This window comes from Mirounga angustirostris, unplaced genomic scaffold (genome assembly GCF_029215605.1).
Source record: "Mirounga angustirostris isolate CCGP_5_RB_7025 unplaced genomic scaffold, mMirAng1.0.hap1 SCAF_4, whole genome shotgun sequence".
Lineage (NCBI taxonomy): Eukaryota > Metazoa > Chordata > Mammalia > Carnivora > Phocidae > Mirounga > Mirounga angustirostris.
In genome coordinates, this window is record NW_026991712.1 from 38,224,286 (window position 1) to 38,462,268 (window position 237,983).

Sequence of the window (237,983 nt, forward strand, 5' to 3'; positions counted from 1 at the left end):
AAACTAGTGTTCTCTGGACAACACGTATGTGAAAAGAAGAAAAATGGGGGAGTGGGGGAGTTCTGTGAAAGACTGATTGATTTCCTTCCTGCAGGTATCTGCAGGGCCTTGACTACACTCACGCATTGTGAATCTGCAGTGGGAGAATGTGGACTACAGCTCTCCCCAAATTTATCTGGCCATCACTTTTCAGGAAACATCTCCAGGGACCAGCCCTCCCACCAACAGATTTTGGGAAACACAAGTCTAGCCGTTCAGCACATAGTTCTTCGGCCTCCTACCACAAAGCAGAGTAAGGGTGCCCTGGCCTCTGTCCTGAGTGCAGGCAGGGTGCACAGAATGAGGTTAGGTGACTCACAGCACGCTCCGACTTCCGTCATCCAGCAAGCTAAGGCACAGATGAAGCAGCTTAGAGCCAAGAAAACAAACGAGGAATGGCCCAATAAACATTCACAACTGAACATCAGGTGACATTTTATTCTGTTTACAGACACCGCTAAGTTAGACTGTTTTTTTTTTTGTTTTGTTTTTTTTCCTCTCTCATTTGGGTTGGACACAAATACACCCAGAGGCACGGTGAGAGGAAACACATCAGACATTTCATTAGCTCCTGTAATCCGTGCTCTCTCTCTCCGCACCCTGTCTGCCCCGGAGACATTTCTACCAAGTGCGACTGCAAAAGCCCAATACATTTACACAAAATAACGCCTAACTGTACATTTAAATAAAAAAAAAACAAACCCCATTCAAGCTCTGCTAGAAATGTGTGGTAGGAAGGCAAGGGTCTGAGGGTGTGAGATGTGCAGTGTAACTAAAAGTGAATGAGCACCTAGTTTCTCCGCAAGCAAAAAAAGCAATGACTGCACTCCTGTGTGGGACAGGATGAGAACCCGCTCAAATGCCAGGTGGACATCGTGACTGCATGAGTGTCCGAAAGAGGCTTGTCGTTTTAATCATCGCCTTGCAGAGGTAAGGACTGCACTGAACAGCCGTGTTCCCCAAAGTGTGTCCCTGAAAACACTGGTCCTACAAAGTTCTCCCTGCAAAAGGAGTTCGGGAATCAAAAGATTTAGAAAATACTGTAGGCTGTTATCCACTTCCTGGAGAGGCACAATGCATGTTATCACATGGAAGGTTCTAGAAATCCCTTAAAAAGAAATGCTTAGCTTTGTTTAACCCAGTTTCCCAAATCAATCTGATGTTAGAATCTTTTCTTTTTTTTTTTTTAGATAACACATTTCATAGAACATATTTTGAGAAACCATCCTCTATGGCTTGGAAAAATTTTTTGCAGAAACAAAAGCACAGAAAAACCAAGTAACTCCTAGGATCATGTGCTTGTTGGTCAACAGCAAAGAGGACAGTGGGTCCTAAAGATCAGAGCCCCATTCTGATTCCGCCCCAACACTTCTGCCCTACACTGAGCCTGCCTGAAAATAGGCAGCAATCAATTTTCCATGGTTTCCTTCCACATGGTGTCAAGTGTTAGGCATGCTGATTCGGGGACAGACTCGAACATGGTCCAGATGGGGGAACCCTATGTCATGCACAGAGACCAAGGGAGCCTTTCCCTCTCCTGTAACAATCAAGCCATTAAACAACCATTGTTGCTTATCCCGTGTCTACAAGGCTTTTCAAATACACTTGACAGCCCTTTGTTCCTGATAAAAAAGGAACAAGAAAACATACAGAATCTCTTTTCAGCAAGAATGACACAGACCGAGAAATCAAAATATAAAAGCTTTTGGCTATCCATGCCAAATCACTTTCAAGTGTTACAGCAAAGACGAGGAAAGATGGAGGAAATCCATGAGATTACCATGGATTGCGGGAATGGTGTCAGTATTCCATCATTTGCATCATACATCATCTTCATTCTCGTTTCCAAGGAACTTCATGTGCTATTTCAAAGCAGAAGATGGCAACAACACAACTCTCCAATGGGGGGACTTGGTAAACAGTTAGCAGGTCTCCGTTGCCAGGACGCGCACCGGCGCTCACACCTCCACGGCCACTCTCGCAAACCGATACTGCGGGGAGGCAGGTGCCCTCAGCAACACGAGGCCCCTCTCCGCTGCCGCCTGGCCGGACAGCATATCCAGCAAGCCCGTCAAGCTAACAAACCCCAGGCCTTCTCCGCTGCCGACGGCCATGGAAAAGTCTCCCTGCGTGACAAAGCCGAGGAGAACTCGGGAGCAGTGAGAAGTCAGCACCGGGAGGGGGCCTGACCACAAGCCCAGGGTCAGAGCTGGGTGCCCGGTTGCAGGGTGCGCCCCAGCCAGACCCTCAGGCTCAGCACGCGCCTGGTTCTGCCTCTTCTGTACTTTCTTCTTCTCTTTCTGTTTCCGGATCTCGCTCTTGAAGGGGTCGCTGTGCTTGGGTTCCTGGGGCCCACAGTACAGCCGATCCCGACGGAGCTGGAGGATGTCCTCCTCGGCTGGCACACAGATCATGGAGTGTGGCTCGGGGCTGCCCTTCCTCAGCAGGGCCAGGCTGACCCACACCAGGGCCCTGGGGAAGTGGTCCAGGAGGGACAGGCAGGCCGCTCTGGTTGGTGCTGGCTGCCCGCTGCCAGGAGCCCGCTGGGCTGCCCACCTGTCCCTGGAGCTGGGCCCACACCAGGTCGACAGCTGCTTCAGCCATTTCCTACTCCTACGTGAAGTGGGAGACACACGTTTGAGGAGATTTTGTTCGGAGAGAAAACACGCAATCAGAAGATTGGGTACTGTTGGAGTTAACTTGATTTTTTTATACTCTATGTGGGAAAGCGTCAAAACGGTAATTTTTTTTTAAATTGAAAACAGACATTAATACATCTTTGTCAGGATATTTTTCTTATGTGTCTACTATTCTTAGATGCTGAAGGACTAAAGGTTTCAGAAGCTGAAGGTAGAGAAAAATAAGAATCTAAGGCTGCGAGAGACAGTCCTATGGAATGAAGGAAGGATAGGAAACTAGGAAGTTACTGCACAGAAAAGAAGTACAAGGCAAAGAGGGAGGAGCACTTTCTAAAACCTGAAGCACAGAACAGAGGGTAAGTGAAGCACCATGGAGCAGGCAGCCAGGAACACACTTCGTACAGTGGGCCCTCCGACAGGACGGTGGGGCACCGGGTCACTCCTAAACTCAGGTCATTCAAAAGGAGCCAGAAGAAATCGACTTTAGGGATGTAAAGGGAAGAACGCTTGCTCAGAGTTCGCCGAGGGAACGTCCCTCGCAGGGGGACGACTTTGTCAGCAAAGACTAAATGAAATAGAAAACAACTGCCTTGGTTTATGTCTGTGGATGACAATACTTTAAGTCACCTGGTCAGTTGGTATCGTGCCCCAAATCAAATGTGACTCGGCTGTGTCCCCAGGCTCTCTGTGAGACACAGGAGGACTGGCTTGCCCCCCCAGAGAGCCCAGATGTTCCCTCGGGCTTTGCATAAAGGAAAAATGAGAACATTTACATCCTGTAGCCTGCTCAGGAGGAGAACAATCTAACCCGCACTGGGGGTCGTGGGCACTTACCGCAGAACGCAGGGGAGACTGCCGGTGGCATCCTGGCCCGCTACCCACTCAGTCCCCAGCTGGGCCGGGCACTCTGTGGCCACCCCTGCTCGGGGCTTGCTGGAGCTGCTCTGAGATGAGCCCCCTTCATCAGACCGCGGATCCGTGTTTTCAGGTGTGGGAGCGCAAGACAACTTGTCTCTCCTCAAGTCACTCTCCTCGCCACTTGGAGAGGAGGCTCCAGAAGATTTCTCTTGGGCCCTGACTCTTAACTCCCACTCCTGACTTAACTGCTCCCAGGGATAGCGGAAAGGTGCCAGGGTGCCAAGCTTCACATAGTTGGGCCGTTTTGCAGGAGGGTGCCTAGTGAAAATCAAGGAGGACAACCAATTTTGAACAATTTAGGATCGGTACCATTAAAATAATTATGGCCATTGCACTACATCTCTACTTGAAAAACAAACCTACAAAACATAGTTTTCCAAGAAATATGATAATAACAACCAACTCTACTGGCCAAGCTTATTTGTTTCCTTCGGTTTTACTTTCAAAAGGTAATACACCCAGCAAAGTGGCCCCATGTGGCCACTGCACAACTCTAGGGGGTGCCCTTCCTGAAAGACTGCAAGCTCACGGTGCCCCTGGAGTCGTACTGCGATGTCCCTGCACATGACAGCATTCTAAGTTCGAAGGGAACAGAAGGGGTGGCGGTGAAGTTTCTCCCCCACCTGACCTGTAGCTGGTGAAAAGCGCCCCTGGGGTACCTGCCTCACTCGGAGACCTTTAGAAGGAAATAAATGACCCAGCTGCCTTATAGGAGACCACATCATTATCTGTTTCATAATATATCCTTCCAGAGACATTTTATGGACATATGTGCAGATATGTACATATTTCTTCCCATTTTTTTTTACCTATTTTACACAAGCGGTGACATACCAGATACAGTACTTCTTGCTTAACTGTTTTCATTTCACAAAGTACCTTGGAGATCATTTCATACGAGTACATGAAGAGATCCCTCAATCTTTTGTAAAAGGCTGCCTATCCTATTCGACTGCTGGATTATACCCTGGTTGATTTAGATAGTCCCCTATTGCAGGACATTTTGGTATTTTCACACTTTCGCTTCTACAAACAATGCCGCAATGAATGACCTTGAACATGTCACACAAGCACAAGTATATCTGCAGGGTAAGTGCTTGGAATGGAACTGCTAAAGCAAAGACTATTAGCATTTGCAATTTTGAGAGAGATTTCCAAACTCACAGGGTGAGGGCAATTGACTTTTTTCAGCAATGTATGAAAGAAGGAGAACCTTTGAGAAATACCACAAGCTAAAGAGAACCAGGTCCCCAAAAGGGAGGGAGCAGCTGGGCTATTGGCCATTCTGGGCTGGGGGACTCTTAGGGAGTCCCAGAAACCCTCCTCAGACTGAGAGTCTCCTGTGGGACAAGCCCTGACATTCCTTCCCTCACATGCTTCTTACTATGCGCCATGCCCCAGGGCCCCAGATGGACATGAACCCGCAGACTTAATTGGGAGATTGGTTTGAGCCTCTACTCTGGAGTTTGAACCAAATGTGTTCTGGCCTCCCAAGAGGGACAGCTGGTAAAAAATACTCCCAGGGTACTTGCTTCACCTGAAGACCTTTAAATGGAAATAAATGAGCTATTTACCAAAAAAAAAAAAAAAGAAAGAAAGAAAAACAAAATGGTGAAAAATGCTTAAAAGTATTCAACATCACTCGTAAACAAACAAAAAATTAAAACAGTAAGATGTCACTTTTTCCACCCAACACTTTTATCAATATTAAAAGCTGGTAATATCCTATGTTATTGGGAAGAGGGAAAACAGGCACGCTTCTAACTTGAGGATACTAACGAAATCCTAAATTAATATAAATAGCAGTTTGTCCATAGTACAAAAAATTCCTGGGGTGTGTATCTTTTTTTTTTAAACCAGAAATCTTATTTATGGGATTTAGTCTAAGGGGGGCAGATGTCCTCCTGACGCCCCCAGACCACTTTTCTCCTTCCTCCTCCAAGACCACAGCTCCCCCTAAGCACACGCCCTCAGCAGACCACAGGCTCTCCTTCCTCAGCCAGGTCCTCCATCAGCTGCCCACACACCCCCTCCACCTGCCACACCGTCTTCCCCTCCATCTTGACTCTTGTCACTCAGCGGCTTCCGCATCTATGTAGATCAGCCTTCTAACGCCCTGGCCTACCAGAAACTTCATGTCCTCATTTCCCATCTTTTACTTCACCCTAGACACCCACTCTCCCGGTCGCATCTTCGTTTTGGTCACTGCCATCACCTGCTCCACCTTAAAGTCTCAATTTCAAGTATCTACCCTCAGAGTGAGGCCTTCCATTCCAGCCCGTTTACCCCTCCCCCACCACAGCTCCTCAAGCATCGGAACTTACTACTCCTTTACAATCTCCTCACAGCTCCCCACCGTTCTCGCACATCTCTTGTTTTTTTTTTAAGATTTATTTATTTGACAGACAGAGAGAGAGAGAGTACAAGCAGGGGGAGCAGCAGAGGGAGAGGGAGAAGGAGGCTCCCTGCTGAGCAGGGAGCCTGATGTGGGACTTGATCCCAGGATCCCGGGATCATGCCCTGAGCTGAAGGCAGACGCTTCACTGACTAAACCACCTAGGCACCCCTCACCCATCTCTTCTTGAGTTTAAACTCTCCGGTTTGTAGGACAGTCACTCCCTTACATGCACCCTCAACTCCCTCCCCCTGGCAAAGCCCACCCTGGTTACATCCAGCCCTCCACCTACCCCATGCCAGCCCTGGATCAGCAGAACAGGGCTGGGGAAGAATACCCAGAAGCCCTGAATGGTCTTACTGTAAACATGAAACTCAATTGCACTCTCTGACATTTCTCTAGTCAATTCTATCTTCTGCGCTTCTGGAAAACGGTCTATATTGATTCCTCTCTCCTCGAATCTCCAACAGCCTCTCTCCCCTTCTTATTCCTAAATGATAACCTCACCTCTTTTTTCACTGAGAAGACCATCACCAACAGGAGAGTTCTACCTAATCTCTGGGCCAGAGTCTACCCTACCTAAATCTGTATTCATATCTCAGAGTCAGCCTTCCAGCCTACCGAAATGAGCGATCTGAGCCTGAGCCTATGGAATACCACCCCCACTTCCCCACTCAAGGGCTTTGCTCTTGCAATGTTAGCCTCCCTCCCCTCTGCGGGATCCCTCCCACCAGCCTAGAAACATGTGCCTCCATCCAGAACATAAGCTCCATGAGGAAAGGAACAGATTTTACTTGCCTTCCCCTGAGGTAGCCCCAGTGTCTAGAAGGTGTATGACACATAGTAGGCCCTAAATAAACGTGTTAAATGAATGAATAAATCAGACAAACAGGTAAAGATGCATATGGAAAGCTGTTCACAGAAGCGCATAGCAAAAAATTAGAAATAGCCTAAAGGGCCACTGAGGAATTACAGTTCATCCATACGGGAGTCCTGGATGCAACTGTTCAGTTCTGTTTTGAGCAAGGGTTGGCAGATGATGACTCACGCCAAACCTGGGCAACTGTCTGCTTTGATATCACCCATGAGCTAAGAATGGCTCTTATGTTTTGAAATGGTTAAAAAAAAAAAAAAAGAATTATTTTATGACACATGAAATTATATGAGATTCAAACTTGTGTGTCCATGAACAGAATGAGGCTGGCCCACAGCCATGCCCATTCATTTATGTGGCATCTGTGGTTGTCTTTGTGCCACAAGGCAGAGCTGAGCTGAGTGGCTGCCATGGAAACCAAAGGGCCCACAAAGCCAAAAATATTTATCATCTGGCCTTTTACAAAAAAAGTTTGCCAATACTTGGTTTAGAGTCACATTTACTGATATGGGAAAACTATCCATAATAGATAGCTAAATAAAAAGAGCAGGTTTTGAAATAGTATATGTAATATAATCCTTTTGCAAAAAAATTTGTACCTAAGAAAGATTCGTATGGGTAAAGAAATCTAAAGGGTGAGAAATAAATATTATTGTCAATTATTACTTAACAAACACATAGAAGACTCTGCTACATATTCTGGGTGGCACAAAATACACGATCACTGCAAGAGCCCGTAAGCCAGCAATCCAGGAAAGTATCCCTGTCCTTCCACTCACTCATTCACCCGTCACTCAACAAAGTCTGAAAACCTAGCACTGCCTGCCTCTGTGGTTGCAGCGGTGAACAGGAAAGCACAGTCATGGGGCTCCTGGTCAAGGAACTACAACATCCCACCATCTCCTCATTCATCAGTCAACAAAGAGTTATTAAGGACACCATGCACCAGGCACTGGCTAGATGCCACTACAAACAAGAGAGTCTCTGTGCTTCTGGGACCCCAGGGCCGAGTAGGAGATCCAGGCTCTCAACAGCAGCATGCGCTTCACAGGATAAAAGACGTAAAGCCCTTCGCTGGCCACTCCCCCAGTAAGAGAAAAGAAAAGAAAAAGAAGTCTAGATGGATAGATACCAAAATGTAAAAATAGTACTTCTCTCTCTGGATGGAAGGAATACACCAGTTTACAAAGCATTTTTACACACTGCCATAGTTTCATTAAAATTTCATAAATATGGGGCGCCTAGGTGGCTCAGTTGGTTAAGTGACTGCCTTCGGCTCAGGTCATGATCCTGGAGTCCCTGGATCGAGTCCCGCATCGGGCTCCCTGCTCGGCGGGAAGCCTGCTTCTCCCTCTGACCCTCCCCCCTCTCATGTGCTTTCTCTCAAATAAATAAATAAAATCTTTAAAAAAAAAAAAAAATTCATAAATATGTATTACCTCTGTAACTGGTCATAAAAAAACACAAATTCTATTTTGAGGGGACAGGGGCTGGGAGTGTAAATCTCGAACAAGCATCTGAAACTCAGGTCCACAGTTCAGGCATGCACCATCATCAACGTAAGCAAATGACCATGGGTAGGGTCTGTAACCTGGACAGGCCCACCAGAGCCACATATAAGACAATCTCCTAACTTCATTATGTCTTGATTATGTGAACTTAAGGAAAAGTCTATGAAAACTCCACGTTATATAAGAGTTACCAAAGCCATTCCAAATATCACTGGCCAACGCTGAGTAGGCCCTTCCCTTCCTCGTAAGACCTTAGGAAACTAGAGAAGCCGGTTTCGTACCTTTTGTACTTTTCAAGGAGATTCTTGGCTTGCTCTTCAGCAAACACAACCCCAGCTGGGCAGTCTGGGAAATCACTGGGAATGTCAGGTGACCTTTTATACTGTGAGTGCACCACAGACTCTTTTAACCCACCAACTCTTGCGCCTCGATAGATCTAAAAGAAATGTCAAAGATATCCTATTAACATACCAACTTACAGTAAAATTAGTGCTTAAGGTTTGTATGGAGAAAATGGGAAACAACCTAAATGCCCATCAAAAAGAGAATGGGTAAGTGTGAGATAATCCTACAGTGGGTTATACAATAGCAAAAATGATGAAACAGAGCTTCACCAATCGACATGGAAAAATCTCAACGTTGAGTGAATATAATAAGTTGCAAAAGCATATATATGGTGAGGTATGTAACATTTAAAAACACGTCGAATATAGTTATTTTATTTGGGAATACAAAGCATACTTGATAAAGCTATAAAAATAGACAAGGTCGTGACAAACACCAAAAATAGTAATAGTGATTCTTTTAGAAGGAGGATGGGAAATGGAACTGGAGAGAGTGCTTCCAATAAATCTGTAATGTTTTATTTCTTAAGCTGGATGGTGGGTGAAGGGTACACAGGTATTCATTATATCAGTATCTATACTTTTTTGCATGCTTGAAACAGCTCATAATTTAAAAATTAGAATTATTTAAAAATATTCCCATTCTTTTTATTATTATTATTAAGATTTTATTTATTTATTTGCAGAGAGAGAGAGCACAAGCAGGAGGAGCGGCAGAGGGAGAGGGAGAAGCCTGAGCCAAAGGCAGATGCTTAATCCACTAAGCCACCCAGATGCCCCTATTATTTTTTATTAAGTAAGCTCTACACCCACCATGAGGCTTGAACTCACGACCCCCAGATCAAGAGATGCATGCCCTACCGATTGAGCCAGTCAGGAGCCCAAGAAATATTCCCATTCTTAAATGATAAACCGAATGTCTCTTGTACTAGGCATAATTGCTAAAATTAATTACCTATGTGAATTTAACAGTCTTACATGTCTGTTATACTCTCTAGTTCAAAGTAATATTTAAACTATCGAGAAGAAAAAAAACCACATTGGATTTTAATAAAATTTTTAGCTGCAGTTAATAGGAAAATACATGTTCAGCACTTAAAAAATAAAAAGTGTATTCTATACATCTATAAAAATTAGAAAATTACAAAAACTGCTTTTAAACTATAACAAATTCTTTTGAGTAAAAAAAACACACACGTACACACATAACAAAAACTACCTCAATAGTAATTGCCATTACTATTCAAAAATCAGGACACTTTCAAAATCTCAAAAATTCACACTTATGTTGTCCCAACTCTTATGAATGACAACCTGGCTCAGGGGATGTTATGAAGTATCTTGTATCAGAATTATAGCTCTAGGGGTAGAAAAACAGCACTCGATTTCTAAGTGGGGCATGAAGTCTGGAACTCTTTTGGCACTTGGAATGGACTAGGAATGTATTTTACACAGTTACAGTGGGAATGGAAAAGGAACTTACAAATGGAATCCAGAAAGCCATGCCCCAGCCCTTCGGGAGCAGGACGTCCCAGCCGCTTCCCCAGCCTCGTCGCTCATCACCCGTCACCTTTCCTGGCTGCTGAATCAGAAGGATAGGTATCCTGGATTCCTGGGGACCTAGAACAAGCTGTGACCCGGGCACCAGCAATTCACTTCTCTTCCGGTTTAAATCCTAAAGCGGAAAAAAATAATTCAAGACCAACAACCCTAATTTCCTGGGAGATTCTACTGGCTCTCCCAATAAGCAGCTTTAGAAAGTCAAATGCTCTTTCAAAAAACAAGAAAAAAATGTTCTCAATAAATAAATGGAAACCATTTGCAATACCTGGTATTCTTCCTATAATGATTTTCCTCTATACGATCGCTTTGGTAGAAAATGCCAAATTATCCTTTTTTTTAAAGATTTTATTTATTTATTTGATAGAGAGACAGCAAGAGAGGGAACACAAGCAGGGGGAGTGGGAGAGGGAGAAGCAGGCTTCCCACGGAGCAGGGAGCCCGATGATGTGGGGCTCGATCCCAGGACCCTGGGATCATGACCTGAGGCGAAGGCAGGTGCTTAACGACTGAGCCACCCAGGCGCCCCCCAAATTATCTTTAATTTGAGCTGCAATATACCAGATGATTCAAAGTTATATAATAATCTACATCCATTCTGCTAATCTCTTATGTCAGGATTAGTTTTATATTTTGATGTTCAGTCCCTACATTTACTTTGGTTAAGATTTGTTGTTAGGAGGTAAAAAAAAAAAAAGGTGCAAACAATAAACAACTTCTTAAGGAAGGGCAAGTGGGAAAACACTCTGGCTCTTGAGAAATTTTCTCACCAGGTCTTAAAGATTTAAAAGAGAAGATGCTATAAATTACTGTTATGAGGACTGTAGGGAGCAGTAAACAACAGCCTCTCGGACTTGTCTTGCCCACTGTAAAAAGAGATGAACGGACAGGAGAGAAGCCTAGCACTCACAGGAGACACACACAGGAGACCGCCTCCACGCGGCCAAGTCGGCCTGCTACCTCACAGATGCTCCTCAAGCATGACCAAGTCCTGATTCTCCTTTTTCACCTCTCGTTGAGTTTCCACTACCATCTCTACACGGTGATAATAACTCCAAAATATCCATCTCCTTAGCCCTGACTTTTCCGCCTGGGATCAAAACCTGTCTCCTGGGCATCTACTCTGGGGAAGTCCTGATGACCTTCCAACCCAGTTTATCCAGGATTGAATTCATCTTTCCTACTGCATCCGCTCTCCTCGTGTGTTCCCCACCTAGCTGGGGGACTCACTCATTCATCCATTTACATATTTGCTCTTCATTCATTTACTCATCCATTCAGATATTTACTGAGTATATTTTATGTGACAAACACTCTTCTAGAACCTGGGAATACAACAGTGATAAATCAGGCTCTGGATCTCTTTTACCTGAGGTACCAAATCTAAGCTAGGCTGTTAGGAGCTAGTCTACAAGTCTCCTCCTTTCCCACTTCCCACCATCCAATCAACTACTGTGTCTTGTCAGATTTACCTTCAGGAGTATGTCTTCAACCCCAGGCCCTCCACTCCAGCCACACCGCCTCAACTCAGGTCCCCATCATGTCCTCAATTAAGGACTATTTCCAGGGTCTCTTTTAAGGCCATCCAACCACAAGTCCTCTCTCCAGATTCTCCACCCCTCCCCCCATTCTTAGTCTAATCTACCTTCCACAGTGCTTCCAGAGTGAAATCTGATCATGTCATGGCCCAGCTTAAAACCTTCAATGGTGTGCTATGTCCTCTGCCCAAATCCTTAAAATGCCTCAAGGTCTCTTATGCTCTGGCCCCTATTTATTTCTTCATCTCCTGCCCCATCCTCAACTCCAAGCTACTGATCCACTTAGAGATTACTGAACACATCATCCTGGGCCCTTGGACATACTGGTCTCACTTCCAGCAACCCTTTTCTTTACTGCAGCCTTGGCTCCTGGCCCCCAAAAAGTCTGGTTTAATTCTGTCCACCCATCTAAGAGCCAGCCCAAATATCAGCTCCTCCATCCAGGAGGTTTTCCCCAATTTCCCTATTCTGGGCTTGGTACCCCTTCTCTGGACTTCTTTGACCTGTACTTCCTCAAACATACCCTAGCCATCTATCCCATCATCTACTATGATCCCTGGTCCTGGTAGGAGCTCAATCATTGTGAAATTAAAGATAGAACGTTGAAGGGAAAAAGAAAACAATAAAAGAAAAACATGTATTTAAACCATGGAATTATCATTTTAAGAAAAAGTCTTTGTAGTAACTTTTTCTAGAGATTCTTCTTCTCTAAGAACAGAAAAAAATCCTAAGTAAGGGATCAATAAATCGAAAATAAAAGGAAGTTTATGGGATTCTATAAAGGATGAAAACTTTTACAGCATCTAGAGTGAGGAATTTCACCCTGTCTTCAGGACTTGACCAATAATCCTTACACCATTAGTTACCTGATCCGAGATTTTATTCTCTGTGACATTCTTACAGATAGCTTGGTTCCAAACAAAGCTATGCGCACAGTCCACAGGTACACCCTCCAGAAGCAGCTGTCTAACTTTCTCATCTAAGAGGGAAAAGAAAAAGCCTTCAAACTATATCCTTTAGTTCAATGAAGTCAAACTCTAAACATTGCCGGTTGACCTTCTGTTACACGAAAATATTTTGTAGGCGCTCACTGAACTTCTCTAGAAGAATTTATTTGACTAGAAACTAAGCTACTCCTATAGTTGGTTTCATAATCTGCAAATGAGCAAAGGCTCCTAAACTTATTTTTTTGACATTTATTTTTAGTGTATAAGATATAAATATCACGTTCAGCTGCATCTAAATAACTGCCTAATCCCATATTTAAGATAACCAAATTCTAGAAACCACTGAACGGGTGAACAATTTCTTTATAATGTGCTAGGACAGTACAAGCCATATTTTAACTACTGGTTTCAGGGCTCTTTATATCATTCCTGGCCCAACAGTTGTGAGCCAACAGATATCAGCTTTTTCTTCTGCTCTATTATTTCAAGTCTCTTATAATCCTTTTTCATTATTTATTCCTTCTGTAAAACGTTTTTCTCATTCCTTTAGAATGAGCATATTTTCTGTGAAATATATTGTTTCGTCCCTTTAAACTGCACCATGCCAAAAAGTACCCTAGTGGGAAGAAAGGAGAAACTTTTTCAATTATAAACATATATATCGATAGAAGAGATTTCCTACATGAAGTCATTGAAACATCAGACAGGGGAAAATCTTCCAACTCTATTTTTTGGACTGAAAAATTAAAAGAAAGAAAAAAGAAAGTCAGACAATTCATGTGTTTTGGCTAACGTCTAAACTGCCTACATTGAAAGGTCACACTCAAAGGCACATACCTGCGTGGGTCTGATGGCTGGAAAAAAAATAAGTTGGAAGCGACTGGGCCTTAAGGTGACAGATTTTAGGGGAGAACAAAGATAGAGAATATTACATTGATGAAAAGATCTGAGATCAAAGCTACTTAAAGCAGAAACTGCTTCTAGGCCGCTGGTGTCCCTCACAGAGACAATAACCCACAGCATCTCGAGTACCAGGGCTGTGTTCTGTGAAAGCTCCCAGAGCCTGTCTAGGAGCCAACAGGCTCCGTTTCAAACAGCCTCTGTCCACCCACAATTGCTTTCCTGTGGAGAGCTGCCAACGATGTGAGTGACAGAACTGAGACTCTACAAAAGACAGGGCTGATACTGAGGATATAAAGGCACAGAAAGACCACCTCACCTTCAAATATTCTAAAAAATAATAATAAATAAATAGATGAAACAACGTAAGTAGGACATCCAGACAATGGAATATCATTCGGGGTTAAAAAGAAATGAGCTACCAAGCCATGAAAAGACATGGAGAAGCCTTAAATGCTTATTATATAGTGAAAGAAGATAATCTGAAAAGGCTACATTTTGTATGAGTCCAATGAGATGACATTCTAGAAAACAAGACTATGAAGACAGTAAAAAGATCAATGGCTTGCGGTGGGGGGAGAGAGAGAGAGGGAGGGAGGAATAGGCAGAGCACAGATTTTTAGAGCAGTGAAACTATTTTATGATACTATGACGATGGCTTCATGTTGTTATAAGTTTGTCAAATCCCACAGAATATAAAACGCCAAGAGTGAACCCTGATGGAAACTATAGACCTTGGGTGACAATGATGTCTCAGCACAGCTTCATGGAGGCTGTGCATATGTGAGGGCAGGGGAACAGAGGAACTTTCTATTCCTTCCACTCAACTTTGCTGTGAACCTAAAACTGTTCTAAAATATAAAGTCTATTTAAAAGAGAACAGAGTATGTCTGAAGGCAAAGGGAAGAGGCCCTTTTAGGTCAAGAGTCTAGTACTGAGGAAAAAAGAATATTACCAGCTGAGTCAGCATGTACCTAAGTGGGCCTAGAATGACTATTGATTCTGAATGTAATTCTAAATCCTTGGCCCAAGACTCAAATAAAGCATATTTTCATTCACACCCAGGCAAAGGCCTCTAATTACTACACAACTGCAGAATAACTTAAAGGTTGAAGGAAATAGTTTTTCTCCTTTCTTAAATGTATTTGAAGATGGCCAAATTTTAAATTACAACTTTCTTAAGTTTTCCTTAGGGAGGCAAAGGAAATTAAAGTTTTCCTCATTTGGGAATCAAATAAACCAAAGTTAGTCTTCAAATCCACTCTATTTTAAATTAAACACGCAGAACAGTTAAAGGGGACCAGCTGAAGCTATGAGGGCTTTTTTCCCCAAGAGCACGAATAGGTAAGTCGGTACAAAATGACCAATAATTGGACACTTCACAAAGTCACCGCAGCTCAGTGCTCTCAAGGTGCCTAGGGTTTCACCTATCACTCTAAAGGCAACTTGATTGATTCTTCCTGTGTTTTGGGTACACACTGTCAAAGAGTACATAAAGAGAAAGAATATAAAGAGCCCATGAGCACATGTAAAGCATTCTCTAAAGTAAATTCATCTCTGGATGACAAAGACTAGTTAAAATAATCTATCAGAGCAAATCAGCAGATGCTAAGGAGAATACATCCTAAAATAACAGTACAACAGGAATTATATTTTAAAATCTCACATGGAAAACCAGTTACTTACATAGTGAAATGCTGTTGTTAAGTTGAAAAGATTTGCAAAAAAAAATTATTAATATTCAAATCAAAATCAAGGATCAAATGATCAAGTAAACTTTTTCAAAGCATCTAAAAATATGCATCCTTAGTTCAAGTTCTTCACTGAAAGACTACTTCCTTCTCTACAGTCTTGCTATTCTACTCCCAATACTTCTGACACTCAAATGTGCAGCCATTTTCCCCAGGGCAAGCAGTCCTGCAACACCAGCTGGGTGTCCTACAATTCACATCGATTCTGACACTAACCTACCTGGAGATGGGTGTCAGATCCCACAGGTTAAGGGCTCAGTCCCACAAGACTGCCCCTTCTTTGGATGCCAGCTGGAAGTCCCTGGTCTCCTATACTTCTGAGCAGATGGCTAGAAATTGGTCTCACCTATGATCCCCTCCTCAAATGCAGTAAAATTTGCTAGAATGGCTCCCAGAACTCAAGAAAACAGTTTACTTACTCCATTACTGTTTTTTCTTTTTTTTTTTAAATGAAAAGATTTAACTCAGAAAGAGCCAGATGGAAGAGATGCACAGGGTAAGGTATGAGGGAATGAGGTCCTGGCCCTCTTTGGACTCACCACCCTCCCAACACCTCCAAGTGTTCAGCAAACTGGAACTTCTCTGAACCCCAACTGTATAAGATTTTTACAGAGGCATAATCAAGTAGGCATGATTGATTAAAGCATTGCCCGTTGACAATCAAACTCAAGCTCTCGCCCCTGTTCCCCCTCCCAGAAGCAGGTCTGGGTGGGGCAGGGGTAGAAGTGGCCGAGAAGTTCCAACCCTCTAACCTTGTGGTTGGTGTGGTTGATTCCCCCGGTAACCAGCCCACCATCCCTAGAGACTTTCCACCTCATTAACATAAAAGTTGTGACTAAGGGGGCTTTTATGAATAAGAAAAGACACTCCTTTAGCTTTTCAGGCTTTAAGGCTGTTATCACTTAGGGAATTATAAGGATTTTAGGAGCTATATGCCAGGAAAGGGGCAGCTGCACAATGACCTAAATACGTATTTCTTATTATATCGCAATATCACAGTCATATACTCCCTTTCTTCAGAAACCTCTCATTCCCAGTACACATAAGATGGTTTGTTCTCCAAATCAGGCAAACCCTTCTTTACAGTTTAAGTAGCACCAAAATTGGTCTGTTTTGTCCAAGTCAAAATAGGCAGAGGATGACTTCAGATATAGAAAGAGAAACTGGAAGTACATCAGAGAATTAAGTTTTCGATCATCATGACATTGAGATTCTTCCAAGGATTAATCTTTTATTAACTGACACAGCTCATCAAAGTATATTTCTAACTTAAGTTTTAAATTATCATCCTAGATGATATGTTACACTTGTTAGGAATACTGGTATAATTCTAACTCCTCAAAAAGTTTACTTCTTTATGTAGCTCATGTACCAGTACTTCTTCAATGAAATTACCTAAAACAGGTTTTAATAAAATACCACAAGGACTACCAAGATGGTAGGCTTTTATAGAAATTAAATCATGTGTTTCAAGGTAGACTTTAATTTTCCCAGGACTGATTCATATTAAGATAAAAGCCTTAAAAAGGATTTAATACATAACTGCCTCATTCCAAAAAAGGATCTGAAGCAGCGAGGGAAAGTAAGTGGAGTTTAAACTACAGCTTTAAGGCAGTTATGACAGTCAACGTTTAATACTTAGTCGACACTGCAACTTTTAGGGTTGCACCAATAATGCCATTAAAAAAGAAAAGAGGCAACAACTCATTGAGTAATGTCTGAAGCTCCATAATTCACTAACCTGCCTACAGATCTTCAAACTCCTCTTTCTCTTCCAATCCACCTTTCATGTAATGTTCTGACAGACTAATAATAAGCTATTAACTACATGTGGATGTTAAAAAAAAAAAAACTGAAGTTATTACTACACATACCTGTATTTTTCCTCTCAAAATCCAGAAGGTAATTTTAATGATTCTTCCAATTAATAGTGTTTAAATGACAGTAAATATAATGCGGTATTATCACCACTGTTGCAAATCCCAGATCAGACTAAAATTTTAGCCGGCTCCTACCCACCTTCTGATGCCACCCCCGCCCAACAACCTCCCACAGGCCACTCTACTGAATCTAAACCAAAACATCTTACCCTTCAGCACCTGGGATGGCCTTGCCAGGATTCGAACCTGGATCATCTGTATGGTCAGACAGAGGCTTCCAATGAGCACAAGACCAACTGCGGGTGCAGATCCCTTCCTCACAATTAAAATTCTGAAATGCCAGGCATTTTCAGAGACCCCAGTTTGCAGAAAGACAGGTTTTACCAGATACTAAAAAAAAGAACTCAGGGAAAAAAAATGAACATAAGGATCAGGCTACATGTCTCCTAGCTAAAAGATACTTCCATACACACCATCTCCTTTGGTCATAATCACCGTGGAAGGGAGGCAGGTAAAGATCACCCTAACTTTTTACAAATGAAGTTAATGCAGAGGTGTCAGAACTCTTCTCATGGGACTAAACTACTCAAAATGGTAACGAAAACCAGGGGTGTTCTAGAAACTTTACCTTGGCATTTTTCTGGATTGGGCAAAACTTTGGACCTCTTTTGAGGCAAATTTATTCGAGGATCCCCAACTGTGAGTCCCAAAATAGTACCGGCCGGAATTTCTGCTGGTGATGTTATTCCTTTAACAAAAACAAAAACAAAAAACCAAGCTTTTACATCATTCACAATATATATATATATTTGCTTGTATCTTCAAATTTTTTAATAAAGATTTCTTCTTGGGCTAACTATTAAAAAACATATATTCTTCTGTCCCATTAATACTTTTAGAGAATAAATTAACATTTGTAAACAGTAATGTTTCTTACCAAAAACATTAACATAATAGATTATTTTACAACACGAACATGTATATTTCCATCAGTGATAACTACAGTAGCTTCACACACAAGCTTAATTGTGTACAGCTAAGTATAGACCTTAGTTTAGTACCTGGTCTACGTGTTTACCTATCATATCAGAATGCCAGTTATTCGGAATGCTAACAGAAACTCAAATAGAGCTTCCTATGTGCACTGAGTCAGGCACCTCTCTTCTGTGTTCTCTTGCCATAATACGACAAGGAGTTACAAGTTAAAAAGCACTGCTCCGTGTAGTTAGCCCAACTGTAGAACACTCTTTTAGCCCACTTCCCACTCCGCCCTTCTTCCCCAAGCCACCCAGTCAGTATTCCCTCTGAATACCTCCCAACAACTCAAAAATGGCTTCTTGTCTGTGATGAAGGGAAACGCTATCAGGATTCTTACAGGTTTCAGTCCACCAGTGGTGAGGCGCCTTCTCTGTGTCCTCTCCCTCCTGAAAAATAACAACTCCTATTCACCAGACAAATAATGAATCAGACCTGATCATTTTGTTGTGGTTGACAGATGTGGGCAACTGCCACCATATTTAACACAATAATTCACACCAGCCTAACTACTCTTCTAATTAGAGGCAACGACATACACTTCTCTCAAGATTTCATACACTAAAACCCACAGCCCTGGTTTTCAGAGAGGTCCCTACGTTCTTCTCTCCGCACACTCCTGACAAGAGGCCTGCTCCTCGCTCCTCTCCCACTACTGCCAAGTGCATACCAATTTAAGCAGTAACACCTTCCCCGCCCATGAAAAACCAAACCTATGCTGTTTGAAGCAATCTGCGGCAAACGGATATCTTACAATTACGTTATTCCTAGAAACTTCAAATAAGATAAACAAATATTTTACTTATATTTTTCCCAGACAGAACCAGGAATTGAGCAAGGTTTCAAAAAGCACCTCAGGGGTGCCTGGCTGGCTCAGTCGGAAGAGAGTGCGACTCTTGATCTCAGGGTCATGAGTCCGAGCCCCATGGTGGGTATAGAGATTATTTAAATGAATAAAAAAAATTAAAACTTAAAACAAAACAAAACAAAGACAAAAAAAGCACCTCAGTAGCAGGTGCACACCAAGAAAGAGAACCTATAGCCATGATTCATACTGAAGTTCACTGAAGGAGGATGTGCTCCTACTGATTCTACAGAAGCAACCTGTTAATATACGGGCTATTTACCTCACAGAAACTCAGGTAGTATAGCTTGTTGGTTTAAAGTACAGGCTCTGGAACCAAACATCTTAGGTTCAAATCCTCCCTGAGCAACTGATTAGCTAGAGTGGAGCCCCTACTCTGTGCCAAGCTAAAAGCACTGGGGACAGAGTCCTTGCCGTCACCAAGCTCAATGTGAACATCGCATAAGTACACAAGCGAATCTAGACATATAAACTGAGGAAATATGCAAAATGCAATGAAATAAAATACAATTTATATCATTTAACTTGAAGGTCAGGAAGGGATTCCAGAGGGAAATGATACAGAGGCTGAAATCTGAAGAATAAGGAAGGTTTAGCAAAGCAGAGAGGGGGTGGGGGCAGAAAGTTCAGCCAGGTAGAGAAAAAGCAGGTGTGAAGGCTTTAAGGGAGCGGAGACCTGACATATTCTAGGACCTGAGAGGCCAGCACGGCTGAGCAGCAGATGTGGAGAGACAGACCAGACAGGCAGGAAGGCACAAGAGAATGCAGTCACGTGAAGGGCTGTGGGTTTCACCACAAATACAGTAAGAAGCTGTTCAAAAGCTTTTAATCGGGGAAATGACATGATGTGAATCAATTGTTCAGAGATCATTCTGTTTCCTGCATGGAGGATGGAGTGAAAAGAAGGAAGAGCAGAGGAAGTGAGGAAGCTGCTTCAGTGTGCAGGCAAGAGACACAGTGGCTGAGGCCGGTGTGGAAGCAACAGAGAGGGAGACAGAAGTAGCCTTTGATTTTTAAAGTATCTTTCTTCTAACAGCTCAAAATCTGTTCCGACCTAACATCTTATCTGATCCTGTCAAATCTGTGAGAGGCACTGGCACGGAAGGGTTAGTTGCACTAACACTGGGAAACAAACCGAATCTGAACCCGGAGTGTCTGATTCCTAACCTCATCGCTCCTCTCTAGACCTGTGTGGTCAACTTGGTAGCCAATGGCCACAGAGAGCTATTTCTATTTAATTTCTAGTTAATTAAAATTAAATGAAGGTACAAATTCAGTTCCTCAGTCACCCTAGCCACATTTCAAGTGTGCAAGAGCTACGTGTGGCTAACGGCTACCGACTCGGCGCCACAGAAGAATATCATCCTTGCAGAAAGTTGGACAGTGCCGCACCAGACACATTGCTCTTAAGCTTTTAGGGATCACAGACCCTTAAAACTAGCCCCAGAGAACCTCGTACACTGCTGGAGGGAATGCAAGCTGGTGCAGCCACTCTGGAAAACAGTATGGAGGTTCCCCATAAAGTTAAAAATAGAGTTACCCTATGACCCAGCAATTGCCCTACTAGTTATTTATCCAAAGGATGCAAACATAGTGATCCAAAGGGGCGCCTGCACCCCAATGTTTATAACAGCAATGTCCACAATAGCCAAACTATGGAAAGAGCCCAGATGTCCATCTACAGATGAATAAAGACGATGTAGTATATATATACAATGGAATATTACTCAGCCACCAAAAAAAAGAAATCTTGGCACTTGTAACCAAGTGGATAGAACTAGATGGGGACAGAACTAGAGTGTATTATGTTAAGTGAAATCAGTCACTCAGAGAAAAACAAATACCATATGATTTCACTCATATGCGGAATTTAAGAAACAAAACAGAGGATCACAGGGGAAGGGAGGGAAAAATAAAACAAGACAAAATCAGAGAGGGAGACAAACTGTAAGAGACTCTTAACCATAGGAAACAAACTGAGGGTTGCTGGAGGGGAGGAGAGTGGGGGCTTGGGTTAAGTGGGTGATGGGCATTAAGGAGGGCACGTGATGTAATGAGCACTGGGTGTTATATACAACCGAACTCTACCTCTGAAACTAATAATAGACTATATGTTAATGAATTTAAATGAAACTAAACTAAAAAAAAAAAAAAAAACTAGCTCCAGAAAATATGCACCAAACAAGTACAAACAAACAAAAAACAGCACACACTTTTAGTAATTTTAAGGGCTCTGTTACCCACAAAACACAAAACTCACAAACTACAAGGGTAGTCTGCATTTAAATAAGAACAAGTCAGTTTACTTATTAGATTCACTGAGATCTGTGCTCCTAGAAGTGAAAGATGATGACATATTTGATAATAAGCAGAGGTAGAGAAATGAACATTTATAGACCATGGCCCCAAATGCTACCGAAGTATGTTAGGTTTCACAAATTTGCAAAGAAGGACACGAGTGGAATAAAGCACCACAGTCACACTGACTCTTACGGTCTGGACAGAAGCAGCTTTTAGTGCCTCAGTCAGGATGGAGTGGGAAAGTGGACCGATCAACCGGAGCCTGTTCATCTCCATCGTCAAGTCACTGAAAGAGAGAAAAGGTCTTAAGATGGAAACTCCCATCATATACAGTGTCTGAGCCACTGGTGAAAACAGAGCAAGTCTTCACTAAAACTGTTCAGCGGGTTCAGAGCAAATTCAGCCTGTACCTGATTATAATGCCTGTGGCTGGAGAGATCCAAGAAGATGGTTGACATGGATCTCTAGTTCCGTCACCGATGACTTTTTTAACGGGTTTAGCATTTTCTCCATCATCTTTCCGTTTTCTTTTCTTGCCAATTTTTTCATCAGGCAGTACAGTTTGGCTTTTTTCTTCGGATGTTGTCGGCAGGAGGCTGGGGATGCAGACGGCTGATTTGATGGGTTCCACACACTGGCATGCTGCTTTGAGTTCCTCTAAAATATCCTAAGGAAATATTGAAACACTTCAGGCGGTTTAGTTCATGTTATTTTTTACTCCCTTTAAAAAATTTACATCTTTATCTCCAAATTAAATGAAATTCATGATTATCAAAAAGCTTTCTGGCGCTTCTAAACAGTGCACGGCATTTGAAACAAAAAAACTCCTAAGTGTCAGGGGCGGCCTGGGTGGCTCAGTCAGTTAAGCATCTGCCTTTGGCTCAGGTCATGATCCCAGGGTCCTGGGATTGAGTCTCGCATCGGGCTCCTTGCTCAGCAGGGAGCCTGCTTCTCCCTCTACCTGCTGCTCCCTCTGCTTATGCTTTCTCTCTCCCTCTCTCTGACAAATTAAAAAAAAAAAAAAGTAAATAAATAAATAAAATCTTAAAAAAAAACCTCTGTTTACGAAGATTAATGAAAACAAAGATTAATGAAAATAACACAACTACTCTGAACAATTAACGTTTTTTTGAAAATGAGATTAAAGAGAAAATTTACAGCCTACCATAAAAAAGCAGTGAATAGACCAAAAAAATAAATAAATAAATGAATAAGAGAGATTAAAAATCATCAGAATTACTCGAAATAGGTTCTCATCATCAAAGAGGCTCTGACAAGCACCTAGATACCAGTGAATTCAGGTCTCATAGGAGCATTAGACCAAATGCAGCATTTCAAGCCACTGCATAATATGGTGGTTTTCATCTCTACTTTCACTATGGCTTACTAAAAAGTGAAAGGTCAAGATTTGCTTCATTTCATATTCATATAACATTCTTCCCTATGTTCAAATACCAAGCCATCAGCCCAACTCTCATACTATTTAAATTTCCAAAGCATTGATTTCAATGGTAATTAAGAATGCAGTAACAGAGTCTCTAGGAAATAATCTCAAGGATTATACCTGTTTAAGCGTTGGATGAAGCCAGATCCACAACTGCCTGCTCTCAGAAGTGTGACCGGGGGTCCTCTCACACTTCCAAATAAATGTGACAGGCCCCAACATCTCTCGAGGGTATTTGTTTGCCCGATAAAGCAGGACGCTACCTTGGCGCTTCCCAGACAGGCAGTGAACTGCCGCGAAAGTCAGTCCTGACATAAACAAAGACAAAATGCCATGATCTCCAGTGCTGAGATGGCAGTGTCGTCTCCCGATCGCCCTGCTGTTACTTGTTGTCTATCTCCATGAGGGATGAGGTGTTGGTTTTGATCACTGCACAGATCAAAGCCTGGCACACAGTAAGTTCTCAATCAACAGTGAATGAATGATTTAATGAGGTTTGAGTTTCTGCCCGACTGAACTCACTCCACCAGAACAATGGCTCTCTCACTTTACACCTGACAATGTTAGAAATGATTTGAAATCACCCTACCTTCCCTAACATTAACACACTCCCTGGGAACAAGAACTGTCTCACGCATTTTGAGATATGTTTGAATTCCAAAATGCTTACTTGCTCATGACATGAATAAATATGCAAAGATTAAAATAGCGCTCAGCTTTGAAACAGGTTTACCTGCATCTACGCTACACATCGGAGAAAGTGCCTTCAGTATTTCTTCCTCTTTGCCCTTCAACTCCAAACAACAGTAGTAGGATAAATCCTGCACAGAGGGAGAGACATAATTAAATACTTAGGAAGTGACATGGGGGAAAACTGTGAGCAGCCAAAAGCCACATCAGAAAAACTTCTACAGGTCCACGACACAGACCACACTGCTAAAGCTATCATTTCATAAGTCAAAATCTGAAGCCTGTCTATTCCTAGGACATTAGCAAATGTTCTTAAACCAATTGAAAGCAAAATCAAAATGAATTTTCATTTAAAATGTTAAGTTATGGTGTCCTTTTCAGAAAGAAAATCTGTGGGTACACCTGGCTGGCTCAGTCAGAGTTTGCTGGAAGCAACCCAAATGTCCATTGTTGGATAAACAGATAAACCAGATGCGGTACCACACACAATGGAGTACTACTATTCAGCGTCAAAAATGAGGGAATTCCAACACACGATACAACGTGGCTGAACCTTGAAGACATTATGTTAAGTGAAATAAGCCAGTCTCAAAAGGATAAATATTGTGTGATTCTACTTATATGAGGCATCTAGAATGATCAAATTCCTAGGGACAGAAAATAGAATGGGGGCTGCTGGAAGCAAGAGGGTGGGCAATGGGGAGTTATTGTTTAATGGGGGGAGTTTCAGTTTGGGAAGACGAAAAAGGTCTGGAGATGTACGGTGATCATAGTTACACAACAACGTGACTACAGTTAATGCCACAGAACTGTGCACTTCAAAATAATTAAAGGGGGTGCCTGGCTAGCTCACTCCATAGAGCATGCAACTCTTGATCTCAGGGTTTTAAGTTCGAGCCCCATGCTGGGTGTAGAGATTACTTAAAAATAAAATCTTAAAAAAAAGATAATTAAAGTGGTAAAATTTGATGTTATGTATATTTTACCACAATTTTTTTTAAAGGTTCTTATATTGATTATTCTGCTACAATTGCTCTCAAGATCTTGATATCAGACAATCTTAATATCAATGGCTTTCAAAATGTGGCCAAGGCTTCCAGTTAAGGAATGAACAGGTCATGGGGATAAAAGGCACAGCATAAGGAATACAGTCAATGACACTGTAATAGCACTGTGTGGTGACACATGGTAGCTATGCTGTGGTGAGCACAGCATAATGTACAGGGTTGACAAATCACTATGTTGTACACCCGTGACTAACATAACATTATGTGCCAACTATACTCAGATAAAAAAGTTAAAAAAAAAAAAATCTGGCCAAGGTCATCCTGCCATCCAGACAGACCCCGTGCAAAGAGCAAATTTCTAAATATGTACTGGAAGAGAGAAAGCAGTTGATTTAGCAACTGGGGGAGGGGAGAGGGACAAGATAAACACTATTACCAGGCTCTAAAACAAACTGTCCTCTCAAAAAATTTAAAACAAACTTCCTAGCATCCCACTGAATCATAAGCATCTAGAACAGCATTTTGAACATAGCTATAAGGGCACACAAATATTTGTTGTAGATGAATGACTTCTAAATGAATCAATGCCAAAGAAATCTCGAACATGACCACCCAAACCCTGCAGGACCTAGTTCTTACTTACTTCTCCCGAACTAACCTCACCTTCATGTTATCCTCGATCTCACTCTCTTCGTCTTTATCACACCGTTCTTCCCTCTTACCTGACTCCCTCTGCCTCCCCGACTCCCCCATTGTCTTACCCCTTAGGGCTGAGCCCAGACATCACTTCCATTTTGTCTCAACAAAAAGAAGAAGAAAACCAGTTGGAAGAGCATACCTGAAGGAGGCAACAGTTTGTCATGGCTCGGTAGCAGGCTCTGTGGCTCTTCACCGTCGGCCTCTCCCCGAGACAGTAGCCCCACTTCTTGACCATGTGAAACCGCTTGGCGTGCCAGATGTGAGTTTCTAACCATATGTTCTTCTTTTGTCTACGGTTAAATTCTAGCACCCGTTTTTTGTGACATCTTCGAGCTTTATGGCATTTATTCTTTGAATGCTCTTTTTTCTGATGTACTGCTTTCTCAGCCTGTGGTTTCAAGGAGAGAGGCAGATCCTCGTTTGTAACTATCTCAAAACAAAGTTACACGTGAGGAATTCAAACAACTAACTTTAGGGGCGCCTGGGTGGCTCAGTTGGTTAAGCGACTGCCTTCGGCTCAGGTCATGATCCTGGAGTCCCGGGATCGAGTCCCACATCGGGCTCCCTGCTCAGCAGGGAGTCTGCTTCTCCCTCTGCTGCTCTCTCTCTCTCTCTCTCTCTCATTCTCTCTCTCAAATAAATAAATAAAATCTTTAAAAAAAAAAAAAACAACAACTAACTTTAGATTAAGGGGATTCCATTAATACGCTTCATTTTTTTTTTTTAAAGATTTTATTTATTTATTTGAGAGAGAGACAGAGAGAGCAAAGCAGGGGGAGGGGCAGAGGAAGAGGGGGAAACAGACTCCCGGCCAAGCAGGGAATCCGACACGGTGCCTGATCCCAGGACCTGGAGATCATGACCTGAGCCGAAGGCAGACGCTTAACCAACTGAGCCACCCAGGCACCCCGGTATGCTTATTTTTTTTAACTTGATTATGTTTCCAAAGAAAGAGCAGATGGGGAGGCAACAGAGTGAAGATTTCAGAGATGGGCAAACTTAGAGAGGAAGCACAGTCCTATCACTTATTGACTGGGCAAGCTTTGTGGACTATGAGGATTAGAATATTTATAAAAGGCTCCACACAGTAACACAAGCTTACTGTCGCTATTCATATTAGAGAGCAAGAAAATAAATCAGATGCTAGCTTTGTTGTTACTGGTTTTATTGTTTTTTTCTAACCTCTGAGATTAGAACTAAATGCAAAACATAGGATGAAAAATATAAAGCGAGGAAAACCTACACATTTCATGTTGGTTAGGTCCTGAGAGACAAATGCCAAACTGATCACTGGGAAACAAACCTTACGTTATATCTAGAAAGCACAACATTCCTGTTCGGTTTTCACTCTTAATCTCCTTCATAGCTGAGCAAAACTTTTGTGGGGGAAAAAAACAAAACAAAAACAAAAACAAAAACTCCTCCCCCTCAGTCCGTGGGCCGCTAAGGACACACTCTATGCTGATGAATCCTAACCCCGCCCAGTACGTAGCAGTACACTGCAGGCACCTCCTGGAGAACTTCGGGGTCAATTAGCAAAGACACGGGGAGCTTAGACAATCTGACAACGCCCACGCCAAGGATTCTGGTGAAGCCAAAAACAACTAGACTTGAACAAAAATTAAACCCAAGGTTCAAGTCTTCAACGTTGAAAAAGTCAAAAGGCAAACACCAGGCATTGATGCTGCTTTTTTTTCTTAACCTTCCAACTTCGAGCTGGCCACACCCCCAAAATGCAGAATTAAAATCGCTTATGTGGTAAGGTCAGGATTGTATTTTAAATCTGGCAGGGGTTACGCTGAGCGAAATAAGTCAATCAGAGAAAGACATGTATGATATGACCTCACTGATACGAGGAATTCTTAATCTCAGGAAATGAACTGAGGGTTGCTGGAGTGGGGGGTGGGGTGGGAGGGATGGGGCGGCTGGGTGATAGACACTGGGGAGGGTATGTGCTATGGTGAGCGCTGTGAATTGTGCAAGACTATTGAATCACAGATCTGTACCTCTGAAACAAATAATACATCATATGTTAAGAAAAAAAAAAAGAAGATAGCAGGAGGGGAAGAATGAAGGCGGGGAATTCGGAGGGGGAGACGAACTATGAGAGACTACGGGCTCTGAAAAACAAACTGAGGGTTCTGGAGGGGAGGGGGGTGGGAGGATGGGTTAGCCTGGTGATGGGTATTAAAGAGGGTACGTTCTGCATGGAGCACTGGGTATTATGCACAAACAATGAATCATGCAACACTACATCAAAAACTAATGATGTAATGTATGGTGATTAACATAACAATAAAAATTAAAAAAAAGAGAGAGAGAGAGTAAATCTGGCAGGGGACCAGGGGCGCCTGGGTGGCTCAGTTGTTAAGCATCTGCCTTCGGCTCAGGTCATGATCCCAGAGTCCTGGGATTGAGTCCCGCATCGGGTTTCCTGCTCCGCGGGAAGCCTGCTTCTCCCTCTCCCACTTCCCCTGCTTGTGTTCCCGCTCTCACTGTGTCTCTCTCTGTCAAATAAATAAATAAAATCTTTAAAAATAAATAAGTAAATAAATAAATCCGGCAGGGGACTGTCAACTGTTGAATGCCATTAAAAGAAAGGGCTTCCAACCTGAAACTAATTAAAAAAAAAAGTAGAAAAAAAAAAAAGAAAGGGCTTCCAAACACTATGTGTAATATCCAACTACCTACTAATTAGACAGCAAGGGGGGTTGGGGGGGAATCATGATTAAACAAAAAAAATATGCAAAATGAGCATGTTGCTTCTGGTTTTCATCTTAATTCTATTAGGTTAACACGTCTCAATTTCTTTTACAAACTACTAACTTAAACATTTACAATAAGTGAAATTCATACCTCTTTTTGGGCAATCTCCTGCAACCGCCTGGGAAGGCGTTTGACATTGTGGCTCATGGCTCTCCGTCTCATGTGCCGGGGCAGGGTCTGGAAAACCAGCGAATTAGAAGACTTCTGGGTCACTGCTTTCAACATAGCACTGATTTCAGCAGCTCGGGCTTGAGCAAAAGTAGAAGCTGCCGACAAAACAGCACCATCATTAAAGACAAGTCTTGAATCCATACTTCTGGTAGATCTCAGAAGGAAGAGAGATTTGAAGTACATGAGCTTACAACTCACCCACCACCTGAACCCCCAATTAGATTAATACCAAGGGTGGTTATTTCTGTATTATCAGATTATGAAAGTATTCTGTTTCAACTTCTTTTCTACAAAGATTCAGTGTTACTTTTCTAATCAGATAAAAAGTTTAAAAGCAAGTATACAAAGAATTTCTTAAAGCGGAGGCTGACGTGCAATATAATCTCAACCATTTTTAAGTGCAATAATCACACAAGAAAACAAAGAAAAAGCAAGATTTTAACAATGGTTGCAACTTCAAGGGTTTTTTAAAACATTTTCTGCTTTTTCCAAATATGTAGCCATAACTATTACTAGTTTTCCTTATAGAAAAACAGAATTTTTTTGGAAGTAAACAGAAGGCACAGAGATTAGAAAGCCCACCTAAAGGATATAGGGTTATGGGATAACAGGGGTGACTGGAGACAAGGTCTGAAGGGGCCTGGAGACAGGTATTTATAGGTCTTAGTTACCCTCGGAGTGCGTTAAATTTGGTTTCATCTTTGGAGAATGTGTGCTGAGGACTATAGATGGCATTTTATATTTAAAAAAGGGGTGGGGGAAGGGCAAAGAAGATTTTAGGACAAAAAGGAACAGTTCACAGATATGGACTTATAAGAAGATGAAGAAGAGGAAAAAAGAAACGGAAGAGGGGAGAGCAATCAGGTTCAAGGAAGCTACAGCCAAAGTCCAGGCTGCAGGCGAGAAGGGCCCAACGTGGAAGGAGGAGAGGAGAGAGACATGGAGGCAGGGCCAAGACAGAGAGCCCTGGAAATCTGGCTGTTAGAAACAGAGAGCTCATCATATAATCAAACTTCACTTCTTCACAAACACCTACCAGTTATATACTTGGGAATCTCCTGAGACGTGCCCTCGGGACCTGCCTTCCATCCTCCCTTCTTTTTAAACATTATTTTGGAGGAAGACTGTTCCTTCACATCAGGATCGACCGGGGAATGGTGGGTCATTTTGGTTTGCCGCTGTCGTGAAGTTCCAGAAAAAGGCTCTAGTTTATTTTCAAAAAGAAAACAAAATGAAGTATGTCAGCCTTACCAGGATCTGGATTACAGTGGAGAACACCACTTGCTGGGTGGCAACGCTAATCATGTTTTTAATCCTACAACCACCCTGTAAGGTGGCCATTACTATCTTCCCTAAGGGAATCTCGGATGGAGAGGTGAATTACCTTGCCCAAGGTGTTGTTGCTAGCAGGCAGCACAATGGCTAATCTTGCCAGCCTGACAAATTAACCTTGCATATAACTGATACAAGGGACCTTTTCTCCAAATAGTACAGATTTTAAATCTAAGCTCCCTTAAATGCTACAATTTACATGATTTTGTATATTCAGTCTTTTATCCTAAATCTCTGGCACACTCAAGTTGGGAGCCTGTGCTAAAGTAAAGAAAAAAATGAAAGCAAAGTCCCTAGGAGCGCCTGGGTGGCTCAGTCGTTAAGCGTCTGCCTTCGGCTCAGGTCATGATCCCAGGGTCCTGGGATCGAGCCCCGCATCGGGCTCCCTGTTCAGGTGGGAAGCCTGCTTCTCCCTCTCCCACTCCCCCTGCTTGTGTTCCCCCCGTCTCTCTCTCTCTCTCTCTCTCTCTCTCTCGCTGTGTCTCTCTCTGTCAAATAAATAAAATCTTAAAAAAAAAAAAAAAGCAAAGTCTCTATACCCATGTCTTGGCGTTGAAACCACTTACTTTAAGACAACATCAAATCTGTCTGCAAATGGAGGGAGAGATCAGTAGAGAATTTTATGGTGTTCCAGCTTATTTCCATCATAGTGTTAATTTTTAAGCCCCTGTAAACCATGAAACATGTTATAAAGTTTGTCACTGGGAGGTTTAAATGAGGTAGTATGTGCGAAGGCTTATTACATGGCATAGTAGGCATCAACTGCTGGACCCGAATCTAAATCTTATGAAGATGAGTCTAAAACTTACTTAATCAGACTCAATGCACACTCTTCTTTAAAGTGTCCCCCAAAAGTCCTTAGTCACCTGATTGCTGTCTTCCTAAACTGGCATTTTCTATTGCTACCCAATGAACAACTGTTACCTTCATATCACCCTATAAGGTTCTATAATCAGCACACAAGTTAAATGCGGATACAATAAACACACTGTCCTTCTTTTAGGAAATAAAATAGTGTAATTTTTTTTTAAGATTTTATTTATTTATTTATTTATTTATTTATTTATTTATTTATCAGAGAGAGAGAGAGAGAGAGCACAAGCAGGGGGAGCGGCAGGCAGAGGGAGAAGCAGGCTCCCCACTGAGCAGGGAGCCCGATGCGGGGCTCGATCCTAGGACCCTGGGATAATGACCTGAGCCAAAGGCAGATGCTTAACCAAACAAATGAACCACCCAGGCATCCCTAAAATAGTGTAATTTAATAGTAATTGTGTTAAGGTAGAGATATAATATACCCACTCTAAGATACATACAGCCAATTCTTATTCCCAGTAGTTATGCACTATAAAGTCACAAAGAACACTGAATTAGCAAATACTGAAACACTGTTCCTGGAGGAAATATATACGTATATATATACACACACACACATGTATCACATCAATTGCAATCTCACATCATAAAAACAACTCATCCTGGTACATTCTGTTTCCTTTATTTACAAAGGAAAAAAGAGATTCAGAAGTGCTAAGTGATCTGCCTGAGGCTGCCCACAACCAGAACTCAATCCCCACCCAGAGAGGGAGCTCCCTGTGTTCTGCTGTGCAGTCTCGCTACAGTCTACCCACTCTGGTCATATCTGTAAGAAAGCAGAAGCAAGAAGGCAGCTGGGAACCTCAGCTAAGAACGTCCACATGGGGTGACTCAAAATTTTCCCTCTCTTTGCAAGTCCACGAATGACCACCATAGTACCATAAGTATTAATTTGGGGGTTACAAATCAGCTTAGCGACTAGGTGAATTTGCAAATACAAAATGTGTGAATAATGAGGGTCAACTGTATCTGTTTTTAATGCAGGCCATTTACTATTTAAATAATAACTATCAAAAAGAGCTGACAAGGGGCGCCTCGGTGGCTCAGTCAGTTAAGCGTCTGCCTTCAGCTCAGGTCATGATCTCGGGGTCCTGGGATTGAGCCCCAAGCTGGGCTCCCTGCTCAGTGGGAAGTCTGCTTCTCCCTCTCCCTCTGCCCCTCCCCCTGCTCATGCATGTGCTCACGCTCATGTGCACGCGCTAATAAAGTGAAAATCTTTAAAAAAAAAAAAAAAGAGCTGACAAAAGCATTTTGATCCAAACAGAATGGCGAGAGTACTGTGTGTCTCTTACCTTGTTTTTGAGCTTGGAAAGGTCTCCCACCTCCATTATGGTACTTTGTGCTCCTATCGGCCACAAAGCCAGAAGATAAAGTCACATTAGTGGGCTGGTTTCTCATTTTCTTAGCATGTTTTCTTTCTTTTGCATTAGACATTTCTGGAAAGAAAGTAATAAATTTAGTACAAGCAAAGGGAACTTCCATGCAAAATAAAAATACATTTAGTAAATAAATATTCATGTAACTCAAAATTTGATTCTTCATTTATTATAGGTGTGCTGATGATATATCAAAATGTTATCACGATACTGATCTACAGCAGAGATTTATCACCAGGGGCATCTCTAGGGGAGCCATGAATGGTATTAACACCAAAAACCCAATTCAATAGGAGAAAAATAATTCTATTGATGGAAGAGACCATTATTAGTATATTTCAGATTGCATCACCAGAAATTTCAATCATATCCCAATGCTGACACTGCACAAAGTCTACTGAAAGAATGAAAAATGAGGTACAAGATAAGAACCCTCTGCCACAGCGAAAATTCTTAGGTGAAACAAGAGCCACCTGAATCAATGAAATACAATACACACTATTCTGATATGATACCCTCTCTACAAAAACTGAACATAAATTACTGATGCTTTCATTTCTGCCACAGAGACAAGGCCAGCTGTACCTTTAATTTATAACAGCCAAAAGATTTCACTTTAAAATAAGGATAAAGGACAAAACCTGGGGGAGCCTGATGGCTTTACTCAGTAGTTCGCAACTCTCAAACTCAACAACCCCCTTTTTCTTTTTCTTTTTTCAGATTTATTTATTTATTTGAGAGAGAAAGAGCAGTGGGGAACAGGCAGAGAGAGAGGGAGACAGAGTCTTGGGCAGACTCCCTGCTGAGTGTGGAGTCTGACACGGAGCTCAATCTCACGACCGAGATCATAACCTGAGCCGAAATCAAGAGTCAGACACTTAACTGACTGAGCCACCAGGTGCCCCTCCCCCCTTTTTTCTGATTGGCTTGAAACACCTGTTTTCTATTTTGAAATGAAATTCATTAATAATATAACATACTAGACACATAACTTTTACCAATATATCCCCTATAATATGTGCCCTCACTATAACATAAAGGAGAACTAAATAATAAAATAATGTGTACTTTCTGTATGTAAATATTTCACCACTCCTGGGTGACATTATGTAACAGGGAGATATTCTGAACTCGGGTAGAATCACCACAACACAGGCACCAGTACCAGCACTGGCACGATCTGCCAAAAGCTGCGGAAGAGGCCTGCGAGCCCCATGCCATAGGCATTAACTCTGTTCTTACTGACTGGGGGGACATCTGAAGAATCCTGTGCAAAGGGGCGCCTGGGTGGCTCAGCTGGTTAAGTGACTGCCTTCGGCTCAGGTCATGATCCTGGAGTCCCGGGATCGAGTCCCGCATCAGGCTCCCTGTTTGGCAGGGAGTCTGCTTCTCCCTCTCCCACTCCCCCTGCTTGTGTTCCTGCTCTCGCTCGCTCTCTCTGTCAAAAAAAAAAAAATCTTGGGCGCTTGGGTGGCTCAGTCGGTTAAGCGACTGCCTTCGGCTCAGGTTGTGATCCTGGAGTCCCGGGATCGAGTCCCGCGTCGGGCTCCCTGCTCGGCGGGGAGTCTGCTTCTCCCTCTGACCCTCCTCCCTCTCATGCTCTCTGTCTCTCATTCTCTGTCTCAAATAAATAAATAAAATCTTTAAAAAAAAAAAAAAGAAAAAAGAAACTTTTCCTCTGGGGCGCCTGGGTGGCTCAGTCGGTTAAGCGACTGCCTTCGGCTCAGGTCGTGATCCTGGAGTCCCGGGATCGAGTCCCGCGTCGGGCTCCCTGCTCGGTGGGGAGTCTGGTTCTCCCTCTGACCCTCCCCCCTCTCATGCTCTCTCTATCTCATTCTCTCTCTCAAATAAATAAAATCTTAAAAAAAATAAATAAAAAAATAAAAGCAAAACAGGGGTGTCTGGGTGGCTCGTCGGTTGAGTGGCTGCCTTCGGTTCAGGTCATGATCCTGAGGGTCCTAGGATCGAGCCCGGCATGGGGTTCCCTGCTCCCTGTTATATTATTTTCCTGCTCTCTTTCTCTCTCGCTCACTCTCTCTCAAATAAATAAGATCTTAAAAAAAAAAAAGCAAAACATTATTGGAACTTAGTGGTCTATTATTGAGATTTTCCCAGCAAAACTTCTATTTTAGGGGTGCCTGGGTGGCTCAGTCGGTTAAGCGACTGCCTTCGGCTCAGGTCATAATCCTGGAGTCCCAGGATCGAGTCCCGCGTCGGGCTCCCTGCTCAGCGGGGAGTCTGCTTCTCCCTCTGACCCTCCCCATCTCATGCTTTCTCTCTCTCTCAAATAAATAAATAAAATCTTAAAAAAAAAAAAAAAAAAAGAATCCTGTGCAAAGGAAGGAAGCTCAGAGTAGCAGAGCCAAGCCGTTCTCAAAGCATTTCAGTATTTTTACACTAGTCTTTACGGGCACCTATACAGAGAATTACCACGAACGCAACAGCTCCAGAGGTAGAGTAGTACAGTGGGTTGTACCTGTGCCTCAAAGAGAAGGCAGCAAGGCCACTGGTGACGTAGTTTTCCAAACTAGCGGACACCCCTCGGTCAAGCAGCAAGAGGAGGAGAGGGGGAGGGAGTACAGTCTTGTTTTGATTTATTGCATTCCTGGAAAATTCAGTGTATATTAAAACCATGTAACTGATATTTTGTGCTCTTATGTAAAACAGGTATTAGGCTACTGTGGGACTTTCCTGCACACTCCAGCATGTCTGACATCCCTGGGCCCCGCCCGATAAATTTCAGCAGTGTTACCCTGCTCATTATGCCAACCAAAACACCTGCACAAACTAACAGACTGCCACATCAAGAATCGCACCACTCCTACTGAATGCCATTGAATGAACTACCACCCATTCACTTACCTCTTTCCCAATGCTGGGCTTCATTCAAAATTAAGAGTAACCAGTGTTGTGTAGTATTTAAGAACCCTTCCTTTGGAGTTAGAAACACCTGGATCAAATACCTTCCTTAACACTTTTTAGTTACATAATCGTAGGAAAGTTACTTTCCCTCTTTGAGCCTCAGTCCCCTCCTCTATAAATGGGAATCATCACAAGGTTGCTGTGAGAATAAAGTAATGTACATAACATACTGAGCATGGCGCTTTGCAAAAACTAAGGGCTTGATTTAACGGTAGCTATTATTCTCAAACAGAGTGAGAAGAGAGAGATGATAAAACTGAGCCGGCCAGAGGAGGCAGATTGAAATAACAAGATTACGTCATTTCACCTTCTCATTCCATTCTGCTTTCACCTAAATAAAGGACAACTACATGTACACCAAAACCACTTTTTAAATTTAAAAAATATATGGGGGGTGGTGGGTGTGGGTGTGGGGTGGGATTGGGCGTGGGGGGCAGCAGCTCTTTCTGCCCATGGGTCCTGCCCCCTTGTTTAATAAAACCACCATTTTGCACTAAAAAAAAAAAAAAAAATATATATATATATATATATATGAAGTAAATGAAGTTCTGCAGAACTAGTCAGCTAGTGAATGACATGGTTCAGATCAGTCTGCATTAAGAACCATTCAGAATGGTTTTACAGAACAATTTAGTTCACCTACTATTATCTGCTTGAATCAGAACTTACCCAGCAATCAGAGCACTACCTGGGAACTCTGGTCTACTCAGCACTAGAATAGGCCAGGAGCAGGCTGGGACTCGGGGATTGGGGTAAGCTTTGATACCAGACTAAAAAATTAGCAGATTGAACTAGCGGTGGTCCTCAAATAGTTCTAGCAGCAGAAGAGAATGAATATAGACTATACTCTTATGAGGTCTGAAGATTTTGCTTAAAAATAGCTTCCAGAAGAAATCTTAACTCTTACCTGAACAATCTGGTGAGTTTCACTATATTACTCAGTTTTTGTGTTTCCACATTTACTCATTTAGCTTTAACAAGCACTAAATATGTGCCAGGCTTTATAAAACTGTTTTCCCCAAAATCTTCAAATAAATTGGACATATGTTTTCTCACACAGCTTACTATCACCTGGTTGACCATTTTCACTCCTTTATAATGGACTCCAGTTTGACAACCTGGGAATTAACCAGATGATCTCTGATTTCTTCCAGATCTAAGAAGTTGGTGATTTAGACTTGATACAAAATCTGCCTTAAGAATACCGGTACCTTGGGGCACCTAGGTGGCTTAGTTGGTTAAGTGTCCGACTCGGTTTCAGCTCAGGTCATGATCTCAGAATCGTGGGATGAAGCCCCTCACCTGGCTCCATGCTCAGTGCGGAGTCTGCTTGTCCCTCTCCCTCTGCTCCACCCCCCACTAACACACACGCTCGCTCTCTCCCTCTCTCAAATAAATAAATAAATAAATAAATAAATAAATAAAATCTTATTAAAAAAGAATACAGGTATCTTGTTTCACAAGAAATATTTTACACAAGTTAAATTATTTGTAATGCCCCAAGAGAACTCCTTAAAGAAGCACATGGTGAATTACTTTGTAATAAAAAGCATCTCCTAATTGTCCAGTTTAATCAAATTTAACAACCTTTTGGGATCTATTCTTGCTCATTAGTTTTAGGCTGTGTGTATACAAAAGCAGCACAAGGTTGTGGCCTCTTTCCTTAAAGAATTTGGTTGTCTTAAACAGCTAACATTTATGGAGAACTTTATGTGTCAAGCACTAGTCTACATGCCTTATTCATTCAATTCTCAAAGACTCTATGAGGAAGGTACTAGTACTACCCCCATTTTATAAATGAAGAAACTGAAGCACAGAGAGGTAACATAACCTGACCAAGGCCAATAATAAGATTGTAAGTGCGCTGGGAGTCAAACCAGGCAGTCTGGCTCTATTCACTATTTTTAAGACACAAACCAATTAGAGAACAAGACAACACACATTAAAAGACTGAATTTTGCAGTATAGCACAATAGGAAGCTGAGTAAGAAGAGAAAATGTGGATCCACGGGGAAAGTCGATGAGAAAATAGGATTTCAGCTGTGTGGAATTTGGATAGGGAAGAAAGAGTATTCAGGAATCTTCTGTGTGATTTCAGGAGTGAGGACTCTGGATGACTTGAGTGGGATGAGTAGGCCAGGAAAACCAGACTGGAAGTTCTATTTTATTACATGCTTAAAGCCCCAAACCAATGAAAAAGCTCTAAAGGCTCTTGAGCAGGAAGTAGGAAAACCAAACCTTTGCAGTATGTAGGACAAATGAGAAGGAATAATGAGGATTTTCTTACATTACGTTTTAGAAGCAGGGCACGGCAGGAATCCTACCTGTCTTTTTCACGGTTGTCCCTCCAGCACCTAGCGATGTGCCTTGCACAAATTGGGCTCAACATATATTTGTTGAATGTAAACCTGCCAGCATAAATGGAGTGAAGCGTGCTTATAATGCATTTATTTACGGAATGAGAAATATTTGGCCAAGTACCACTCCTTCTGACACGGCATGACTATCTGCCAAGAGACCAGCCATCTTCTATCTTCCTTTTTGAAATCAGATCCCAGTCACTAGGGCTCGGTTCAGATCTAAGGGGAATGCGTAGAGACCTTGTGAAGCCGGAGGAGCACTCATGAATGGGGACATGGGAGGGGCGGAGGTGGACGACGCCCAGATCTCAGCGTGGTCCCCTTAATGACCCAACTCATTCCTTCAGAGCGCCTGGCAGGACGGGGGCGCAAGCCCATTCCGAGGACGGCGTCCGCCCGGCGGGACAACACGGGGAAATGACAAACGCAGGGGGCTCGAGCTCAGGGGCCGAAGGAGGCGCGGGGCGGCAAGCGGGGCCCAGGCGCAGGCTGCCAGGGAGGAGGAGGTCAGCGGGGTCTGAGCGACGGAAGACTGGGAGGAGAGCCGGACAGGTGGGCCCGCGCGGGGCCGTCACATACTCCCCCCTAACTCGCGGACCCTGGGGGAAACCAGCCCCTCACGACCTACCTGCCAGAGGCTCTGAGGGAGGAATCCAGGGCTCCCCGAGTCAGAATGACAAGGCTCTGCGACAGCCCTCTCCGTGGAGACGTGTGCGGCGAGCAATCTGCAGGGCGCATGCGCCAGCGCAGTCGCGGCCTCCACGTGGCCGGGAACCTGGCTGAGACTACAACTCCCAGAATGCCGAGCGAACTCGCTCCGGGAGAAGAGTTACTACCCGGACTGGTTGGTCTGGTGAGACGCTAGCAGAGGCAGTGTACGGGGTTCTTCTCTTGGAGGGGCAGCACGATAAAAGGATTAGCCATGGCGTCTCTGATCAGAAAGGTGATCAGCACTGCGAAAGCCCCAGGGGCCATTGGTCCCTACAGGTAACGAGGCGTGGGGGAGCGCGGACGGACGCTGGGCATGTGGGGTCGGGGGTCCGGCGCTGGAGCCACTCCGGGTCAGAGCTGGGGCGGGCCTCGGGCTTCATCCGGTCCAACCTACTCAAACTCGCTGAACTCGGGAAACAACCCGGGAAACAACCCGGGAAAGGGTCCAAGCACCCGGAGACCCATAGAGCGGGAGCCTGTGCTCCCAGGGACTGCCCCGGACCCGGAGGGCCAGAGCGCTTCGCCTGCCATAAGGGGTCAGGTTTTGTATTCTTTTTGGTAACCATTTTATCAAGATAGAATTAACACACCCATAAAATTCACCCCTTCAAAGTGTACAATTCAGTGATTTTTTTATTATACTCACAAAATAGGGCAGCCATCACCACTATATAATCTCAGAATATTTTAATCACCTCCAAAAGAAATCCCATACCCATTAGCAGTCATTCCCCATTCTTTTCCCCTAACCCCTGGCAACCACTAATCTATTTTCAGTTTCTGTGGATTTGCCTGTTCTGGACTTCTCCTGTAAATGGAATCCTACAATATGTGGTCCTTTGTGACTGACTTCTTCCATTTTAGCATAATGTTTGGTCTAACCCTCTCTTAATTCAAAGGAGTAAATTCCATGAACAGATGTGGGTGTCCATCTGGAGAGAGCTGAATTCTTTTCACAGAAATGCTTAGCAAATAGATGCTCATCTACCCAAGGCACTGAGTTTTACAGTCCGTATAGAAATGGATTGGGATGTTTATGAATTCATTGCCCATGAAGTCAAATACAAATCAACAAAAATCATTTCCTAAGATGGCCTCAACATGCTTTAGCTAAATATATGTATACTGGCCAGAAAGTCTACCCTGTGTACATGCATTTCCACTCGTCAGAAGTGCTGCAAATATAAAAAGGTTAATTTCTTTTTTAAAAATCCTTTTTTTGGGGCGCCTGGGTGGCTCAGTCGTTAAGCGTCTGCCTTCGGCTCAGGTCATGATCCCAGGGTTCTGAGATAGAGCCCCGCATCGGGTTCCCTGCTCCGCGGGAAGCCTGCTTCTCCCTCTCCCACTCCCCCTGCTTGTGTTCCCTCTCCAGCTGTCTCTCTCTCTGCGTCAAATAAATAAATAAAATCTTAAAAAAAATTTTTTTTTTAAATTCTTTTCTTTTTTTCTCCTTAAAACGTCTCAGCTTTAAAACTATTAGATCTTACCCTATGCATTCTTGGAGACCTTTTTCCCATAATATAATTTTTGTTATTTTAAATTCTTCACTAAAGTATACCATGTAAACCTTTTCTCATTCTCCCTTTTTAAAATATAGTATCTGTTTACTATTAAAATAACCACAAATGGAAAACTACAACTGAAACACTTCAACTATGATAGACATATATTGAGTACCTACTATATGCCAAGCACTGCAGAGGCTACAAAAAACGTGTAAGAATTAATGCAGTGTGAAAGACATTCAGGCATGTGGGGGAAAGAAAAAGAAACTTTCATTTCGTGCATGCTATGACAACTAATCTTCTCTAAGTCCCATCCTCATTTTACAAAAGGAAGACTCAAGCTGAAAGTGAACTTGTCCAAGGTCAGACCGTCCATAAGTGGCAGAGCTTGATTTGAACAAGCCCTAGTTTTTTCCTCTGTACCACAATGCCATGAAAAATAACACAGATGCAGAACAATAATTACTATAGCAGGGTTAGAAACAAAATGCAGTGGGAGTAAAGGGTCAGCGGGGTGAGGGATGGCAAAAGAGGAGAAGAAAGAAATTGATGTAACTTGGGGCAGAGGAAGAAAAAGATCTAGGAGGGCTCCTGCAAGAGGTAGTACTTGAGCTGGGTTTTGAAGGTTGTGTTTGCCATCTGTATAGTACTGTTATAAAGTGATTTTTAAATTACTTTGTTAAGGAATTAAGCAGGAAGTCAGAGGGAATGACTTGAGGCATAATTGTGGAAAAATACATGGCATAAAGATTTTTTGGAGGAAGTTTTAGTAATCCAACTACGACTCTTTTTTTTTTTCATTTGCCAAATCTGTGTACCACCTATATCATAATTAACACTTTTATTTAAGCAGGCTCACTTTAACAAATTTAAAAAGGAAATTTTACAGCAGTACTCTCAATAGAAGACAACCCAGTGGAAGGTAACAGTAAAAAAATAAGCTCAATTAAATAAAAAGTATAATTAAATCCTAGGAAGCTGCTACAGTTGGCTCAGAACCCAAGGCCAGCTCTCTTTGTTAAAACTGATAGATTTCTTTGTTTTCTAAAATTGATATCTTTTCTCCTTCATGTAATCAGAGGATTGATGTCATAACTGCTAACATTTATTGATGCTCACTTAGAACAAGGCACTGTTTTAGGTGCCTTAGTGCTTTATGTACACAGTTATTATGACAGTACTTATTTTTCAGATGAAGAAATTGATATACACGTGGTTAAATAATTCGCCCAATGTCAACCACCAAGATGGGATGTGACAGAATTTGAACCTAGGCAGAGCTCTAGAGCTCAATCTTCATCATTTAGTTTGCTGTCTCCTGCCATGGAAGAACTCAAAGAGAATTGAAAAAGGAGTCCTTTCCTTACTGTGATTCAGTTTGCTTGTGACCTACAACTGGTTTTCAGAGTTGGACTTTGAATCTGAATTGCTGTTTTGCCTCTTGCTAAAAATTAGCTTTTAGCAAAGTCTAGATTGTGATCATTCCCAACTATCTAAACTGGAGAGCATAAACTTTATTTTGTATGCACTGAGGAGTCTTCAAATGTTTTTGAAGAGGAAGTGACATGATCAGATTTCTTTTAAGAGTACTCATAATTATTTGGGGAAGACATTAAGAATAGTTAAGGGGGTATTACAATAAAAGTAAAAATCAGTAATCTTTTTCCTCCTCTGCCCTGATCCCTCCTCCTCAGTCACTCAGTGGTTTTACTTCAGAGCAGAAGCAACTCCTACCGGAAACAAACACAAAGTGATTATAGACCCTAGAGCATACACCTTCCTCAAGTGTGTACTTTGTTCAAGATAGCAAGTATGACACTAATATTCCTGGGTGACTCGGAATCAACTATCTTTATAAAGCTGCAAGAAAAAAAGAAGGAAATCAAATGTATATACCAATATAATAAAAGACAAAACATCAACCAGCTTCACTGTGTGGAGACTTTCTAGGACACATTGTCCTCTTGTGCTTCTTTGTATCCAGAGATCATACAAGGCCACTAAAAATGGTGCTAATTTTCAATATTTTATCTTGAAGAAAATGACACTCCCAACTAACTAGTCATATCCTGATAAAGTTAATAGGATATGTTTGAAGAACCATTTGGAAACCAATTTTTGTGCATGGAGTTTGTAGTGAGCACAGTTTTTGAAAATTCTGGGTCTCCTCCAGGATGAATTCAAATGTGTTGAACTTTCAGTCCCTGGCATTTTGATGGCTGGGGTGTTGTCACCAATTAGCTAATCAGCTTAGCACATTTCAGGAATACCTCAGGACAGAACCTTGAGAGATGTCAACATCACAATATTGCATTGATTTTCATTTTGCTAGCGCACTACCCAAATAGTCATGAAATTTGGAAGTGATAGTCCATGTGGCATAGATTACAATTTGAGAATTATTACTGAGATGCTTTTGAAAGTGTTATTACCCTATGACCTGGAAATAGAACAGTATACTTTTAAATTTTCTGGAGTCTAATGACTTGTCAGTGGGTAGTAGGATGCCATGATCAGGAAGGGTCAACTATTTAATTATCTTTGTGAACAATCTCTTTACTAATCTATTAAGAGATAACTCACATAGTTCAGATAGTCTTAGACGTCTGTGAATTTTCGGAGAATAAATGAATTCCTTTTTACTATCACAAATTTTTTGACCAATCGTAATGCATATGGGCTTAAACTGTTTCATGTATGGAGAGAGCTGAAGTTACTTTGCAAAGGGCCCAGAGTAGCCTAGTTCTACACAGGACAGTTAATAAGAAACCTTGTTAGCTGATGATGCTTTTCAACCTGAGGAAAGCTTACACATTAACAAACTCAATAGTTACCTGTTTCTGGGCCAGGGTGAAAGCCAGATAGTTGAGAAGAATTTCTAGACTTTCTAAATCCTATTACCAAGTTTAAATCTACCCTGTTCCACTCTCCAAAGCCCACACAATAAGCCAGTAGGTCCTGCTAAAAAGATTCTTTACTGACAGCCAGTCATTTAAGCTAGTAAGCCTTTAGAGAGCAAAACATCAACAAGAAGTTACTGTGTGCCCACTACGTGCAAGAAGTCACCTCAACCCTGTGCAGCTGGAGACACTAAGACACAGCTCCTGTGTTCAGGGAGTTTACAGTCTGGCACACCCCAGAGGTAGTATAAGAACAGACCGAGCTATGATGTGAGGCAAGATCCTGTACATGGTATAGAAAAAGCTCCTCTGAGGTTCAGATGAAAAAAAGGCTTAGTTACTTGCCCAGGGAAAATTGTGTGATGGTTTTCGGTGTAGTTTTGTTTACAATAACAAAATGCTGGGATTAAAGGTAACTAGTTAAAGTATGTCCATGCAGTGAAATACTACACAACTATTAAAAGAATAAGGATGCATCCTGCATACAGTTATGGGAAGATCAGGATATATTGTTGAGTGAACAAAGCAAAATGTAGAGGAGTGTTTAATATACTACATGTTGTATAAAAAAAAGATGTTTAGTATACTACATGTTGTATAAAACAGGCAGAAGATAATATATTCATTTTTATTCATATATGCATGAAAAAACTTTGGAAGAATATGTAAAGAAAAGCATTGGTTATCTGTAGGGACTGGAAATGGAGCAGGAGGAAAGAAAGGAAGAGATTTTTCACTGAGATTCTTTGGATAGTGTCTAGATTTTTTAACCATGTGAATGTTCTCTTATTCAAAAAATTATTAAGAAAAAATTATAGGGGCACCTGGCTGGCTCGGTCACTAGGGCATGTGTCTCTTAATCTTAGGGTCATGAGTTCAAGCACAGAGCTTGCCTAAAAAAAAAATATATATATATATATATATATATATAATAAAGAAAAAACATGGTCAGGAAAATCAGGGGAAACATCATGAAATAAAAGGAAAGCTTAGAGCATATTGGAAAACACTATAGGGAACTAAAAGATTAGAAATGAGAATGTAGTATTAGAAATGTAAAATTAGAAATGAGAAGATGCTGCTTCTAAATAAGCATGGAAATGGTATAACAAATTTTACTTCTGAATTTAAACTGCTACTAAGGTTTCTTTATCAACATTTTAAAAATGGTGGCACTTACTGCCTGCCACCACAGTCAAGTTTTGGCACATTTCCATCACCCCCCCAAAATTGTGTACCTAAAAATGGTTAAAATGGTAAATATATTTGGCCACAATTAAAAAGAGAGACAGAGGGGTTTTCTTTATCCAAAAAGGAAAAAAAAGGAAAAAAAAAATTGAATTGATTTGTTTGGCTTTTTTTCAGGTCTTGATGTGGCTTATTCTGTTTCTTGTGATTTTTATCCTAATTCTGAAATTTAGTATCCTCATTACAAGTCATTTCCAAAAGCAAGCACTTTGCAGAAATGAGGTGTAACCTCCCAGATGAAATCTTGTCTGAGAATCATTACTCCTTTTCTTAGAGTGCTCTTGGCATTTCATTTCTGTTATTTTACAGCTCTGTTGAGGTGTAAGTTACATTAAAATTCACCCACTTTTAAGTGTAGACTACTATGAATTTTTGTAAATGTCTAGAGCCATGTGCCTGCCACCACAGTCAAGTTTTGGCACATTTCCATCACCCCCCCAAAAAATTCCCTCATACCGTACATTTGTGGTCAGTGACCACTGACCCAGGAAGCCACTAATCTACTTTCTGCTGCTATTCTGTCTTTTCTAGAATTTCATATAAGTGGAATCAAATAATATGTAGTCTTTAGTTGGATCTATCAGTGGATTTTTTTTTTATTTTTTGTTTTTCTTTTTTGCTGTCATGAATAATGCTGTTCTGAATATTCATGTAAGGTCTTTGGACATATATTTTCATTTCTTTTAGGTAGTTCCTAGGAAAGAAATTGCTGGGTTGCATGTTAAGCGTATGTTTAAGTTTTTAAGAAACTTGCAAACTCTTTTCCAAAGTGTGTACTGTTTTTGCATTCCCACCAACAATGTATAGGGTTCTGGTTGCTTCCCATCTTCACCAGTACTTACTATTATCGGTGACATCTTATTGTGTGTAGTGGTATCTATTAGGTTTTGCTTTACATTTTTCTAATGAGTGATGTTGAGCATCTTTCATGTACTCCCTAGTTCTTCATATGTCTTCTTTTATGAAATACCTGTTCAGTCACTTGCCCATTTTTTATTGGGTTGTTTATCTTCCTGTTTTTGAGTTATAAGAGTTCTTCATATATTCTGGATGCAAGTTCTTTGTTAGATATATGTTCTGCAAATATTTTCTCCCAACCTGTGACCTATATTTTCATTTTCTTAAAGATCTCTTTAGAAAAGCAAGTTTTTAAATTTGAATGAAGTCCAATTATTAAGTCTTTTATTTTACATTTTGTGCTTTTTGTGTCTTAGCAAAGAGATCTTTTAGCATTGAATTTTGTATTTTATATCTTTTATATACACTGAATTTCTGTTTGTTGCAGTCAAGCCGTGTTAGTCGACAGGACCGTTTACATTTCAGGACAGCTAGGCATGGACCCTGCAAGTGGTCAGCTTGTGCCAGGAGGGGTGGCAGAAGAAGCCAAGCAAGTAAGTCATTTTTCACATTTGAAGTTCCCTTCTTGACTGTTTTTTAATACTGGGGGGTATTAAGAATCTACTTGGCTGATTTTTTTATAGAGATTATCAGATAAATGCTTTTAGAGTTACATACTGATTAGTTTAAGACGGTTTTATGTCAGTAGAAAGTTCAAAATTTGAGGAATCATTTAACAAGCAAAAAAAAAAAGTCTACCTTCCAAGGTGACTTCAAACCTGAATTATTGGATATTCACTCAGTATATACATATTACCAAATCGTCATGTTATATACCTAAAACTGATAAAATATTAGATGTCCATTATCTCAATAAAATTACTTAACTCTCAGTTAAATTATTGAAACCAGATAGCATCTTGTCATTTCTACATGGATTGGAAAAATTTCTTTTTTTTTTTTTTTTTAAAGATTTTATTTATTTGTCAGAGAAAGAGAGAGCACAAGCAGGGGGAAGCGACAGGCAGAGGGAAAAGCGGGCTCGGGGCTCGATCCCAGGACCTTGGGATCATGACCTGAGCCGAAGGCAGACACTTAAGCAACTGAGCCACCCAGGCGTCCCTGGATTGGGAAATTTCTTATCAGGGCCACTGACCCGCAAAAAAAACACCACAAAAGTAAAAGTCAACATTTGTTAGTAAGAACTATTGAAGATTACGTGTAGTAGGTTTTTTCTTTTTAAATAAGAATGGGGAGTACAATTCTAATCCAATAAATAGAATTAAATTATAATTTTATGCATTCGCCAAGTCATTTGTATTATCCAAAGACAGAAACAACCTAAATGTCCGTCCATAAGGAACTAGTGAAATAAATCATGCTAGAGCCGTACAATTGAATTAATGCAGAAAAATCCCCCAAGGTTAATTGTTAACGTGATAAAACCAAGATGCAGAACAGCTTGCACAGTATGCTACCATCTTTGTGTGTGTGTGTGTGTCTGTGCACGTGTGCGGGTGTGCATATTCATGCTGGTATGAGCATCAACTGTCTCCACAGGATATAGAAGGAAGCAGAAACAGTGGTCCCCTCTGAAGGAAACGGGGGAAGGGCAGTCCAGGGGGGAGACATCTTTGCACTGGATTTGCTTCTTTATAGCTTTTGAATTTTTTGCCATATCTGTATGTTACCTATTTAGAAGGTGAACTGTTTTCTAAACATAAAAATATCAAATATTATAATGTGACCAGTAAAGTGGAGAGGAATAATGAATTGAAAAAATAATACGTTAAGGAATGAGTAAAAACCGATGTTTTTCCAAAGGCCAGAGTGTCAAGCATATACCTAGTTTACTAATACTATTTTTTGAGAAAAAGCTAAAAGTACTCTTTAAAATCAATTATTGCTTTAAAAGAAAACATATTTTAATGCTCACAGGCTCATACTTATCCTCCAAGTGATAGAGGGTTAGGAACTCCAGGAGCTTTCTCTGTTTCAGCTGAGTGGACGTCGGCTGAGAACTCCACACACTCTAGCACTGAAGAAGAGACGTCAGTCCAGTCTCTTACTCACAAAAGGAGACAAGGTCTCACTATATTTCAAAAAGATTCATTTCCATTAAACTAAAGCCAAGAAGCAATTCACTTATATGGAGGTGGCCTAGAAAGAGTAGAATTGCCTAGAAAAGGAGAATTTTTCTGCAACATAAGCTATTCAATGGGGTATTAGCAAAAATTGCTTAATTGAGTTGAATTAAAACTTTACTATAACATCAGTGCCTTAGGCCTTTCTTGCCTTGCTTCATAGGCTCTTACAAACTTGGGTGAAATTCTGAAAGCTGCAAGCTGTGACTTCACTAATGGTGAGCAACTTGATATGCCTTCACATTTCTGTTTGATGTTTCTGTGGTCTTTTTGAAGAACATTCAGCATCCAGTAATACATCATGCCATATCATCATTGCTTTTGAAAGTTGTTTTAATTTCAGTCCCATTTTAATCAAGACAGTCACAGAACCACATGTTTTTCTAAGTAATATTTTGGGTGAGACCAAACAGCTAAACCTAATAACAATGTATACGTCTTCTAGTGGTAAAAACAACTGTTTTGCTGGCTGACATGAATGACTTCAACACTGTCAATGAAGTCTACAAGCAGTGTAAGTAATTTGGCTTTATTACTGTATTCCATTTTAACAAGAAATGAATCTATTAACCTTATTGAGTGTCCATTATGAATTAAGAGTGATAGGAGCTGCTAAAGAAATGGCCATAGATCCTGTCCTAAAAGAATAGTCTGATTGAGAACATACAGTGACCCCCATGAAAAAGATCCAAGACATTTCTATGGTATTCCCTAGGATAATATACTACAACCCTATGAATTCATTTTCCTAAAGCTTAATATTGTTACACACTTCTCAGGTTTTTTAAGCCCTCCTAATAATTTTTTTAACACAAAGATTGTATTTTTTACTGCTGTGATATGGCCTCAACACCATCTCTGTTCAGGCTCTCAGAATCATTAGCTGGTTAACATTTTTATGCTTTGGTTTCCTCATATGCAAAATGGGGATAAAGCTTTATAGGGTTGTTGGAATGCTTAAATGAGTTCATACCATAATAAATATTGCTCCAAACATAAAACCCCATTCATATCAAACAAGATCGAAGTCTCAAAAGCATGTATTTTCAATTTTTTCCTGAAAGCTAAGACATTTTTAAAAAGTATTCAATATCATAGGAATCCTATGGCAAAATATTTTATCAAACAAATATGAATGTGAGCTTTTCTTAGTGTTGCTTATATCTAAGAATGGACAGATCTGTGAAGCACTTACCAGAGTCTTGATTGTACAGTCATAATACAGTGTCTGAAAACTAAAATGAAATTCTTTTAGATTTCAAGGGTAGTTTTCCTGCAAGAGCTGCTTACCAGGTTGCTGCTTTGCCCAAAGTAAGTACACTTTAAAGTGACTAATGTACACGATTGTAAATTTCTACGTTGTTTTCTGAGTATAACAAACTAAGCACTTTGGCAGGAAATTTTTTAAAGAAAAAAAAAAGAAATAATCTCTGCTTTCCAGGATCTTAAAGACTAAAAGGAAATACCCAATATTATATGCTGGGGGGGGGCGGGGGCGAGGGATTAAGAAACTTCAGAAATTTTTTTAATTTGTCTTAAAAATTAAGAAAATTAAAAGTCAAGGCCACACATGAACATGAACACAACAGAATCAGAGGGACTTAAATTGTAAGAGAAAGTAAAATACTAGCTATATTGTTTTCACATATTTAGAGACTATACCCTGAGCCAGGGTAGTGAGCTCTGCAATAAAAAATTTCACGTGCCTAATGAAACATCCAGACTTCCATTAGAAAAATAATCTCAAAACCAGTGGCCCACATATTTTCTCACCATTGATATTATGGTATTCAAATGTGATGAGAAGCTCCTAGCAGCACAGTATTCCTGCCTACAAAAAAGCAGCCTACTGACTTCCCTGTAAAGAAAATTTATCTTCTATGAGTGGTATGTTTATTGTTTTAACCAGTTGTTACTCGGAATGGTCAGTATTCCCAAACTTAACTAAGGTATTGAGTGTAGTGGAAGGAGCTCTGAACTTGGAATCGCAAAACATGGGTTTGAACCTCTGCCATTTAGCGCAGTGTCCTGGGACAGGTGAAAACCACCTCTCCAAGCTTCCACATATATTGTTCTCCGGATTGAGGAGAGCACGCTGTCCCCTAGAGCTGCCGAGAGAATCCTGTGAGCTAATGCACTCAACTGTGTCTGACACGGGAGCCTGCCAGTGAATGCTTCCCCATCCTTCCCTTCTTTGAAAAATGTAATGTTAACAATGCTGTATTGCTATCAGTTGTATGTTTTAGTAGTAGGTATTCTAGAGCTCTCTTCATTCGTAAAAAATTACCTAACCGTTGCTTGATTATTTTCCTCGCAGGGAGGCCATGTGGAGATTGAGGCAGTCGCTGTCCAAGGACCTCTCACAACAGCGTCGCTATAAGTGGGTCCAGCGTTATTTAGTCTGGAATTTTAACAATGTCTTCAAATTAACATCTTAATTTTTACAGTTGACGTTGGAAAGTTTATGAATGACTTAAACATTTGAGGTCATCATGGAAATACCATATAATAAGGGGAATGAAGCATGAATTGGGGATCAGATGACAACTCCAGTTACTGGTGTAATAAATCACACGCACACTCATGTTCCTGGATGTGGGGAAAGAGACGTTCATTACATACTTATGCAAATAAATGAAAGTAAAGGGAAATAAATCATAGGAGAGAGGAGTTGTTACTCTTCCTGATAAATAATTAAGAGCACTTGTAATTCAGTTAAATGCTCTTAATTTAATGATGTGAAATACTTAGTTCTCTTGTCAGCTATATAATTCTGCTTTTACTTGAGTAAAATTAAAGTACTGAAATTTGAATGGTAGAGGTAAAGGAGAAGGAAGTGGACCACAATCTTAATAGATAATATTTTTCTAATGGAAATAAAATAGACGTGCAGATTTTCCTTGGTGTGATTCTGTTCACTTATTTTTTTTTTTTAAGATTTTATTTATTTATTTATTTGAGAGAGAGAAACAGCATGAGAGGGGATAGGGTCAGAGGGAGAAGCAGGCTTCCTGCTGAGCCGGGAGCCCGATGTGGGACTCGATCCCAGGACTCCGGGATCATGACCTGAGCTGAAGGCAGATGCTTAACCAACTGAGCCACCCAGGCGCCCTGTTCACTTATTTTTTAACAGTTTAATTTGTACATTAAAGCACATTACCTGATGGTGGTGGGGGGTGGTGGGGGGAGACCATGAAGTTAAAACCCCAACTATTTTTTTCTCAAAACTTAATTTTGACTTTGTATATTTCTACACTGTTGTAATAAGGCTATGTGTAATCATTTTGTGTCTGATCCTTTAAAATCTTTTAATTTAGACAACTACTACATGAATACCTCCTTGCTGTAGGATAAATTCCAACACAGAAGTATATAGATTAAAGAGTAGAAGTAGCCTTCACTCACTCTCCATTCCATTTACCTCCCCAAAGAGAAGCACTGCTGAGAGTTTTGAGCATAACCAGCAGTTTTCTGTTCTTTACATACTTGATCATCCAGCTTGGTTTTGGCTTGTTTACATAAATGGAACTGTATATATTACTCTACAGATTGCTGTCTTCTGTCTTGAAGATCTTCCATATATATACATAGAGGCCTGCCTCATTTCTAAAACGGTCGCAGGGTATCCTTCTGAGAAGATATGCGTCAGGTGACTTAACCACTCCTCCAAAAAAGTCGGTGTTTTCAAGAGTATCATATTACAGCAGTGCAGCCATAACGTTCTTACACATACACCTGCCATTCTTGGGGATACAAGAGCTTGTTAGAGCATCGAACATTACAAGCATCCCACTTATATAAAGATAATTTGGTGACCCACTTCTGAGTTGTTTCATAAATGTTTCAGCTTATTGTAGAAATGTCATGTTAATTTGGAAAGCTCAGTCAACTAAAAGATGCTTTTAGAGGCAGCTAAGACAACAGTTTTTAGAGCACAGGCTTTGGAGTAATCCCAGTGGGGTTCAAGGCCCACATCTACCACTTATTAGCTCAATTACCTTCAGCTAGTTATTTAAGCTCTTAAGCCTCAGTTTCCTGAGATAAGAATTGCACCTCCTCAAAGGGATGTCATAAGGATGAAGTAAAATAATGTATATGAAAATTACTTTGCAGACATTAGCATAGAGTAAAGGCTCAAAAAGAGCTACCTCTATTCAGCAGTATTGGGTAATTATTGATTGTATGGAATAATGCGCTAAGTAGAAAGGTTTCTGCTGTTTGGGTAACTAAATTTATTAACAAAGAGTAAGTATGACAACTCTGTAAGTAGGCAGAGTTGGGGAGTATAGGAGTGTGAGTTGATAAAACAAGAGTAGGCACTGGAAATTCTTTTAGACATTTTTACATGAAGCAATATAGTATAGTGCTTAAGGGCTGGACTCTAGAGCCAGACTGCCTGAGTTCAAATCTTGTTCCACCGTTTCTTAGCTCTATAACTTCGGGCAAGTTATTTAAGCTCTCTGTTCTGTTTCTTCTGTAAAATGTCTGTTTCACCTATAAAATGGGGATATTGGTAGTACCTACCTTATAAAGTTTCAAGTGTTAAATTAATATGCATGAAGCACTTAGAATAATGCCTGGCACGTAGCTGTGATGATGAGGATAATCACTGAAGCCTTTCCATTATTTGGCAATAAGAAGAAATGAGCTGTCAGGCCATAAAAAAGACATGAACCTTGAATGCATGTTGCTGAGTGAAAGAAGCCAGTCTGAAGAGGCTACACACAGCATGATCCCAACTCTGACATTCTGGAAAAGACACAACTATAGAGACAGTCAAAAGATGAGTGGTTGTCACGAGTTTGGGGAATGGTGGAGGAGGTAGGGGAGGGATGAAGAGGTGAAGCACGGGAGGTTTCTAGGGCAGTGAAACTCTTCTGTAGGACACTGGCCTGGCGGATGCATGGCATTGTGCATTTGTCAACAAACCATAGAATGTACAACACAAAGAGTAAACCCCACCATAAACTAGAGATTTCAGTTAATAATGTCAGTGTTGGTTCATCAGTTATAACAAATGTACCACATTAGTGAAAATGTTAATAATCAGGGAGACTGTGTGCTGTGGGGAGAGGGAGTATGAATGGGTACTCACTGTACATAAAAATGCCCTAGAAAAAAAACTTTGTAATGTTTCAAGGACTGTAGCAATGCAGTCTGTGGTAGGGTGTTAAATTGAAAGGTTGCCTTTTCAGTTAAAATGGTTGCTCATAGTTAACTGGCATCTCCTAAAAATATGAAGACAGGTAAATCAGCAAGGGACAAATTCCACCCCCCACCCCAAAATGTGCTGGAGAAAATGTTGACAGGTGATGAAATTTGTCTAGGACGACACCTGAATTTAAGTCTTAATTAAGCAAATTAAGCAAAAACCAGTTTATTGCTATTTTACATGAATCAAAAACGCTATATAATTTTTATGCATGGTTTAGATAATAAATACCAAGTCCAGCTGAAGAAAGGACCACCACCAACGCTTTCTGAGCCCTATATAAACCATTCTCAGTCCTATTGTTGTTGCTTCCCCCAAAGAGAGCTGCAGTCCTAAATTTTATGTTAATCATTCTTCTTTTGCTTTTTAGTTTGGCCACATAGAAGTTAGGCATACAAATGATCCTTTACTTTTGCCTGATTTTGAATTTTATATTAATAATGTACTGAATGTATTTGACTTGCTTTTTTCACTCAATATTATGGTTCAAAATTTTTTAAACATCTTTTAATACTGAGTAGATACACAGGAATATTGACCACGCATGCTTCCACCACACAGTTCGAGAAAAAGAACATTCCTATTGCAGTAGAAGACCTGATGTGATGCTCCAATCCTGTCCACTTCCCATGCGTCTCAGGAAACCAATATCCTGAATTTTGCATTTATCATTTCTTCTTGTATATGTTTGAGTCATTAAGCAAAATGTTTTCCTTTCCAAGTTTCTGAAGTAAAACGAAAGTGAAATCACTTGCATTGTGTTTTGTTTTTAAAGGAATGTCTTTAACATTTCACTGTTGAGTGTGATGCTATAGGATTGTTAATATACTCCTTTTACTAGATCAAGGTTTCCTTCTAGGCCTACTTTGCTAAAAGTCCTTTCTTCCCTTCTTCCTTCCCTCCCTTCTTCCTTCCCTCCCTTCTTCCTTCCCTCCCTCCTTCCATGAATATTTAATAAGCCAGATATTGTCGTGAGTGCTGTCAATTTTGAAATAAGGAGCCCAAAATTCTTGTCCTCAGGGAGCTTAACTTCTAGTGAACAGATAATAAGAAAAATGGTAAATTATATATTAGGCAAATTCATAGTGATGGAATGACTAGAGGTTACCAAGGGTTGGGTGGAGGGTAGTGGGGAGCTCTTGCTTCATGGTTCCCACTGCGAGTGATGAAGAGTTTTGGAAATATGGTGATAGTTACACAACATTGTGAATGTATTTAATTCACTGGATTATATGCCTAAGAATAGTTAAAAGGGTAAATTTTGTTATTTTTTACCACAATTTTTAAAAAGTTGAACAAAAAATTATGTTAGATTGTGAAGAGCTGTAGGGAAAACTAAAGCAAGGGGAGTTGGAGAGTGTTGGCGATTACAAGTTTAAAAAGGTCAGCGGGAAGGGAATGCCTCACTGAGGTCACACTGGAGTTCAAAATGGTGGTTGAAATTGAATTTTTTCTGTAACTATGACATCATCATAGGATTGTTCTCATTCACCTTGCTAATATGGTTAAATACAACTGATCAGTTTTTTATAATGTAGAACCAACCTCTCCTAGAATAATTCAACTTGGTCAATATATGTGTCTATTATATATACTCACACATATATATTTATAATGTATATGCTTTATACCCTCAAACTTACAGTGATACATTTTGTTTAGGATCTTTACATTTATGTTCATTTGTAAGACTGGCTTTTCCCTCCTGTGGAGGAGCTTATGGTTGTGAACATCTATCCTTGAATGTTTGATAGAATTTACCTATTAAACAGTTTGGGCTTGGTAATTTTCTTTGGGGAAAAATTGTAAACTCCTGATTCGATTTCTTTCATGGTAGCAGGAACATTCAGATCTTCTAGTTTTTCCTTCAGTCGGTTTTAGTCATTTACATTGTTGTGGAATTTGCACACTTCATCGTAATTTTCACATTTGTAGGCATTTTTTCAATCTCTTGAATCTGTGCCTTTTCATCTAATATGGTTTATTTGGGCTTCTGGGTGTTTTTGTTTTAATCAGTCTTGCCCACAAGCTTATCAATTTTACTAATCTTTGTACAGAATTGTTTGGGGCTCTGTTGATCCTTTCTAGGATTATCATTATCATTAATTTCTGCTGTTACATTTAATATTTTCTCCAGCTCATTTATAAACCACCTCTTTCTACTTTTACTATCAAGACTCTTACTTGTGACAGAAACCCAACTCAAACTAGTATAAGTGGAAAGAAAGGAATTCATCAGGCTTGTATAGCAGAGAAGTCCAGAGTACAGCTGGCTTTATTTACCCACGTGCACTCCAGAAACTTCCTGGCTCCCCGTCGCTTAGGGGAAGTAGCTGCAGGCCCAGACATACAGACCCCTAAGGCCCTAACCCCAGCACTAAGACATTTTCTGGTATCTCTGGTGGGAGCTTCCCAGAGAGGGCTCTGACTGGTCCAGCTCAGGTTAGGGGCCCATTCTTAAACCAATCACTGTGGCCAAGAAATTAGACACTCAGGCCAGGTTGGGTCTGAGGGGCATAGTTATAAATAGGTCATGGCTTCAAATTCAAACCCTAGAATAAAAGAGCTGGAAATAAAATGCTGGTACCCAAGTTGATCAACTTGTCAGTGGCTGGGTTGGGATGTTGAGTCTTCTCTCCACACTGAAGGAGAATCACTAGATTTTGTGAAAAAGAACATTTATTTCATGTTAGTCTTTCAAACATACAGAAATGGCAATCTCTTCAAAGTGTGTTATCACTAAATGATCATGAAGTATCTAAAAGGAGTCACCCATCTTTCCATGCTATTTTCAGATTCCTTACCTTTCACAGAGGGTGTAATTTAAAGAATACTTTTCTTACGGAAGGACGCGATGAGTCAAAAGTAATTTGTATCTTTCTGTAATAAAAATTCAGATAGAAAATACACCACAAAGAACTTTCACTTTATTTCTAATAACATATTCAATCAGAATTGTAAATATTGAACCAGCAGTACAAAATAATTCTATAAGAATTTTGGCCATATTTTCCTCTACAGCCAATTAATATTCAGTTCTGAGGAAATTATCAAGATTATATAAGAATAAAGACCATTGGTCATCAACAAATATTTACCGAGTGCCAAATTTATACTAGGCTCAGTAGGGCGTCTTCCCTGCCCACTAAAGAGCTTACAGTCTTTTCTCTAACATTTGGTTAGCAGTTAGTATTAAAAGTAATTCCAAATAAAATATTAAGTCTCAGTGTTTTTCCCTAAGATACCAAAAAATTATTTATCATAAATTGTGGTCAGCTAAGTGCTAATATACTTGGGCACAGCTTCTCTCCCTATAGCACTAATCAATATTTACCAACATAGCAAGGATTGTTGGAACATTCTCTAAAACCTGTTATCCCCCATAGAGTCCAATGAGGAAAACCCAGAAATGCTGCACTCAGCCGTTCAATAGACTTAAAGCTCTATTAACAGTTGAACTTTGGCTAACTTTGTAACACTAAAAGGAAAAAGAAGCCCTCCCAACCAGTTATGTGTAACATTTAGATTTCATCTCTTAAAGTTTATATTTTCTGATTTCTACCATGAACATGTATTCGTTTCATACTAAGAAAAAAGTGATTATTTTAATAATAAATCCTTCCTTGTAATTATCACCTAAATGATCACTATGTCACATTCAAGTACCTAGACAATGCCAGTGTTTTTACCTAAAACACTTTTTTAACAAAACTTGAATATCCAGAACACATGAAGCACGTCTGTACTGATCCACTAAATACCTACTATCTATAGTTTAAATAAATTGTTAGTATGTCCCCTCACTGAACTGTTGGGAGTGTGGTGAAGGTCAGAAAAGTCACCTTGTGACTTGTCACCTTGTGGGCCTTGTGACTTCTTACTTGGCACTGGGGCTGAAACTCCTCCCAACCCAAAGCCCCTCTCCAACAGTTCAGCTGCCATAGAAAGTGTCTGTTCTTGTCCTTGAATAATTCTTTTTAAGTGTTTGGAATCAGGGTTGCATAAATCAACTCAATATAATATGCATTACTTTTTTCATAAATTTATATAATAGCACGAATGATATTTTGCTAGTTACTTTTATTAAGAAAATTTTGAGAACCACCTATATTCTACAAGAAGAAAAAATGAGGCAGATTTCAAACCAAAGTTAACATCCCTATGTTTGTCAACTATACTTCAATTTTAAAAAAATTAGTATCGCTAACTGGTTTCTCAGAACTCTTTTTGTGGAAACTGGTGAGGCTTGCTGATCTCTCTCCCCAGTAGTGGGTAGAAAGAGCATGTTTAGTCATGTTGATATAGCACATTATTAAACTGAAGGGGTACCCTTCTTCTACCTTCAAAAGGCATTAAAGCCTGCCTTTGATGTCTGGAGACTTCTTTCATTAGCCACAGAAATAATGATACAGGTGTGAAGTTACAATAGCTCATATACTGCCTAATAAATTTGCTGAGTGGTATTACTGAAATAAAGCTAATGGCCTCCAATTTGATTCTACATGGATTAGTAATCCCAGGGAGTTCCCTAGCTTTTGTTGATAGTAACAACTGAAAAGAGAAATCCCATCCCTGTGAGATGCTCTCTAGGATTACACTGATTCTGTTTCTGTAATTAAAACCTTGCGAGTATAACCAAATGCTCATTAACTTTATAAACTCTGAGGAAGAGAGGAGCTGACAGAGTTTTAGATTAAATGATATCTTGTGAGCAAATGCTTTCGACTTTTCAGACACAGCCATGCCTGGCTATTTGGTGTGGGGAGAGAAAAAGAAGAGGATCATTCTCCCTTTACCTTACAAATGTGGGTGAGCTAATGAATGGCTTTATGATGTCCACATTGCTGGCATTTGTGAAACAATTCACAACTGGTCACCAAATCATCTTTATAAAAATGAGATGTTTGTAATGTTAGGTGCTCTAATAAGCTTTTGTAGTTTCCTAAAGAGCACAGATACAAACCCTATCAAGGTTATTTGGCCATGACTATCCAATGCTCTTGGATTAGTTAAATGTGGAAAAAACATTTCCTTTTAAAGCCATTCTTATTCTTAATTCAAGGCCAAGTGTGGAACAAAGCATTTAAGAGGGATATGGGTGTTTTGACTGCTCCAAGCTAGGTTAGGAGTTCTTGCTCCAAAATTAAAATGGAAAAGGCAGCAAGATCACAGGTTGACCACATACTCCTGTCCTGTGGGTCCCCCGGGGGACTGGCTACACGGCACTTCTGGCCAAGAGTTCCGGAGTCAGACTGTGAGTTTCTTCGCTTTCCAACTGGCACCCTCTGTTGGTAAATGCAAACATTCACTCCCTACTGGGGTTGCTAGCTGGCAAATCATTTGTTCACCATTTCCCTCCCACTTATTTGTAGAAAACACTGAAATGATCTTAGTAGAACACAAACGGGGCTACAATCCTGGGACTATATATAGCATCCCAGGATGAGAGAATCCACCCCCAATGATAGTTTCTCTATTAATTCATTACAAACAGCTCAAGGCTTTTGTCCAACTTCTGTGTTTTGAATCTGGGGCAAAACTGATTATCTCTGCTCAGAGTGAGCACTTCGAAACAGAACGCACAGTTTCACCAAACTGTGCACCAAAATCCTTGGCAATTTTGGAAGAATTTTTAAAAAGTAACTTTCAGTGGTGCATCATTTTAACATTAATGAAATATTATAAATGGTTTTTAAATTCTAATTTCTTAGCTTCTTTCTGCTTCTAGAGCCTAACATTAAACCACAGTAAATTAAAAACAAACAACAAAACCAAAAACAGGACCCAAGGAATAAACTTCACATAGGCAACTAATCTAGGTGTTTTGTTTGTTTTTAGAGAGAGAGAGCATGCACAGAGCACGTGCAGGGGTGGGGTGGGGAGGGGCAGGGGGAGAGGGAGAGAGAGAGACTCTTAAGCAGACTCTAAGCTCAGCATCTAGAGCCCCAAGCAGGGCTCAATCTTACAATCCTGAGATCATGACCTGAGCCAAAATCAAGAGTAGGACACTGAACCGACTGAGCCACCCAGGCGCCTCACTAATCTAGGTTTTAATTCTTATTGTTTGTTGCCTCTGAAATACATTTAAAAGTCAATTTATTTTTTTTAAAAGATTTTATTTATTTATTTGAGAGAGAGAGACACAGCGAGAGCAGGAACACAAGTAGGGGAAGTGGGAGAGGGAGAAGCAGGCTTCCTGCTGAGCAGGGAGCCCGATGTGGGGCTCGATCCCAGGACCCTGAGCTCATGACCTGAGCTGAAAGCAGAGGCTTAACGACTGAGCCACCCAGGCGCCCCAAAAGTCAATTTATTTAAAATATGTTTAATGTCAGTCAAAAGGATAACACCAATTGAAACCCATCACGTAAGTGCAAAATCAACAGCTAATTCAAAATGGCACAGGGAAAATGTATAGCCTTTCAGTATAGAAACGCCTGATCTTGCAGTAGCACCAGAGATTGCATTCCTTTGACAAGGATTTTGTTAACACATTTAACACATCATGATAAATAAGAGTCTACGGCAGTAGACAGATTCAAGGTGAGAAAGTAACTAGATGGACACACTTTCCAAGGTTCCTACCAGCTTTAAATTCCGCAACAGGAAAGAAACACTAGGTATAGTTTGCCCTGACACTGTTGTTCATTCTTATCCCATTGTAATTATAACTGTGTAACCTTACCATCATGAGCTCCCTAAAATGTGCTAACTCTTTTCTCCAACCACCTATATCTAAGGTTTATACCTTCTTTTTAGGGTCTCATTTTCTAAACTGAATAGACCTATTACCACAATGAAGAAAACACCCTCACCCTCCGGGGATCCTATACCCTACTTGTTATTGGCTGTGGCAGCTGTAAGCTTGAATGTATTACTATTCTTTTTTTTTTTTTTAAAGATTTTATTTATTTATTTGACAGAGAGAGACATAGTGAGAGCAGGAACACCAGCAGGGGGAGTGGGAGAGGGAGAAGCAGGCTTCCCGCAGAGCAGAGAGCCCGATGTGGGGCTCGATCCCAGGACCCTGGGATCATGACCTGAGCCGAAGGCAGACGCTTAACGACTGAGCCACCCAGGCGCCCCAAATGTATTACTATTCTAAGTGCCTAAGAAAACTGTTTATAGCTTAGTGGTTTTATGGAACAATGTAATCAAGAACATGATAACCACACTCTTCGTATAAAATACGTAGACACTGAAAGATAAGATCTGTACCCACACACTTCACTCTATTTTTCTCTGTTACAACACAATGTCCATTCATCCTTCTACAACCATGCCAATCTATGTGGCCGCTGAAAGATCCACAGCTTCCCCTGTTTCTTCTTCTTTTGTTCCAGGCCCTTCACTTCCTTTGTCATTCTCCATCTCTGCTTCAACCTTTTCTCCTGTCTCACCTGGAAAAGTAAGCAAAGGAGACATTAGGAGATGCTCATTTGGCATTAACAATAAAGTACCCGACAGCTGGTTTCCAATGGGGCAGTTCCTGCTCTCTACGTCTAATTAGTAAGTTTCTCTGGTGGGGTCAAGAAAGGCAATTGCCCTGATTCTCTCAGATCCTCTGAATGGCCGATGTCACTTAACATCTCCTATCTTGGCATCCCCCTACATAAAATCAGGCTGCAGAATTACCCAAGAAATGAGAGCAGAACATATTATAAATACAAAGTTCCGTTTATATTTAAATGAAAAGGTGGTCTAGGCATGCCCAGAAACCTATTTTGTTGGGCCATGATGGTGTTTAAAGAAAACAACCATTAAACATTTAAAGACTGCAAACATTTAAAAATCTGAAAAAATAAATAAATAAAAGTTTGGACGTTGTAGACACAAATCTGTCTCCCTAAGAAGTCAGTATGGGCAACATTGGCCCCCATGTTCATGGACGGAGCCAAGAAGCAGCTGCCTCTTTTGATAGGATGGTGTACCTGTTCACTACAGTCCCCAGGACTCCCCAAGACATAACATGTGCCCTTCACTTGACTCACTATCATTATTCTAGGCCCTAACGACTTGAGTTTGCCAACCTAGTGCAACAAATACATGCTTTTACTTGCTCCTCCCTTGTTATTCCTGGAGCACTTTTATACACCTTCATTAAAACACTTACCTCAATAGATTGTGGTAATTTGTTTAAATTCTGGCTTCTTCCCACCAGACTGTGAGCCCCTGGAGAACAGGGCCTATCTCTTATTCCTACACCCCCTCCCCCGCCGCCCCCCGCACTTGGCGTATGATTGGCATTCAAAAACTGCTGTGGTCATAAATGAATTAAACAGATGGATGAATGCTTGACTTAATTTACTATAGTATGAAGCTAAAATTTACCAAAATGTAAATCATGCCCCAGAAGAAATGTTATTTTTTTAAATTATAACTCCAATAAAGAACAGTATAGATACCATTTTTTATGCTGGTAAAGTACATTTTAAAAACACATAGGCCAAAAAGTAATACATTGTCTCTAAGTCTTCTTATAGAGACAAGAAGCCAGTGGGAGGACAGAAGCAGACCGACAGTAATTTTTTTCCTAGGATACATTGGCGAAGATGAAAATTGCCCTGTAAGATCCCTTAGCTGGGTATTCTTTCATTAGAAGGTGAGTTCCTCCATTAGCCACCTATTCATCTCTACTTTGGATCCTCATACCATACATGGGGCCTGATGAAAAGTGAACTTGGAAAAATTCAGAACTTTTAACACGTTGCCTTCAACAACCAATTGTATTCAACAATGACAACTCCAGGTTAAAAATTTTGGACACAGACTATGCTTTAGAAAATTTTTGCTGGATTGCTTCTCAGCCATTTGGCTAAGATCAAGTGTAGAAAATTTCTTCTGGAAAGCCAAGCCAAAAGCCTGTTTTCCAGGTATGGAAGCCTTTTTGGTTTGGGTCAAATGAAGTCCAACCACCTGAAATAGAGATCCCCAGGGATGATTTCTTATGCAGCACATCTAAACAACCAGCATAACTTTTACCTTCAATGTGTTGGTCCTCTTCATTAGTGTGATTTTTCCTGACCATTTCGGTATTTGCTCCTATTTCTAGAATTCCTGCTGGATGCTCCATGCTTCCAACTATTATTCCTTCAGGTTGAATCTGCTCCATGCTTCCGGGACCTTCAGGAGTTTTATGGAGCAAATAATTGTTTACAGCTGTTCCCACAAACTGACTTCCTTCCAATACTTCCAGTGTTTCATTCTCTTTGGGAATGGTTTCGAGAGGTTGGGACTCCTCATCTTCTCCCAATGTTTCTTGAAGTTGCCACTCTTCAGCTGTTTCCACAAACTGACTTCCTTCCAATACTTCTGGAGATTCATTCTCCTTGGGAACTGTTTCTGGGAGTTGGGTCTGTTCACCCTTTCCCATGGCTTCTTGAGGTTGTGGCTTTCTAGCTGCTTCCAGAGGAGGGATTTTCTCAGCTGTTCCTAGAGGTTTCATCTCTCTGGCAGTTTGTGGATTCTCACTACCGTCCACTGCTCCCGGAGAGTCCCTCTCTCCTGTGGTCCTCAAAGGCTGGTACTTGGTGTCTGTTTCTACAGATTCAGTCTCAGCATTTCCTTTTAAATGCTGAGCCTCTGTCATTGCTCCCATGTCTTTCTTCTTTTCTCCTGTACCTGGAGCATCATCTTCACCACCTGGCTGAGGCGGCCCAGACTCCTCAGGTCTGTCTATAGGCTGAGTCTCCTCTGTGGATCCTGGTGGATCTGCAGCATCGTTTGCTGGGGGCTGTTCATGGAGGGATTTAACACCATTAGCTGTAGACACTGCTGAAATCTTGAGCTTCTCGAGGGGGGAAGGACTTTCCTTTTGTACCTTGCCATAAAGAGTAGATCCTTTTCCTAGTGTACGTGGTTTGGGTTGGGCAAAGCAGGACTCACTTTCTTCTATGGTTGAAAAAAGTACATATTTAAAGTTACTTGTTGATCATTCATTTGAAAAAGAGAAAGAAAAAAAATCAAATTATTGGTTAGTTTCTAGCCTGAGAAAGAATATCACCATCAAGAAATAGATTTAGGCACGCCTGGGTGGCTCAGTCGGTTAAGCATCCAACTCTTGGGTTCGGCTCATATTATGGTCTTGGATTGTGGGATAGAACCCCATGTCGGGCTCCGTGCTCAGTGTGGAGTCTGCTTGACATTCTCTGTCTCACCCTCTCCCTCTGTCCCCCCATAAATAAATAAATAAATAAATAAATAAATAAATAAATAAATAAATAAAATCTTCTAAAAAAAAAAGTAGATTTAACATTCAAGAAAGCCCTGTGTACAATTGAGTAAAGAAAGGCCGTACCATGACCCTAAGACACCCTAAGTCATACTTCTGTAGTGTCTTCAGCTCAAACACCTTATCTTAAGCGTTAAGGTCCTCCCCAAACCACAGTATTTTCTTGTTTGCTCCTCAGACACCTTCTCACAGTTCCTGCCCCATTTTCTAAGTAAGTACATTGCACTTTGGTTTCTCCTATTATTTCCCCTTCTTGCCCTTTCTCCTCCTTAGCCCCAGTGGAAGATTTCAGAAGAAGTGTGGTTTTGGGCTGCTAGAGAAGTCTTACTTTTTCCTGAAGCAGAAATGGCCCTCGGTGAAATGACAGTCCCCCATGGCAGAGAAGCTCCACTAGGTGAAGACCAACATGTGTGGGAAGGAAAGTACAGGGAGAGCTCAGCCTGGGTTTCATTTCACTGGGGCGGGGGGCGGGAGGGCAGGGGGCAGAAATCAAGAAAGAGTTGGGAACCATGCATTTTAATTCTGACTCTTCCTCCAGCTGTGTGACCTTGAAGACTTAGCTCCTAAGTATCTCGTCTGTAAAACGACAGTGCCGCTCTCTCTGCTACCTGTCTCCGAGCTGCACGAGGCATCACATTAGACAGTGAACATGAGAGTGCCCTAGACAGTTTAAGACAAGCCACTGAGCAACATGATTCTACTCTTTAAGCATACATGTCAGGAAAAAGCTTTAGGGCAAAGTATATCATCTCAGTATTCTTTATAATAGGAAGAGCTGGCAAACTAAAGTCTAATAATTTGGGGAAAAGATACATGTTCTGCTGGATAGAATATTCTCGTACCATGAAAAAAGATGATTATGAAGACCATGTGCTAATATAAGAACATAATTATGATAGAAGTTAAAATATCAGCACGCACAGTTGGGTTAATCGAATGAAATGATGCATATAAAATGAGTATTGGCACAAGGTCTGCCGTGCAGCTAAGTGCTCAGTAAGTCAGTCTCCATTTTATGATTACAGCAATGTTGATCACTGGAAGGGAAAGAGGGAGGAAGAGAAAGACAATCACAAACAGAGGGTGAAAATAACTGGAAGAAAATAAACCAACATGTTAAAATGGGCCTCTAGGTGATATACTTCTATCCTTTTGTCCCTGAAGATTGTTTCTCTTTTCGTTTTTTTTTTTTTAATTCCTTTTCCCTAAGTTACCCCCACCCCAGTTATATATGTGTATATACATCTTGCTTATCAGATGTAAGATGCTCAACTAATACTCGGATCTCCTCACCCATCTCCCCTTCCCTAGGGGCAAGGATCTTAATTCATTTAGCTGTTTTGGAGGGATATTTTTCTTCTGTATCTCTAAGCAAATTGTTACCTCATGCTCTCTTAGTTGGGGCATTTCAGTTCACTCCCGCTATGAAAAATAAAGACTTGGGCTCCTTCTTCTCCCACCTCTGTCACCCTCCACCCTTTCCCTTTACACATTCACATTTCCTTTCAATTCAGCAATTGTATATTAGCAATCATTGAAAATAGGAATTGTGTTGTAATTTGGATAAATCAATATCCAGGTACATATCCCTAGAACGAACGAATATGTCTGCTAGGAGGAACTGAGCCAAACAGTAAGCTATTACTTTGTGTAAATTATTTTTCGTTTCTCCCTGAGTTAATAATTGTCATAGTTCTTCACTTCCTTAGTTTGTGTATTATCATTAATACACTTCCAACTGCTTCTATTTATTTAAAGACTTTATTTATTTATTTGAGAGAGAGTGAGTGAGAGAGAGCATGAGAGGGTTGGGTCAGAGGGAGAAGCAGATTCCCCGCTGAGCAGGGAGCCCAACGTGGGGCTCGATCCCAGGACCCTGGGATCATGACCTGAGCCAAAGGCAGACACTTAACCGACTGAGCCACCTAGGCGCCCCTGTTTCTCTTTTTAATACATTTGTTCACATCAAATCATTTCCCACCCTGCCTCTGGGTATTGGGTTTGAAGCCCTGGGTGGAGAGTAATTCAAGCTGAGGCTTGGAGCGCAGTTTGGGAAGGACTGGGGGAGATTCTGGGCTCTGGCGGTGGGCCCTGGGGGTCATATGTCAGAACAGGGAGGAGGGCTATCTTTTGGCTCTCCCTCAGGCCTCATCATGAATGAAGTTTTCAGATTAGTAGCACTTTAGGCAACTTAACAAATGTGATTTCTCAGGCCTATAAAGAAACTCATTATGACAATTCATTTAGATCACACAAGGGATGTTTTGGTGATGGTCGCCTTAGGGAATTAACAAGGAAATGTGTTAATATACTAATCACAGATGTCTGCCAAATTATATTTGCTGGTAAAATAGTTATTACAGTGATTAGTACTGTCAGCTAAATGAGATGAATGCCTTTCATCCAGCTGTGGCAGCTGTGGGTACATTCCAAAGGCATCACTCTTCTAGAGCAGAAAGCGGTGGGGGATGTGACAACACACCCAAAACAAAGTCACTCAATTTTATATTTTGAAAGACATATTATGCTATCGGACTAAGTCAAGGTTTTTTCTCCAAAACCAAAAGCTTTGTGAAAAGTTATTTATCCACAAAGAGTGTCACAAGTGATCTATCAATTTTTGCCACATAACTAGAACATTCATGACTGTGATCACAGTGTCAGTTTTCATTCTTAGGTACTTTTCCTAATCTTACGGATAAACTTGAAGTAGGCAAATGTCCTCAACATATAATATTCTTATAATACAACCTGAAAATTGTCAACCAAACTGGGAAATATTACAGAAGAATGTCACGGTCTCTAATATTTTCCTAAGGTAGCCCAAAGGAGATAAAACATCTTAAAAATGATCACCAAATATTAACTATAGAGAATAAACTGATGATTACTGGAGGGGATGGGGGGGGGATGGGTTAAACAGGTGATGGGTATTGAGGAGGGCACTTGTTGGGATGAGCATGAGTGTTGTATGTAAGTGATGAATCACTGAATTCCACACCTTAAACTAATATTGCACTGTATGTTAACTAGCTGGAATTTAATAACTTAGAGGAAAAAGGAAATCAATAAAATGATCACCAAAAATAAAGGAGAGAGAGAGAGAGAGAGAATGCTCTCAGGGTATCTCTGAGATTTATCTAAATAAATAAATAAATAAATAAATAAATAAATAAATAAATAAATAAAATCTTCTAAAAAAAAAAGTAGATTTAACATTCAAGAAAGCCCTGTGTACAATTGAGTAAAGAAAGGCCGTATCAATGTATTTATATTGATTAACTGTGTTCTGCTTGAATTTTGAAATGACTGTATTTTGGAGGTCATAGTTCTTAACTAATAGCCAAAAGTTCTTTCTCTTATGTGAAAGAAGAGGGTAATCTGTTCTAAAAGAGAGGACAGAGATCATATGACCTTGAAAACAACACCCATAATATAGTGCATCTGAGTCCCGATTCCTGCACTCACTAGCCTGATGACGGCTCTTTGCGCCTCAGTTTCCCTGTAAAGCGGGAACAGTCTTAGCAGAGTTGCTGTGAGGATTCCATGTGTCATCTTGCTAGTGGAAAGCACTAGCTCAGTGACTGGCACCACCAAGTGACAATCACGTTAGCCATCACTGGCATTAGACCTCACTTGATGGCACTAGCAGGAAAGAGATGATGGTGGACAAACAGAAAAATAAAGCAATCATTCATTCCGATACCGGTACCCTTCTCTAAGCTTATTCAGAAATAAAGAGAGATCGGAGTAAATAAATGAAAAGTTTGAAAACAAATGGTAGTTTCAAACCACTGAAGTCTTCAGTCACCACAAACACTTCCCTTCAGGCACTAGATTTCTATCCTTCAGAAGATTTTTATCCCCAGCTGCTGAGGCAACTACAATTTCTGGATTTGTTTAACCCCCCTCCTCTTCAGCTGGACCAGTGCATTCCAGACTGTTCTGACATTGGATGTGAATCCTGATTCCACCATTTATTCGATGGTGCGATCTGGACAAGTCCTAACCCCTCTAGACCTCAGTTTCCTTATCTGCAAAATGGGGATATGACAGTTGCCTTTCAGGCCTCTTCAGAGAACTGACTGAGGTGATAATGTGCGTAGGTCCCCAACACGGTGTGTGACGTGCGCAGGTGCTCGGTACCTGCTCGGTAAGCTGGGGGCAGCAACAGCCCTGCGGGAGCAGATTTCCCACTACACAGGGTGTCCTGTCGAGGGCCGAGGGAGGACTGAACTCCAGCCTTTGTGCACCTGCAAGGCTGCGTGTGTCAGGGCTGGGGAGGGCACCTTTCTCCAATTTCACCAAGGTCCTTTATGGCCTCCTGGTGGCCCTGCCAATAAATTATAGCTAACTTAGCAACAGAAAAAATGAACTGCAACATTAAGGAGCTTGGATAAACAGTCCCCTAAACACTAGAAAGTTGTCAACGTTGACCTACAAAATCATTTTGTTACCACGGTAAGTTTTAAAACATGATTATTGATCAATAATGGGATAGTACTCACAATATCAGGCATGACCTGACGGGCATTAATGAAGCCCACTGAGCTTTTATATAAATAAATATCTTTCATTCTGTTTGTTGGCTTTGACTTCACTTATTCACCGATTTCAAGTCTTCAAGTGCCTACTAGATGCCGCTTCTGAGCTGAGCAGAGCTCACAGCAGTTGAGCAGGAAGATCTGGTCCCTGGTATCCTCCAGTTTACTGTCTGCAGGGAGATTCAAATACTAGCTACTTCCCTCATTAAGTACAACGTGGTACCTATGCCTTCCCTCTCACCCAACAATCTCAACCTGCTCTGCCCACGTGGTTTTGTGAATCCCAGACATTCCTCCTTGAGGCAGAAGAAGGTATTACATCATTTCTTCTAGCACGCTAACTTGAAAAGCAGTGAGATCTTCTGTCCACACACAGGAGACATTCTATGCCTAATCTGTATTATTATGTAATAAATATTGTGGAGGGATGCATTGTTTCCACATCCAAAGTTGTTTAAAGATGTGTCTGTTTTCTGAACCCTACATTTTATCAAATCATACACTGCTCTGGGCCTAATCCTTTGGTGCTCATTATCTCTCTTGGTTCTGTTGTAAGCTGATCCATGCACAAATTTATTTTGACAGCTGAACTAACAGAATCCTTGTTGTAAGCACCGTTGTGATAGGCACACAAAGAAATGAAATACTAGGCAACATTACAGAAGGGATTAGAACGAGAGCTAACATACCTGAAATTCACATTATGATGGAAGCTTTTCAACTCAGTTCATCACCCTAATCAGAAATGAAAAGTTTCCTACCCAGCAAGGAGAAAAACTTGAGGTCAGTATTTCCTATCCCATGGCTGCGACATATTAGGCATCCCAAAGACCCCACTGGCCTGTTTGCTGGGTTTTCTAGAGAATCGGTGAGAAAGGGGCACCCTGGTATTCTCCCTTGCTGCCACCATTTCTAGGTTCTTTAGCTTTGGAGCTTTGGGAACCAAGATGCAGCAGGTGTCAGCCCCCAGGGAAGAGTCTACTCATCTTCTCCTTTTCTTATTTTGCTTTGTCCTCAATTTCATCATATCATTTATCCAACAAATATCTGTGGAGCTACCAGTGGTGCTGCTCTAGATGTTTTTGCCCTTTTCTCTCCACCAAAGTGTCTACAAACACTCTCCTCGTGTGCTCATCCTCAAGGGTGCGTTCTGTCACTCGGCAGATGTTAACAGGGCATTCATTTTGAAGAGAGGTGAACTTAAGCAAAACCCCATGTAACTGAAGTAGGAAACCATGGCCAAAAAGTCCTAAAGAGGGTAAATAAAAATCGGACAAGCCCTCTTTTTAACAGAACTTTCTGTGTTGACATATCTAAAATTAGTTTTGACCATCTCAGAGTATATTCGATCAAATTTGAAGGTAAACCTAATGTTGAGGTTTAACTATAGAGAAACAAGAACATGACGTTGGAGAGACACTTCTGGAACACTTGACGAGCCCACGTGGAGATGTAGGGCCTGTAGAGGGGAAAGGCTGATATTTAAGAGCTACAGAGCCAAGTAATGACAAATTATCACCTCCTGCAGAAATATTGTTCCAATTTCATTTCCTTTGGGTTTTTTTTTTTTTTTTGATTCCTAGAAGAGAAACTCTTATTTCAAAGAAGCTGTTGCATAAAACATCACTTTTGAAATTATCAACAGTATTCACCACGAAGAAAAGACAGTTTCATTGACTGATGCTCATTACTGGCACATGGGGATCCAGCATTTGGGCAGATATCTAGTCTGCAAAATCAAGGGCATCTCCATGAACAAGGAAGGAGAGAGAAAGTGAAGATCATGTCTCTGACATGCCCACGTTATGACACTTGACCAACCTCAACAGATCTCACCCACCCTGCTTCTCTAGGAAGAACAACAGTGGCTAATGTTTATTAGGGCATTTTGCCTCATGTTTTTTGTGGATTTTCTCATGCAATCTTCCTAAAAACTCTACAAGGTAGTCCGTTATTATCCCCATTACACAGCGGAGGAAATTCTGGCACAGACAGATCATGAACCTTCAGCTAGGAGCAGTGCACTGCTCGTGAGTGGCAGAACTCAGAGTCAAGCCCAGCGAAGTCTGATTCCACCTGGAAGATTTAGGTGCTTTCACGCACATTGTGGGCCCAGAACCTGCAGCATCAGCAGCACCCAGGAGTTATTTTTTTGCTTGTTTATGTATTTGTTGACTCTCAGGTCCCACCCCAGATCCCACTGAACCAAAATCTGTATTTGGACAAGATCCCCATGTGGTTAGGGTGTCCACGGCCGTACTCTGGGGTCACCCAGGCAGGAAGGAGCTAGCTAGGAAAGACAAAAGTGGATGATGAACACACAGAACTGTTGGGTGTGGTGTCCCTCACTTTCCACAGGCACTGCTGCTCATCCTCAGACATTGGGTATGGTCTCCATCCTCAGGCTCGCATGTCATAGTCAGCACTAGAGATGAGGTGAGTATGCTGACTTAGCAATGGATCAAGGGCCCGGGCTGGTCTAAGAGAGCTCCACACTGGAGAGGGAGATTTTTCTCAAGCTTCCTTCATTTCACAGAACTGGCTGGGTTTGCTAAGCCTCCTCCTCAGCGAGGTCCAGAAAAAGAAGTCTTCTGATTTCTCCTCTGAACTTAAGGTTAATACGTGTTCTACCTTGCACTCTAAGAGCTGCAAGAAAGTGGCCACACCAATGTGAGCTGGCTGTTCTCCTAGCTCAGCCATGGTGCCTATGCTTGACTCAGTAAGGGTGCAGGGTATGAAGGCCCATGGCCAGGAGCAGGTGCCTGTGCTTGAGAAGGGGAGTATTCCTATGAGCAGTTAGCAAATTTGGGACTGGGATCGAATACTTAAATTTTACAACAGAGCAGTCATATTCACAAGGGATATGTGGGTGGTCAGTGCCCCCCTGAGCCCCTAGTACCAGAAGAGCAGTGGCAGACTGAGTAGGACCCCAAGGCTTTCAGCTAACCACTGCTACTACTCTTAGGTTAGGGATCCACATTCAATTCAGATGACTTTGCCTCCATTGTGAGGAAACAGTACAGATGGCACTGAGGGAAGTGAGGGATTTTCTTTTCCAGAATGAAAAGCCACTTGTCTTCCCCTGACAGTCCTAAGCACCTGGGAGGCCAGCATGGGGTTCTGGCATAGACATTTGAAAATTGAATTGAATGAGCTTCTTCATAAAGCAGGGCATAAGAAAAAGCTTTGATCTAGGAAGAGGCAGTTTTGACCAAGAATCACGGAAATGATTAAGCTAGATTTCAGTAAGACTAGAGTATAAAACAAAAATCTACACTCACCCTTTTCCAAGCTTCAGAGTCTCCAAACGGAGGATTAGAGAAGTTTACGAGGCGGTAATAAGTCACACTGAGAATGTGTACCCTTGAGATGATGTGGTGTGAAGGGCACTTTACCTCTGTGGTCTTCCTCCCAGAACCCACAACCCCAGGAGCATTGTAAGAAAAACAGCAGACAAATCCCAATTGAGGGATAGTCTACAAAACACCTGACCAGTATTCAAAACTGTCAAGGTCATCTAAAACATGTCTGAGAAACTGTCATAGTCAAGAGTGGCCTAAGGAAACACAATGACTAAATGCATTGTGGAATCCTGGATGGAACTCTGGAACAGAAAAAGGACATTCGAGAAAAACTGAAGAAATGTGAATAAAGCATGGACTTTGGTTAATAATAATGTATCAGGGGGCGCCTGGGTGGCTCACTCTGCTAAGCATCTGACTTTGGCTCAGGTCATTATCTCAGGGTCCTGGGATCGAGCCCAACATCAGGGCTCCCTGCTCAGGGGGAGTCTGCTTGTCCTGCTCCCTCTGCCCCTCCTCCCGCTCGTGCTCTTTCTCTTAAATAAAATCTTAAAAAAAAATAATGTATCAGTATTGGTTCATTAATTGTGACAAGCATACCCTACTCACATAAGATGTTAATAATAAGGGAAAGTGGGTATATGGGGTCTGTGGGAATTCTCTGTACTATTTTCAAAATTTTTCTATAAATCTAAAACTGTCCTAAAATAAAAGTTTTTTTGTTTTTGTTTTTGGTTTTGGTTTTTGTTTGTTTTTTTTTTTTTTGGTTTTTGTTTTTTTTAAGTATAGCAGCAAAAATACAAGAGCACGTAACCTAGCAAAATAAGATCCAATAACTTTAGAAAAACTGTTTCATAAACTTTGGTCATTCACATACCAATTTTATGATTTTTTATTATTTTTGTAACACTTATGCTATTACTAACTTAATATTTTTTTTTTTTTTTAAGATTTTATTTATTTATTTGAGAGAGAGAGCATGAGAGGGGGGAGGGTCAGAGGGAGAAGCAGACTCCCCGCCAAGCAGGGAGCCCGATGCGGGACTCGATCCCGGGACTCCAGGATCATGACCTGAGCCGAAGGCAGTCGCCCAACCAACTGAGCCACCCAGGCACCCACTAACTTAATATTTTTAACAGTCCCTTTTCTTTTACAAATTTACTAAAAAGAAAAAAGTCAGAAAGCGTTTCTTTTACTAAAAAGAAAAAAAGTCAGAAAAAAAAATCAACAAACTTGGGGATCTAGAACTTGATCTTGAGGAAAAAACCAAAAAAGTTGATCTTGGAAAACCAATAAAGAAAAACTAAGATTTACTAAAAATTGGTGTTAATGATGGATCATTTTTATTGAGGACTTACTAGACAATATTCTAGGCAGGGTCAGCAATTTTTTTTTTGTAAAGGGACAGACAGCAAATGTTTTCAGCTTTGCGGGCTTAGGGCTGCTCCTCTAAGACTCAACTCTGTCACGGTGAGGAGAAAGCAGTCCTGTGATATGTAAATGACTAGGCATATCTGTGTTCCTGTAAAACTTTATTTACAAAAACAGGTGGTAGGCCAGATCTGGCCTGCAGGCAAGTTTAGTTTGCCAATCCGTATACTAGGCAAACACGTAGGCTACCTTCTAGGTGCCTTATATGTATTAACTGATTTTATTCCTCAGAACGAGTCTATGAAATAGGCACTACTGTTAATCCTGTTTTACAGATGAAGTCACTGGGGCACAAGGAGATTGAGTGGCTCACAGTCACACCACTAGTAAGTAATCACGAACCAGGATTTGAAGCCAGATGCATATTCTTCATCAGCAACCTATACTGCCTCCCAGTATGTTGAAATTTACACACACACACACATACACACACGCACACACTAGTTCAAAGTATATGGGTAATCGGAGCCTCTCATAACCATCTAGCCTATAGAGGCTACTACTCTGGTGCAAACAAAGGAAAAGAAACTATGTGGTTCCTCTCAGTCTTAGGAAAAATGGCAACAGTAAGAATAAGGCCCTCCCAATGAATCAACTAAAGAAAAAAAGAGTTCCTTATCATTATCAACGACAGCAAGAATGGTTTGGGGAGGACATTTCAACAGAGGTCCTTGCTGGGGTGGCTGAAGGCAGATGTCCTCTCCAGTAAGAAGAACCACGGCCAGTGAAAATGACAGAGCAGTTGGAATGCACATCCCAGTGCTTCCTGATCTCTTTAATGTCATGGCTCATATAGAATAGGATGTTTGTGCGGCACACCGGGGTAGAAGGAGGAAGCTGCACCTGGAGGGCTCACGCTGTCCAGACCCTGCCCAGCTGCCCTAAAGGCTGGGAGAAATGCTGGCATGCTAAAACCCATCCTCACAGGCTGGGACATTCTGATACAGACAACATAGGAACAGATAGATATGTTTCTGTCACCATAAATAGGCTAGAGGAGCATTAGCTGGGCAAGGCTGAGAAGATAATAAGGACAGATCAATCAGGGCAGTCTGCAAAGTGTGGAATGTTTTCATCCTGCAGCGACCCTTTAGGAGGATGTTTTAAAGGCAAGCCTCTGAATAAGGCAGGAAGGTCCTTTTCACTGAATGTAAGGACAAATATATTATGGGCTTGAGGAAGTATTGTCCCCAAATGGGAAAATGTTGGGAAGAAGGCAGACAATTAATTGATAGACAAAACAAACAAACAAACAAAAACAAACAAAAACTTGGTTTGATGGTGCATTCAAAGAAGTAGATCCCAAGGACCTTTCTTTTAATGGAGAGGAGGCAGGTCAATCACTGAAAGAGAGGGGCCTGGGAAGCACGGGGGGTGGGTGCTGGAGGAGAGGCATCTGGAACAGCTGCAAAGAAGCCAGGAAAGGCTAGGATCTCAGGTCACACAGAAGGCTTGGTGAGCAGCCTCTTGATCATGAGTCATTTCAATCTTTGGCTTACGAGGTCAAGTTCATTTTATATCTATCTTAGATGATGTTAATTGGTGCTATTTTGATGCCCACTTTGAACTCTACTGTCATGGCTATAGAGTACATTGTTTGTAAATGAAATGTGACTTTTGGTGACCCTAAAGTAGATAGAGAGGGCAGGGATGTCATTTTGCTGTCTATAGATGTTTCTCGATCTTCTTGCATCTTGACTTTCCTATTTAATGTACATTTGGACACTTCACTTATCTAATCTAGCCTAATATGATGTGCTCATCTTAAAGCAAGTGTTCAGGGCCATACATACTGGAATGTCGAGAAGTGTTCAGTATGAATAAAGAACATGGTATCGGGTCTTGAGGTCTTTTGTCTTATTAGAGAAGCCAGGCTAGAGGAGCAGCCAAAGAGACTGCTGAGTATGTAGTCTGAGAAAAGAGGTCATCCTTCCTAGTGTGGGACTCTAGCCACCCAGTCACTGCAGCCCAGCCCAGTTATCCTGGGGACCCACAGCCCCTTGGGCCCTTCCATGGGGAAGAAAGTGATGTCAGCTGAACTTGCCCCTACGACACAGGCTGCCCTTTCTTTTCCTTGCCTATTTCCAATGACCACCCCTTGTTTCTGAGCATACTAGCATCACCGGGCCTATTTTGTCCACCTTCATAAAGCAATTCCCACAGATGTTTAGCTATTAAAAACAATGTGGGGCACCTGGGTGGCTCAGTCGGTTGAGCGTCCGGCCCTTGATTTTGGCTCAGATCATGATCTCCAGGTCCTGAGATCAAGCCCAGCATGGGGCTCCGTGCTCAGCAGGGAGTCTGCTTGAGGATTTCTCTCCTCTGCCCCTCCCCCTGCTCATGCTCTCACTTGCTCTCCTTCTCTCTCAAGTAAATAAATCTTTTTTTAAAATGTGGGGTTTTGTTTTTTTTTTTTCAGTCTTCATCCTTAAAGGGCAAACCTCTGATACCCTTGAATATATACAAAAGAATGAACTCTAGAGCCAGATGGCAACTCCCAAGGAGGGGATCAAGGAACGTGAACAACAGCAACATCCCTGGGAATGTAAAGAAGCTTCTGAGGACATTTTGATACTTTCCAGACATTAACGCTCACTTGGAGAACTATATTCTGGTATTTTGCTTAAAAACAAAAAATTACCTAGAACTATATACCCTTAAACACACCAGGTGTTAAAGCCTGGCCAAGTTTGACATTCTTTATCAGTTTTGGTGAGCCTTGCAGTAACCCCCCACAAGTGTTAGGTTTTTATTTTAAACCCAGTGTTGTAAAACATTAACACAGAAGTGAAACTGTGCGCAGTAGCTGGGACATGTGGCAAACTTACAGGCGCATGATTTAAAAGAACACAGTGAAGCTTTGTTTGGCTGTGTTGACATTTTCCTGCCTGATTAGGAGACCCTCTTCACAACCTACTCTCTTCCCAAGCCCACCTCAGCCAGTGTTGCCTTCCAAGTTTGTTATTCCCTGGGTCCTGATTCCTACTCTCCCTTGGCTTTTCTAAGTAGTACCCTCATCTCCTTGAATCCCCATCTCTGTCAATCCAGCCATCCACCCATGCACCCACTGAATAGATATGGATTGTGTTCTTCCTACAGGTTAGGCCACACAACGAGTTATGGCAGAAGTGTGGCTGGACACCAGATGCAACTGGACTGTGAGAAGAACAGGGGCTTCTGAGTCACATGTACTAGGCTGCAGCCCCATCACTTGCTAGCTCTGAGATCTCAGGCAAGTTATTTCTCCTCGCTGAGCTGTAGTTTCCTAGCTGTATTTGCTGATACTGATGGTTACTGGAGGGGATGTGGGGGGGATGGGTTAAACAGGTGATGGGTATTGAGGAGGGCACTTGTTGGGATGAGCACTGAGTGTTGTATGTAAGTGATGAAAGTACCTGGAACCAAGTGGGAGCTCCTACCTGTCTCCTGCCTTCTCCTCCAAGCCCATGTTTTGATGTGGCTGCACTAATCTCAAAAATCCTTCAATTTCATAAAAAAAACTTACCGTATTGTTGATGAGAGAATAAATTCGTACAAGTCTTAAGGAAGGCATTTAGGCAGCTATCCATCAAAATCATAAATGCACAGACCCTTTGGCCTAGTAATGCCACTTCTGGGAAATGGTTCTACAGTTACGCTAGCACACATTTGAAATGATGTACATATAAAGGAATTTGATGCAGCCTTGTTTGCAATAGGACAAGAAAGATTGGAAACAAACCAAATGTCCATCAATAGGGGACTGGTTAAACAAATCACACAATGGATTATTAAGCAAGGGTAAAAAAGGAGAAAGACATTCTCTATATATCAATATAGAAAGATCTCCATCTTGTTAGGTGAAAAAAAACAAGGTGAAAAATAGGGACACCTGGGTGGCTCAGTCGGTTAAGTGTCTGTCTTCGGCTCAGGTCATGATCCCACGGTCCTGGAATTGAGCTCCTTGCTCACAGGGGAGCCTGCTTCTCCCTCTGCCTGCCACTCCCCCTGCTTCTGCTCTTTCTCGCTTGCTCTCTCGCTCTCTGACAAATAAATAAATAAAATCTTTAAAAAATTACACTGTACAATGAAGATGGGAGAGGGAAAAATATTTGCAATGTATAAACACATTTCGGAAGAATATACCAAAAACCCCTACCTAATAAAAGTATTTACCCATGGGTATGACTGGAACTAAGCAGATGGTGGGAATAGGGCAGGAGGTATACTTTTCACAGCATGCATTTTTCAAATGTTTTCAAATTTTTGAACCACGTATGCATTTCATATATTCCATTTTAATTAGCTGTATGTAATACCACCCTACCACAAAGACTTGCCAAGCTCTGTGTGCCAGGCTCTAGAGGGGACACATACAAGACTTGGTCCAGACTTCTAGCATTTTAAAGGAAGAAATCCTATTTATATATATAATATCTGCATGCAAGCCTATTAAAATGAATTTTAATGTTGATGATGTTTATTCTTCAATTACAAAGAAAAAATGTTGTTTACTTAGGACTGAAATGTCACTGTGTGAAAATACGGGCTGAAGGCTGAAGGTATCTCCACATTACAAAGAACAATTCACGTAAGAGCGTGAAATTCAAGCCTCATCCTATTGCCTAGGTAACATGGACTCCAAGCAGCTAGTGGAGAGTTGAGGGTAGAATAAACAAATGATTATAGCTATCAGTGGAAATGTACCTATTAACCTAGCAATGAATTTGTCAATAATTACCATCTATTTACTTCGTCCATGCTGGTGCTTAAGCTGTAAGACCTCAGGAAGAAGTCTGCCAGAAACAGATGGCATTTATATTAGGAAAGAGCAGAGCAAGAATCATACATGTACACAGAAGGCTGGTGGCACAGGAAGGAAGGTTCAGGTACAAAGACCTACAGACCCATGGGTCCTCGTTAAAGTCCATAAAATCAACAAAACCTTTGTGTTCAAATTCCACCAGATCCTCGGGGTGCTGAGGAGAACAGAAATTTTGAACAGAAGATGGTCCCAATATTTAGAACTTGATTCCACAAATACAAGAAGGTCCACTCAATCTGTCTAATTGTCCTTTTGGAAAGAAAAGCCTCTTTCCTCTCACATTTTAGGGCATTCAGTAAAAATCTATGTGTGACTACCATGTAGCAGGCCCTGTTCTACACTTTGATAGCCTTGGATAGTTATTTGACTATCCACCTGTGTCCTGGTCCCCCCACGCCTCTTTCCCAAGTCAGTCGTCAGAGGTGAGGGAAAGAAGCTCAGTGGGATTTGGTGTCTGATGGGTCAGAGCAAACATAGCCACGTGATCAGTAGAATGGATTTTCCTATTCAGCCTAACAGCTACCAAACCAAATAGCTGCTATCTGATTTAAATTGAAGCCCAGAAAATAAGTACCTTCGTGTTTTAATGGTACAGGATTTTAGAGCTATAAGAGATCTCAGAGGTAATCTAGCCCAGCCCATTATTTAATGATTATTTTGCTTGTAAGCTAATATTGCATCATGCATAACAGTTCTTAAGCCAGTTACAGAAAATTCAGGTAGGCAGAACTGTCAATGCAAATCCAGTCTACAGGCTAGTTCACGTATTTTAGCATCAACCCATGCAGTTTTAAGGTTGATATTGTGAATTTAAAAAATGTCTGGTATGATATGAAGATTATCTGTATCTCTATGGGTGGGCACTGGAAGTTTCTCTATATCTATGTACGCTGCTTAAAATATCTCTAGGGTTAAATAAATATCTTCTAAATATCCCTAGTTTATATTTGGAAGTAAATATAGAGTTCATATTTTACTGACTCATTTAGGGATAAATACTTATTAAAATATGTATACTATATATTAATATATAACAAATTTATATATTACATAAGTCACAACTGTATCATATTTATTACTATAGATCTTATTTAGGGATTATGATAAAACTATTATAATTATATTATTAAACTTATTGAATTATAATACTATATTATACTCTATTAGATTTCTTTTGTTGTTTGCATAGTGGATGACCACATCTCTAATAGGGATCCAGAGTAATCTGAGGCAAAAACAGATTTAAATCTAGTTATCACAAGATGGTTTAAGGAGAAACAGGTCCAGCTCTGGAATCAGAGTACCTGAATTCAAAGCCTAGCTCTGACTCTGAAGAGTAAATAATTTGCCCAAGGTCACAGGGCTCCTTATCTGCGAAATGGAGAGACTTGTAGTACTTAGTCATAGGATTGTCATAAAGATTAAATGAAGTATTGTTAGGCACCAGCGTACAGTAAGTAAAGGCACGTACAGGATATTTAATAAACTTGGATTTTTTTTTAATGTAAAAGCTCATACACACAGACTTGGGATTGTATATAGGATTTAAAGAAGTTCTGAGCTGCAGAAACAGGAATGAATTATTTATTGAGCCTCCAAGATCATGGAGTTGAAATGCTGATGAACATACAACAGTATCCAATTACAAGAGAGTATTGTGATTGGGGATCAGAAGCAAAATACACCTGTTGACTGATTTGATATGTGCATTGAGCAATTTATGCAGCGTATTAATTTTCTACACTCTAAACCTGGTTGTCAGGCATTTTAACATTTCTTTCAGAACAACATCCGGGAAAACTTAGAACAATGAGGAAAGCAAGAATAAAAAATGAAAGGGTGTGACTTATGTTGATGGTTATTAATACTGGTGACAAATTGTTTTTAAAACAAGGTTATTCATTATTTTTTGAAAGGATTAAAAACCTAGTCCACCTATTAGGTACTTTTGTCCTTCCCTAAGAGTAACATTCCCCAGAGTCATGTTTTTATCAGTTAAAAAAATTCTATAATGAGGGGTATCTGGGTGGTTCAGTTGGTTGAACTCCTACCTCTTGATTTCAGCTCAAGTCATGATCTCAGGGTCCTGGGATCAAGCCCTGCCTCCACGCTCAGCATGGAGTCTGCTTATCCCTCTCTCTCTCTGCGCCTTCACCCGCTCTCACGCACACGCTCACCCGTGCTCTCTCTCCCTCCAATAAATAAATAAAATCCTAAAAAAATAAAAAAATCTATGATGATTTAGTGCTCTGCTTTTTAAAAAAAAGATTTATGGATTTTTAAAAGATTTATTTATTTATTTTTAGAGAGAGAGAGAATGAGTAAGTGAGAGGAGAGGCAGAGGGAGAGGGAGAGAGAATCCTGAAGCAGACTCCCCACTGAGTGCAGAGGCCCACACTGGTGATCCCAGGACCCTGCGATCATGACCTGAGCAGAAATCAAGAGTCTGTGGCTTAACTAACTGAGCCACCCAGGCACCCCCATTTATTTATTTATTTGAGCGAGAGAGAGAAAGAGAGGGCACAAGACAGCGCACGCATGGGGGCAGGAGCAGAGGGTGAGCCTCTTCAAGCACACTCCTGCTGAGTGTGGAGCCTGAGGCCGGGCTCAAGATGGGGCTCCATCTCACAACCCATGAGATCACGACCGTGAGATCACGACCTGAGCCAAAACCAAAAGCCAGAGGCTTCACCTACTGAGCCATCCAAGTGCCCCTAGTGCTCTGCTTCTTAAATCAGTATGCAAATCCTAGGATAGCTGGGGTCACAGAAGGGGATAAGAGAAACCAAAATATGGTGTATCTTCCTGAAGCATCAACTTTCCTCAGCTTTTCATATTGAAACCAACAAGAATTTATCATGGAACAGAATGCAAAATCTACCTGATTTCATAAAATGAAACATCAAAGAAATTGCTCCTTGTACTAGCCTCTTTAAAAATTTTTTAAATTTATTATTATTATTATTATTTTGCACTGGCTTCTTGAGAGCATGTTTGGGGTACAGAGGCTTTTGTTTCTTTAGGAGAAAGGTTAGCAAATATTGCACATTAGGAATGGATTTTTCCATCACTTCACATTGTTTTCAGTGACAAAGGGTTTGGAATCACTTTTATATATGGTTTTAATGACTTTGCCTATTTCCAAACTTTTTACTTCTTTCTGTTACCTACTGAAATTATAAATAAATTTATCATACACCACGAAAATGACTGCAACACAACATACCTCTGACTAGGACACAGTGTGTGAACTTTGAAACAGCATTCACCATAACCCTGTGCTCTCTACTACAAAACCAGAGAGGAAGACATTTCTGTTACTGGAATAACACAGGTACTAAAAGAAGACCTCTGAAAAGGAATTAACTGCAAAATAAAATTTCCCCTAGAGTTAGTCCTGAATATGATGCAAACTAACTTGAAGAAATTTGCTTAACCTTTGAAACTTGGTCTAAAATGTTAGCCATTCGAAATCTAAGAAGTGCACATAAAACCCAGTCATTCTCCAGTTCATTAATCTGCTCTTTTTCACAGCACTTCTTACTGTCAGAAATTTATCTTAATCATTTAAAGTGTTTATTACCTATCTCTTCGATCCCTAACCCCCAAAAGTAGGGTCAACTGTATCTCCAGCATCTAGCCATGCACCTGGCTATCACATAATAGACGTTCAAAATATACTTGTTATGACCAGTTTTTATCGCACGGATATTTGTCAAGAAAAACCGAAGCCAAGGATAGGGGAAAGTGTATCTGACCTCTTCAAAGTGCAGGAACCTACTTGATGGAATGAATGTCCACCTGTACTCTGCGCATCCATTACCATCTCTGATGCTGAAATGCGGAAGAGAGGGCAAGCTCTCGATAGAAAAACAGGTACCACGTCTCTCCTTACGACCAGAAACCAATGGTTCCCAGGGAATTTGCAGCTTTATATAATCTGAAAGTTCGTACTTTGAGGAGATGAAAGAGCACCTCTTGTAAGGGCAGGAAAATACTTATCTGTTTAAGGGAACCCGCGCCCAACCGCGGTAGGGATTTAACCCCACCTCCCCGATCGCCCGGCGAGTAGGGTAACCCGGTCCCGGCCCTTGGCCTCCCGCGTCGGACAGCGTGTGCGGCGGGACGCACCGGGACCTCCGCACCGCGGCTGCAGCCGCGCTCCGGGTTTCCGGAGGGAGTCGCGCTGCGCTCAGGGTGCACTCCCGTCCTCAGCGAGCAGCCCGCCCCCTGCCGGGCGGGGCGGACACAAGTCGCACCTTTCGGACCCTCGGGGAGCAAGCCGACCCGAATCCAGAGGCCCGGGCGGGGTTGGGGCCGGGTCCCCTGCTCACCGCTGCGGAGCTTGCTGCTGTCGCCGGCCTTGTTGAGGGCGCTGCTGGAGCAGCCCATCGCGGGCAGAAAGGCGGTCTTGCGGACCAGCGCAGCCACCTATCCCAACCCGGCGCGGGCGTCGGCCCGGAGCTCCGATCCCGCGCAAACCGCCCCGGCGCCGCCGCCGCTCCTCCAACTCTGCCGGCCCGGCTCCCGCGGGTGCGGAGCGCAAGCGCACAGCCGAGCTCCGCGGAGGCGGTGCGCACCTGGGGAAGGAAGGCTGCAGTGCAGAGGTGGAAGGGGCCGGGAGGGTAAGAGAGGGACCTCGCCAGAGCGAGGAAGCAGGAGAGGACAGGGACAGGGAGCCAGGTGGGCAGAAGGTGGGGAGTGCAGTCAAGGAGGAGAGGGAAAAGGCTTCAGTAGTAGGGATAGGGACGCTATCCCGGAGAGGGCGAAGGGCTGGGAGGGCTCATCCGAATCATCACTAAATAGCTGGGGAGGGGAGGAGGCGATTGTGGCCAGTGGCTATTGATTGGTAGACTAGCTTTGGATGGCAGTCTTATTCTTACATAACGTCAGTACTGTTACCATGAGGAAGTTTGCTGTTGATATACTATTTAATCCACCTCGTATTCAAGTTTGGTCAATTCTCCAATCCAGGACCACACATTACATTTAATTGTGCCTCTCTTTAGTTTGCTTTAATCTGAAGTAGATCCCCAAGTCTTTGTCTTTCATGACCTTGACCTTTTTTTAAGAGAATAGCCCATTTATTTTGTAGAATATTTCTCAATGTGGGTTTGTCTGGTTTTTCCTTATGATTGTTTTCAGGCAATGCAGTTTTGGCTGGAATACAAGATGTTATGTTGTCTGTGAATTCCCATCAAGAGCATATGATTTCAGGTTCTCTATTATTGGTGATGTTAACTTTGATCAGTTAGTTAAGGTAGTGTCTGCCAAGTTTGCCACCAAAAAGTTACTATTTTACTCCTTGAATTTATGGTGAGAGACTTTGAGACTAACATCCTATATCTCATCAAACTTTTATCTGCTCTTAGCCTACATTAATATTCTTGCTGGGATCAATTATTGCTATGATGGTTATCAAATAGTGGTTTTCTAATTACATTATTCCTTCTACATTTATTAGTTGGCATTCTACAGTAAGGGAGCACTTTCCCTTTTCCTCCATTTATTATTCATTTATTTACAGCAGTAAATACTCATGAATTCTTACATTATTTAATGGGTCATGTTACTATTTGTGTTAGTTTTTTAGAGCTGCGATAACAAAGTACCACAGATGGGTTGACTTAAACAACAAAAACTTATTTCCTCATAGTTCTGAGACTAGAAGTCAGAGAACAAGATGTCAGTAGGGTTGGTTTCTTTTGAAGGCCTTTCCTTGGTTGGGATGGCAGTGTTCACCATATATCTTCACATGGTCTTCCCACAGTATAAGTATCTATGTCCTAATCTCCTCTTCTTACAAGGACACCAGTCATATTGGATTAGGGCCCACTCATTTTACCTTAATTACCTCTTTAAAGGCCCTGTCTCCAAAACAGCCATATTACAAACTATAGCGGTTTAGGACTTCAACATATGAATGAGGGGGGCACAATTCAGATCCTAACACATCATTATTAATTTGGATGCTCAAATTGTCTAAAACTTGACATATTTCCCTCTACGGGTCATGGGGGTACACAGCTATGGTCTTTACGGTGTGTTTAGAGGTCTCCCTCCCTCCCTTCTCTACCTCACTTCTCCTCCCCTTCCTATCCCTTCTCGTCTCTTTTTCCCCTCTTCCTCTCCCTCCTGCAGTGTAGGCCTGACAACGCCTGGGCTGCCCAGCAATCAATTCCCAAATCCCTTTGAATGAAGAGGAGACTGGGTATCTTTGAGGAAGTACACTTTATAACATTACAAATACGTACTAGAACTCTCCTCCTAACCTTCTAATCAGGGTTATTGTGCTCCAAGGAAAGAGAAGTACTTTGAAAGTGGCTAACTAAGGATTTGGCTGGATTCCAAGTCCCTGAGCAAAATTACAGGATTAGCGCAAGGAAGTTTAGGGGGAGAGGTACGTGGATGGACCTTTCAGAACAGGCCACAATTTGGGGAATATTTATGTCTTATATAAATGCTATCAAAAGGCCTTCATAGGTTGGGCTGCCGTAACAAAAATGCCATTAACTGGGTGGCTTAAATAACATATTTATTTCTCACAGTTCTGGAGCCTGGGAAGTCTAAGATCAAGGTACTGGCCAATTTGGTTTCTGGTGAGAACTCTTTCTGGCTTGCAGATGGCAGCCTTCTCACTGTGTCCTCACATGGGGTGGGGGTTGGGGGACTTCCTCTTCTTCTTCTTTTTTTTTAAGATATATTTATTTATGTTAGAGACACAGAGGGCAAGAGAGAGCGAGTGGGGGAGGGGCAGGGGGAGAAAATCTTCAAGCAGACTCTGCCGCTGAGAGTGGGGCTCGATGCGGGGCTTGATCCCATGACCTCTGAGAGAGATCATGATCTGAGCTGCAACCAAGAGTCAGATGCTCAACCAACGGAGCCACCCAGGCACCCCTGAGACTTCCTCTTCTTACAAGGCCACAGTCCTAACAGATTAGGGCCTCACCCTTATGACCTCATTTAACCCTAACTACCTCCTCAACCCTACCTCCCCACTGAATCACATTGGGGTAAGGGCTTCAACATATGAGTGGGGGAGGGAGGGGCCACAAGTCAGTCCACAGCAGGCTCCCACTTCAGAAGATGCTCTTTTTTTAAAGTCACATTTAATTTGATTTAGCTAGTGAAAGTTTTTCAAAATTCCATTCTTCCTCAAAAGAGATGCAATAACTCACAGATTAGTTAAATATAAACACTAACTTGAAATTCTCTGAATCCTAATGCTTTCATGCTAAACCAGGGCTTACTGGGCCCTTAGTTAAGTACCCACTTTTCCCCATCAACTATTTTTTAGGAGTTGACTGGGGTATCTTACTTTTCCTTGGAGATAATTTGTCAGCCAAGCCATGGTCTCTTCCATTTTCTTCAGAGGAAGCATTTTATAATCAGGTGAACAATAATAATCCGTTGTCCTGTGGATATTAGTCTTTTACATGAGCCACCTCAGTGCTTGCTCAACGGGCTCAGGAATAGGATGGCTCTAACAACAGAGAAAGAAGACATACGTGAGCTCAACTGCATGTTCCTCCACTTAACATGGTTTACCTGGCTGAGGGCCCAGTTTGCCGGTAGCACTAAAGAGTGACCAACTACAAGCCTCCGAAATGGTACCTATACCTTAAGGGGCCTATCAGCCACTTCGTGAACGAGTGATAAGACCTCTTTGGAAACAGAAAGAGTGATTGAACCTCTTTGGTATTTTTTATTTTAATAGACATTGGATTAGATTTGATTTTCCTGCATATCAGGATAGTATCTTCAAGACATTACACACCAAGACACTACATTCAGTATTGTATCTTACCAAATAACTCACTTTACTATGAGACAAGTAAAGTAATAGGTGAATTTCTATGTGATCTACTGGTCTTTTCATCTACCTCCACATCCAGAAGAAGCTAAACCTATAGGATGATGGAGGGGCACATTAAACACTCAGTTATGGCACCAGCCAAGAGAAAACATCTTTGAAGGTGAGGGTGCTGCCCTATGGTTTGCAGAGTATGTTTTGAACCAGTGACTAATAAATGGGATGCTTCTTCCATGACCATATACACAGATCTGTGCTCTCCAGGCTTCTTGTTCATTTGGTGAACTACAACATAATTTTCCTTTTATGCTTAACTGAGCTAGTTTGTTTCTGTTGCTTACAACTTAATTATCTAGACTAATATACAATATTTACCCTACTTCCCCTCTCCCTGATCACTCTCCTTCTTAGCAATTACCTGTCCTGTCTTATTCCTTCAGTCTTATCTTGATAATACCTGGATATAACTGATACTGTCATTTTAAATGCTGATAGTACCTTGATGTGTTATATTTTGAAGGCATAGTCATAAATCTTTTCACCTTCATCATTTTTCTTCAACATACTCATGTTTTGATGTTGTCCCAAATTTGCATTTATTATTTCTCCATTAACTAATCAGTAACATTTTCTGATCAGCATGACATACAATGTTACATTATTAAGTTCCAGTTAAAAGCAAAAAAATTGGTATTTTAGCCTGTGTATCACACCTTTATTAAGGATAAAAGTACATGTACATGGCAGGCTTTTCAAATTATTGAAAATAATATGTAAAATGTCATATTATAGACACTTAGAAACATAGGAATCCCATTTATACTAAAATTTTAAAAACTGACTCTAAGAAATATAAAATAACCCAAAGACAAACATTTATAGACATCACTCTACGTTCCAAGTGTCACTCCTTCACATTAAAATAGTGAATGAAGTACTCTGGGTTCTTTGTATCCAAGAGTATTTAAAAAACATAAGCTCCTTGGATGGAAAAATGGTTTTTAAAAAAAAGGAGAAAGCATTTCTCTGGCCTATTTTTAATCCAGTGCGGTCTGGAGCATTCCCAGTCTGAAAAGAGAGGGGCATAGGAGAAATATTTTGGATTCCTTATTATTGTCCTCTAATGGTTCAGAATTCTTGTATCCGTGTATGTGTGTTTAGTTAGTTGAAAGGTGACCAACATTCATTAGGTTTACAGGATATTTTCACTTAGATTCACCGTCCCTTCCTCTCTTCACCAGATTTCTGAGCATGTATTATGTCCACGGTGACTTAAGAATGTGAAGGTTGAGTTAAACAAATAGACTTCTAAATTACAGTTGACCCTTGAACAACACTGATTTGAACTGGGAGGGTCCACTTATACATGGACTTTTTTTCCGGTACAGTACAGTAATGTACTTTCTCTTATGATTTTCTTAGTAACATTTTCTTTTGTCTTGTTTGCTTTATCACAGAGTATATAATACACAGAATATAAAAAATGTGGGGCGCCTGGGTGGCTCAGTTGGTTAAGCGACTGCCTTCGGCTCAAGTCATGATCCTGGAGTCCCTGGATCGAGTCCCGCATCAGGCTCCCTGCTCAGCAGGGAGCCTGCTTCTCCCTCTGACCCTCCCCCCTCTCATGTGCTCTCTGTCTCTCTCATTCTCTCTGTCTCAAATAAATAAATAAAATCTTTAAAAAAAAAAAATGTGTTGGGATGCCTGGTGGCTCAGTCGGTTAAGCGTCCGCCTTCAGCTCAGGTCACGATCCCGGAGTCCTGGGATCGAGTCCTGCACCGAGCCTGCTTCTCTGTCTGCCTGTCACTCCCCCTGCTTGTGCTCTCTCTCTCTCTGACAAATAAATAAAATCTTTAAAAAATAAAACGTATTAATCGACTGTTTATGTTATCGATAAGGATTTTCGGGTCAGCAGTAAGCTATTAGTAGTTAAGTCTTTGAGGAGTCAAAAGTTATACATGGATTTTCGAAATGCATGGGGGGTCAGTGCCTCTAGCCTCTGAGTTGTTCAAGGGTCACCTGTACTAATGGGCTGCTTCCTAATCTGGACACTGAATAACTAATAGCTGATGATAATGAATATGATAGTTTTAACTGCTTAACAATAAGGGATGGGCCAGTGTACTGAACCAATGAATATCAGATGAACTTGTTAGTATTTGCTCTAACAGGGAATGCAGCCTGTCACTTTTAATTCCCATAGCAAGTATAAACCAAAAGCACAATGAATGCAGGTGCCTGCAGAGTTCTCAGAAACCTGGAGCAGCAATTTTGGTGAATGAAAACCAAAGCCTTGTGTTAATTCTGTTCTATCACATTTACCTGTTGATATTTTTTCAAAATCACTCTGAAATGCTACCGACTGATACCCAGAAAAAACAAAATAATATCTAGATGGCAAAACCCCTTCTTAAAGCATATGTATTTCCCAACTTTTTATTATGAAGATTTTGAAACTCAAAAAAGTTTAATGCTACAACCACCACCTATATACCCTCCACTTTAAATTCAACAGTTGTTAACACTTGGCTGCATTTGCTCTACCTACCTTCATTTATTTTAGATTTTTACATTTATTTTAGCGATTCAAAAACAAGTTGCAGATAATCATGACACTTCATCCATATATACTTCAACATACATCTCTTTGGAAGAAGGACATGACTTAAAGCAGTTATTTTTAATAATAGTAAGAGTAATCTTTTAACACAGGAGTCAGCAAACTTTGGCCTGCAGGCCAAATCTGGCTGGCCGCTTGATTCTGTAAATGTTTTATTGGAGTACAGCTGTTATCTATTGCCTGTGGCTGCTTTTGTGCTATGACAGAGCTGCGTCGTTGCCACAGAGAACATATGGCCCCAAAGGCCTAAAGTATTTATTCTTCGCCTCTATAGAAAAAGTATGCCAATTCCTGCTCTGATAAATACAAGTGTGGAAAATTTTATAAAATCTTCTTGAGTCAAAAGATATGACTGTCATTTTTGCATGGTGTTTCTTCCCCTAGTGTATAGGTTTTGTGATGTTGTGAAAGACTTTAGGTGTGGGCAGGTGGCTGTGGTAGGAAGATTGAAGAGATGGGAGTTGGACTGATGAAGAGAATTAATATTCACTGCACATTTGTTCTGTACAAGGCCCAATGCTAGGTGATTTTTACACCATTACGTTTACTGGGATCCTCACAACAATACTACGAGGTAAACATATTATTCTAGTTTTCTGATGAAGAAACTGAGGCTTAGGGAGTTTAGACAATTTGCCCCAAGTCAAGCAGATATTAAATAGAAAAACCAAGAACCTAAGTCTGTCTCCAAAGAGATACGGCAAAATCAGTTAAGATTCCCTAAGAAGAATTCTCAAACATTTAGTGGTCACGTTTCATACATAAAATAAGTGCTTTGAGCTTCTCTGGCTTCCAGTACAAAACCATATTAAGATCGTTGGGATCTTTAAAGTATAGCGAGGACATATATAGTAAGAACCAGAAACTTGTTATCGTATAGCGAAAAGCACCCCAGCAAAGTCTTATCAAGTACTTTAATCACTTAATCTCTAAAATGGGGATAATATCTATCCTGATCACTTTGGGAGAAAGTATTAAAAAGCTTTGAAAATATACGGCTCAATATATAAGTATAAGGCTTCATTATTTAGTTTTTGTCTTTACCTAAGCAGGCATGCCTCAAACCCAACTTGGCTATCTCATTCTTCAGTTTTTTGTGTTTATTTGAAAGTAACCTTTGCCCCCAGCATGGGGCTCAAACTCAGGACCCCAAGATCAAGAGTTGCATGCTGTACCAACTGAGCCAGCCAGGTGTCCCTCATTCTTTAGTTCATTACTTCTCAAATTCTAGTATTTGTAAGAATCCCCGAAGCTGCATATTAAACTGAGATTCCTATGCCCCACCAGAGATTTCTTCTACATACCTGGGTGGGGTCCAAGAGTCAGAATTCAAGGTGATTCTCAATCAGGTGATCTGGGAGCCATACTTTCAGAAATACTGCTTTCAGATACAACTGGTGTTTCACAAGACCTATTTAAAATCACCACTTTATTATTAAAAAGGAACTTTACATAACAATGCATGCTGTAAAATAATTCAAGTAGTATTGAAATATAGAAGGTAAAAAAATGTCTTCTCATCACCCACTCTCCTCATACCTTATCCAGTGGTAAGTTTTGATGATTAGCTTTCCAGACTTGAATTTTCTATGCATATACAAACACATACATTAAGAATGATGAGCATTTTATGTTTCTAATTTCTTTTGCTATTAAAATTAATGCTGAAATAAATATCCTTGTTCACATGACTAAGAAACTGTGACTGTTTCTGTACGATATATTCCTAAAAGTTGACATACGATGACTGCTTACCTACTGGTCCGATTTTACACTCTTTGGGTACTAGTGGGAGACGCTCTGTGCTCGCTATTTTTAATGATCCGTCATTGGACATTTATATCAAGGCCCAACGTTCACAACAAAAAGATTTGTCAAAGAGATCTGTTTATTGCTCTGTGAAGATTCGGTTTACAAGGTTACGCTAACACCGCCACCAAAAAGGTGAGTTTGGGGAAGTCAGCGCGGGGCGCCACCGTTCTCCGAAAGAGGCCGGCAACTTGGGCGAGGGCAGGACAGGGCGCACAGTTGCTTCGGCCCGCGTGTAGGTGACGCGGGACGGTAGACCCAGGAGCTGAGGCGCACCGGAGTCCCCTCCAAGAGCCGCGGCTTCGGGATGGATGAGCTCCGCCGCACTAAGACCGTGGTCCAGCCGCCGCCGCCCCTTCTCAGCGTCGCTCCCGCCTCACTCTCAGTCGGCTTCTCCAACTCCCGCCCGGTTCAACGTTCCCCGGTTCCTGAGTTCGCAGCTGGGAGCAACAGACTAACACAACTTTAAGGCCCGCAGCAGAGAGTAAGAGTACGGGTCTGCCGCCATTCTAACCAACCATACAACCAGCAGCAGCCAACGGCCCTCCTCTCCTTGCCCCGCCCCTTCCGCTTGAGGCTTACTTCCGGTTCCGGCGTCCAGGCTTCGCGGTGAAGAGCTTTGCATTGTGGGAACTCTTTCCTTTTCCTTTCCCGGCCATTTTGGCGGCTGGTTTTGGTGAGTGGGCACTGCGTGGCCGACGTTTAGGCAGCGCGGGGATCCCAGCGCGTTGCCGTTTGGAGCTGCGATCCTAAACTTCCTGTCCTGTCCTCTGTATGTTCTAGGTTGGGGCCGTCCCGCATCTAAGACAGGAAGATGGTGGCCGCAAAGAAGACGGTGAGTGAAACGCGCCAGGGCCGGAAGCCGATTCACGTGGAGGAATGAGTCTTGGCCCCGGCGGGCAGATCTGAGCACACTGGGGAGACAGCAAGCCCCCTGGCATGGAGGGGCCCGAGAGGAAACCGAGTGGTCCTCTCAGTGACTTAGGATCCTAGACTTGGGAGGTCTATTAAAGGGCTCGGCTTCCAGAAAGCTGGATGCTGTTTTGAGATGGTTAAAAAAAAAAAAGGCCTTAAGATCCGTGTTAAATGTTTGCTTTGTAGAAAAAGTCGCTGGAGTCGATCAACTCCAGGCTCCAGCTTGTTATGAAAAGTGGAAAGTACGTGCTGGGGTACAAGCAGACTCTGAAAATGATCAGACATGGCAAAGCGAAACTGGTCATCCTCGCCAACAACTGCCCAGCCTTGAGGTAATCGAAGGAACCTTGAGGGTGTGTGTGTCGCCCACTGTATATTGATCGGAGTGAATACCCAGGAGTGTTACCATGGGCAATCTGGGTAGTACGGACTCGGTTTTATGTAAAATTTGTTTTACAAGCGAGCACTTACAGGAGAATTTACGGTTTCTTTCGTGGTGTTTGGGGCTGACAGCCCCGGCCCTCCATCATGTTCTCTCATTGTGTAAGCTCATCTTTGGGAAAAATGTGTGGCAGAGGGGTAAAAGCCACAACATCAAAGTTGGAGGGAAGCACAGACACATACTTGTTTCACCATGTGTTTTGTGTCCTGCCTTTTTGGTCATTTCTTTAAAATACTTCATTTTTCGAACTCGTTTTAGTGTAGAAAAGCTAAGATAAAAGTTCAGGCTGGCCGTGGAGCTTCAGGTTCCTAATTCCCCAAGTTTTTGCTTGACCTCACTGTTTTGAAATTGAACTTAGTATGGAAAATAAGGTAAAGAAACTTGGACTGTGCAGAATATAAGCGGTGTGATCAATTCCCTCCAGCACATTGATTTTTCTGTGGTAATGCATAACCTGCGCACAGGATTTTATATAGGGTGTCTGTACATAATTGGCTTTCCTGGAGTGCTCTGTCCTCCATCCCCTCCCATGGTTTGGTCTTTAAGCTTATCTTCTGTGGCAGTGCTTCTCAGACGTGAATGTGCACAGTTACTGCTAATCTTGTTAAATTTGGGTTCTGATTTCATGGGTTTGGGTTGGGACTTGACATGCATTTTTAACAAGCACTCACATTACTGCTGGTCTGTGGATCCATACTTTGAGTAGTGGTACTGATCTGTTAGGACTCCCTTCAGAAGGATTTGTAAAACCCTGAATGTCCACCTACTCAGTTGACACAGAAATGTTAGCTTTGTGTAAGTAATATTCCTCATCTAGGATTCAGAGCACCAGACAAAGAAATAGCTTATCTTTTAAAGATAACATGGGTTTGGATTCTGGAACCTCCACTTACTATTCTGTGCCTGAATGTCTTCGTTAGTTTAAAAAAAAAAGGAATATATACTACTTAAGAGGTTGTTGTGGAATTAGATAATGTAAAGTGTCTGGTGACTAGTAATTGCTCAGTAAATACTTTTATTTCACATCCTACTCTCTTTTTCATGAGCATAGTTATAGTCTTAAACATAGAAGATACTTGCTGCTTGTCCCATTTCATATAAGGGATCAAAGGGAAGGATGGTTTGTATTGGCTTATGGATGTGGTACTTTTTTTAAAGAGTAACAACTGGTTTAGTTACTGTTGGAAAGCCTTACCAGCATTAAAACTAATGACGAAAGTAGTAACATTTTATCTGTCAGTCACTTTTTATGGTATTTATTTATTTGTCTTTTGGTTTCTGAAGGAAATCTGAAATAGAATACTATGCCATGTTGGCCAAAACTGGTGTCCATCACTACAGTGGCAATAATATTGAATTGGGCACAGCATGTGGGAAATACTACAGAGTATGCACCCTGGCTATCATTGATCCAGGTATGTTTTTAAGTCATAGAATAATTTTTTTTCCTTTATAATGTAATTACAGGTATTCTTTGCTGTACAATGTCTATGGTTCCTAGGTTCAGATATTGAGAATTTGGATAGAGCAAGGGATATCCTGTAGTTTTATTTCACAGAGAATTGATAATATCCGTACACTGTAATAGATCTTGTTATAAATGAATTTTTTTACTTTGAAATGAATTTTGCTTGAAGCACTTAAATAATTTAGGACCTTGGTAAAGGTGAAGTTATAAAGGTGGAGAGTAATCAGGTGAAATAGTAGAAGAGAGGAGTCCTTATTGGCTGCCTAAGAAATTAAGTTGAGAAGTGCCTACAAATACAGATCATGTTATGTTTTGAACTTATGAGTTTTTAATTCATAAAATACCGCGAATATTCTCGCTGTTCTGATTTTGTAATAATCAGGGCAGGCTAAACATTCGCTATATTAAGACCATGCATGTGTCCCCAGACCTAGTTCTTTCCCTAGGTCTGGTTTTATCAATGCTGGTGATAAACCAAGTCTGATTATATGATGTATCATATACGGGAAATGCCTGTGACTTGGTATCTGATTATCCTTGAGAAATGACAGCAAAGCTAGTGTCACAACTTCTGAAGATAGCCATTGCTAATTTGATGATTACCAGTTGCAATTAAATGAATTGTAAAACTATTGTGTTTTATTTTCTAGGTGATTCTGATATCATTCGAAGCATGCCAGAACAGACTGGTGAAAAGTAAATCACGCAAAATTTTTCTTTAATAAAACTGGCCACTACTTGTTTTAAAAACACTGTATTCATTGCAGTTTTTTTCTTTATATCTTTTTGTTTCCATACACTTTCCTAAAGATAGGATTTGAGAGGATGAGGCAGTTAGATGTGGTGGCAAGACTTTCTGGTTAAGAGCTATGTGTCCCAGTTTCTGTTTTCCTTTTTGTAAAGGGACTGCAGAGTTCCTTTCCTCTACTAGATTTTTAAAAGATTACAGTCTTTTAAAATTGTTGATACTGTTGGCATTTTATATTTGAGTTTGAGAGGCAGCAAAGATCAATACCCAGAATTTAACCAGAATTGTAATCCCAGCTTAAATCTACAAATCTGAGTAGCAGAGAGGATTAAATGAAATATGTACTCTCCTCCCAAAATTTTGTGTTGTCTGAGAAAAGTTCTGTTGAACTTTAATGAAGACGGATTTTTCCTAAGGGTGTGTAGTGGTTGAGGTAGAAGATCTGTACTTGGAGCACTTCAGAAGAATCCCAGATCTTCAGTAAGTGCTAAGTCCACAGTTGGCCAAAGATCGTTTTATATCATTTTATTCCTAGAAGATACACTCTGAAGTGTATTTGGCATTCAGATTTTTGGGAAACTGCATACTATGTCTCCCAAATATGTCTGATGGGAATCCTTTTCCCAAATCTGTTATTTCCTTTGGGACATTTCCAGGAGTTATTTTGGGAAAAATACTGATTTAGATATATCCTGATTTACAGAGTCAAATGTTGCTGGTAGAGTATACACAATCTGTGCTGGGCTCTCGGGCTGCAACAGTGTCAGAAATAACCATGTCTTTTGGACTTAAGATCTTATTCAGCTCTCGTAGGCAGTTTTGGATAGTAGATGAGTGAGACATAGGAGATGAGGATGCCATCTATACACCATATGGAATGTCAGCGTCCAGTATTTACTGAACTTGGAGTCACAAGACTCCCTTTTTAATCACTATGGAACAACCACGGATGGGTCAAATTCCCAGTTTTATAGGTAGGGGAATGGGTTAATATTGCATGATTTTAGTTTGTGTCTGAAGTTAATCTGAGGTTGTAGATACAATTGGAAGAATAGCTGTTACCAACTGGTTTTCTTACTGGTTGTTCAGTTACTCAGTATTTTATCAGTTTGGGAGCACTACTAACATTTTTCCATGGGACAATTCTTTGTTGTGGAGGACTGGATATACTGCAGGATATTTCTCATGGTTTTCCATGTTGTAATGATACCCCCAAATGTTACCCCACGTTTTCAAAGGAGCATCTCCTGGTTAAGAGCCACAGAGATAGGAAAATCTGTTAAATGTTCCAAAGTGCTCATATTTTAATATCCAGAGACTGTTGTGCTCAAGGTGTTTTAAAATGCTTAAAATTTGTCCTTGAAAAGAATTGCGTGCTGGTCTCTAATGCCCTATTAGTCTGTTCCATAGTTGTTAGAAATGTTTGTCTTTGTAAAAAAATTAAAAAAAAAAAAAAAGGTTTGTCTTTGGGTTAAGGAAGTTTGTGTGCTTATTTTCTACTTACTTAGTAAATTTTGCCTTTCAAATTGAGCTTGCAGCTATTTGGGTTAATTTTGGATTGTTTTTCCCTCCAGGTTGACTTGTTACAATTTAATCTCCTAAGGGGGGGGGTCCCTGAAGAATACGATATTGCAGGTACCAGTGTACCCTTTCTTTGTAATGGTTCTGTTGAAGGACTTTGGGCTGCAGGCATTTTGGAATGATGGCTTCTGGGAAATAATTCTGTGATTTCTAGGGGCTTCTATGTGGTGATAATATGCTATAAGGTCATTGAGCTTTTGCCTTTATATGTGCTTTTTGTGCACTCATTGTTTAAGAATAAAGGAATTTAAAGTTCAGAGAAAAGTTTAAAGCTTGTAGATGGGAAACCTCACTCTTTCTGGCTTGGGACAGCTGTGATGAAGTGCTATTAAAATGCTGCCAGAATTAGAGAAAATACCACTGGCCAGGAAGATCTGGGAAGGCCTAAGTTGGTATTTTTAAATGTTATTTTCTGATTATAATCAAAGTAATGTGTCTGGCTGGGAATCTCTAATATGCGGGGGATTGCAGGAAATTCCAGCCAACTGGATTTATTCCATACTTGTACTGAGCTACCTGTTAGGTCTGGAGATAGAAATGTCCCAAAAAAGAGGCTGGTTATTGTGGAGTGTGTTAATTGCAATTGGTATGGTATCGTGGCGGGGCAAAAGGTACGTGAAGAAACCAAACTCTAGGCTGGTCCTGAATGCAATTAGTTGAGCCTTTGGGAAGATCTGGTTCATGGAAAACAATTCTCTTTGCTTGCAAATCTTATTTCCAGCTGCCTCTTAACACTTGGGCTCCCCCATCTGCAGTGGCATCTGGTTTCCTTCCCCCTTGCTCTCCTTTTCCAGGCCTACCCCTACATCCTCTTCCAGTCTAGATTGGGTGCCTCTGAGTTACCATAGAACTTCTATGGCATTAATCACACCTGTTTCTCGCTAAGGTTCTAGAGGACAGACTCAACTTTATATCACTTTTATGAGTTCAAACACCAGGGTGAATAATAACTTTTAGGGCTTAAACATTTACTTAATTCTCATTGATACGCTTGTGGCTGTCTAGGCCAGAATTTCATCTTCATCTTGTTGATAGTAGGTCTTGAACATCTATACATTTACTATAATTTACTACCTCCTACCTGTTTGCTTCAAAAGATAATTTAGGAGTGGGAATCTGCCAAAGTACTTTACTTAGATAAGGTAAGCAAAGCATTCATTCATTAACTCAACATATACATAAATTACCATCTTTGTGTCAGATATCATGGGCTGCTGAAGAATAAAAACAATAGTATCTAATAATTATTTAAAATGATACTTTACTAAGTAATGTACACATTAACCCATTTAATCCTCTTGGCAATCCAGTGAGCTAGTACTATTAGTCCCATTTGACAGATGAAGAAATCAAGGCTTGTAAAGGTCACCACAGTAAACCTGAATGTAAAACCTTTACACCTAAGACATACAGATAGCAAAACAAGGAAAAGGAGGAAGTATTTCAGATTTTAGACCATCTTCAAGTAAATATCTTGGATTAATATGTAAATTTGACTGATTGGATGGAGGCCTTTGTTTCCTTTGAAGGCATTCTCCCTAAGATGAAGAAAGTTGAAAACTATGATTAAATATTTAATGGCTAAAAATACAGGGGTAGGGAGGTGCAGTCTAGAGCCACTAGAGGGAGCTGGGACTCAACAGAACGTGAAGTAAAATTGAGCCAAGGAAGCAATGCCTGAACTAGGAGTACCTCTCAGAAGGTAATGCCAACCCAAATCAGTACTTACTAATGAAATCCTGTTCAGGATCAATTGGATGACTCAAATACAAATACAAACTGAAGGTTTAATACTTTGGGTCACAACTTTTATATTTGGAGAGAATCATGATTTGCAGGTAAGTTGAAGCTTAGGAGATGTTCTTCCCACTCTACCACACTGCCCTTTGGGAGAACAGTCTGATGAAAACACTCATCTTGAAATATTTAAATATAAGCTTATTGAAGGTGTTCTGTTTAAAAAATATCATTTGGCCTCATACAGTAGCTTCCATGGGAAAGATGTCATTTTGGGGGTCGTCTTTTTTTTGTTGTTGTTGTTAGAGATTTATTTTAGAGTGCATGAGCTGGGGCAGGGGAAGGGGAGGGAGAGGGAATCCCCAAGCAGACTCCCCGCTGAGCACAGAGCCACACTCTAGTACTCATCCCAGGACCCCAAGATCAGGGATCATGACCTGAGCTGAAACCAAGAGTCAGCTGCCCAACTGACTGAGCCACCCAGGTGCCCCTACCTTTGGCTTTTTAAAATTCATCTTTGAGTTTTATTGTGTATACATGTAGGTCTAGTGCCTTCCTTTTAAATATATGGTATTTCTTTTAAATGTATGGTAGGGACCACACCACAATTTTATCAGTTCCCTTTCTGATGATGATTTAGGTTATTTTCAATTTGTGACTTACAAACTCAGGTGACATTCTTGTACGGGTCTCCTTGTGTGTATGTGCTAAAGTCCTCTAGTTAGATGCCTGTGAGGGCAGCTGCTAGAGTGCCGGCTTGTGTGCATTTTCAGTTTTACTAGGTATTGACAGATTATACTCCAAAGAGCATGCCCATTTGCATTCTCACTAGTGGTGTGTACAAGAGCCCCATTTTCTTCATCCTTGCCAACACTGTAGTCGGACACCCAATTTTTGCCAAGCTGATGGTTTTAACCTGTGTTTTCCAGATGGCCAGTGAGATTCAACTTTTTTTTCCAAATGCATATTGACCATTTCCCATATACACATACCTTGCATTCAAAGTTAACTAGGAATTTTAGGCAGAATACCATTCTCTGAAGTGGTGAATTTTAATATTGTATAAAAAAATCCAACTTGTTATACAAGTACATACGTTTTATGATTTTATGCATACATCCATATACATATATCAAGATAAAAGTCCAATACAAAAAAAATAGCTTTTCCTATAGCCAGTGTTCTACAGAAGTAAGACTGCAAACTATTTTGTAGTCAAATGAGATCACAACACTCAAAGGTGGGACAAGGCAAAAGCAAATCATGTCCACAGTATGTTACAGAATATCTTGCATAGCTTGTTTGTTCTCACTTGATAATCTCATTTTAGGGTTCTGAAAGTCTCAAATTTATACAAGTTAGCATGTACTTTTGCCTTTGTGTTCTATAGCAAACCAGCTTTCTCAGTACTAGTTAGGTTTTACTTTACAACTTTATAGACGTAGCAATAGCCTGAGCTTTGGGGCTCAAGCTGCTTTCATTGTAACGCTTGATACAATGATGGACAAATACGTGGAGCATTTCGAATCTTCATCTGTATCTCAGCCGATTTTCCAGGGCTTCCATCCTTTGTGTCATTTCTTCTAGTGACTCTCAAATTAAGGAAGAGGAATCTGAATTGCCTATTTTTATTTACATTCAAATACAGCTTGATTTAGCTACATAAAAATCTGTCCTGAAAGATACAAGCCTTTGGTTTTTCCCTTTTGGAAAAATTTTTAAACTCTGACTTGAAGGTTTATAGTAAGCCATTTAACACATGCTATCAAGACCATAAATCTCTTGGCGCCTGGGTGGCTCATCAGTTAAGTGTCTGCCTTTGGCTCAGGTCATGATCTCAGGGTCCTGGGATTGAGCCCCACGTCAAGCCCCACATCGGGCTCCCTGCTCAGTGGGGAGCTTGCTTCTCCCTCTCCCTCTGCCTGCTGCTCCCCCCTCTCAAATAAATAAAATCTTAAAAAAAAAAAAAAAAGACTACAAATCTTTCAGGTTAAATACTTTTTAGCATCAAAGTGAAGTAGTTCAGTTAAAATTATTTTTTGAGAGAGAATGTGTGCGTGGGGGAAAGAGGCGGGGTAGGGGGAGAGGGAGAGCGAGAATCCCAAGCAGGCTCCACCCCCAGCACAGAGCCCTGGTTGGGGCTCGATCTCCCAACCCTCAGATCACGACCTGAGTCGAAATCAAGAGTCAGAGGCTTAACCAACAGAGCCACCCAGGTGCCCCGAAATTCTTAAAAAAACTTGTTCTAATTCTACTCACACCTGTCTTGCTTGTAAATTAGTTTGCCATAACATACCTTTAGAAGCCAGAAGTGACAGTTTTGGGAATGTAGTGAAGAGAAGGATTGGGCCTTAATAAGAGATGTCACGAGAGAAAAGAGATTGGGCAGTTTTCACCTGCGAGGCCAGATAGGGCCAAAGGGTAGCAGCCTTGAAGACTTCTGACCTGTGCTCTTTTATCTATAACTTCCTTTGTCTTGTGAAGCAGACCCTCAGAAGTGGGGTGGGGAAAGGGAGAGGAGAGGGGCATTAGAACAAGCATCTGTTTTCACGTAAGCTCCGTAATACCCTCCACCAGTCCCCTTGGCAGAATGAGAGCCTGGATTCGTCACCTCCATTAACCACTGTCAGATTATTTTACTTAGGGGAGCATATTTCCAGCTTTCAGAAAGGGAATTGCTACATCTGTTCCTTATGATAGAAACCCATCGGCACAGAGAGAGTTCGGAATTGAACCTTTTCCCCAGAGGCTAGTTGAGATAGATAGGAGCCAGCTCTAGTAAGCTCACTGTAATTCAGAGTTCAGAGCAGCGGGCAGTAGGGAAACACTGAATACTCATTTCTCCATTATCTCAAACCATTCCTTTTATGTGTAATATTGGTTTAATGAATCACTGGATTCTGCTGTCCCTTGATAGAATGTTTCATCTTAGAGTACTGATATAAAAGATCTCTGCTGCCAAACAAACAAAAAACCCCAGTCCTCTAGAAACCACATGCTTACCAGCTGTGGCTGCAGTGTGGCTTGGGGCCAAAAGGAAGGTTTGGAATTTATTTTATTATTTTTTTAAATTTTCTTCTTTGAAGATTTTATTTATTTATTTGACAGAGAGAGACACAGCGAAAGAGGGAACACAAGCAGGGGGAGTGGGAGAGGGAGAAGCAGGCTTCCCGCTGAGCAGGGAGCCCGATGTGGGGCTCGATCCCAGGACCCTGGGATCATGACCTGAGTGGAAGGCAGATGCTTAACGACTGAGCCACCCAGGCGCCCCCAAAAGGTTTGGAATTTGGATGGGAGTTTGAAACCTCATCATTCTACATTCTTTGCCTAGACTTACTGTACCTTTGATGGAGATCAGACCTGGTACATATCCTCCTTTTCCTCCCAGCAGAGAGAGAGTTAAATTTTAAATCTGTTTCTCTTTACTTTGCATACTGACTGGCTGGCCTCACTGCTAAACCCCTAGAACAGCAGAGAGCAACCAAGTGTTTGACCCAAGCTTGCCACGAAGCTTGGCTTGCCCTTGGCCTTCAAACACCTAGCAGGTTGCTTAAGAAAAAAGCCTTTCTAGGAGTTCACTACTCTTGGCTTTATGAAAATAACTTCATTTAATACATACCCATAGGGACACTATTTGTGAAGTTCGGTGAAATTCTTCACATCACACACACAAGCATAGTATTAGAAAAGGATATAGCGTTGTGTTAACTTTCTCACTTCTTCATTTGCAAGGTTCTGGAACATGATAAGGTTTTCACATTTGCATTGATCGTGTTTTTCTTCCAAAGGACTTCCTGAGAAAGCACATGGGAAGTGTTCACTCACCTCTGTAACTCACCAGACTTCCCAGATGCATAATAATAAGACTGAATCAGCATAGGGGAGAAACCAAAATGAAAGAAATGTTCAACTTTTTCCACGCAGCCAGATCCAGTAAATTCCAGGAGAGGGCTGCATGGGCTTCCAACACTGAGAGTTGCCGTTAGGGAAGTAGCAGGGAAGGCTACTCCAGTTTCTTTCAGTTAATTTTTCTAGTTCTCATTTCACTTAAGCCCTTCTCTTTTCCCCTTTCCCATCTCCTACTTCCTCCTTTCCTTTCCTCCTTGCAGCTGAGTCTGGGTGGCAAGCTAAGAGGCTGGTATCGAGCCACCTGGTAGCAAGACTTTGGAATTACCTGAAGATTTTGTTGAATGGAAAAGTTTTTGTGTGGACTGTGAAACATTGTCTTCTTCAAACAGATATCGGTGTTGCACTGCAAAATTAGAACAGGAAAGTAGGTCTCGGATATTTATGGTGACTGGCTCAGATTCTGTAAAGAGAGAGAAAACTGAAGTCAAACCTGCTTAACACAGTTGTGCTTATAACAAGCCGTCAGCGGTCAGAGTAACGTACTTGGTATTCCTAGCTGTGGTACAAGCTTTACTTTGGGACATACTGTGGCAAAAGACTTGTCAGTAGAGAGAGGCTATTACCGAATATGGCTTAAAGTATAGAGTAAATGTTTCCTATCTGAGGGAAAAAAGCCATAGTTAACATAATTCAAATCTTACTGACTTTCACTTCTTTATGACTTTTGTCTGGGGGAAACCATGCTGGAGGCATCCACCAAAGGTTCTAGAAACACGGCTTTTTAAAAGTTACTTGTTGGCTTTTTAGAATTTTACCTGTTGGCTGGTGGCCCCTCTTTGGCAGTTCCCCTGCTGGGGAGTCCTGACTTCCATCAGAGTCTTCCAGAGCTGAGAGGGAAAAGATGACCAACAATAGTTGTCTGCATGTGTGTGTGTTCCTTAGGAAACCCGTCCCAGACCAGCTCCCCACCTACCTGCTGTCACCCAGGGTGTTTCGGTTTTATTTGGTAACACCAGTTTCAAAAAAGCAACTGGTTTCCAGGGTAATCCAAGACCACTCTAGGGCCATTCTCTAGTAAGAGAAACCTGGACCCTTTAAGTGCCTCTTAGTTAAGAATGCCCCCCTAAATGTCATGCCTAGAAGGTGGGGTGGGAGAAAGGTTCACGTTGACCAAGGACTAAAGCTGCAGGGACAATAGCTCCAGGAGGCATTTCAGCTTGAAGGAACCGGCCTAGAGGTGAAATCTCTCCTCGCATTAGAAGTTTCAAAGGCATTCCCTCCCCATCCCCCTCCCTCTTGTTGTTCTTTCCTTCAGAGGAGTAAAACACATCACTTCGCTTGGGGTTTGACTGGTGACTGAACCTGGGACAGGAGTAGGGAGCCGGGGCAGAGCTGCTCTATGTGAGCATCCTGGCCCAATGAGATTAGCACGGAGAGCTCTGGGACAGAACAAAATCTAGATTCTAAAGGGCAGGCTTGTGTTCTGTAAACAAAGCACTCCTTGCAGCCAGGCGTTCCTTACATTTGAAAGGACTACCCTCCCTTTCCCCTCCAATTACAGGCATCTCCTGAAATTGCACCTCAGCTCTGTGACATGTGTAATGTTTGTGTCTTAGTTAAATGATTGTTTCTATAGGGGTTTTGTGGGGATTAAGTATGCTGGTGTGTCAGAATCTTTATCACACTGCCGGGCCCAGAGTAAGTGCTCATGCAATGCTAGCTGTTAATTTCGTCTTTTCTCTCTCCTGTTCCCCTTTTTGTGCATAGTGTTTCCAGGCATTACTGGCCCTGAACACCAGGGAGGCACTTTCCTGAGCACTTGGGGGGAACAGGTTGAGCATTTCTCATCCAAGGGTTCATGCTGCCCTGTGTGAAGAGCTCTCCTCGAGGTCAGCTACGGTACCTTCACATATGCCCTTCTTTAGTTTTTCACTTATCTCTCCCATCGTGCTGAAGTCTTCAGCATAGAAGAGATGCTTGTCCGTGGGCTCAGAGGCAATCTCTTGTAGTTCTTCCTCAATAGCTTTTCCTACCCCAACAGCATACATAGTTATGCCTAAATTGCAGAGCAAATGAAGAACATGGTAGTTAGAGCTGTGTTCCCAGGGTCTGGAAGTTGTGTGAACCGCACCTAAAGCCAAGTGGATGTTAGGTGCTGTGACTTGAGGGGTCCAGGTGAGCCTCCCTTTATCTTTCCACCATTTTTATTTTGGCCCTATGAACGAAAGAGGGGGTTCCAATAAGGGGAAGGTGAGGCATCTAGGGGGGGAGGTTGGGAGCTAGACCACCAACCTGTTGCTCAGCTCTGGGCAAGGTCATGGAACAAACCTTCAACTTTTGCCTGAATTAGCCTTGGGGATAAAGTAGAAAAAAGCACCATCTTATTGCTTACTAAATGGGAATCTCTTCTGGGAGAATTCTAAGAAGCAGGTCAATTTATGACCTTCTAACCTAGTTTCTACTTCCCAAAGGTACAGGATAGGAACCTTTAATGATGGGGGGTGGGTGCAGGTGAAGCTGCATTCTACCCACTTGTCTTGAAAGGACAAAGCCTTATGAGGACGTGCTGAGCTGAAAAGGAAAATCTGCAGACCACTGGAAATCCCCCATGTCAGAAAGAAAGAATAAACTCAAGTACCAACCTTAGATATCAACAGAGATGTGAAATTGCTCCAAAAGCTTTTCTAAACAACAGAAATCATTAGACTCCCTTCCTCCATATATGCTTCGCTTGAAAGTAAAACAGAGTAAGAACTTAAATTCTCATTTTCAACATTTTTTAGCACTGATATCTTGTTCTGGCTAATTCATTAGGCTGGATTTAAAAAATACACATAAAAATGGCTCTTTAAGCCAAGGGGCAAGAGTTATGCCTTGTTCTAAGTCTGTGTAGGGTGAATAGGTAAGTTCAACATCTTTGTCTGGGAGCCCAGTGACTTCATGCAAACTTCCTAAAAAGGATAACTACTATTTTAAGATTATATTAGTTATGCGTAGGGGTAATTAAATTCATCAGAGGATATCACTTCAGGTAAATTTTGTTGATTTTGGAACCAAATAAACATCAGTTTCTTCTACCACGTGCCCTTGGGCGATTGGTGGAAATCTGAATGGGGGGAAGAGTAAGGTAGACCGATCTCAATTAAACAAATAAAAGGAGACAAGATACTTCCCTCAGTACACTTTAAAAATGCATGCTAGGTGGGCTAATGGGTTTGATGTCAGCTCTCAAGCTGGTTTGGAAGCAGAGGAACTGGGTATGGCAGCCATTTTTACAGTCCACTCAGAGGATTCAGAACAGGACACTTTTGTGGCTACTATTCTATTGGGCTAGAGAAAAAGGTATCAATAATGAGGTAAACATACCAGTAAAATGGACTCCTTCACAAACAATGAATGTCAGTGTGAGCCAGCCTTTCTGGGAGGAGGAATGGAGTTCACTAATGGGATTGCTAGTACTTTCTCTCCTTGTTCATTTACTCAGCAAGTATTAGTCACACATGGACTACATGCCAGGCCTGGTCTAGGTACTGGGCCCATAACATCTTAGACGAAGCCCTGGTCTGCATACCCTTTCCCCACTCCTAAGACTTGCTAAAGCAAAATACCCTCAATAAGTTCTTGAAGAAAGTAGCTTTCAAGCAAACTGCTTGAAAACCTTAAGTTTTCTCATTTCCCCAAGGAATCCAGTCACTTCGCCTTACTCTAGGCTCTACCAACCATCCTAGCTTTTGGGTTCCTTTTCTGAGGGCCACGCTCCTCTGCCACACTCTGCATCTATGCACAACTAAAGTAACTTCCAGTCCTCCCCTCCCCCACATTATACACGAGTCAGGAAAACCTCAGAGAACAGGCATTGCTTTCCTGAGCAACAACTTAGTCATAATCTCTTCCAACATTTTGACTTTCTCAAAAGCTAAGTTTTGCCTCCTACAAACACAAGGGTATTCGCTATCATAAAGCTATTGCGCTTTCGGAGTGTTCACCTGAAGCACTGGTTTAAAAAAAAAAAAAAAGTGGGCACCTGGGTGGCTCAGATGGTTAAGCGTCTGCCTTCGGCTCAGGTCATGATCCCAGGGTCCTGGGATCGAGTCCCACATCGGGCTCCCTGCTCCTTGGGAGCCTGCTTCTCCCTCTGCCTCTCTCTCTGTCTCTCATGAATAAATAAAAATAAAAATCTTTAAAAAAAAAAAAAAAAAAAAAAGTATCGTAAAAGTTCTTCCCACCAGGCATCTATTTTTACCAAACTCTTCAGCTCATCCGAAAGCAACCAGACCAGTGTTTGGGAACGGTTGTGTCTTCGTCTGTGGTTAAAGAGCACGTGCAGAGTCGCTCCTCTCCACTGAAGGTCACACGCTGGCCAGGAAATCGCAGGTGTGGGGGGTGTAGACGACCAACCAGCGCAGTCGCCGAGACTCATCCCTCCCAGGGCCTGAAACTCCCGCGGGGCCCTTTATGGCCTCTAGGTGGCAGTGCAGGAAAGGGGTATCCGCGCTTGACAGGCAGCCTCTCCCAAAGCTCAGAGACTCACCCATGGCCTGACCACCTCTGACCACCCAGTGAGTTTAAGAAACCTGACCCTAGAGTGATGTACACCACACCTCCATCCCTTATTACCATTGGCCTGGGCTTTACTGGCCCACTCCGAGACGTCATCCTGAGCCCGTCCATCCGTGAACACGATGGCCACTCTGGGCACCCGTGTGGAGAGAGGTCTGGCCCCTTCTACTTGGGTGAAACTTCTCTCAAACATGTGTTTCAGGGCCAGCCCCGTCATGGAGCCCTTGCCAATGTATTTCATGTGGGCCACGGCCTTTTTCATGTCTTTGGCCGAGTTGAAGTTCCTCAGGGTAAACTCCGTGCGGACCTGCGTGGAATACTGGAGCAGCCCCACTCGAGCAGCTTTGGGGGAAACCGCCAAGGAATCTATAATGCCAGTGACAAACTGCTTCACAATCTCAAAATTCTCTTCTCCGAGGCTCTTGGATCCATCGATCACAAAGACCAGGTCAATTGGGCCTTCAGTGCATCCTATAGGAAGGAAAGGAAAGTTGAGATGGTCAAATGACCAAAACTCACTTAAAGTAGAAGACAAGTATGCTTCAGTTGGAGGCAGAACCACTTTGGAAAACCACCTTGGTTCTTTAGAGAATACACAGGATGGACTGAAGGGGTTGGGAGAGTCACGAGCCACGATAATTTGCATATTTGCCTTTCTCGGTGGCTTGTTAAATCGATAAAAAGTCTTTTTCACAAGCAAAATCACACAACAGAGATACAGATTGTCAGGGAAACCAGGCCCACACTGTAGTCTGGGTCACTGACAGCCAAGTCTGCGAGGGACTGTGTGTAGAGTACCCTGTAGGGCCTGACAGCACCCAAAAGATGCCTACAACTTCACTCCAGGAGGGTGCCATCACCCCAGTGGGGGCATTCGGACAGACGGCAGAGAAGGAAATTCTTAAATTCAGCTCAGTCATCCAGAGAGCTTTCCTAGTCACCCATCTTGTATTCGTGACTCTCTGTGTACTCCTAACAACTGCTAATTTATTCGACAAAAATTGGCTTCTGGAACACCTGCTTCATGCAAGGCAGTAGATACAGCAGGATTGCAATAGGGGCCGAGGCAAAATCCCTGACTTGATGTTGCTTCCAGCCCCGCGGAGTCGGTTAGCCCAACACCGCGTCTACCTGATTACGTGCCCGTCTCTCTGCTCTGCTAGTTCCTCCTCAGCAAGGACCACGTCTCATTCGCCTCTGTGCCCCCAGACCTGGCACACACGAGTGGTTCAATAAATGCTTGTGGACGGAAGAAGTGAAGGACTCGGTGTCCTTTGGGTAGCCTACCTGTAAGTACCCCACTGACCTATTCAAGCTTAGACATGAATCATCACTGCGAATTCTTTATCTATTTGGAAGCTCTTCAGGCAACTCAGACGGCTGACAGGAAGGCTCTGTGCGAATACTTAGGCAATCTGGGTGTGGACAGACTTTTCGTTATTTAGGGCTGTGTAAAAAAAATGTAGATTCCCAAATGAATGATCTCATTTCAAACAGTCTACAGTATGTGACATAACGCTCTCTTTTAGATATCAAGTAGCTGTCTTATATTTGAAAGTGGTGCACAATGATATAAGAAAGTAAGGACACACAAAAGCAAAATTATTTCTGTGCGTGGCCCCCAAATAACATGCTAACGTGTGTGTGTGTGTGTGTGTCTCGTTGGGGGATTGAATTCTTCTCTCTCTCCATTAAGTGCTTGTTCCTGTTATTCAACTTATTGATTGTTTATTAGCAAAAGAGGAAAAGGCCAAGTCAGAGCCTCATTTACATTCAAAGCCTGTACTTGAATCAAAAAAATAAAATAAAAGACTCTCAGGCGGCATGCACATGGCTCTCCAGCAGATTGCAGAAATACTGGAATAATTGTCCGGCAGTAGGTCTGTTTTCTCCTCTTCCCCACACACTCTTTTCTTACAGAACAGAACAGCAGAGAGAGGCACAAAAGGCACAAAAGGCTTCTCGGGGGAATAAGGATGCTGGAGAGAGTGGAAGAACGTCAGCACAAGAAGGACCAGACTTCTGCTCTCAGACTCAGGAAGAATGATAACTCCCTTGCTGGTAACTTGTTTGCAGGAGGGTTGCTCCAACTCTATTGGGCATTTTCTTTTTGTAGTTAAGGAGACTGCAGTGGGTCTGTGATTTGCCTTCAGAACTTCATTTTCACAGAGTTCCAGAATTTCAGGGTTGGATAAGACCTTTAAAGGTCATTAGTACCACCCTCCTGTTGCTTACATCTTTATAATACCCCTACCCAGGAGCCATTCAGCCTGGCCCGGAACGCCCCTCCTGATGGAGCGCTCATCACCTCGCCAGTAAAGCCCCATCTCTGGACATCTCTGCTGTTGGTGGTTACAAGAGCTACCATTTGTCAAGCAGTTGGGATGTGCCAGCATTCGGCTAAGCCCCTTTAAATACATGGTCTCCTTTATTCCTCATGACGATTCTGTGAGGCGTTATCCTCATATTACAGATGAAGAAACTGAGACTCAGAGAGTTAAATAATTTGTCCAAACTCACACAGGTAGTATGAATCGAGGTTGAAGTCCAGGTCTGTCTGACCTGAAGTTCATGATCTTAACTAACGAATCACACAGCTTCCCTGAAAGTGTCTTTGTCCTCATGCTGAGCTGCAGTTTCTCCCCACTGTTCCTTCCTTTCCCAGGGTGTCATATAAATCACTAATGAAGTGACTGTCACTTTGGTATTTGAATGGTACCTCAAGTCTTTTTCTACAAAGATCCCCAATTTCTTCCTTTATTTTTCACTTGACATCGTACTGAACTTCCTGAATCTTGCTTGTCATTATCCTTTTCCTTTAAATATTTTTTCTAAAAAACAATGCATGCACATGGAACAGAATTTAAACATCACAAAAGGATATATATATATGTATGTATGTATGTATGTGTGTATCCGTATATTTATATAATACAAATAGAAGTGGAATTGCCTTTAAAATATTGCCAAACTGCCCTCCTAAATGTTGTACTGATTCAGACACCCAGGGATACATTTATAACCGCCTATTACAATATACTTTGTCAACATAAGGAATCATCAACCTTTTTGATCTCTGATAACAGGTTTTAAAAAAAGATATCATAGCTTTAATCTCTCACTATATATTTTCTCTTTTTTAAAAATGGCTTTAGGACACCTGGGTGGCTCAGTTGGTTGAGCGTCTGCCTTTGGCTCAGGTCACGATCCCAGAGTCCTGGGATGGAGCCCCACATTCCTTGCTCAGCGCGAAGCCTGCTTCTCCCTCTGCCTGCTGATCCCCCTGCTTGTGCTCTTTCTCGCTTGCTCTCCCTCTCTGACAAAATAAATAAATAAAATCTTAAAAAAATAAAAGTAAAAATGGTTTTTATGTTTGATGTCCTGTTTAGAAAGGTCTTCTCTACTCTGAGATTACAAAGTAATTTTCTTAAGATTTTTTCTGCTACTTTGAAGGGCTTTTTTTAATGCTTAAACTTAGATCTAGGGGCGCCTGGGTGGCTCAGTCATTAAGTGTCTGCCTTCAGCTCAGGTCATGATCCCAGGGTCCTGGGATCGAGCCCCACATCGGGCTCCCTGCTCTGCGGGAAGCCTGCTTCTCCCTCTCCCACTCCCCCTGCTTGTGTTCCCTCTCTTGCTGTGTCTCTCTCTGTCAAATAAATAAAATCTTTAAAAATAAATAAATAAATAAACTTAGATCTATCTATTTCTTCCTAAAATGCAATGCCCAGAACTGAATGTAATTCCCCAGTACAGAGCAGAGCACAAATCTTGCCTCTCTCATTCCAGATATGCTTATTCAGCCTAAGATCACTCCAGCCTTTTGGCAGATAGTGAACTTACTCTCAACTAAAACCAAAAGTTTTTCCACAGGTGCCTCAGTTAAGCTCCATTATGGAAGAAGCAGAGGTGAGGGATTTGTTTCCTGAAAATACTCCAAAGAACGATTGCTCCCAAATCAAATTCAAGCAGAAAGCCAAGTTCAGATCACTTACTCTTGCACCGTCTTCCATCCTCAGCTAGAACAAATCCCTCTGAACATTTGCAGATGTAGGAGTTGCCACGATTAACACAAATGTGTTCGCAGCCATGGTAGGTCGATTTGCAGACATCCTTTCCTGAGGGAAATATAGGGAGATGAGCAACTCCATCCATGCAGGAATGAGCTGGACTAAATGGTCACGTCAGGACAGATCAAAGAATTAATCCATTTTTAAAAAAAAACCATCTCTGTTTAAACTTTCTCTTATAATATGCCCTTTTTTTCATTCTAATACTCAGGACAGGGCATGGGAAGGGAGAAGCTCCTCTCAGAAAGCCCCAGCCCCCACAAGCCTGAATGGTAAGATGAATGACCGGGTATCCCGTATTTCTTATTAATTTTTAGAATTATTTGATGTTGCCTTGGGTTTTGATTTTCCCAAGCTACTGATTTTTTCCCACAGACATCTCAAACACTCCAGTTTCAATTAATGAACACTTCTCATGTGTGAGGTACTTTAAATGCTTCAGAGTAGTTACAGCCATCCAATCTTCACAACATCCTGTGAGAAGACGAAAGCAGGAATAATTATACCCAGCTTATACATGAAGAAACTCAAAATGTGTCATGGAGTCGCCTGAGGTCATGCAGCAAGTTGATGGCACAGCTGAGAGACGTGTCTCCTGTGTTCTCCTCCTCCATCACATGAAAGCCTACAGCTCTTTTCTGCCATTAGCTCCCTAGAAGGAGAAGCTTCCTATAAAATTGGGATTGGTAACTACAGATCCGCCCCCAGAAGTGGGGATGGTGGTATTTGATCTAGCAATCAAATTCCAGAGGTAGATGTTGTGCCCGGTGTACAACAGCTCATTTTGCTGAGCAAAAAATATGTTGCATGAATAAATGGCACACGTGTGTACACTTGTGTTCATAGAAATAAAATCATGAACAGACAGCTTGGCAGACACAATGGGCAGAACTGCAGACCTGGTCTCCACTGAGGGGACACTGCAGTGTGAAGGCAAAACAGGATTGTGCAGGGAGATCTGCAGCATTAGGCCAGGGTCCTATCGGCATCCCAGGGCTCAGCTGTTCAAACAGAACATCTTGCTAAAGGCAGAAGCCCCTCTTCCTGGTGGAGGAATGAAGACAGTGAACTCCACTCAAGCCAGCTTTGTTGACATGTGGGATGTCCCAAGTTATCTCAAAGGAGTCTGTGAGGAAATTCCCCAAAATCAACTTGAAAAGCAATTGAACTGATTTTGCCTTAATGAAAAAAGAGCCATCCTGTCCACTGGAGCAGATATCAACAAAAGCAAGTAGACCGTTTCAACACCACCCCCCATACGCATACCCAAATAGGGACTAACAGCTCAGAATCTCCCAGTGGAGAAAAATCCTTGCCCTGTGCTCCTCTAATACCCACTTCACCAAGCTCATGTGTCCCGTCTGGCTCTTTTTTCGGTGCTGTGATGGTTAATGTTATATGTCACGTTGCCTAGGCTATGGTGCCTAGCTGTTTGGTCAAACACCAATCTAGATGCTGCAGTGAAGGTGTTTTTTAGATGAGATTAACATTTCAGACATTAGACTTTGAGTAAAGTAGAGTACACTCCATAGAGTTGGCCTCATCCAATCACTTGGAGGCCTTAAGAGAAAGAAGACTGAATCCTCCACCACCACCCCAAGGAAGAAGGAATTCTGCTTCCGGACTGCCTTTGGATAAGAGCTGCCACATCAGCTCTTCCTGGGTCTCCAGACTGCTGGCCTGCCCTACAGATTTTCTCTATGTCCATCTGCCTCTATCTCTGTGTCTATCTCTTTATATAGGCACACAAACACACACATGCACTCTATTGGTTCTGTTTCTCTGGGGAACCTAATGCACCTTCTAAGTAAACTCAGAATCTGTTCTGAGGGACCTACAGAGGCAACGATAGAGAAAGTGGATAAATAAAAGCCATAGAAAAATCTCTTCGTCCCCCTCCCACCCTACCCTTACTTATAAGGTCTTCCAAGAAGAAAAAGCACTGTAATTATCCTTTGATCCTCATAGTGATTGCTGGCAGAGATTCTAATTCTGTCCAATGATTAGCCAGGCTCTGTGTGAGGCTCTGGGCATCCACACAATGGTTGTGGAAGGGCCAGCAACTGGGAGAAAATGGAGAGATGCAAAAAGCCTGACAACTCAGGACCTTGACTAGAAAATCCTGAAGAACTAAGGGTCTCCTGTACGGATCACTCGCAAACACTTTCAGATCACCCAAGGCAGGAACTTGTCATCGTAACATTGATTATAAGGGAAGATTTTAAATATTAAATGAAGTTATCTAATGGTCCGAGTCCCACAGATGGAAGAGTTCATCTCTAACTGGAGGCCACTTACTTCGGCAGCGTTTCCTATCCTCGGCAAGCCGGAATCCTTCCAGGCACTTGCAGATGTATGACTGATCACTGTTCACGCAAATGTGCTCACAGCCATGGTTGACTGTTTGGCAGACATCTTTCCCTGAGGACAGAAGAGCAAGTCAAAGCAATTTCACCAACATAAATTTTCCCTGGGCTTCACCTTGGAGGATCCACCCATCTCAGCCACCAGACCCCAGGCCCCCTTGAGCTCAGTGATCCATGGGAGGAAAGTAAAATTGAGGATGAAGTTCAGTGGGTCTAATTTAGGTTAACTCTTCAAACTTTCTCACTATCATCCTCACCATCACTCACCAGCACCTACTTCACTATCTCATTAAATGCAATCAATCGTTGGCTTTCTGCAGATGCAGTTTCTGATATCAAAAGGAAACACTGTTGGTCTGATATGATTACTTAGAAGATTAAATCTCAATTTAGATTAGTGGCACTGAAATCTAATTTTGGCTTTGTCCCTGACATATGGCTTAGGAGAATGACTTAACCTCTTGGAGCCTTACCTTTCCTGTCTGTCTGAAAAAATGAGAATCATAATTCCAATTACCTGTCTTTTATTCAAATGTGTCAGCACAAGTTGCTCTTTGCAAAGTGCTTTGAGAAGCTGGAGGAAAAGATGACTGATAGGGATGAAAATCATTTGCTCAGGGTTGCATGCTCGCCTTTGATTAACAGAGATGCATCTTGGCCCCATCTAAGAGGCTTTGCTGTCTGAGACATAAGCATGAGCTCATCATAAGGTGGTCTCTATGAGAGATTGGTGCTACGAACAACAACAATAATATTATTAAAGATAAACAGAGGCTCAGAGAAGTCCAACAACTTGCCCAGCTAATAAATGGGAGGGCTAGAAGCTGCTAGAATCTTGTTTCTTGCCACAGGGCATACATGAGCAACTTCAGTTGTAGCTCTAGCATTGGCTTTCTTCATTTGCCCATTTGTTTGTTTTCTTTTAACTGGCTTTATTTTTTAGAAAAGTTTTAGCTTTACAGAAAAATGGAGAAGATAGCACAGAGTTCCTATAAACCTCAAACCCAGTTAGCAACTTGTGTTAATGTGATACATTTGTTACAATTAATGGACCAATACTGATACATTAAGACCAACTAAAGTCCCTGGTTTATTGACATTTCCTTAGTTTTTAACCTGATGTCATTTTTCTGATTCCATCCAGGACCCCACATTATATTTAATAGTCGTGTGGCAGTGGCTTTTGAGGGTAACTGATTTCAACAGAGATCAGGATGGTGGAATTCATGCAAAGATCAGACACAGTCACGTGAGACAACCCCGGTAAAAACTTACTCCTGCAGGTTTTCCCGTCTTCACGGAGTATATACCCTTCAAAGCACTGACACACAAAGGAGTCTTCACTGCTTACACATGAATGTTCACAGCCATGGTCCCCCAAGGCACAGGAGTCCAATTCTGGGAATCCAATTGGAATTAGAGAAACAGAAGAAGGAAACTGTTCATACATTACTGACTTATTCAATCCTTTTTTTAGTAACTTATTCCATCTTAAAAGACATTTGAGACACCTTCAATTAAAGCAGTGTCTTATCCGACAATGCACATTTCAAAACAGAAAATATGTCTATGAGCAAAAATTCTTCATATATAAAGAGTGCATAAAATAAAATCATTTCCATAGGGAAAATGCACAAAAGGCATGAAAGACAATTTATAAAAGGAGAGATATAACATGGCCTATAAATATTAGAAAATAAGTTCATTTTCACTGGCTATCATATAACTATAATATCATCTTATCTACATATCTACTTATGTAGGCATGTACGTGTCACACTTAGGTGAGCCATTTTTCATCTGTTCATTCAGTCCTCAACTATTTCATGCGTCCCTACTCTGAGTCAGGTACTCTTCTAGGCTCTGGGGACTTAACAATGAATAAGACACAGTTTCTGCTTTTGTGAAGCTTACATTTGGCAGCAGGTGTGGGAGGGAAGAAGGGGGAAGACAAACAATAGACAAACAAATATGTATGTCAGATGGGGAAAGTGCCGTGGAGACAAGCAGGAGAGGGGAGAGAGAATGTGCCTGGGCCAGGGAGGGCTTGTTTCACAGGCTGCAGGCAGATACAGTGCCCCTGAACAGAGCCCTGAAGAGACTAGTGAGTGTGTGTTATTTGGATGGAACAGCACCCTCGGTAAAGAACAGCATTTGCAAACTACAGAGATAGGAGCGTTTGTGGCACATTTCAGGAAAGGCAAAGAGATAGGTGGAACCCAAGCAACCCGAGCCTGGCAGGGGATGAGGCCAGTGAGGCCAGCAAGGGGCAGACCCTATGGGCTTCACGGGCAGCAGTGGGATCTGAATGAGGAAGGGTCCCTGGGGGGTTTTGAGCAGTGTGGTCACATGAACTGGCTTTGTCGTAAAAGGCATACTCGGTGTGGGTGAGGATGGAGCATGGAGAGCTGGGAGAAATCTATTGCAATAAGCCTGGTGGCCCCAACCAGGATGGTGACAAGTGGTGAGACTGTTGGCTATATATTGAAGGTAGAGCCTACAAGCTTTGCTGATGGGTTGATACGAAGAGGCCATCTTCCTATGGATATGAGAGAAGAGTCATGGATGACCAAGGTTTCAGGAACGAGCAGAAAGAAGGGCTTTGCCATCCACAGGGCTGGGGCAGCTTCTGTTTGTGACTCTGTGAAAACCAAGCTGACATTTTAAAAGCCTGATACTGAAGACACGGGGGGAAGTGACGTCCTATGAGAACAATACACAATTCTGAAAGTCAACTCAATCATTTCAGATCAAGGAGAATTTTACAATGGATAGGCACTGAAGTTATGAAATCAAGGCTCTGAAGTAATCACTTGTATAATCAGGCCCAGACCACACACTTATTTCTAAGGCATTTTGCAGTATTTCTTTCTGGAGGGGAGTCCTGAGAACAACCCTGTGGGGTAGTCAAGGCAGTTGTTCTTATTCTCAGTTACCAGCCGGGAGACTAAGGTTTGGGAAGGTTAATGGCTCGTCAAGATCAATTGCTAATAAGTGATAGCACCAGATTCAAAATGTAATCTTCTGATAATAAATCCCACATTTTCCCCAACTACATTACATTACATTGCTATATCATAAAGTAAGCTTTCAAACATGAAGGGAATTTTGTCCATCTTCTTTTGGGCAGACATGCTGCCAAAATCTTTGAACAATGGGAAAATATTATGTCAACTAAAATTATAACTGCAGAAGAGAATTAAAGCAGAGTTGGCCTGTCGTGTTTGCTCTGAAAATGACTTACTTCTCTGGACACAATCTAGACTCATTATTAACGCAGAACATTCCCCAATGGCTTGGGGTAGTTCCTCACGTAGTGTTGAGTGGAAATACAATTGAGTGATCCATAATAGAGACAGCTGGCTGGCTGTGGAGGTGAGCATTTTTTTCCCACCATGAATTTATATTAAGAATACTCCGTTTTCCAACATAATAAAACAGCTATAACTCTTTCCGGCCAGCCTTGTCAAGCCATAACCCAGCATACCCTTTCTTTCCCCCATGCCCTGTCCTATCTTCTTGGCTCCATCTCAGGCTGTCATCGAGAAGAGTGGCTGAGTCTTCCCACACAGTCCTTGAGCCATGGTGGTCTGCATCTGCACCGGGCAGATGGGTGCTGCTTTCCTTTATCAGGAGCCTGCTGAGTCCAAAGCCACTGTTCACGTCACCCTTGGCTACAGACTATCACAGGAGCTCCCAGCCCAGTTTCTGAGTTCTCCTGAGTGTTCACATTAGCAGCTGTTTGAAATTTTATTAGGTGCATGCCTTTTTTTTAAAGATTATTTATTTATTTGACAGAGAGAGAGAGAGTCCAAGCAAAAGCAGGGGGAGGGGCAGAGGGAGAGAGAGAGAAGCAGGCTCCCCACCGAGCAGGGAGCCCGATGTAGAGCTCAATCCCAGGACCCCAGGATCATGACCTGAGCCAAAGGCAGCTGCTTAACCAACTGAGCCACCCAGGTTCCCCAATTGGGTGCATGTTTTAAAGCACGTGGAGAGTTTGATTTTTAACCTTTTCCCTCCTTGTTCCCTCAGAGCATCGAATCAGTTGACTGTAGAGCAGTGGTGAGTTCTCCACCTCACATGAGTATTAGAATCACCGGCAGAGATATTTTCAAAGGCAGAACAGGCAGATGATTCAAAATTCAAACACATTAAAGGGCATATCTCCCCTAAGGAGGGGTATCTGGCAACATCTACCAAAGTTACAAAATGTACCTTTGACCCAGCAACCTCACTTCAGGAATTCTCTCCTACAGGTACCTCGTGTCATAGGAAGGGATATACTTTCAAGTTATTCACGGCAGCACTGTTTGTAATAATGACAAGTGGGAAACAACCCAAGTGTCCAGCAACAAGGGAATTAAGCAGCTGTAAAAATAATGAGAACATTCTCTATGTAAAGATATGAAATCTCCAGTAAGTATCATTGAGTGAAGAAAAAAAAAGGCATAGAACTAACATAACATAATAAAATTAAAAAAAAAAATCCAACCAAAAAAAAAAAAAGAAAAAAAAAGGCATAGACTAGGGGTATATACAGTACATCATTTTTTGTGTAGGTAAAAAAAGGGAGGAAATAAAAATGTATATTTATATTTGCTCTTATTCACATAAAGAAACATGAAGGATAAATAATAAACTAATGAAAATGGTATAGTTATCTGTTGCTGTGTAACAAGTTACCCCCAAACCTAGCAGCTTAAAACAACATTTATTATCTCACACAGTTTCTGGGGGTCTGGAATCCAGGAGTGGCTTAGCTGGGGAGTTCTGACTCAGGATCTCTCATGAGCCTGTAGTCAAGCTGTCAGCTGGGACTGCAGTGATCTTGAGGCTCAACTGGAGCTAAAGGATGTACTTCTGAGCTCACTCACGTCTTTATTGGCCAGCCTCACTCAGTTCCTCACTGGCTATTAGCTGGAGGAAGCTTCAGTTCCTCAGCATGTGGGCTTCTCCACAGGGCAGCTTACAACACGGCTTCCCCGAGAGCAAATGATCCAAGAAATGAGAGAGAGTGCTGAAGATGGCAGCCACAGTGTCTTTTATTACTTAATTTGAGAAGTGACAGGCCATGGTTCTTTCCATATGCTATCGGTCACACAGAGCAACAGTGAAGGAGGGAACTATACAAGTGTGTGACTAGCAGGAGATGGGGATCACTGGTGGCCATCACTGGTGGCTGGCTACTGATAGGAAGGGAGGTAGGGAATGGGATGGGAGGCCATAGGGGGAGCAAAGCTTCTTAATGTATGTCTTTTCATATTGTTTTGATTCTTAAACCATGTAAACCCCTTACTTATTCCTTTTTTTTTCTTTTAGAGAGAGAGAGAGCATGTGCACATGGGGTGAGGGGCGGGGGAGAGGGAGAGAGAGACTCAAGCAGGTTCCACGCGCAGCACAGAGCCCATCTTGGGGCTCAATCTTATGACCCTGAGATCATGACCTGAGCCAAAATCAAGAGTCAGGTGCTTAACTGACTGAGCCACTGTGGCGCCTCAACTCCTTACCTATTCTAAAAATAAGCTAAAATTTAAATAAAAATTCTTATGGGGAACAAAGGATTTACAATGAAAAGTTTGCTTCTCTCTCACCTTTGACACTCTACATCATTACTTTCAAAGCCCGCACCATCATTTAATCAGTGTTTTATTGGACGGGCATTTAGGTGGTGCCTAGTCTTCTACTATTATGAACATTATTGTATGAATATTCTTGTGCATATAGTTTTACATACAATGTGAAGGCATATTTGAAAGATAAATATCCAGAAGCAGAAATGCCTAGTTAAAAGGCACGAACATTTAAAAGCTGATAAATATTTCCAAGTTGTCCTCTAACGAGCTTACATCAGTGTAAGATAGTCTCGGCTTCAGGGGATCTAGGGTACCGCCGGGGCATCTGGTTGTTTTAAAAGCCCCACAGGTGATTCTAATAAACTACCAACGGTGAGATGCTCTGCGCCTCCACCATCAAGAACCAGACACCACTGTCTTTCTCTTGGGCTGTTGCATCGTCTACTAACTGGTTTCCACACACTCTCTTTTACCCCCTCCAATCCATTCCCTCCCCTCGTCCTAAGTCCTCTTTCCAAAATGCATATCTTCTCACATCCCTTCCTCCCTCTGCCTGAGATTCTCAGAGTCTTCAGAAAAGACAGAATCCCTGCAGCCTCATCTGGCCCACCCTCCCCCCAGCTCTGAGCACTGTATTTCAGTGCGTACCTCAATATCAAGCCAGGGGCCCTCCCACCACCGTGGTCTACACAGCCATTCCTCTGCTTGTCCTTCTTCACCCTCCCCCCCATCTCCTGAGGTCTTCCTGCACCTCCCCACGTGGGGCCTCAAAGCAGCTGGAATCCACCCCTCTGATAATATCACTGCTGTCACCGAAAAGGGAGTCATGTGTTGGTTTGGGTCTTCACCTGCATCCTCACTGGGCTGCGCTCACATGGGCTTTGATCAAGAGACCACACACTCACTGGACCTGCCCTTCCCTCCTGCATCTCGCATTGCCCAGTGTAATGCCTGATACACAACAAGCTCCCCACCGAGCGGGGAGCCCAACATAGAACTCAATCCCAGGACCCCCAGATCTGGTGAGTAAAAGGAAACATTTCCTCAGTTTTCTACTTTGAAAATTAAGGGTAACCGGACCCTCTACCTAGGGGTTTTGTGCAGATGTTTTATTTTTTTAATTTTTTTAAAAGATTTTATTTATTCATTTGAGAGAGAGAGAGAGAATGAGCAGGAGAGAGGCAGAGGGAGAGGGAGAAGCAGACTCCCTGCTGAGCAGGGAGCCTGGTGTGGGGCTCAATCCCAGGACCCAGAGATCACGACCTGAGCTGAAGGCAGACGCTTAACCATCTGAGTCACCCAGGCACCCTTTATTTTTCTTATTTTATTAAAGATTTTATTTGGGCAGGGGCACCTGGGTGGCTCAGTCAGTTAAGCATCTGACTTGACCTCAGCTTAGGTCTTGATCTCAGGGTCATGTGTTCAAGCCCTGCATTGGGCTCTATGCTGGATGTGGAGGCTACTTAAAAAAAAAAAAAAAAAAAGATTTTATTTTTGAGTAATCTCTGTACCCAACGTGGGACTTCAACTCATGATCCCAAAATCAAGAGTCACATGCTCTACTGACTGAGTCTGCCTGGTGCCCCTAAGATTTTATTTTATCATTTCATTAAAAATTTTATTTTTAAGTAATCTCTACACCCAATGTGGGGCTTGAACTCATGACCCCAACATCAAGAGTTGCATGTGCAGGGGCGCCTGGGTGGCTCAGTTGGTTGAACATCTGACTTCAGCTCAGGTCATGATCTCAGGGTCCCGGGATGGAGCCCCATGTCGGACTCCACACTCAGCAGGGAGTCTGCTTGTCCCTCTGCCCCCGACCCAGCTTGTGCTCTCTTTCTCTCCCTCTCAAATAAATAAATAAATAAAATCTTTAAAAAAGAGTTGCATGTGCAGATGTTTTAAGTGAGAACCCTGTGGAGGGTGGATGCTGGGTGGTCCTCACTCTCTCCCCCACACCAGCCTTGCAGAGTGAACACTTCATATTTGCTCAGCAAAATGTCCAGTTCCTGCCTATCCGGGATGTTCTGGGTCACTCATAAGTTAAGGAACCATATGTGGTAAATTAGAAAATGCCCAAGGTGTACTGTCGTCAATTTCCTGACCACAGGTTCTAGCTGCTTCCTATTCAACCAAGTCTGGAAACCAACTTGGAGTCAGCTTCCGCCCAGAGCCAGATACTTCCCTGCAGGAAAGTACTTCAGTGTTTCCCTAACAGGCAGCGGGAGCCACCATCCCTGACTCACGATCATGGGGCGCCTTCAGCCCAGGGAGGATGGTGGGTACCCCAGCAAGGAGTTCATCCATTCAGCAAGTGTTTCTGGAGCGCTTGCTCTGTGCCAGGCACCAGCCTCGTCTTTGGGCTGGAAGGGGCCCAGTAGATTGACTGATCCAACCCTTTATTTTAGAGCTGAGGAAACAGATGGCCAGAGAGGGGAAGTGACCTTCCCAAGGTCTCTGAGTCGGCAGAGGTGAACTGCGTCAGCTGTGCTGGGGGCCGAGCTGGGATTAGACCACAAATCTACCACCTTCATGTTTCCTGATCCAGCGGCACCTGTGGTGGCCATCCTAGCTCGGCAGAGTCTACTCAGGCTAGGAGATTCTCAGAAGACAAAAGAAAATCGTTTCCTCAAGGGAGGCTGGGCCTCCAAACAGTTTCATGTAACTCAAGGCTGTAGGTGAACTGTCCCGCCTGCCCCTCCAGGTCCCGTTCTCACCTGCTGCCCTCTGGCAATCAAATCTCAACACCCAGCGCACTCACTCTCTGGGCTTCTGCATGCTGTTTCCTGTGCCTGGGAAGTTCTGCCTCCTCTGTCTTAGGCTGTTCTGGCTGCTATAACAGAATACCATAGACGGGTGACTTGTAAACAGCAGAAATTTATAGCTCGCAGCTCTGGAGGCTGCAAGGTTGGGTGAGGACCCTCTTCCAGGCTGGAGACTTCTCCCTGTCTCCTCACATGGTGGAAGGGACTGGTGGGGGGAGTTCTGTGGGATCTCCTTTATTAGGCCACTAATCCCATTCATGAGAGCCCCACGCTCATGACCTAATTACCCCAAGGCCCCACCTTCTAATATCATCAGCTTTGGGGATTAGGATGTCAACATACGAATTTGGGAGGACACCAACGTTCAGTCCATCATACCCTCCATCTCTGGCTAGCTCACTCCTTCAATCTCCAGATGTCAGATCAACCACCTCTTTCTCAGGAAACTTTCTCTGGACTAGCTGAGGGTCCCTCTGCCCCATGCTCCTGCCACACCTCTTCTTCCCACATCACATGAAAGATTTTTAATTTCTTTCTTCCCTGAGAAACTTGAAACCCTGTCAGGGCAGAAACGGAACTGGCATCAACCCCAGGCAGGGAGGCCCAGTGCCCAGCACGACGTGCCCAGAACGCTGCAGGTACAGGGTCAATACCTGTGGAGAATGAGAGCAAACGGACCAAGAGCTTAAGGAAGTGCTCAGACTCAAATGCAGAGACGAGAGTGAGGACCAACTACTGGCAACCAGCACTTAAATGAAACGGATGAAAGGAGGTATGAAAATCTCAGGATGCACGAAGAACACATTTTCCCTCCAGGAGAAGAATCCTTTCTTTCCTCCTTAAGGGAGGCAGGTCCACAGCTTTCATTCAACCCCTGTCCTGAATGGGATCTACAATCTGTGATCAGTATGATTACAGGTTTGAGGACAGAGCAGGGGTGTGTGGGACCCACGTGTGGCCGCCCCACGTGCTGACGAACTGCTGCGCTCCCATCTGGAGCCCACACCCCGTGAGTCATGGGGGTCTGCGGCACAGCTATCCCAGGCTCATGCGTTCCACGGACTCGCACCTCTGGGTGATGACAGATGGCAATCCTGAGTCTGCGGCTCCACATAGGAGGTTGTTAAAACCGACCCAGCAGGAGGTGGCCTGCCAAGAGGGTAACGAGGGCCCAGAGATGGAATTACACCATTTTCGGGCATTTCCTATAATAAAACTAGCAGCAGCCAATCATTTGCTAACTCTGTAATGGCTTTTGCTCAGACGACCCAAAAAAACAGGTGAACGGAGACGTTCATTTAGAGGGCACCTCACTCTCTGGGCACGAGGTCCTGAATCAGGGGACCCGGGTTCTAGTCCTGACCTTTCCACTGACCCTCGGGGCCAGCTTGAGGTGCCAGTTTCCTTCCTGTGCTTGTTTCCCACAAAAGAAATGGAAGACCTCGAAGCTTCCTTCTGTTTCTGTAATGTGAGTAGGTGAGGGTGAAGGTGGTCTTCTCCCCTCACTCCCTGCTATGGACTGAATTGTGTCCCCCTCCCCCTACCAAATACATATGTTGAAGCCCGAATGTCCAGTGTGGTGGTATTTGGAGGCGGGGTCATTGGGAGGTAATTAGGTTTAGATGAGGTGGGGAGCCCATGATGGGATTAGGGTCCTTAGAGCTTGTTCTCGTCCCCCCAGCCCCCACCACCATGTGAAGACACAGTAAGAAGGCAGCCATCTGCAAACCACGAAGAGGGTTCTCATCAGAACATGACCCTGCCGGCACCTTGATTTTGGACTTCCAGCCTCCTGAACTGTAAGAAAATAAATTGCTGTTGTTTAAGCCCACCCAACCCCTGGTGTTTTGTTATGGCAGCCTGAGCAGATTACAACACTCCATTTGCCTTGCTCAGGGCTGTTTCTGCCTTTCAAAGTCAAGCTGGAGGGCATCATGCCCCAACAGGCCTCCACCGCCTGTGGTGGCTGGACTAGGATTCCCAGTGCTCTGTGGCTTGTGGCCCAGATTCCCGTCAGATCCTGCCCTTGCCAGAGACTGACAGCTGCCTTGGGGGATCATGAGTCTGGCCTCTCCCAGGGTGGCCCATCTCTAGGGCTGCCCCAACTGAAGCAGGCCCAGCCCTGGGAAGTAGGTCTCCAGGCAGCAAGGCAAAGTGCTACCTCAGCCTTCTCCTCAATGCAGGGCAGTCTAACGGTGGGAGGAAAGACCACAAAAGAGTACCTTAGGGTTTAGGGCAGTTTACAAGTTCCCAAAGCACTTCAACTTTTGTCTCTCCCTGTGCCACTTGGCAACCCTGACAGAGAGGCAGCAATCGTCCCAAGTTGGCAGTTGAGCAATCAGATCCAGAAAGGGTCAATTCTCTTGCCCAGGGTGGAAGCCACAAGATTTAAACCCAGTCTTTGGGCTCTTAGGTCAGTATTCTTTCGGCTCTGCCACATTATTTCTCAGATCTGTGCAAAGGGTACCACGGAGTGAGAGGGCAGAAGAGGAGGTCCCAGTTGGCTGGCAGCAGGAAGTTCTCCACGGGGAATATCATCCACAGGCAGGGTTTCTGTCTGCAAGGCTGGGAAGGGAAGGCTGTGCTAAGTGGAGAAAGGACAGGGTGGAGGTACAGTGGCCGCTCAGAGAATAATGGGACTTACCCACTTGAGGAACTGGAGGGATCGTGGAAGACCTGGGGTGGGGCTCAAGAGGTGGAGGAAGGGGTTCTCTGACACTGCCAAATTGAGAAACGCAACTGGAACTTTATTTTGGGAGACAGTGGAGAGCCACTGAAGGTTGCTGGGTAGGGAGTGGAGTCTGTGCCAGGTGTCACAGGAGAAAAAGACAGGTGGTCTCTGACCATTCACTCACTCACTCAATGAACCTTGTTGAGCATCTCCTGTGGGCCAGGCCTAGGGACTCTGACTCCAAACAAGACCCAGTCTCAAGCCCCAGGAGCTGGCAGGCCAGTGGGCAGTGTGCTCTGTGCACATCCAGCCTGAGGAATCTTCCTGATGTTGGGACGCCCTTGCAAAAGGTCTACCTCAGGGAAATCACCAGGAGCTAGCGAGGGGAGGAGGTCTCTCAGCTGCAGCTTGTAGAAGAGACTACTCCATTTCCCTCCCCACCTTAGCCTCCAGTCTGTGCATCAACCCCCCAACGCAAGAAGGCTCCTAGGGAGAACCTACAATCACAGTTTGGGGGCCAAGGACATGAAGAAGAGATGATGGGCTTCATCCAAGAGGCCAGAGAGCCCAAGGTGCCTGCAGGCATATGGGGGTAACAATGCCCACTTACTTCTAGGGCCCTGGGAACATGGGTCTGCTCTCCATGCTTCAGAGAACTTTCTGGAAAGTGAGTGAAGTGTTCTTCAGGCCATCTGCTATCAAGGCTCTAAGAGGAGGCTGCCTTTCTGAAGGGTGAAGGACACCCTTACACACTGAGCCAGGCCTGGCTGGCCCCCAGCAGGCTCCCCCCTTCCCAGCCCAGCAGGCTTTCCCCAAAATTTGGAGTCATGTGGTCAGGCTCTTTGTCATCTGGCATAGAGCTGAGAAACATAGCCCCCAGTTAACGATGGCCATGCTGAAAACAAAGCCCATTATTACAGGACAGGGCAGCCAGGCTGAATCATCCCAGGGCAGACAGACAGCCTTTAATTAGAACAGTTCAATGCCTATGTATTGCCTGGTGAGTAAAATTCATTTCTTAGGTACCACCATTCCCAGAGGATAATTCTGACCTATCTGATCATCTCAGAAGCCTTCACAGAGTCACAACCCTATATAAATATATACACATCAAAATTCACCTCTGATTGCACTGCACTTCAAATGGGAAAATGTGCAACATTTAAAAGTGTCAGTGGCGTCACTCGTGTGGACCGGGGGGAGGAGGGACAGGGGCGTGCAGCTGTAAGGGACAGTGTGTGTTGGGAAGGGCCGTGAGAATTTCTTAGAAGTCCGCCAGCCAGCTAATAGTCAGCTCTTCATGATGATCACAGTAAGGGGGGCGGGGGGACAAAGGAAGGGCATGAATGATCTAAGATGATGGAAAATTAAAGCAAACCAATAAAAAAACCAAGCATCTGGCTCTGGCATGCAGTCACATGTAGATGCAATTCCACACGTCCACCCTCTTTCTGCGTCCCCAGTGCCCGGTGTTGGCGGCAGGAGCCATCCGGGACGCAGCTAGCAGGCTGCCAGCCATACAGGGATAACCCATTCGCCGAGACTCCAGAATCTATCGCAAGCTAGGGAAACATTTTTTTCATGGTCTGCAGAGAGGGGCGCACCTTAGCTCGCCCGCCCCTGCGAATGGACAATATTAAAAGGTGGATAACGTAGGTTGTGGCCACCATTGTATCAGTAGTCAGGGAAGCTAGCCCTATAACCAGAAAGACCAGCAGGGTGGGAAAGAAAGACTACGGTCCTTTCCCTCCATTTCTGACGCCTTCTGTCAAAATGACTATTTTTTCAGTCTTTACCTTAGTCCACTGGGATTGCAGGGCAGATAACACAATGTTCTCGAGTGAGGAGAGAGGGAGATCTGAGGGCCATTTTTTTTTTTTTTAATTAATGGGACAGGAGTTGGGGTCAGCTGCATGGATATATGTACCCAGGAAACATCACTGCCAAGCTCTCCATCTGCCGATAGATTATGAGGTTGGGGGAGGGAAGTTTTCTCAGGAGCCTCCCCTTCTCCCAGGACTGACTTTGGAGTCCCATAGACCAGAACTTGAACCCACCCCTTTAACAGGGCTGACCTTGGGCTCCTTACTTAATCTGAGCGGCAGTTTCACCACAAGCTGGAGATTCCACAGTATTGCCGGAGCCTGAGGTTGCATGTGCTTAGCACAGTGCCCGGCATGAAGTCAGCACTCAACAAGGGGTCTGCATGATGATTACTGTGCATCTCAGGCTGGCTACCACTTTCTGCCGGCTCAGGGGTAGAGAAGAGAAAGGCAAGAAATAGGGCTCTGTCCAGCTTCAACATGACCCCGAGGCACACTGTAGAAGTAGGAAAAAGCTGTCTTGGGGAGTAAGGGAAGGAAGCTCCGGGGCAGGGGGAGAAGCACCAGGGCTCAAAGCACTGAACGAGGCCTTAATGCCCATTCACACAGGCCTAGCGAAACCCACAGACGGCCCGTGCCAAGTCCCGCTTGTCACTGGACCCAGAACACTTACTGGCACAAGTCTTCCCGTCACTGCGGAGCACGTGTCCCTCAGGACACTGACAAGCAAAGGATCTGTCCGTGTTGACGCAGGAGTACTCACAACCATGGTTGCTCAGCAAGCAATAATCCACCCCTGCAAAGCCAGACAGCCAGGTGAGGTCGGCAGTAAGCCTTTGGGCTACCGATGATGGCAATCAAGTGACCACAGTCTTGTCTAGCTCCCCTCCCTCACCCCACAAAGTCATGAAGTCTGCTACCCCACCCCTCAAAGGCATGCAGTCCCCAGAGGACACCCCCCACCATCTCCTGGAGCACAGAAAAGAGCACAGGAACGACAGGACCATGAACTGCCCTCCTCTGCAGCAGCCATATTTTCACTCCTGTTGCAAAGCTTTTCCGTAGAAGAGAAGCATAGAGGGGGACTTACTGGAGCAGGTCTTGAGGTCCTCATTGATAAGGAAGCCTTCCGAGCACTGGCAGACATAGGAATCCTCAGTGTTCAGACACAGCTGCTCACAGCCGTGGTCCTGCTCCGCACAGTGATCCACTCCTGCGTTTGTCACCCAGGAAAACACAAAATAACCTGACAGCGCTCATCAGCAACGGGGCATTAAGAAAACCCGTCCTCCTGTGTGTGTGTGTGCCGGGGGGGGGGGGTGCCCACAGGAGCCATTTACTTCACTGGCATCACAAAGAGCCCTGCTGGAAGGTTTCATTCTACCCAGGGCAACTGGCCTCTGGAAATTCGGCCTTGTTTGTTTCTTCTTCTTCCCATTTCTGTGTTTTGAGGAGTAAAGCAAAGCGTCTACACCTCCTGTGTTGGTGTTACGACAGCAGCTCCTTGTGCCGGGGCCTTGGCACCCTCATCTGCAGTCCTCAGGGCTACGGGCAGGTGTGAGCCCCATCTCAGAGGGGAAGGCGAGGCTCAGGGAGGCCCAGCTGCTTGCCCAAAGCTTAAGAACGAGGGTGGTGGCATCACACCAGCTGGGCTCAAATCCCACCTGCACCACTTCCTAGCCAGGCGATGCTGGGCAGTCACTTGGCCTCTGGGCCATGGCTTCCCAACCTGAGAAACGGGGATGATGATGGTTGCTTTCTTAGAGGAGTGTGGTGAGAAGGGGAGGAGTTGATACATGTAAGGCCCTCAGACTGTAGCTGGCACATGGTAATTGCTGAGGGGATGCTTATTAAGTACCGCTGGGAAAGAACTAACTGTATAGTTTCATTTTTCTCTGAAAATGACACAGAGAAAGCGTTTTCACCCCCCTTCCCAGGACACCCAGATTCAGAAAACAAACCAGAGCCACAGCGTGCATGTGTGGCCGGTCCTGGCACCCGAGAGCTGCACAGCTGGCCCCTCTGGGCACGAGCACCGAAGGGCAGTGAACACACAGTTGTGGCGAGCGGCGCCCACAGACGGCCCTGCAGGCTGCCTCCCAGATTTCCCTGATGGAGAAAACGCACACCCAGGGCCTGGAGACACACTGAAGGTCTTGTGCCGGGCCATCAAGCAGGCCTCTTTGACTCCTCCGAAGGGCCTGGGGCTGGTGCCTTCTGGAACATTCCACTGTTGGAGGCACCTACTGCGGACTCTTGCAGGATCTCAGGAGCCAGAAGCCCAGATCCACATCTTGGTTCCACCATGAACCAGTCATGGAACACCAGGAAAGTTACTTAATCCTTTTGTGCCACAGGCTCCCTGTCTTTAAATAGATACGACTGTAGATGATGCGACTACTCAGATGATACTCAGATACGATGGTAGATGCTTCCTAAGGCTACCGTGAGGATAAAGTGTGTGAGTGCCTGGAAAGGGCTCACCACAGCCTCACAGAGTGTGCACCTCATAAGGGCTTGCTGTCATTAGGGCCTGGGGCTCCCTGAGTACTTGAGGGAACCAGGATACCATGGCCTTCTTTGGGAACTCCTAGGAAGAAATGGCTTGGTTTATACTTTCTTGAAGCTAAGTGGTCTTTCTTATTTGAACCCAGAAAGACAGTATGGCCCACTCTCTTCTGGCCCCACTCTGAGCCCTTCCAGGCTCCCCCAAGGCACGCTGGGAGGGAGGAACAGGCCACGGCCCCTGGAGCTCCAGGTGGGCTCAGCCAGGTCATGCCCAGCCTGTCCTGGGATACTTGCCAGGGCTGTCAGCTGGCAGACCCCACACTCCTAGAAGAAGGCAGAATGTACCCAGATTCATCTTTACCAGGGCATCTCCTGCTCCCCACCAGCATCTCATCAGGACTCAGAGACTTCCAGAAGCAAGTGTATAGCAGCACTAACTTTCTGGTTCAAAAGTCCTTTGACCTCCGAGATCAGTCCTTAGAAAGCTTACTGGAGGCACTTTGTTCCCTCCACAGACTGGAGGGGCACAAGTTTTCCTGAGGATTGCTCTGTACCTAGTGCTTCATCTGTGAAACTTCCCCTTCTGGCAGTTTGTGGTCCAAATGCTCAACAGCTGCACTGTTCTCATTCACAATCTATCTCTGTCCCCAAAGCTGGAGCAGATGTGGGGCCTGCTGGGTGGAAAGCCGCACAAAGGGCCCCTTCTGTGCTGGGCCATGTCACGGAGCCCCTCTCCCAGCAGAGCAGGGTCACAGGCATGCACCACAGTGCTCATGTGCCCCACCCCCCACACACACCCCTGCTGACCTGGACCAGTGGAGACCGTGTCTCATAAAACATGACGGAACCGTCCAGCTGGCAAAGCCTGCAAGTTTCCATGCATTTACATCACCAAATGGAGATTTGTTGGGCCTCTTACACAAGAAAATTAAGAAAGGCTTCATAAAAAGTCCCATATTTCCCAGCTCCGCCCTCAGACCAGCTCTGTGGTAGCCCACATACTTTCAGAGGTCTGTCCCTTTTGGCCTCTCGTCCCAGCCTGCAGCTGCACTGGTCGCTCTCCCAGCCTCCGTGGTCGTAATGAATGATTATCTTTCATTGTGTTTGCCTTGTGCCAGGCCCAGGCTAAGAGACTGAATTCCTGCTAATTCCCCTTAAAAACTCGAGCACATCAATACTGCTCTTATTGCCACTTTTCTAAACAGATGGGAAAATCAAGGCTTGGCAAAGTTAAATACCTTGCCAGGGACCACATGTCTAGTAGGTGATCATGCTTGGATTTTAGATTCTGGCAGGTCTGACTTAATCAGCGCTCTCAACAGTGAAGAATCATATTAGCTAATATTTATTGAGTGCTTATTAATATTTAGCAGCACTATTCTTTTTTAATTTAAATTCCATTCATTAACATATAGTGTATTATTGGTTTCAGAGGTAGAGGTCAGTGACTCATCAGTCTTCTATGATGCCCAGTGCTCATTATATCACGTGCCCTCCTTAATGTCCATCACCCAGTTACCCCATCCCCCTGCCCACCTCCCCTCCAGCAACCCTCAGTTTGTTTCCTATGATTAAGAGTTTCTTATGGTTTGTCTCCCTCTCTGATTTCATCTTGTTTTATTTTTCCCTCTCTTCCCCTATGAGCTTCTGTTTTCTTGCTTAAACTCCACATATGAGTGAGATCATATGATAATTGTCTTTCTCTGATTGACTTATTTCGCTTAGCATAAAACCCTCTAGTTCCATCCATGTTGTTGCAAATGGCAAGATGTCATTTTTTTGATGGCTGAGTAGTATTTCATTATATATATATATATACACACACACCACTTCTTCCTTATCCATTCATCTGTCGATGGACATCTGGGTTCTTCCCAATAGTTTGGCTATTGTGGACATTTAGCAGCACTTTTCTAAGAGCTTTATACGTATTGGTTCTTTTAATCCTCACAACCCAATCTGTGAGGTGGGTAGCACGAATAGTCCCATTTTATGGGTGATGAAACTGACGCAAGGAAGAGTAAGCCTGTCGGACCATTGGGCTCTCAGGAGACCCAGCAGCTTCAGAAGCGAGCCCCGGGGCCTATGTGTGAACCGTGCCCTCCCATCTGAACCCCCTTGCCCCGGCACACTCACGGCTGCAAGTCTTGCCATTAGGGTCTAGGGTGTAGCCCCGGCGACAGCGACAGTAGTAACCTTCCTCCGTGTTGATGCATTCATGCTCACAGCCCGGTTTGTTCAGCGCACAGTAGTTGATCCCTGAGGGGAGAAAGGGCGGACCCTCCTGCAGGCTCTGGGCTTGTCCCAGGGCTGTGAGGTCAGCCCCTCATGGCAAATACTCAGTAAAGAAGGTGCTCTATAGGACACAGAAGACGGCTCCTGCTCTCTGGGAGCTGGTTTGAAGGAGAACCTGGGATCAGAAGTCTGGATTCTTCCAGCTTGGGTCTTTTCCCCTTTTGATGGCCAAAAGCTGGTGAAATGGGTTGAGGACCACAATTCCCAGCCTGTCCCTTCTCAAGAAAGATGGAAACACCTGGAAAATCCAGTTAGTCTTTTCTTCCCCAGTTAACCTGATCACTAGGGCTCAGAGCACGTAGGGAACCACTGTCTGCAGTGATATCTGACAATGACATCGGACAGCACAAGGCAGAGCCAACAAAAGCTGATCGTGCAAAAATATCCAGCTAGCTAGGGGAGGCAGGACCTGGCAGTTACATTAAGAAGGGTCCAAATGCTTAATCTCGCTCTGCATGAGATCATGGCAGCCTCCATATCAAGAAAGTGGAGAAGACACATCTGATGCTTTGTGGCAGGGGGCTGTGACAGTTGTGTCCTATGTAGACATTTGCTCCCATCCAGGCTGGGTTTCTGCCAGCAGGTGGGAGCAGCATGTTTACCAGGAGCCAATTAGCATTTCATTTCCCGGTAGAAAATGTTCAAGTCACAAGACCCCATGAAGAACAGGTTATAGGGGAGATGGAGAACTGGGAAAGGAAATCAAATGACCTCGTGGAGGGTCTTCATGAGACTGGTGTTGGAGGAACTGTCCCCTTAGTGGCTGAGCTGGATCTGTCTAACGGCATTGTTCTTTCTCCTGGGGATGTGGGCAGACACTGCTGGTTACCATGCCAACAGCCATTGCCCTGTCTTATCGGGACTAGAACCCTGACCCCCAAGGCATGAATCATGGCTGATCTAAGCCAGCCTGGCAACCATCCCTTCGAGGGGCTATAATGCGCCCTCCCAGGTGACTGGGGGGTGGAACTTTCCACGTGCTCAGAGTTTGAGGAGACGGAGCACGCAGAGAGCACTCTCACCACACACAGGGAATGGCTGAAGAGGAGAGACACCACCACAAGCGTCACTGACCCCTTGGCATTCTCTGTGACTCATCCCTTCTGTGTGAGGGGAGGCAGGATATTGTTAGCTGCGTGTGGTTTCAGTTCATCAGCCTGGAACTCATCAACAACCTTACCTGTGAGGAACAAACTGAATGCCAGAAAACAAGCAAGGAGCTTCAAGGAAGAAAAAGGGGCCTGTCAATAAAACACTGGCCACATACAAACAGACAAAAAAAAACAAGCAAAGAGACAGCGTACAAAGGGCCCTACAGTCTGGGGCCACATAGCGGAGGGTCTGCGGGAATCGCTTCCTTACAGGCCCAGAGAAAGGTGAAATGGTGTTCAGTAAATGCTGCTTTAAAAAGCCAGCATTCAGCCACTATGGAAAACAGTATGGAGTTTCCTCAAAAAATTAAATAGAGAATTACCATAGGACCCAGCAATTCCACTTCTGCATATTTACCCAAAAGAATCAAAAGCAGGGACTTGAATTCAGCCTTAAAAAGGAAGGAAATTCTGACATATGCTACATCGTGGATGATGCCTGAAGGCATCATGTGAAGTGAAATAAGTCAGACACAAAAGGACAAATATTATATGATTCCACTTATATGAGGTAACTCGAACAGGCAAACTCAGAGACACGGAAAATCAAATGGTGGTTGCCAGGAGCTGGGAGGCGGAGATGGGAATGGGGAGTCATTGTTTAATGGGTATAGTCTGGGGAGATGACAAAGTTCTGGAGTTTAAGGGTGGTGATGGTTGCACAATAATGTGAATGTTCTTAATGCCACTGAAGTATACACTTAAAAATGGTTAGAATGATCATTTTTATGTTAGGTATATTTTACCACAGTTTTTTTTTTTTTCTAAAGATTTTTATGTATTTATTTGACAGAGAGAGAGACAGTGAGAGAGGCAACACAAGCAGGGAGAGTGGGAGCGGGACAAGCAGGCTTCCTGAGGAGCAGGGAGCCCAATGTGGGTCTCAATCCCAGGACCCTGGGATCATGAGCCGAAGGCAGACGCTTAACGACTGAGCCACCCAGGTGCCCCACCACAATTTTTTTAAAAGCCAGCAATCTCTCTCTCTCTCTTTTTAAAGGATTTACTTATTTGGGAGAGAGAGACAGAGACAGAGAGAGAGCATGCCAGCTGCACAAGTGGAGGGGAGGGGGTGAGGGAGAGGGAGAGAATCTCAAGCCGACTCCCTGCTGAGCCATGAGCTCACGACCCCTGAGATCATGACCTGAGCCAAAATCAAGAGTCAGACGCTCAACCGACTGAGCCACCCAGGTGCCCTGCCAGCATTATCTTTAAGAAAGATTTACATAGGAAATAATTAAACTGAAAATCATTTTGATTCTTAAAGATGTGATCACTCAGCTATCTGGCAAACAGCAATGCAACACAGACTCTTCTCCAAATGGTTCCTGATCGCAAAGGTTAACTGTAGATCTTGGTCTTCTTTACATGCTTGAGTTACGTTTCTTCACATGTGTATTACTTCATCAGTATTTATTGAGTACCTACCATGTGCCCCATATGTGTTTCGGTCCCCTCGCTAACTGTAAGTGCTACACGTGGGCCAGGCTTGCGGGTAGCTTTACCTGGTGAAGCCCAGAGGGTCCTGTGAGCTCCACATGAGGTCAGCTGGAGGGACTGTCAAACAATAAATTTTAAACAGAACTTATAAGTGCCAACTCACAAGAAAGCTGGAGACTTCACTGAGAAGGTGCGACATAAAAACATGAAAGAGTAGTGACCCCAGATAGTGAATTATAACGCCCATGGAGTGGCACAGATAGCGCATTTCAGAGAAATTGGACAGGCTACCAAATGTTAAAGCAGGATGTCATGTTCCTTTGGTTTAGCAAATCCAGGTCCAGAGAAGGAGAGTAGCCTGTTCAAGGTCATAGGGCCAGTATGAGTGACACTGCTAAGACCAGCCCTCACATCTCCCAGCTCAGTCCAACCTTGTGGATGCCATCCCAGCTCTTCAAGTATGATGTCTCCAGTGACAGGCAGCATTAGCCACGGGGCCAGCATGAGCAATCCTGGAGCCCAGCACACGGGTCACACCCACATGGGATTCCGCCCTCCGGCCCCACCTCAACAGCCAGGCCAGTCCCGGTTTCTGTGCCTTACACCACCGCCTTAATAATTTATGCTTTAAAATGATGACAGTACTTTCCAGAAAAAGAAATTGTGCCCAGATGAGGAGGAAGAAGAAATCCAACCATGAGACTTTTCTTTAGTAGAATTCTGCCTTGAACTTTGTTTTCCACCTTAATTGGATGACATCAAATTCCTTTGAAAAATAGATTTCTTATTAGATTTGAAATTTGCCCACATCCATCCACCATCTATTAAATGTAAATGGCTGTACCCTGAGCTTGAGGTCTGTAATGCTCTTGAGACCTTCAAACTCCTAATAACAAACTCCAGACTTAAATCTAATTTTTTGTTTCCCTCTTCCACGTAATGCTCCAGAGAGACAGGGAGCGCTCACTTCTGTTCACAGCTGTCTGCCATAATGGACAGAGTGCAAACATTAAGTCAGGGGCGGCTCTAAGAGGCTGACCTCAGCAGCCCAGTGCTGGGTCTGCATAGACAATGGAAAATGTAACGATGAGGCAGGAAGTTGGGAGAAGGGCTGGTGAGGACATGGGGTTTTAGAAACAAATTCCATTTTTCTTGGATGAAAAAGTAGGACACCTGGCTAAAGAGGAAATGGAGCTATAATCGCTAAACATATATGAATGAGCATTAGGGACTCTGGACTGGGCCACAGCCTGCAAACAGGCCTATGTGTGGGCTCATCTGTGGTGGTCAAACTACTCCCAATGGTCACCTCCTTTCCACTCGCCCTTCTGTTCTTGACCTCCCTCCTCCCCTGATAACAATGCATGCGTCCAGGGCCTTGGACCCTTCTCTTACTCCAAGTCCCTCTCCAGGATGTGGGGGAGTAGCAGAGGTTGAAGGAATCCTAGATGATTGGTAGGAGATGAATAGCTTCAGGGGCGCCTGCGTGGTGTGGTCAGCTAAGTGGCGGACTCTTGGTTTCGGCTCAGGTCATGATCTCAGGGTTGTGAGCCTCACATCGGGTTCCATGCTCGGCACAGAGATGTTTGAGATTCTCTCTCTCTTCCCCTCCCATTTGTGCTGTCTCTCGCAAATAAATAAATAAAGAGATGAAGAGCTTCAAGCAAATTCCCCTTCACGGACGGCCGTATGCCTAACTAGTTCCCTCTTCCCTCCACTAGTAATACACATGCAGCTTGCAATCACAATGTGTGCCCGAGTGGAACCAGACCTAATTATCCCCTGCATAGGAGATTTGGTCTACAAATGAGTCCACCTGTGGCTGATTTTCCCTGCTTATAGTCAGCCACAAACACACTTATCCCTAGAAAAAGGTGTAAATAGCAGAGAGGAGTGGCCAGGCCAGAAAAGTTGGCCCTTTACCCTAGTGAAAGCATGTGTGGTCTAATGGAAAATATTCCACCTAATTGTTTTCACATTCTGAATGCTCTCCGTGAAAATTCCTATTTAATGCTTGGATGTTTCCAGGGTTTGCATCTAGGCAAGGCCATAGGAATTATCTTTTATAAGAGAGGCGCACTTTCAAAACATGGCCTCTGCAACCATCTACCATGGTGCAAGGTCTAACGCTTATTAGAGTGAGTGGCTAAGTCCATATGTGCTGGGAGCAGAATGTGGCTTGTCTGGATTCAGTTTTATAGCCCACAGTGCTTTTTCAAAAGAAATACGTGGTCGAGCGTTTGAAAATTCAGTCCTGCCTGCGATGCAGAGCCCTGCTGTACATATCACCAGGAAGAGGCGGGTGAAGTGCATGAGAACATACACCCCTAAGAGGGGGTTCCAGAAAGTTCTATAAACAAGACTGTCAGGAGAACACGAACAATTCAGTATGTGTGTTGCCTGACTATGGAAATACTTTTTTTAAAAAGTTCACAATCTGCATGTTTTAAAAGGCCATCTTTCTAAGGAGATTGAGTAATTCAAATAATAGTTGCAATTTCTCCAGGATGATAAATCTCAGATCCATTTACTCATTCCTTCAATCATTCACTCAGTAAGTCTTGTGTTACACCTCCATGTGCCAAGCCCTTGGGGTGTTGAGGATTCAAGAGTCAGAGAGAGAAGACTGTCCTTGTGGACCTTCCATTCTAGTGGTTTCTCAGGGACAGTCTGGTTTAAAGAGATCCCATTTGGGGTCCATGCTCTAGATCCCCCTTGATGTGCCAGCTGATAGGCATTTGAGTCACTCAGCACATTATTCATTTCATCCTGTTGACACCATGTACCTCTTGAGTGCTGCGGGGATGCCCCAAAGTCAGAGTTTTTTTCTTTCTTCATGTCAAAGAGGATAGAGCAGCAATTTCCCCCGCTTAGCAGCCATCACGTATCTCATCTGGTATAACTGGAAGAAACTAACTCCTTTTACCTCCTGTCTCTGAGCCCAGACTGTTCTTTCTCAAAGTCCCAAATACATGTTGTGGGGCTAATGAGGAGGGGGGTGTGTGCCCTCATTTCCCAAAGGTTGGAGCTTTGGCTTGGGTTTCGACTCTGCTCAATGAATCCCGTGGGCAGACCCAGTCCCTTCAGTCTCTAAAAATCATTCCCATCACAGAATCAGGAGTGACAAAAGGTAAAATCAAGGGCAGAAGAGTGTTAGTAAACACAAATGCTGAGTACAAGTATACCTGCTTCAGATTTGCAAGGAAAAGGAAATTTAGCAGGGCATTTATGGGAACAAGCCCTTCTCCTACACCCAGGGTGACTTACTTCTGCAGGTCTTCTTATCTGGATTCAGAGTGAAACCCTTTAGGCAGTGGCAGGAATAGGAGTCACCCATGTTAACACACTCGTGCTGGCAGCCATGATGAGACGAGGCACAGACGTCTATCTCTGGAGAGGAAGAAAAATCATAATAATGATGAATGAAACAAAAAATCTAACCGGAAAACCAAGGGATTTTCAGTCTTCATTTTCCCTAAACAGATAGATTCCTGTAACATCAAACATTCCCACTATGAAGGGATCTCTCAGTGAAGCTATTTCCATGTTTAGAGATATGGCCCCCCAGTGAGAACTTCCTTGACATCACAAAATGTTTATGCAGCAAATGAATTTGTGAAGATGCTTTCCTTGTCCTGGTTCATGTAAGAGCCCCTTAATAGAAAAGTATGATGGAGCATTTGTTTGTTGTATCACAGGCTGGGAAGAGAGAGCTTAGTTCAATGCTTTATGGAATTCATGCAATTAAAACAATGAATCTTCCCAAAGTCTAACCCCAAACCACTTAAATCCCTCACACACTGAGCCAAACAATAGGACACGAAGCCAGATCCTGGGAAAAAGAAGGCGTGAACGGCATAGATATCCTGAGTGCAAAATACTGTTCTCATTTCTTTTTTTTTTTTTTTAAAGATTTTATTTATTTATTTGACAGAGAGAGAGATAGCGAGAGCAGTAACACAAGCAGGGGGAATGGGAGAGGGAGAAGCAGGCTTCTTGCCGAGCAGGGAGCCCGATGTGGGACTCGATCCCAGGACCCTGGGATCATGACCTGAGCCGAAGGCAGACGCTTAACGACTGAGCCACCCAGGCGCCCCTGTTCTCATTTCTTCACTGGACTCATCTTCACTAGGATTTTCTCAAGGCTTCACAGTCCGAGAATGTGATCTCTAGGTACACATTAATTTAAACCAAAATATCAAGGGAAAAAAAAGTTTACATGGAATTTTTTATAATGGCATTTTACTTATATAAGCATTTTTAAATATGGAAGTGGCTTCTATGGAAGAGTTTGATCAAAGGTTTTGCTATCATGGGAATTGAAAACACTGCTTAAAATTGCTTGAAATAGTTGACCACTGATGGGGTCATAAAAGAAATATTTTTGTTGTGATGAGGATTTTTATTGTATTAAGGAACATGTGACCTACAGATATCATTTTCTTAATGAAGAATTTGGCATAAATGAGCTTTCCCAGCCTGTATCATAGGAAACAAAATGAGTAAGAGAAAGGCACACAATATCCTTAAAAGGAAAAACATTAAGTAAATGCCAATTCTTCTCAATTTAAAGTCATGGAAATGTTAAATTTATACAAAAATGGACAGAAGGGTATAATAAACTCGTATACATATCATTCGGCTTTAAGAGAATCAATCTATGTTCCTCTCATGTTAGGATTCCATGTTACTTTGAAACAAACCCCAGATGTTATATCATTTTGTCCATAGATATTTCATAATGTATCCTTAAAAGCCTGGAATTCTTTATTTTTTTAAGATTTTATTTTTAAGTAATCTCTACACCCAATGTGGGGCTCAAACTCATGACCCTGAGATCAAGAGTCGCATGCTCCACCGACTAAGCCAGCCAGGCACTCATAAAGACTGGAAGTTTTTTAAAAATATCATAATCACATATAAGGTATTTTTTAAAGCTTCTTATTTGGAAACAATTTCAAATTTACAAAAAGTTGCCAACATAAAAGTACAAGTATATAGGTACAAGAAACATCTGTATACTCTCTACCCAGATTCACCTATTGTTAACATTTTACCCCATCTGCTTTATCATTTGTTCATCTTTCTGAACTATTTGAGGTAAGTTACATACATCATGGTCCTTTTTCCAAATACAGTGTGAGCTTCCTAAGAGGAGGGATATTCTCTTATATATTCTCTTAGATAACCACAGTATAGTTGTAAAATTTATAAATTTACATTGATATAATACTTTAATCTACTATCCATATTCTAGTCTTATCAGTTGATCTAATAATGTTCTTTATAGTGTTTTTATTCCTCCAGTATAGAATCCAGTATAAGGTCAGAGATTATATTTAGTTTTCATTTATGCTTAGCTTCCTTTAATCTAGAACCATGTGTCAAATGTAGCCATTTAAATCAAAATGGGTTAAAATGAAATTAAATTAGGGGTGCCTGGGTAGTTCAGTTGAGCATCTGACTCATGATTTTGGGATCATGAGATCGAGCCCCTTTTCAGGCTCTGTGTCTGCTTGTCCCTCTCCCTCCCCCTCTGCTCCTCCCCTCCCCACAAGCATGTGTGCTCTCTCTCTCAAATAAATAAATACATAAATCTTTTTTTTTTTTTTTTAAGATTTTATTTATTTGCGAGAGAGAGAATGAGAGACAGAGAGCATGAGAGGGAGGAGGGCCAGAGGGAGAAACAGACTCCTGCTGAGCAGGGAGCCTGATGCGGGACTCAATCCCGGGACTCCAGGATCATGACCTGAGCCTAAGGCAGTCGCTTAACCAACTGAGCCACCCAGGCGCCCAATACATAAATCGTTTTTAAAAATTAAATTAAAAATCTAGTTCCTCAGTCGCACCAGCCACATCTCAAGTATTCAAAAGCCATAGTAGCTTCTGACTGCTGTACTGTATGAACTTATGGCATTCCTCTCAAAAGTTTTCTTGTGTCTCTTTCTAATTCATTCTTCTCCAAATCCTCTGGCCCCATATAATCATTAGCCTTTCAAAAATTTCAGTTTGTGTTTTCTAGAATTTTATTAAAATGGAGTCATATAGAATGTATTCTTTTGGATCTGGGTTCTTTTCTTTCTCTCTTTCTTAAAGATTTTATTTATTTATTTGAGAGAAAGAGAGAGGCAGAGATAGAGCATGAGCAGGGGGAAGGGGCAGAGGGAAAAGGAGAGGGAAAAGCAGACTCCCCGCTGAGCAAGGAGCCTGACACAGGGCTCGATCCCAGGACCCTGAGATCATGACCTGAGCCAAAGGCAGACGCTTAACCAACTGAGCTACCCAGGCACCCCGGGTCTGGATTCTTTCACTCATCATAATTATTTTGAGATTCATCCATGTTCATGTGTATATCAATAGCTTGTTCTTTTTTATAGTATTTCATTACATGGATATACCACAATTTATTTATCCATTTACCTGGTGTTGGAATTTGAGTTGTTTCTAGTTTTGGGCTATCACAAATAGAGTAGCCAAGAACATTCATGTATAGGTCTTTATGTAGACATACGCTTTTATTTTTCTTGAGTCAACATCTAGGAGTAGAATGGCTGGGTCATACCGTTGACATATGCTTAATTTATGAAACATTCTCAACACCAGTTTATGAGAGTTCTGATTGCTCTACATCCTCACCAACACTTGGCATTTTAGCCATTCTTTTAGGGTGTAGTAATTATCTCATTGTGGTTTATTTTGCATTCCTGTAATTACTAACACTGTTGAATATATTTTCATATGCTTATTTGCCATCTCTATATCCTCTTTGGTGAAGTATCTCTTCAAATCTTTCATCCATTTTTATTGGGTTGTTTGTCTCATTATTAAGCTTCAAGAGTTTTGTTTTTCTTTTTTAAGATTTTATTTATTTAGGGCGCCTGGGTGGCTCAGTTGGTTAAGCGACTGCCTTCGGCTCAGGTCATGATCCCGGAGTCCCCGGATCGAGTCCCACATCGGGCTCCCTGCTTGGCGGGGGTCTGCTTCTCCCTCTGACCCTCCCCCCTCTTGTGCTCGCTCTCTCACTCTCTCTCTCTCTCAAATAAATAAATAAAATCTTAAAAAAAAAAGATTTTATTTATTTATTTGACAGAGAGAGACACAGCGAGAGAGGGAACACAAGCAGGGGGAGTGGGAGAGGGAGAAGCAGGCTTCCCGCGGAGCAGGGAGCCCGATGCGGGGCTCGATGATCCCAGGACCCTGGGATCATGACCTGAGCCGAGGGCAGTCGTTTAACCGACTGAGCCACACAGGCGCCCCCAAGAGTTTTTTATATATTCTAAATATAAATCTTTTTTGGATATAATTTTTGCAAGTATTTCTTTTCAGTCCATGACTTGCCTTTTCGTTTTAATAATGGTATCTTTTGAAGAACAAGAGCTTAAATTTTGATGAAGTTCAAGTTGTTCATTTTAATTTTTATAGTTTCTGCTTTTTGTGTCCTACTTAAGACACCTTTGCCAAACTCAGGGTCACTAAGATCTTCTCCTATGTTTCCTTCTAGAATTTTTATACTTTTGTTCTTATATTTAAGTATAAAATCCAATTCAAGTTAATTTTTGTGTATGGTATAAGCTGAACGTGAAGTTGCTTTTTTTTTTTTTTTTTTGGCAATCCGATTGTTCCATTTGTGGAAGACATTATCCTTTCCCCCATGAATTGCCTTGGCATCTTTATTGAAAATCATTTCACCATATATGTGTGTCTATTTCTGGACTCTATGCCATCCCATTGATCTATATGTCCATCTTTACACAAATACCACACTGTCTTGATTACTGTTGCTTTATAATTAGTATTAAAAATCAGGTAGTTTAAGTTCTCCAATTTTGTGCATCGTTTTCAAAATTCCTTTGACTGTTTTAATCCTTTTTTTAATTTTTTAATTATTTATTTATTTATTTTTTAATCCTTTTTTTTTTTAAAGATTTTATTTATTTATTTGACAGAGAGAGACACGAGAGAGGGAACACAAGCAGGGGGAGTGGGAGAGGGAGAAGCAGGCTTCCCGTGGAGCAGGGAGCCTGAGTCAGGGCTTGATCCCAGGACCCTGGGATCATGACCTGAGCCGAAAGCAGCCGCTTAATGACTGAGCCACCCCGGCGCCCTGTTTTCATCCTTTGCATTTTCACATATATTTTAGAATCAGCTTGTCAATTTCTACAAAAAACCATGCTAGGATCATGGTAAATATTGCTTTGATGTATAGATTACTTTGGAAAGAACAGACAGTTAAATATTAAGTCTTCGGATCCATGAACATGATATATTTTATTAAGTCTTCTTTAATTTCCCTTAGCCATATTTTGTAGCTTTCAGTGTATAGGTCATTTTTTGTCAAATTTACCATAGGTAACTACATATTTTTGATGTTATGATAAATGGTATTTTTTAATCTTGATTTTCCATTAAAAAATACAAAAAATAGTTGTGTTTTGCAATATAGACCTTGTATCCTGCAACCTTGCTAAACTCACTTAAAAGTTCTGGTAGCTTTTTTGTAGACTCCACTGCATTTTTCTATACAGATGATCATGTCCGTTAATAAAGATGCTTTAATTCTTCCTTTCCAATCCAGATTTCATTTCTTTTTTCTTCCTTATTACAATGGCCAGAACCTATAGTACGATGCTAAAAGGAGGTGGTGAAGTGGGTATCCTGTTTTGTTTCTAATCCTATAAGGAGAGCATTCAGTGTTTCATCAAGTATGACGTTACCTGATGCTTTCTCCACTGATGCACTTTAGCAGATGGAGGCAGTTCTCAACATTCCTGGTTTGCAGAGGTTTTCTTTCTTTCTTTCTTTCTTTCTTTCTTTCTTTCTTTCTTTCTTTCTTTCTTTCTTTCTTTCTTTCTTTCCTTCTTTCCTTCTTTCCTTCCTTCTTTCCTTCATTCTTTCCTTTCTTTTCTTCCTTCCTTCCTTCCTTCCTTCCTTCCTTCCTTTCTTTCTTTCTTTCTTCTCTTTCTTTCTTTCTTTCTTTCTCTCTCTCTCTTTCTTTCCCTTTCTTTCTTTCTTTCTTTCTTTCTTTCTTTCTTTCTTTCTTTCTTTCTTTCTTTCTTTCTTTCTTTCTTTCTAAGATTTTATTTATTTATTTGACAGAGAGAGACACAGCCAGAGAGGGAACACAAGCAGGGGGAGTGGGAGAGGGAGAAGCAGGCTTCGACCCCAGGACCCTGGGATCATGACCTGAGCTGAAGGCAGACGCTTAACGACTGAGCCACCCAGGCGCCCCAGTTTTTTTCTTTTAAAAATCATAATTGGGGGGTGCCTGGGTGGCTCAGACGGTTAAGCGTCTGCCTTCAGCTCAGGTCATAATCTCAGCGTTCTGTGATCGAGCCCCACATCGGGCTCCCTGCTCCAGCAGGGAGTCTGCTTCTCCCTCTCTCTCTGCTGTTCCCCCTGCTTGTGCTCTCTCTCTCTGTCAAAAATAAATAAAATCTTAAAAAAAAAAATCATAATTGGATGTCAGGTCTTGTCCAATGCTCTTTCTGTATCTATTGAGTTGAGCTATATGGTTTCTGCTTTTTCATATGTTAATATTGTGAATTACATTGATCAAGTATTAAATGTTAAATGAATCTTGAGTTTCTGGGATAGTCTCATTGAGATGCACTATCTTTTTTATATATTGTGGGATTTGATTGCTAAAAATATTTAAAGAACTTTTACATGTATTTTATGAGGGATATTTGTGTGTAGTTTTCTTTTCTTGTAATATATTTTTCTGGGTTTTATATAGGGATAATGCTGGCTTCATGGAATAAGTTGAAAAATGTTCCTTCTTTGATTTTCTTGAAGAATTTGTGTAAATTAGTATTTATTCTTACTCAAATGTTTGGTAGAATTCACCAGTTAAGTCAACTGGTCCTAGTGTTTTCTTTGTGGGATGGTTTATAAGTACAAGTTCAATTTCTTTTTATAGATAGAGGCCTTATTCACATGATCTATTTCTTCTTGAGCTAATTTTAATTTGAACAGACTATTCATTAATCAAATAACAACACCAAAAAACATATACTTGTCAATTATCTCTATATATTACTATATAATTTTGTGAAGAAAGGTAATTAGACATGATAATAAATAAAGCAATGAGAAAAGATTTTCTCTTAGTAAGTTAGCAAAAAATTTTTAAATCACCTCCTCAAAACACTTACAGTAGAGTATAAATTGTTACAAACTTTTTGGAAAATAATTTTGCAATATACATCAAAAACCTTAAAATTGTTAACAGCCTTTGAGTCAATAAATTTCCTTTTGTGTTTTATTCCTGGTCAGAAATGCAACGACTTATATATGAGGATATTTGCCACAATACAATTTGAGCAGCCAAAAAAAATGTTGAGCAATTTGTGATACATACATATGATAAATTATCATGCAGACATTAACATTTTTTAATGTTTTTGATAAAATTTAAATGACATTTGAAAATGCTCATGATTTAATGTTATACCATATGATCTCAACTCTATAAAAATATATTCATGCACATAAAAAAAGACAGAAGAGAAAGAGCAAATCAGTATTAACCATGTTTGTCTCTGGGTGATGAGAGTACAGATCATTTCATTTTATACAATTTCATTTCTATATGATCCAGTTTTCTACATTACTTTTGTAATCAAAAGGGTATTAAAAATAAGTATACATGTTTATAATTGTGAAATTAGTTGCCATGGAAAACAACATTTAAAAATAGAAAAAAAAGAACAGTGTGGGAAGTGCCCAGTAGCGGAGAAGAAAATAATCAGGGAAAATTGCTGGGGACAATATGTATAGCTTCTGACGTCTATATCCAAAACACAAAATACAGGCAACAAGCAAAGCCAATTTAGGTTTTTAGAATAGGGCAATGACTATGAGCTCACAGGTATCACTGGAATTTGGGGATTCAAACATACGACTATGGAGAGGACAGGCTCTATGCTCCATGGGCCACAACACTACATTACTATGTCTCACTCTCTTCTAGTCACATGGACTTCCTTGCTGTCCCTCAAATTGCCAAGCCTCGCAATGCCTGCCTCAGGGCCTTTGCACTGGTGCCATTTCCCCTACTTCAAGCGTCTCCTCCTTCCCTCACCTCTTTCAAGCCTTTGATCAAATGCCACTTTCCTGTGAGCCCTGTATTCTCATCTTACTCTGCTCCATTTGAATGTAAGATATTGTCCATAAGGACAGAAGTGTTTTAGTCTGTTTTACTTACCACTGCATGCTCAGTGTCTCTAATAGTATCCGGCACATAGTAGGTGCTCAACAAATAGTTGTTGAATGAATACGTGGTGATCAGTATTACTCTTAATGGAGTGTTTTGGAGGATTTAGATGTGTAAACACTGCCCACTAAGAACCAACAAGGGGTCACTAAGGATATAAGACAGATCTCACATACTTCTTCAGGCTTCTTTTTGCCAGGGTACTTAAAAAACCTCCCTCCGTGAGGATATCAGCTCAGCAATTAACATCTTCTGGGTACAAATATTCAGCCAGTTACAGACCCGACCAATTATTCTTTCATCCAGCACACATTTCTCCATCTGGTCTATGGGGTACAGGGCTTTTGTCCACAAACTGGCTGAATGTCTATGAAAGTATAGATAGTTCTTACCACATTTTCCATGCCTGGCTAGTCTACTAAATGAAATAAAGTTATTCTGATATGACTCAGTCTCAGTGGCCAAGAAAATACAAGAAGCTTAATTTGTTCTGTTGGTTTCAAAGTGCAAGGTAGTAGTTATCAGCTCAGTTTAAGGAATCACTTTCTAAGAGTCAGAGCTGCACAAAGTGGAATGCACTGCATGGGGTGTAGTGAGTGTCCTGTCAGTAGGAGTATTCAAGTGCAGGCTGGACGATGGCATGGTGGGAATATTGTAGGATGCGGTGGTTGGGCTAGAACTAGGTTGAACTTTAAGGCCGCCTCTAACTGAGAGTCTTTGATTCATGCACACTGTTCTCACAAAAGCGGCATATTACAGTAGCTTAACCATGAGCTGGCCAGGAAACCCAAAGACTGATACATTTTACACATTTTATATTTTATGCTGGTGATTCAGTATAAAATTATTCCCTTTTTCTGTGTTTCACTTTTAATGAAAGTATAAATATTCATGTAGTACTTTACTTTGTGCAAAGCATTCCTACTTGAAAAAAGGATGGAAATGTCAACCCAGTTATCAGTGGAGTCTAAAAAATAATGAGTATAATGATCTCCAAGTCAGTAAATAATAAATAACAATATGCTGTTATATAAATGACAAATGTTTGTAATTGCCTTAACTCATTATCGCATGAGACATGACACCCACAGTCTCCTTGATACCAAGACATAAATTCCTGTCCGGTGGATGGAAGTCCTCTATCTTTCCCGTGAAAAGTCCCTGAACATCTGAGAATGTTCTCATGTCTGGCTCGGTAGTTTCAAATTAGACCTCAGAAAGTCTTGCCACAATAGGATCTAGCAGTTTGAAAGCAGGGGCTTGAACAGATACGTTCATAGCAGCATTGTTCACTGTAGCCCAAAGGTAGGAGCAAACCAGGTGTCTCGTGACAGATGAACAGATAAACAAAATGTGATGTCTACGTACAATGGAATATTACCCAGCCTTAAAGAAGAAGGACATTCCAACATAGGCCACAACATGAATGGGTGAATCTTGGAGACATTATGCTAAGTGAAAGAAGCCAGTCCCAAAAGGACAAATGTTGTATGATTCCACGTACACGAGGGACCTAGCGTAGTCGAATTTATAGAGACAAAAGTAGAAGGGTGTTGCCAGGGGCTGGGGGCTGGGAAGGGAATGGGGAGTTATTCAATAAGGATGAGTCTCAGTTTGGGGAGATGAAAAGTTCGGGAGCTGGATGGTGGAGATGGTTGCCCAACAACATGAATGTTCTTAACACCACCAAACTGTACACTTTAAAATGGTTACAGTGGTAAATTTATTACATATATTTGACTGTAATGAAAAAAAAAGTCTTGCCAATATTTTGCAAATTAATGGTACCTGCCTATTTCTACTCTTCTCCCCTCTACAAAATATTCAGATAGGTTTGGATGGGTTGCTTTAGGATTGACATAAAGATATAAAGAATTGATATAAAAAGTGGTGCTTTTTTGAGTACTTACATATTTTATTTATTTATTATTTATTTATTCTTTAAAAAGATTTTATTTATTTATTTGACACACACAGAGAAAGAGAGAGCACAAGCAGGGGAGATAGAGAGAGAGGGATAAGCAGGTTCCCCACTGAGCAGGGAGCCCGATGCGGGGTTTGATCCCAGGACCCCAGGATCATGACCTGAACCAAAGGCAGTTGCTTAACCAACTGAGCCACCCAGGTGCCCTGAGTACTTACATATTTTAAATTATATTATTTGTTCAGGAACATAAAGCTCTATTATGTATATTTTGGCTTAATCATAAATTAATCATGCTTTGGTAGATCACATTGACAGTCTCCTTTTCCAGACAATAATTATATACTTATTAATTGGATGAAGCCCTCAAATATACTCTCGGTTAAAAAGAGAGACAACATTTAAGGGACTGCGTATCTTTTGTTTTATTTCACTTTCTGCAAGTTTATGAGAAGTGGAAAAATTTTTTAAAAGCTCTCTCAACATCACGGGAGCACCCAGGCAGAGTTGGCTGGAAGCTGACACGATGTCTCATTAATTACTAATGGGATGGCTGCCTGGATTCTGAGTTTCCGCCTCCATCCTGTTTCTGTCTTTTTAACTGGCCCCTATTCCACAGTTCTCGTTCTTGTCCCTCACAGATGTGGGGTGCTCCCAAGGCTCTCGGTTCTTACTGCCGGGTTTCGCTTTATTTCCCACTCTCGCAGCTTTCCAAGTAAGCCGGGGGTCCTGTTCCTCTCACCAGTAACCTCCCCAGGTCTAGCCCTCGCCCTGTTCCCAAGTATGGGAGGACGGGGGTCCTTTTTCTAGGGGACACATCTCCCCAGTGCTGCCTGCCCAGACCCCTGTAAGTGCCCAGCACTCTTCTCTGCCCTGAGACCTCTGGGTCTTGACTCTACCAGGGCCCAGAGGCAGCTGGACTGCTGGGCTCCGTGCTTAATTGGTAAGGCCTCCCAGCTGGACCAGGCTGGCCCCTGCCTCCCAGCAAGACTCTCCTCCCAGGGCCCCTGCGCTTCAGTGCCCACTGCCAGGGTCCCCTTGCCTGCACCATCCTGGGGCTTGTAATCCTCCACATCCCAAGAGTTTCTGGGATAGGAGACATGCTGAGCCACAGGGTGGGGGTGATCATGAGGCACTGGGAACTGGGGATGGGGACCCCAGGCAGGGACGGAGTTCTGCAGAGGCAGGAGGGAGACTGGATAGGATGTGTGTTTTCCTCCAAGTCTGATCCCAGTGGAAGCCTGGGGCCAAGTCTTGATTTTTTATGCACTATTAAACTTAGGTCAGGCATGTGGTATATGCTCAATAAATACCAATTTAAAGTCTTTGAAGGCAGTATCATCCCTTAAAAGAACTTGCCCAGCACCAGACAATTTTGCCTAATGGTTTATATGGATGATTTCATTTAGTTTTCAAGACAACACTATGAAGCAGGCAGCATTATTATCCCCTATTAGTTGAGGAAACTGAGGCGCAAATAACTTGCCCAAGATCATGCAGCAAAAGAGCAGAATTTGATCTGAGGCTGAAGACTGCCCCTTGGCATCACATGGCCTCCTCTCTGATGAAGAGAACTGACCTACCAGCCCAGCAACCACATTCCCAGCCAGGACCAGAGTCCAGGCTGCTGGCCTATGGTTCCGAAAATTCAGAAGGGAAGGGAGACTAGGCACAGAGGAGTCCACTCATTCATTCACTTCTTCTTTCAATAAACTGTGTGTAGGTCCTGTGCCAGGCATGTGCCTGAGCCTGTCTGGCTCGTATCTTTGCACTTCCTTCCTCCTCCTGGCCACCCCTGTCTCAGCCTTCTTTGTCCGGTCAATAAATGACGGGCTCTGCCTTCAAGACTCAGCCCAGGTATCTTGTTCTCCAGGAAGGACCTCGCCTTGTTCATTGCTATTGGCACATTTTTAGGGCTCCAGGAATATATTTTTTGACTGAATGTGTCCCTTGCAGTTGCACGCTCACCCCTACCTCCAGTTCCAGTGGTTTGTGAGCTGCTGATGATTAGGGATTGAAGGGCAAGTTTATATTCCAGGCGTTGTGTGGGGGACCCTTTTTAAAACACTGTGCAAGTATATCCTGCCTTACATAATCGATTTATTTTAGAAAGGTTGTGGGTGCATGAACTTTTTATGAATTGAAATCCTATTTTCTCACTGATGTATGTTTTAGAGATGACTTATGCTAACCTGCTGTTAAACTTCACTTTTTAGGGCACCTGGGTGGCTCAGTCCGTTAAGCGTTTGCCTTCAGCTCAGGTCATGATCCAGGGGGCCTGGGATGCAGCCCCACTGCTCAGTCGGGAGCCTGTTTCTACTTCTCCCTCTTGTGCTCTCTCCCATGCGCGCGCTCTCTCTCAAATAAATAAATAAAATCTTAAAAAAACAACAACAACCCTTTTTAAAAATGCTGAGCCCTAACACCTTAAAACCAAGCTTCTCTCAAGTGAACCCCTCTACAGGATGATAGTCCATACACAACCTCTTAAGTGCTCTGACATACCTTTACATGTAAAAGAATGCTTTTGCAATCCTTTTGCAAAACATCTTTATAAATTTTTTATGGTCAGATTTTGGGAGCTCAAATTAATTTTGACTTGTGTGTGTACAGTTAAAATCAAACAGAACTAAATATGTCAAACAAAAGAATGAGCAATTCTCTGCAAACCGCCCTCTGCCCACCCCTCCCCCACCCCAAAGCAACCACATTCAACTCCTTTAGGCTCAGCGATTTTCCTGTACTTGTATGGAGTCAGAGCTGAAGCCCACAAGCCACAAGGCTTCAATGAAAGTATTTTTCAAGCTCTGTTCATACTGATGGGCACAGCCTGGCTGAGCCAGCATGAAGTAAGATGGTCCGACTGTCAGCACACTCAGCAGATGCTGGAAGAACACTCCCACATGTGGTCTCCAATAAAAGATAACCTCTGTCAAAGGCCTTAAAGAGTGAGGTCGAGACAGGGGAGGCTACAGTCGTGGGATGAGGGAAGAAAGGCCTGACAAAGGAGGAATAGAGGCAGACGGGATCAGATTCCCCAGCACATAATCCTGTGCTACAATATGCTTGGGAGAGGTCCCATGGCCACAGTTGCCCACAACAAGAGCATCAAAAAAAAAAAAAAAAAAATGCTGTTATTGTTGTTGGAATCACCGTATTGTACATCTGAAACTAATATGACACTGTATGCTAACTACACAGGAATTAAAATAAAAGTAAGTAAATAGGGGCGCCTGGGTGGCTCAGTTGGTTAAGCGACTGCCTTCGGTTCAGGTCATGATCCTGGAGTCCCAGGATCGAGTCCCGCATCAGGCTCCCTGCTCGGTGGGGAGCCTGCTTCTCCCTCTGACCCTCCCCCCTCTCATGTGCTCTCTGTCTCTCTCATTCTGTCTCAAATAAATAAATAAAATCTTTAAAAAAAAAAAAAGTAAGTAAATAAATAGAATGTCAGGTCCAAAAACTGTCCAAACACACACATACACACAAACAAATTTTTTTAATGTAACTTACTTGTGCATGTTTTTTTATCTGGGTTAAGAGCAAATCCTTTAGGGCATCGGCAAAAGTAGGAGCCGTCGGCATTCACACACTCATGTTCGCATCCGTGGTTCTCTGAGGCACAGTAGTCCACAGCTGTAAACATTCAAACACAGAGTTGAAGTAGAAACACAAACAGGAAAGGAAATAACAAGATGGGCTGGAAATAATAGCATACTTATAACAAATATAAATGAAGATTAGTATCATTGCCCCCAAATAGTATGAATAAACATGGATCCAAGGCTTCTCCTCTCACCACCCAAAAAATAATCAGGGGTCTAGATCAGGTAGTTTATAGCAGAAGATAGACTAAAGAACACATGACCAATTGTATTTAAACGTTAAAGAAATATAAATCAGGGGCTCCTGGGTGGCTCAGTTGGTTAAGCGTCTGCCTTCAGCTCAGGTCATAATCTCGGGGTCCTGGGATGGAGCCCCACATCGGGCTCCCTGCTCCTCAGGGAGTCTGCTTCTCCCTCTGACCCTCCCCCCTTCTCATGCTCTCTCTCTCTCTCAAATAAATAAATAAAATATTAAAAAAAAAAAGAAATGCAAATCAAAACCATCACAAGGCTTATGACACTTACAAGTATTCAACTGCACAAATAAAAACAGGACAAAACCCAATAGTGGCAAGCTGGCCTGGAAAGGGAATCAGAGCTATTCATGGTGCTGGAATCATAAATTGACAAAAATTCTTTTGGAAGGACATTTGACAATGTTCACTGTGGAAACCTGACCCAGAGAAATCATTGATAAAAGGGGGAGATTAACTGTATGAAATAAGCTATTTATAGCAGCATTATTTACGGTGATAAAAAAAATCTGAAAAATAAGATGAACATTTAATAATGGTAAATGCTTTAGTAAATTACGAGAAAATGTCTTGTCCTATTTCTCATTAATTCTACAAGTGTTTACTGAACACCTACCCCGGGCCTGGCCCTGTTTAAGGGGTTAAGAATAGAGCAAAAAACAAAACAGACACAGATGCCAGTCCTCAAGGAGTTAACATTTGGATGATGGTGGGGGTGGTCAAAAAATTAAATAAGTAAATTAGATCATTTCGTAGAAGACGGAGAGTATTCTGGGGAAAAGGAATAGATCCTGTGGGGAGGCAGGAAGGACGGTGGAAGGTAATAGAAGTGGCCAGGAGAGGCCTCAGGAGAAGGTGGCATTTGGGCAGAGTCTTGAATGAGGGACGAGCCAAGTGCATAACTGGGAGGGAGCAAGCACTGGGACAAAAGGAAGAGCAAGCACAACGGCCGCGAGGTGGGCATCTGCCTGGGGTGCTGAAGGACCCACAGGGAAGCCAGCGGGGCTGGAGTAGAGCCAGGTGGGAGGTGAGGATGAGTGCGCATCAGGAGGCGCTGAGGCCACGGCAATGACGTTGGTTTTTACTCTGAGTGAGCAGGGAGTCACTGGAAGGTTCTGAACACGGGAATGGAGAACAGACCACAGAGAGCAAGTATGACAGTAGTAAACCAGTTAGAAGGCTACAATCATCCCAGTGAGGAACAGTGGAGGCTGAAAGCAGGATGGCGTGGCACAGGGGTGGGTGGGGGAGACAGAGGAGCAATGTTCTGGGTGTTCTGGGCTAAAGGTGTTCCCCAAAAAGATTATGTTGAAGTCCTCTCCCCGGTTCTTGTGAATGTGATCTTACTTGGAAACAGGGTCTTTGCTGATACAATGGAGCGGCAATGAGGTCCTACGGGTGGGCCCTAACCCAATATGGCTGGTGTCCTTATAGGGAGAGGAGAATGCCCCATGAAGACGCGGACACACAGGGAGAATGCCATGTGGGGTCAGCAGCTGGAATGATGTGGCCACAGGCTGAGGAAACCAAGGCTCGACAGTCACTGCCAGAACCAAGGAAGGCTTCTCCCCTACAAGTTCCAGTGGGAGCACGGCCCCGCCAGCACCTCAGCTTCAGGCTTCTAGCTGCAGAACTAGGAGGCAGTACCTTTCTGTTGAGTTAAGTCACCCAGTTTATGGTCTTTTGTGATGGCGGCCCTAGGAAGCTAATGCACCAGGTATAAGTTGAGGTGGGGACCGTGGGGGTCCTGCTGGAATAGAGGTGGGCAGGAGAAAAAGAGAGGGAGGAAGGCTGACTTGGGGGATCTGGCGTGAGGATGGAGTTGCTGTCATCTGATGGGGGAGGCACAGTGAGTTTGTGGGAGAAGATCGGGAGTTCTACTTGGGGCATTTGACAGTTATCAACATTCTCATCCTAACGTAATTGTAAATAGGAAGACAGATAAAATTTGGTGGAAAAAGTAGATCTCAAAATTGAATATTTACAGGGATTACACCCAGGTAAAATAGAGCTCCTAGGAATGCCTAAAGCCTGGAAATTAGAAATGAAAATTCTTGCAGTGTTAAGGTGGTAGAATTATGGATGATTTGTTTTTCCTTTTAAAAACATTTCCCTTGGGGCCTGGGTGGCTCAGTCAGGTAAGCGTCTGATTCTTGGTTTTGGCTCAGGTTGTGTTCTCAGGGTCGTGAGATCAAGCCCCACATCTAGCCACTCAGTGAAGAGTCTGCTTAAGTTTCTCTTTCTCTCTCCCTCTGCCCCTCCTCCCCTCTTTCCCAAATAAACAAATTAATTAATTTTAAGAAACCATTTCCCTCTGTAACATTTTAGGATACTCCAATATCAAAAGCTTGGAAATAATAAAAAGGAAATGGGATCCACAATTAATACACATGTGTGATTTGAAAACCAAAACCATGCACTGGTTTTGACATTATCACAATGAGTGGGCCGCTATCTATACCTGAAGTCAGAAACTCAGATTCTCCCTCTCTCTTGAAACTTCCTCTTACACAGCAACGAGCGTAATTTCTGAGTCCAGCCAGCTCTGTCCCTCAGAGAGACACCTGAGTATGCTGGCCCCTTATTAGAGTGCAGACTGGTTGCAAGTTTTGCTTAGGCCTAAAATCTAAGCCCTATACTCCAAACTTGCATTTTTCCATAATGCTCTAGAACACTCAGTGTTGGATCAGGCAGTTAATAGAGTTGTACAGAGGAAGCTCTTTTAACTGACCTCCACTTAACCAATGCCTGATCAGTAAATGCTTTTCATTCCCTCTGAAAATATGGGACCTGATGCCCAGAGCATACTAAATGCTCCAGACTTCTGGAACACCTGTTCTTCTGAACAGCTGTGGCTGGGTTGCATGCTTGTAAAGCAGCTGTGGTGGAACACCTGTGCCCCAGAACACCTGTGTACTTTCCCTATCGCCTGGCTGCATGCTTATAAAGCATTGGTTCTCAAAACGTGGTGGGGAACCAGCTGCAACAATCATCCCTTGAGAACGTGTTAGTCATGCAAATTCCCGGGCCCCACTATAGACTTAGTGAATCAGAAGCTGGGTGTAGGACCCAAGAATGTGTGTTTTAACAAGCCCTCCAGATGCTTCTGATGCATGTTAAAATTTGAGGACCACTGCCAAAAAGAGTCAAAATTGGTTTTGTTCCCAAAGCTATATATGCCATTTATGCATGTTATTGTACTTAATTATAAACACTAAGAAAACCAATTACATATAGGCATTAAAACAAATTGAGTTTTTTTTAAAAAAAAAACAAAACTAAATTGAAAGCTTTGGAAAGACCTAATTAAAGCAATTTGTTAACCAAAATTGCTGTGGAACCAGACATGGATAAAACATGTAAAAGAGTGGGGAAATTTTCATAAAAATTTACAAGGATTCTGCCCTTAGTCTGCTTTACAGAATTCTTCAAATTCTTGCTCCAATTTCAAGAAACCAAAATTGAAAATCATGGACAGTACATTATGGGTATGATTTATGCCAGAAAAAAAATTTTTAATCATAGATTTAAAAAATAAAATTAGTACTTTTCAAAAGTGTAATTAAAGGTAATTTTTATTAAAATACATTTAGGTGTTTTAAGGTTAAGATAGGTTTGGATATGTGGTTTTTTTATGATTCCACTCTCTCAAAGACACTTTCCATCAATCGGCCAACCATAGGCCCAAGCTCACGGGGTAAGAAGGTTTCTCCCGGACTTTGATTCTCTTGCTGGTTTTGTTTTTTGTGTGCTCAGCAATCTGGGGAAATGAAGGGGAGAGGAGGGGTTGGCAAGGTGGGATTCAAGCATTCCTGGGCCTCAAGACCCTGGCCTGTAAAACCCCAAGGTGTCCAATCTCCCCTTGACTTGAGGGCCACTCACTGGCTTGCTGTCAGGCTGCTGGGGACAGCAGAGGAGGCCAGGAGTATGACATTAGATGTGGAGGAGCCCACTTCAAGCCTGTGAACCTAAAAGATTTTTAAGACCAAGAGAATTCCAGTCCATTCAACTCTGACACCCTTTGCCACATGCTTTGGGTTCTTTGCATAACTTCCCTGGTTGCAAAACTGTACTTGTGAAAAGAGAGGCCAAGTTTAGGGAGCAGACGTATGGAGGTGCTCCATGTGTGTAACTCAGAGATGCTCCTGTTGTGTTCCAAGTCTTCATCTCCTTCAATAAAATCCTTTCTCAGTTGTTTTGCCTGACATATCTATATGCACTCCTTTACGAGCAGAAAGGGTAATTCCCTGGCTGTAGGAATTCGGCCCATCAGATCACAAAGTGTTAAAACCTCAGGGTTAGAAGCCGGTCTCGCTGCGTTCAGTCTCTGCCTAATAGGTGAAAAATCACCCAGCTGTGTCCAAGGATAAACGATACTTTGGTACAAGGTAATGAAGCTTAAGATCGATGGTCTCTGATTTACAACCTGGTCATAGTCCAAAGTTTCTCAGCCGGCATCAGTCTGCAAGGGGATGGCATCAGTAGAAATAGGATATTTCAAAGAGAAGCATTTGGATTTTAAAGTTTGCTAATGACAGAGTAAGAAAAACCAAATTCATCATGAGAGAAATGGTAGAAGCAGCTGACTTGCTGAGCATACAGAAGACACACAGGTAGAGTCAGAGTCAAAACCTCTGAGGGCACAGTTGGATTTCTACATGCAGGAGTTTGAAACTCAGAGAGTTTCTTATTGATTTTAATAACAATAGGAAGTGTTCTGGGCTGAATGGTCTTCCCCACCCTAAGTTCATATGTTTAAGTCCTAAACCCAGTCAGAATGTGACTGTGTTTGGAGATAGGACCTTTAAAGAAGTGATTTGATGAGGATGAGGCCATTGGGGTGGACCCAATCCAGTCTAACTGGAGTCCTTATAAGACGAGGAAATCTGGACACGCACAGAGGCACCAGGGATGTGTGTACGCAGAAGAAAGACCATACGCAGAGGCAGGCCTTCTGCAAGTCAAGGAGAGAAACCTCAGAAGAAACCAACCTGCTGACACCTTGACCTTGGAGTCCTGGCTTCCAGAACTGGGAGGAAATAAAGCTGTAATGTTAAAGCCACTCACTCTGTGGTTTTGCTATGGCCCTAGCAAACCAGTACAGGGAGAAATCTAATACTTAACATCTTTGAATTGGGGGAGGTCATGCTTCAAACATGGGTGGTTAGCTAATGAACTAAAAAGCTGACCTTTCAGTATAAAAATGTATCCTCCCATCCCTTTTCCCCAACTTAATTATCAACCATCCCCTCCTCACTGAAGGTCATTGATAGAGGAGAATCTAGGGGAAAAGCTCTGAAGGAAGCAGTAACGCCATGCTAAATCCCCATGCTATGTGCCGCCATCATTCTGACTATGGGCCTCAATATGATTTTGTAAATGTAGCATATATCTGACGTGCTATTAAATGCAAGCATTCGTAAGAAGGCAAAAATTCACAAAGGCTATAGAAATTCAGGGGTGCCTGGGTGGCTCAGTCGGTTAAGCATCTGACTCTCGGTTTCAGCTCAGATCATGATCTCAGGGTCATGAGATCAAGCCCCACAGTGGGCTCACGCTCAGCACGGAGTGTGCTTGAGATTCTCTCTCTCCCGGTCCCTCCCTCTCTGCACTTCCCCTCCCTCACACTCACTCTCCCTCCCTCTCACTCAAATAAATAAATTAATTATTTAAATAAAAAGGATATAGAAATTCAGATTCAGCTAATGTTTATCAGTTGCCCATGTATCAGACAATATGATAGTAATATTAGCAAATGCCCTACATATATCAACTCACTGAACCCTCACAACAATCCTTTGAGGTATGTATTATTGTTATCCTCAATTTACAGATAAATTCCTTGAAACAGAGAAAGATGAAGAGACTTATAAAACGTGATGACAATAGTATCTACCTCATAGGGTTGTTGCAATTATACATGAAGTATTTCAAACAGGCGTTAGGACTTAGTAATATTCAATAAATGTAGATTAAGTTTTTATCACCCTGCATCTTTATTCAGATAAAATTGAATTTGGGGGTTAAGAAATACCTTAATGCCATTCACCTGTTCCACAACCATTTATTGAGTAATTACTATACATCAGGCATTGTGTTAAACCCTGAATGGTAACGACAAGCAAATACTATACATAAGACTTCTTAGAAGAAAGGCAGAAAGGAGAAGCCAAGCTTTTAGCAGTGATTACTTCTAGGAAGTGAAACTGAAGAGGAATGGCTTTCAAGTTTTGACCTTATACACATCTATATTCTGACAATTTCTTTAATATGCAAAAATTGATTTTGTAATTTAAAAAGCAATCAAGGGAACAAGGTTTTTTTTTTAAATACATGACTGCTTGAGATTGTGATCAATTACTCAGCCTCAGTCAATGTATTGAAACATACTGCATGCAAGTCTGCTCTGTGAAAGATGAAAAGTACTACCATTGGCTTCTGTCCCCAAGGGTTTACAATATGCTTAGGCAGATAAGATGCAAACAGGACCAAAGTTACCCCAAAGACAGGGCAGTTGGTAAACACCAGATGAACAAGTACAGCAGAAAAGTGACCCTTAAAGATAGAGAAAAATAGTCTTTGAAAAATGCAGTGTTGGGTGGAAATTAACACAGCTTTAGAGGCAGCTGATGGATTACAAATAGAGGGAACTCAATTAAAGCAAAAGGAGGACCTAGGTTGGGAATCCACTCTCGATCACCTGAATGTGGAAATAAATTCAGTACTGTCCAGAGTGAAATGAGCAGTTAGGGAAATGGGACTCCAACACTAGAATTTAATGTTCCTCTAACTCAAAAATGGAAACGCTGTCTTGAAAAGTCCTGAGTCTGGCTAAGAATTGAATTTTCATGCAGGTCACAGTCATAATTCTGGGATGAGGCAAAGAGCTAGAACCACAGCTTTGAAGGTGCTGAAACCGAAAACCCACTGCATCCAATCCCCTGTAGCTGGATGTAATGAATTTCTACCACACATCTCTAAATGAATAATTTAGATTTGCTGTCCCCAATGTCTCACCACCTCTCCCTCTCCCTGAAATCTGCCCTCTGTTCCACCCCTCTTGATCATTATCCATGGGCTTCCGGTCATCTTTGTGTCCTTAATGGCCAGCAGAGTGCCTGGCAGAGAGTTTGGAAATATTTGCTGAGATGAATCAGTGACTCAACTCAATGGCTTTTTCTCTAAGTTCTGTTCCCTTTGGCCTCGCTGGAGCATGACATTAATATTGACCTGGGCTAGAAATTCTCTTTCCCATCATATTCCATGACTTCTGATTCTTTTGCCCACCTCCCCCCACCCCCGCCCCCACCTTAGGCTGTTCCTTCACAGATATTTTTCCCACCCCACTTGTCTCTCCTGCTCCCTACATGTGGCTCAGGCCAGCAAGGCTCAGGCCTTCACTCTCTCCTCACTCCATACTTCGGGATAGCCAGGATGATGATGATGATGATGATGATATACACTGTAATAATGGTAATAATGGCCTTGCATGTAACAGAAACTTGACTCGTTACCTTATTTAATCCTACAACACTTTATGACATAGGTATTATTACTCTACAATATGGATGAGAAAATGGAGGCTCAGAAATGAAATGACCCATGATCAGTGAGCAGCAGAACTGGGATTGGAGCCCAGGTCTTACTGTACTGAAGGTCAAAACAAACACACACACAAATACGCATTTAAAGTGAAAACTAAATGGAAATTAAAATTTAGAAAGGAACACGCTCTGCTGCTTCCCGGCTGCATTGTTGGTTCTAACCTCCCCTCATCGTGGGGTGCTCTTTTCTCCTCCCTCCTGACACGTCCTTGTCAGGGTCCCACCTCAACTTCAAACTCACCTTCTCTAAAACTACTCATGATCTGTCAGTGTCATGGAAGCTCCAACTCAGGAGCGACTTCTGACTTTTCCTCCTCCCCTTTATTTACAGCACCTCTTCATCCCTTACTCCTTCCCTCTCCATCTCTTCAGTTGTCACTCAAACTCTGGCTCTTGTCACCTCTCCTTGAGGACCACCAGAGTCTCCTAACTGGTCCTTCCATCCCTCACCATCTTCCTTCTAGAATCCATCCTGCAGTTCACCACGAGATTAAGTTTCCTAAAATGAGGCTTTGCATCTGTCACTCCCAATTAGAAACCCTGCAGTGTCTCTCTTCCAGACTCTTCAGCCTGATTTTCAAAGCCTTGAACACTAGGTTTCCAGCTGGTTTCTTCAATTTCATCTTCTACTTCACACCTTCAGGAACTCTCTACTTCAACAGAGTTGGTCTCTTCCACTGTTTAAGCCAGGCTGGCCCTAACTAGGGTGATCCTATAATTTATCAACCCAGAATAGAACACCTTTGAAAGTGAAAGGGAGGGCTGTTGAGAACTGAGCCAACAGGCATAAACTGGGATCATGCTGGATTAACTGGGATTTATGGTCCCATATTCTTTATGTTCCCATCTGTATACAGGCCATCCAGACCAGTTGCTGAAGGAATGCTTCCAGAGTCCCTAGCAGCCTTTGCTTCTCTAAATTTCCTGTTTAAGTCTGACAGCCGAAGTCTCCATCTTTGACAAGCCCCTTCAGACTGCTGTCTTCAGGTTAGATTGCCTGCTTAGCTTTCAGTCCAGCATCCTGTAATGGTTTCCCCCTCACCTACCCGCGCCCAACAGCAAGGCCTGCCTCTCCCAACACAGGCTTTGAACTTTGAGGACGCTGCCCCGTCCACACCATTACTGCCCTTCATGTCTCCCTTGCCTTGGACACTTGTCCAATGGCTACCCTTTCTTCCTTTCCCAGATTTTCCCCACCCTGGCCATCAGAATGACCCTCTTCTCTGACCTTCTGTAGCCTCTCTTACTTCCACCACTGGCTCTGCCCTCAGCATAGCCCCATCAAGCAGCACTTGACCTTCTGGAGATGTGCTCAATCTCCCTAACCAAGGCAACTGGCAACAAAGGTCCACCACGGCTTAATCATCTCACTCCTGGCCTCCAACAGGTCAGGTGCTTGGTTGAGGATGATGATGACAGGAACATGATGGATGAGGCCTGGGTCACACAGTCTCTCCCATTTTCCCATTCTTCTGCCTCGACAACCCCTCTGAGGAAAGGCAGACATTCTTGCATGCTGATAGGAGCAGCAAGAGAAATGCCCATCTTTTTTTTATTTTTTAAGGTTTTATTTTTTTATTCATGATAGACAGAGAGAGAGAGGCAGAGGCAGAGGGAGAAGCAGGCTCCTCAAGGAGCAGGGAGCCCGATGTGGGGCTCGATCCCAGGACCCTGGGATCATAACCTGAGCCGAAGGCAGACGCTTAACGACTGAGCCACCCAGGTGCCCCAAGAAAAGCCCATCTTTAGTGAACACAGCCCACAACAGCTCCCTGGCAAGCGTAGCTTCTATCCTCATGCTTGTTGCTCTTCAACAAATGTCAAACCCCAAAAGTTACAGCAAAACCCTTAGAGACACCAAGGTTCTCTACCACACAGGGATGATAAGGCAATTATTTGGCAACACTCAGAAAACTGGGTTCCTCACCACCCTCCAGTTTCCCAAGGCCCAGGGCAGGCCTCCTGCCCCAGCTCCAGCCCCTACTGCCCCTGCCCCATCTACTCCTTGTTGCCTACACAAGCTCTGGACCTTCCCTGCTCCTTCCCTCACCCAATTAACCAGACACCCTCACCCTTTTTCCTGAAGCTTATCCACTGGCCTTATTCCCAATGTCCCAATTTCCGTCTGACCCAACAGCACCCAAAGTTTATACCCATTGAACTACTGGTAAGGGAAAAAATATAGGTTAGACAAAATAAATAGTATGACCTCATTTTGTTCAACATTAACAAAATGTTTCGAGTTAGATATTTTTATAAGTTTTTAAAAAGATTTTATTTATTTATTTATTTATTTAGAGCAGGTGCATGAGTGGGAGGAGGGGCAGAGAGAGAGAGAGAGAGAATCTCAAGCAGACTCTGCACTGAGGGGCTCAATCTCACAACCCTGAGATCATGACTTGAGCCAAAATCAAGAGTCAGACGCTTAACCGACTGAGCTGCCCAGGAGCCCCTTGAATTAGATGTGTGTATGGGGAAAAGTCTGGCAGAAAATACAACAAACTATTAATAGTGATTTTTCTCATCTGCTTAATCCTTTTTTTTTCTTTTTTTTTAAAGAGTTAGGCATGTTTATTTATTTATTTATTTATTATTTTTTTAAGATTTATTTGAGAGAGAGAGAGCACATGAGAGGGGGGAGGGTCAGAGGGAGAAGCAGACTCCCCGCTGAGCAAGGAGCCTGATGCGGGACTCGATCCCGGGACTCCAGGACCATGACCTGAGCCGAAGGCAGTCGCTTAACCAACTGAGCCACCCAGGCGCCCAGCTTAATCCTTTTTTTAATTTAAATTCTATTAGTCAACACATACTGCATCATTAGTTTCAGACGTAGTGTTCAACAATTCATCAGTTGCATAAATCACCCAGTGCTCATTTGTTTAATCCTTATCCTCAATGAAAGGATATTACTTGTATAATAAAAATGAATGAAGCATGTTGGCTTTTTCTTGCCCGTGCTGGTGGATGTGGTAACTTGCTACCTATCACTGTCACCACCAGCAGATGAAGAAAAAAATAAATAAAACCTCTAAGGCTTAGAAGACCAATTCTACTTGTGGACATCTGATGAGGGCAGTTTTCATTCCATCATGTGTAGAAACAAGCAAACAAAGCCCCTTGATTCTCACCTGCGAAGAAGATGCTACCTATACTTTTGTTTTGTTGCTATTTCCTTCCACTTCCTTATCTAAGAATCAAAGCGTGCTGGAAAATGTAAGTTCTGTGTGCAATATAATAAGCATTCACTGTGGGAAGCAAAACAGAACAGGACATAACAATGTATCCCCCAGAAAACAATAGGATATGGGAGAGAAAATGCAGGATTTAGAATCAGTAGCTTCTGGCTCTGATGTCAGTTGAGTGCTTTCCCTTCCTTTGCCTCCAGATTTTTTTGCCTTAGAAGTACTGAGTTCAGTTAATCGAACACCTACTGCTTGCCAGGCACTGTTTGTTGGAGGAAGGATGAATAAGACCGTGTGAGTTTAAGGTGCTTTGCAGACACACAGGGAGGTGGCATGGGGGACCTGCTGGCATGCTCTCCAGGTGCTGGGGAGAACCATTATCCTTCACTGAAGAAATCAGATGCCACCCCCACCTCTCCTACCTCCCACCAGGTCACAGAAGGGGGAGTTGCCCAAGTGGGAAGCCACTCAACTGATTGCAAGTGGGTGCCTGAAATTCCAAGCACTGCCCTTACAACTTCTTCCCTGGGCTTGCATTTGAGGCAACTGTCCCTTTCCTCTGACAATGGTGTCTTCTTGCAGACAGCTGGGCTCTCATCCCCGGTGGTCACTCGGGGCCCATCGCTAGCAGATCCATACTTAGCAGGAAGGCTGCCTCCATCTTTGAGGTGCCACTCAGCAACCTCGCCCACCAGCAAGGGAATCTCAGGAAGGGCACATGAGCTATACCGCAGTCAGGCCATCCCAAACTGCCTCCGCATTTGACGAAAATCCGTCCAGTCCTTTTCAAGGGATGCAGTATATAAAGGGACAATCATATTTACATAGACGATCAGAAATCTGCCTTTTGCTGAGGACCTTGAATGAGAACACGCTAGCCTCAGCCATCAACGAAGTCTTCAGAGTTCAAATTCTGACCAACAACTAGACCAGGCAACGGAGCACTTTGTTGAAACTCAGAGGAGAGCAGCTGGATCCGTGGGAGGGCCCCCCCCCCAACACTCTGCTCAACTTGCCCTTCCCCATTAAACCAGGCAGGGGAGTACTCACCCACACATCTTTTCCCGTCCTCGGCCAGTGTGAAGTCGCTGTAGCACTGGCAGACAAAGGAGCCCAGAACATTCACACAGAGCTGCTCACAGCCATGGTCCTCCGCTGCACACAGATCCTGGACTGGGGCAGAGTTGTGCCATTAGAACCCAGCTCTGAGGGAGATGACCCTCAGCACACGGCCAGGCAACAAGCACTTGTTAAAATCCCTTTTAACATATTAAATAACTGTAATCCTACCATCCAGAGGCAACCACTGTTGACATTTTGATGCATTTCTTTGTATAAAGAAAAACATAGCTTTCGAAGTTGGAATTATTCACCTCTAGGAAATGCATTGACTAATCTCAAATTAACATCAGTTTTGTATTTTTCTCATGTTCGTGAAAGTGCTCTGAAACATTCTGATGGCTCCTGTATGTTATCACGAGCAAGCATTTGCACTTGTCTGCATCGAGTACCGTTCCTGTTCTTCAAGAATGAAAATGCTCTGTAATCCCAGTCTGGCACAGTCATGGACATTTTGCAGATGGGGAAGCTGAGAGAGAGCACCATGAAAAGACCTGCCACTCCACCCAAAACATGGCAGGTCCCAATTCTGCATCTGTCCCTTTGGAAAATATTTCTCCTCATTCCATTCTAAAGACCAGATCGGTCTTTAGAAATCCTCCTTAAGCTCTATTTCTTCATGCCAGTAACAAATGAGGAAAATGTGAAGCCAAAGGAGGTTAGGTAGAGGTAACAAAGATTACTAGGGAGAAATGGATATATGGTTCTTAGCGGGCCTCTTTGAGTCACGTATTTATTATACGCTGAGCCCTGGCTCTTCACGCAAATGCAATGTGAAAATGAACTCACAGAATACATTCACCGCAAGGGAACTAAAAATATATCAGAGGGTGAAAAGGTTAAAGGCATTTTCAATCCATCACTGACTCAGTCTCTCCTTTGCAAGAAACAGGCTGACGTGATGACATTATTTCTCAGCAAGGAAAATGGCTTGGTTTCATAACTAGTTCTTCCAGTGACTTTACCATTAAAGTTAGAGAAAACCAAAGAGCATTAAAGTGATCAAATATATTAAAAAGAGTTTCCACTGGTTAAAAGTTATCACTATGAAAGCTATGATAAAAACTCAATTAACTGGAAAGCTTGATTGATCCCTGAATCCAATGGCTACACTTTAATGTAATCTCCGGTGTCATTGAGTTTTATTGTTTATTATGCTTTTAGATAAATACAAAATATTAAATTGATGAAAAGATAAAAGCTGATTAATTCATCACCTCTATTAAATGCACTAAATAATTTTTAAAAATAAAATCTGCACCATTACATTAAAAAATGTTTATGTCTAAGATTGTACAAATAGGGACTCTGGCTTTCAAGTGCTAAAAGCTGTATTTTCACTCCCAAATCAATAAAGTAGATGAGGAAAATTATAGATGCAAATTCTTCTATCTCTTACCAGTATATTTATTATCTTAGATTTCCAAGTGGGAACTCCAACTGAGATTTCCAGTGGATTTAGATAGAAGAAAAACACCAATAACCAGAAAAAACTTCAGCTCATGTAAAAATCATAGTGAATAATTAGTGATAAAACCTACAGTTACAAGCCTGAGCCAGAGATCTAAGAAAAATCTGAATCATAGGATACTCTTCATTTATTTTTTGCCCCAGGTACTGGGGATACAGGGATGAACCAAAGAGACAAAAGGGTTCCTGCCATCACCCAGCTTGTATTCTAAGGGTTAGTAATGTGAAGCTCTAGGAAGAGCATTTCTGATTGAAATGCTTGGCTACCCATTAGAACCATCTGCGGACCTTTTGAACACCCTGATGCCCAGGGCACCCCCCTCCTTAAATCAAACAGGCTGGGGGTGGAATGCAGGCGGCAGTGTTTGTTAAAAGCTCCCCAGAGAACTGCAGTGTTGAGAGTCATTGAACCGGATAAAAAGCCCTTGCGATCATCCAAGGGGAAGGTGCCCAGGCCCAGGAGTCAGGCTCCCCCTTTATTAATGGAGACTGCTAGGCTCGGTTTCCTCTTTTAAACAAACCTCAGAATGACTGCTCTCCTCAATTCCCTCTCCAAGCGGCTGAGCGAATTGCAGACACTACGTGAGGGTGCAGAGCGTGGTAGGACCAGGAGGCTTATCACTCGCATTCCAGAAGGCCGGCCCCACAAACAGCAAGCGTGCCAGCTGGTGTCGTGTGTGTTGTAGTTTCATACTGTTTTTATAACGTCGGGGATTTATGGCCACTAGGATCTGTACTGTCCCAAGGGAAACCATGGAGGGATTGACTTAATTAAACAAAGACTAGGGAATAAATACAGACTAGGTCCTGACAAAACAATGTTGTTTTTCTGGCAGTGGTCACTTCCATTTGAAACAAATGCACATATTTTGGGATGATTCCTTATGCTTTTGAAAAACAGTGCTTCTTTTTCTCACAGCCCAGGAGGGTTTCACTGAAGGGTAATAAAACTATGGGGGATGGGAGAAGCACTGAATTCCGGGTTCCCATTATCCTTCCAAGCCTCCTCTACCTGGTGACCCCCACTCATAGCTCATGACTTCCGTCAAATGGCACCTCTTCCAGGAAGACCTCTCCAGGTTGGCTGGGCTCAGAGGCTCCTTCCTCTGAGCTCCACTCTAGCACTCACACATTTATCCGGTGGTACTGGAAAGACCTGATCATGTCTGTCTGCCCCCCTGGAATGTGGGCTGATCTTACTCAGTGATTTCCCAGAGCCTGGCACACTGTCCTCGTGCATGTAGTTGGTGCTTCATAAGTGTTCATCTGCTGAAAGTACAGTGACAAAGTCCCATCCTCCTTGTCTCCCAATAGGGATGTTCCTAGACTCCTAAAAATACTCTCCTCCAGCAGAAATGGGATCCTGGCAGGATGAGTGTGATGGGAACAAAATTCTTCCTGAGTCTCTGTACCTCTCCAGGAGTGTTCCCATACCAGCAGAGGGCTCAGAGTTCCGTGACGTCTGGGAGCCAGCCCCTAGCTGCAGACACTGGTATTGTCACGACAGCTAATGGGCTGGCTGTCTTGCTGTTTCTTCCACATCTGGTACCTAGCACAGTGCCTGGCACGTTGTAGGTGCTCAGTAAGGACTTAGCAATGAGAGAATGAACCCACGTCCATGCTGCACAAACATGGGGTTGTCAGGTAGTTCTCCCTCATCAATCTTATCTCGGTTGGGAACTCTGAGAGGGACAGTATCAGTCTTGGTGTTCCTCGGGATACCTGCACAATAGCATGCATCTCACACAGCAGGTGTGCAGTGGACATCTGCTGGTTGGACTTGACCGCCACCAGCCTGGAGTACTCAGCCGGCTCTTATTTGACTGCTCTCTGCGAGAGGCCGTGTTCCCCCTCACCGTCTGCCTTACCACAACCGTAACTGAACACTTCATTTACAACAATCACTGAGTGTCTATTTTCCCTCCCGTAGGAGGGCAGGGCTTGTTTTGCTCAGCACTCCAGCTCAAATATCCAGCACGATGTGGGGCATATGGTCAATTTTTAAAAATATATTTGAATGACCGAATTCATTCATTCATCCATTTGTCAAACAAAGTACTGGGAAAACAACAGTGAACAAAATAAAATTTTAAAAAATCTATCAATTGATGTCTGGCCCCATGGAGCTGATACTCAAGTGGAGAGCCAGAGGTGTGTGGGGACCAGCTCCCACTGACCCACATGACAGACTGTGCAATCTCTGCCCTAACCCGCATTCAGCAAGGCCAGGTGGGTGGCGTGAAATCGGCCATGCTGAAGTATTTATACCACAGGGATCCGCAAACCTTACAAGTCAGGGCTTTCCCCCCCTGGAGATCTGGTTGTTAAACATTTACCAGCACACCACTGACAGGGGCCAGACATAGGTTATGTTAGATGTTTTTGTTTTTTTTTTTAAGATTTTATTTATTTATTTGACATAGAGAGAGAGAGAGCACAAGTAGGGGGAGCAGCAGAGGGAGAGGGAGAAGCAGATTCCCCGCTGAGCAGAGAGCCCAATGTGGGACTCCATCGCAGGACCCTGAGATCATGACCCGAGCCGAAGGCAGACGCTTCACTGCCTGAGCCACCCAGGCGGTTAGATCTTATGAGTTAGATCTTATAAGTGCTGCAGAACAAAATTAGCAGGAAAAGGGAGTTGGGACTGTGGAAGGAAGGGAGCTTCTGTTTTATACACTATGGTCAGCAGGTGGTCTCGCTAAAAAGATTCTTTTATACCAAGACTTGAGGGAGGTAATGTGAAACAGTAAGGACCAAGGGAATAGAACCTTGGAGAAAGGAGATAAAGGGCAGTTATGTGTCTTTAGACAGATGGGAGTGAGACCATCAGAGTGAAAAGAAGATCGTCGTTGGAGCCAGACCTGGCTTCGGCTAGCTGACTTGCATGACCTCACATAAGTGATTTCTATGAGATCTGATTTTCCTAGAAGTTGAATATTTAAGTGGAGAAACCACTGCAGGGCTAATTGAGATAATGAGACGAGGAAAGCTCCTGAAAGACAGTAGGTACTCAGCAAATGCTAGCCTCCTTCTTCCTTAGACTGGGGTAAAGAAAGTTCTTGGAGGTATAGGCCCAGTTCAGCATGGAGGAGAGGTGGGCCCCAACCGAGTTGTGCCTACATCACAATTACAATATAGTGTCACTTTATGGATGCCTGTGAAAACTCCACACGCGGACATAGATTCAGATTTCTTTAAATAACGTCAACGTATCCTTGACTAAGTTTTGGTTTGTGAATTCTCTGCTGCATTGATCTGATACAGCAAAGTAGACAATTCTGAATCTTATAACAAAAGATCTCACCAAACTCAAGCAATGCCTTGCCAGAAGGCAATCATTAGCACAGAGCTGACGGCAGAATTTACTTGTTTTTCGTTTCTTGTGAATTACAGGGAGGGGTGTTAACTGCAGCTGCTCAGTTTGCCCAGGTGAGAGAAATCAGTGAGGATTTGCTAACTCAGAGCCCCAGAGTTGTGCTCAAATCCATCCCCAGTGTTTGCCCCGAAGCTCGCATGCATTCTAGATTTAAGTGCCTTCCTTCATTTATGATCTCCAAACCCTGACGCCGCGCCTCAGCCAGAGAACTTGGAAAAGCTCCATCTGGTTCCACTGGATGAGGAGCACGGCACAAAGCCTGGGGCTGCCCTTGCTGACGTCATGCCAGGCAAAATCAAAGGGTTTTTACTGGCTTTTCAGAGTTTTAGACAAGCCATACTGCCTGCTGTTCCCACCAAGGACAGTTTAATCCGTCCTTTGGAGTTAAAGCAAAATGAACACCTTTAAAGACATGCTCCACTTTTTGTAAACAGCTCCTGCTGTTATTTAGCCTGAGATGTAGAAATCAGAAATTATCCATCCCAGCAAGGGCGAAGAGAAATGTATTATTAGGGCTGTGATTTCACTCAAGTGGGGAACAATGGGGTTTCCGCCTGCACCAATGTGAAAGCCCTTGCAGAGTCAGGCCTCCACAAACCCAAGCCTGCGTTTTGGGGACCATCCCCCTTCCTTCATGGTGCCTGAAGGCACTAATCTTATTTTGGCAGCTGCAGTTTGGACTTAAGGACTCTTGACAGTAAATGTGAGTCATCAGCCTTGTGCTTCTAACGCTGGAAGAAACAAAACAAACCCAATGTCACCGAGAAAAACAAACCTGTCCTTTCGGGCAAAGCCCAGCTGTGCCTGGAATCCTTCTCTCCCCAACTGTTGAATTCATTTCCAATCAATTCTCCTAGTCACTCACAAGATTTTTGTTCTGAGAAGGGAAAAGAAAGGGGGAAGTCTCCCCCCGCCACCTCCCTGTAAATCCTTAAAACATAAGTAAATCTGACCAAATGAGGGTCATTGAAACAAGCACGCACAAATAATGCCCTATTCGTGCAGCACATTTTGCAATTTCCAAACAGCTGGCCCATCATCACGTTCTTTTTTTTTCTTTTTTTATTTTTTTTAAAGATTTTATTTATTTATTTGAGACAGAGAAAATGAGAGAGAGAGAGAGAGAGAGAGCACATGAGAGGGGGGAGTGGGAGAGGGAGAAGCAGACTCCCCGCCGAGCAGGGAGCCCGATGCGGGACTCGATCCCGGGACTCCAGAATCATGACCTGAGCCGAAGGCAGTCGCTTAACAACTGAGCCACCCAGGCGCCCCATCATCATGTTCTTAATATAAACTCCCTACTGAGGGGAGTCTCTCAAGGAGAGATCTAACTTAAAAGGCCTCGGTCAGTGGTTTTCAAGCTTGAGCTTACATCAGAAAACCCTGGAGGGCTTGTTAAAACATACATTCCTAGGTCACACCGCAGAGTTCCTGATTCGGGACCCCTAGGGTCCCACCTGGGAGTTTGCGTTTCCAACCAGCTCCCCTGCAAAGCTGAGGCTGCTTGTCTGGGTGCTTGTGAAACCAGGAACGCAGAGAAGAAGCTGCACGAGCCTCAAAATCACTTTCCCCACCGACAGGGCGACGGGTGGTGATTCTTTCACATCGCACTTCTCCACTCACACGCCAGCAGGTCCGTTCTCCCATGAGAACGCCATTCAGCCAGGATTCCTTTCTTTTCCTTTCTTCTTTTTTTTTTTAAAAAAAACAACAACCCTGTAGCCTGGCCGAACCAGAGGGTGAGCAGGCTGCACGTCACCATCTCCACATTCTGGGGCCCAGCAGCCGGGGTGGAGAGGAAGCTCCGTGACCACACTTACTCTGCTCAGCAGCCTCCACTTCTGCTCACAGCAGTCCTGGCGCACCTGGGGCCATGCTGTTGTTTGACCAGCTGCAGGCCTGGGGGTGCAGCCTGCTCGCCCTTCCACTCTTGCTCCTTGCTCTCATCGTGGGCAGCCCCAAAGCTCCGACCCTGACCTTCCCTTTCCACGCTCCCTCTCTTCCTCCAAGATTTTATCCATTTTTCAGGGTCAATTACCACCACCAAGCATATCCAGCCTGGGATTTTCCTTGAACTAATGCCTCATCTCCAGCTGCATCCAACCACTTGGGTGGGCTCCTTCTCACACTCATTAGTTTTGCCTCAAAACCGGGCTTCCTCTCTGAAGCTAGCTGTCATTTTAAATCCTGCTACCATCCCCCACCCCCATCTCCCAGCTTATTTCATAAACTCCTTACCGGCATGCAGTTTATTGCTGTGGTCTCCTAATTAATTTTGTAGGCATAAAAAAGCATGTACTGAACTGACTGAGCTGATCAGAATTGTAAACTGATTGCATCTTCCGGCTCCATAGGAGCAGAGCATAAGGGAAACCAAGATCTGAGTGTTTCTTGGGTCTCAAGCATATAAGAGAAACCCTCATTTTTCTCCTACCGCCCTGTAAGAGTGCCTAGAGAGAACCAGTAAGTGTTGGAAGAATGAGTGAATGGATGGATGCTACTTCTCCACCCATTGTCCACCAGTTTGAATCCCACGTATATATTACTGCTAAAGTCAATTTACTAAAATGTAGTTTTACTTTTGACACCCTGTGTCCAGCCGCCCCCCGCCCCGCCCACCAAAGATCCCTGCTGGGACTCAGCTTGAGAATCAAATAGCTCCATAATTTGTTCCAGCTTATATTCCTTCCCTCAGCCCCCACTAATGCCCCAAACAAACTGTTCCAGACAAGCAGTCTGGCCTAGTTAGCACCCTCAAAGACAAGCCCTGTGATTCTCTTCGACTTGTTAGAAAAACCCCCTCCTCCACAATGCCGTCCCTGATTGTTCCATGACTCTTTCTTCAATCTCTTATCTTGCAGCCTTTGTCTCAGTACTACTTACCTTCCAAAACCACCTTATTCTGACTTTCTCTCTCTCTATATATATATTAGCTTTATTGAGTTGCAAATGGCATACAATAAACTGCACATATTTAAAGAATGCAATTTGATAAATTTGACATGTCGACATACCACCCCCTATCATCACCAAACTCCCAAAGTTTCCTCACACCCCATGGTAATCCCTCTGCCTGCTTCCCTGCCACCGCCCTCCCCCCATCCCCAGACAACCATGAATCTGCTCTCTGTCACATAGATTAGTTGTCATTTTCTAAAATTTTCGATAAATGGAATCATACTCTATGTACTCTTGTTTGTTTTATTTCATCCAACATGGTTATTTTGAAATTCATCTAGCTTGCTGCTTGTGTCAATAGTTCAATCTCAAAAAAAAATTCATTCTTTTCATTGCCTCGTAGTATTACATTGTATGCATATATCACAATTTGTTATCCATTTACCTATTGATGGACACTTGGGTTGTTTCCAGTTTGGAACTCTTACAAGTAAAGCTGCAGTGAACATTTGTGTTCAAATCTTTCTTTGGACATAGGGGCGTGTAGGTGGTTCTGTCGGTTAAGCATCTGGTTTCGGCTCAGGTCATGATCTCAGGGTTGTGACATGGAGCCCCGCCTCGGGGCTCAGGACTCTGCCTGAGATTCTCTCTCCCTCTCTCTCTGCTCCTCCCCCTGCTCGCATGCTTCCTCTCTCTTTCAAATATGAAAATAAATTAAATCTTTAAAAAAAAATCTTTGGACATAAACTTTACTTTCTTTGGTGTAAATACCTAAATACATTGAATGGCTGGGTCATATGGTAGGTACATATTTAACTTTGTAGAAAACTGCTAATCTGTTTTCCAAAGGGGGTGAACCATTTTACATTCCTGCCAGGAACAATGATAGTACCTGTTGCCAACTTTGCCAACATGTATTATGGTCAATATTTTATCTAATCCAGTAGAGGTATGGTGGTATCTCATTGTGGTTTTAATTTGTATTTCTCTAGTGACTAATAATGTTGAACATCTCTTCACAGGCTCCTTTGCCATCCATATATCTTCTCTGGCTTAGTGTCTGTTCAAATTTTTTGCCCATTTTGCCTGGGTTGTTTATTTTCCTATTATTGAGTTCTAAGAATTCTTTATATATTCTAAGGTCCTTTGCTGGATATATGTTTTGCAAATATTTTATCCCAGGCTATGGCTCACCTTTTCATTTTGGTAGTAGTGTATTTTGAAGTGCAAATGTTTTGATTTTTTAAAAGATTTATTTATTTATTTTAGAGAGAGAAAACACGAGCACAGGGAGAGGCAAAAGGGGAGGAAGATGGACAAGCGGACTCCACACTGAGCACGCAGCCAATGTGGGGGGCTCGATTCCCCAACCTCCAAGATCAGGACCCGAACAGAAATCAAGATTCGGACACTCAGCCAATTGAGCCACCCAGGCGTCCCCAAATGTTCTAATTTTTATGAAGTTCAATTTATTGAGTGTTTTCTTTTGTGTTCTGTATCCTATTTTTAAAAAATTCTTGCCAAACCCAGGGTCATCAAAAAAATTTTCCTACATTTTCACATACACATTTAATTGTTTCCACTCTTACATTTAGATTTAAAATTAGTTTTGAATTCATTTTTGCATATGGTATGAAGTGAGGGTCAAGGTCCATTTTTTTGCACATGGCAACCCAGTTGTTGTAGCACCATTTATTGATGACATTATTCTTTCCTCATGAATTGCTTTGGCACTTTTCTAAAAAATCAGTTTACCATATGTGCATGGGTCTATTCCTAGACTATATTCTGGTCCATTGATGTCCACCAATACACACTGTTTTGATTGTTATTGCTTTATAATTAGTCTTGAAATCAGATAATCTAAACCCCCCAACTTTATTTTTTTTGGAGTTTTCATTAATCTCATTATTTGCAGATTCCATATTTGCACATTCACCTACTTTCTAAAATTTACTTGTAACCCAAATCAATATTTGCAGTATTTTCATGGCCATTTGTGGATGTGCACAGAATGGTGAAAATTTTGAGTTACCTCATGCACACATTCCCAGTTAAGGTAAAAAAAAAGGCAATGCTTTGCCTTCTTGTTTTAGCTCTCATACTACAAACAAGCATCCTTTTTGCATTCTATTTAGTGCCTTTTTTTTTTTTTTTTTGCTTTTTGTGCTTTTTGTTGGGTGATTTCACTGTTTAAAAGGACCCTCAAGAGTACTGTAAAATGCTGTCTAGTGTTCCTAAATGCGAGAAGGCTGTGATGTGCCTCATGAAGAATAGATGTATATTAGATGATCTTCATTCAGGCATGAGTAATAGTGCTGTTGGCTGTGAGTTCAATATTAACCAATCAACAATATTTACTCAATAATGTGTCTTTAAATAGGAACACACATAAAACAAGGCTATGTACTCATTGACGATGTGGCCAGAAGCTCACAAGAATCTAACCCTGTATTTCTTCTAGGAACAATGATCTAATAATTGCAGTTCAATGTTCACAGAGGCTTACAACCATCATGAATAATGAGAATCGACTGTATTTGACTATTGTAGTTTTTTTGCATTTTCATATATATATATTGGAATCAGATTGTCAGTTTCTACCTAAAAACATCTGCTAGGATTTTGATAAGGACTGCTTTGAATCTATAGATCAATTTGGAAAGAATTAACATCTTCGCCATATTAAGTCTTCCATTCCATGATATGGTATATCTCTCCATTTATTTAGGTCTTCTTTAACTTGTTGCAGAAATCTTTTGTACTTTTCAGTGTACAGATCATGCACACTTTTGTCAACTTTATCCCTAAATTACATATTTCCAATGCTATTATAAATGGTATTTCAATTTCTTTTTCTTCTCTTTTCTTTTTTTAAAGTAGCCTCTTCACCCAGTATGGAGCCTAATGCAGGGCTTTGACTCACAACCCTGAGATGAAGACCTGAGCTAAGATCAAGAGTCAGACGCTTAACCGAGCCACCCAGGCACCCCTGGTATTTCAATTTCTGATTTTTGTTGCCAGTATGTAAAAATACAATCAAATAATTTCATACATTGACTTTGTGTCTTACAAACTTGCTAAATTCACTTATCAATTTTTAGTAGCTTTTCAAAGATTCTCACCAGCTCTCTACAGAAGCAATCACATAGTCTGTGAATAAAGACAATTTCACTTCTTTCTTTCCAATCTGTATGACTTTCTAATTTCTTTTTATTTTATTATTTTATCAGTTAGAACCTCCAGTACAATGCTGAGAAGTGGTGAGAATGAACATACTGTCTCGTTCCTTCTCTTAGGAGGAAAGGATTTATCTTTCACTCTTGAGTATGATGTTAACCGTAGGTTTTTTCATAGATACCTTTAATCAGGTTGAGAAATTTCCCTTTTATTGCTAGTTTGCTGAGAGTTTTTATCATGAATGAATGTTCAATACCTTTTCTGCATCTATGAAATGATGATATAGTTTTTCATTTTTTAATCTGTTAATGTGGTGAATTATGTTAAAGCAAACTTGCATCCTTGGGATAAACCTCATTTGGTCTTGATTAGAGTATATAAATATGGATTCTATTTGGTAGGTTTTTAAGAATCGTTGCATCTAAATTCATCAGGAGGGATGTTGGTTATAATTTTCTTTTCTCTCTTTAACAATATGACCGTTTTTTCTGGATCATGCCCCTTGATTAAACTGTAAAATAAAAGCTACTAAATCATTTCTGTAGCTTGGAAAAAATAATGTCAGGAACATATCTGAAGAATGAAAGCAATAAAATGCATTTGGTATGGTTCTTGAGAAAGAGAAAAAATGAGAAAGCTGGATAAGAAAGTTTACAATTTTTTGCCAAGTGAAATTTTCTAAATGTTGTGCTTTCAATATTTTTTCCAGATAGATTAAATATTCAAGAAGGGAAGGAGAATTCCTTATTTAAAAATATAAATAAAGAAAAGGAAAGAAGATAAAGTTTGGGAAAGCAATTCAAAGGGAGTGGGATTGGTAGGGGAAAACATGAAGACAGGCATACTTTATGGAGGTTTTTCCCATTTTTTTTTAATGGGGTGAGGGAAGGACATAAACTTCTTTTTTTTAATTCTTTTAAAGATTTTATTTATTTGACAGAGAGAGAGAGAGAGCACAAGCAGGGGGAGCTTCAGAGGGAGAGGGAGAGGGAGAGCAGGCTCTCCACTAAGCTGGGAGCCCGATGCAGGACTCGATCCCAGGACCCTGAGATCATGACCTGAGCCGAAGGTAGAGGCTTAACTGACTGAGCCACCCAGGTGCCCCATGATACTCCCAAGGACATGAACTTTTATTGAGCCCTATGTGCTAGGTACTATGCTAACACTTTTGCATTTATTTCATATATTGGTATTGGGTGGGAAAGACTTTTTGGAGGACAGAAGAATCCACAATGTTGACTTCCAGTACATTCCAAATTGCTCATATGGGCAGAATTTTGAGGGTAATATTTATTTAATATGCTTGATCTAGTCTTTGAATGGAGGGGCACATTTTGAGACACTGACCAACTAGTGTCCAGAAGAGGATTATTTGGACAGTGAAGAGACCCCAAATCCATTTACTTAAAGATGTGTTTATGCTTCCCCTGAAAAGGAGAAAATTAATGAGGGATAGGGGGATAACACTCCTCAATAATCAAAGAGTTTTCTCTTTTTATTTGAAAAAGGAAATACACCCTCTGGTATATAGCTTTAGCTGACAGAAATAGTATCAAAGTTGGGAATTATAGAGAGTAGGATTTCAGCTTAGTCCACACTATCTGGAGGTGGGATGGAGGTGTGGGGCAAAAGCCTGGTGTCCCAGGTAGTGAACGGACATGCAATATCATTCATCTGGGACACTGGGAAGGAATAGAATTATTGGGTGATGTGGGGAAGAGAGCTAAAAGTCTGATAACTAAGGCCCATTTCCATTTGAAGAATCTCTGAATTGGCTGTGTCTGCCTCCTCCCTCCACACAGGCAAGTATGAATACAAAACGCTGGATATGGTGTGTGTATGGGTGTGTGCGCGCATGCGCAAGCTCATCTCAGGGCAATCGCCTAAGAAGTCTTCTCACGTCATTCTGTAGAATGACAGTGTCATAGCGGTTGGCAGTGGACTTGAGGGAATGGTAATCACTTGAATGTTAGTCTTGGTGCATTAGTTCTGAGTCTCCCTTGGGATCAGTGAGCCTTGGAACCTGCCTGTCCTCCTGGGCTTGGAGGAATTTCTCTGGTTGCAGGGTTGCCCTGCTGCCATCTGGGGGCCCTCAAGGGGGGGATCATGGGACAGTATCAAATGGGGGTAAGAGCTAGGAATATGGAGTCCTACAGAACAAGATTTGGATTCTGGTTTGATCATAGTACTAGCCATATGATCTTGAGTAAATTGTCTGAACTTTTTGGGGAGGACCTTATTTTCCTTATCTGTAAAACGAGCATGATAAAACCCACTTTAAGAGGGCATTGTCAGATTTAAATGAGATATCACGTAGAAAGCACTAGAAGAGCTCCTAACACATGGTGAACGCTTTTTTTTTTTTTAAGATTTTATTTATTTATTTGAGAGAGAGAGAATGAGAGACAGAGAGCATGAGAGGGAGGAGGGTCAGAGGGAGAAGCAGACTCCCTGCCGAGCAGGGAGCCCGATGCGGGACTCGATCCCGGGACTCCAGGATCATGACCTGAGCCGAAGGCAGTCGCTTAACCAACTGAGCCACCCAGGCGCCCATATGGTGAACACTTAATAAGGGAATTGACTCCAGTTCGTCCTGACCTTGTGTGCTGCGCACGCTGAGCCCGATGCAGGACTCACATGGGCTGCAATCACTTTGGTGCAATCACCAGTTGCATGGTTGCAATTATATTGGTCATCTGAATTACTCCCATGCAAGAACGTGAGCTCCAAGAAGAACGAACATTGCTGTTTCATTCGCTATTTTATTTCCAGTCGTTTGCACGCTGCCTGGCACATCTTACATGCTCAGAAATGGAAAGAGCTGTGTCTCACTCCCCACCAGGCCCACTGAGTCTCTCTCCATGTTGGCAGGGACACGTCCCTGCAAGCAGCTCCTAAACAGAGGTCGAGGAATGTGCCAGCCTTCGCTTGGCACAACTTTTAACTGTCCACCGGACTAAAACCACAGGCTAACACGGACTTATTGATAAGACAGATATGAATTTGTCACCAGCTTTCCCATTTTATGGGTGAGGAAGTTGAGTCAAAGAGTTTAAATAAGCAGCTCAGGAAGAGACAGGCAGAGCTGCAGCAATGTCAGGATTGAAATCGAAGTCTGGCCCATCTACAGTTTCAGACATGCACACCAAAGAGTTACCACCTTTGTCTGAGAGAGAGAGAGAGAACTGCTCTCTATGACTGTACCAGTTCAGCGACGTCTGATACTGAGAGCGCAGGTGGTTGAACTGCTTCAGGGTGACTGGAGGGGCTGGGTCAGATTGGGATGGCAGAACCCTGGCTCCAGCTCCTTCCCTTCTCCCCTAACTCGAAGCCCTTCCCTCTGGTCCCCCTTGTTGCCTGACGCCAGGGAATCTGAGTGTGGCAGCAATCCACGTCCGAAGTTCACGGGAAATGCAGACTTCTGGGCGCCCCTCACCCCCAGACCTGTTGACTCTGAGTCTCTGGGGGTGACAGCCGGGGCTCGGCTTCCTGAGTGGTTCTTAGTTACTGGAGCTGGAGAACCGCTGCCCTGGACCACCTTGCCCCTCCACCTGGTCAGTCTGTCTGAAACCCGGGCAGCTTCCACTTCATGCTCTTTGTACCTGCAGCCCTGAACGGGAGGGAGCCCAGGCCAGACCAACACAGCAGGTGGGGGGCCGGGGGCCTCAAGGCTTGAGGTGGGACCAGGCAGGGGTTGACAGAACCTGGTGCGAGGTAGGTCTTGCTCATGACACTGAGGGGAGAACTTTTTCTTTTTTATTTGCTAGTCTCCAAATTCCTCTGACTTGACTAAGCCAGCCCATGGAAAGTGGACGTCAGCAGATGCCCCGACTGCAGCAGGCGACTGGGGCAGAAGACAAGGGGAGGAATTTCTTGTGCTGCCAAGAAGGGAGTTAGCAGGGTACAAAAAGGCTGAGCATTCTTCAGAGAAACCCCTTGGGGAGGGGGAGCTCCCGAAGAGGCTGGGAGAGAGGTTGGGCAGAGCTCGCAAAAAAGGTAGGGGGATGTCGGAAAGAGACGTTTATAGGTTGTTTGCCGAGCAGCAAGCAGTGGGTGAGGTGACCTTGCCAGGGCTGCCCCGGTTCTCCAGAGAATTCTATTAAGCCCATGGGTATTTGGTGTGAGTGATTTTCGTTGTGGAAACTGAAGAAGGGTCAGAGGTTCAAGCAGAAGGTCAGGATGATTCAGGCTGCACTAAAAAATCTGGGATCCTGTGGTCTGAGAGGAGCCAAAGAACACAGAGCACCAGAGACTCACCAAGTCTGAGGGCTTGGTGCATCCACAGGCCACAGAGCTGAGGAGTCCAGCAGATGTTACCTAATCTTGGGGGACAGGAAGGCCTCTTTCCAACTACTCTCAACCCCGAAAATGAAGTGAGAAGAAAACAGGAAAATGTGGTTTGGCTCTATAAATGTGATACTAATTACAGCCATTTGTGCAAATGCTTTCCATTAAAGCTTAATTGCTTACCATGTGGTGTAATAATTATGCATTGCATGAACTGTGCGTCAGATTAGCTGAGTTTTATTTGCCTCCGTATGGGCCGGTCTTCCTCACGTCTTGAGTAAGCCTGGTTTGGTAGCCTGGTTGTCTATGGGCTGGAACAGTGTGGCTTTACTTACAACTTAAAAATATATATACGTGGGCACTATGCTCACCATCGAGGTAATTCTCTCCTCTAAGAGGCAGATTACCGCTTGCTGGCTCAAATGTCAGTACGTTGTTAGTACGTTTTGGGGCTTGGCCAGAAAAAGAGAATGTGAGTTCTATTTGCATTTTATCTATTTGATCTTTTTTATTTAGGAGACCTATAAAGTGTCCTTCACCAAAGCTACTAGATCCCTGCACACCTCTAAACAGAACAGAATAATCATTCCCAGCCAATGTTCATAACTCATCCCAAGTCAATGCTTCAGAGAAGAGAATAAAATAGAGAGACAATTCCTCAGGGTACAGTTAATAGAGACAGTGGATGAAAAGGCTCTCCAGTGGTTCCCCTTAAAGAACAGCTTGGAAGTAAAAGACATGAATTCAAAAAGGCTCTTTCTAAGAAGGTGCCTCCAACGATCTTCCAAACTCTTCCTGTTGGCCTAGTATGTGCCAGGCTCTGGTCCAAGCACTGTGATTTGGGGGGTGGGAGTGGGGGAGGCCGGCCTAAGATACCCGAGTTATAAAGCCTCCTTTCTTTCCTTAGGGAGATGATGACTTGGTTGGGTGAGGGGCCACAGATGAATTCAAGAGGCCCTTGAGAGAGCAGAGGAGGATGGTTCGGATACATCAGCAAAGCAATCTTACTTCTGCAAGTCGTCTGATCCGAGTTGAGGATGTACCCTTGTTTGCATCTGCAGACGTACGAGCCAGGGGTATTGATGCAGAAGTGGGCACAGTGATGCTCCAGGATGCTGCACATGTGGACCGCTGAAAAGGAAGATACAGTGAGTTAAGGCAATGATGACGCCTTCTCTGACTTCATCCACCCACATGTATTCAGAACCTGCTGTGAAGGAGAAAGCAGGACCCAAAGGAAAACAAACTGCAGTCCCTACCCTCAAGGGGATTTACAGCCGCTGGTTGGACAAGACCATTCTAGATAAATGCCATCAGCAGTATATAGATAAAGGGCCACAGAGGGTTAAAGGGAAATGATGCTAGGTTGACGTATGAAATTGCTGATAAAAACAGGTCAAAAATGATCTCAAAAAACCAGACATTTCACGGTTCAATTAATAATGCTCAACTGGGGAATCAGAAAGTTTGCTGATACCAGAGGGGGCTTTGGCTAATGTGTAGATTCTCAGTAGCAGCAATGGGGTTGGAGGAGAAGCTATTAGTTAAATGAGGATGTGGTAAAGAGTCAACAGTTTTTCAGGACCATAAATCCCAAGAACAATCTTTTAATATGCAAAAGTGTCTTGCAGAATATTTTGGAGTAAAAAATGCATTCTGAAGTTCCATGTTTCCATAATCTTTTAATTTAATCTTAATTTAAAATATTTCTGTATTTAGTTTCTGAAGTCCTTTGGCTTTCAGAGACATCGATTCTTGCATAAGTCTATCTGGAGCTCATAAAAATTCTCATTTTTTTTTACATCTTAGTTTATTACTTTATTCAATATAATTCAACTTGGACATATTTAAAATTAACAAGCATCATTATAAACAGGGAACAAGTTATGCAAGTGTTCTCATAAACAAAAAAGATGTCCATCTGTAGAAATATATTTTTACGAAACTAAAATAAAAGAGGCTTTCAAAAGCTAAGAACAATCCCACTAATCCAGTGCTTAGGAAAACTGAGCTACTGGGGGTGCCTGGGTGGCTCAGTTGTTAAGCGTCTGCCTTTGGCTCAGGTCATGATCCCGGTATCCTAGGGTCGAGCCCCGCATCGGGCTCCCTGCTCGGCGGGGAGCCTGCTTCTCCCTCTCCCTCTGCCTGCCTCTCTGCCTACTTGTGCTCTCTATCTCTCTGTCAAATAAATAAATTTTATTTATTTATTTGTTTGACAGATAGGGGGACAGCGAGAGAGGGAACACAAGCAGGACCCTGGGATCATGACCTGAGCCGAAGGCAGACGCTTAATGACTGAGCCACCCAGGTGCCCGTGACGACCATTCTCAAACACATCTCCTTAAGCACAGGTGCAAGCAGTTGTTTCGCTAGGACTGGGTCCTAGTTTGAATAGATGTGGCCTAATTGCCTTGCAAGGTGGCTCACACCAGCAGTGCACGAGAGTAACATTTCCCACGCCCCCCAAAGCTTCAGCAGTCGGGATTATCAAAATGTTAAGTTTCTGACAGTCTCATGAGTGGAAAATCATCATTCTGTTTTTAATTTGCATTTGCCCTGCACCCTGGAAGGCTTTCTTCCTATCCGGGACTGCTGGAGCCCAGTGACCTGCAGGCATGGGGGCGTTCCCGAGGAACTCTCTCGGCGTGTCCCTCTCCTCCGTAATGAAGGAAGTCTCAAGTCCAGGCAACCAACCACACAGCAGGTTTCCGCTGGTGCGAGGCCCCCGGTGATGAGCCTGGCGCCCGTCTTCTCACCAGGACCCTGGCAGATGAAGCAAGGGGACGGGAGACGTGAGGCAGAGCAAACACCCACTGACAGCAGACAGCACCGGAGTGAAGAAGGTGGCCCCGAGAAGCAGACTGCCTGAACACTCCGCCTCACCACTCGATATGACTTTGGATGAATTACTTAATTTCCCTAAACTCCACTTTCTTCACCTGTCAAATGGGGAAATTACAAGAACCACTGCAGAGGGTTTTGGAGTGACAGCTCGTTACTAAGGCTTGTGTTGGCCACGTGCTGTAAAAGAATGGGAAGCAGGAGACTGTAACTTGGTATAGTGGAAAGTGCACTGGGTGCGAAGCCAGGCTTGTGCTCTGGCTCCCCTCTGCCTAAATGAGGGAGGGGAGTTCAGGTAAGCTGGGTAGCCCTTTTCGACCTGTTTGTTTACCTGTGGAATAAAGGCATGAGTGGTGTCTAGGTGTCCCCCCTTTTCTAGAAACTGCTCTTCCTTCTCACCTCAAATGCATGGGGACTGCAGGGACATGTTGGTATGAGGCAGCCCCCTCCTGGATGCCACTGACTGGCACAGGGTGTGACAATCAGAGTCCTTTCTTGGCATCTGGGAGCTAGAACTGAGGAAAAGGGGGCTTAAACAGAGGGCTAGTACATGTGGGGGGCTGACAGGATGCATGCATTCTGCTCATGGAACAGAGAGGAAGGGGAGGCAGAGGGAGAAGGTAGAGAGAAAGTGGGGCTGTCATTCATTACTCTTCTCCTGATTTCCATGAGGTAATATAATACAAGCTCCCCCACCCCAAAAGCTGGTTCAAACTGAATTTCTGTATTTTCAAGCAGAAGAATCCCCACCATTTTTACTAAGATAAAATGAAAATTTTCCATCTGTAAAATTTTATGGATGCCTGACTGGTGTTTCCAAGAACATCAGCTGCCCCGTGGGACGGGCCTCTGTGGTGGGATTGAAGGGGGGGCGATCATCCTGCCCGCTCCACTGGCCTCCAGAAGGCCTCATGGGCTGCAACTGGGTCAAGGCTTTGTGTTCTGAGGAAGGAATCTCTAATCAGCAGACTAGGTCATTGGCGGGATTGGGCTTTTTTAAACTAGGAAATAGGAATGTGCATAAATGCTTATTAACAAATGCATAAATGATCAAAGGAATGCTAGGGCTGACTAGGGGTCTGGAGAGGAACACTTACACCTTTGTTGAAGCAGTCTTGTCTCCCACTTAACACCAGAGCCCCAAAGGGCTCTAATAAGTGTAGATTTTGCCCAGGTGTCATGAAAGGTGTGTCTTAGGAACACTATTAGAGCCTTAATTTGTGCCTGACCTGGGTGGGGTGGGGCTATTAGGGTAGGAACCACCAGCCTCCAGGCCCCAAATACCAGGCTTGGCTGATCAAACAGATAGCAAGAGGTTAGTTAAAAGCAGCCCTGCCCAGATTACGGTGAGTCATCAGAAAGCTCAGGATAGACCTGTGTTTGTCAGTCCCTAGATTCAGTGTCCTCTCTCCCTGGGTGGCAAAAATGGTAGGCCCCAGGATGTGTAGGTTTTGGTCATCTTGTAGACAGGGCCTCAATTCACAGGATACCTTGTTTCCAAGTCTCTCTGGTGCTCTCAGGGGTGGCCTGAGAATGCAACCTCAGCATTCTCCCCCTTGCTGTGGCTGGTGTGGGAATTTACTGCCCATGGATATAAAGCCACCGCTGTGCCCAAGTTCACGTCCACACAGCCAGTGAGAGCCAGAACCAGGTCTCCCACTCAAGGGCAGTCTGGCTCCAGAGCCTGAACTCTTCCTAGTTTTACAATAAAGTTTCCTGCTTTGATCACACAGAAAGACTGCCTGTCTCCTCCGATCCACAGATCCAGCAGCGTTTTTCAGCTCTGCTGGAAGCACAGAGCCTCAGTCCTTCTTCCCTCTGAAATCCTCTCCTTAGCTGTACCATGGCCTCCCCTTCCCTGCCTACCCCTTCGTCTGCATTTTTCAAACTGTGGGTCATGTCTCCTTAGCAGGTTACAACTAAGAGAGAATCTGGACTAGTTCTTTGCTGCTGTTGTTATTGTTTCAATGACATAGAAAAATCAATCGAAAATATCTTTCCTTTCCAGGCTTCTTGCCCGTGGCGCAACCCCACCTCCCCAAGTAGCCAGGAAACTCCTACTCATCTGTCAAGTGTATGTAGCACATAGCGATCAAGATGTAGGCTCTGAGCCAGAATGCCTGGGCTTACATCTCAACTCTACCACAGTGCTGTGTGACCTTGGACAAGTCATTGAACCTCTCTGGGTCTCAATTTCCTCTTCTGTAAAATGAGAGTTGTAAGAGCACTTACTTCACAGATTTATTGTGTGAATAAAATAAGTTAACATATGCTAATAGCTCAAACCAGCACATTAGTATTATGATATATATTATATATTGATATGGTAAATGGTAATGATTATTATTATCCTCTCCTTTCTAAAGCCCTCCTGGAGCCCCTAGAGAGACCCAGGTGTTCTCTGATCAGAGGTCCCTCAGTGCCAGGTGACTTTCCAAAGTGCACATTTTGGATAGCTGCCATCCCATTTTTCTATGATGAGAGCATCTTCCCACCAGCCTGAAACCCTCGGGCCTGGCACCTGGAGGGTAAGAGCTTGGGCCAGAGAGCCTGCAATCTGAATCTCCAACCCTGCTATTTGAAGTTGCTTATCCTTTCTAAGCCTCAGTTTCCACTTCTGTAAAATGGGAATAATAACAGCACCTGCCTCATAAGCCTGTTACAAGTATTAAATGAAAGGACAAATGGAAAGTGCCTAGCCCAGGACAAAATTAGCTGTTATTCTCAGAGTGTAGTTCAACTGATGTTTAAGGAACAAATGAAACTTCCAAAACCTCACAGATGCCTGGAACTTGGAAGACGCTCATTGCTGATGTCTGATAATTGGAGTGCAGATCAAAACTGAGGCCATCTGCCTCGCCTGCTGGTCCTCCGTGTAGCTGACTGCAATCACACACAACACGGTGCACACTGAATAGAGCCCTACAGTTGATAACGCCCGTTCACACATGGAGTCTGGAGGTAAAATCCCCATTTTACAGATTTGCAAAGTACCGTACAGCCGGCAGGGGGCGACGCTGAGCTTTGAGTCTCCTTCCCGCCACCCCCCACCCCCAGCCAATCCTACAAAGGCTCCCGGTCAAATTCTGAGACGAATGCCAACCTCAAAGCTGATTTACCTAGCGTGGCTGAGTCGGGGAGGGCATCAGAAAATGGTTTACCTTAAAAGAGGAATTTAGCACCCCCGACGTGCGGAGGAGTGAAGTGAGCCAGAACTTTGGAAGCAGAACCCACCGACGCCTGGCTGTTTGTTCTCGGTCAATTCACTTGAGCAGTTTATGAAGGTGCAAAGGGGCAGGGATGCTGTTGTGTTGCCTTCCCCAGATTTTCGTGAGGATTCAATACAAGAACAGAAGGCGAGTGCTTTACCAATACTAGTTATTGCATTCTTTACTGCACGGTTGATAAAGAGGCCCCGGGGCCTCCTCAACCCTTTAAGAGGGTTGGCGGGTCTGCAGACACCCGCGATGCGGTGGGAGCGGAGCTGGTCTCCTGCGGGGCGGGCGGGCAGGGGGATTCTGCTCTCAGGCCACACAAACCAACGAATGGCATAATACTGGTATTTTCTTAGAGCTTCGGGATGACTACAAAGTGTGGAGAGGAGGATCGAAAAGGCCTTTTAATTTTGCTGCCTGACCATAAAGCACACATGGAAGGTTCTTCAGACAAGCACACAGCCTCCGCCTCATCCTGTCTTTCCATTTGCCGATCAGTCCAGAGCGCTTCTGAAAGAACGCCTCCATTGACATTTTCCGAGACAAATGAATAAACCCATCAAAACGGTTACGGAACCAGTTTCTGTTTTAATATTTCCAGGAAAAGGGAACATAAATTCTGCAGAAGTCATTTAAAGTCATAAACCTTAACATGTTTGCAGAGCATTCTACTGGCTGAAGTCAACGGGGTGACTCTTGGCCAGAGGACCGCCCTTCTGCAGCGCCCGGGCCTAATGGCACTTTTGAAAATTCTCCAAGTGACACTGCAGAGAAAAAAGTTCTTTTGCCTTCAGAGCATTGGTTTTATTTATTTATTTATTTTTCTAAGTAAATCTTTTGATTTGGGAATCAAGAAACAATGGAGTCTCTGCTTTTTGATGTTAGTTCTCAGGGAATTTTTTTTTTTTTTTTTTTAAGACACAGCAAAACGCAGTTTTTCCTCCCTGAGGCTTTGGTCAGGGGAACGGGGGTCCTTAGGCTGTGTCAGAGTCTGAGAACAGGGTCAGAGTCTTCAGAGTCCCCAGAGGGCCAGGGTCCTGCTCCAGAGGAGCTGGAGATGAATCTAGTCCTTAAGCGCATTCTCCACAGATACTCCTGGGGAACACTAGTCCTTTCAAAATAGACATTTCCTTTTGCTTTCCCATCAAAGAAGCATGGCAGTTGGAGGGGACAGGGACAAATGGAGGTGGGCAAGGCAGGACTGGACAGTTTACCAGGCCAGGAGGCACGTTTCCAGTTTCCAGGGACTAGTGAGGAGACTGGGTGTGCCGCCTGGGCCTCTGCCCTCCTGGAGGAGGAAAGGACAGGAAGCCAGGGGCAGAAGCAGGCAACTGGAAGGAGGGCAAGTTGGCCCACAGGGAAAAGCTGAGGCAGAAGCTCCGGGCGCAGGTCACTGAGAGCCGTCCAGCAAGGAAGGAGAGCAAAACCTTGTGGAGAGTAGGGTTGGAAAGCAAGAGAGGGCGGAAGAGCCCGCAGCAGAAGCGGCTCAAGGACGTGGGGAGGCATCCCCCTTGCAGAAGGAGGGGACCGCAGCTCCGTCCTCCCTGTGCACTGGGCCGCTCTGAGGAGAAAACCTCCACCACTCGTATCACTGTGGGGCAATACTGCTTGGTATTCGACCCCATCCAAGGAGACATTATGGTATTTTTTTTTTTTTTTTTGCCCTCCGGTTCCCATCTTTACTCCAAGTCCATCTGAACTCTAACTTAGGGAATGCCAGGGCAGTCCAACGTGCTGGAGAAAAACTTTACCTATCTACTCGTACTCATTCAGCAGCTTGGGTTTGACCGTCCTTTTCCCAGGGAATTCTCCCTGAGCACCCTGGCCAAGGTTAGGTCCTGCCCTGAATTCTTCCTCCATGCCACTGTTAAAACGGCAGTTACTTACGTGTCTGTGTCATTATATCCTTACTATCTGTCTCCTTGGCCAGCGTGTAACCCCAAGAGAACGCTGTGTCTGTCCTGGCCTTTGCCGAACACCCTTACCAGGGCAGTACCTGGGACGAGGTAGCACAGAATCTACACTGGAAGATGAAAGACGAGATCCTAATGATTCCCCCTGAAAGAGCCACAGACGAGCAGGACTTACTGCACAACTTGTTCTGGAACACGGATGTCAGTGACTCCATCTGGCTGAAGTTGGCCACTAGGAAGACGTGGTCCTCATGTGGCTCACTCCCGATGGCCTTCAGTGTGTTGAGGTCCACCTGGCCCACACCGATGGCAAAGATCAGGATGCCGGTGTCCCGCGCCTTTGCAGCCACCTCGGCCACGGAGTCCTGCGGCCTCCCGTCGGTCACGATCATTATGACCCGCAGCACATTCTCCCTCAGGGGCCGGGCCCCCTCTGCTTCTGAGAACGCAATGTTCAGGGCATACTGGATGGCCAGCCCCGTCATGGTGCCCGTGGACAAGTGCCTCATCCTCTTGACGGCGCGCTCCACTTCAGACCTCCTCTTGAAGGTCTTGAGGGAGAACTCGTTCTTGATAGTGCTGCCATACTGCAGCAGACCCACCCGGGTGACGTCAGGGCCAATGTCCAAGAACTGCAAGATGTCCACAATGAACTCCTTGACCTTGGCATAGTCATGGGTGTTGACGCTGCGGGAGCTGTCGATGATGAAGACCAGGTCCACCCGCTTATTCTCACAGGAGCTCTCTGGGGAAAGAGGAGAGGTCAAACTCACGAGAGGAGCGCCAAGGGCCAGTGCAGGCTGGCTGTTACTGGAAATCCCAGGGCTGGGGAATCACCTTTCGGAACCCCAATCTTCCCTGGTTTTTCTTCCCCACTCGGGGAAGCTGTAAGGGTATAAGATGCATGACCGGGTGATCATGAGTATTGGCTACAAACAGATACTATTTATTTTTGCAAGATAAACGAACACTCCAGTTCCTAGAAAGTCATCCATACAGTTTTTACGTGGGGAAAACACCTGATCAGGGTCGACACGATTTGATTATTTACTGCATGCCACATAAGCTTGGCTGGATACTACAGGGACTATACAACAAGCCAATAACCAATGTCAAGGAGCTTACGATCTACCTTGGGAACTTAACTAATGGAACAAGTGAAGCCGTGTGGTGCTGTCACCGGATGTTCAGAGAACAGGGATGTTAGTGGGCTGGGGTCAAGGGGACAGGACATGAACTAGTTTTATGCAATGTTTGGATCGAGAGAAGGAAACACATGGAGAGAGACACATGAGCAGAAGCTTAAGATGGCAGGAATATGGCGGAAATGGAATAAGGGACGAAGAAACCGCTAGGAGGTGCAGATAGGAATGGAGCTGGAGGTAACCTGAAGCCCGCCATGAAGGGCCTGAGAAGTGGGTGCGTGATGCCAGAGGCGATGGGCAGAATACAGTAGCAGCATATTATGTCCCTTAGCTGGCCTGTAGGGAGGTGACATAGTAAGTCAATTGAGGGTGATGCAGACCATTGCTGCACTAATCTGTCTGAGAGGGGGACGCAACCTCAACTGGGGTGGGGGGCATCGTGGAACTGGAAAAGGGACTGACCAAGAGACATTTCAACCAAAGATACTGTAAAATGGGAAACAGGCAAACGTTAAGTCTCTCCCCTACCCCCACCATACTTATTCCTTCAGAGCCCCCAAACAAGAAGGCTAGAAGGGGTTTGAGTCTGTGGACGAAACTCATCACATTCTGAGAAGAGGCTGATAGGGGATGAGAAGAGAGGCCTCCTGCCTCAGAGGGTGGAATTTCTCCGATGTTCCAAGCTACTGCCTTCAGCCAGGGGCGGGGGATGGGGGGAGGCCCTCCTCCCCTTCCCAGACTCTGTAGCTAAATCCAGATTTGACAGGGATTAGAAAAGGGATCCCAAATGTTTTCCCTAAATCCCAATCACCACAACTGCAAGAAAGAGAGAGAAAGCCAAATATGGAACAGTGAACCTAGTCATCAAAATGAAAAGTGGGGAAGGCCCATGTAGTCATCCTGTCCAGGCCGGCTTGCCAGGTTCTGACTCGCCCCAAGTGCCTGCACACACACCTCGTCCACTGTGGCCTCGTAAGTCTTCCGATTTGGGGGCAAGGAAGCACCCCCAAACACCAGCATCCTGGCAGGAGACCAACCTTGTGCTGCACCTACGTCTAACATGGGGCTGTGTGAGTTCAAGGTGAGTTTCTCAAACCAGAGGCCCCAGAAACCACCTTTGAGAACTCTGGGAGAAAGATCAATATAAAACCTGACATTTGTGGGATGTTTTCAGATCCTTTTCCCAGAGCGCATTCATCACTATGGTCTCATTTGATTTTCAGAACAAGCTCTTAAGAGGAAAGTAGGGTGTCATACCCATTGGATACATGAGAAAATGGAGGCGCCAAATATTGGAAAATCTCTTCTAATGTAGGAAAAAACCTATATGGAGACACACCAACACCCACCACATTAGGCAGTAGTGAGAATTCAGGGGGAAGAGGGTCGCCTTGGGCCCCGGGTGTGGGAACCCTCTTGTCTGCCCACACCGCCCCCCACTTCTCTCCAGCCGGGCCCAGGCTCCAGGGGAGAAGCCTGCTGTTCCTGGCCGTGTAGTCCATGTTGCCCACAGACACCTGCCCTAGGAGGCAAGTGACTGAAATCCAGCCCAACCCTGAGTCCCCAGGGCTGCACCCACACTGAGAAGCACCTAGAAGGGGTGCCTCTTCTAATATTTGCAAAGGTGCCTATGGTCTAGCATTCAGCCCTTGGTCAGAGCCATGGATGATAGACCCGCAGGTCCCAGGGCCCAGGCTGGCCCCTCTCCAGGAGCCACCCACACCCCACCAATGATGTGTGAGCTTACAGCAGGGAGAATGTGGCCCAGGAACCTCTGCCTGCTGAGGGGAACTGAAACCGGGCTCAGACAAAGGGAGATATGAAGGAAAGGCTGCTTGGAAGGGGGGGAGGAGACAGCAGACTGGCCCCCTAAGAACTCTTCCTCTGGATAAGTTTGGAAGCAGGAGGTCCTCTGGGGTTGGGATTCTTGCTGTGGGTCTTAGTCACAGTATCAACATCCCATCAAGCATCACAGTCAATTTAAAGGGAAGCCTGGAGGTTCCATGGGGAATGATGTGCTAAACTGGATTAGTTCCCATCAAAACAAGTGTATCATTTCCACAATGCCTGGGCATTTACAAAAATACCACAAAGTTTTAAAATGTTGTTGGAGGTTCCAAGGGACCTGTGACTATGAGTGGAAAGTGAGGCCTCGAAGCCCAGGTAACAGAGTTTTCTTCAAGACAACCTCTCAGATCCCTTAAGGGCTCAGAACCAGTCTTGCAGCTTGTCCCCGAGAGGACCAGTTCAGTGGTTCTCAAACTGGAGGTGCCTCCCAATCCCTTGGAGGAGCATTAAAAACTAAGATCGGTGAGCCACACTTCCAGAGCTTCTGACCCTGTAGATCTAGGATGGCACCAGAAAAATCTGCATTTCTAGCAAGTTCCCAGGTGAAGTCAATGGCACTGGTCCAGAGACCACATTTTGAGAACCACTAGTTTAGGTACTAGAGAGATCTCTGGAGAAAAGACGTTCTGGCAAGTCTGGACTTCACCATCTCACTGTGAATTCCCCAAAGTGGGAAACTAGTCTCATTCATCTTCCCAACCATGTAGTTGGGAACAGAGTCAGTCTTGAGTCAACATTTGTGGAATTAAATGGAATTCTGGGTGGTGGAGCAAGGTTTCAGGTGGAAGGGATTGAACCAGAGCAGTCAGTTCAAGCAGGTGGATGAAAACCACAAAGTCAAAAAGTTCTAGAGCAGGTGTGGCTCCTGCTAATAGAGTCACAGATTCTAGATGTATGGCCACTTTTGAACTTTGGTTCACAGACTCATAGACTAATAAACTGTTAGAGCTGGCGGCGTCTAAATAAAGTCCAAGTCACTCACTTTACAGAAGGGGAAACTGAGGCTCAGAGACATGACGACTCATTAGGGTCAGTCCTGGGACTATACTGATGGCTCTTCCACCATCTCATGGTGGGCACGTTGGAAAATTCTCCATACAGGTGGCCTTACAATATGAGCTCTACAGATGCTTGGGAAGGGCCCCACAGCTTTTCCATATGGGGACTGCTAAGAGGTGTTTCCAGAAAATGGACTCTCCTCTGTGTGTGTCCCTTCCACAAACTGGTTCTGATAAACAGCATCCCTGTCTCCCTAGCCTGGGAGAAGAGCACACAATCTTCCTCTGGCCCCTCATGACAGACTTTCAATAGCATGGGATGAGGGTTTGTGGGCACATCATAAGATGTCATCCCTTGAACCACAAAGTGACAGTCTGGACCTGGTCTACTGCACTTCAGTTCTGTCAGCTTGCCTTCAAAGCCCACAAGTTGGGCAAACAAGTGTCCCTTACCGTTGAACCTGAGCCAGGACAATTTTAAGTAACATTCCCACTCCAGCAGGATTCCAGTGTGCAACCCTAGAGTGATTTCCTCTGCTCAGGGTTGCAGACTTGTCACTAATCAGCCTCCTTGCTCTGGGTAAATTCAATCAGGGCCATAGAATTGTACAGCAAATATTTGGTGCCATCTGCCTGGGAAGATCAAAGCATGCTTGGAGAAGGAAAGTATGTGAATATCTATAACACGGGTAAAATGATTTCACGCAGAGACTCAAAAGGGGCTCCGAAATGCTTAGTGAAGTGACACATAGTCCTATGACCTCAGTGTAAGTCCAGCCTCTGCCACTTTTTGCCCATGTGGTCTTGAGCCTCTCCTTGACCTCTCTGACCCTCAGGCTCTTCTTCTGTGAAATGGTGATAATAATACCTCCCAGGGATGCTGTGAAACTCAAAAGAATATAATAATAATCTATAGCTACTCTTTGTTGAGCACTTGTTCTGAATACTTTCCAGGTGTTGGCTTATTTATTCTTTACACCCACCCTAGCGAGTAGGTACTGTTACTCTTCCCATTTTACAGCTGAGGACAGTGAGCCTAGAAAGGCTAAATAACTAGCTCAGGGTCTCACACTTAGGAAGTAGGGGAGCCAGGATCTGACCCCACCTTGTCTGGCTCTGTAGCCCGTGCTTTTAACCGCCAAGCAATACTCAGGAAGGATTTTGTCCTTGTAGACCCGCCATCCTCAGCATACCCAAGATGCCCCGGGACCGCACCTGCTTTCTGGGGTCAGTTCTTTCCTCCCCTGGAATCCCAGCCTGAAAGCTGTGGCTCCAACTTGCCTGCCTCCTGCCAAGTACTTCTGCCTGCTACATGCCTATTTGCATTTTTAAAAATGTAATAGAATGATAAAACAGATGCTTGCCTCCCTGAATAGCAGCAGCTCCATACACACCAGGTTGCCGGTCATTCCCATTCTCACTCCCCCGACAAGTGCTTGTTGAGAGGCCAGTAGGAAAAAGGCGCCAGGGGAAGCTGCAGGATGGGGCAGGTGTGAGGGAGAGCCGAGGAGATTGCATCCCAGAGGCACAAGGAGGCTGATTAGTGACAAGTTTGCAACCCTGAGCAGAGGAAATCACTCTAGGGTTGCACACTGGAATCCTGCTGGCGTGGGAATGCTACTTAAAATTGTCCTGGCTCAGGTTCAACGGTAAGGGACACTTGTTTGCCCAACTTGTGGGCTTTGAAGGCATTTGGCATCTGTGAACTGAAGTATATGGGCTGGTCAAAGACGGACAGCCAGAGAGAAAGAGACTGCCGAGGAGAAGGGCAGCGCAGTTCGACCCAGGGTCATGCTCAGTGTGGCCTCAGAGGTGCCCACAGAGGCCTGACATGTGGCCCCTAGGGCTGCTTCGTGTGGCTCTGTTGACACGTGCCTCCAGAGTGTGACTAGTTGTTAGGACTTAGAAGTGATTTCATGGACATTTCAGAGGCAAGTTAGCCTATTTTTTCATTTTTGCCCCCAATGTGACTTACCCGGAAACTCCCCTGTATTTAGGGCACCTGACTGGGGCATGTGCTCCTTGGCCTGGGCTGGAAAGACGACGGTCCAACCCTCCCTCTCCAATCCCCTTATTAGTCAGTCACCAGCTGCTGCAGGACCTCCTGCCAGACATGCAGCAGTGCTGCTGATGAGCTATGGCCTTCTCTGAGTCCATTATGCTCTACTCATATCTTCCTAAAGAACCACTAGGGAATACCCTGAAAACTTGATTACCTTTTATTAGGGAAACACCCTGGACTACTTCATGGCATCTAAAACCTACCTTGGCCTCATTAGCAAATCATTCCCCACTTGGTAAGATTTTCCAAACATGTTTCCAAATTCTGGGGCACTTATGATTCTCTATACACCATTATATACGAGATGCAGGGAGCAATGGCTAATAAGCTGAACAACAGAGTCAGGGGGAGAAAGGATTTCTGAGTGCAGGAATAATGAGTCAAAGCTAACAAGATGAAATCTAATTGGTATAAATGTCAAGCCCTGCACACAAGGCTCAAAAACCCAAGTATATAAGCCATAGGAAAAGAACATCTGGATTGACAACCAGTCATGTGATAAAATCTCAAGGCAGGATGGCAGATCCCAAGCTTTGCACGTTGTCCCCCAGGCTTCCAGTGCTGGCGCCTGTGAGATCCCCTAATCAATCCCAGTCTCAGAATCGAAGTTCAGCCACAGCACAGCTCCTAACACAGCACTGAGTTCCCTCCACCTGGTGCCTCCACTAGGGAGTGAAACCAATTTGCCAACCTGACACTTTGCAGTCAGGCCCATTAGATCCCCTGCCCCCATCTTAATGACCCAACCATCTCATCAATGGCTTTCCTCACCTGAGAGAATAGAGAGACTCTCCTGACCAATGGAACTCACGCTTCCCCTCTTCACAGAAATTTCCTATTCATGAATATTTTGGTGAGCTTCATTGATCAGAGTCACCGTAGCTGAATGTGGCAGCTGTAAGTTCTCAGGATGCTGTTTCAGCAGAGCAATTTCTTCAAAAGCCACCACTCTAAGGTTCACTGACAGCAAGGTCAATAACGTTCATGGGAGAATGAACTAATGAACACTTTAGCCCAGCACTCCCTGCCCTCTACCCTATACCCCAGTGATATCAAATGGTCTGTAGTTCCCTACATCCTCTCTGGGCTGCCTCTTCAGCCTAAGACTCAACCCTGTGGTCACCTATTTTTTGAAAACCCTTCTTAGATGCCCAGCCCTCCAACACTGGCCAAAATCAGGCCTTCCTCTGAGCCTCCTGGTACCTGCCCCATTTACCTCTATCTGCGCATGTTCCTCCCAGCATCTCATGCATGGGGCTACCCAACCACAAGTGGCATCTTCTATGAATCCCTGGTACCCACATAGTGTCAGGCGTGATGCTCCATCATCCCTTTGATGTGCACCTATGACTGGGAGGGGTGGGAAGGCAGGGAAGAGAGAAGGTGCAGATCCCCCTTCATGAGCTGGGAGAGCTGGTCAGTGGAGATATAATATAGAACACCCACAGCAGTATCCTCAATGTCTTGATGACATCAGAGACAACTCAGGTGTGTATTTAAAATGCTAAGCCCCAGGCAGCACCCTTGACCCAGTGAATCTGAAACTCTGGGGCTTGTGCCCAGTAATCTGCACTTGTAATTCCTTCAGGTGATTCTTGGACACAAGGCATCTGAGAACTCTATCCCAAGGGGCATGTGAGCCAGGGAGACCCTGGCCACAGATCCAAGAGTCCAGAGGAGAAGACGGTATCAGGGGACCCCTTCCTAAGACCAGGAGAGACCTTATAAATATGGCGACCACACATCCTGGGTTTTTTCACGTGTTCTGATCCACATTCTGTGCCAATGTCAGATCCTGTTCATGTCAGATATGTCCTGCCTTTCAATTAGGTTCAGAAAATAAATAAGGGAGGCACCATTGTTACCCCCAATTCTGAGGCTTAGAGTTTGAATAACCAGACCACTGGGATGGGACAAATGAGTGGTGGTGGAATGCAGATGTAAGACCCACGCCAGTCCGACACTAGTACCCGTCCTTGTGGCCCCTGCTTCCCAGGAGGTGACCTAATGTAAAGAGCCTCCTTTGAACAGGAAAATGTCCCAGAGAAGAGCCTTACCCAGTGACCCTCCTCATTGCCAGTTAACACATTTTTCCCTGGACAAAATCTCAGGAGGACTGGCAGCAGGGACTGGACAAGCCCCAGGAGTTAAAGGTCAACTCAAGACACATCCCCCTCGTGTACATGTCCTCTTCACTCTCTGCCCTGGGCCAGCTCCTGGGAAGCAGCACCATGCCTTAGCCCCCCGGATTCACCTGCTGCGCCCTTCTGTGTCCAAAAGTGCCTTCTGCATCACCAGGCAAGGCGGACAGTAAGCACTATTAATGACAGCGTGCAATGATGTCATCCCACAAACACCATACTTACCAGCCTGCAAACCCACAAAACAGTAGGACAAACCTCCGAGGTCACAGCTGCGCTTTATTCATCTTCGTGTCACCCATGCCTCGCTCAGGGCTGGTACCCAGAAGGTAGTGAACTGAAGGCACTATGGGCAAAATACAGTCTTAGGAAGGGATCCCCTGATACCGTCTGGAGCTGTGGGGATGCTGACAGGGAGAAGATGCAGTCCCTGGCCTCAGAGGGCTACCGTCTGGGGTTTCGGTGAGACAAGCATACAGAAGCGTGCAGAATGAGGCAGGGGAAGGTGAATCATTAGTTGGTAATCCTGGTCATAACATACGCTTAGTCAGAACAGCCTAACCCTCGACCATAAAGAATAGTCGCCAGAGACTAATTCTGAACGAGGAGACACGAACAGCAAAAATATAGAACAAATACATGCTCTACCTCTTGGCCAACTCCTGAGGAGAAGAGTAACAAGTACATCCAGATGGAGGGGATTTCCATGGACTTCCCCCTCTGCCCTCATTCACCCTGCTTTGAATGCCTGCTTGGGGAAGAAGGTAGAAGATGGCTAGGGGAAAGGAAATAGGGGCTTCGGAGCCCCTCTAGTTTTCTTTTCCCTTCTGTGTGTTCTTTACCATAGGCCTGCTTGTCCCATTGAGCTGTGCCAAAAGCAGTGGATACCACTCAAGACGCCACGTACCACGTGCTTCTCTCAAGAACGCATGAGATAGGGTCAGAATGTCAACCCTTATTCTATTTAGTTCTTTCCAACACCCACAAAGCAGAACCAAAGTCCACGGGCTGCAGCTGAAATTTCAGTACTGTCAGGTTTGCTCTGCGGACACTTTTCCAGGCTACTATCACGGAGAACATTTGCAGAGCAGACAGAGATGAATGTGGCTGGGGGAGATGGCTCTGGAAACACACCCTGGGAAACTTTCATGCAAAAATATATTCTCCAATGTCACAAGGAGATTTTTTTGTTGTTCCTTTTTAAAGAAGGTTCTGGTGAATGAGCTTGCATCTTTTGGGTAGCAAGGAGGGATTCTGGATTGACACCAGCTCAAATTTCAGTTGTCCTGCTGACTGTCATAAATTCCTTTAGGAGCACAGCTCGGTAAGGCCCTCGGGGAGCGTGCACCAAGGAGCCAACAAAATGGAAAAGAAAACAAGCAAAACCATGCCACATCACACCAGCCTCCTTTAGTAACTGTTACATGAGCTGAAAGAAAAGACATCATACGAGGCTCAACGACCGGGGTTTCCAGAACCCTGGACAATTTTCTTTGCAAAGTAGCCAAAGAGAAAGCTGCCCCAGTTTAGCCCTGGAGAAAACAATTTCCAATGAACTGAATTTCCTTGCAAGGTACAGCAGTTTGCTAAAGTTTCACTTAAAAAAAAAAATGCCCCCTCACAACTTCTCTCAGAGTTTGTCATACAAACAGGCATTCTCCCAATTGATAAAGAGAAGTATAAAGAAGCCCTGAAATAATCAATGGTTTTAAAACTCATTGAGCTTGACTGAATAGGTTCAGAGTAAGTTTGGTATTCTCCATCAAAACCCCTCTCACTGTCTTTCTTCCTTTCTCAAATTGAGAAATGCTTCATATCTTAAAATCGTAAACTACACACACACACAGACACTCACACACACACTCATACAAAACCTGCCCTCCCCCCAGTACAAGATAGTGGAGAAAGTACTGGGGAACAGGTGATTTCTTCTCTCTGCAAAGTAGAAAACAGCATAGGCAGCTTGAAAGAAGCAACTGGTTAACTTAATAAATTGAGCAATTGCCTCCTCTGCTTTTTGGTAGTTCAGCTAATGGAAGTCAGGAGCCAAGCAGAGAGACCTGTGAAGAGCGATGCAGGGTCAGGTCGAGATACCAGCCAGGAAAAGGAGGCTCTGAGGCAGAGTCTGGCACACCTGTCCCTGGAAGGGGAGGGGGTGGGCACACATGGAGGCAAGGGGCAGAAGGTTTCCACAGCCCTGTACCAGCAAAGACAAAGTTGCTCTTTGGAGTCACCTCTTTCATCATTTTGGTTTGGCTGAGTTATGCCAAGAACCCGCCTTCTTTGTGCTAGGTGCTAGGGATACAGTACGAGAACCAACCTCAGCCTGGGAGGACCTTACAACCTTTGAAAGGAGACAGATTCATAAGATTCATGAAAAACATAAGCAACGAGAGCCTGGAGGAGGACACTGATCCCAAGATGGTGGACAGGGAGATTGCTGGAGAAGCTGATGGGTACTATGTTATTTTATAATATTATTCTCTGATTATCGGATGAGCAGGTGTTGGCCAGGCAAAGTTGGGCTGGGTGCTTTAGGCAAAGGGTCAGTGTGAGCAAAGGTGTGGAGGCTGGAACCGAGTAGGGCACACGTGGGCACAGGTGACTGCATGCGGTGTGGTTTGGCAGGATCTCAAAGGACACGATGGGGATGACAGGGCCATGGAGGGAGGGCTGCATATGCCTCCTATTAAGAAGTTGGACTTCATGGGCTGCCTGGCTGGCTCAGTTGGTAGAGCATACGACTCTTGATCTTGGGGCTGTGAGTTCAAGTCCCACGTTGGGTGTAGAGCTTACTTACAAAAAAAAAGAAGAAGTTTGGACTTCATTAAGGAGCCAGTGGGGATCCACTGAAGGGTCTTACATGTGCTATCATCCTCCTTTAGGGCATATCCTAAGGGCTCCTGAGTCAGCCCAGACTTCACTCTTCTTCATCCCTGACCCAACCCAGAACCAGTCTCTCCAGGCCCGCACCCCTTGCTTTCCCTTCCATTCAAGAACCCAGTCTGGTCTCAGATGTAAATTAATGTCTTCCATGTATAAAGTAATAGAGAAGGCACCAGAGAGAATTTTAAAACAATTCCTTCATCTTTAGGAGTTGAGTTTCTGCCCCTTTGTTATCTAACCCTGGAGCAAGTCTACCCAAAGGACTTTCAGTGGTGGAGCAGGGAGCTTAGGTCAGCAGCTGGGCCCTCCAAACTCATCTCTCTTAGGTGTCCCAACTTCTCCACCTCTAGCGCTCAGCCTGGTTAATTCAGATTTCAAATGAAATAACTATTGATTGAATGTCAGTTGGCACTTGGCATTGACTCTCACCTCTCTCAGGAGGCTTCCATTACTGCAGAAATGAAAAAGACAAGAACCATACTTCCTAGACGCCCTTGCTGCTAGGGTTTTGGGTAACAATTAGGTACCACCAATTAAATATACTCACAAAGGAGGAAGCAAAGGGAAGGCTGCTTCTGCTGGCAAGTAGGGCTGTAGAGCGACAGGCTTGGTGTTCTAGTATCTGCTCACCACCTTCATAGATGCCGTTATGGTGGCAGGAGCATCCTGATCCCAGCCATGAGTTCTTGTGTGATGGCTCTGAATCCCACTTCTCCGACCTTTCCAACAGTTACGTAAGTACCTCGTTCCCAGTACGAAATCCCTTTCTGCTTAAAATGCCTAGAGAGCTTTGTTTCCCGCACTGGTGGTGCCCTCAACTCCTCAACATGTCTGCCTTCTTGCCACTCACTCATCCGCCGTGGATTCCAACTGAGCACTCAAAACACACTGGAACAAAAAATCACAACTGAGCATGCTCAGGCCTCTTCACAGAGCTCACCTGACCTCACCTGACAGTCTAGTTGCTCCAAGCTTTGTGGAAGTAGGGCCAACTCTCTTCCCCTCCCCTGAAACCTCTGCATGCCTCTCCATCCTTCTCTCCACAGTGACTCCCCCAGGCACCTAGACTGTTCTCATTCTCCAACTCCTTTGGAAACTGTCCTCTCTCCACTTTGATACAATGCTTCATTTCCTCCATCCTTATTTAACTTGGCCTAGGCCTCCACTCCCTAAAATACACTGAGACAGTGTATTACACAAAAGGAAAACTATTGAGCCAGCTATTTGTGTCCTCATCACTCACAGTGCTTGGGGGAACACTCAGCTCCAGCTGGTGTACTCAACTGCATTAAGCTTAACGCCCTATGTTAGGGTTGCCATGGAAGCCAGGAATAACATTTCAAGCATCCCTCACAGCCTTGGTGACTTTGGTTTCTAGGCTGTTCTACAAATAGTCTTTCTTGCAGCTGATCATTAAAATGAAGATCAGTTAATAAGACAGCATGTTTAATGAACTAAAATGGTACTTGTTACAGACCTGATAATCACAAAGTACTTAGGATACACATACTTTAAAACTAAAAAGGGGGCACCTGGGTGGTTCATTCGGTCAGTGTCTGACTCTTGGTTTCAGCTCAAGTCATGATCTCATGGGTTGTGAGATTGAGCCCCCACGTCAGGCTCCGTGCTTAGCAGAGAGTCTGCTTGAAAATGCTCTCTCTCTCTGCCCCTCCCCCACTTCCGTGCATGCTCTTTCTCTCTGTAAAATAAATAAATCTTCAAAAAAACTGAAAAGGGACCTTAAAGACTGGATTAAATTTCCCTATTCCACAAATGGAGAATATAGATCATGCGGTAAAATGGTAAGGCAGCCTCCTGACTCTCAGGCCACCCCCGTTCCCTCATCCAACACACACTTCCCATCCTGGGCAAGTTACCTGCTCTGTCTAACTTCAGTTTCCTCTTCTACCAAATGGGGACAATGACTCATAGGGTTGTCATGAGGATTAAGTAAGTTAATGTGTGTAAAGTACTTAGAATGGTGCCTGGCACAAAGTAAGAGTCAAAAAAAATCACTTATTGTTGTTGTTATGATTATTATTATTCCCACCTGGTATTATGTTGAAGGCTATATGGAAGCAACATGGCATAGCACAGAAATCACTGGCTTGGGAGTCCAGAGATTCATGGTCTGGTCCCTGCTCTGCCATTAGCTAGGTGACATTAGCCACATGACCTTCTTCTTTTTTGGCTATGTCACTTTGATCTCTAGGGTTGAACTAAATGACACCTCGGTTCCTTTCCAGTTCTAGTTGGGTCTAGTTTACACCATGGTGTTAAATAAGTTAAATAGAACTGTTCCTTGACCTTTATAAATGGTTATATCCATATCTATAATGATAGTTAATATTTATTGAGCAATGGTTATATATCAATAAAATGCTAAATGTTGAACGTGTATTAACTCCTTATTTTTCACAACAACCCGTTGTCCCATTTAACAGCTGGGAAAACCGAGGCACAGAGAGTTTTGAGTAATTTGCCCAAGGTCACATTGTTAGAAAGTGGTAGAGCCAGGATTTGAATGCAGGAATCTGAGTCTAGAACTCATACTCTTCATGATTATTCTACAGGAAACAACAAACTTACACACCACAACTAGACAAGGGTGCAAGCTGCATGACTTTATATTACATTAATGTTCCCTAGTTGTAACTGTAGGGAACTCTGCTGGCTATATCTATAAATTCCCAGTAACTGGAACTGTTCAAGAAGGTTTGGGGAGACTTGCCACAAAATAAAATAATCCTTAGTCCTTCATACACTCCAGAGATGCTCACCTCCACCAACATCCCTCACCGCAATGGTGGCATTAGCTTCCCAACTGGCATTTACCTTTGCCCTTCTACAAACTGTTCTCAGTCCAGCAGCCACAGTGATTCTTTTTTTTTTTTTAATTTATTCATGAGAGACAGAGAGAGAGAGAGAGAGGCAGAGGGAGAAGCAGGCTCCCAAGGAGCAGAGAGCCCAATGCGGGACTCGATCCCAGGACCCTGGGATCATGACCTGAGCCAAAGGCAGACGCTTAACCATCTGAGCCACCCAGGCGCCCCACAGTGATTCTTTAAACACAAGTGAAATCACCCACTCCTTTGTTTAAAACCCTCCCATGGTTCCCATCTTTCTCAGAGAAAAGCCCAAGTCCTACACACGGCCTCCAAAGGCCCGCATGTTACTTCTCCAAGCCACATTACACTGGCGTTGCAATTCTAAACACTTCAGGCATGCTTTTAGCACTGTTCCCTCAGCCTGGAACATTCTGGATTCAGTGATTTATCCCCTCACCCGCCTTCGGGTGCCTGTGGAAAGCGCCCCCCTCTCAGTGAGGCCTCCCCTAACCCCCGTCACAATTTAAAATTCCCCACCCCCACTCCCAGCACTCCTATCCCTCTTTCTGGCTTTATTTTTCTCTGTAGCATTTACCAACTTCTCTCATATATATTTTACTTATTTATTTTTTATTATCTGTCTCTTCTATTGGAATACATGATCCATGAGGTCAGGGATTTTTGCCTATTTTGTTCCCTGCTGTGTTCCCAAGACCCCCACTGCTAGGTGACTCAACTCTTGTGAGATGAATGAATGAAAGGATGAAGGAATAAGTACATATCTGGGCGTCTGTGACACAAGAAACCAGTATCGGACTGTGACTTGAAGAGTTCTTAGAACTCTCTTTCATCTCTCAAAGGTTAGTCCTGGAAAAAGACTTGAAGCAAAATGACTGGATATTTATATTTCTAAAATTATATAGAAACAGGATTAAATCTACTCCTGCAGAAGAGAACCTCTGAGAATCCAACAGACAAGGGCAAAAATAAGCACATACTACTCTCATAACATAAACTGTTTAAAAAAATGTTTAAAGGTTGGGGATGGATGTTTACTCGAACTCTTGAGGCCAAACCAGTACCAAAGGATGGAAATTATAGGATCAATCTCAGCATGCTACAGAATAAGGACATTATGTATGGATTTCAGCCAGCTATGTTTCAAGATTCCTAGAAAAATTCATAGAGCATTTACTATACAAGTTTTAAATTGCATTAAATACATTTAAATTGCATTTAATACATTTCCATTTATCATATAAGCCTCAAATTGCAAACAAAACAATCTAACAAACAAAAAAATCCAGTAATAAAGTTTAAGGCTTTGACATTCTTTTTTAGTTTTTTTAAATGTGCACCAACCATTTGGGTAATTCTTTTTCTTGTCCTCTCATCTCTCAACTTAATTATTACTGCCTTCTATCTATTTTGTGTACTTTCCAGAAAATGGCTTAACACAGTAGACAACACTAGTGGTTGACTATTTAAAATTCATTTCTCTCCCCCACCCCTTCCTGCTCCCTTGCTTAAGATTTCAAGCAGCAAAGAGGTGGCCATGAGCTCCATGAGGGCAGGTCTCACCCCACCAGGAAGGAGTCCTTACTGAACAAAGCCAGTCATGGTTATCCCACTCCCAGACTGGGTAGTTGGAATGAGCATGCGATCCAGTTTTGGCCAGTGGGGAGTAAGGGAAACTCCCCTGAAATTTCTAGAAAAGATTTTGGTCTCTGATAAAAGGAACGATCCAAGGGATGAAAAAGTCCTCTTTCTTTTCTTTCTTTTCTTCCTGACTTGACCATGGTCATGGAATAAAGTGACATTTGGAGCTGCAGCAGTCATCTTGTGACTACAAGGCAAAAGCCCAAGGAAGGAAAGCCAATCTCCTGGGATGACAGAGCTGAAATCTAAAAGGAGCTCTGGTCTCAGTCACAAAGCTGAGCTACCACCACCGACTGGGAATCACTGACCTCCAGACTTCTTGTGAGATACTTAAATATCTTTTCATAAAACCACTGTTGGCTTAGCTTAAGCCAATTGCAAAAAGAAATCCAGAGATTTCTCTGCTGATACCAAGCTTGCTGCAGAGTAGCTGCTCAATAAAAATGTATGCCATGTGTGAAGGAATGATTCTGATGGTACAGATTTTGACATTTAAAAAAATTAAATGTATTCAACTCTTTTGCTAAGTGTGCATGCTCATATAATCAACTTGATAGAGGTTCTTCTCTAAGACCAATATCTGATTTAAGGTTTAAAGAAAAAAATGCTGTTTTATATCTAAATTAGTAAATGCTCAAATAGATAAATACAAATTAATAATACTAGTAATATTAATAAATGTCACCTCTCACTATTCATTCAGTATACATTTATTGAGAGGCTATAATGTCAGATGCTTTAGACCCAGAGATGAAAAGACCTAATTCCTAGATTTAAAGATGTCACAGTAGAGGGGGCTCTGTTATTTCCACTTTGCAATGTACAAAGTGTTTTTTAAGAATAACTTTTAAGGGCGCCTGGGTGGCTCAGTCGTTAAGTGTCTGCCTTCGGCTCAGGTCATGATCCCAGGGTCCTGGGATCGAGTCCCACATCGGGCTCCTTGCTCGGCAGGAAGCCTGCTTCTCCCTCTCCCACTCCCCCTGCTTGTGTTCCTGCTCTTGCTATCTCTCTCTCTGTCAAATAAATAAATAAAAATCTTAAAAAAAAAAAAAAAGAATAACTTTTAAAATAGATAATCACAACAACAGGCATTTACTGAATGCTAACTCTGTGCCAGGCTCCATGCCAGCCATTTATCTGCATGTCCACTCATTATTACTGCCATTTTACAAGGGGGACACCTGGTGTAGAGGGTGGCTCTGTTACTTATTCATGGTCACACAGTGGAAAGCCAGCATTCACGTTTATTAAATGTCAGCTACTGTTATTTTTAAAACCAAGCTGACAAATGTTTTTTCAGGTGTGGGAAGATCCAAGAGCCACAGTTGATTGGAAGCTTGTAAGAAAATGGGTTGAGGAGATTATTAGGAAAAAGGAAGACATCTTGGGCTCTCTGCAGAGCTGGAGGCTCCCGATCAAGGAACAACAGTTCGGGACACCATTCTGTATTTAAAGGAAACATAGGCAGGGTTCTTTTCCCCTCCTGAACTTTAACCTGTAAACCAAACTATCAGTTGAGCATCTCCAAGGGATGTCCCTTTGGATACCCCTTAGACACTCCAGCTGAACATGGAGTTTGAGCTCACACAAGGCACTCAGTGTTTGTTGAATGAATAAAGATTTAGCTGCTGTGGTTGTGTGTAGTAGTTTTACGTGACAGACATTTGCGGACAGGGATTATGTCTGTCTCGTCTGCATCTGGGGCTTGCCTCAGCTTCAGTGGCTGGTTGGTTGATGGTTTTATTCCAGCCCTGATTCAGTCTGACCACTGGCTGGGGCAAATGTCTACATGAGAAGAAACTATGTGGTAGGAGGAGAAAAGAGCTCCTCTGAGCCCCAGGAGACTTGGTCCTAAGCCGTAGGTGCTGCTGGTGAATTGCTTCACTTTGAACAAGTAACAGTATCTCTGGGCTTTGGTTCCTTCATCCTAGTTTCTTAACCTTTATTTGTACCAAGGACTTCCATGGCAGTGTGGTAAAGCCCATGACCCCTTCTCAGAATAAACTTGTTAAATGCCTAACAGAAAATGCCACACCCACTAGGATGCCTACTATTTAAAAAACGGAGAATAACAGGTGTTGGTAAAATATGGACAATTTGGAACCCTTGTGCATTGCTGGTGGGAATGTAAAATGGTGCAGCCACTGTGGAATACAGTTTGGCAGTTCTTCAAAAAGTTAACTGTAGATGGGGCGCCTGGGTGGCTCCATCGCTTAAGCATCTGACTGTTGATTTCGGCTTAGGTCATGATCTCAGGGTCGTGAGATCGAGCCCCGGGTCAGGCTCCATACTGGGTGTGGAGCCTGCTTAAGATTCTTTCTCTGCCTCTCCCTCTGCCCCTCTGCCCTTCTTCCCAACCCCTGACCCCACTTACACGCTTGTGTTCTCTCTCGCACGTGAAAAAAGTTAAACATAGAATTACCATATTTCTCAGTAATTTCATCCTTGATATATATCCAAGAAAAATTGGAAGCAGGGACTCAAACAGATACTTGCAGGCCAGTGTTCATGCCAGCATTATTTACAATGGCCAAAAGGTAGAAACAACCCGTGTCCATCCATAGATGAATGGATACACATATAATGGAATTTTATTCGGCCATAAAAAAGAAGTTCTGACACCTGCTACAACATAGATGAACCTTGAAAACGTTATACTAAGTGAAAAAAGTCAGACACCAAGGCGCAAATATTATATCACTCCACTTACATGAGGTATCAAGAATAGGCAAGTCCATAGAGACAGGAAGTAGAAAAGAAGTTCCTGGGGAAAGGGAAGATGGGGAATTACTTCCTAACAGGTAGTTTCTGTTTGCGATGATAAAAAGTTCTGGAAACAGACAGTGATGATGGCTACACAACAATGTGAGGGTTCTCAATGCCACTGAATTGTACACTTCAAAATGTTTAAGATGGTTAATCTTACATTATGTGTCTCTATCACCACAAGAAACAAACAAGTAAATGCAAAGGGTAAGAAAGGAGGCCAATTATTTGAACTTCAGTTATCAAGATATTTAAAGTGTTACTATAGGGATATAGTAACATATGGACTTTAAAAAATAACACTGAATAACAAGGTCGATGGGGCACCCGGGTGTCTCAGTCAATCAAGCGTCTGCCTTCGGCTCAGGTCATGATCCCAGGGTCCTGGGATCGAGCCCCGCGTTGGGCTCCCTGCTCGGAGGGGAGCCTGCCTCTTCCTCTCTTCCCCGCTCATGCTCTCTCTCACTATCTTTGTGTCTCTCAAATAAATAAATAAAATCTTAAAAAAAAAAAAATAACAAGGTCAAAAGGGAGGTCTCCTAACTAGTGTAATTTCAAAGTAGCGATGCATGTCAGCTGTATTTTGAATTATCTCTGACTACATAATGTGCCCTGAAAATATCTGTGGTCTTTGCTGGTGACACAGAGCTGCCACTCCTCCTGTGGTTTGTGGTTTACAATCATAATAGAAGGAAATGCTCAATTGCAGTTAGAGGTTGGTGAAAAAGTATGTAAGTTTTTTCCCATCCAAATTATGGGCCCAGTGAAGTCTGTCCAAGGACTCTGTTGGTCCATGGCCCCCAGGCTAAAAACCTCTCAACCAGATGATCTCTAAACTCCCTTCTAGGTAAACTGGTGTCATCTAGGAGTGGCTTCAGGCTTCATCTCTACATCATGAATAAATTAACATCTCTGATCAGATTTTTTCTTATCTGGGAGAACTGTCATCAAATCCACCTCTCAAGGGCTTTGTGAAGAAAAGGGAGATAGGGCAAGCAAAAGGTACTTTCAAAAACTGTAGAGCTCTCTTACAAACGCTAGGTATTACCAGAAAAACCTAAGAGTCAATAGAGACTTCTTCTCCCATCCCCAGCACATCATCCCCCAGGTCTCAATGTTCCTTCAGAATTTTGGTACGAGCTTTGTGAACTATGGGAACAGAACCCTGAGCACTTTTTGTTGAAGAATACCATGCCCTGTGTTAAAAATAGTGTTATGACCTGTATTTTGTATGTATGCTGATAGATTTGAAAATACAGACAAATTAAGGAAAACGCCAATTACCAAAACAGACTCAAGAAGAAATAGGAAACCCAAATAGACTCATGACTGTTAAAAAAAAAAAAATCAAATTCGTTGTCAGAAATATCCTCTCTACAGAAGGCATCAAGCCCAGATGGCTTTGTGAGTAAGTTCCACTGGCTCTGGACCCCCTCCTCTCACGGATCCCATACAAATTTCCCCCCCAAAGACCCATGCTGCCTGCAACTGGGGAATTTGTCTCAAACCCCAAAACATGACAGGTAGGGAGCCAGATGGGACTCTGCAGCATCATCAGCACCCAAAACAATGCTGTCCTCACACACTGTAGATCCTCAATGTATATCTGTTCGATGGGTGAATAAATGATAAAACTGAGGCAAATCATGAAAGAAAAAAATAATGTATTAGAGCTAAACGATTTGGGTACAGAAAAATAGCTAGGTAGAATTGATGACTTTCCTATTCCTCTTCATTTTGGAGATAAATTCAAGTTTGCCTGGAGCAGGGGGGTGGAGGAGCCTGCTTCCTTCAGTAGATGGGACCATCACACAGGACAGCCACAGGGAGTCTGACCATCTGGGCACCTATGGATAAATGGTACCCTCTAGGAGGAGGGCATGCTTCCCAGGCTACCCCAGCAATGAGTGCCAAACATTGAAGGATGCTGCATCTTTCACTTGGCCCAGCACAGCGCTTGTAACCTGGGGATCCTCAGGACATACTCATTCAGTGAATGGATCCCATCGACTGGAACAAGCCTTAGTGTCAGGGCCGGGGAATTAAGAGCTAGAGATGGAAAGCAGCCTCTCACAGCCTTTGCCAGGTCTGAGCCCTCTGGATGGGATTCTTCCCCAGTTTACGTTATGGTCCAACCTGACTTTAAAGGACTCTGAGACTCATTCTCCCCAGGCTTCTCATGGCCCAAATGCCCCACACGGCACGTAATGCATCCTGCCTTTCTGAAGGCCCCTCCTGGCCCTGAGCCCCTGTCGTCAGATGCCTACATTCCTCTTATTTCTCCCCTGCATCAGCTCCTTGTACATCTGGCCATCAGCTTCCTCTTTGATGTTCTCAGGCCTTGGCTGGCTACGGCCTTAAGATAATTTCTCCCTCCTCCTCCTTTCCCAGACCCACCATCCTCTGAGCAGCCAAAATACACACATGGCCCTCCTTTCATCTTTCCCTATAAATCAGCCTCCTCTGGATATACTGAAAGAAGACTGCTCTGAGCTGGTGGTTCTCATTCTTGGCTTTTGAAAAATCTTACTCGGACTTGGCTTCGTATCCTGGCTACGCTACACTCGTTTCTCATCTCCAGCTCTAGGATGTTGGCTGTCCAACCCACCATGTTCATCCGACCTGCTTTAAAGGACTCAGAGACATCCACATCTCTGGAGTCTTTGAGCGTGCTTCCCCGGCGTGTGTCAGTAACGTTCTATCTATCACCCTGAAATGGGAATACACGGCCAATCAGAAAGGAAAAAAAACTATTTAGGAAGGTGTCAGAGAAGACGTATTGTCCCCCACAATTCATAAGTTGAAGTCCTAAACCCTAGTACCTCAGAATGTGAGTGTATTTGGAGATGGGGTCTTTAAAGAGGTCATTAAAGTTAAATGAGATCATTAGGGTGGGCTCTAATCTAATCTAACTGGTGTCCTTATAAGAAGAGGGAACTTGGAGGTAGACAGGTACAGAGGGAGGACCACGTGAGGACATGGGGCAACCGCAGTCCTCTGCGAGCCCTAGCCAAGAGGCCTCAGAAAAAAAACATACCTTGCCAACACCTTGATCTTGGACTTCTAGTCTCCAGAAAGGTGAGAAAATAAATGTCTGGAGTTTAAGCCTCCCAATATATGGTGCTTTGTTACGGCGGCCCTAAGAAACTAATATACAACTCAAGTCTCTATAATATTTCCTCTCGCGAATACATGAAATATATATAGGTTGATCACTTGGGCAACTTTTTGAAATAGCTCCTCTTGTATTTTCAATAACTAAAGGTCATTAAATATTTAAACATGAACTTTTTAAAGTAAAGATGATTATTCTTTATAATCATTTCAAGAGAATATAAAATATTCTTTTAATATTTTCAGTGGGGACATAAAGATATAGAAAGCATTTTATCAAATTTGTAAATGATTATAAATTGCTCTGTTAAGGAGGGAAAAGATATTAATCAAGAATGAATAACTTAAATGAAGAAGATAAATTTAATACAAAAAATTTAAAATATCCTACTTAAGTTAAAAACACCTGCCCCATGATGGCTATTGAGCCACGCAGAGTAAGGGTCTAGTCATATTCACTGACTGCAAGCTGTACATGAATTAACCAAAAAAGCAAATACAATTAACCTGTAATCATTCTTTTCATTCATTCAATTAACATTGCCGGAAGTGAAACCCAGGGATTCAACAAATTATATGTTGCCAGTCACTAAAAATTTCTCATTCTCTCTTGCTTAAAATTTGTTATTGGAAAGGCTCCTAAGGCAGATTGTTCCTGGAAAGCAAATATTTAGCTTTTTTTTTTTTTTTAATAGGAGAGAAAGTCCTTATCTCCTAGTTCAGTTCCTAATCCTGCAGGCAACTCCATACAATCTTGGACCATGAGGGTTCGCAGATTACAGACTTATTTAAGCCTCTACACACAAGGCTTTCCACATCCCTGAAGCCCGAGGAGGCAAGCTGTTTCCTTCCTGGGCTAATCTGGTGGCTACAGAATTTTGTATGGAAGGAAAACCTGTTTCCTTGAAAGCACAGGTGTTTGGTTCTCCACCTCCTCTTTAAGGTCTTGATAACAAGCCTGGACTCCTCCATAACACAGCCTTCAGAGAGCCCTTCGATTTTTTCAAGTGAAACATCCTCAGGCCTTTTGGATCTTTTCCACATGCCCTGGCTTCGGAAACCTCCACCAGCTCGGCGGCTCCTCTCTGGCCACTCCTTTTCACTCATTTGTTTGTTCACTTACTCCTCTAGGCGTCTATGGAGTACCTGCTGCGTACCTGGCACATTACTGATCCCTGCCGCTGCAACACAGACGATGAAGCAGGCGATCGCTGTCCAGGCTGTAAGTGCTGCGCTGGGACATAGGGCATGCTGGGGGGATGCATTGTTGGGGTATTAAATCCCGACCTAAAAGATCAGGACTGCTTCCACTGAGCCCTGAAAGATGAGTCCAATTGAGTTGGACAGAAGAGGTAGGTTTGCGGACAAGGGTTTGAACAGAGGAAAAGGCATGTTGTAGTTTCATATCCCACCTCTGCTGCTCAATGGTTATCTGACCTTGAGCAAGATATTTCACCTCTCTGAGCTTCAGTTTCTTCATCTGTAAAATGGGGATAGTAACACCGTGTGGAGTAAAGTGTGAACTGCCTCGTACAGTGCCTGACACGTAGTAGATGCTCCCCCACCCCCCCCTAAAAAAAGACAGCCCTCATTATCATTACTTTAATTATTACCATGGGTTAGGGAGACCTGGGACATGATTGGCCAGAGGGGTAAGACTATATGCCTTGCCCTCCAACGGGACAAGCCGTCAAGGAAGAGAAAAGAAGAGTGGCTATGTCACCCGCAGAGAGGATGCCCCCCTCCTGGGCAAGCTGAGGATAGAACATCCTGGAACTGAAGAAGGAAATGAGGGAGGGAGGAAGAGCTTTAAGAGGGAGAGATAAAGGAGAGTTACAGAAAAGGAAGGGGATGAAGAGTTTAATAGAAAAGAGAAAGGAAGAAAGAAGGGGAGAGAGAGAATCTGTAGGAGAAAAAAAAAATCCAGTTATTTATTCACTGGCTAGGAAAGCTTTTAACTTTGTAGCTTATTGGAAGTCAGATGCTAGGCTTTTGTTTTTTTTTAATTCTTCCAATATTAATTACAAGATAAGAATGAGGAATTCAGTTTATACAGGTTATTCAACGTGAACGGTAACAGAGGCATTGGTTTATACATAAAGCAGAGAGCACAGGCACAAAGAGAAGCGTTTCATGCATCTGGGCTGAGTAGCCGCCATGACAGTCCTCCCACCGAGTCCTTGTTCCCAGCTGCCATTGTATAGCACAGGATGCGTAGTGAAGGGCTGAAGATGGGGTGTGATCTCACTTCAAAGGACTTGATTTTTGAAAAGCCTCTGCTCTAGTGAAAACAATTTGATAAGCTCTACCCATCAAACTCCATTTTTATAATCAGTCCTGATGACAAAGACACACACCAGCCACTCGATTGTTTAGATGTGTGTTAATCACTCTGCTGGAAGAGGCTGGTTCCCTGCACAGTGGGGAGGCCCACCTTTGCCAGCTTCCGCTGGGTAGAAAAATGCCAGCAGCTTATTTTCAAAGCTTCAGAAGGGGTGGACCCAGCCTACAGTTAGTTTATCCTCTCCAACTGCAGTTTTCTTAGCCGATGTTACTCATCCCTGCATTGTGTTTCTGGCTTGTGCCTCACAGCATCTCCTCCTAAGATCTTTTCCTCCTGCCCATCCCCTTACCCTACCTTCTAGATTTCTCTTCTACAGTAATTCTCAAATTGAGATCTCCAGGAATACAACCTCTCAGGTTCCCAACCCAGACCTACTGAATCAAACACTCTGAGCTTAGGGACCAGTAGTGTGTGTTCTAACAAGCTTTCAGGAGCTTCTGATGCACAATAAAGTTTGAGAAACACTGCTTTGCTGCCTGATCCTACAGCTCCCTTACCCCTATGCCTGATCCTATTGCTCCCCACCCACCTGCCTGATCCTACTGCCCCCCATTCCCCTACCTGATCCTACTGCAAACCCACTCCCATGCCTAATCCTACTGCCCCATCACCCCCCTGCCTGATCCTATTGCTCCCCCACACCCCTGCCTGATCTCAGTGCTCCACCCCACCCCCTGCCTGATACTATTATCCCCAACACCCCCACCTGATCCTACTGTCCCCTCTACCTCCCTGCCTGATCCTACTACTCCACCCCACCCCTCTGCCTGATACTGCCATCCTGCCCCCTCTCCCCTACTTGATCCTACTGCCCACCCTCCTACCTGATTCTACTCTCCCACCTCTTCTGTTTCAAAACCCTCCTCAGCCTCCAGGATATGGTTCCACCTTGGCTCTCCCACCGGGAGAAAGTGAAAGAAAGCCAAGGATTGCATTGGGGTTTCACCACAGGAGCCAGAGAAGGGACATCAGGAAGGCATAGGAATTAGTGATGTCATCACATCCTAGATGAGATCTGAAGATCACTGACTTCAACCACTTCCCTTTGTAGATGAACAAACTGGAGGACAGAGCGAGTCGCCCAACGTCACCTGCTAAGTATAAGTGGAATCAAGACTGGAAGCATCCAAATGGGGATGAAATCAGTCATCTGCACGTCTCATCCACTCAGGCATTCAACAAGTACCGAGCTTTGCTGTGGGCTGGACCCAACACCAGGGCTTGACGTCCGTGGACCCCAGGGGACATCATCCCCTAAGCCATGCATCTACTCCCTAAGAGGGGTGGGCACCTTTTTTCCCCTAGGTTTGCAGAAGCCTTGACAAGCTTGCCAAATTGCTTAACTTCTCTGAGCCTGGGCTTCCTCTCCTGCAAATGAGATAAACCAATAACCACCTTGCGGCGTTTTGTCTTTTTTCTCGCGGATTCAATGAGCTAGCATGTCCCTACTCACAGCAGGGGCTCCGTAATGAGAGTAGCCTCCAGAGGTGCTTTAAGACGTGAAAAACGGTCTTTATCTTCAAAGGCTTATAGTCTAGAGGTAAAAACCAGGCAAGTACAAAAATAACTAGAGTAGGAATCCATCCTGGGTAAGTGCCACTATTCCCCCTTGGAATATAAGGCAGACAAGGTTGACAGCTGAGCAGAGGACCGCAGTGGGCGTGGCCCATCCCAAGAGGGTCCTGCCTGGCTGGGAGAGGGAGGAGGCCGCATTTGAGCTGGCCCTGGCCGATCACAGGCCTTGGCCAAGGAAAGCTATTCCAGGTAGAAGAAAGAGGGTGAACACAGCCCCCTGAAAGCTCAGGGAAGGAGACAGAAGTTCAAAACTTGATAAGGTGGCTCCAGGGCATATAAAACATGTGCGCTCAATAGGTCTGTCACTCCAGGAGCCAGAAACTCTGATGGCCTCTGGCATCTGCTGTTCCTTCCTCACTGAGGGTGCCAACGCATGTCAATTAGGAGGATTGTTTTAGGATGTGGAAATTCATTTGCTGGCAGCCAGCACTTGAAAATGTTAATAATTATCAACTTGGGCAAAAACCTCCATTGGCAACAGAGAGTAGGACATTCTTGCACTTAATTCTCTTGGCTGGCCCATTCCTTCGGTCACGTTGTTAATTTAGGAGGTTGCAGGTCCTTATATGAAACACATTGCATTTTTACTAATATTTCGATGTCAGATTTCATTAGAAATGTATGCAAGAATGGAAATAAGTCCCTCATAAGTACTGTGATTGCCGAGGAATAGAACTTGGGGCTATATATAGTGAGTTCTTAGATTGTCTTCATTAGCTTTATTTTTAAGTAGTAAATTAACTGTTGTGAAGAAATTTCACTGTTCGTAGCCCTGAACACATGGAATTTTCCTTAGCAGAGTATGTGTTGGTGGGGGCAGGGGGGGTGGGGGGGAGAGGGAGTTCAGCTCCCCCCATCCCTTAACCATACTATGGGGCTAGCCTCCTTTAAAATCTCTACCTCCCACTTAAAACACTCTCTCTCAAAATGCAAACATGAATTCTGCGTGGATACTATTGATCCCAAGGGGCATCTGTTACAGGGAAGGGAAAAGGTTTTGAGGTTAGTAGAAATAAAACGAGCGAGCTTGGTAAATTTAGAAAAGAATGCCCATGTCAACAAGACCTTGTAAAAGGCAAACAAAACAGGGAGAGCCAGCCCACGGAAGTGTAGACCCTTTGCGGACTCTCGTTCTTGGGGTGAGGGGAGTCAAGGACTGTGGGAGTTTGGGCAAAAGGGTTAAGGTTTCCAAAAGGCTGAAAGGAATCCACCGGTTGCCCTGGCAACAGCTCCACCCCACCCTGTGGCAGTCATAGAATAAAGAGAAAAACTGTGCACAAGCCAAGCAGACAGTAATCAGGGCTGGAGGCAACATGACTTCTGGTGAACCCCACCTTGAAGGCACCCTAAGGAGGAGTTGGGAGTTTGGGAGGGAATGTGCACCACTGATAAAGAATGAGTACAGAGGGATGAATCTGGAGGCTTTCACGGGCTTAGGCTCTGAGTAAGGCACACCCTGCAACTCCCAACTCCACCAGCTAGCATGGTTGCCTGGAAGGGACTTGGGGCTGGAGAATGGGCTCCTTCATTGTCCTGGTGGCCTGCACACAGAGGCTCTCCCTGCCCTTTGCCACAGCCCAGGAAGGCTGAGGCTGTCCAGATGGCACAGTGAATGGACAGAGGGTCAGCAGTGATCACTACTGGTCCCTGCCTCAAGTCCCCCAGGGGTTCCCACCCTTGGCAAATGAAGCCCAAACTCTGTCAGAGCTGCAGAGCCCCTGGCCCTCAGTAATTTGGTTCCCTCCTCCAGGTTTGTCTCCAGCTCAGACCACCCGCCTCACGGGCATGCCGGTCCCCCGATGCCTGACCAGGTTCCACCTGACACTCCAGCCTCACTCCCCCTGCCCGCTCATCCCTCAGGGAGGATCTCTGCCTTCACTAGGAATGCAGCCCTAAACCAGCTGTTTTCAAAGTGTGGTCTAGGGATCCCTGAGGGTCCCTGAGATCCCTTCAAAGGGCCTATGGGGTCAGAACTATATCCACAATAGCACGACTGTTTGCTTTTTATATTATTTTCTCATGAGTACATAGAGCATGAAAAGTTTATTGATGCAGTTTTCGTTTCCACATTGCAATTAACCTTTAAGAAACTATCATTTGTCAAGTTTTGGTGTCATCTCAAAGAAAAATATCCACAATTATATGAAAAGGCTATTAAAATGCTTTTCCTTTTTCAGGAGGCCATATTTTCTTCAGGTAGTCCAACCAAAACAACATTTCATGACAGACTGAATGGACAAGGTAAGAATCCAACTGTCTTCGATTAAGCCAGACATGAAAGAGATTTGTAAAGATGTAGAACAGTGCCATTCTTTTTTTAACTGAGAAAAGGTCATTTTTTATACAAATATTTTTATTTATGTTACGGGTTATGTTGTTGGTTTATTATTGTTATTTTTAATTAATTCGTTAGGTGATATATTTTTAAGTTCTCCATTTCAATATTTGACCCAGTAAATATCAATAGATCTAACCCACAAAAACAAAAAGTCTTTGGGATCCTCAATAACTTTTCACTGTAAAGGGATCCTGAGACCAGAACGTCTGAGACCCACTGCCTTATATTGAGTGGAGAGCAGGGAGAGTGGGGCTATAACCTAGCTAATGTTGCTTCTGTTGCACATCAACTCCACCAAATTAATGATCCTTTTCCATGTCTGTCTCCCCCACTACACATGTGCTTCCTGAACCCCCAGTGCTTGCCACACAGCAGAAACTCCAGATGAATGAATGAAGCAGGAGGGAAGCTCACGTGGACACACATCACCACTGACTATCATCTGGGCAGCCTGCAAACATTCATAGGCGGGGCTCATAAATACACGCTTTATTTTTTTTAACTGGCTCAAGTTGTTACTGGAACTCTGACTTGACTTTAGACATGATATATAAACTTTTTTTAAAAAATCAGAAAATTCAAACGAAGAATCAACCTAAGAAACAATTCTGTTTCTCTGTTAAACCTTCAGAGACACCCTTGCAAGTAAGTGACTAGTGAAATAAGTCATGCAGGGCGGACCTTAACTACAGCCACAATGAGGTGCCACAAAAGTGAAACGCGCCTGGGCGATGTTTAGAACATCGAAAACAAAAAGCCGAGAAAAGCGAACACCCATAACATGGGAGACACCGTATTCTAAGAATGAAGACAAAATCACAGGATCAGGGCAAGGACTACAGTGAATGTGGCTTCTGCATCTTTGTTCCCTGTCAGAGGAAGACCAAAAGCAGATGGCCCGTGAGAATCCAGGCCAGAAAGTTGTGGTGTTTGCCTTCCAGTTTCATGATTCTCACTCAACCCCATTCATGGGCCCAGCAGCCGTCTAGCACGTCCGGGAGCGGCCACTGGCCACTCTCCGGGGCAGGGAGATGAGCCATGTTCCCGCCTCCTCCTTGGCTCTGGCACATTCTCCGGCGAAATGAGGAACAGGAGGCAATACTGGGTGTGGGGCTGATTTCAGAAGATGAGGGGTTTCTTTTTTTTTATTCATGAGAGACAGAGCGAGAGAGAAAGGCAGAGGGAGAAACAGGCTCCCCGCAGAGCAGGGAGCCCGATGCTGGACTCGATCCCAGGACCCTGAGATCATGACCTGAGCCGAAGGCAGAGGCTTAACCATCTGAGCCACCCAGGCGCGCGAGGGGTTTCTACTTCAGAGCCTGAGCTTGGGGCGACGGAGAGGGCAGTGAATGCTGACATAGGGAAGCCGCGGTGTGTGGGTGTCGGGGCGGGGCGGGGGTATTTAGGGCCAAGAGGAGTATGCTTTTCCAGCTAAGTGTGTGGGGGCTCATTCTGAAAGCGCCATCAGAAACCCAACCCTGCAATCGCGGCTGCTGCTGTAGGAATCAGGCATTTTAAGTTCTCTCTCTCCCTCTGTGTGTGTATACATATATATACTACATGTTATACATATATATGTGTGTGTTTGTGTGTGTGTGTGTATATACACACGTTTATCATCTTGAAATTTGTTTTTAAAACGCCTTTCAGGGCGCCTGGGTGGCTCAGTTGGTTGGGCGACTGCCTTCGGCTCAGGTCATGATCCTGGAGTCCCGGGATCGAGTCCCACATCGGGCTCCCTGCTCGGCAGGGAGTCTGCTTCTCCCTCTGACCCTCCCCCCTCTCATGTGTTCTCTCTCATTCTCTCTCTCTCAAATAAATAAATAAAATCTTAAAAAAAAAAAAAAAAAAGCCTTTCAATCAGTGTAGTAAACATGCCCCAGTCCTTGCCACATTCGCAAAAGTCTTATGCTGATGTCACTATGGAAACAGATTCTCAGAAGACTAAAGACGTGGAAGGCCCAGGGTCATGGGGCCATCATTTCGTGAACATCAGTAAAGATTCTAACCTCTCAGAACAGAGCGTTTGGAACTGCCCTGGTCTCTGTAATTTTGAATGCTGAGGCGACCAGGCAATTGGGCAGTTCTTTCAACGGCCTTCATAGGGGGTCAGACTCTGTCACCTGGCCAACAAGCTATAAAACAGTTTCAGAGGACCTCATAGAACGACAGTTGTTGTAAAGCTATCATTCATTGCATACCTACAGTTTACGTTTATTTTAACTTATTTTCTCCTCACAAGAAATACTCCAAGGTCAGCATTAACATTCCCATTTTATGGATGCGGAAACTGAACCCCAGAGAGACTGCACTGCCTAAGTATACACATGTAAGTACCAGACCCAGGACGTGAACACAGGTCTATGCCAAAACCTATTCTCCTTCCACTGGCTGACCTTCCTATTACCTCCACATCCTGGGCTTACCAGAGCCTAGATTTACAACCAGCTCCATTTATCCATAGTCTGTGTGTTTTTACGATCTTTCCTTTCTCTTGGAGAAAAAGAAAAATTCACCTGAAGAAAACATGTTCATAAGAGAACCCCGATATTTTCTATTCCTGGTATCTTGATTCCACTCACAGGATCCCCACCTGTCTTCTGAGGCTGCTCCCACCTTCCGCAAAACTGCCTGCTCTTTTCCCCATGCTGCCATGCAGGGAAGCATTATTAACACAGATTAGCTGGACAAATCCAATGAAAAACTCTCATAACACCCTGTTCAGAGAAGTACAACCAGGACCTTTTCAGATTTTTTCCTTGCGTATTGGGAGAAAAGTCATGAGCCTCGGATTAAATGGGAGGCTCTGAAATAGAAGGGTTTCAATTTCATTTTGAAAACCCCATGCACTCATTGCCAATGAGATCCATTCCCTCCCCCACCCCACCCTACCCCCCCAAAACCCAACAGGAGACTGAGGGAAAAGAGAGCTTCCTGACTGACATGTGTCCATCCCCTGCCCGGAGGTCCACCCTTAACCACCTCTTCCTGCTTGCTTCGGAGGCAGAGCCCCCATCACTCACCCAGGAGGGCCGTCTGGGGGTGGGTCCGAGCGTGTCTCCCTCTGGAGATGGACCTCCAGCGAGGCCGCTCCCTGGCCTCAGTGGGAAGGAGAAGGAGGATCTGTCCGAGGACCAACAGAAAGCAGCCCACCAGCATCTTTTCCATCTTCGAGAAGAGGAAGAGGGGAAGGCTGTGACAGACACAACGGGAAAAGGGAGCAGGGTGAGATTTCCAGGTCTCCTTGAACTCTAGGTGCTGCAGACCCGCTGTGCCACCTTTTCAGTATCAAACATGCCCCTTGTCCTTAAAATGTCACTTATGTGTTTGATCCTTAAGAACTCAAGGAACTTCCATTGGTAGGTTCTTGGATACTCTGAGCAGGGCATGCATATTAAAATTTTTCGTCACTTTGGTCTCTATGAGACTGAATGGAAAACTTGACAGGGAAAAAAAGATCTATCCTCAAGTTTCTCCTTGGGGTTATTTTTTATCAATTGTCTATAATCATATTCTATATCTTGGATTTGAAAAAGGAAAAAATCATATCTGAAGATTCCAAGTAACATTATTCCTTCAGTCTAATAATAGTGTATGGCACAAAGTAATATATATAAATTCCCAAGGAATGTATGTACAGCTGATACAAGGTAGCCTCACATAGTGAGCCTCCCAGCCTCCCTGCCTTCCTGCCTCCCTCACATGTCTCTTAAGAGGCAGCAGGGTGCAGTAGTCAAGGGCTTGGACTCTGGCACCAAACTTCCTGCCTTTGAATCCCGACTCTTGAAACTCACTGTGTATGACCTTGGCCAAGCTACTTAACCTCCCGAGGCTTGTGGGAATATGGGATAATATTAGTTAACTGAGTGAATTAATGCATGTAACTGAAGCATTCAGCATAGTGCCTGGCACACATGGGGAGGTGGGGACAAGCAAATGAGCAAAGGCGCTGGGGGACGAGAGAAGAATAGGATCAAACCCGATGTTGAGCAGGAATAAAGAATTCTAACTCTGAGTTCCAGGTATCCACATGGCAAGGGGACTTTGAACCAGAGGAGCCCTGTCTACCAGAACAGCACCGCCTTTACCCATTTTCTGTATTGGTATAGCTAGTATAAAGGCTCAGAAGGATTCTAAGCAGGGAAGTGACAGGGTCAGAACCAGGTTTTCCCAGGATGGCCTATCTCAGTGCTTCACATAGGATGAGAAAGGTACTTGGCCACAAGGTGAGTGATGTCAAGACTATTCTGTCTGGGGGCGCCTGGGTGGCTCAGTGAGTTAAATATCTCACTCTTGATTTCGGCTCAGGTCAAGATCTCAGGGTCATGAGACAGAGCCCCATGTCAGGCTCTGTGCTGGGCATGGAGTCTGCTTGAGATTCTCTCTCTCCCTCTCCCTCTGCCCCTCCCCCCCACACACACTCTTTCTCTCTCTCTCTCTCAAATTAATAAATAAATCTTAAAAAAAAAAAGACTGTCCTGCCTGGCATATGAGTGTCATCACAATTTATTAATTTATATAAATTAGGTGGGGGAGGAGGCAAGATTTAAGGAGGAACGACATTTAAGTAACATCACGTGCATGTAAAATCTTTACTAAGTCCTTGTCTTGTGCTTGGCAATTTCACCCAACTGACTTCATTTAATCCTCATACCTATCTTGCAGAAATCAAAATGATTACTTCTGCTTTTTAGAGATGAGGAAACGGAGGCTCACAGAAGCTCAGTAACTTGATCATGGTCAAACAGCTAAAGTAAGTAGCAAAGTAGGGATTCAAACCCAGGGTAAGCAGGCCAATTTACCAATTCATTGATTAGCAGAAAACCCAATTAGCTGCAAGTCAAATCCCAGAAGACAACTCATGAAAGGGCATAGCTGTTCTGCCGTCAGAGGCAGGAACAGGGTAGGGCCAGGGCAAAGACCATTTCCCAAAACTTAAAAAAAAATACTCAGTAATTAGTGAATTGTTTGTTCAGCAAATTGCTTTCAGGAATTGACCTGGAGATAAACCCCAGCTGTCAAACTTCAAAGCCCAAAGTTTTTCACACTTGCTGTATAGAGCTAACTCACTTTCCCCTATGCATTAAAATTCTATTAAAAATAGCAAATGTTTGTACAGCACTTACCATGTGCCAGGCACTGGGCCAAATGCTTTAAATGTATTAAGTCATTTAATTCTAACAGTAACTCAGAGAAGGTAGGTAATTTACCTAAGGTTATGCAGCTGATAAAGTGGTGAAACTCCAGAGCATATCAGCTCATTACTGATAACTACTGCCCCCAACTTTTTAAATAAATTAAATTCTTCACTAATTAGATTGGCCCTTTTTCATAGCTTTAACTGTGAGATTCCTTCTGAGAAAAGGAAGAACACTTCAAAGAGTTTGCCTCTTTCTCTGGTCTTAAACCTATTATTTACTTTCAAGCTTCCTGGGTATTTATCACATTTTAAATGACTTTTTAAGTGTGTTATGTCATTTATATGTGAGTTTTTATTTTACTGCTTTCTCCTTCCTCCAAACTGAGAAAATACAAAGTCCCCCTTTATTTATTTCAAAATGTATACAACACGTTCTCTAAGCCCACTTGCAACCTGACATATTTGCATTTAAATCCAAACATTTGGAACATGATGTGGTGGGTGAGTATCATTTTCAAAAAACAATACCATTTCATGTGCTTGGGTTTCCTGCTGATTTCAAGAAGTGTTTGTGTTTTCAGGTCACCATCACTAACTAAAAGGGGAATAGGGGAAGGGGAAGGCATGAAAAATAAACAGAACTTGAGGCACCTGGCTGGCTCGGTCAGTAGAGCATGAGACTCTTGATCTCAGGGTGGTGAGTTCGAGCCCCATGTTCGGCGTGCAGCTTACTTAAAAAAAGGAAAAAGAAAAAAGAAAACACAGAACCAAGCACTTCTAGGTGTCTAACACTGAGCAGGTTACTCTTATCCTCTCTGTGCCTCAGTCTCCTCATCTTTAAAGCGGGGATAAGAAATAGACCTGGTTGTTGTATGGATTAAGTCAGCCCTATACATAAAGCACGCAGAACAGTGAATGGCACATAGTAAGTGCTCAGTAAGCTACTTGTTGTTCTTATTATGCAATTAAACCAATTAATATAAAGTACACATTGTTCATTTTGTCATATTAAGCCATTTAACACACACATCAACTTAACTTTTATGCTTATTTATGACCAGTATAATAGAATAATGACATACAAATATATAACTTAAAAATAATGCTAATATCTGAAAGTATTTAAAACTTTCCTTTTAAATGCAATGGCATGGTCAGTCACAAGCTGGTGGAAAAGGTTTACGCATTTCTGATCTGTTATTTATATCCGACTATATAAACTCTTATAAACTCAGTAAGAAGACAACCCATCTGAAAATATGTGAAATATTTGAACAGTCACACCAGCAAAGAAGATATTTGGATGACAAATAATCATATGAAGAGATGTTCAACATTCTTAGTCATTATAAAAATGCAAATTAAAACCACAATAAGACTCCATGACAAATCCACTAGAAAAACTAAAATTAAAAAGGTGGCTATAACCAAGTATTGGTGAAGATGTGAAGAAACTGAAACCCTAATACATTGCTGGTAAGAATGCAAAATGGTGCAGAGGCTCTGGACAACAAATTGCCAGTTTCTCATAAAGTTCAATGTACACTTGCCAAATGACACAGCACAAGTGACCAGCTGTCCTGGTTTACCCCGAACTGTCGATGTTTTAGCCCTGAAAGTCCTGCATCCTGGAAAACTCCTCAGTCCTGGACAGACTGAGATGTTTCATCTTGCTACCAGCAACCTCACTCCTCAGAATTTACGCAAAAGATATGAAAACACATCCACACAAAGACTTATACTCAGATGGTCATAGGAGCTTTATTTATAAAAGCTAAAAACAGGATACAACCCAAATGTCCACATGTTGATGAATGGATTAATAAACTGCGGTACATCCATACAATGGAATACTACTCGGCAATTAAAGGTTGAATCTTAAAATAATTATACTGAGTGAAAGCAGCCAGACACAAAAGATTATAATCTGAACGATTCTATTTATGTGACATTCAATAAAGAGCAACACTATATGACAGAAAGCAGATCCGTGATTCCAGGGCGTGGGGGTGGGAAAAGAAGATCAGCTACAAAGTGACATGAGGGAAATTGGGCGGGGGGGCGATAGAAGTATTTATATCATGATTATGGTGGAGGTTACACGGCTGTATGCATTTGTCAGAACTCATCAAATTGTCCCCTAAAAATGATGAATTTTATTGGTATGTAGGTTCTACTTCAAAAAAGCTGTTTAAAAGAAACTAAAGGAATGTGGGAAAAAATATTGTATACATGCCAACATAAAACCAGTAGGACGATATTAATATAGGCAAGATAGACTTTTAAAAAAAAATGCAATGGCAGTGAGACAAGAAAAAAAAAGGTCAGAGCATGGACCCCATATTAATAATGTTGCTCAATTGGGCACTTACAGCTCACTGCAAGCATTTGGAGAACAGGAGCCGGTTCTAGCTGGGAAATGGACTGATGCTTGAGAAACAATTCCTTTCATGTATGGGCATAGGAGGATTGTTGTGCTGGGAAACAGAGGTTAATTCAATCTGAACAGATTCCGTGAAGCATTCAGGGGCACGGAAAGAATATTTTTTAAAAATACAACAGCTTTGACTTTGTTTTAACAATGTTTCTCCTCTCCATGGGACAATGAGTCTTTTCATTTAGCTCTAGCAAGGGGGTGGGGGAAGGGACAGAGGAGACTGCTCTGACCCTCTTAGCCTTGGGTTCTTCTAAGCATCCCCATTCCAAGTAAATTGTCAGGCGAGTAGGATCCCACCAGAGCCAACAGGATGTGCTATAGGCCTTGAGAGGAGAGGCCTGGCCCTGTTAGAACACCCTGCGTGACCTCAGTTAGGTGACTTCTCTCTCTGGGTTTTAATTAGTCAGCTGTAAAATGAGAGGCATGGCCTGAGAACAGTGTTTCTCAACCTAAACCAGGCCACAGGCCAGCACAATCCTGCGATCCTAAAGAAGGCTGGGCATGACTTTCTACAAGGTGGTAAACTCTGCCTCTGGATAAGAAGAGAAAGGGGGCCGTTACTATTTTTTAAGTGCTTACTATGTCCCAGGCAGTGACCTGGGCATTTTCTATATTATCATCTCGTTGGATCCCTACAATCCTTCTGTGAGATGGACGAGTTCCCAATTTTATGAATGGGACACTAAGAGGGGAAGACACTCTCCAAGGCCTGAGAGCTTGCTAAGGGACAAAGCCAAGCTTCTATCCCCGCCATCTCCCTGGCCTGAGGAGCTCAGATTCTTATCACAGTCAGTGCCTCCCTCCACGCTGGTCCCTTGGCCTGGAAGCCCTACATGAACAAAAATCGCCTTCATTCCTCAAGGCTCAGCTCATTGTGTTACCCACTCTCTAAAATGTTCTCCAGTTTTCCCAGTAAGGATTGACTTCTCTATACACCCAGAACAGTGGGTTTGTTGTCTGGTCTAGCCCTCGCTTTCTTTTTCTTGCTACTAGATCTGTCTCCCTGCCTCATTTGTGGGCTGTTCCTTGGGACATACCTTGTTATTGGTGTATCACCCATGTGCTGGGGGCCAAATTTTATAAATAAGTTTTTAGAAAATAGACAAATGATGAATAAACACACTTATTGACCAACGAAAGATCAATAAATGTTGGATCAAACTGGCCCTAGTTTGGCAACTGACAACTGCCAAGTCCCAGCTCATGTCTTTCTCTATATAGGATATTTGCCTAAATAAAGGCAACGCCAGCGGCTATCTCCTATGACGGGAGGACCCCCTCCCTCAAATTTCTCAGCCAAGTTAAATATATAATTTTGTTTTATTTTATTTTATTTTATTTTTTAAAGATTTTATTTATTTATTTGAGAGAGAGAGAATGAGAGACAGAGAGCACGAGAGGGAAGAGGGCAGAGGGAGAAGCAGACCCCCTGCTGAGCAGGGAGCCCGATGCGGGACTCGATCCCGGGACTCCAGGATCATGACCTGAGCCGAAGGCAGTGGCTTAACCAACTGAGCCACCCAGGCGCCAAGTTAAATATATAATTTTAAAAGGATATAGATTAAATATCAAATATCAAGTCACAGTAACTAATGTATCAACTTAGTCACAAATGCCTATTCAAAACACTTTAAATTACAAAATAATGTTATCACTTTAGAAGTAAGGCTTTTCTCATTAAAAATGTTCCATAAAACAATGTTTTCAAATGCTTGCCTTTCAAACATCACTATTGTGTCAACAACAAAGATACGTTTTGAGTCTTCTAACCTCTCCACCCCCCAACTAAGTTGTCTGAGACACAGCACTTTCCAGACCCATATGGGATGCTGCCGCTGGAGGTTTTATCTCGGGCCAACAGAAGAGGACAGTGTATCTCTGCAACTTACTCACTCATTGTGTTGTTCTTTAAAGGACTGTATCCAGCATCATCCAATCCTTGCAACTGGGAAATTGTGCCCTCAAGAATAATGACAAAATCCGAGTTGATTTTTTTTATTGTTTTGGTATGTATCTAGATGTATCCAAAGGTAGCACTTTGAGAACATTTTGAACATAGTGTGTCTTCCCCAAACAACACTTTGTTCAAAATATTTGCTAGATTCCCTGTACTTTGAGAGACTTTGCAAGGACTCAAATAGAGGGCAATTTCCTCTTTTCTAAGGAATAATTTTTTGGGGGGAAAAAACCCTCCCCTCATATTTTGGTATATATGGTCATTCCTTCCATATCTTTTTTTCCCTTCCATGCACTCAAGCACCAAATCCTGCCATTTTTTTTCTCAGTGATGCCACTCATGTCTTCTTCCCTTCCCATCCACACCGAGGTCACAGTCCTAGACCTTATTCCCATCACAGAGACCACTGGCAGCTACCCCCCCCCCCCACAATATCTTCCTTCCTCTCCTTCCTTGGTAATACTCCCACTTTTTACCTGGACGTGTGACGGGCTAGAATAAAGACCATGGCTCCCAGTCCTCCCTTCTTGCCTTTGTGACTACATGCTGGCCAGTGGATGGCAGTGGTCATGGTATGTACAACTTCTGAAAAGTGTCCTAAAGGAGGGATGGGGAATTGACCTCCTTGCTTCCTGCTTTCCTGCTAGCTGGAATGAGAACATCCTGGCTGGATACCCAGCAGTCATGTTGAACCATGACCCATGATAGAAATGGAAGCCACGCTGCATGGTAAAGCGAGGCACAGGAGTGTGGGTCCCTGACCTCACTCTCACTTTGGACTCACCACCTCCAGGCTTCTAGAACGCAAGACAGAAATAAACTCCCTTCTCGAAGCCACCGTTATTTCAGTTTTTTTCTGTAAGTTGGAATTGAACATTAGTCCTAATTAATAGACTGTTTCCAAGTCTCCCCTACTGAATCCATCTAGCACCAGTGCTGAATTCAATCTTCCCAACACACTATCATGCTTGCTTATCATGTTCCTGCTCAAAAACTGCCAGAGTTCCAACTTCCCCATGCTGACACAGTAAAATCTAGATTCCTTAGTTTAGCATTCAAAGCCCTATCATCTGGCCCTGCGTTATAATGCTGACCTCAACAACTCCCCCCAGCCACCCCCCCAACACACACACAAACACACAAACACACATACAGGGCTGAGACTGGCAGCCAGGTCCTTCAGGTGCCAAGATCAGTGTGCTCTCCGGGTTGGGCCCCCGCTCCCTCTCACCACTGACCTCGTCACTACCACCAATTCCTGACAAGGGCCCAAGCGTCTGGGATCCAGCCCAGCCCTGCCTTTCCCTCTGAGTCCCCTTCAGGGTCCTGCCAGGTGAGGCAGTGATGGCCGTCTGCCAAGCCACATGGCAGGGTTCAAAGATGAGCTCACAGTCTGGAGCTCCAGTGGCAACTGGTCCCTTGGAAGGGCCTTTCTGGCACTGTTTACTAGCAACAGTGACGACATGTTCCGCTCTTCTTGGCGCTTCAGGCTCCCTCTTCCCATGATCCTCCCGAGCTATTCTCACAGTGGGAAGCAGGGCAGCCCTCCTGAGCTTCCCTAAAGATGGGGAGTCCCAGGAAAGGGTTCTCTTGAACAGAGGTGCTGCAGACCAGAGGCGTGGGTCCCGGGGAAAGCGCTAGAGACCCTCTGACCCACTCGACTGGTCTTAAACGCCAGCACTCACCCCTGAGGCTTAGCATGTCCTCTGTCACTGCCTGCCCAGCTTCACGCCCAACACCTGGTGCCCACCAGCATTGACACCCATCACACCCTGTGGCCTGCTTTTCTGAGACCTGAGCCTGTCTCTACCCCTTTCTCCAGCCACACCCCTGCCTTACTCCTTGCCTTCTTTTAGGCACCAGTCAGAGCTGTTTTGAGGAAAATTGTGGGATCTCCTTCTAGAACTTCCAAAGACCCTCCTATTTCTTTGCTGTCTTTCAAGGAGCAATCACCTATTTCCTTTTCTTTAAATCTTGGGCCTCATTACAACTACCTCTGGCTGAACAGAGATACCTGGTGCTTGCTGGTAAGAGCCCAGGGCATGACAACCATGGGAGGGTATCTCGGAGGTGGACTCTGCTATGGCGTCACCAGTGAGTGAGCTCAGGCCACAGTGGTTCCAGTTTGTCTGGGTCTGGATGCTAGGAGCAAGGGAACCCTGGAGCCCAGGTTTACAAAAAAGAGAGTCCCGGCAACTGGGAGGCCTCAGGCTGAATTCTACTGGCAGGAATAAAAGTGTGGACAGGTAGTGAAGAGCCACAGATCTGTGCATTCTCAAGGGGATTCTAAGGGACCAAGTTTCAGGGGCGAAGAGGAAACTTTCCAGGCCATAAACCCATTTTGGTATCTTGACATGGTTTTATGAAGCTGTCCCTTAGAGAGCAGGTAGGGAGAGCTGCGCAGGAGTGGCCTCCAGAATGGAAAACCCCAGTTAACGACATGTGGATTATCTGCCACCTTCCTGTATCTGTGGAGAGGCTATCTTCCTGAGTTGGGGAGGAGGTGACTGCTCATAGGAACTCCTTGCTTTCTCTGGTAAGAGAGGTAATGGAACTCACCAGGTAGCTTTAGGATGTGCCTGGAACTGTTCTAAGGACTTTAATCCTCACAGTCCTGTAGGTATTAACATCTCCATTAGACAGATGAGGAAACTGAGGCATAGAGTAGTTGGGTTACTCCGAGGTCACCAGCCCGTGAGCTTCACAGCCAGGATTTGAACCTAGACGGGCTAATCCCAGATTCTATGCATTTTACCACCTACCCCTACAGCCTCCCCTCTCCTGGAAGGCCCGCCCAATCAATGCACTTGGTGCAGATGCATCCTGGCCCCCTGATTTATGACAATTTGGAACTTGGTCAAATGGTTTGGTTCAGGGTGGGGGTCTGTTCCTGAGGAGCTACCTTCCCGGGCGTCCAGTCCTGGAGACCTTAACGAGAGAGGGTCCCCGTTTTTCTGTCTCCTCCCCAAACTGTCCTCGGGGGGTTTCCAGCAACTACCACAAAATGCCCTCCCCCTTCTCTCCCTTCTCCACAATGGAGAGACACCGGACGGAGGACCAAGAACAAAATCCAGATGACACGGCATTAAAATACCAGCCGACCGAGGGGAGGAATCCGACTCGATCGGGCCTGTCAGTAGGACAGGAATCACACTGGATGTGCCCGCTCAACAAGTCTCCCCCCCCCCCCCCCCCCCCGCGCCGCGGGAGCCCAGGTCCGGAGTCCCCGCGGCGGGGCACAGCGCCCCCACGGGGCCCTGCGGGCTGGCGGCCGCGCCGTGCGCCCCGAGCAGGGAGCGCGCCCCGCTCGCCCGGCCGGGCTGGCCTGACTTCTCGCCGCCCGGGGGTCCGGGCAGCGCCGACCTCCGCTCGCGCCGGCCCAGCGGGGTCCGGAGCGACGGGCCCCGGGGCGGGAGGGGGCGCCTGGCCGCAGGGGCCGCGCGGAGCCGCAGGGGCCGGGGCGGGGCGGGCGCGCAGGCCTGGGGGCAGCGGCCGCGTGCGCCCGTCCGCCCGAGCTCTGCGGTTGGTCTGTCGGTCCGTCAGGCGGTCGGCCGGTGTGTCCGCGCCTCGGGGCAGCCGGGGCCGTGCGCAGAGCCCCGGGGAAAGCGCGCCCCGCTCACCTGCAGCCGCTGCCGCGGGCGCCTGGGCAGCGAGACGGGCGCAGCCACCCGGGTCTCCGTCGTCGGCCTCCTCGGCGCTCGGAGGGGCGCGGTTCTCCTCGGGGGTCGCTCGTGGGAGCCGCGGCCGCTGTCTCCTCCCTCGCCGCTTCCTCCAAGTCCCATCCCAGAGCGCTCCCCTCGCTCGCTGGCTGCCTGCGAGGCTCGGGGCCAGCGCGGGAGGGCGGCGGGGAGGCGGCGCCGCGGCGAGGGTGGGGAGCGGGCCGGGCGGAAGGAGGGGTGTCTTCTTTGGGGATGGGGAAGGCGCGGGGAGGGAGCGGCCTCACCCTGCGGGCAGCCCCGGAGCTGGGCGCCCCGGCCGTGCGCCCTGCCTGCCGCCACCCCGCTCCTCTCGGTCCCTCCGCCAGCCCAGGCGGGATTCGGACTCCAGGGGTCCGGACCGCAAACTCCGAACAACAGAGGCTTTGGGGGACTTGCGGCGTGGGGGGGGGGGGGGGGGGGGGAGGAGAGCATCTCCTGCGAGAAGGGAGGCATGGCAGGGGTACTCTATCCTGAACTTGGGGTCATGATCTGCAGGAGGCATCCCTCGATGATGGTGATGAGGAAAAAATGGTGAGAATTGGGATAATTGGGGACAAGTGCCAGGACCTGCCTTGGCAGTGCCCAGAACACCCCACCAGTGCCAGTTCGTATTAACAGAACGTCCACTGGCCGGGGACCAGACCAGGCCCGGGGGTGGGGAGCGAAGTAAGGATGCCAGGACACAGAGGAAACAAAGAAGGAGCAGAGAAAGTCTAGTTCAGACAAGACTTTTGAAATTATGCGCGAAAGATATTTGCAACTTTGTAAGGTGGGAGAACATGACCTTAGAGGTCTCCGCAGAACTTTGGAGGGATGCAGATGACAGGATTGGGCAGTGGCAGGGAGAGAGCCTGGTATGACCAGCGTGGGTGAGTGGGCAATGTACACCAAGCCAGCACACCTCCTAATAATGGCTCTAAAATTCTGTCCCCAAACACGGACCCAACACACCCAGCCCAGGTTTTAACAAGCTAAGGGGGAGAGGCAGCAGAACTAATGAGTTTCAAAACGTTTGGTGGTGCCAGAGTCTGATAATTTACGTCCTCTTGGCTGCCTTTACTCCTAACCATCACTCCTATTTTATGATCGAGTTGGTTTCTGGAATATAAATGAACACCAGGGACAAAATCAATTTCTCAGAAAAGCTCCAGAGGTGGGAAGTAAAACTTCTAGTCATAACGCAAGGGGTTAACATACTCAAGCCATCAGGCAACAACATGGTGCCATAATGCAGAGAAAGACTCTTGGATTCATGTTCCCTTGTTCCCCTAACCTGCCCCTTAGGCCCACCAGGCACTCTTGGCTGCCTGCGCATATCAGAAATGGTTACTTTGTGTGTCTTTGGGAGGAGGTAGGTAGAGGTCAGAAAGCAGAGGAAAGTCTTCAGGAAATGTTTGGTCTCTGAAGTCTTGGATCCCACAGAAGAAAATTCTTCCTGAGTCTGGGCCAGTGAAAATCCCTTAGGAGCTAGGGAAGTTGAGTTGCAGTTTATGGAAACTTGCATTTAAAATGTGTTGCCTTATTCCAAGACACCAGTATGATCCAGTAATTTACCAAGAAAACAACAGCAATTCCAAAATCCTTCCAAATTTTAAGGAATTGTAAGTAAGTAACTGATTCCAGGGACTCTAGGATATGCCAACTAAAATGGGTGTTTTTCTCCAGGGAATTCTATCAAAATTCTTCAGAATAGGAAATCTCTGTACGAAGCATTCCTGGGGCCAAGTCAAATGGGTCAATGAGTTGTTCTACCTTGTGGAATGATCCTCAGGTCTGCCAGAAAAAATGAAGCATAAGTGAGCTCAATGTCCTGAAATATCAAGTCAGAAAAAATAATGCCTTCATTTCCCAGTTACCTTTTTTTTTTTTAAAGATTTTATTTATTTAATTGACAGAGAGAGACAGTGTGAGGGGGAACACAAGTAGGGGGAGTGGGAGAGGGAGAAGCAGGCTTCCTGCGGAGCAGGGAGCCCGATGCGGGGCTCGATCCCAGGACCCTGGGATCATGACCTGAGCCGAAGGCAGTCACTTAACCCACTGAGCCACCCAGGCGCCCTCCCAGTTACCTTTTTGGTGAATGCAAGTTGATAACAACAGAGGCTCTTGGGGAGAGCCCAGATTTGCCTTTTCTGCCAGAGGCCTTGCTACCAGCTTAGTGTACAGAGAATCTTATTCAGAAGAAGTGTGGGTTTAAGATTTTCAGTTCTCATGCGGGCAATCGTACGCCCACAGACAAGAATGAGGGCGTGTAGAAAGTTCAAGAGTCAGTTGGAATGGATAGCTGTCTAAATTCATTATACCTGGTAGCTCTACCGGGTCCAAATCTCAGTTCTCTATGTCCACATGTGGTCTATTGTGGCATAAGGACTGGGGTGGGGGACATCAATTGACCCAGGCCTCACAATCATGACTAACCTCATAGAGACTTTTGATATGAATTCATCTCTTCCTTATAAACCATTAAAACTTTCTGTTTTGTTTCGTTTTGCTTCCTAGAGGGCAGATTGAAATGAGACTATTAAATGGAAGGGGACCAGAAACCAAAGAGCAGACAGGTTGGTTCACAGACCCACAACCTAAAACAAACCTTGTATTGAATGGGTGAGAAGTGTAGAATTGCAGTCTTACCTCACTTGCACTGTGTTTCTCAAGGTGACTGATGACGTTTGAGTCCCGTGTAAACTGTTGGCGCTCTCCCCCTCTCATCAAGGGGAAGGGCAGGATGTCTTACCTAGGAGACATTCCCCCTTTGGGCCAGCTGCCAGTTGGTTGGGGCTGGAGGTTAAGAGGGGAGCACTGTGAGGAGGTGGCTGGGTTTCTACTCCAGCCCAGGACAGCACTTCCTTCTGGATGCCCCATCAGCATGGACAGCCGGTTCCATGTCCAGAAGATCCTCCTTGAGGAGGATGGTACTGCTGTCCCAGGTAGAATGATTTCTAAAAAAAAAAAAAGTACTCTCCCATCTTGGAAAGACAAGATGAAAGTGATCAGGAAAAAACTATAGCGAGTCAAAATTTTATTTAGGAAAACAATATACCATTCAAAGAGGACTCAGATGTTTGTATGTGATCTTGAACTTGGACCATTTGCTCCTGAGGGCAGGGACCAGGCCTTCTGCTTGTTTTCAGATATTGCCCTATGCCATGCAGTGGAAGGGACTGGGCTGTCATGGCCTGAACCTGGAGTTCAGAACCTTGTAATGTTTGGGAAATCAGGTTGATGAGGCTACCTATTAAAAATGAGTTAATAGCAGGGAGTGGGGAGTTTCAATGCATAGGCAAGAGTGAGTGGAAATCTGACTTGTTTTCTTGGATATTGGCAAGGCTAAAACACTGCCTGTCTTCCTGGAAACTGGTTTCCCCTTCGGAGCAGAGGATGGACCTGCTAAGCATGGCAGCATCACTCCACTGCTTGTTTCATCCTTAAACCTAGGAATGGGTACAAAGTGGTCTGCCATTAGAGGCCAATAGCCTCAGGGCGCCTGGGTTGCTGAGTCGGTTAAGCAGTTAAAAATTAAGCGTCTGCCTTCAGCTCAGGTCATGATCCCAGCGTCCCAGGATGGAACCCTGCATCGGGCTCCCTGCTCAGGGGGGAGCCTTCTTCTCCCTGTTCCCCTCACCCGACTTGTGATCTCTCTCTCTCAAATAAATAAACACAATCTTTTAAAAAAAGCCAATAGCCTCATACCTGTGACACACAACTGACTACCTTCTCTCAATGCCATTAATAAATTGATGTCTACATTGGTTGCCCGGTGTGAAATCAGATTGCACGATACTCAGGCAATGACTATGTGTATCTGCCCTATAAAATCCTACAGAAGGCTGGCAGAGTTCAAAAATGGCGAATCAAGAATAACAAATATATCAGAAGTTAGGACTTTTCCATGTTCTTTCTTGCTGAAGAAAATAACTGGGACGTGGTTATTACTGGGGTTCAACAGAAAGGGAAACACTACAGATAGTCCAGTGGAAAAGAATAAGGCAATGCACCGTGGAGAGCTGCAATAAATCATAAGATGGAGAAAAATAAGATGTAGTGAAATAAAGTGAACAATTTCATTGGGAGAGCAGTCTTTGAAAAGAAGCAATGGAAATGTCTTGACTCATTTAAAACAAGAATTGACAAAGCAATTCCCCGGTACAGAAAGTGCCAGAACATTACTGGCTATATGTGTACTGTATGTGAAGAGAAAGAGGTTGAGAAGAGGATGCAATAACCAAAATTTTAGAGTTGAAAATTTTCTTAGTTAGAGCAAAATGTCTAAGACACCTCAGCATCCCTGGCCAGGCCTAATGAGAGAGCCCTGCCTAGCACAGCTTCACCTTTAGCTCCAGCCTATGCCTGGGGGCAGAAGAATATTGTCAGAACCATTTCTGAAAATCAATTACAGGCATACCTCAGAGATACTGTGAGTTTGATTCCAGATCGGTGCAATAAAGCAAGGATTACAATAAAAGGAGTCGAGTGAATTTTTTGTTTTCCCAGTGCATATAAAAATTACATTTTTAGGGGCACCTGGGTGGCTCAGTCGTTAAGCGTCTCCCTTTGGCTCAGGTCATGATCCCAGGGTCCTGGGATCGAGCCCCGCATCGGGCTCCCTGCTTGGCGGGAGGCCTGCTTCTCCCTCTCCCACTCCCCCTGCTTGTGTTCCCTCTCTGTCAAATAAATAAATAAATAAAATCTTAAAAAAAAATTACATTAAAAAAAATTTTTTTATTTAAATTCAATTTAAGTAACATATAGTGTATTATTAGTTTCAGGGGTAGAATTTAGTGATTCATCAGTTGCATATAATACCCAGTGCTCATTACATCACATGCCCTCCTTAATGCCCATCACCCAACTACCCCACCCCACATCCCCCTCCCCTCCAGCAACCCTCAGTTTGTTTCCTTTGATTAAGAGTCTCTTATGGTTTGTATCCCTCTCTGGTTTCATCTTGTTTTATTTTTTCTTCTCCTGCCCTATGATCCTCTGTTTTGTTTCTTAAATTCCACATATCAGTGAAATCATACGGTATTTGTCTTTCTCTGACTTATTTCACTTAGCATAATACCCTCTAGTTCTATCCATGTCTTTGCAAATGGCAAGATAATCATTCTTTTTGATGGCTGAGTAGTATTCCATTGTATATATATACCACATCTTCTTTATCCATTCATCTCTTGATGGACATCTGGGCTCTTTTCATAGTTTGGCTATTGTGGACATTGCTGCTATAAACATCAGGGTGCGGGGCACCTGGGTGGCTCAGTCAGTTAAGTGTCTGCCTTTGGCTCAGGTCGTGATCCCACGGTCTTGGAATCGAGCCCGACATTGGGCTCTCTGCTCAGCAGGGAGCCTACTTCTTCCTCTCCCTCTACCTGCCGCTCCCCCTGCTTATGCTCTCTCTTCTCTGTCAAATGAATAAATAAAATCTCTAAAAAAAAATCAGGGTGCAGGTGCTCCTTTGAATCACTATGTTTGTATTCTTTGGATAAATACCTAGTAGTGCAATTGTTGGGTTGTAGCTCTATTTTTAACTTTTTGAGGAGCCTCCATACTGTTTTCCAGACTGGCTGCACCAGTTTGCATTCCCACCAACAGTGTTAAGGGGGTTCCGTGTTCTCTGCATCCTCGCCAACATCTGCTGTGTCCTGACTTGTTAATTTACATTATGTGTAAAAAATGTACATAACTTAATTTAGAAAGATTTTATTACTAAAAAATGCTAACCATCATCTGAGCTTGCAGCAAGTTGTAATCACTGATCACAGGACTCCAAAAGCATAAATTACAGAAGAAAAAATAGATAAATTGGAATTCATCAAAATTAAAAGCTTTTGTGCCTCAGTGGACACCATCAAGAAAAGACAATCCACAGAATGGGGAAAATCTTTTGCAAATCATAGACTGATAGGAGACTTGTAGCTAGAATATATAAAGGACTCTTACAATTTAATAATAAAAATACAGCTCAATTTATAAATGGTCAAAATTTCTGAATAGACATTTTGGCAAAGAAGGTATTCAAATGGTCAATATGCAAGTGAAAAGATGCTCAATATAATTTGCCATTAGAGAAATGCAAATCAAAACCACAAGACATCGCTTCACACCCACCAGAATGACTGTAATAAAAAGGACTGGCAAGCGGTTCTACCGAAACCTGCAGGCCAGCACCTGCCCCTGCACCAGCCCCGTTCCCATGGCCCTGCCACAAAACAATGAGAGAGACAGTCCTTGGCAGGCTACCGCCCCAGGGTACTGCACAGAAAGCAGACTGAAACACACCCCATTCTTCCTGTGAAAAAGGCCTATTTACTTGTCCTGGAACTTCAGCCCATGGGGCAGGCTTCAGGTTTACCACACTTCTAGAGGCTATGGAAGCACTCTCAGGGAATGTAGGCTGGGGGGACACTCTCCCTTGGCCTCACTATAGCTTGTCTGTACCACCCAGCAAGCAGCTTATACACTTGTCTGGAACCCCAGTTTTCGCAACTGCCACCAAGGGAGCACCTCCAGATCACCTGGGCTGGAGGCCAGCAGAGTTTACAATCCTGGTCTCATAAGTCTGTATATATATGCATATCTTAAAAGCTGCTGCCTGAGGGACCAGCTTCCAAGCAACCCGAAACTAGGTGCTGAGGGAGATCTCTCCCTCTGGAACACTCACAGGTCTTGGCATTGTCTTAACAACTGGGACACTCACAGGTCTTGGCATTGTCTTAACAACTGGGACCTATCAAGAATAAATCAGGCTGCTTAGACAATCACAAAGTTTTAAGAGACAACCAAAAGCTAAGGCAAGTTTCAACAATAAGTTTCATCTCCTACATAAGACCACTCCTTCAAGATGGAGAGGTGCTTGTTTCATCTAATACACAAAAACAAACACAGAGAGTCAAGCACAATGAGGAAACAGAGGAATGTGTTATAAATGAAAGAAAAAGATACAACTTCAGAAAAAAACCTTAATGAAACACAAATAAGTAATTTACCTGATAAAGAGTTCAAAATAATGGTCATAAAGATGCTCACCAAGCCTGGGAGAAGAATGCATGAACACAATGAGAACTTCAACAAAGAGAAAATATAAGAAAGTACCAAACAGGAGTCACAGAGCAGAAGAATACAATAACTGAACTGAAAATACACTAGAGGTGCTCAACAGCAGACTGGATGAAGAAGAAAGGATCAGCAATCTAGAAGACAGGGCAGTGTAACTCACCCAAACAGAGCAGCAAAAAGAAAAGAGAATTTGAAGAATTAAGATCATTTAGGGGAACTATGGGATAACATCGAGTGGAATAACATTCCCATTATAGGGGTCCCAGAAGGAGAAGAGAGAGAGAAAGAAGCAGAAAACTCATGTGAAGAAACAATGGCTGACTTCACATTCTTCTCAAATGCATATGAAAAAAGATGGGAAATAACAAGTGTTGGTGAGGATGTGGAGAAATTGGAACCCTTGTATGTTGCTGGTGGGAATATAAAGTGGGGCAGCCACCATGGAAAACATTTGGGCAGCTTCTCAGAAAGTTAAACATACAGTTATCACCTAACCCGGTCATTCTACTCCTAAGTATATACCCAAGAGAAATGAAAACATATGCCTACACAAAATCTTGTACAAAAATGTTCATCACAGAATAATCCATAATAGGCAAAAAGTGGAAACAACCCAGGGCGCCTGGGTGGCTCAGTCGGTTAAGCATCTGCCTTCGGCTCAGGTCATGATCCCAGAGTCCTGGGATCAAGTCCCACGTCGGGCTTCCTGCTTAGTGGGGAGTCTGCTTCTCCCTCTCCCTCTGCCGCTTCCCCTGCTTGTGCGCGTGCTCTCTCTCTCTGTCAAATAAATAAATAAAATCTTTAAAAAAAAAAGTGGAAACCCACCAAGTGATGAACAGATAAGTAAAATGAATGTCATTCTGCAATACAAAGGAATGAGAGACTGATACAAGCTGCAAAATGAATAAACCTTGAAAACATGCCAAGTGTAAGAGCCAGTCACCAAAGACCACTTGCTGCATGATTCTAGGTCCAGAATAGGCAGAACCATTAGAGAGAAATAAATTGCCTTGAGCTGGGAAGGTTGGGGATGGGGAGTGACCTTTTATGGGTATGGAGATTCTTTTGGGGGTACTGAAAATGTTCTAAAATTGATTGTGGGGATGATTGTACATCTCTGAATAATATTAACTACCATTAAATTGCAGCCTTTGGATCAGTGAATTGTATGGCATGTGAGTTACATATTAATAACACTTCGGTGTATGGGACTCATTTCAATTCGGAGTCTCCATGCAAACATTTTGGTCTCTTTTTGAACCAGACTGCTTCTCTTCATTTGCACACCCTGTTTTGAATGCTCTTTTTCCTGGAACCAGGTCTCTCCCATGTAGGCAGGAATGGCTTCTTGTTTCACTCCTCAGCTTCCTCGCCTGTTTTTTCTGATTATTCTCTGGCTCTTGCTTTCCACTGCTGGACTCACCTACTGGTGAGGACTTTTGTACCCGTCTGCTATGGTCCCCCGCAAACCACAGGGAAATTCACAGGGCTTTACTAGAAGAATCTTGTGATATTCTTGTAAAGGATGAAAGGCAAACATGCTTTATCACGCATAGTCTCTCAGGAGTTTTGTTTAAATCTCAAGAGCCCAGGAAGTGGATGAACACATCAACTGTACTTTGGTGTGTAGTATTGGTTCAGAATTTTGCCCTGTGTACCCAAGGCCTCGGAATTCTTTGGGTCTCGGACTTGGTCACTGAGTGCTTTAACAATACACTGATCTCCTGGGAAGGGGAAAGGAAGTTCTGAGGGAGAGGCACATCTAGCAATTTGACTTGTCATTCAGAGCCCTGCTGAACTCAGCTCACATATAAAAGGAACTTGATCTCAAGAATAGTGTGAGCCAAGAATGCTGTTTTCTTTTGATTTCAAATTGAAGTAGAGCATTAGCTAGCCTCTCGTCTCAGCTGCTCTTTAATCTTCCTTCAGAGATCAAGCCTTTGATTATTGTGTTGCTGTTTTTTACCTATCACCTTTACAACTTTTTCCTAGAAGTCAGGATGCCCACCCCCCCAATTACACACTACAGCTGCTGTTGCATTGGTAGGGTTTTCTGGAGGAGTGACCCTCTCTGTTTCCTCGCATGGTCAATAGAAATGACATGTTTTCCCGGTGGGCTCTTCCGGGAGAAGTGATCTCTGCGGAGCTTGAGCCCCACTGAGCTGTTCTTAAGACTTTGTCACAATTGGGGTGCCTGGGTGGCTCAGTCGGTTGTGTCTGCCTTCAGCTCAGGTCATGATCCTAGGGTACTGGGATGGAGCCCCACATCAGGCTCCCTGCTCTGCAGGGAGCCTCTTTCTCCCTCTCCCTCTGCTTGCCGTTCCCCCAGCTTGTGCTCTCTCGCTCTCTTTCAAATAAATAAATAAATAAATAAAATCTTAAGAAAAAAAAAAAGGTATTTGCCACAATCGCCATGGGTGGGATTACAGGTGTTTTTAATTTCTCTCGTATGCTTGTTTTATTCTTATTCTAGTAACTATTTGTGAGTTCCTTCTATTTGCCAGACAAGTGCCAGGCAGTGAAGACAGAACCCTACGGAAGATAGACAAAGACTCTATGAGTTTTCTTATCTACTAGAGAATTACAGACAAGGAAAGCAAGAGAAGGGGCGCCTGGGTGGCTCAGTCATTTAAGCGGCCAACTCTCCGTGGTTGTGAGAATGAGTCCCACTGCATCCCAGTCAGGCTCTGTGCTCAGTGCGAATTCTGTTGAGATTTTCTCCCTTTCCCTCTGCCCCCCCCCCCGATCATGCACACGTGCGCTCTCTCTTGCTCTCTCTAAAATCAATCAATCAGGGCACCTGGGTGGCTCAGTTGTTAAGCGTCTGCCTTCGGCTCAGGTCATGATCCCAGGGTCCTGGGATCGAATCCCACATCGGGTTCCCTGCTCCGCGGGAACCCTGCTTCTCCCTCTCCCACTCCTCCTGCTTGTGTTCCTGCTCTCGCTATCTCTGTCAAATAAATAAATAAAATCTTTTTAAAAAAATAAATAAATAAAATCAATCAAATCTTTTGAAAAAGAGGGTAATTCAGAATTTAAAAAAAAAAGAAGAAGAAAAGCAACAGGAACCATAGAGTGTAAGATGTGCGTTGACTGGGTCACTGGATACGCTACGGAGGATTGTAAAATGAATACTTCCCAGACTAGTGGGTCATAAAAGCTTCCAGAAGGGAGTTTTTAAAATTGAGATCCCAAGGATTAATTGTTGGCTTTATTTTGTTTTTTTCTTACAATACATTACTTATGTTATTTTTTAAAAGCCCACAAGTTTACAGTGTTTCCTGGTGCCCCATACCTGGATTCACTGTGAAGATGTTTAAGGAAGCTGGCTCTCAGGGATGCAGATGATAGAGCACATTAAGTTCATAGGACAGAAGAAAGCCTACAGCCCCAAGGGAAATGACTGCTCTATTCTGTCTCCTTCTCCTTTGATAGGTGTGAAAATAGACACATTGACACAAGCTGCCTGGGGCAGGGGCAGGGAAGGAAGGTGAGTCTCAAGGCCTCCAACTGTTCCTCCAAGACAGTACAAACCAGACAACACTGTTCTACTTACTCGCATACTAGTCTGAGTTAGAATGCCTGAAATCTTTTTTATTCAGATGTATTTGTTTATTTTTAGGCAGGGTGGGGGGCAGAGGGTGAGGGAGAGAGAATCTCAAGCAGACTCCACTGAGTGGGGAGCCTGACCTGGGGCTCGATCTCACGACGCTGAGATCACCATCTGAGCCGAAACCAAGAGTCAGACGCTTAACCGACTGCGCCACCCGGGTGCCCCTTCCTGAAATCTTAATATGCATATTTTCCTCAACAAAGATAAATCAGTGCAGTTTAAAAATGGTGCCTAATTTCCTCAAAAGCAATTGCTCACTTCAAACAATTAACCACTCTGAAAGTCCCACTGCATCTGATCTTTCTTCCTGCCTGAATCAATTCTTTATAATAAGAATTAAAAGCTGATATTTGCAGAACACTTTCCAGTCTAATCAAATAGGAAACTGACAGTTTTACTTATGTAATGCAAACCTCAAGATAAAGATCCACCCCAAGTTTACAAAGTTCACATGGCTTTGCATGACATGCTTGCCTTATTGGGATGTATTCCTTTCAATCAGTGGAAGTCAGCAGTTGTTGGTAAGAAGTGAGAGGCATGTACAGAATTCTAGGATTCTAGATGTCTTAAAGATACACAATACCCACTTACATGGACTCAATTGGCATTTAAAGCCTGGCTCTGCCAATAACTGGTGTGACTTGGGACCAGTTCTCTTCCTTTAGAAGCCTCATTTCCTCATCTGTACAATGCAGATGAAGCTCATATGTATTAAGGGCTTGGCACAATGGCTGGCACATCGGAAGGGCTCAGTTAATGGTAAATGTCATTCCACCTGATCTAAAGGTGGAAGTCACAGGGCTGGAGACTGAACAGGTATGGGGAAAGAAAGGGGGAAAGAGGAACAAGGCAGAGGACCTATGATTTATCTCCAAGTGGCATGACTGGGACGATGGGGAGGCCACCAGCTGAAACACAAGTCAACAGGAGCAGATTTGAGGAAAGGGAGGCCAATTTCCCATTTTGGGCACAATGAATAGGACATGTCAATAAGTCATCGAGATAGAGAAAACTGAGAGCAGGATAAAAGCAGGGTTAGAGCTGCTCTTATTATTTATTGAAGGGAGCTCTATGTAGGAAAGATAAATGTAATTTAAAAAGGCCTAAATTTCAAAGAACTAAAGAAACTTCCAGTGAAAGTAGAATAGTGACAAAGAATAATTACAAATACAGTCCTTTAGCTAATATGAATACTGGGTGAAAAGCCACATCTCACAAAGGCCACCAATCAGGGTCAGAGGGGCATCTTCACCACACAGGACACAGGGTCCTTTGTGCTGTGGCTGGTGGCACAGAGAGCAGATCCATTGTTCCCTTGTCTTCCCACAGCTGGGGGTTTCTTCAGGTGGAGACCACAGGTGGAAGCGTTACCGGCTCTTTAGTTTCGATGTCCCAAATCTAGGATCCCAGGAATCCGGAACTTACGACTTTTCAAGTTCTGAGTAGGCATGGGGGGAGTTGAGATGCCACCACCCCGGCTGTGGGACTAGCAAGTAGCAGACAAGATGAAGACACGTTCAATCTGGGCCCTTCCTGAGAGAACTGTGGCTCAAACCCTACATGCTGGCTAACCATGCGCAATCCACCTGGGCTCATCCAGTTCTCTTCCAAACTTGCTTTGCTCTGTTGCAGCAACAGACCCTGGGCATCTTGGCATAGACCAAGGAATACATGTTATAATTTTATTTGCTGAGCTGAAGAGGTTCCCATCTTAGTACTTAATAAATAAAAACTGCGTTTGTACTGTAAATGACTCTTTAAAAAGCATGTGTTAAGTTTTAGCTGGGATGAAACAAACACACTTGAGTGCATTATGCTGTCTTAAGCCAAACTCCCCATTCTGAAGCAGCAGCTGTTCTTGCTAATTAGGATCACATCGATGCGTGGATAGTGCTGAGGCTTTTGCCTTGATGTAATTTTTTCTGGGTTGGCCAATGACAGCTTCTCTCTTCTGATGTCTGGGTGCTATAGTCACCAATAGGCATGCGTGGGCTTCTGGGCAGGTCACCGATCTGATTGGCTTCCATACTCCAGAGTCATTTGGCAGAAAACTTGGCCAGTGTGCAGAGACACTTTTAAGTGAATTCCATGGGTATGGAGGCAACCTTGCAAAGCCTCCTTTTCCTTCCCTTTCAGTCCGAGCTACCAAAAAACCCACTTTATACAGCTCTAGGCACGGTGTTTGGTGCATGTTAGGGCTGAAGGTGCGGAGCCCTGGGAGGGCTGAGCCTGCACTTGACGTTGGCAGTCCCTTTGCATGATCCTTTTGATGCTCTGGCAAAGACACATGCCCTCTCCCCTCCAGAAGATTAGACTGCCTACATAACCAGCAGCAATATTATTTAATGATATTTAAGTCGGTTTCTTTTTTTTTTTTTAAAGATTTTATTTATTTGAGAGAGAGAATGAGAGAGAGAGAGAGAGAGAGAGAGAGCATGAGAGGGGCAGGGTCAGAGGGAGAAGCAGACTCCCTGCCGAGCAGGGAGCCCGATGCGGGACTCGATCCCGGGACTCCAGGATCATGACCTGAGCCGAAGGCAGTCGCTTAACCGACTGAGCCACCCAGGCGCCCCTAAGTCGGTTTCTAAATGGGTTGCAAAAACTGCACCTCTTCTTCAAGAAATGGAAATATTTTTACAGTGTCATTGGTTTTCCTTGATCAGAAAAGCTCCGTTTGCACAGCAGGATTTTAGTCTCAAAGGATGACTATTTCAAATACAATGCATCCCTCTATGGAGAAAACAACTCTAATGGTGACAGTGTCTATACAGATGGTCTAGTGAGGTCATTACCAAGAAGCATTGTTAACGAACTGAGAGAGAAAAGACGCATGAAATGAGGAGTGGTTTGGGTAAGCAGTCCAACTAAACAAATATTTAGGGCCAGAACAGAGTAATTAAAAAAAAAGGCAGGGTGGGGCAAAAAAGGACGGGAGGGGGGAATGTTTCCTGCATTCTCAGAGAACAATAAGACAGGGTGGGGGCAGGGACAAGGACACCAGACTTGGAGGAGATACTGTACATGAGGTTTGTGTTGGAAGAAGGTACAGGAAGGGGTGGGCAAGTCTGTTGGCCTTAAAACTCTTCCATATGGCTGGGCATTCTGGAAATCTGACCAGCTTGTTCAACGGAAGCTCGGTTCCTAGGGTGGACAGACCACATCTAAGCCAAAAGGTGTCAGCTTCCTGTTCCCTCTGGCCCAGAGACACACTTAAAACTCTCCTACATGGGCTGCCACTTGGTGGGTCCATTTGCACACCTTCAGGCACTCGGCTGAACACCCAAGATCTGGTCATAAGGATCTTGGGAGGGTGGTCAAGATGAAAAAGCCTGAGGTGCTCTCATCAGTAAAGTGACCAAGAGGCGTACAGGCAACGGGGACAAGTGAGGGAATGACTGCAGATGGCAAAATAGGGGAGAAAGGGGTCAGATGTGAAAGCTGGATTTAAAATACATTTAAGAGAGGTATTTAATTGGATTAGTGATGAGATAAAGACAGAGTGAATTGCTGAGTCATGGAATGGGCCCTGCAGGGTCATTTTAACACACACATCACAACCTCCCCGCGGGTGGAGTTGAGAGGACAGTCCGTTACTCTAACTATGGAGGCGGCTTTCGCACACAGCCCGGGTTATGCTGTAGAGGTTAGGAAAGGCCGCTTCGCCAGTTCCAGATGGGACCCCTGAGAATTAAGGGGTATTCTGGTGTCTGTGGTGTGGTCTGAGCGTTACATGCACAACAGTCCCTCGGAGGACGCCACACAGACTCGAAATCAGCACTTCTACTTAACCATGTGCCATTTTTCATACCACAAAAATTATTAGAGGGCTGGAAAATCACAGGGAGGTCCACGCAAGCAACTGTGATGCCTTCCAGAGATCAGTGAAACTGTCCGAGAGGCCTCTTCCATTCCTAACACCTTTTAATATGATTAACTTACTGTGATTCTTATGGGTACAAAGCTTCCAGGAAGAGAATTTCCTAGGTTGAGTTTATAAAGAATACTAATGAGGTCTACCAAAAGAAATCACCGAGGCGGATTCTCAGGGATAAAAATCCCCCCCTCCTACCTCCCTTATTTAATCTCCCTTGGAATGG

At 43.6% G+C, this 237,983-nt stretch overlaps 5 protein-coding genes, 2 long non-coding RNA genes and 1 other non-coding gene across 16 annotated transcripts; 4 read left to right on the forward strand and 4 right to left on the reverse strand.

Moving 5' to 3' along the window:
* Positions 1 to 443: 443 nt before the first annotated feature.
* On the reverse strand, positions 444 to 37,875 carry POP1 (POP1 homolog, ribonuclease P/MRP subunit). Of its 5 annotated transcripts, none has more exons than XM_064588081.1 (17): positions 37,766 to 37,863; positions 34,332 to 34,460; positions 31,772 to 31,915; positions 29,311 to 29,478; positions 28,194 to 28,369; positions 25,477 to 25,725; positions 23,675 to 23,762; positions 23,062 to 23,249; positions 21,908 to 22,164; positions 21,684 to 21,783; positions 18,609 to 18,720; positions 17,925 to 18,044; positions 12,685 to 12,797; positions 10,204 to 10,395; positions 8,658 to 8,812; positions 3,513 to 3,854; positions 444 to 2,652 (listed from the first exon to the last, which is right to left on the reverse strand). In XM_064588081.1, the coding sequence occupies exons 3-17, from the start codon at positions 31,911 to 31,913 to the stop codon at positions 1,998 to 2,000; spliced, it is 3,057 nt and encodes a 1,018-aa protein (XP_064444151.1). In that variant the 5' UTR covers positions 31,914 to 31,915; positions 34,332 to 34,460; positions 37,766 to 37,863; the 3' UTR covers positions 444 to 1,997. The 5 variants fall into 5 exon arrangements, with proteins under 5 accessions (XP_064444151.1, XP_064444152.1, XP_045752131.1 ...); XM_064588082.1 differs by lacking the exon at positions 34,332 to 34,460 and adding an exon at positions 37,102 to 37,185 and having other exon boundaries at positions 37,766 to 37,849; XM_045896175.3 differs by lacking the exon at positions 34,332 to 34,460 and having other exon boundaries at positions 21,690 to 21,783; positions 37,766 to 37,875.
* Positions 37,876 to 37,942: 67 nt separating this feature from the next.
* Positions 37,943 to 51,171, forward strand: RIDA (reactive intermediate imine deaminase A homolog). Its single transcript, XM_045896176.3, has 6 exons — positions 37,943 to 38,124; positions 44,787 to 44,892; positions 46,646 to 46,700; positions 46,928 to 46,996; positions 47,738 to 47,793; positions 48,800 to 51,171. The coding sequence occupies exons 1-6, from the start codon at positions 38,060 to 38,062 to the stop codon at positions 48,860 to 48,862; spliced, it is 414 nt and encodes a 137-aa protein (XP_045752132.1). The 5' UTR covers positions 37,943 to 38,059; the 3' UTR covers positions 48,863 to 51,171.
* A 3,440-nt stretch (positions 51,172 to 54,611) lies between these two features.
* Positions 54,612 to 69,166, reverse strand: ERICH5 (glutamate rich 5). Its single transcript, XM_064587443.1, has 4 exons — positions 69,098 to 69,166; positions 67,763 to 67,850; positions 60,674 to 61,582; positions 54,612 to 59,091 (listed from the first exon to the last, which is right to left on the reverse strand). The coding sequence occupies exons 1-4, from the start codon at positions 69,164 to 69,166 to the stop codon at positions 58,979 to 58,981; spliced, it is 1,179 nt and encodes a 392-aa protein (XP_064443513.1). The 3' UTR covers positions 54,612 to 58,978.
* Positions 69,167 to 82,077: 12,911 nt separating this feature from the next.
* On the reverse strand, positions 82,078 to 88,793 carry LOC135364086 (uncharacterized). The gene is made up of 4 exons (XR_010410580.1): positions 88,192 to 88,793; positions 87,741 to 87,847; positions 83,322 to 83,486; positions 82,078 to 82,852 (listed from the first exon to the last, which is right to left on the reverse strand). It is a non-coding gene; the product is annotated as an uncharacterized LOC135364086 (long non-coding RNA).
* Positions 88,793 to 91,820, forward strand: RPL30 (ribosomal protein L30). The gene is made up of 5 exons (XM_045896181.3): positions 88,793 to 88,921; positions 89,029 to 89,080; positions 89,347 to 89,492; positions 90,887 to 91,017; positions 91,721 to 91,820. Exons 2-5 carry the CDS (start codon positions 89,060 to 89,062, stop codon positions 91,768 to 91,770), a joined length of 348 nt encoding a protein of 115 aa, XP_045752137.1. The 5' UTR covers positions 88,793 to 88,921; positions 89,029 to 89,059; the 3' UTR covers positions 91,771 to 91,820.
* On the forward strand, positions 91,414 to 91,545 carry LOC123860694 (small nucleolar RNA SNORA72). Its single transcript, XR_006794811.1, has one exon. It is a non-coding gene; the product is annotated as a small nucleolar RNA SNORA72 (small nucleolar RNA).
* Positions 91,821 to 96,164: 4,344 nt separating the features above from the next.
* On the reverse strand, positions 96,165 to 223,380 carry MATN2 (matrilin 2). Of its 5 annotated transcripts, none has more exons than XM_045896183.3 (19): positions 223,143 to 223,379; positions 213,012 to 213,181; positions 182,460 to 183,029; positions 175,324 to 175,446; positions 159,036 to 159,158; positions 146,854 to 146,976; positions 133,472 to 133,594; positions 127,455 to 127,577; positions 123,901 to 124,023; positions 123,484 to 123,606; positions 111,254 to 111,376; positions 109,911 to 110,033; positions 107,538 to 107,660; positions 103,603 to 104,016; positions 100,889 to 101,041; positions 99,801 to 99,872; positions 99,311 to 99,388; positions 98,832 to 98,930; positions 96,165 to 96,722 (listed from the first exon to the last, which is right to left on the reverse strand). In XM_045896183.3, the coding sequence occupies exons 2-19, from the start codon at positions 213,154 to 213,156 to the stop codon at positions 96,667 to 96,669; spliced, it is 2,817 nt and encodes a 938-aa protein (XP_045752139.1). In that variant the 5' UTR covers positions 213,157 to 213,181; positions 223,143 to 223,379; the 3' UTR covers positions 96,165 to 96,666. The 5 variants fall into 5 exon arrangements, with proteins under 5 accessions (XP_045752139.1, XP_045752138.1, XP_045752140.1 ...); XM_045896182.3 differs by having other exon boundaries at positions 99,311 to 99,445; positions 223,143 to 223,378; XM_045896184.3 differs by lacking the exon at positions 159,036 to 159,158 and having other exon boundaries at positions 99,311 to 99,445.
* On the forward strand, positions 174,997 to 178,273 carry LOC135364087 (uncharacterized). Its single transcript, XR_010410581.1, has 3 exons — positions 174,997 to 175,121; positions 175,223 to 175,463; positions 176,886 to 178,273. It is a non-coding gene; the product is annotated as an uncharacterized LOC135364087 (long non-coding RNA).
* Positions 223,381 to 237,983: the final 14,603 nt, after the last annotated feature.

Bases quoted from the DNA above. Each gene is read 5' to 3' on its own strand.
- POP1 (XM_045896174.3), bottom strand. From the start codon at position 31,913: ATGTCTAATGCAAAAGAAAGAAAACATGCTAAGAAAATGAGAAACCAG. The intron at 18,721-21,683 runs GTCAGTGTGACT...GTTATTTTTCAG, and splicing joins CTTCTGTCCAGACCGTAAGA to GAGGGAGAGGACACAGAGAA. The intron at 18,045-18,608 runs GTATTCAGAGGG...TTTTTGTTAAAG, and splicing joins CATTTTTGAGTTGTTGGGAG to GAATAACATCACCAGCAGAA.
- ERICH5 (XM_064587443.1), bottom strand. From the start codon at position 69,166: ATGGCTGAGCTAGGAGAACAGCCAGCTCACATTGGTGTGGCCACTTTC. The intron at 61,583-67,762 runs GTTCTGTTAAAA...TTTCAACCATAG, and splicing joins TAGATATGTCAACACAGAAA to AAGAAAGTGAGTCCTGCTTT. The intron at 59,092-60,673 runs GTAAAAGTTATG...TTACTTTTCCAG, and splicing joins AGAGGACCAACACATTGAAG to GTGAGACAGGAGAAAAGGTT.
- RPL30 (XM_045896181.3), top strand. From the start codon at position 89,060: ATGGTGGCCGCAAAGAAGACG. The intron at 89,081-89,346 runs GTGAGTGAAACG...TTTGCTTTGTAG, and splicing joins TGGTGGCCGCAAAGAAGACG to AAAAAGTCGCTGGAGTCGAT. The intron at 89,493-90,886 runs GTAATCGAAGGA...TGGTTTCTGAAG, and splicing joins AACAACTGCCCAGCCTTGAG to GAAATCTGAAATAGAATACT.
- RIDA (XM_045896176.3), top strand. From the start codon at position 38,060: ATGGCGTCTCTGATCAGAAAGGTGATCAGCACTGCGAAAGCCCCAGGG. The intron at 38,125-44,786 runs GTAACGAGGCGT...TGTTTGTTGCAG, and splicing joins GGGGCCATTGGTCCCTACAG to TCAAGCCGTGTTAGTCGACA. The intron at 46,997-47,737 runs GTAAGTAATTTG...AAATTCTTTTAG, and splicing joins CAATGAAGTCTACAAGCAGT to ATTTCAAGGGTAGTTTTCCT.
- MATN2 (XM_045896182.3), bottom strand. From the start codon at position 213,156: ATGGAAAAGATGCTGGTGGGCTGCTTTCTGTTGGTCCTCGGACAGATC. The intron at 159,159-175,323 runs GTAAGATTGCTT...ACTCTGCCCCAG, and splicing joins GGATCAGACGACTTGCAGAA to TCCAGGATCTGTGTGCAGCG. The intron at 123,607-123,900 runs GTAAGTCCCCCT...CTGGCTTTGCAG, and splicing joins GGACCTCAAGACCTGCTCCA to GGGTGGATTATTGCTTGCTG.